Source organism: Enhydra lutris, unplaced genomic scaffold, assembly GCF_002288905.1.
Source record: "Enhydra lutris kenyoni isolate GAN:26980312 unplaced genomic scaffold, ASM228890v2 scaffoldscaffold13, whole genome shotgun sequence".
NCBI classification, from domain to species: Eukaryota; Metazoa; Chordata; class Mammalia; order Carnivora; family Mustelidae; genus Enhydra; species Enhydra lutris.
Window position 1 is genome coordinate 2852278 of NW_019154097.1, and position 284125 is coordinate 3136402.

Below are 284125 nucleotides of genomic sequence, written 5' to 3' on the forward strand. Positions count from 1 at the left end.
GCTACCCAGGCACCCCTGTATCTCCTGAATTTCTGAACCCAGGTGAAAGTATTACCTATTAAAAAAAAATTTTTTTTTAAAGTAATCTCTGCACCTAAAATGGGCTTAAACTCACAACCCTGAGATCAAGAGCCACATTCTCTACTGACTGAGCCGGTCAGGAACCCCCCTTACCTGTTAACAATTTTTACTTAAAGTAAAGCTATTTGTCTCCAGCAGCTTTTCCTACTACCATAGAAATCTATACATTAGCAGCCTGTGAAACTAGCACAAAAGTACCCTCACCGTGCATTAGGTTCTCCCCATGCTCCACAGCACTGAGACCACAGCCCTATAGAGAAGGGAGCTATCCTCTCAGAGGACTCACATTTTACAAATGTTGAAGTGGCATGCTCATCATGGCCATTTGGCTAAATCTGAGTCTATTATATTTGCTAAATAGCAAAATGAATTCTTTCCCTGTAATTAGGCTACTGTGTGTGTGTCTGGGGTAGGTAGTAAGGAAAAAAGAGTTACCTCTAAGAGAAGCTCCACACTATCCACCTGAAGCTCTTGCAGTCCCACTATTTGTATCACGTGCTTGCTATCTTCTCTTGCAAAGAGCCTGCAGATACAAGAACATCGTTGGTATGGCAGACCTGCTATGATGAACTTTGTTCTTGCCTCCCCAGAAAACATTCCATTATTCAACAATTAGGGAGCAGTTCTGTTATTTGAGTGAGATTGATATGTATCCTCCCGCCCACTCCCACATCTCCTTGACCCCAGCCCTGGGCTTCAGAGATGGTCTTTAACTGCTGTAAACAAGTCAGGATCTTTAACTACAATGAAAAGAATGAACATAGGATTCAGACCTATACCAATCAGTGGAGGGTATATTCATGGCTTCAGTGATTGGCTCAGGACTGGATATGGGATCTCTGCTGGTCCAATCAAAATAAAGTCCTAGTTTCTGGTTGTTAGGTGCCTGGGAGTGAGATGCTGCTGCTCTTTCTTTCTGGAAGTGAGAGTATGTGTAGTCCTGGGAGCAGTGCCAGCCATTCTCTATGCACCAGAGAGCCAGTTTTGGAAGCTAATATCATAGAAGACAGAGCTGAGCAAAGAAATTGGGTTATTATAACATTCCTGAGTTCCTAGAATAAACAGGTCCTATGGTCTAATTCTCCTCTAGGCATTCTAGTTATTTGAGCAAAAGACTTCCCTAAATAGCTTAAGCCAGTATATATGGGATTCTACTTTATTTCCAACTTAAGGAGTCTTGATACATCTTCCAAGGGAGAAAGGGAGATCTGGTGCTGTAACTGAATTTCTCAGGCTAGGGAAGGTTATAGTCTTATCATCATCACTAAATCAGATATATCAAGGGGCACATATTAAATCTATTAAAGACTCTAAGATTATTTTTCTCCCTTAATAAAATAGTGATTGAGGTTAAGAATGGAATTCCACTTTATAGCTAAAAAAGAAAATGATTTTTCTTTTTTTTTAATGAAAAATTAAAAAAATTTTTTTTAATTTTAAAGATTTATTCATTTATTTGAGAGAGAGAGGGATGTGGGGGAAGAGAAGACAGAGAGGGACAAGCAAACTCCCTGCTGAGTGGGGAGTCTGACGCGGGGGTCATTCCCACGACCCTGAGATCACGACCTGAGCAGAAAGCAAGAGTCGGACTAACCAACTGAACTACTCAGGTACCTTTTTTTTCTTAGTTTAGGTTTCACACCAAGCTTCCAAATTTTTACAGGACTGGAGGAAAACAGCTTCACCAATCCCTGTGACCTATCAGAAAACAACTATTGGAACAGTCAGGCTTCTGGAATAAAAGAAGGCTCTAGGTTTCAGAGCCCTCATGTCATTCCTGAACATACTTTTTAGGCCCTACACCATGAGCTCACCCCAGAAAAGTTCCTAATGGACAGCCCAAAATGTACTGTTAGATTTTTAAATCTTATAAGTAAGAAATATATTTCTATCACTTTTTATGCAGGGGTATAAAAACAATTTAACCTCTACTTTTATGAGCTAATTTGGGACTTCCTACCTTACATAATTACAGTTTCAACCTCCCCCCAAAATGTGTCTTAAACCCATCAGTCAGAAATTTTCTGATAAGCACCAGTGAGGTAATCTGTCACATGGGCCCTCTCTACGCCCCCTAAAGGGAAATGAGATAATTCACGTAATAAGACCCCCTTCCCTTCCCCACAAAGGAAGGTGATCTTGCCTAGAACCATCTTTTCTTTTCTTTTGCTACTTTCTTGGTCCACCCTCCTTTCCATTTTGTATAATTCCTTGGACATCTCCTGTACTTGCTAGATGGAATGATGCCCGATTCATGAATTGTTTAGTAAAACCAATTCGATCTTAAAAAAAAAAAAAAAAAGTTAATTTGAAGATCATAAGCTTTGGTTTCTAGCTTAAGGGATGGTCTGAGGGAACACCTGGGTGACTCAGCTGATTAAGCATCTGCCTTTAGCTAAGGTCATGACCCCAGAGTCCTGGGATCAAGCCCCACGTTGGGCTCTCTACTCAGTGGAAGCCTGCTTCTCCCTCTCCCTGCCACTCCCCCTGCTTGTACTCTCTCTCTCTGTCAAATAATAATAATAATAATAATTTGAAAAAAAGAGGTGCACTGAGCATATATGTTTCTGTTCACCTTTGCCAAATCTTGCTATTACTTTTAGGAAATATAATTTATTAAAAAATAAAAGATAAAGAGGATAAAGCATAACAACTCTAAATAAAAAGAAAGGGTGCCATCAGTGAAACAGGAGATTTCAGAAGTACCAGGAAGACAGGTAAAAGAGATATTAGCCAATTAACCAGAGATATAAAAACAAAAAGAAAAACCCACAGCTCAAGACACTTACAGAGTAAGTGTGGGTCTTCCCTAGTGAGCCCTAAAAAGAAACTTCAAAGCCAGGAATTAGCACATCCCATCCCCTTGGCTACAATTAAAGAATGCAAATATACAGGGCAGTATATCTGAGTAATTCATTAAAGAACTGCACTCAGAAATAGCTGACTAGATATCCTGACTGTCCCTTCACCCAAACTAACGCACAGACGGATAGACAGACAGACAGACATACACACACACACAGAGCATAACAGCTTTTATTCTCCTGCTAACCATTCTTTAAACAAAGAGGATTTCGATTACCTCCATTTTGACCTCAAACTTCCTAATTGATTAAGTTCTTTCCAGCTTATCTCTTCACTAAAAGACCCTACAGGCACAGCATCCCTATAAGGGAACCCAAATTACCCCCACTATCTCCTCAACCAATAAGGACTGCCCTGAGCCACCAAGACCCCACCCATGATTGACCCCAAGACAATGATCAACTTGACCTTCACAACCCAGCTGCTTGTACCCACCAACTTTTGTCCTGTATTTTCCTTATATAAACCTAGAAGTTAAAAAAAGGTGGGGGGGGGCGCTCAGTCGGTTGGATTAAGCAGCTGCCTTTGGCTCAGTTCATAATCTCAGGGTCCTGGGATGGAGCCAGGCACTGCATCGGGCTCCCAGCTCAGAGGAGAATCTGCTTCTCCCTCTCCCTCTGCTCCTCCCCTCATTTGTGCTCTTTCTCTCTCAAATAAATAAAATCTTTAAGAAAACCAAAAACAACAACAACGACAACAACAACAAAACCCTAGGAGTAGTATTTTTGGCATGTTGGAGGCAGTCTCTGAAATGTTAGTAGTTGGCTGTCTTCTTGGTGTTGGCCTCACTGAAATAAATTCCTTTCTTGTTTCACCACCACTCAGTTTTCTGCCTTTGGATGTCGTCAGTGGCTGGTGGTTGAAACTCATCTGTTTGGGAGCCCCAGAGCCAGACGCTCTGGCATCCCAGTGCCGGGCTACATTTTTGACTGGAAAGGGCTCCTAAGTAAGAGTGCTGGCGCTTGGAAGAGCCGCTGTGATTGAGCTAACCTGAGGCTTCAAAACCAACAGAGAGGGTAGAAAAGAAAAGCAACTCTTCTCCAAAGCAAACCCAGAGTGGAACCCTTCCTTATTTGGTAGTTGCCATATCAGGACTGAACCCTGAACACCTATACATTCTCTGAACTGTGGCATACCCAAAGGTCCCCTTTTTTTTGAAATAGTCCACAGATGGTGGTCTGCCCAGGCCTAGTTGCTGGCTTCTCCAGTTTCCCAACTCAATATCCTAGTGCCCCTCTACCATGGGGGCCTGCCCTAACATGCTCTCCCTACTGAACTCTGCTGCCTATCTATCCCCACCCCCCATTCCAATGCTTGCCTGAAGCACGCGGAATTTGCATATCCTTTTGAACAGCTCTGTAGGGGCTAGGATACCTTTGCTGGAGGCTAGCTTCTGTAATTGATTTGGCTTCCCCAGCCTTCCACTGTGCTTAGCCTTAACTCTCTCCACTTGGTGTGGCTGCTCCCAACTTGTCACAGATCTGGTTAATTCTATTATGATACCCTTTTACCCTTCCACCTCCCCTATTCCATCTCTCCTTCTCCCAGTCAGTTGCTACCTTCACAACTTCACTGTTTCTTGCTCAATTAAAGCCATCTGTTTCAACCTAAACAAACTTTACGCCAGAAAAATACAATAGGGATTTAAAGTCAGTTGATGAATCCATTTCTAAATTACTGTGTTATGTTGCAAGGGCAACAGCTTAAGACTTACAAGAGCTAAAAGTCTAATGTGAAGAAGAGAGACTTTCTTTTTACTGATTTCAGAAAACTATCATTAAGCTTACCCTAAGATTATTGAAAGAAAAAAAAATAAGAAAGCAGGAAACAGTATTTATAGTTCTTCCAGTGTAATAATAGGTCAAAAGAACAGGAAGGAATTTAAGTACATGTTGATATCCTGACTTCCTGAAATCATAACCTTTTTCATAGACCAAAATAAAAGGGATAGTCTTGTGATAAACATTAGGATATTGATCATTTAAAAAAAATACTAATGGAAGGCTAATTTACATTTTTCTTTCTAGGTGAACTGGCAGTTTAAAAAATATTTATTGGATTCAGGAGACTAATTTCACAAAAAGGCACTAATATAACAAGGCCTCGCATCAAATCCCATGAGTCAGTGATTCTGTGGGACTCTGGCCTAAAACAATGATCCACAAATATATAGTTTCCCACTCATAATCAGTACCTTTTCCTTCTATTTAAGAGGTCATAAAGTTGTCCACAGTAGATTTCATAGAAGCTGATCCACACGAAGAGGGGCCTTCTCGGCTGGGACACTTCTAGTTGCCTGAAGATGTCTTTGGCAGCCAGAGCGTAGAGTCCTGGGTTCTGATGAGTTCCTATCATGGTATAGGTCTTCCCAGCACCTGTCTGTCCATATGCGAAGCAAGTGGCATTGCCTCTAGGGGAAAAAGTCATTTGTATAACATATATACTAAGAAAAATGCTAATATACACATAGATTTTTCATGACGAAACTCGGAAACAGAATCCTGTTTATAGCTGATAAAATTCAGCTATAAGCATATGATCCTTTAAGGAGAGGAGGGATTTACCTTATAAAAACAATGGAAGAAGAAAAAATATTCTCAAAGCAGCACGTGAGTTTTTTAATAGGAATTTTTAAAATGGAACTGGTTATACCATAAGATAAGGACCCCATGCCCTACAGAATTCTGGAGAAGATGATTTTTGCCTTAATCCTAAAAGCTAATTTTGATGAAAGAAGTAAAAGAGAATTAAAATAAATACAATAGTGGCACCTGGGTGGCTCAGTGGGTTAAAGCCTCTGCCTTTGGCTCAGGTCATGATCCCAGAGTCCTGGGATCGAGCCCCGCATCGGGCTCTCTGCTCAGCGGGGAGCCTGCTTCCTCCTCTCTCTCTCTCTCTCTCTCTGCCTGCCTCTCTGCCTACTTGTGATCTCTGTCTGTCAAATAAATAAATAAAATCTTAAAAAAAAAATACAATAAACAATGGAAGACCATATGATGAACAAGGTGGTACTGACTACTCATAAAAATTAAGTAAGTTTATGGGATGCCTGGGTGGCTCAGTGGGTTGAGCCTCTGCCTTCGGCTTGGGTCATGGTCTCAGGGTCCTGGGATCGAGCCCTGCTTCAGGGCTGTCTGCTCAGCGGGGAGCCTGCTTCCCCCTCTCTCTCTGCCTACCTCTCTGCCTACTTGTGAGCTCTCTCTCTCTCTCTGTCAAATAAATAAATAAAAATCTTTGAAAAAAAATTAAGTTTAGACAGAGGTAAAAATCAGTGTAAGCAAAATATTTGAGGAAGGACTTACAAAAGGGCTTTTTAAAGGACCTCAGTTTTCACTTTCATTAATAAATTAATGGGTTACTTGATTTTCAAGATCACTTCTAGGCCTGACATCATGTGATTCTAAGTAAGATCACTGTTCTTGTGTGTGGGTGGATACGTGCGTGGGCATGAATGTAAAGAACTGCAGAATGGAATCTGAGGAACTGCAGAATGGTGGAGAGAAGAGCTGGGAGACTAACCTGCCAATCACGTGTTTTCAGAGGAGCTACAGGCCAAGATTATCTGAGTACCAGAGGCCCAACTATGAAGTACAGAGTAGAAAGTGACCATAATGTCAACTAGTAAGCAGCTATTGCAGACTCTTGAACAGGAATCACATGGGTTAATGATAAAAGTAGCTACTTGCGGGGCACCTGAGTGGCTCAGTGGGTTAAGGCCTCTGCCTTCGGCTCAGGTCATGATCTCAAGGTCCTGGGATTGAGACCCACACTGGGTTCTCCGCTCAGCAGGGAGCCTGCTTCTCCCTCTCCCTGCCTCTCTGCCTACTTGTGATCTCTGTCTGTCAAATAAATAAATAAAATCTTAAAAAAAAAAAAAAAAAGTGGCTACTTGCACCAAGAAGAAAAGTCTATGTACAGACACAGAGGTGGGGGGATAATGGAGGTGGGCAGAGAGATGGACATGAAGAAAGGAGCCTGAAGCCAGAAAGAAATCAAGGAATAAGTAAGAGGACAATAGCAAAGGAACCATCAAAGTGTGAGAAGACAGAGATAGTAGCTAACTAGATCTAAGCTGCTTAAGCAGAGACCAGTTACTTGTTGTCTTTTGAATCTAGGCTCCTGGCTGTGTAGGCGCTTGAACACATGGGCAGAGGTACAGTGAGTAAAAGGATTAAAGGAGGAAAATGTGAACATAGTAAAGATGTAGCAGAATGAGACCAAAGAATAATATCAACCTTATCTTCTGAACTTTTTTTTTTTTTTTGACAGAGAGAGAAAGACAAAAGAAAATGCAAGTGGGGTAGGGGGAGAGGGAAAATGAGAATCCCAAAAAGGCTCCACACCCAGTGCAGAGCCCAACACAGGACTTGATCTCACAACTGAGATATCGTAACCTGAGCAGAAATCAAGAGTCAGAAGTTTAACCAACTGAGCCGACCCAGGTCCCCCATCTTCTGAACATTTTAGTGATGAGCTTTTTGAAAAACAACAAATATGGGTCTGAAAAATCTCTTATTATCCTTTGTAGAATGGATGCATTTAACTTGTACCTCTTTTTTTAAGATTTATCTATTTATTTGAGAGAGAGAAAGCGAGCACACAGGCATGTGAGCATAAGCGGGGTGGGGAGGGGGAGGCGGAAAGCAGAGGGGAAGGGAGAGAAAGAGAATCTCAAGCAGACTCCCATGGGGAGCTCAATCTCACCACCCTGAGACATGACCTGAGGCAAAATCAAGAGTCTGAAGCTCAAGTGACTGAACCACCCAGGTGCCCCTACACGTTTTATTTTATTTTTTAAAAGATTTTATATTTTTATCTGACAGAGATCACAAGTAGGCAGAGAGGCAGGCAGAGAGAGAGAGAGGGTAGCAGGCTCCCTGCTGAGCAAAGAACCTGATGCAGGGCTCGATCCCAGGACCCTGGGATCATGAACTGAGCCGAAGGGATAGGCTTTAACCCACTGAGCCACCCAGGCGCCCCCACCTTTTATTTTTTAATTGGTACTGTTTTAACATTCAAATTCTTTTTTTTTTTTTTAAAGATTTTATTTATTTATTTATTTATTTGACAGAGAGAGAGATCACAAGTAGACGGAGAGGCAGGCAGAGAGAGAGAGAGAGAGAGAGAGAGAGGGAAGCAGGTTCCCTGCTGTGCAGAGAACCCGATGTGGGACTCGATCCCAGGACCCTGAGATCACGACCCGAGCCGAAGGCAGCGGCTTAACCCACTGAGCCACCCAGGCGCCCCTTAACATTCAAATTCTAACTTTAGAAATTTGCTCTCTTAAAAAGTACTCCCTAGATTTGGCACAAAAGAAATTGAACCTGAAAGGTATTTCATTTTTTCAGCCTGCTCAGAATAAAAGAGAATTTTAGTGATGTCTACAAAACAACAATAAAAAGGAAACAAAAAAATTAGTCAAATAGTTATCTGAATAGCCAATGAGCATATGAAAAGATTCTCAATATCGTTAGGCATTTGGGAAATTCAAATTCAAACCACAATGCGATCAAGTTACATTCTCACTAGACTGACTAAAATAAAGAAGACTGACAACACCAAATACGGTGAGGATGTAGAAATGCCATCACAGGCTGCCCCTGCCTGCCACACTCTTGTCCATGCTCTCTCTCTCAAATAAATAAAAAACTCTCATAAAAAAAAAAAAAAAAATAGAAAAGAGAAAGAAATGCAATTCACATAAATTGCTGTTGGGAATAGAAAATGGGTGTATGGAAAACTGTTTTACACTTTCTTATAAACACACACCTATCCTGACCCCAGAGATTCCCTTTCCAGGTTTCACTCAAGATAAATGAAAACATGATGTCCAAGAAAAAGACTTGTACAAGAATGTTCATACAGCTTTGTTCACAATAATCCCAAACTGGAAACAACTCAAATGTCCATCAACAGGAAATTAGATAAATTGTGGTATATTCATAGAAGGGAGTATTACTCAGCAATAAAAACTATGGATACATGCAACACGTACTAATATCAAAAAACATTATGATAAGCCAAGCATAAAAGAACCTACATAGGAATGATTCTATTTCTGTAATGTTCTAGAACAGGCAAAACTAATCTATAGTGATGGAAAGCAGGTCAGTGATTCTATAAGACCTGAGGGTGGAAGTGGAGGCTTACTAAAAAGGGACGCGAGAGAACTCTCTGGGATGATGGGAATGGTCTATTATCTTGTTCGAGGTATTGATTACTTGGATATATACAACTATCAAAACTCATCAAAACTGAATACTTGTTAAGATCTGTGCATCTAATTTTATGTGAATTATACAATATTTTTAAAGTTATAAAAATTATTTTTAAAAAGTCAAACTACTCTGGAATCAGTGATACTAGTAAGCTGTTTGGCATTTTCTATCTATATCTGCCTATATTTTGAATAAACAACAGAAGTCCCTAGTACCTTCTTGGTCCCATTTTATGTTTATTAAGTGTGAAAAATTATTTCAAAATTTAAAAAATACATGTATAAAAAAAACAGATGATAGTCACTTACCTATCCCACGCCAATGAAAAAAGCAACTGAACTATAGGCAGAATGCATGATTCCTATTATCAAAAGTTCAAACTAAACCACTTACACCTTTTTATTCTGAGGGCTTTGATGAAATTATATTGTTGACAACTTATATTTTTGCTGAAAATTTCTGAATGCTCAGTAAATCCTATAGAGATAATGCACTCCTTAGAAGAGTCTAAATTCATCAGATTAAAACACAAATTCATGTCTAATTAAAAAACTGAAAAACATAAATGATACTTATAGAGAAATTTGTTATGGAAAACAGTATGAAGCAAGAGAAGCAAATAATGACTATCATACCCATTGAAAATATGCTGAATGAGTGGGTGAGTAGTCTTCATGTATACATCCCGATTGGTGCATGCTTCACCAAAGACTTCATCAAAATAAAAAACATGCTGAAAAAGAAATGTGATTTTTATAGAAAGAGATATTTTCTGGATTTTCTTCACCACTATTCTAGTTAATGCATAATAAAGGTGCAAGTATGTTTTTTAACTAATTAAGTAACTGACTAGGACAAACTTAAGAGATAAATAAGCAATAACTGTCAAATGACAGGGCCGCCTTCTACTTGAGGATCTCTGTAGACACGTTCTTACAATATAAAAACTAAAGCACACAATTTTTGTTTTGTAAACTGATAAGTATGAGAGTGCCAATCCTCCTTAAGTCCAGGAGAAATGAATTCTATAGAGATTATCCTCATAGCCCAGCTAGGGCCAGCATATTTGAAATTTGGGGGAATTCCAGAGGAAGACTTCCATTTCATAGGTTACATAGCTGAGCTTTTCTTTCCTTTTTAAGAGATTTTATTTATTTGACAGACAGAGAGAGCATTAGGTGGAGGGGGTAGAGGGTAGAGGAAGAAGCAGACTCCCCACTGAGCTGGGAGCCCAACACGGGGCTCAATCCCAGGAACCTGTAAATCATGATCTGAGCTGAACACAAATGCTCACTAAACCAACTGAACCACCCATGCACCCCCATAGCTGAGCTTTTAATTCCATGAACATTTATTGCTCAGTTGGTAATGTGTATAACTGCAGGAGGCACTTCAAAGGGCCCAAAGATAATACTACCCCACCCCACCACCTAAAGATATGAATCCAGACAAGTATACAAATGATTCTAAGCTAGAAGAAAATTGAGCAATAAAGTACATGTGGAATTCAAGGGAAAAACATATTCCTTCTGATTGGAAAAGACATTATGAAAAAGACTGCACATAGAAAGGGCCGCGGGGGAAAACAAGGAATTTAAGAGTTAGAGATGGAGGCAGGGAAGATACTCCAGCCACAAGGAAAACGTGAGCAACAGTCAAATCAGGGAAGCATAAGGAACATTTAGGGAACAGAGAAGATTGAGTGTGGTTGAAACATAGGATCTTGGTAGGTAGAAAGGTGAAACAGAAGGCTAGAATAATGAGTTAGGACTATGCTGCATGGGTATTGGGACACTAGCCTTAAGGATGGAATGTTCATATTTAATTTAGCAAATAGTGGGAAGACAATAAAAAACTTTGCAAAGGAAAAGGATGATCTGAGCCATTTTACTGGAAGATTAATCTGGCTTCACAATGTGAATGGACTAAGAAAAGGGACACTGGTAATCCACTGGTGAGTTAAGAAGGGTCTAAATTCCATGATGACAATGAAAATATAGAGGAGATGGAGGCATGAAAAATTTGGCAACTGCCTGAATATGATTCAATGGGGAGAGAAAGTAGTCCAAGGTGATCCCCAAATGAAAAATCATGATAACGTGGAAAAAGATAGAAGACCCTATTAAACTGGGTCTGGAAAGCATTAATTCAGCAGACATAATCATTTGCATAACTTAGAGGCTACTGGCAGCCAACTATCTCTGAGTAAAAATCCTAATTTCAAGCCTGACCGTAGCATAAAAATGCAGTCCATATACAATGAATGAGACATGAGATCTTTTCTACCTTTTTTTTTTTTTTAAAGATTTTATTTATTTATTTGACAGACAGAGATCACAAGTAGGCAGAGAGGCAGGCAGAGAGAGGAAGGGAAGCAGGCTCCCTGCTGAGCAGAGAGCCCAATGTGGGGCTCGATCCCAGGACTCTGGGATCATGACCTGAGCTGAAGGCAGAGGCTTTAACCCACTGAGCCACCCAGGCGCCCCTTCTGCTACCTTTTGGGCCTGCTCTAAATACCCAGTTAAGAGAAAATCCAGCAAAGTGATTTTAGGCCAATTTATTGCATGGGTCATTCTACCCAGGTTTGATTCTATTTTGTGTATCATTACATTAGAAATTTGTTAGGTCACCTTAGCAGAAACTGGGGCCACAAAGTTCAATTTATGAGTTAGAAAATATCACCAAAAGCTAGAAAATAATCAAATGTGCAGCACAATAAACAGACTGTGAGCTTTTAGGGGTATGAAATATGTGATAGGATTTTAAGAATAAAATGTTTTTAACTGTTGAATCTGGGTCGTAGGTACATAGGGGTTCATTGTACTTTTGAATAAACTTGAAAATGGCAATAATTAAAAGTAAAATATATTTTTCGGCATTTCTCAGGAAAATAAGAAAAAAATGAACACAAGTGAATGTGGGAATTCATTAAATTTAAAAAATTTTTCTTTTACTTCATTGAGTATATGGCTATTCTTTCTCTTTTTCTATGAGTACTTATGAATAACTTTACCTCTTGAGTAAAAACCTTAGAAAACGCTTACTGATTAAAGACATTAGTGTCTTTCCTTCCAATAGATTTATGTACTGATTTTCCCAATACTTCTGTAAATATCCTTAATAAAAGATATGTGAACATGCAAGATTATAATTAACATATATTACATAAATATAATAAATGCTAGCACAAGATATCATCTCAATATTATACATATATATATATATATATATATATATATATATACACACACACATTCCATAAAGTCCTTTGCATCGCATATATTTCATTTGATCGTACTTTATCAATTAGGTTGTATTAATATACTTTAGCCTTGTAATGATCAGAGTTTCACAATTTATTTTTTAAATAAGTTTTTTCAGATTATAAAAGTAATCTGTATGTATAGAACAGCTCTGGAAAGATAGACTTAGAACAGGTAATAGTGGTTGCCTTCAAGGAGGAAATACAATTAGCAGGACACTTCACTGCATACACTTTTTAAAAAAAATTTTTTTTTAAGATTTTATTTATTTATTTGACAGAGAGAGAGAGAGTACAAGCAGGGGGAATGGCAGGCAGAGGGAGAGGGAGAAGCAGGCTCCCTGCTGAGGCTGAGCAGGGAGCCCGATATGGGCTCTGGGATATGGGGCTCTGGGATCATGACCTGAGCCAAAGGCAGATGCTTAACCTACTGAGCCACCCAGGCGCCCCTCTGCATACCATTTTGTATGTTTTGATTTTAAAATAGGTGAATCCATCTTACCCAAAAGTTTTAACATTTTTTAAAAAGATTTTATTTATTTGACAGAGATCACAAATAGGCAGAGAGGCAGGCAGAGAGAGAGAGAAAGAGAGAGAGAAGAGGAAGCAGGCTCCCCGCCGAGCAAAGAGCCTGATGCGGGGTAGATCCCAGAACACTGGGATAATGACCTGAGCCAAAGGCCGAGGCTTTAACCCACTGAGCCACCCAGGTGCCCCAGTTTTTACTTTTTATATAAAAGTAACATGCTGATTACAGAAAAATTTAAAAACATGGAAAACAACAGAGAAGAAAATAAAATTATTTATAAATCTTACTACCCAGAGATAGCCACTATTGAGTTTTTGATATATTTTAGTACTATCTTTTTTCTCTATATATTTCTTTTTTAAAAAATTTTTAATTTACATATAATGTATTACTAGCCCCTCTATATATATTTCTTTATTTAAGAAGCTGGAATGAGAACCCCTGGGTGGCTCAGTTGTTAAGCAGCTGCCTTCAGCTCAGATCATGATTCCGGGGTCCTGGGATTGAGCCCTGAATTGGGGTGACTGCTCAGCGGGAAGCCTGCTTCTTCCTCTCCCACTCCTCCTGCTTGTGTTCCCTCTCTCACTGTGTCTCTCTGTCAAATAAATAAATAAAATCTTTAACAACAACAACAAAAACAGCTGGAATGAAATATACACAAATTTGTTCCCTTGTCTTTTCACATATTGACACAAAATTTAATGGTAAGTAGGAAAGCACACTGCATGTATATGATCATATACACACTAAGTAACAAAAGAAGATCTGAAAGGATAGGATATTTAATTAAATGGATATATAAACCTAGAGTTTTAATTCTTGAATAAGTTTAAAAATTAAAGCCCAAGGAATCTAGGACCCATATTTATTTTCTAGGTTTGCTACGAACCTCCTTTTTCTTTCTACTTAAGAAAAGGGGGTAAAAGTCCTCTCGGCACTTGTATTATGGCATTGATAGGTAAGGACTCTGACCTATGAGAGCAAAGGTCCAAAGTTCAAACTGCAGAGAAAGTGCTGTGAAAACTATGGGTGTTCAATATGTATTGACCAATGGGAATGACAAAGAAGTAAGGTTATTATGTTTTGGGATAATGGAAAAATACAAAAGATAAGACAATGATTCCTTGAGGGAATTACTGTGACAGAAGGATCATTAAGGACTTCTTGGATAGATGGTGACTGGACAGGGCTATTACTATGGTTATAAGTAGACATGGAACTAGATAACATCATAACTAATTGGCATTTAGACCATCTTCAAAATAAATACCTCCCACCTAGACCTAATAGACTGTGCATTGATCAGCAGTCAATAAGGCTGTTAAAGTGATTGGGTTGTTTATACAGTAACCTAGTAATTTAGTGCTCACAGAAAGACTCAGTGGATTACTTTGAATGTTGCTGTGAAACCCAATTTTGACAACCAAGAAAAAGTTGAACAATGCATGTGTAAAAGAGGAGGAAAGTGCTAACAATTTGACTTCAATGTTAACATATTTATTCCAGGAGATTAAAATCTCAGCTAACTAAGGTGAAATGCTAGCACAACACATTACTCACCACTTTTTTTCTCTCTACCAGTCACTGGGTTTTGAGGCAAGAGAACAATTCGTATGTACGAATATAATATGTTTAGGGAGGCAGATTCAGATTAAGACCTGAATTCCCAAATCTTAACATCTGGTGGGTTATCCTCTGTTTTAGATTATTTACAATTGCTTCATAATTATAAGAGTACCTAAATTACGGTAGCTTCCATCTATGGGCCTGCTTCTTCCATAGGATACTGAAGAGTTATTGCAAGGATATCTTTTTGCTTGAAATAAGTTCCTTTCAATACCAAACTCTTTCTCCTACGAGATTTTGGATCTTTCTGGCAGGGAATTAACATTTTCTTATGTGTGTAAGTTACTAGTATTTTATTTAAATACTTATATGTTAGATGTAAAAGTGAAATCATATCCCTGAATTATACTTACGCACTATAGTCTACCCTATACAAAGTAGCCTGTTCAAGAGCTAAATTTCCATCAAGTTATATCTAAGCCCAAAGAAAGCTGAGAATCAAAATAAGCAGTTGAGTGGCAATCTGGAACTTTGTTGCTTGAAAACATATCCTCCATCATTAACTCCAGACATACACGCAGAAGAAAAAGTTCACACTGTGACAGACAGGCAAGAATTGAGACTGACTGTGGGATCACTTCATAATCCTTCCGGGGCATACACTCAGTGACTCGTCCTACCTACCGCCAATTCACTACATTCTTTTTATCCTTTCAGTCCCCACTTTTGCCAAGAGGTATAATTTCATCCATGTAAAATGTATTAAGCGAATGTATGATGCAATTCTATTGTCCTAGAGTGCAGAAATTACGTTATTGTTTTCCCCACTGCACTGTTTTTTTTTTTTTTAATATGAAGGCCCAAGGTATTAATGATTTATATCAGGAATGAATGCCAACACCCAAAGCAGAAACTGGATTTTAGAATTTGTATGCTGCCATTCAAATAAAAGCAAAAAGTTGACACACTTGATAATATTAGTTCCAAACACAAAGGAAAGCATTATACCTGCAGAATATATTGTGTAAGGTCAACTGCTTCTTTCTTCTCATGAACAAGTAGAGTTTCTTTGTCTTCTACGGTAATAATATTAATTTCTCCACGACGTACCTCCCTCATGCCCAGAGGGCGTTTTCGAACACAAACTCTGATTTTCTCCATCTCAGTCCAAGGATTCTCTTTCTCTGAGGTGTTCTGTCTGATACATATTTATAAGTGGGCTTTAATTTTTAATAGGATAAGGCTACTTAAGAGGTCAAAGTATCACCACATTCTGTTATTTTATATATACATTACACTTAACATATATACACGTTACACATATTATGTAAAAAACTTTCTCAGTATCAACACTTTAATATGTAACTTTATACATATTAGCTACATAGAGAATTTTTATTAACTAAATCCTCCTGATTACTTCTGTCTCTACCTGTAATCAGTCCATCCCTTGTCCTGCCAACAACAAAGGAAAAAAAAACCCAAACTCTAAGAGTTGCTCTAGCTCTAAGGTTTTTGTGTTTGGCTTCCAGATGTGGTCTTGCAAAAATTTCTAATGGTGGATATTTTTCTATATGTCCCCTCAAATCAGGCTGGTTAATCCTCAAAATCAGACACAGTATGTTGTGACCACCCCTCCTCTCAATCCAATTATTCTTACACATTTACTACTTTCTTTTTTAAAAAAGATTCTATTTATTTATTTATTTATTAGAGAGAGAGAAAGCATGAGCAGGAAGGAGAGGGAGAAACAGACACCCCACTGAGCCGGGAGCCCGATGCGGGTCTTGATCCAGGACCCTGGGATCATGACGCGAGCTGAAGGCAAACGTTAAAATGACTGAGCCACCCAGGCACTCCCATTTACTGTTTTCTTGACCGTTCACTCTAAAATTTCTTTTTTTATCCTACCTCGGTTTACTAAATACCTGAATTAGGTAGTAGGTTTCAATGTACTTTTCCTTTGTTCCTCCCAAGTATATTCTGCCCCTCCCTTTGTCTTGCTTTTTTACTTCCTTTTTGTCTACCTGATATGTTTGTTAGAACACAATCCTGTATTTCTTCTTCCCAGGACAACTTTATAACTGGTGCTGCCCACCACTATCACCCTTCTACTCAGATGAATTTCTTGTCTGGCTCTGACTTCAGTGAACTTATCAACCTTTTTTTTTTTTTTTAAGATTTTATTTCTTTATTTGACAGAGAGAGAGAGAGAGAGAGAGAGATCACAAGTAGGCAGAGAGACAGGCAGAGAGAGAGGGGGAAGCAGGCTCCCTGCTCAGCAGAGAGCCCGATGTGGTACTTGATCCCAGGACCCTGAGATCATGACCAGAGCCGAAGGCAGAGGCTTAACCCACTGAGCCACCCAGGCACCCTGAACTTATCAACCTTTAACAGCTAGAATATTTAATGAAATATTCCTTGAGGTAGGGATACAAAATTCATCAGGTTTATTTACTGAACCTAAAGAGGATATATATGCATATCTCTAACCGACCATTTACCTATATAGAAATTCTGCTTAACCTGAGTAACAGGATTCTTGAAAATAGTTTACCAGGATCAATGCCTTTGATCCATATACAAAGAATGTCTTAGGCAAGACAAATTATTCCCTTCCTTTAAACTTTAGAATTTGATTAATAGCCCCTAAAAAGCCTTTGTAATAGATTTTACACAGGATATTTCACTATATAATTGCTTCCTATCAATTTTAATTTTGAGCCCTCCAACTGGCCGGAAAATTACTTTTTGCCAGGATTTAAATTAGTAAAAAGGAGCAAACACAATTCTAATATAGTTCTATATATAGAACAAATAGTACTAATATAGACCATAAAGGACTACTTCAGGCTTTTAAAGCATGTTCTTTTTTTTAAGAGGGGTAGGGGGAGAAGGAAAGAGAGAAATCTTAAGCAGGCTCCACGTCCAGTGCCGAACCCAACACAGGACTTAATCTTACAACCCTGATCAAAAGGTGGACACTTAACTGACTGAGCCACCATGTGCCCCACCATGTTTTGTTTTGTTTTTTAACCAACATACAGTAGACTTTTAGAAATGTACCATTTTGAGATTAAGTGTGGCAAAATCCTGACAATAAAAGTGGATGAGGGGCATATAGGGGATTCATTGTTTTATTATCCCTTCTTCTGCATCTGTTCGATTTTTTAAAATAAGAAGAAATTTTAATGCATTCTTTTAACAAGGGCCTGTGTCTAAATGTCTAGTTATTGGGCAGTATTAATAACCTAATCATATAAAGCTAATCAAAGATGACAGAAAAAAGTTTTTTCAAAAGTGACTAGGGACTTGAGGATGGGTCATGTGGTCAAAAGGACTGTAGTTTTCCAGGTCAAGGGGCAAAAAAAGAATGAATGTTCTTCTGCTAAAAGGCTCTGGTTTTTTTGGTTGTTTGTTTTTAAGATTTTATTCATTTATTTATGAGAGAGGGAGAGAATGAACGAGTAGGGGTGGGCAGAGGGACAAACAGACTCCCTGCTGAGTGGGGAGCCAGACATGGGGCTCAATCCTAGCACCCTGAGATCATGACCTGAGCCCAAGTCAGATGCTTCACTGACTGAGCCACTCCTAGAAGGCTACGGTATTAATGCCCAGTATTCCTTAGAAGAAATAAGCTGTATCTTTCTGACATGAAGAGGTAAGACAGGAGTTAGGCCTATTTAAGATCTCTAAATGTATTAGGCATTTATTAAAATTCTGAGACCAGGGGTGCCTGGGTGTTCAGTCGGTTGTGGATGTGCCCTAGGCTCAGGTCATGATCTCAGGGTCCTGGGATCAAGCCCCAGGACACAGAACACACGACACACGGGCTCCCTGCTCAGCAAGGAGCCTCCTTCTCCCTCTCCTTCTGCCACTTCCCCTGCTTTTGTTTTCTCATTCTCTATCAAATAAATTAATTAATTAAAATCTTTAAAAAAAATTCTGAGACCAGTAATTTATTTTGACCTTACTTGATTTGAGGCATCCAAAGAGAATGCGCTTTGGACAAGATGACATCCTAACAGCAAGACTTAAGTTGGTGAGGGAGTTTCTCAGGGTTCTGAAATCCTGACAGCTATTTAGAAACATTTAGGTGAGAAGATAATATGAGGGTTATTGGGGGAAATGTCCTTTTTAAATCTCTATTTCCTTACTAAAATAAAGAGTGGGAAGAGTGATAAAATAATGACATAATGAGAAAGCTCAGTGAAAGAGCTTTCACTCTGGGTTTGTCATCTATAAACCTCTTATAAGAGAACTTATCTCCCCATATGGTTGTTTGTCTTCCCACTCACTTCCCCTAAGATTCTAAGAGCCTCCACATATCCTAATTATCTTTACAACCAGAATCAGACCTAGAAGAGGTAGTACTTAATATGTGCCAAATAAATGAGGTAGCAATATTTCAACTAAAATATTCACTCTGTCCAAATAAATAGTACAAAGTGGTATATTTATAAATAATTCCAATTTAGATTTTTGTATTGTTCATTAAAAGACTAATATTCAAGAAAATATATGTTCTTTTAGCAGAGCTAACCAATGGACAGCAACAATCCTGGCTTTGATAGTCATGGAAAAATCTAGTTCTCTAACGATTAAAAGAAGAAAGGAGGACCTATATGCTTTGTGCTCTGCAAACGAAATAAAGTCTTCAGAAATACTATAAAATGCACTAAGTATTTCAAATTACTAAAAGTACTTTTGCCTGTAAAATTGGGTCTTTCATTTTTTGGGGGGGAATAAAAGAACTGGTTGGTTTTGAAATCTTCTGAAACCTTAGCCAATATAAGGCCAGATATAAATATACACCTTGTTTTAAAGTATGAATAATAGCCTTAAAAAAAACTGTGGCTTAAGAATGTACTTTGTTGGGGCACCTGAGTGGCTCAGTGGGTTAAAACCTCTGCCTTCGACTCAGGTCATGATCCTTGGGTACTGGGATAGAGCCCTGCATCTGGCTCTCTTCTCAGCAGGGAACCTGCTTCCCTTCCTCTCTCTGCCTGCCTCTCTGCCTACTTGTGATCTCTGTCTGTCAAATAAGTAAGTAAAATCTTAAAAAAAAAAAAAAAATGTATTTTGTTTCAGGGCACCTGGGTGGCTCAGTAGTTAAGCATCTGCCTTCAGCTTGGGTCATGGTCCTGGGATCGAGCCCTGCGAGGGACTCCTTGCTCACCAGGAAGACTGCTTCTCCCGCTCCCACTCCCCTGCTTGTGTTCCCTCTCTTGCTGTGTCTCCTCTGTCAAATAAATAAAATCTTAAAAAAAATGTATTTTGTTTCTCCATAACTCACCATGTATTAACTTTTAAAATAACGAAACAACAAATATATGCTATTTTTAAAAGAACATGTTTTCTATTATACCAGTGCTGGTATTAGGGATTTTTCAATATTTCAGCTCTTAGGGACCTTATTTCAACATTTAACTTAAAGCACTGGTGAAAATAACTTATTGTCACCCTGACTCTCCAAGTCTAAACTATATCAAAAGTGTCTTACTCTTTTACAATCACCAAAATCATATGTTCTTGCAGGGCTGGAATTGAAGAAAGCACTCAAAATCAGGACCGTATTTCAGTGTGTGCAGGTAAGCTAATTGCATGAAAGACCTACTCAATTCAGCTGCGTGCTCTTTGTTTTTAACTAAGCTTTATGTCTCCTGGTTGGCTGAAGTGAATTTGATAGCCTTAAAAAAATCCTGTGGAACACACACACACACACACATTTTTCCCATTGCAGAAGGCTAGTTAACTATTTTACCTTCAAGGATGCATTAGATGTATCATGTTACACTATAATAAATAATAGAAATAGTTCTGCTAGCGGAATAATAGTAGATCCTGGCAAGTAGCAGCTGTTTGACATACATGAACAATATCATCTTTCTCCCATCTGGAAAGTCCCAATTCCTCACGATCCTTCCCCCATCAAGGTACTTCTATTTGTTGCAGAAACTGTTCACTCTAATTTTCTGTAAATAAGGAGTAGCTGCTCTCAGTCATGGAGAGGCTTGCCCTTGACTGATGCTACCCTCTCCCCCACACCCTCCCAAAAAAGATAAAAATAATTACCTGATACAAGAATGAGGGATTCCATAGTTATACCCTGAAACATGAGAGACTCTTTGAATAATGGGACCATCATAATCCCCCAGGAGTGGAGAAAAGTGATTTGATGAAAAGAGTGAAGTGTTAGTTTCTGTTTGCACATAGGAACCAGCAGCTGCAGCACTCGGAATTCTTGTTCTTGTATGGTAGTGGGAATCATCTGGCAGCATGTGCTCCAGCACTTTTAGGTAACTAGACTTCTGTTCATTTGCAGAAAAATCTGATAAACTGTGCCTTTCAAACCCACTGTTGCTGGTAGTTCTGTGTTTGTTGTCAGCAGGAGAATCAAAATGCAGTTGTCTGCGAGGGCCAGATCTGGATTCCCGAGGCTTACTACACAAGCTGTCTGTCTGAAGAGGATGCTCCGGGCTATTGACTGCTTTATCTTCTTCCTGCATTATTTTAATGATTTTGATAAGTTGGAAGAGACGTTTGCGGTCATTCATGTCATGGACTCCCAATTTGGAGTAGTCCTTCATTGTAACCTTGGCTAATTCATCTATTTTTTGAAGGCCAAGGGCAGTAAAATGAGGATAATACTGTGCAAGTTCAGCTTCACAAAGACATTCATACAACCAGGACGTCATTTTTGTGAATGAGTTTTTATAAATTCTGAAAAGGAAAAAAAAGCCATTTATTTGAAATATAGTATAATTAATCCTTTAAAAAATGAAAATCACAAAACAAACATGCAGAAAAATCCATTCTAGCATACCAAGTTTTCAAATATATTTTTCTTCTGAAATAATTAGACAGCATAGTGCATAAGCAAAGATGCTTATGATGCATTTGTAGTAACAGATGTAATTTGTTCATCTGCTTAATACAAATGGAATTTCAATTGCATATATATTCAGGTACATGCACATAGACACACAATGCAAGAGACTTACTTATTTCTAGGGAGTTCCTTCCAACCTTGCAATGTCTACTTAACACATGCCACCAACTACTGAAACCTTGTTCCCAACCACTGATTGTAGCAGGTCTAATTTTAGATGTCCAAGTTAATGTCAAGGCATGTTGCACAACTGTTTCCTATGATTAATGAACAAAGGCTAAGCACTCTTTCAGAATGGAAAGCAGAATTAAATAGCAAACCACAGAACTGATATAACTCAGGAAATCACATTTGTATCTGCTGAGTGCTGATAATGAATAAAGAGGTTAAAAACACCATTAATTCAGGATCTCAGGTTATTCTAAAAGGTAGGTGAAGGTAGGTGGTTGTAGATGTTAACTTGTACAGAATATGAATAAAATAATTTACCTAGGATAAATAAATAAATAACCTAGGAAAGTAATACTGTGGTCAAGATTTTATATGGTTGCTGGAGCACTTGACTGGCTCAGTCAGAAGAGTATATGACTCTTGATCTCAGAGTCATGAGCTCGAGCCTAACACTGGGTGTAGAGACTACTGAAAAATAAATAAATAAATAAATACTCTTAAAGAAAAAAAGATCTTAGAGGTGCCTGAGTGGCTCAATCATTTAAGTGCCCAACTCTCGATTGTGGCTCAGCTCATGCTCCCGGGGCTCTGAGCCCCACATTGGGCTCCACACTCAGTGGGGCATTTGCTTGAGATTCTCTCTCTCTCCCCCTTCTTCCCTCCCCCACTTGCATTCTCCTCTAAAACAAAATCTTTTTTTTTTTTTTTTTTAAGATTTTACTTATTTGACAGACAAGAGATCACAAGCAGGCAGAGAGAGAGGAGGAAGCAGGCTCCCTGCTGAGCAGAGAGCCCAATGTGGGGCTCTATCCCAGGACTCTGGGATCATGACCTGAGCCGAAGGCAGAGGCTTTAACCCACTGAGCCACCCAGGCGTCCCTCTAAAACAAAATCTTGAAAAAGATTTTATATGGTTGAATATTGAAATGCTTAAAAAATTTTTAACACCAAGGTATTTAATCAAATACTAATAAATGATGTGTTAATAACACACAATCCTGGTGCATTACTAAAATCAGGACCCTGAGGAATTCTCCACACCACTGTTAATTAAGTTCAAGTTCATGAAAATATTAAACACTAAATTTTCTTTCTAAAAACTGTTTTATAATTCAGTTTTCAAAATTCAGTTAATTAATTCTTGGTAAAGCTTTTCTGTTTTCCATTTCAATTTATACTTTGTCTTCTTTCTAGGTGAAACAGAGTTCAAGGCCAGATAATAAAGGTGATTAAAGTAACTTGTATAATTAACTTTGGAAGAAATGCTACTTAGGGCAAGGGAAAGGCCAAAGATGCTACACATCCTAAACTCATTCTGCCCTTTCCCATTCATGGAATATTTGCCACAAATTCTTCGCATGTCCTTTCACATCAAGAGGCAGTGTCTTTTTCCTCCCATTGCATCTAGGCTGATTTTGTGACTGTTTTGCCTGACAGAATGTGGTGGAGCCACACTGTGTGACTTCCATGCCTAGGCCTCAAGAACCCTTGCAGTTTCTGCTGTCGTCCTGCAATTTGTTTGCTGCCATGTGAGGAAGCCCAGCCAACAGCCATCATCAAAGCCAGCTATGTGACAGGAGCCATCTTAGAATACTTAGCCCCAGTGGCACCACCAAATGATTGAAGCCACATGAGTGACCCCCAGTGAGACCAGAATTACCTAGCTAGGCCTAGCCCAAATATGTGACTCAAGAACTGTGGGTAGGGCACCTGAGTGGCTCAGTTGGTGAAGCAACTGCCTTCGATCAGGTCATGATCCTGGAGTCCCAGGATCAAGTCCCGCTCGCAAGACTCCTGATCAGGCTCCCTACTCACAGGGAGAGTTTGCTTCTCCCTCTGACTTTCCCCCTCTTGTGTTCTCACTCTCTCTCTCATTCTCTCCCTCTCAAATAAATAAATAAAATCTTAAAAAAAAAAAAAAAAAAGAACTGTAGGTAAATAAACTAGTAATTGTTTTAAACCACTTAATTTTGGGGCAGTTTACTGTACAGCAGTAGATAACTGCAACACTGCTTCTATGCCATTTTAAGTGTTGTATCTTTGCCTGAAATGTTCTGAACCCTGTCTCCTAAAATGAGTTAAGCTCATCCTTTCAAAATAGCTCCATAGCTCTCTGCCCCACCTTCCCATGAAGCCTTCTTTCATTTCTCATCCTCTACTACCATTGTACCACCAAGCACCCTATGTAGTAGCCGAATCAGGCCATTAATCCCCTTTACTACTGTCTCTTCTACCTGGAATATCTGTCTTTCCCAAGAAAAACCGTACTTATATTTTTCTTCTGTGCGGTATGCCCTAGGCAAAGGACTACTGGTATTTCCTCTGTACTTTAGTAATAATTATAGTAGCAACTAATATTGTTGAGCATTTATAATGTAGCAGGCACTGGTCAAAGTACTATTTGTTAACCTTCAAACAATCCTATGAAGTAGATACACGTGTAATCTTTGGCAAATTACTTATTTAACATCTATGAAAGTCATTTTCCTCAATTGTTAAATGGGAAGGTAATAGTCCCCACAGTGCCTAGGATTAAGATTCAATGAGAAAATACTTGTAAAACTTTCAATATAATATCAGATACATACTCAGCGCCCAGGAAGAGTTGGTAGCTATTACTACCATGATTTCTTTTTTTTTTTTTTCTTAAGATTTTATTTATTTATTCGACAGGGAGAGAGTACAAGCAGGGGGAGCGACAGGCAGAGGGAGAGGGAGAAGCAGGCTCCCTCTGAGCAGGGACCCCGATGTGGGGCTCCCTCCCAGAACCTGAGATCATGACCTGAGCTGAAGGCAGACCCTTAGCTACCCAGGTGCCCCATACTGTGATTTATTTTTGTATTACTAATCTTCATCTAGCACAGAAGCTAGAACAGAATAAGCCTTTGATGTTTTGGTATGTTTTAAGTTACTTCTAAGCAGTTACATTTCCTATGTGACTCAGAGCAGTAACAGGGTAAATGCTATACATTCTTCTTAATTTCTACAGGCTGTACAAAATCCTGTATTTCACACATCCATTCTCTTGGTGACATACCAAACTCTGATTACCATGACCTCTACTGCATCTCTTAATCAGTATCTGAAAGACTAATGTGTTCATCTTGCAATTCTTAGATGTCCCATAATATCATGGGAGGGGAGGATGCTGGAGATAGCAGAAATCTGGATATGCAGATTAAAGCAGCCGCTGGCAAACTTCCACATGAACCAGCAGCATGCTGCCTTTCTGAGTCCTATAGTTAGCTTATATTCTTTTTATTTTTTGTGTTTTCTTCTGTCAGTGCAAAAAGGTGTTTTTTTTTTTTTTAATTTTATTTTTCATAAACATATATCATCTTTTTATCCCCAGGGGTACAGGTCTGTGAATCGCCAGGTTTACACACTTCACAGCACTCACCATAGCACATACCCTCCCCAATGTCCATAATCCCACCCCCCCACACCCCCCCATTAACCCTCAGTTTGTTTTGTGAGATTAAGAGTCACTTATGGTTTGTCTCCCTCCCAATCCCATCTTGTTTCATTTACTCTTCTCCTACCCCCTTAACCCCCCATGTTGCATCTCCTCTCCCTCATATCAGGGAGATCATATGATAGTTGTCTTTCTCCGATTGACTTATTTCGCTAAGCATGATACCCTCTAGTTCCATCCACGTCATTGCAAATGGCAAGATTTCATTTCTTTTGATGGCTGCATAGTATTCCATTGTGTATATATACCACATCTTCTTTATCCATTCGTCTGTTGATGGACATCTAGGTTCTTTCCATAGTTTGGCTATTGTAGACATGGCTGCTATAAACATTCGGGTGCACGTGCCCCTTTGGATCACTACGTTTGTATCTTTAGGGTAAATACCCAGCAGTGCAATTGCTGGGTCATAGGGTAGCTCTATTTTCAACATTTTGAGGAACCTCCATGCTGTTTTCCAGAGTGGCTGCACCAGCCTGCATTCCCAAAAAAGGTGTTTTTATTAAAGCACAGGGACAGGGCCCACGGTTAGAAAGAGCTGCTCTTCTGTTTTAAAATTAGATATGCTTTTTTGGTACCACATTCCATTTTACAAAGTTCCCACCTCCTCCTTCTTCTGGGGTAAACATCAGAATCACCCTAGGAACTTAAAAAATATAAAGATAGTGAGGTCCATTTCAGATGCACAGAAAAAAACAAAAACAAAACAAAAAACAAAAAAACCTTCCCAGGTATTGAGGGGGACAAACATAAGAACATTGAAAAAGTTCCCCAGGTGATTATTTTAGTCCACTGATCTCTATCAAAATTACAAATGCAAATGCACTGACCCTCAATTCCACTTCCAGGAACCTATCCTACAGATATTGTGTACAAGTACAAAATGACATAGGTAACAAAGTTATTCACTGCAGCACTTTATTTAATAACAAAGAATTAGTATATGGGGGTGTGTGGGTGACTCAGTCAGTTAAGCAGCTGCCTTCAGCTCAGATCATTATCTCAGGATCCTGGGATCAAGCCCCACATCGGGCTCCCTGCTCAGAAGAGAGTCTGCTTCTCCCTCTGTGCTCTCTCTCTCTCTCTCAAATAAAGAAATAAATACTTTTTATAAAAAGTGTTAGTACAGGGACTGGTTAAATAAATAACAGTAACCCAGTAAATGGGATACTATGAAGCACTTACAGAGAATAAGTAAACTCTCAATGTATTATTGAGGAAAAAGTAAACTCTCTAATATATTGAAAAGTGACTAAAGCAAGGTATAGAACAGTTTGTATGTTTGTAAGGGTTTGTAAAGGTACCACTTATTAATGAAAGAGAGGTAACTATCTATGATAGATCTATATATTTGCTTATCAGGCATAAAGTATTTCTGATAGGATGTACAAGAAAGTAATAGGAGGGAGGGGAACTAGTTGGTAGAGGGCAATGTGGGAAGGAGATTATTATATACCAGTAAATGCCAGCAGCTATTACCTTTCCTATTTCTTTTCTTTTTTTTTTTTTTTAAGGTTTTATTTATTCATTTAACAGAGAGGGAGAGTACAAGCAGGGAGAGCAGCAGGCAGAGTGGGAGGGAAAAGCAAGCTCTCTGCTGAGCCAGGAGCCAGATGTGGGACTCGATTCCAGGACCCTGGGATCACGACCTGAGCCTAAGGCAGCCGCTTAACGAACTGAGCCACCCAGGCGTCCCACCTATTGCTATTTCTATTTCACTGTTGTCCCCATCACCCAAAGGAGGACCTAGAACAGCTGTTTTTTTAACTTTTGAAACTATGTGACTATATAATTTATTTTAAAAACATATTTCTAAATCCACCTAACTTCCTCCCTCCCAGCCTTCTCAAATTGACCCAATACAGCTACTTGTTACTATTTTGGTGTTTTCCCCTCTAACCTTTTATTTTTTAATGCATTTTTTAATGTTGTATGTAACATTGTTCTCATAACCATATTGCAGTCTACTTTATTTAACATAGGCATTTTCATATGTTGTTTGTTACAGCCATTAAAAACAATTCACACAATTATAAATAATATTTGGTGAGTAGATGAATTACCCCAGGAAGATGTGATTTCTCTCTCCAAACTTCTAGTGTTTCAACTGTAAAACGGATAGGGCACTTATTACAGAGTCATATGTATTTACTTGTTGCCAGCCTTGTTTGAGAGATGATATAAGGTGGCTCTGCCTTATACTATAGTGTGAATTCTTCAAGAGAAAAGTAGTATGATCCGTTTAGTCTAGCACTTGAGCTAGGAAAGTATGTAACAATTATTTGCTGGAGGAACACAATCTGCTTAGACAGAGCAAAGAACAAAAGTTCTACCATTTCTACTTTTTAACCAAGGCAACTATGTGATTACAACACTGCATGAAGCTTGCTTATGTGGCTATGAAGCCATTTTCTCTGTTTCCTAACTCTCTACAAGTCCCATCACCCAAAGTAATGGGGACAACCTCAGGGTCCTTACAACCTATAAGAGCCTGATACCAACAGAATATCTTTACCAACGTCACCCTGAACACTTAATATAGTTCAAAAAACATTTTATGTAACAAAGCTAATCATATTATTTCAGCACTTCGTGCACAGTCATTCTACTTTGATGATCTGATTAAACTAAAATTTATGGTTACATTTTATGCCAAGAACTATGTATGTGTAAGTCCTTACATAAACTATTTTGTTCAATCTGGCTAAACCAGAATTCCATTTGATTTTTTATTTTTAAAGATTTTATTTATTTGAGAGAGAGAGAGAGAGCATGAGCAAGCATGAACAGGGGATGAGGCAGAGGGAGAAGCAGACTCCCCGCTGAGCAGGGACACCAATGTGGGGCTCGGTCCCAGGACCCTGAGATCATGACCTGAGCCGAAGGCAGAGGCTTAACCCACTGAGCCACCCAGGTGCCCTATCTAGTATTTATTGAGAGAGAGAGAGAGATGACATGAAGACATGAGCAGGGGGAGGAGCAGAGGGAGAGAAAGCCAACTGAGAATGGAACTCAAGGCTGGGCTCAATTTCACCACCCAAAGATCATGACCTAAGCTGAAATCAAAAGCCCAATGCTCGGGACGCCTGGGTGGCTCAGTTGGTTAAGCAGCTGCCTTCGGCTCAGGTCATGATCCCAGCGTCCTGGGATCGAGTTCCACATCGGGCTCCTTGCTCATCAGGGAGCCTGCCTCTCCCTCTGCCTGCCATTCTGTCTGCCTGTGCTCGCTCTCTCCTCCTCTCTCTCTCTGACAAATAAATAAAATCTTAAAAAAAAAAAAAAAAGCCCAATGCTCAAATGACTGAGCTATCCAGGCACCCCTAAACAAATATTTTTAAAGTATCTTTTTACAAAAATATTTTTAACTCAGAATCTGAACAAGGTCCACACATTTGGTTGTTACGTCTCTCAAGTCTTTTACCTTATAGAGCAGTACCCCACCCTTCATTTTTTTCTATTCCTTGACTTGTTACATAAACCAAGTATGCTCCAAGTATGAGACATATTAACACTAAAACAAAACAAAACACTGTTCATTTGAAATTCAATTTTAACTAGTTTCCTATTTTGTTTTGGCCTAATCTTGCAACCCAATATTAGAATCAAGTTCCATGGGGCGCCTGGGTGGCTCAGTGGGTTAAAGCCTCTGCCTTTGGCTTGGGTCCTGATCCCAGGGTCCTGGGATCGAGCCCTGAGTCAGGCTCTCTGCTCAGCAGGGAGCCTGCTTCCTCCTCTCTCTCTCTCTGCCTACTTGTGATCTCTATCTGTCAAATAAATAAATAATCTTTAGAATCAAGTTCCACATTTCTACATTTCAGGAACGAATACTTCACAGGTGTTACCATGTGCTTTAAGATACATCATCATCACATCAGAATACATGCAAATGTCTGCTAGAATTGCAGCATGATTCCTTCATTGTAAAGTTCTCTCACCAGCCAATTACTCCAATGGTTTCATCCAGTGATGACCGCTACCTGCCTCAACTAGTTCATGAAGGGTTGTAAAATGGTGATTTTCTCAATATATCATTACTGGTGGAATTTTCCCGTGAAGAAAACTTTTTTGTCGGGCGCCTGGGTGGCTCAGTCAGTTAAGTGTCTGCCTTCGGCTCAGGTCATGATCCCGGGGTCCTGGGATCGAGTTCCACATCAGGCTCCCCTGTCAGCAGAAAGCCTGCTTCTCCCTTTCCCTCTGCCTGCCGCTTCCCCCTGCTTCTGCTCTCTGTCTCTATCAAATAAATAAATAAAATCTTAAAAAAAAACACAACATTTTGTCAACAACTAGGGCTACTTGATTATCCAAGAAGAGTTTGTACATGAAGGGAGGCGTGGTATCTAATTCTTTTAGGATTTGGGTTTTGCCTTTTTTGGAGGGAGTGGGTGCTTTTTAAAAATTCATGATTAACTCATGGTTTTTGTTTTTTAAATATATATTCTATGTGCTTCAATTACCTTAGTCTTTGACAGCTTCATCTTGTATATTTCCTGACCAAAACCTAAAATTGGCTTTCCTCCAAGAAACATGTCTCTTAGAAGAAACTGCCACTGTCCCACATCCAGCTAAAGATTATGCATTCCCAGAAAGTCATAAGCACAGAGAGCCTGAGCATTAGGGAAAGAAGGAGATCATGAATAGCTCTATACAGCCACAACTAATCCAGAATGGTCACTATTTACTTCATATTTGAGTTACTGAATATTCTCTCTAGGTCAATTTTCAACTTCAGTGTCAACTTCAAACAATTAGTTTTGGCTTCTGCAAGTATTTATTAAGAAGGATTTTGAGTATGTTAAATCATTAGTAGAATACAGGATGAGAATTGGGGGAGAGGGTATTGTCAAGTCATTTCTATTTTGTTTCTTGTGCTCCTCATATATTGGAGTTAAGAATTTACCACTGACACCTTTGTCACACTGTGATAAAATGATGTAAATACTTCTGCAACATAAAGGTGATAGGATACAATAACCACCAAGAAGCAAACTATCAAATGGTATTAGGACCAAAATTTTTAGTAAATTAAGTATTTCAAATATTTTAAGAAATTTGACCTCAAATGTCCTCTACCACTACTAGTTCATAACATTTTAGATTATGACAAATGGATAAAGGAGTTAGAGATCAAGGCTGATGACTTGATTTTGTTTAGTGTTTGAGCATTCCTACCATATTAATTACAGAGCAAAGTGGGTAAATATATACATATTTATACAAATACTCAAGTACATATCTGTGCTGCTTTCACCCTTCCTATACCCATGGTAAATAATCTCCAAATCTATTTCAATGTTTTTTTTTTCTTATTAAATCCTTATTAAAAGTTGGAATCTCCTTTTTTGGGTGTGTGTACACAATAGCGTACAATTATATGAATTTTGACAGTTGTATGTACCTGTGAAACCACCACCACAATTAGAATATAGAACATTTTCATTACTCTCAAAAGATTCCTCATGTCTCTTTGCATTCCATTCTTTTCTCTACCCCTGGTCAACCACTGATTTGCTTTCTGTCATTAGATATTAGTTTGGATTTTCTAGAATTTTATATGAATGGAATTTACAATATAGTCTCTTTTGCATCTGGCTTCTTTCATTTAACAGGATGATTTTAGGATTTATCTGTGATACACATCACTCCCACATTTTACTTAGAAGGAGAAAAACTAGAACGAATCAGTGAGTGGCCCAAAGTAATATAGCTCTCAAGTAAGTTCTAAGATTGGAACTTGAGTTTTCTCATGGCTAGTCCCATGTTCTTTCCACTGTTCCATGGTGCCTCCTTCACAAGTAGTAGCAAAGACAGCCACACTGCCATCCTCCTGCCAGGACAGACCTACTATCTACACTGCTCAGCAGACCAGCAGCCTCCTGCATTTGTGCTGCCCCAGGGAATGACTCACACCTGCCACCACCAAGAAAATTCCCTGCAAATCGGTGAAATCCAAATGGGGCCAGATGGGCAGGGGTGTGTGTGTGTGTTTAAGATTTATTTTATTTGAAAGAGAAGACAGTGTATGCAAGCAGGGGCTGGGGGAAGATGGGCAGAGGCAAAGGGAGAGAATCTCTAGTAAACTTCCTGCTGAGCAAGGAGCCTGACAGAAGGGCTCAATCCTACAACCCTGAGATCCTGACCTGAGCCAAAAATCGAGTGTTGGATGTTCAACCGACTGAGCTGCCAGGCACTCTGATGGGCACATTTTTATACATATGGCCCACTCACATTCAATGCCACAAGTATGCAGAGTTCTCCTTTGTGACACCAAGAATCTGCTAGGTCTCAGCTGTTGGGGTAACAATCAGAAATAGTCTTGGAAGAAAGCCAGTTGGCAGAAATTCAAACTTTCTTATGCTGGTGTTAGAGAAAATCAACTGGAAGGAATACATGCGACTTTATACACAATTAAGGAAGTTTATTCACATTCCAGGATGTGGAAAAGATCCAACTATTTCACATGTTCTCTCAAACTCTCCATTCATCTACCTAAACTATGTAACTTTATCCACCTAAATTGCCTGAAACTGAACTTGGAATCAGATTAACTCTCGGTCATCGAGCTGTGAAAACTTGGGCAAAGTCAAATTTTCTGAGTTTCATTTTCTGCTCTCAAAGGATGCAATAAGATATTTATGTAAAACTAATTTAAAAATTGTAAAGTATTCCATAAGGATGGGGCTATGCTCTCTTATTCAGCACTGATCACTGTGCCTGGCATGAAGGAAGTGTTGGCTGCCTGGCTAGATACAAACAGATGTCCTGTACGAAGACTTTTAACATTGTTAAAAGATGGTTTCTATTATTTGGTGAAAAGTTGAATATACAACATAGAATGTATATATATAATATATATCTTATATGTATATAAGATATAAAACAGAATCAAAAGGTAAGGGATTAGAGATTAGATAAGTTTGTAAAATACACTGATTAATAGTAATAGTATGTGTAGGCATCTATTAACTTCAAACTATCAATGACAGTTGTACTTTTCTTTCATTGGCATAGTTAACATTAATGTCTGATTACACATATAACGCAGAGATAGTAGATGATGTTATATATTCAAAGGCTAACACCTGATATAAATAGAAGTCAGGTGTATGTGTGGTCTTATTTGATTTTTCTTTTAATCAATGTATATATTATAAATTAAACCCATTTTAGGAGTATAGTTCTATGAGGTTTTTTGGCTTTTTTAGATTTTATTTATTAATTTGACAGAGAGAGACATAGCAAGAGAGGGAACACACACAGGGGGAGTGGGAGATGGAGAAGCAGGCTTCCCGTTGAGCAAGAAGCCGATGCAGGGCTCAATCCCAAGATTCTGGGATCATGACCTGAGCCGAAGGCAGATGCTTAATGACTGAGCCACCCAGGTGCCCCTGACTGAGCTACCTATGAGTTTTGACAAGATACAATCAAGACAGTCCCATCAATCACTTCTAAAAGTCCTAATTCACTCTTGGCAGTCCTCCGCTCTACCCATAGACCCAAAGTAATTACTGACCTGCTTTCTGTCACTAAAGATGAGTTCTATTTTCTAGAATTTCACATTAAATAAAATCATATAGTGTCATTGTTATTTTAAATCCATGTAACATATAGAAACAAGAGATTTTCTACTGTGTAATTTTTCTTTCTTAGGTCTTTGGAAACAAGTTAAAATGATACCAGTTTTCATAACTTTTTTCACTGACCTAGATGATAGGTCATCTAGGCAAGACATTTCTTAAATCAGTCTGATTTTTTTAGGTCAACCTGAGAAAACAAGGAGTTAGTGAAATATATATATATATATATATATATATATATATATATATATATATATACAGTGTCAATGACTTGGGAAAAATATTCCTTATAAAAATTGAAGTGATCCCATGGGTAAACTAGACTATACACACACACACAAAGAATATATATATATATATATATATATATATATATATTTTTTTTTTTTTTTTTTTAAGATTTTATTTATTTGAGAGAGAGCGTGAGACAGCACAAGTGGTGGAGTGGGGGGACAGGGGTGGAGAGAAAAGCAGACTCCCCGCTGAACAGGTTCCATCCTGGAACCCTGGGATCACAACCTGAGCCAAAGGCAGCCACTTAACCGACTGAGCCACCCAGGCACCCTGGATATATATTTTTAAATTTTTATTTTAGAGGGAGGGCCAAGGTGGGGGATGGACAGAGGGATAGGGTGAGAGAGAATCCCAAGCAGGCTCAACACCCAGCACAGAGCTCGCTGCAGGGCTCGATCTCATGACACGTGAGATCATGACCTCAGCTGAAATCAAGATCTCATGACCCCAGGTTCACAGCCTGAGCTGAGGGAGGCTGCTTAACTGACTGAGTCACCCAAGTACCCCAGTAAATAGGATATTTTTGTTAAATGAGTTCATCTACATCAAGGGGGAGACAACTGAGTAACTAACATGAACCCAGCAACAGGTATTAGTATTTCAAAAAACTTGAAGAAAATATCAGAATCCATTGTTATCCTCACAATTCTATAAGCAGACTATTCAGTATGTCTAATAAAAGTTCCTGATTGCTAGAAGAAAGTAGAAAATCTAAATCTAAGGTCTATATATTCCTTGCTAATCAGAAAAACTGAGGGCAAATGATGGCCCAGTTCAAAAGGACCCAAGTTATTTTTAGTTTCTCAGATTCATGTGACATCACATATACTTGAATTATCAAAGAAGAAATAGGAAAAAGGGGTCAATAAATCCCTCCAGGACATCATTAAATTCTAACAACTTTATTGAGATATAATTCATATACCATAAAACTCACCCATTTAAAGTGTACAATAGTTCTAGTATTTTCAGAGTTGTGCAACCATCACCACAAACCAATTTTAGAACATTTTTATCACTCCAAAAGAAACCTCTACCATTAAATTTTAGATATTACATTAACATCTAAAAGGGAAAAGCTCTTCCCCGGAAGCGTTCACTTCTATAATTATCAAAACCAAAATTAACCATGGAAGAAACTGAGAAAATGTACTAAAATTTTCTATAGAAATTTGAGCTGCGGAGGTGCCTGGTTGGCTCAGTAGAGCATGCAACTCTCAATCTCAGGGTCTTAAGTTAAAGCCCAAGTTGGGCATGAAGTCTACTTTTTTAAAAAAATGCACATGCTGAACACTTATTTAGATTCTTTAGGCAGAGAACGAAAATCTCAAGAGCTTTACTTGAATAAATTAGAGAGGTATAATAAACCTGTTTTAAGTGGGTGTGATGGCTATAGTTTTTAAAAAATAATTCAAGGGGCACCTGGGTGGCTCAGTGGGTTAAAGCCTCTGCCTTCAGCTCAGGTCATGATCCCAGAGTCCTGGGATCAAGCCCCACATAGGGCTCTCTGCTCAGCAGGGCACTTGCTTCCCTCTCTCTCTGCCTGCCTCTCTGCCTACTTGTGATTTCTGTCATCAAATAAACAAATAAAATCTTTTAAAAAATAAATAAAAATAAAAATAAAAAGTAATCCAAGGGGACACCTGGGTGGCTCCGTTGTTAAGCACCTGCCTTCGGCTCAGGTCATGATCCCAGGGTCCTGGGATCAAGTCCTGCAACAGGCTCTCCCTGCTCCACGGGAAGCCTGCTTCTCCCTCTCCCACTCCCCCTGCTTGTGTTCCCTCTCTCACTGTGTCTCTGTGCATCATATAAATAAGTAAAATCTTAAAAACAAATTAATTTTTTAAAAAAAGTAATTCAGGGGGTGCCTGGTTGACTCAGTCAGTAGAGCATGTGACTTGATCTTCGGGTTGTAAGCTCAAGCCCCACAGAGGGTGTAGATATTACTTTAAAAAAAAAAAAAAAAAAGTAGGGTCATCAGTGTGGCTCAATTGGTTAAGTGTCTGCCTTTGGCTCAGGTTATAATCTTGGGGTCCTGAGATGGAGCACCATCTCAGGGTCTCTATTCAGGAGGGAGTCTACTTTTCCCTCTCTCTCTCCCCTAGCCCGGCTCCTGCTCTCTCTCAAATAAATAAAATCTTGAAAAGAACAAAAATAAAAATTAAAAAAAAGTAATTCAGTATTAGCCTAATAACAGATAAACCAAAATCATTTTATTAAGATGCTTAGGAACCCTATCCTTCTTTATTTTTTAAAAATTCTATTTATTTGACAGAGAGAGTGAGAGAACACAAACTGAGGAAGCAGCAGAGGGTGAGGGAGAAACAAGCTCCCACTGAGCAGGGAGCCCGATGAGGGACTCCATTCCAGGACCCCAGGATCATGACCTGAGCTGAAGGCAGATGCTTAACCAACGGAGTCACCTAAGCACCCCTCCTTACATATTTTACATAAAATAAATCTGTTTAGAAGAGGAAAAAAAAGCCTGACTCACTTGTACATGGACTTCAGAGTATCAAATAATCTTTGTTATTTTGATAATTGTTGATTAAATAATTCCTCTTTAAAGGTTATTTATTTCTATTATAAATACAGTGAAGAGGAAAGCAAAATGTGGCTTTGGGTAGCTTTTATAGGATCTGAAAACATGCGTGTGTTCAAAATTTTTTTAAAAGAAAAATACTCAAATTGATTACAGAAAAAATTCACATTCCCAAATTAAAAAAAAAATCCTCTCCATTCAACAATAAAATTTCAAATTATTTACTTTTTTAAAACATTTTATTTATTTGAGAGAGAGTGCCACAGTGAGAGAGAGCACAAGGGCGGGGGAGGGAGCCACACACAGAGCTCCATCCCACCACCCTGAGATTATGACTTGGGCCAAAGGTAAACACTTAACTGACTGAGCCACCCAGGGGCCCTAAAATTTCAAATTATATATGCTAAGCAACTCCTGAAACAACTAAGAGCTCACAAATGCCAGAATTATCCAGATCATTTGTGAGGAAATTAAAAAAAAAAACACAGCCATACAGTAAACAGAACTTAAATGTAACTAATCCTATATAGAACATGACAAATAACAAAGCTCTTTAAATGGCCATTGAAGTGGGGTGCCTGGGTGGCTCAGTGGGTTAAAGCCTCTGCCTTCGGCTCAGGTCACGATCCCAGGGTCCTGCGATCGAGCCCCACATCGGGCTCTCTGCTCAGCAGGGAGCCTGTTTCCTCCTCTCTCTCTCTCTGCCTACCTCTCTGCCTACTTGTGATTTGTCAAATAAATAAATAAAATTTAAAAAAAAAATGGCCATTGAAGTTTGGGGGGCCTGGGTGGGTCAATCAGTTGAACATCTGCCTTCAGCTCAGGTCATGTTCCCAGGATCCTGGGATTGAGTCCCGCATCAGGCTCCCTGCTTCTCCCTCTGTGTTTTCTGTCTCTCTCTCTCTCTCTCTCTCTCATGTTCTCTCTCAAGTAAATAAAAATCTTTCAATGACCATTAAATTTTAAGTAAATATTTCTGTATGGAAAAGCTTTTAAAAAGTCTTATTTAGCAAGTTACATTTATGAAATGTGAAAGGATAATATCTACTTCTAAATATGATTATATTCTATTAGAGAAGAAGTTCTTTAATGAAACGGCAGAGAACACACAGTTCTTGAGAAAAAGAAAATAGAGGGGCAGTGAAGCAGGTTATCTTCACCAAGGGAAAAGAACTGTGCAAGAAAAAAACAGAATAAATTAGAGAGGGGAGAGCTATGGAAAACTTTCAGAATCAAGAATCATGGGGCTAAATCAGTAATACTGAAAAAGTTTGGCATTATCTTATGAAGTTGAGCCTTCCTATATCATAGAACCAAGCAACTCAACTCCTAGGTATATACTTCACAAAACGTTTGCACATGGTTCAGGAGGCATATAAAAATATGTTCATAGCTACACTCTTCACAAGTGCCAAAAGCTGAAAATAACCTGAATATTATTGGGTGGAGAATAAATAAATCTGGCTATATACATGTAAAGGAATGTTATATAATAGTGATAAAAGAATAAACTACAGCTACACTCAGTAACTTACCAAATCTCAGAAACATCATGAGAAAAACAAATCCTAGAAAACTATGTTGTGGGCGCCTGGGTGGCTCAGTGGGTTAAGCCGCTGCCTTCGGCTCAGGTCATGATCTCAGGGTCCTGGGATAGAGTCCCGCATCGGGCTCTCTGCTCAGCAGGGAGCCTGCTTCCCTCTCTCTCTCTCTCTGCCTGCCTCTCCGTCTACTTGTGATCTCTGTCAAATAAATAAATAAAATCTTTAAAAAAAAAAAAAAAAGATAGGGAGATCATGCGTTGGGTCTTGGATATTTATTCATTTTGTATTATGCCTTATAACCTACATATATGTTTCACATTTATTGTTTGGTATGCACCACACTGTATTTCTATAAGATTAAAAAAGAAAAGAAAAGGAATTCTACAGCTAGCCAGGTCAATAGAAATCATCCAGTCAACAGCTGACCTAATCTAGAATATTTAGCCCATGAAGGATTCCTTCATACTTTGCAGTTTGGCTTACAGAGTGTTTAAATTCTTTTTTTAGAATTAGCTGCACTATTTAAAAATCAAGAACAATTAAAGATAATCCAGTTTCTACTTTTCTTGAAGATTAAAAGATAGTTACATTGGGCCTACAATAAGATAAGTCAACAGATGAAAACTGAGTTGTGTCTGTTTTCTTTAGAAGAGCATATACTACCTTATATATCATGGTCTCTCTGCTCCGGGTTTCTTTATGCCAACCAACCAACTTTATTAATTTACATTAATTGGTTAGCCCTGTGGGCATCTGAGTTTGAGAGCCAGGATGTAGTCAAACACTTTCATTTTATGTGGTAACTAAAGCTCTGAATGATTAAGTGACTTGCGCAAGATCATATAGCTTTTGTAGGCTAAACCTCTTATTTTCCACTCTCTATATATTCACTTATGTATGTTTTAAATGAATATGCTGTTCTTGAAAGTAAGGAACTACGTAGGAAGGTCAGCAGGCATTAGAACATATTGTACTCTAATTATTATCATAGGAGTATGGAAATAAAAGGATGAAAATAGCTTTTTATTTTTAAAGTAGGCTCCACGCCCAGCATGGAGCCCAAGATGGGATTTGAACTCAGGACCCTGAGATCACGACCTGAGCTGAGCTCAAGAGTTAGGCGTCCATGGGGCGCTTGCGTGGCTCAATCGTTGGGTGTCTGCCTTCGGCTTGGGTCGTGATCCCAGGGTCCTGGGATCAAGCCCCGCGTTGGAATCCTTGCTTGGTGGGAAGCCTGCTTCTCCTTCTCCCACTCCCCCTGTTTGTGTTCCCTCTCTTGCTGTCTCTCTCTCTGTCAAATAAATAAAATCTTAAAAAAAAAAAAAAAAAAGAAAAGAGTTAGATGTCCAACTGACTAAGCTACCCCAGTGCCCCAACTAAAATAGCTTGATTGCCAAGAAATATTTCTTCACCTGAGTTCCCCTAAATTATGACAATGACCACTTTTAAAAATATAAAACAACTTTACTGAGATCTAATTCACAAAGCATACAATATACCCACTTAAAGTGAATTCAGTGGCTTTTAATGTGTATTCGCATCATAAACTTTCAACCCATTCAGCTGTAGGACACACCAACAATGATCACTTTTTAGGGGACTGTTAACAAAGTCATTAGGGTCCACTGTACCGTTAGAAATGTATATAATACAAACCCAACATTCCCAATCAATTTTCATTAAAATGTTTCTGTACCCCATGTTAGGCATAAAGTCCCTAATAATAACATAAGCAATTCAGTATTATCATTGGAAGATTAAAAGGTGAATGATACAGCATACTTTTCTCCCAACAAGGGAGTTAGTTATTTCGAACTCTAGGATTATTCTATATATAGACCAGTGATCTCAACAGAAGACAAGTGATACTAAACAACTGCTCAAAACAACAGCTGCAAAGGAATGAGACTATATGACACTTAATGGAATTCTTAGGGCTAGATGTGGACTTTGCGATACCAATCAACCAATCATTGAGTTATACCCAAAAGCAGTTTTTGAGAGATTTTTTCAGTGGAAAAAGAAAAGTTTCAAGTTTATGATTAAGTAGCTAATAGTTTGAAATTACTGCAATTTCTTTCCAAAGTCCCACTATGAGCTTATTAAGTTTCTAAGTTTGGTAAAAAGCATGGAAGCAATCACCTAAAAATAAACTTAACAAAACCGAACTCAGTTATCTGAAAACAGTACAAGTATTACTCTCTCTAAATACAGAGGTTTAATTTTTTAAGAATTTCCAGGAATAGGTGGTAACCAATGTTGGATTTAAATTCAGTGCTTTAATTTTAAAATCCTGGTCTAATCCAATTATAAATTGTCAGATTTTTGCTATTTTGCAGTTATAAAATACTTTCTTTTTTTTTTTATAAAGAATTTTTTTTTTTAAGATTTTATTCATGTATTTGACAGACAGAGATTACAAGTAGGCAGAGAGGCAGTCAGAGAGAGGAGGAAGCAGGCTCCCTGCTGAGCAGAGAGCCCGATGTGGGGCTCGATCCCAGGACCCTGGGATCATGACCTGAGCTGAAGGCAGAGGCTTTAACCCACTGAGCCACTCAGGCGCCCCTAAAATACTTTCAACAAAATACATCTTCATGTGTTTCACTGGAAGAATAACTATTATAATCATTTTTTTTTTAAGATTTATTTTTAGGGGTGTTTGGGTAGCTCACTCAGTTAAATGACTGACTCGTTTCTTGCTCTGGTCATGATTTTGGAGACCCGTGTGTGGCTCCACACTCAGCGGGAAATCTGAGGATTCTCTCTCCCTCTCCCTTTGCCCCTCTCCTGAGCTCAGGCATGTGCATGTGCTCTTTCTAATGAATAAATAGATCTTAGGGGAAAGAAAGATTTTATTTTTAAGTAATCTCTACACTGAATATAGGGCTCAAACTTACAACCCCAAGATGGAGAGTCACATGTTCCGCTGACAGACTGCCAGAGTCCCCTATTATAATCCGTTTTTATAAATTACTAAAATGACATAGATTCTTTTAGTCAAAGTTACATCCTTTTGGGAACTGTGGCCACAATGGTACGAGGAATTATTACACCGCAATCAAAAAATGAAATCTTGTCATTTGCAACTAGGTAGATGGAACTAGAGAATATTATGCTAAGTGAAATAAGCCAATCAGAAAAGGAAAATTATCATATAATCTCACTGATATGCAGAATTTAAGAAACAAGGCAGAGGATCATAGGGGAAGAGAGGAAAAAATCAAACAAGATGAAACCAGAGAGGGAGACAAACTGTAAGAGACTCAATCTTAGGAAACAAACTGAGGGTTGGTGGAGGGGAGAGGGGTGGTTGGGTGATGGACATTGGGGAGGGTATGTGTTGTGGTGAGTGCTGGGTGTTGTGTAAGACTGATGAATCACAGATCTGTACTCCTGAAACAAATAACATGAAAAAAAAATCATGTAGAGTCCAACTAAAAATTCTCTTAGTCTCAGGGTCGTGAGTTTAAGCCCCAACTTGGGTGTAGAGATTGCTTAAAAAATAAATTTTTAAAAATTAAGAAAAAAAATGATGCTGAAAAAGCAATGAAAAATTCAAAGAATAATTCCATTCACTGGGATCTAAATTATTAAAATATGTAATTAATTGTGCTACCTAATTAATCTTCCAAGAGTTGTGATACAAGGCAATTATCACCTCCCTTTTTAAAAATGAAGAAACCAGGGGCACCTGGGTGGCTCAGTGGGTTAAAGCCTCTGCCTTTGGCTCAGGTCGTGATCCCAGCGTCGGGCTCTCTGCTCAGTGGGGAGCCTGCTTCCTCCTCTCTCTCTCTCTCTCTGCCTGCTTCTCTGCCTAATTGTGATCTGTCAAATAAATAAATAAAAATCTTTATTGAAAAAATAATAATAAATAAAAATGAAGAAACCAGGGCATAGATAATCAAAAATAGCTATATGAGGGGCACCTGGCTGGCTCAGTTAGTTAAGCATCTGCCTTGGGCTCAGATCATGATCTCAGGGTACTGGGATGGATCCCAGAGTCTGGCTCCCTGCTCAGCAGGGAGTCTGCTTCTCCCTCTGCTCATACCCCCCCATCACTTGTGTTCTCTCTCTCTCTCTCTCTCTCTCTCTCAAATAAATAAAATCCTAAAAAAAACAAAACAAAAACCAACTATATGAATTTGGTATGTTGGCTATGCAATTCTATGCCAATCAAATCTCAACACAGGCAGGTAACTAACTTAAAAGACTGCTCCTCAGAGTGTCTGGGTGGCACAGTCAGTTAAATGGCTGCCTCCTGCTCAGGACATGATCCCAGAGAGCTGGGATGGAGCCTTGGTGTTGAGCTCTTGGCTCAGCAGGGAGCCTGCTTCTCCCTATCCCTCTGCTTGTAGGTGTGCGCTCTCTCTGTTAAACAAATAAATACTTAAAAAAAAAAAACAAAACTGTTCCTCACTGCTGGTGAAACCTCACCTAGAATCTTTCTGGCTTTAATATTGTACAATATTATTATTGGATGCTCCTAGAATTCCAGTGTAACTTTAGTTCACCTCACAATAAAGTCGACAATCTTATAGGTGTATTGCAGCAAAAAACACGCTGGGATCATTATCAAAATGTTTCCATGATTAAGCATCTAAACTGCTCATCAGTAACCAAACTCATGACCTCTCCACAAAACTGCCCCTGCACCTTTTTGCCTTGATAGTGGCATGGGCGTGGGTAAATGACAATTATCATCCACCAATGACTCAGAGCTAAAGTGAGAAGCATTCTAGATTACTTTCCTCTGCTTTAATCCCAAAATTAATCAACAGGTTCAGTCTATTTAAAAACAAATACTTGTTAAATGTCCTCTCTCGATCCACGTTCCAACCACCACAGCTTTGGTGGTTCAGTCCCAGTACCTTTCACCTACATAATTACATGTCTCTTTTAACTGCTCTGCTTGCCTCCAGTTTTGCCCTCTCCAAACCAACTTCTACACTACAGCAGACCAGTGTTTAGAAAGAACAGTTATGACCATGACCCTTCTCTATCTAAAACCCTTGTCATTCTGTCACCTATCTAAAGGGGGAAGTTCAAGCTCCTTAGCACACCCACAAAGTTTCCTATGGTCCGGCCCCTCCTCTTTCCAGTTTAGTCAACTTCTTAGACTGTTTTCTCTGTGGATTTATTCACGTTGTGCTTTTAAATGGTCTCCTCCCATCTCATCAAACCTCATTTTACCTGCCTACTTCTTACCCAATGATTAAAGCATAAATGAGGTCTTTTCTGATCTCCTTGTATGTGGCTGGAAGTCCTTTATATGTTCATATCATACCTTTTGTATGTCTCTACCACTGCAGTTACATTCTGTAGTAATTATCTATGAGTGTCTATTTCCTCCACTAGAATATAAGATTTCCTTCTGGTAAAGGAATGTGTCTTATTCACCTTTTTTATCCCGTTTCTAAAACAGTGTCTGGAAATAAGTAACATTCAATAATTATTTAATGAATAAATTAATAAATATCCCTACACTATTTTTAAAACTATACAAAAGCATTTAATACCATTTATAGCTATAGGTGGTAGAAACTTTTCTATCAGGTTAATTTGATTGCTCAGGAAAATTCTATCAGAGTCGGTGCCCTGACTCACTGCTCCTTTGGCAATAAAATGAAACAAGATTGTATTCCTCATATGAATTGCTATGGACACAGCTATGGTCACAGCTCCAACAAGAACCTTCCATCTAGTCACTCAAGAAATCATTTTTGAGGGACGCCTCGGTGGTTCAGTTGGTTAAGCATCTGCCTTATGGTCGAAGACTGAGTTTCCCAATACAAATGGTACCTATTATTAGTTTATGCCTATTGAAGAGTCTTCTTGTTTAACAGGATATGAACATCAAAATCCTTAAGACAATAACTAGGGAAGTATACAATGAACACAATACTTATACTCAACACTCAAGGTATGAGAAAAACTCTATTACTCATTTAACAAAAAATTCATTGAGGATTTACTCTGTACAAATTATGAACAGGTTTGCTAAGGCAGTACAAGAAAGTGGATTAATTGATCAGTTAATTTGTAAGGGACTGAGAAGAGATCAACATCTTCCTTTACAAACAATGAAATGGCAGCCCAAAGAAACTGCTGTTTCTCCTGAACCGGAAGATGAGAGGATCATGCCCTAGTTTGCCCCACAGACACTGTATTAAGACATATAACAGCTAAAACTTAAATGAATAACATAAACCAAAAGCTTTTAATGAAGTGCTATGTAGGCAGTACACTGATATACTATGCTAAGAAAAATGTAATATTTATATAAAGCCCTGATATAGTGCTTTGCACAGGGTAAATGCTCAATAAGTGGCAGCTATCAGTTTCAGCTGTACAGTCCTTGGAAGGCTGAACATGTGATGTTCACCTGACATCAATAACCAATTGCTTGAAGAAATGAACATTTTTCCAAAGAAGACATATAGATGGCCAACAGACACATGAAAAGATCCTTAACATCAATAATATCAGGGAAATGCAAATCAAAACCACAAAAAGATATCACCTTACATCTGTTAAAATGGTTAAGTTAAAAAAACACAAGAAACAGCAAGTGTTGGTGAAGGGAGAAAAAGGAGTCTGGTGCACTGTTGGGAGGAATGCAAACTGGTGCATACAAGTATGAATACAAAAACACTAATTTGAAAATAGGGACACCTGGGTGGCACAGTCCGTTAAGCAACAGACTCTTGATTTCTGCTCAGGTCATGATCTCAGGGTTGTGAGATTGAGCCCCACACTGCGCTCCGCACTGGGTGTGGAGCCTGCCTAAGATTTTCTTTCTCAGAAGGCCTGGATGGTGTCCGCCTTCGGCTCAGGTCATGATCCAGGGTCCTTGCTCAGTGGGATGCCTGCTTCTCCCTCTGCCTCCTGTCCCCCCGTGCATGCTCTCTCTCGTGCACATGCATTCTCTCTGACAAATACAATCTTTTTTTTTCTTAAGGCTCCCCGCTGAGCAGAGAGCCAGATGTGGGTCTTTTTTTTTTTTTAAGATTTATTTATTTATTTGACAGAGAGAGAGAGAGAGATCACAAGCAGGCAGAGAAGCAGGCAGAGAGAGAGGAGGAAGCAGGCTCCCCGCTGAGCAGAGAGCCCGATGCGGGGCCCGATCCCAGGACCCTGAGATCATGACCTGAGTCGAAGGCAGCGGCTTAACCCACTGAGCCACCCAGGCGTCCCCAGATGTGGGTCTTGATCCCAGGATCCTGAGAGCATGACCTGAGCTGAAGGCAGAGGCTTAACCCTCTGAGCCACCCAGTGCCCCTAACAAATACAATCTTTGGGGGGAGGGGAGTTTCTTTCTCCCTCCCCCACTGCTCCTCCCCCTCTCCTCTTTGCACATGCACTCTCTCAAAAGAAAAAAAAGTATATATGCATCCCTATGTTTATTGCAGCATTATTTATTGCAGCATTACTTGCAGCCCAAGTATTCATTCATAGATGAACATGTAAAGAAGATGGAAGATATATACAATGGAATATTATGAAGCCATAAAAAAAATGAAATCTTGCCATTTTGCAACAGCATGGATGGATCTAGAGGGTAAAAAGCTAAGTGAAATAAGTCAGATGGGGGCGCCTGGGTGGCTCAGTCGGTAGATTCGCCTTTGGCTCAGGTTGTGATCCCAGGGTCCTGAGATTGAGCCCCCAGTTGGGCTCCCTGCTCGACGGGAAGCCTGCTTCTCCCTCTCCCACTCCCCGCGCTTGTGTTCCCTCTCTCACTATGTCTGTCAAATAAATAAATAAAATCTTTAAAAAAAGAAAGAAAGAAGTCAGAGAAAGACAAATACTGTCTCACTTCACCCATATGTGGAACTTAAGAAACAAAAGGACAAAGAAAAGAGACAAACCAAAAAACAGACTCTTAAATACAGAAAATAAACTGATAGTTACCAGAGGGGAGGTGGGTGGGTGGAATGGGTGAACAGGTGAAGGGGATTAAGAGAACACTTATGAGCACTGAGTAATGTAGAGAATTGTTCAACCAGTATATTGTACATCTGAAACTAATAATACTGTATATTAACTATACTGGAATTTTAAAAAATATCCAGTTGCTTGACTAAGTTGATAGAGCCACAGGAATTCTAATCTAATTCAACACTTTGTGTTGGAAAAAGTGATGTCTAAAAGGGCTAAATGACTTGCAAAGCCAGCCACAGTAAGTGAATAGAGACAGAGCCAAAGACAAACCCTGAATCCCCAATCCAATTTCTATTACATGTCACAGCTATATGGTTGTGGTCAAACTTTTATAAGAAGATAATAATAACATAGCTGCTATACCCGACTTTTCCAATCCTTTTGTTAAAAACATCACTGAGCTACGAATTTCACATGAGAATCATCAACAATCCAGACTGGCCAATATAGTCTCATGAGTTGACAAAACAACAGCCTTGGCAATGCACTTCTATCACCGACAGCTGACCAACGGATAGCTACCAGAGCAGCTGCTACATGCACCTGAAGCACAGAGACTACAAGGAGAATACAAAGGAGAAAATGCTTCAAAACCGTTTTGTGACAACAGCTGTGGGTCACTGAGAAACTGAGATACTCCTGGCATTCAGCAACAACAGAATGGTTTGTTTTAAGCAAAGATTCATTAAGTAGTTTAATAAAAGCAGTGGGATATTAAGACTAAAAGCCACAATGCCAGAAGAGTTGTAGCAAGCATTCCAAAAAGATTTTCCTTTTCACAAACAGTGGAAAGGCCCACGGTGGACTTTCTGGCCCTTCCGAATATGAGATTAGGGTACCCTCCCTCTATTCCCATAAAAATAACAACAACAACAACAAACCCTCTAAATGGGAGGAAAAACAGGGCAGTGCACAGAGAGAAATCCAATCTATTTCTGGTGAATTAAATTCAACTCAACAAAAATTTCCTGAAAACTCTACTGTGTGTAAGACACTGGGAATGAAAGACGTCGCTCTGCCTCAAAGAACTCTAAATGATAAGGGAGGAACAAGGAGAATGGGGCTCACGGAAGTACACAAATAACCCAAGGCCGAAGAGAAGTGCCCTAAAAAAGGTTCCACTCAGGGCCATCGGTTCAAAGGCAAGATTTCGAGACTCAGAAAGGCTTCGTGGGAGAAGTAGCACTCGAGAGAATCACTGAAGAAAAGGCAGAGATAAGGAGATAAAGGGTAGGAAAGCAGGCGAGCATTCGAACAACCAGGCGAGGCCAAACCCCGGTTTCCTTGCAACCGCCGCCTCCTCTCGCGCTCGGCAGGCGTCCAGAGTGCCCTCTCCCGCGGGGCAGAGGCCTACCCCACTCCTCCCCGGTTCTCCCCACCATTTCTCACCTCAGTGGCTTCCCAGGTCCCCCTCGGTCAACCCTGTCTGAAGACAGAAGACAATGCCGACAGGAGAGCCCCAAGTTGGCCGGCGTGCTGTCAACTCACCAGCTTTTGAGGCGCCGGCCCGGCCGCATCCCCATGGTAACGCCACCAAGCGCGGGTTCGAACGCCCGCGCTGGCGCCCGCGCGCCGGCAGCCCCGCCTCATCCACCAATGGGCACCGGGGAAACTCGTTGACGTGTGAGTCCTTCTTCTCCAGAAGACCAATCAGGGATCCGAGGAAGCAGTGGGCGTAACTCAAATTGCGTCTCTCAACCAATCGAACCGCTTGAGTGAAGATCTCGCGAGTTCTAAGTGAAAGCATGGCATCTTTGAGGCGGGTGGAGGGGCCTTCTGCCCTATCCTGTTGGTCGCTATAAGCGCAACCGAACCTTCGGGATTGGTCGTCGTACTTCCCCCTTTCTGTTCAAGGCCTGCCTCCTGCGGCCCTAGGCTTTGGGTGAGTAGTCTTAGAGAGGGTTCACTGGGTGCTCTTCTCCACGGAGGAACTGAGCGTTGGAGCGATGGGAATCGCTGCACCGTCAAGGGTGGACGCAGCAGGCTGTCACTGAGGCGTGGGCAGGCCAGGCCCCGGCCGCTCGCAGGACCTTAGTTTTCCTCTGTGCACAGGGGAGGGTTCTCTGGCTCTGAGCTTGCTGGCCCGCTTGCTGATGGTGATGGGGTGGGACATCGGAATTCCAGAGTTCCGAGTTTAGCGACCGGCGGCCCCAGTTTCACTTTGTCGTTACCCTTTATACCCTGTCTGCTTTCCAGAAAAGAATTTGTATGTTTTTTTTTTTTTAAGATTTTATTTATTTGACAGACAGAGATCACAAGTAGAGAGAGAGGAGGAAGCAGGCTCCCTGCTGAGCAGAGAGCCCCATGCGGGGCTCGAACCCAGGACCCTCGGATCATGACCTGAGCCAAAGGCAGAGGCTTTAACCCACTGAGCCACCCAGGCACCCCGAGATTTTGTATGTTCTAATGGCTTCATCTATTGAACTGATAATATCTTGGCAATTATAGCAGTAGTTAAAAAAAAAAAAATCACACGAGAGCCCCACCACCTAAAACAAAACTTACTTTTCCTTTGCTATGGCCTGGTTTGGCACCTATGTATTTGTTATTGTATCTCTGAAAGAAAGGAGAGAGGGAGAGAGAGAAAATAAACAATGCAATCAAATAGCCAAATGTAAAACGCTAATACAGAGTCGAGGTTAAGAGCAATAATGTTGGAAGTCAGGCAGAGCTGCTTTCCTTTTTCCTCTTCTGCAAAATCGTGGTAAACACTCAGAAGGTTGTGAAAATTAAGCGAAATAATGAAAGTAAAGCACGTGGCACAATGCCTCAAAAAATGGTACCTATTACCTTCATAATAGAAACAAACAAATATATTAGCTCACAAGGCCAGTAGACTTAACTGCAAGTACCCAATTTAGCTCAAAACTTGTCAGAGAAATAATAAAGGCAAACCATTTTTCAAAAGAGTGGAATTTCTTCCTAGTACTTATATTGAAAGAAATTTATCTTGTAGTATTTTATGCATAAGGAATATAATGGTGTGGTGAGCAGTTTTGCTGGAAATATGAAAAACCATTTCTTGATTCAACTATCAATAGAAGGTAAGAGCATGCCAGAAGCTTCCTGATGACCTTTGATGATAACAGGGGTGAAAGTGACTCATATATGCTCCGTACTTCTGATATGTCAGATCCTATGTATGTGTTTTTATTTTAAACTCTACAACAATCATGTAAAGTAGAAGTTACCCTCATTTTACAGATGAGGAAAATGAGCCTTAGAGAAGTATTTTGCTTAAAGTAATATAACTGTTGAATTAGGGAGCTGGGTCTTTCTCACTGCAAAGCTAGCCATGCTTTTCCATGTTTTTAACTCTCTGAAGGAGGATAAAATCCTTTGAATACCAGATGCACAGGCAGACTACCCAAGTGGAGGGAGGTGACTTGCAGAGGTTTTTACGGTGGGAGCAAAATCTCTCTCCAGTGGTTAATTTTCACCTTTGGAAATGAAGAGATGGAATGAGATGATCCCTGAGCATAATTCCATCCTTTCATTTACCTTGTGGGTAGTCAACAGCACTTCAAATTCATCTTTTCCCAAACAAATCATTAGCTTACTTTCTACTCCCTGTTCCACCAACTTCTCTAGTCACCCAAACCAAACAACCTCTCTCTCTCTCTCTCTCCCTCCCCCTCCCCCGCCCCTCTTCCTTGGACAATGAAACATTAGATACTGTTGGTTTTGAGATATCTCTCAAATTCATCCCCTCCTCTCCTTTCTCCGGGTCTCTGCCTTAACTCTGTATTATTTGTCATCTGGACTGTTGTCAATAAGCTTGTTAGTTGGTCTTCTTGCCTGCAATCTTCTAATCTATTCTCCACCTTCCTTTCTGCCCAAATGCCTTTTTTTTTTTAAGATTTTATTTTTATTATTTATTTGACACAGAGAGAGACATACACTGAAAGAGGGAACAGAAGCAGAGGGAGTGGGAGAGGGAGAAGCAGGCCTCCCGCCAAGCAGGGAGTCTGATGTGGGGCTCGATGCGGAGCTTGATCCCAGGACCCCGGGATCATGACCTGAGCTGAGGGCAGATGCTTAACGACTGAGCCATCCAGGCACCCTGCCAGAATGTCTTTGTAAAATGTCAGTCTGACCATATTGCCAGCCCTGCCTAAAACCAGTCAAAAGCTACTCCTCATTGCCAAAGAGTATAAACTAAACTGTTATCATTGGAATGTCATTTTGTTCTTAAGGGTCTTTGCCCACACTCCTCCCTTTGCTTGGAATGCCCCTTGCCTGCACCTTTATTCTGCCTGGTGAATTCCTAGCCATCCATCAGAATCCTTATGGGGTGCCCCTTTGACCCAAAGATAGTCACTTTTGCTTCCTTTACATCTTACACATACCCCTATGGAGCTCAAAATAAACTGGCAAATTGTCTAAGTCCCTTCCGCTTTCATGAGGCTGTGAACCCTTAGAAAGCTGGGGCTTTATAATAGCTTCATATCCACTCTTCAATCCTGTCACACTGCTTGTCAAGTGGGACACACTCAACAGATGTTAGATGAGTAAGTAAATCCCTTCAGGCTCTAATATTAGAATTCCCCATGTTTGCTTTCTAGAATTGTACAGCAGGTGGCACTAATAGGCCACTTAACAGATCCCCTTTATGAGGAATGATTTCTGTTCCAACCTTGTCTGACTTTGGCCTCATCCTAGAAGCCAATATTTATGCCATTACAGGTGAAATCTCCTGTTTCTGCCCTCCTATATCAGCCAAATAGTAAAGATAGCAAGATGACTCAGCAGGTTGGTTTCTATGAGAAAAGAGTGGCAGATGTCCAGGAAAATGTCCAATTGAGAAGGCATTTTCTTTGTTTCAATTTATTCACAGTAGTTGGGAGCTTTTTCCTTTTCTTTTTTCTTTTTCTCTTTTTGTTGTTGTTTTTATAAGGAGCTTTATTCACAGATGGGCACCTCATTTCTGTTCAATCCTTTGCAAGGGAGGGAGTTGGAGAATCAGAAAAGACCATTATGATGTGGGAAGAGAGGGAAAACCGAGCAGTCAGAGCCGCTTATCTGTAGGCAGGCAGAGTTGTCCTTCCTCCTCACTGTGGAGTGGCCTGGGCAACTTTCCTGGATACCAGCACGCTAAATTAGTTGCTTGTGTGCTTGTCCAAGGCTGGCATTTAAAGGTATTCCCAACACTTGGTTCTTGGGAACCCCCAGGCTACCTGATATGGTTTTGAACATGTGATAGAGGTTCCTTCTTCCCAGAGAAAAAGCAGAGAGAACGCATAGAGACTCTTATCAGATAGGCAAAGTTTCGGGGCCTCAGGCTATACTTTACCTCTCCAGGGTCAACTCTGGACACCAGGACCTTCATCTACACACCCTCCCTCCTTCCTCCGCCCCAACTAAAACTGGTCCTGTGGAAAGGATTCCAGCCAGGTACCTTAAAAATCCTCAATGCGAATATAGATCAAAGACTGGGAATTTTAGAACTGGAAATAATTTTATAAATTATTTGTGTGTCCTCTCTCCGGACCATTTGTGCCCTAAGGTCTGCTTTTTCACCTTAAGCAGAACTGAGGAAGGGGGAAAAATACACACTTTGGAGTTAGGCTTACTTGGATTCCAATCTTGCCATTCACAGGCCGGCTATGCGCTTGGGCTAGTATTTTAACCTTTTTGAGTCCTAGTTTCCTCATCCAAAACTGGAGACGATCCTGCTTATGATAAAGATTTGTCTTGAGCATTTAAAATACACACGTGAAGAACCTGGCACAGTGTAGCTGGCCCAGTGGGAACGCTTCATTGATAACATGGTGGCATGAAACCATTTCTGCAAAAGGGATTTTAGATTATAAGGAACACACTGAGAGGATTTGGGGAGGTCTTTCTGTATCTAAAGGTATATTTGTGAGGGCTTTGGGGGCTGAGCTATGCTTGCAGTTGCACACTGATTAATTTGATGAAAACACTGGAACACAACATATCAGTACAGCCATTTATCTGTGAATTATTTTTTGGCACCTAGGTTCTGAATCTCCTAAGCTGTAAGGGAAATGTATATTTAGAGAAAGGCAAGAGCACTTTTCCTTAGCTTCTGGGACCTTCTGATGACATTGAGGAGTTTTTTGTTCAGGTTTTTTTTTTTTTTTTTTTTTTTAACCACCTAAGGCACTTTGCCACTTTTCTGAAGTGTGAATTGCCTGCTGTCAGCCTGGAGTTCTCATCTCTGCAATCCTGGCTGCAAGCACATTTGCATATTGGATGCTATGTTCTTTAACCCCCTGAGGTTTGAATCCACTTGGAGCATGTGTGATGTGTGTCTGTGTGTGTGTATGTGTGTGTGTTTCTCTATAAGCTGGCTCCTTTCAAACACCAGGACAGTTTTACTAGTTGATCTCCAGAAAAACAGAAAACCTACAACAATAGCTCCATTGACTTTTATGTAAATGGCACTCTTCAGGAAAACACTGGGCTGTTTCCCAAAATCCCAGAACATACCCTGAGCATTTGTTTGAGTGGGATGTGGGGAGAGTGTTCTGTTGAGTCCACGAACATCTGTTGCAAGCTGCTGTGCTGGGTCCCAAGAAGACAGAGTGCGTAGTCTGGCTCTTCCCTGCCAAAGGTACAGACTGAGACTTACCAGACTAGGTATTGTGCTTGTGCTGGCTTTGTACTGTGTCCACTTGGCTAAGCTGGAACTGTGTTTCCCAGGATTCCCTTCCTATATGGTTCCAAGTTAGGGTCAACCTCAGGAAAATTGTGTGCAAGATTTGGAAAGCTGAAGTGAATTAGCAGCCAGCACACTGTGAAGGACAGAACAGGATACCAAGCATGTGCAATGCCTCCCTTTGGATGCTGATGTGCTGGTTCACCTTATTGGTGCCAGATAAAGCACCCAGGCCTGCAGCTCTCCAACTCCTGCTGAATCTCCTCCTGCAGATAATCCGGGTGATGGGCCAGATGAACATTTAACTGTATGGCAAAGGGCTCCAGCTCCTTGAAGTTACCCACGTTAATGAGCTAGGAGATGGTGAAAGGAAGTCACAGGTTTTGGTTTGTCCTCAGGAGTTCTACTTGTCCTCATAGGATCTGGTTTGTCTTCACAAGTTCCAGTTTCCTTGCTCTCCACTTTGCATCCAGCCTCCCTTCCCCCTTGCTGGCCTTGCTGAAATATAGAGACTTCAGCCTCAACACCAGATGCAGAGGTGACAGAGTTGCATGGATTTCTCCATCAACTTCTATAATTGCACAAAATCTAATCCCTACACTAACTCTTTAATTTTCTCTTAGTGTTCTACTTCTCCGATCAAACCTTGCAGAAGTTTATTCAAGCCATGTTAAAGGCCCAGAAGATGGAATGATGAGAAGCTAGAAAGCTTCACAAAAGAGCTTTCTTCTGTGCTACTTTTGAAAGCATGAGTAGGAAGTAATGTGTATGGGGGAAGGGGAGAGATTCTAAAGAACAGCTGGCTCAAGCCAAAGGGTGGATGGGAGTTTTGCCTTTCAGAGAACAGCTGTCCTCTCCATGGGTCCTCAGCATAGATAGAAAGTGGACATCTGATCCTAGCTCTTGATTCTAGCTCTTCTGGTTCCATTGAGATGAACTATTGGTTCGTTTGGTTTTTAGATGTGGTTATCCCTATGCATTGGTATCTACTGAGATACATTTTTGCTAGATATGCCCTTGTCACTACCCTAAGGTTCTCCCCCCATGGGAAAATATGGCCTGTTCCCCTCTTTCCAGTGGTTCCACATGGCCGCCCCTCAGGCCTTTTTTTCTTGGCCCCTCATCCAGGTACTTTTGTTTCCCCATGGTGTATGGGTGATGGCAATGGTGTACAGCTCTGGGGCTTCCTGTCCCAGGCAGGGCACTACCCTCTAGTCTTAGATCCCTAAGCTTATCTAGGGATTCCAGCATTCATTCCATGAGACTCTACACAAAGCAGGAACAAGGTGCCCTTCATCTGGAACTTGCTAATACTTAATGAGCATTTTGATAGGAGGGCAGGGGATCAGGTGCCTGTTTTTACCTGAACCAGAACCAGTAATTTGAAATCTCTGTCTGCGAGTTCTGTGGTGACAGGGTGTTGCTTTCTGGTTTCCAGAATGGGAAAAGTTCTTGGCATAAATAGGGAGACCAGGAAACTAGAATATAATGTTTAAAAAAGCCTGCTACTAGGGCACCTGGGTTGCTCAGTCAGTTAAGTGTCTGCCTTCCACTTAGGTCATGATCTCAGGATCCTAGGATTGAGCCCCAGGTGTGGCTCCCTGCTCAGTGGGGAGTCTGCTTCCTCTCCCCTCCCCTCCCTGCTCATACTTGCGCGCGTGCTCACTCTCTTTCTCTCTCTCTCTCTCAAATAAATAAATAAATAAATACATTTTTAAAAAGGCCTGTTACCAATTTACATGTGAATTTTAAAACAGGATGTGTTATACATTTTATGCTGAACCAGACTTTTTTCACTTGTCTGAAAGTATATCTGAAAATCTTTTAAAAGCAGCACATTTGGCTCTACCTTATTTTTTAAAAAGATTTTATTTATTTGAGAGAGATAGTGAGAGAGCAGGAGGGAGGGACAGAGAGAGAGAAGTAGGCTCTCTGCTGAGCAGGGATTTTCCCAGACGTGGGGCTCTATCCCCAGACCCTGGACCATGACCTGAGCAGAAGGCAGGCGCTCAACCAACGGAGCCACCCAGGGGCCCCCAGGCTCATATTGATTAACAGCAAGGGAGCCATGGAGACAATCACCTCCAGCTCCAGCCGTGCATCAGCTCTGCTATCTGTCCACCAGTGCCTTCTTTGGCCTTGGAATCTTGCAGATGAGGCCCAACTGATTTGAATCTTTTCCTGCGGGGCCCATTGTCCTAGGCTTTTGCTACATTTGAGACACCTGATTTTCTTTTCCTGCCATCCCACCTCGGGGCCTTTGCCCATACTGTCCCCTCCACCTGGGACACACTTTCTCCCTCCTTCCCATTGCCAACTCATCTTTTACTCCTCCTTACATCTCTGCTCAAACATCTCTTATTCTAGGAAGCCTTCCTTGATCCCTCAGACAAGGTCAGGTTACCAATCACACATTTTTCCTTTGTAGCACATTCCTTATTGGCGATTATTTTCTAATCTGCTTAATTATTTTATTAAAATCTGCCTCTTCCACGGCACCTGGGTGGTGCAGTTGGTTAAGTGTCCAACTCTTGGTTTCAGCTTAGGTCATGATCTCAGGGTTGTGGGATCAAGCCCCAGGATGAGATCTGAGCTCAGCATGGAATCTGCTTAAGATTCTTTCCCCCTTCCTACCCCCTGCCAGCTCATGTGCGCGTGCTCTCTTTCTCTCTCTCTCAAATAAATAAATCTTTAAAAAAAAAAATCTGCCTCTCCCATTAGAATATAAACTGCTTAAGAGCAAAGGTCTAGCACAGTACTTATTACATAGTCAGTACTCAATAAATATTTGTTGACTGAACCATTGACATTTTCTTTAGCAAGGCTTACATAAGAGATCTTCCATATTCTTTGTTACCTTGATGACATGCCCCCTTCAGATGATGCATTGTTTTTTCACTGCTGCAGATATTCCCGCTCTTCTCCCTTTCTGTCTTTTGTTGTTGGTGGTGTTCTTTTCTGAAATGGAAAGAAAAATAACTGAAATGGAAAGAAGTAACCACTTCTCACTGGGTGGGAAAGAGTCACCTGGGTGGCTCAGTCGGTTAAGCATCTGCCTTCAGCTCAGGTCATGATCTCAGTGTCCTGGGATCGAGTCCCATATCGGGCTCCCTGCTCACAGGGAGCTTGCTTCTCCCTCTCCCTCTGCTCGTGCTCTCTCGCTATCTCTCTCTCAAATAAATAAAATCTTTTTTTTAAAAGATTTTATTTATTTATTTGACAGACAGAGATCACAAGTAGGCAGAGAGGCAGGCAGAGAGAGAGGAGGAAGCAGGCTCCCTGCTGAGCAGAGAGCCCAATGTGGGGCTCAATCCCAGGACCCTGGGATCATGACCTGAGCTGAAGGCAGAGGCTTAACCCACTGAGCCACCCAGGTGCCCCTCAAATAAATAAAATCTTAAAAAAAAAAAAAAAGTAACTAAAATGAAGAAGACTAAAAATTTTCAGTCTTTACTGAATTGCTGATTGTAAAATTAATAAATGTTCTCTGTGAACTTCCAAACAATACAGAGGTATAGGGACTAGCAAATGAAAGTCTTGCCATAATCTCATCCTCCAGAAAATACTATTAATGATGTGTATCCTTCCAGACATTTTCCTATGCCTATTGAAACCTACTGGGTGCTTATTAGATGCCAGGCACTGTTCAAAACCTTTACAAAACTTAACTTTACAAAAGTTAAGTCATGTGATTCTCACAGCAACCCTTTGAGGTAGAACTGTTACTATCCTGTCTCACAGCAGAGGAAACAGACTTAGGAGCTAATCACACAGTGAGTAAGTGGCAAAGTCAGAACTTAACCCTAGGTTGTAGAGTCACACTCTTGACCACTATGCTAGTGTGCTTCTCACTGGTGGGAAAGAGACTGACTACTGTGTGTGCCTTTTTGTACTTTGAATTTTGTACCATGTGAATGTATAACATTCTAAAACATGGATAAAAGACTAAAAATAAATAACAAAATGTTTTTAGTATACAATATACAACATCAATAACAAAAATGTTTTTAGTACACCAAGCTCCCTTTCCTAAGTGACCCCTCAGACCATCAGAAACCCCATCGTTGGAGTCTCTGTCCCTCAGATTCAGGCTGGAGGCTGAGGGAAATGGGACCATGGGTTTGAGGATGACGTTCTTCATCTCACCCATTCCCAGCATCTCTCCAGGTTCAGTGGGTTTGCCTCTGAGGACCTCTGTTCTCCTAAGACACACTCGCCAGCCCTGAGGGGTAGAGGGCAGGGTCCTACCATCACTCACAAATCAGTCCCTGATTCCTGGTTTCCACACACTGGTCCTTGGAATGCTGCCTTTTTCTGTAGTTGATGAGGTCACCATTAGCTGATCTGTGCTACTCCCCAGCACCAGAGGCTGCCTCCAGGATGGATCCTCCTGGTTTTTGTTTTGGTTTTGTTTTTAAAGATTTTATTTATAGGACTGAGAGAGATCACAAGTACGCAGAGAGGCAGGCAGCGAGAGGGGGGGAAGCAGGCTCCCTGCTAGGTGGGGAGCCTGATACGGGGCTCGATCCCAGGGCCCTGAGATCACAACCCGAGCCAAAGGCAGAGGCTCAACCCACTGAGCCACCCAGGTGCCCCGATCCTCCTGTTTAGTGTAACTTCCTAATGTTTCCCATCTTCTTCATTAAGTCCTCAGATAGACCATGGCCCTGAGAGCGTGTGGCTTGATCATCTTCCGAAGATGCTTCATTTCTACGGTGGACAAACCTAAAATTGAGTTTCTACTGCTGCAGGCATCAGACGGCATTCATCACTGGACTCCTCCCAAAGGTGCAAGGCAGAAGGGTTGGCTTTCGAGAAAGTGCCAAGCATTGCTTGGAAAGCTACCCTATCAGGCCCCCCATAAAGCTTACATCCCAGTGACTGTGCAGTAGGAGGGGGTAGGGTGGGCAGGAACTTTTGATCCTTTCTGACATACAGAAAGGACCTGACATGCCAGGTCGGAGCTGGAAATACAACTCTGAATCCCCGGGCAGAAGCAGCACGTGTGTATGTGTGTGTGTGTTTCACTGGAGTGCCAGCCTTGGTGGTAAATGGCTGGGTAAGAGAAAAGGCCTTGACCTTGGGGTCAAGTCATTTCTGGATTACAGGTCAGGAGCCCTGAATGAGCAACCCATTGAGAAGGGAACAGGGACTTTAAAGGGGAGTGCTGTGGGAGAGGGGTGAACAAGGATCCAGCATTGGAGGAAAATAAGGAAAGGGGAACAGGAAATAGACTTTGCACATTTGCGTTTCACTAAGGAGAAATAAGGTGAAAGAGAGGGACAGAAGTGTCACAAATACTATGAATAGGAATGTTCACACTTGTCTCCTGATCGCCAAAGTCATAATGCATAGTACCTCTCACTGAAAGATTTCAAAGGACCTCTCTAGATTTTGTCCTGCTTGGGCCTGGAAAGAGGTTATCAAGTTCATACTGCTGGGTAGAATGGAGCACAGATGCTTTTGGGAAGGGCATGTTCACAGATTCCCCACATTTCTGAGGGCAGATGGGGCATCAGGATCAGTGTCACCTCTCACCACCAACACCCCTTTCTCCCCGCCCCCCATGCAGTACCTCCCTGACTTTGTGTACACCACTACATGAAGTGCTGTACAGAGAAAATTCCCCAGAAGCCAGGAACTAAGATAGGTTTTTAAGTCCTGACTCCTAGTTGCTTTCTGTGGGAGCTTTACAGCAGCCCCTCTGGCTCAGGGCACTGCTATGAGAACCCTGAGAAGGAGGAGAGTAGGATATAGGCCTGTCCCTGAACCAAGAAGGGAAGAGCTAACAATTCCTGCTCCCCAGGAGCTCCTGAACCAGGAGGCCCCCAGCAACTCACTGGAACCATGTGTTGACAGAGGCTGCCAGACCCCTCCCTGTCCTTCTTGGCCCCTTCAGGCAGGCTGAGAATTTGCGGGGAGGGCCTAGAGGCAAAACTACGGGCTGCTCCCAGTCTGCAGAGCTTCAGGCTCTCCTAGAACACTTTCCTGGCAGCTGTCTCCTTGGGTTTGGGTCTTGCCAACAAATTTTCTTAGAACTGGCTCTCAGCTTGTGTCCTTAGTCTGAGTTCCCATCAGGAATTTCCCTGTGAAACTGGAATCTGGCCTTGCTCAGTTAAAAAGATGAAAACAATTTGGAAAAGCCTGGATAGCTACTTGGAAACAGCTGCCGGTGCCGCAGTGCCGGGCTTGGAGCCTGTTGGCCCTGGGACTTCGGGGACCAACTAAGACAGTGTTAAGTCCTCACTGCAGATTGTAGGCAAAGTGCTCCCTCTTCAGCCAACTCCTGTCTGCCAAGAAGGGACTGCTCCTCCTTCAGAAAACCAATTTAAGGTCTCCAGGGGAAAGGTCTCCCTGAGAACATGGGATGAGGAGAGCTCCAAAGGATAAGAAAGTGAAGGTCTGAGGGAGGCCATCTCTCTCACCACTGAAGAGCCATCTTCTAGAGCAGACTTGCCAAACACATGGTCTGTTTAACCCTCTGCAGAGAAGATGGGGTGCAGAGGAGGAATTGTCCAGACACTACCCACTCTGTGCCCCACTCCGAGGCATGTTAGGATATCGCCCATCTCTAGGCCCCCTTTAGCCTAGCAACATCTAGAAGTCACCAAAGACCCCATCTTTAAATCATCAGACCTAAAAATTCCACCTTTGCTGAAGATTATCTCTTGCTCCTTTTCCTCTTGTTTCCTAACCAGGCCATGTGGAACCAGGAGAGAATGACTTGGAAACAGCCTTGCGGGAGACTCAGGAGGAAGCGGGCATAGCGGCAGACCAGCTGACAATCATTGAGGGCTTCAGAAGGGAGCTCAGATATGTGGCCTGGGAGAAGCCGAAAACAGTCATATACTGGCTGGCCGAGGTGAAGGACTACAATGTGGAGATCCGACTCTCCCGAGAGCACCAAGCCTACCGCTGGTTGGGGCTGGATGAGGCCTGCCAGTTGGCTCAGTTCAAGGAGATGAAGGCAGCTCTCCAAGAAGGACACCGGTTTCTCTGCTCCACAGCATCCTGAGCTGACCAGAGCGGAGTCATTTACCTCAGGAGGATCCTCTAGGGCCTCCCGAGATGAACACTGTCAGCTCCAGGGAAGGTTGTGTGGGTCTTGGGCTAATGTAGCAAAGAACAGATCGCTGAGTAAAATCAGCTGAGAACTCTCAGAGAAGAGCAAACAAAAGCTTCAGCTGGGTGCAAAGAAGGCAAATGAGCAATTTAAAAAAAAGAAAAAAGTCTAGGCGCTGTAATGCGTTCTTGTATTTTATAAATAAACTAGGCAGCTTATCTGTCCCTCTCACCTGTTGTCTTTATTTCTTGGACTCTTGCCCATGGTGGGGAGAAAGTGTGAAATAGAGCTCTGACCTTAGCCAGCGGGAATCCTGTGTCCACACACTGTGCCCCAGAGAAGCTAAGGGAGAAGTCGAGGAGGAGCGAGCAGACACTGCCAGGGTGGCTGTCCTGCCTGTGGAACTCCAAGTACTCTGACCCCAGACCACCAGTGTCCCTGCAACTTTGTGGCCTGTAGTCGGACAGGATATACAAACGAGTGGGGCCAGATTGCAGGAGCTGGGCGTGTTCTACTCTGATGCATCCTCTCTCCAGCACCAGGCACGTATGTTGTGGGTGCTTAGTAGGCACTTCCTAAAACAGAGACCCAAGGAATTTGCGACATATCCCAGGTCACAAGAGGGAGACAGGAACAGACGACTCTGGAACACCAGGCCCATGACACATGGACCCCAAATTCTCAGCCCAGTCCTGTCTCCCAGGGTCATCATGGACCTGGTCAGCATGACTGAGGTCACCGGCAAGAGGTATGCCCAGGCCTGAGGGACTCTGCTAGGCTACCCAGCAGCCCTGTCACTCCACCTGGGCACTCCTGGCCTGCAGCTGCCTTTTGCACCCCTAGCAAGCTCTCATCACCGACATTTCTCTCTTCCTTCCTACTCCCTTTCTCCAATTCCACTGTAAGACCCGGAGGCACAAGAGTTTGGGTCTCAGCCCTGTTTTCCCTTGCTACTAGGGCTCAAGGAATGCAGGGCAGGTGTGAGACCCTCCAGCTCTTCCAGGAGCTGTTAGCAGAGGGATTCATGTGGATTTTATTAGAGGGTTGTTGCCCAGTGAAGTGCAGAATGTTGGATGCGAAAGGGCATTGGCAAAGGTCAACTTGGATTACCAAGGTCGAGAACAGCCACTCCTGAAGGAAGGAAGGAGAAGTCACCCAAGTCTTTAGCAGGCTTCCAGATGTTTTCAGTCACTGGTTCTCCGTGCAGACAGGGCAAAAATACTAGTGAACAGGATCTTGGAGCACCGCCAAGAACCTGAATGGTTTTGTTCCTCACCCCTCTGAACAGTGCTCTCTGAAGGAGGCCTGCTGCAGGAAGTTTTTGGAGCTTAATGTTCTCTTTCCAGGCCAGCAGGGACCACATCCCACTGATTTAATAAATGCCGGCTGGGCAGTGGTGCCAAACCACAGGATAGCTGCCTCCTAACAAGGGCTGGCCAGCCCCGTGCTCTCAGCATGGGGGGCTATTGAAGCTTAAGATGCTAAAACCTTATACGTCAGAGTTGGAAGGGACCTGGAAAACGACCTAATTTTGCTGCTCATTTTTTATAGCTGGGGAAATTGAGGCTTAAAAAGGTAGAGGGCAGGGCGCATGGGTGGCTCAGTTGGTTATGCATCTGCCTTCGGCTCGGTCATGATCCCAGGGTCCTGAGGTCAAGCCCCATATCAGGCTCCCCACTCAGAGAGGAGCCTGCTTCTCCCTCTCCCTTTGCCTGCTGCTCCCCCTATTTGTGCTCTCGGTGTCGAATAAATAAAACCTTAAAAAAAAAAAAATAGGGGCACCTGGGTGGCTCAGTCATTAAGCGTCTGCCTTCGGTTCAGGTCATGATCCAAGGGTCCTGGGATCCAGCCCTCATCACACTCCCTGCTCAGCAGGGAGTCAGCTTCTCCCTCTCCTACCCCCTACCACCTCCCCCATGCTTGTGTTCCCTCTCTTGCTGTCTCTCTCTCTGTGTCAAATAAATAAAGTCTTTTTAAAAATAAAAAAATAAAACACAGTTACCCTGGCGAGGGGAGCCCCATAAATTACATTCGTCTCGTCTCTGCAGGAAGGACTCCCAGCCAGGTGGGACCAGGGCCTGTTGCAGGAGGTGGGTGAGGCAGGAAAGTGGAACTGCACCGGACGTGCCAGCTGACTGGGCTCTGGCAGCACAGCCACCTTGCTTCTGGCCGGCTCACCCAGAGATGCGGGACCGAGACCACAGTTTCCCTTCAATCCCAGGCCCTCCAAGCTCCAGAGCACGTCCTCCTGGAAGCCTTCCCTAATCACCTCCCGGGCTATAAATACCATCCTACTTCCCCACCTACACCTGAAAAGGCTCCTCTTGGAGCTCCACTTGTTTTCCCCAGTGCCGCCTCCACCACCCGAGGGTGAAGAAGTGTTTACCAGACTTATCTTCACCAGGGTGCGCTCTGGAAAACTAAAATGCCCTCTTGACTCCCAGACACACTACCTGACACTCCCATAGTATGCACTTCTTTGCTGAATCGAAGACCCAAAGAATGAAGTTATAATGGTAGTTTTGATGGTAGAATTTCAACTGAAATACTTGTGCAGGTATGAGACCCCCACCAAGTGGGGCCCCCATGTTTGGGGAGCAGAGGCTTACATCTCTATTGGTCCAGATTGTGGCCCAACATGTCCCTTCCCTTCTAGAGGAGGGCTGTGTCAGGCCCGCTGCTGCGCCCTCCAGGTTGTGCTATAGGTACCCAGTGAGATCAGCTCTGTGCCTTACTCCACGTTTACCCCCCTCCCTTTCCTTTCCCCTCCCAATTCATGTCTTGCTGGGAGAAGGGGGCTAAGGAGAGAAAAACAGCATAAGGATACAGAGTACAGAGGCTCAATCTCTTCCTGTTCGTCAGACTGGGAATTCTCAGGGACAGGACCGCCTCTTCTGTCTTTTCCCATTCCTCATCCAAGCCCAACCCCAGCCAAGCTCAGGGCTTGCCATGTAAAGCCATGAATTCTCCCATACCCTGATGGGTAAAGGAGTCAAAAGGTACAAATTTCCAATTATAAAATTAGTAAGTTATGGGGATGTAATGTACAGCATGGTGACTATTGTTAATAAAACTATTGCGTATTTGTACATAGCCAGGAGAGTAGATCTTGAATGTTTTCATTGCAAGAAAAATATTTTTTTTTGGTAAGTATGTATAGTGATGGATGTTAACTGGGCTTACTATGATGATCACTTTGCAATACATAGAAATATCCAATCATTACACTGTACACCTGAAACTAATATAATGTTATATCAATTATATCTCATTATAAAAAAAGGTCAGCCTCTGTTTTCCCTTGTAATCCATTAAAACGGTAAAGTACATTAAAAATTTTTTAAAAAGGATTCTCCCTTCCCCTCAAGCTGCTGGAAAGATTCTTGGTCATGATGAAGTAAATAACCAGCCTTAAGATAAAAACCAGGTTCTTCCTTGGAAGGGAGGGCGTCAGCAGAAGTCCCACTGAGTTGGACAATGGCAGGAAAGGAAATCACCCAGTTGCCACTGCGGTTTTCTTCAAGGCTGGGTCCAGGCAGGCCTCGCCTTGGAGGGATGGGCCATGCAGCTGTTCCCAGAACAGAAGGTAGTAGTTCTTCAAATGCTTTTCAAAATATACTCATAAGTATGTGTGTGTGAGTAAAACAGAAACAGAGGTATGAAAAGTATTTAGATATTAGAGGCCTTGAACATCAGAGCTTAGATATTTTCCTAAGTGATTTGATTGAATTTCAGAAAGATTTCCTGAGCTTCTATGTGGATTAGATTGAAGGGTCAAGAATTGAAAAGGTTAGGGGGGCATTGCCATGGTCCAGTCTAGAATTGGTAAGGGAATGAAGAGGTCACCATTAGCTTTGGACCTGAGGAGGAGAAAAGCAACCAGAAACTTGGTGAGGGAACCAGCAGAAGACTTGCTCTGGAGCCACCCAGGGTGAGAGACATTTTACCCAAATCTTGAGGAACAGGGCAAAGACGCTCAGAAAACTCACATCTTGGGCTTAGAGGGCATGGGTAGGGTTCAGCTGATTCATATGGTATTAGAAGGGAGACTAAAGTAGACTCTCAGGGTACATAGGGTCACAGAATGGGGGCATTAGGCCCCAGTCCAGATTTCCTGAACCTCTCCATTACCTCTGGAGGAGTTCCCATTCCCACATATCAGTCCCCATCAACCAGCCCAGTAGTACAGGGGAGACAAATGAGAAATCCTGATCATACAAGGGTGCTGGAAGTCCCATGGAATAGAGACAGTCCTCCCATCCAGATGTGCAGGGAGACATAAATTTGGAATGCATAAGAGGATGGGGCAGAGATGGGGTGCTGGACAAGTCTGGAAGGGGCCAGAATAGGCGAGATATAGCTTCCAGCCCAGTTCCCTCACCTCCCCCTATCTCCCCAAATTCAGGAGTTACCACTTATTGAGCACTTACTGTCTGCTAGTTTTTGCATAAAATTTTTTTACATACAATTTTTGCATAAAATTTTTTTGCAGGCACATCTCAATGAATCCTAGAAATTCCATTCAGAAGATGAAGAAACTGGGGTGCCTGGGTGGCTCAGTTGGTGAAGCCTCTACACCTGATTTCAGCTCAGGTCATGATCTTAGGGTTGTGGGATGGAGCCCCGCGTTAGGATCTGTGCTGGGCATGGAACTTGCTTAAGATTCTCTCTCTCCGGGGCGCCTGGGTGGCTCAGTGGGTTAAAGCCTCTGCCTTCAGCTCAGGTCATGATCCCAGGGTCCTGGGATGGAGCCCCGCATTGGGCTCTCTGCTCGGCGGGGAGCCTGTCTGTTTCTCCCTCTCTCTCCGCCTGCCTCTCTGCCTGCTTGTGATCTCTGCCTGTCAAATTAAAAAAAAAAAAAAAAAAAAAGATTCTCTCTCCCTCTCCCTCTGCCCCTCCTCTTCTCTCTCTCTCCCTCAAAAAAAGAAAAAAAAAAGATAAAAATAAACATGCAGAAACCAAAGCTCAAGAGATTGGTTAAACTGGCTTCAGCTTGCACAGAAAGCTGGAGGGCCATTCAAGTAAGAGTTATGCTCTCCAGCCACTTAGGGAACCTCTCAGGGCCCAGCCTCGGTGTTCTGCCTCTATAGTCACTTCACAGCCTATGGGTAGGTGCCAGAGCCCCAGGAGGTTCATTATTGAGTACTAATTGGTGGATGCTCTTGACAAAAAGGAGAAGGAAGCTAATTCATTTACTCACCGTCTCCTGGAGACACAGGAATCCTGGCTCCTGACATCTCATCTTCAGACAGCTCTCCTCTTGCCTTTTTCCTGGACCACAGTGTCCTTTGGGTCACAAACTTAGAGCTCAGCTGGGTGTTATGTACCAAAGTTTGGGAAAAATTTATCACAGGCAGGCCCAGAGGAAGCCAGTTGGGCGACGAGCTAGGGCCTGGAAAAATCCTTGTTATTTTTGTGCAAACCCCCCGCAAGAAACAGCATAACAGGATAATAGCTACCTTTTATTGAGCACTTACTCGTGCCAGGCACTTTACATACATCAGTGCTTCTAATTCCCACAACAACCTGGGAGGTAGGCATTATCATCACCATTTTACATATGAGGAAACTGAGGCTCAACAAGGTTAAGTGGCTTGCTTAAAATCACACAGCTTACAGATGAGAGTGATAGAATCGGGAGTCAACATGGACCTCTGAAAGAGCCCAGAACTTTCATTAGGCATTCTTCACATAGGGCAAAGAGAGGGGTTGGAGGAGTGGGCAAAATGATGCATTCTTTAGGGGTTGAGGGAAGCTGAGCCCTGCCCTGTTTCCCACCTCCCCACTTTGGCAAGCCATCTCTTCCTCAGACTCGGCTGCGAAGGCAGAACAACTCACTCTGGCTGGGGCTGCTCTTCTTAGAAAGAGAAAATGGCTGAAATGAAAGAGCTTACCCTGTATGGGTATTTACAGGTGCTGACGTGCCTGTGGAGCTCCTGTGCGGAAGCACACCACCACCACCACAAGAACAGTGCTCCCTTTTAGGCCACACTCCTGCCATGTATGCAGGGAGTGAAGCAGCTGAGAGATCTTGAAAGGGCTGTTTATTTCCTACTATAGTCCCAGGGACATCAACCAGGAGGGGGCCAGCTCAACAATCAAAACCTCTAATTTGCTCCCTGCCCCCTCTTTCCAGGCTTATCCAGCTTCAAAAGTGTTGTGTTTATTCCACAGATTCAGGAAAACATGGTGCCTGTCTCTGTCTCTGTCTCTCTCTCTCTCTCTCTCTCTCTCTCACACACACACACACACACACACACACACATACACACACACACACACAGTTTCTTGAGTTAAGGCATCAAGTCTGGCCTGCATGGCCTTGCAAGTCTGCCTGGTAGGCCATGGCCCTGGCCTAGGGCTGAGCCCCTGTGTTTACATAAATGGGGTAAGTACAGTGTTAGGAGTCTCTTCACAAACGAGGGACAACAATGATGGCTCCGTGCTCTGCCCAGTCTTCCTGTCCTCTGGGATGGGACCGCCTTCCTCCTTGTCTGCTGCCCAGAGACCTCCATCCCATCTCCCTAGCTGGGGTGGGACCAGGTCAGCCACACTTCAGGTCACTGCTGGGAACTCTGGGCTTGTCTTCCAACATCAAGAACGTGCCCTTCTAAGTGTAGCAGGGGGCTATTTTGGGACTTTAAATGGGATCAGGTCCCCACCTCAGAAAGGCAAAGATGGCCATTCAGGCCAGGATGGAGGGTAAAGTTTCTTTTTGTGCTTTTAAAACACAATCATGTGTAGCAGGAAGAGAGCTGATATTTTCCTTCTGGATTCTCTTTCACCTCAGGAAATAGGTTTCTGCAGAGTGGAGTGAGTGTGGAGGGAAAAAGGTCTTTAGGATTGAGCCTTAGAATGGGAATTTGCTTCAGCGCCCCCTCACCTGTCCCCCGGGGCTGGCTGGAGCACATTTCTGTCAGCACCTGCTTGGTGGGTGGTGCAGAGGTGGGGACTTCCTGGGGATACACAGTGTGGTTGTGATGGAGGGCTCAAGGCCTGCATGAAGGCAGGGGCTACGGTTGTGGGGTTCCTAAGTCCTGGGCTGGGTCAGGATGCCCAGATGAAGTAGGCGACCTCGTCCAGGTCGACCGGGTAATCGGTGAGCAGCACTGGGGTTTTGTCAAAAAGCTCGCCCTTGTAGCTGCGCCACTTGCCGGCAGGCAGGTAGACGTCTCGCTCCTGCTTGCCCGGCTCCAGGACTGGCGCCACCAGCAGTGTGTCTCCGATAAGAAACTGCGAGTCGATGCGGTGCGCGGTCTCATCACCGGGCGCAATCCACCAGAGCGGACGCACGATGGGGTCTCCTGTGTCAGTGACCTCACCAGCCAGCTCCAGCAAGAGCGGGGCGACAAGCGAGGCCCTCAGGGCGGCAAACTTGTGGGCGATGGCCACCACTTCAGCATCATATTGCCAGGGTGGGACCGAGAACTGCATGGCGGGCATGAAGGCGGCCACCTCCAGCCAGCGCACGTAGAGCTCGCGCTCGGGCACCTCGCCACCGCCGGCTGTGCGCTCCGACACTGCATTGCCGCCCACCATATCAGGCAGGATGAACGGGTAGCCCAGCATGCTGACGGTGAGCACCGCAGGGATGAGCGAGCGCAACCCCAGATCATAGCCCCACACAGAGTCGCGGTCCACTAGGCGGAAGAAGCATGAGATGTTCTGTGACTGGTAGCCCACGCGGACCTCCGCCAGAGAGAAGAAGGGCAGCGCCATTTCCGTGTAGCGTCGGCTCCATACACTGGGGTCGGACAGCGGCCTGTAGGTGCTGAAGTCCCGCGGCAAATAGCTGACTTCGCCTGCGTCAAACTTGAAGGAGGCCACAGCATAGCGCGAGCGCAGCCGCCGCAGGTGCCCCTGGAACCAGTCTCGAGCCTCTGGGCGTGTGAAGTCGAGCACCGCGCCGATGCCATTCCACCAGCGCACAAGCGCGGGCAGCCGCCCGGTGGGTTCGCGCACAAACAGCTCGCGTTCCACTCCCTCACCAAAGCAGGAGGAGTTGTAGTTGACAAATGGGTGAACCCAGAGCGTGACGCGAAAGCCGGCATCACGCAGACGGCGGAACATGTCGCTGGCATTGGGGAACTTGGCCTCGTCGAAGTCGAAGTCTCCATAGGCAGGTGTGTACATGTCGTCTATTTCCAAGTGGCTGCTGTTGAATCGGTGCTGGTGGATCTGCTGGGCGAAACGCTGCACTTTGTCCTGGTCCACGGCACGCCCGTACAGCACCCACGTGGACCAGATGGGGTCCCGGAAGGCCTCAGGGGCCGGCACTCTCGAGGGCTTGTTGAAATAGCGCCGCACCATGTATTTGTGGATGGAAGTGACGTCAGAGCCGACGCACACACGGTAGCTGAGCTCCGGCGCGGCAGGGCGGCCAGCAGGTGGCTTGTAGGGCGTGTTGTGGTAGCGTGCCTGCAGCCGCAGCGAGCGCTCCGTGCTGTTCCAGCCCAGGTGGAAGGGCACTGAGTCGTTGACCTTAATGGCAGCTGCACGCGATGACAGCCAGTAGCGCTCGAGGATGCCTCCGAATGCCGCGTCAGAGGAGTAGACGTCGCTGGTGACGAAAGGCTGCGGCTCTTGCTGGCCCTCTAGCCGGATGGGCCAGTGCTGGGTCCTCATCTCAGCACCGCCGTACCAGTGAGCAGCTGCATCGCCCAGAAACATAGCGTGTTCCACCTCGCGCCCTGGCGCCGCCTCCTCCCAGCGCACGCGGTAGCACATGACTGTATCCTTGGGCCTCACAGTCTGGATGAAGAAGTGCAGGGGGCGCCCATCGGCCGTGCGAGAACAACCGAGGACTGCGCCGTCGCGGCTGCAGGAGTCGAGGTCCAGCGCACCTGAGCGGAAGGCCAGGCGGAAGACCTGCTCGCCCTTCTGGTTACGGATTGAGAAGCCGCCTCGGTTGAGGTCCAGCAGCTCGGCGCGCAGGCGCTCTGCTTTGCGTAGAGAGGCGCTGTAATAGCACCAGGCCACCACTGCAGCCAACACCAGCAGCAACCCCAGTACTGCGGAGCCTAGTAGTGGTTTCAGCTCTTTGGAGGGCTTGGGCTTGGCGGGCGAGAAGTTATCAGGCAAGAAGGTGTACATAGCTGCGGCTGCAATGGCCTTGGAGCTCTTATGGTCTACGCGGCTCCCAGGGCGGCGGCGGGGGTAGGCGTGGCTCTTCTCCTGAGGGTTCTGGGACATCAGTCCCCAGTTAGGGAAGGAGTGGGCAGTGGAACCACCTGACAAAGCACATCTGAAACTGGACTGCCTGATTCTGAAAGGGGAAGAGAGATGTAGAATTGAGGTTTCTCATTCCGTAGTATTTCCCTTTGCTGCATCAGAAAGAGGTGTATATTTTGGGAAGGTTATATTACTGGGATGTAAGGTCTGGGCATAAAGGCTTGACCCTTACCAGGACCATCTATTTGTGTCTAAACCACTCTTCCTCATGAGCATGAGCTTTTGCCAAAGTTAGGACTCTGAATGGAGGAGGCAGATGGCATGCATCCTCATTGTCCTGGTGGAGAAACAACCCAGACAGGGTCAGGGAGCTGTCTAGAATCACAGAATTAGCCAGGTGGATCATGCCTGGGCCAGTTCAGGCTGAGGAGCAGGCAAGGGGTCTGGAGAAGGCAATGGTGGGAGAGGGCAGATAATCCAACCAGCTCTTTAAGATCTTTAACAGGGCAGTAGGCTGGTTTTCCTGCCCCTGCAGGGGGAGAGGAGAGAGGAAGGGGGAACATCTTAGGCATGGAATTTAATCTTTAGTCAAAAGTCAGATTAAATCTGGAGATTAGAGAAGATACCCAAAGCCAGATGCAGTCATGGGCCTGGTTTGGAGAGAGGCAGGGTTGGGTTTGTTCATTAGGGCTGGGATAAAAAGTTTAGCATGGGGGTCATGGTGACTTCTCAGATCACTCTCTCTCTGCTCTCAAATTCCACCCTGTTCTCAGCAATTGATCACCAAGTCCATTTCTCTGCCAACCTTCCTGCTCTCCTCTTGGCAACACATTTGTTGGCTGGCTACCTCTTGGCTTTGTCTCCACTACACAGTCACTCTCCTCTGCCTCTGCCCTACTTTGGGCACTGTCATTTCTCCCATGTATCACTGCAGTACTTCCCCAATAGGCCTCCCTGCTTCCACTTTCTTTTGCCCCAGTGCCTTCTGCTCACAGCAACTATGGCAATCTTTTTAAAGCACTTATGAGACAATATCTCTTACTTTAGAGAGCTGCTCATGATCCCTAGGTTTAAGTTCAGAAGTATAAGCTTTGCAATTGAGGGTCAAGGCATGATGTGGTCTCATCTGCCTTTCTGACTTTCATTTACGACCAGGCCTATCCTATGACCACCAAGCTTATTCTTTCCCTAACCTAAATCCTTCAGCCATCTGCTCTAGGAACTTTCACCTACCCACACTGAGCCAATGTCTCTCCCCCACCTATCAGCTCTCCAAGGAGTGGACACCCCCTACCGCACACATAGACCCTCATATACTGTATGTTAAACATAGGACTGCAAAAAAACCATAGATTTGGGGGGAGGAGGTATGTGTCCTAATCTGCTGCCCAAGGCCACTGACCATATCTCTGCACTCAGGGCAGATTTCAACAAAGAAATAGCACCAGCCAGGTGTACACACAGATATACATGCTGCCAGCCAGGCAGCTGCCCATCTGTTCCAGCTGGGAGGAATGAGAGAGGGAGACTGGCAAACAGTAATTAGCCTCCTCCCAGATGCCAGTGTCTGTCTCTAAGTCCTCAGCTACTTCCAAGGAGATGCCGGAACTCTCAGGGTTCTCACCTCCCCCACCTCTCCCATGAAGAGACTATCATCAAGAATGACAGGTGCAGTGTGCCTGGGTGGCTCAGCTGGTTAAGCGACCCGACCTTCGGCTCAGGTCATGATCCCAGGGTCTTGGGATTGAATCCCACATTGGGCTCCCTGCTCAGCAGGGAGTCTGCTTCTCACTCTTCCCATCCCCTCCACTCATGATCTCTCTCTCTCTCTCCAATAAAGAAATAAAACATCTTAAAAGAAAAAAAGAATGACAGGTGCAGACCAGAATTTTGATCCCAGATGTCAATATACAGCTCACTACAATTTTGTCTCAGGGCTTCATTCTCTGTGCTCCTTCTCTCTAAATCTCTAAGCTGGTCAGTTCCAGCTGGAACAGCTGTCTGGAACAGCCTCTTACTCCCTGCCTCTCATTCCTTCCATTCCTCTATTGCATCCCCTACCAGTGTACAGGTCAGAAACCAGGGTACAGGTTAGAAAAGCCCTCCTGCAGAATGCACACAAGCTTTTAGCTGATGCCCTCAAGCTAAGCAGAACCCAAAGAAGGCCTTAGGTGGCCCAGGCCAGACTTGCCATACATTTATATTCATTCATTCAGGACAAACAAGGCTCCATTCGGGGCACTGAGGGAATAAGGGAAAAGGGTCCATATCTGAAGAGGACAGAGAACACCTCATCCTCGAAACTTTCATGCTAAGTCAGCTCATCTCATGACACTGGAGGCATGGAGAGGCCACCAAGATGACCTCAAAAGCCATTTCCAGTAGGTTCTGAGAATCTTAATGTTCTAGGATTCCAAGGTTTTTTGTTGAAGGACAGGGCCTCACAGTCCTGGAAACCCATTCCATGCAGGCCCTGCGCTGGTCTCCCTGTGCCACCACAGCATCCAACGCTAACAATAATACTGACCAAGAGGCATAGCTATAGTGCCTAGTCTACAGATGAAGAAACTTGTCCAGACAGAAAAAGGAACCTGTTTGAAGTTCCTAGGTGGCAAGGTTGCCTAAATCTGAAATCCCAGCTTAACTCTGCAGCACAACTTTTAGGAGATGAGAGATAATGGTCTGACTGGCAGTCTGAATGCAGCAGAGGAAAGGAGCTCTGTGGGTCAGAGGGTGGGACAGGCGCCCCATCAGGTGGATGTGTGCATAGTGAAGCCTATCTTCTCAAGGGCTGGTGCTGCTGCTTGCTCCAGAAAGGCTCCTTGGGGTGGGAAAAGGGCAATTTTAATGGCATCTCGTACTGGGGCTGTGGAGGAGGAACTGTGATTCCCGTGTTAACAGCGCGAGAGACCCCTGTAATCTGCCGGCTCCGTCATCTGGCTAACCACAGGCTAATGCCGGCAGGTGGGGTCTGCCTTAGCCAAACCTTTCCCCACTTGACACTCAAGCTCGGTCTTGGCTGCCAGGCTCTAGCCCGATCTGAAGGGGAGGGCCCGGCCCGGCCCCAAAACGGGGAGGCCATGCCAAACTGAGTCGTTTGTAGAACATAATTCCAGGGAGGGGGGAAATGTCAAAGGCAACTCGATCCAGCCCGTCTTCCTGCCCTCCCCAAGGACGGGATCCGAGGGGATCAAGTGACTGCGCCTACAGCCTGGAATACTCCACCCCCACCCCAGCGCTACAGCTACAATGTCCGAAGGGACAGACTGAGGTCAAAGGGCCGGCGGCCCGCTGGAAACCGCGGCTTGAGGAGGGGCCCAGGTGTCCAGGCTCGTTACCCCCTACTCATTCAGTAGGAGCGAAAGTTCAGGAAGTGTGTTTCCTCAGCAACCCCCCAAGGTCCTCCCCCTGGGCTCACTCACGGCAGTGACCCCAGAAGTGGGGGCGAAGGGAGGCTCCCGAAGATTCCCTCCAAGCTAGCGGGAGTTCAGCTGCCACGGCGCTGCGCGGGGCGCTGCTTAGCTGGGGACAGCTGAGGCCCTCCTCGGGACCCGCCCTCTTGCTGTGGCGTCCAGCACCGCCCCTGGCTCTCGAGCCCTCCTCCCACATTGTCACGCGGACTTGAGGTCCAACCCCTTCGCCCCAACCTTTCTCCCACTGTTCTGTGCCCACCTCGGAACAACTCTGACCCGCCACCAGCAGGGTTTCTCCTGGCTCCGCCCTCTGCCTTCAGGTCCGCCCCCGCTGGGCCGTGGTCACCGCATGCTGGCGGGGCTCTTTACTAGGTCTTCTGGGAAATGTAGTTCTGGAGAAAGGAGCGGTTGTAGTGTGTTGGGGTTCTCGCACCTCTAGGCTAAATTTGGGATGTGTATGAGGAGCGAGCGAGCGTCAGGGTAAAGGGGGCAGGGCTGGCTCTTGGGATTCCTTTCCCTCCAGATTTGGGCAGGTGGAGGCCATCTTTGTATAATGCTCTCATTAAGCTCTTTATGCGGAAAAAGTTTCCCATATGGAAAAAGTTCTCTCATATAGAAAAAGGGTGGCGGAGTTCTGGAAGAATCGCAGAGGCTCAGTACAGGGTGGATCCAATCAAGGACCCCACGGAAGGAGCCTAGTTCCACCAGCCAGAGGCCCAAGTTGTCAGTTCCCACCGGAACAGACCGGTAGTATCTGAGGTTGGGGACCTCGGTATTTTGCAGTGCCCCCTTTGGTCTCTCCCCGCAACGCACACCCCGTGGTGACACCGTTAGAAATGCCCATGCTGTAGGTTGGGGAACGTGCCCCGTCATATCCCTGCTCTGAGGACCAGCTGGGTGCAAAAATACTAAAGATCCCAGAGATTCCAGAACACCCCACCTCATTTCCGAAGGGACAGAGAAACAGCTTTGCTCTGTAATTTGAAATTTCTTAGTCATGAAACCCTCCAAAATTATGTTTTAGATTCTTGGGTAAGGGAGGGCAGCAAGGATGTCTGAACATAGGCTTTTTCAGGGCTGTCATGGAGACTCTGGGAGTAGAGATCAAGAACTTTGGGTACAGGGACAGGTATCTGCAGAATGGAAGACTGCGTCTCCTGAGATGAGGGGGGTGAGGAACATTTAGGTTTGGGGGATACTGAACAAATGTCAGCTGGAGAGCCCTTTTGGGGTTGCCCTGCACAGCTAGATTGACCCATTATTTTGGGTAGAGGGAGGCCACTAGCTATTGTTGTGTATTAGGAGGGCACTCAGGGTCACCCAAGGGAAGTACTGAGATGGTGGGGACAAGAAGGGCTCAGGACAGATGACTAAGAAAATGCATCTCAGTTAAAGGGGCTTGGCAGGAGCCTGAGTGACTGGTTCCTCACTGCCAGATCCTGTGGGATAAGGACACAGGAGGCAGCTTTTGGGGTGAAGAATTTATTTACTGCTGGGCCCCCTTGGCCCCGCCAGCCTGGGCTCTACCAGCAGTAGCAGTCAGGATAGATTTCAGACACAAACTCAGGGTGGATGACATAGCTGTTTCTCTGGGGGCCACCGGTCTTCTTGAAGTGACTTGTGTCCCATCTGTAGGGAGAAATGGGTCAGCCCTTTTGGACCCTCATAGGTCTGATTCCAATTCTCAATGCTAACTGTATCCCAACATTTTGCCCCTAATATTTTTTTTTTTAAAAGATTTATTTGTCAGAGAGAGAGGGAGAGAGAGCGAGCACAGGCAGACAGAATGGCAGGCAGAGGCAGAGGGAGAAGCAGGCTCCCCGCCGAGCAAGGAGCAGGATGTGGGACTCGATCCCAGGACGCTGGGATCATGACCTGAGCCGAAGGCAGCTGCTTAACCAACTGAGCCACCCAGGCGTCCCTGCCCCTAATATTTACCCCATGCTCCAACATTGACCTTCTGACCTCAGGTTGTACTGTTAAATTTCTGATTCCCAGTACTGGCTCCCTAACATTAATTTCTTATCCTCTATTTTAATCCCTGAACCGAATGCCCTGATCTCTTGACTCTGAGCCCCACTGCCAACCTGTAAACTTTGAAGGCCAGAACCTCAGAGCGCTCTCATGGAGGGTCCTCCATTCCCTTGCCAGCTTTGATGACCCCCCCATGACACTAGCGCCCCCTGGTGGCATCTTCTGGTCAGTGCATCGCAGCGGTCAGTTCCCCGCTCCGCCCCCATCCCCCCACCCCCAACTCGTCCCAGCGTTCCCCGTCACGCCAAACGCCATTTGGGCCGAACTTACCTAAGGTTCGGACAAGGGTAGTATGACGGCGGGGGAGTTATAACAGCACATTGCATTCCGGGCCGGTGCTCGTAGGGCGATACACTCCTGGAGAAGGAAGTGGTGGGCCCGGAGAGGTAGGGCCTCAAAACCCAGACTAAGACCCTGAGCGGCGATCTTTCCCTCTGGCCTCTTGGCCCTTCAAGACCCCATCGAAGCATCACCTCTGGGATGACACGTGAAAGTCTCTATCCTCGTTCGGCCTGGTTTGCGCTGCCCAGCCTGGGCTGTGGGAGTACGCTGGATTCTGGGGGTGTTGGGCTCCAGTCGTTGAAGAGCTGGGAGCACCAGGGTCCTCTCCATTGGAAGGGAATTATTCCAGTACTCAAGCCATTTCTAAGGCTCAGGCACTTTCTCGCTCCCCCCTGCCCTTGTAACAGATGAGACTCAGCCTCACACAATTAGACTTTTTGCCTGGGGAAGGGCGGGGCACATCATGGTGGGGTAGGGGCAAGATCTAGGACCCCTCCCCCGCTTTTCCTCCAGAAGCTTTCTAGACCACGAACTTTGGAGTTCTCCCAGGCTCAGCCTGCCTTGATTGCCACCTGGTGCGGGAAGAGGGTTGCTCCGCAGTCTGGGTTGCAGCTGAGCTCTTGGGCCTGTTCCCTCAGCAGTAACACGCTAGGCTAACTTAAGTGGTGGTGTGGTGTTCTAAGGCCAGGACCCCTCTGGTAATACAGTTACCATTTCCTTGCTCACATAACACCCGGCAATGACCCTGCGCATAGATGGTGACCTAAGACCCAGGAATAGAGGCCGCTTTTATGAGGACACATAGGCACTCTAGAGGCTAGAACCTGCGTCTCTATGGCCGGGTGTCCAGGTAGGGAACAAGGTGTGGGAAGGGGATATGACAAACAAACCACCTTCGGGCCTCCAGAGCTAGGTTGACCTTGAGCCCAGTTTGGAAGGGATAGGGCCGGGAACCTGGAGGAATTTTCATGCAGGTTCTCTGGTCTCAGCGGTCCGTTCGGGCCCTGGCGCCGGAGGGCGGGACAGGACAGGGCCTAGTAAGTGGATAGAGGTGGCGGGAGGCACGGTAGGGTCGACACAGAGGCAGAGCACAGCTGGAACTGGTGAGGGTTGGGGTGCGCACAGCTGGGGTAAAGCTGGACTTGCAGGTGGGCGGGGTGGGGGTATTGGGGGGTATTAGGGGCTTGCTGGGGAGCGGCGCCTGCCTAAGGCAGGAGCAGCCCTGCGAACCTTACAGTCGGCTCTTCTGTGCACAAAGGCCGGAAGCGGCGTTCTGCGCAGGGTGCGCCGGAGACGTAATAGTCCATTCCGCGCAGACAGTAGTGGCGGCCAGAGCAAGGGCTTTCATAACCCTGGAAGGGCAGGCGGCCGGGCAGAGGATCCACGCACCCGCATCGGCGCGTGATCTGCGGCAGCGGCTGGTTCCGTGACAGCGAGTTCAACATGTTCACCACCACCTCGCGCTCTGCACCCACGGACCCAAGCCGGAAAGATCCAGATACAGAGTTACAGGAAAGGGAAGAGACAGAGTCAGAGATAGGAAGAGATGGAAATAAAAGCAGCGACGGATAGAGGAGACAGGGTTACACCCTCTATCTTTGGCCTTTGCCTCATTCCCTAGGTCCCATCCCACCGTCCCTCTGGTCTACCCCACTACAGCCCCGCCATCTGTTACCGTAGGCGTTGAGTCGTTCTGGCTTAGGAGGGCACTGTAAAGGCATTTCTCGAACAGCTGTCTCCATTCCGGCCTCCTGAAAGTGGCACACGTGCTATCTCAAACTCTGACCCGGGAGAGTTCCTCCTTTTGGGGATCCTCCCTGAACACCCAGACCAGTCCCAGGCGGTGTCTTCTCCCACGCTCCAGTTGCTCCCCTACTCTCCCAGGCTCTGAGTGTTTTGGGTTGTCACCTGGCAACCAGTACTCCGCCTCCGGGGCGGGGATGGGGGGTGGGGGGTGGGGGGGTGGAGGATGGGAAGGGAAGGAAATGGAGCTATAGATGTATGGGGTCTGGACCCTAGGCCTTTGGCACCCTTGCCTCAGCGTTTGCCTTTGATTTTACCTCTCTTTGTCTACCTGACTCTGTAGTTAAGTCTTGGAGTGTCCCTAACTGGGGAGAGGTAGTGTCAATATTATAATATTGCCTGCCCATCAGAATCCCCCGCAGACTTGTGAAAAATCCTGATTCTCGAGGAAGTTCTGATTCAAAAGGATTCAGTCAAGGGGATCAGCCATCAGCTACAGTTAAGAACCTGTGCTCTGGGGGCACCTGGGTGGCTCAGTGGGTTAAGCCTCTGCCTTGGCTCAGGTCATGATCTCAGGGTACTTGGGATTGAGCCCCACATCGGGCTCTCTGCTCAGCAGGGAGCCTGCTTCCCCCTCTCTCTCTGCCTGCCTCTCTGCTTACTTGTGATCTCTCTCTGTCAAATAAATAAAAATAAAATCTTAAAAAAAAAAAAAAAAAGAACCTGTGCTCTGGCCTTCGGTCCTCTCAAATTTCCTCTTCCCTCTGGCCTGGGCCTGCAGCTGGGCTCCTTCCTATCTCCTTGGAAGACTCTCCTGTATCTCCTGTATCCTGTATATCCTGTATCCTGCCACTGGGTGGCCTTGTTCTCCCTTCTCTTGTCCTTGCTCACATCACAAAGGAGGGAGACTCAACCTCTCATTAATCAGACCGTTTGGGGAAGGGCCTGGTGGCAAGCTTCAGGAAGGTAGTCAGGGACACTCGTTGTGTCCCCACAGAGCCCAGCCACAGGTTGGGATCCAGGGGACCCAGGAGCTGTTCATACAGCTCCACTCCTGGGCTCCCATGTCTCTTAGAAAATACAAACCCTAGTTTCACACTTGAGAAAGAGCCCTGGAGTGTTGTTGGTGGGAAAGGGATGAAGAACCAATGGTGAGATATCAGTCACTGTGGTTTGGAAGTGGAGGGAGATGTATGTCCCAGACCCCAGGCATCTGTGCTGGTCACAGTAGATACCTTAGGTAGCCGGGGAAGGCATGTGGTATATTTGTTCCAGCCGGTGCAGTTGTAAGGTCCCATCCTCCATGTGTTATACCGGTCACCACATAGGTAGTATGGGGTCCATTTGTCTATTTGATCATGGGGATGGAAGCACAAGATATTGTTATTCCTCATTCTACCCCAGGATCTGTGTCTCCATAGATGTTTCTCCTCTGATCCCCAGCATAAAACTAGACTCTTACTAATATCCCTCAGGCCAGTCAAGCCCAGCCAGGGCCCAGATTTACACACTGAGATGCAGCCCATTTCTCACCTAAGGCAACTTTCTGAGTGGGGTCTGAATCCTTTGAGCTGATCACTTTGCATCCTGGCATCAACCTCTCTGAATTAGCCAACTCTAAAATGGATTCTCTTCCTATTTCCTCCCTCTTATCTTCCACATCCAGGTTACAAAGTTTGCTTATTCTGCCTCCTTAAAACCACTTGAATCTATCCTCTCTTCTAGTCACCCCTGTATCTCTGCGGTGCCATAACAAGAAGACAATAACATGTCGTGGTTAATAAAATGGGCTTCACAGACATTTGGTGTTCAAATCTCAGCTCTGCCAAATAGCTCTGTATGACCTTGACTGAATGAATTAATTTCACTGTGTCTCAGTCTCCTCAGTTTTAAAATGGGGGTAATAGTATTATTTACTTCATAGGGTTGTTGTGAGATTTAAATGAGTTCATACATGTAAAACACTTAGAACAATGCCTGGCACATAGAAAACTGTTATTACTATTGGCCTACTAACTTCCCTACCTCCTTTTGAAATTCTACAATCCAATCTCTACACAGATTTTCACAAATGAAAATCTGATCAAGACACTTCCTTACTTAAAATCCTCCAAAGCCCCACCCACCCAGTCGTCTAAGTCTGTCCTGAAGACCCTCCATGATCTACTACTCTAACAGTCTGAAAGAACACACGTGCAAGATACTAGGAAAGGAGGTCTAGGAGCCCTAGAGGAAGAGCAGGTGTGTGTATGTGTGGGGCAGAGTGTTGAGATTTGGAGTTCTGGATTGGCGAGTTGGACATATTAAGTATGAGGTGTTTGAGGACATTCAGGTAAAGTTGACCATAACTCAGATGGAGAGTGGAATTCTAGGAAGAGGTCAAGGGTAGAAATAAAGACTTAGAGTTGTCCGTTAAGACACTGGTTAGATAAAATGGCCTCAGGAGAGGAATAAGGAGAGAAGAGAGCACCCCGAGGAACCCTGCATTTCCAGAATGGGGGGAAAAGAAACCCAGGGAATGGAGGCATCAGAGAAGCTGAAGAAGGAAGGAGTATCAAGAAATAGAGAGCACTTGAGTGGTTCAGGCAGTTAAGCGTCTGCCTTTAGCTCAGGTCATGATCCTGGAATCCCAGAATCGAGTCCCGCATTGGGCTTCCTGCTCAGTGGGGAGTCTGCTTCTCCCTCTGCCCTTCACCCCTCTGTTGCTCTTTCTGTCTTCCAAACAAACAAACAAACAAACAAACAAAAAATCTTTAAAAAAAGAAGTAGAGTGGTCAGAGAGTGAAACTCATAATATAAGGCTCATAAGGTAAAGATTGAATAGTCTCATGGATGTGGCAATTAGAACTAAACAAGAGCAGTTTTAATGTTTGAATGTAGGAGATGAAGACTCCCAATGTCAATTAGATAAATATTTATCATCATTTGATTCAATAAACAGTTATGAGGCCTGGTTATACTAGATGGAGGGGCACAGCTATAAATAAGAAACAACTCTGCTCTTTCGGAATGTACAGTGAGACATCACAAACACCTAACCAAATGGGAAAGATAATTTCTCATAAGGTGTAACAAGGAGTGAAAAAGTAGAGACAATGATATAGACGATGTTTCTAAGAATCTTGGCTGTGAAGGGGAGGAACAAGAGAGAATTTTTAGGAAGGAAGGGGTTAGAAAAGGCTTCCAGGTCAAGGGAAAGGTGGTGAGGTGGGGCAGAGAGATGTAGGAGAGATGGAGAAACTGGTGAAACAGGGTCACTAAGAAGATGGGAAAAGATGGCCCTGGAATATACCTGGAGGAATTTGTTTGGAAGAGGTTAATACTCCCTCCATCTCTCTAAGGATAGGACCCAAGCCTCTTCCAGTTTTTTGGCACAAATAGGGAATTCCCAAAAGGGAGGGCCTGGATCTCCTCCTCCAGGGTCAGGGTTAGGGTCAGATCAGATGGTTGGGAGTCAAGCTAGAGTGGAAGTGACTGGAGAAGCCCAAATTATGGGTGGGGATAAAGTTGATATGGGATCAGGGTGGAGGTCAGGATTCAAGTTGGGATCAAGTTAACAGTCATTGTTGAAGTCCCTGAGCAGGGTCATCTTTGCGTAGGTAAGGAGTGAGGTCCTACCTTCCTCTTGACAGAGCCAGTATTTCTCAGGAAAGTAGGGGTGGCCTGATATAGAACCCTTATAGCTGTAGTCCTGCACGGCACATTTGACCATCTTCTGCAGGGCTTCAGGATCCACGTGGCGCTGCATGGTCTGAGTCAGGCCCTGGGCAAGGGGAGAGGAGAGGAAATGACTAGGTGCCTAAAGACCCCATGTCCCGCTGGACCCAGATCCAGCGCCTATTGAGAAAGCCCAGTTGGGTGTCTTCCCTATGCCAGAGGTATCCCCATGCCAGTCTTGGCCCCCTCTGCATAGTTCTTTGTTTGAATCACACTTTCTTCCTTTCTTTCTATCCAAGGCTAGGGCTTGGAGACAGGAATTTGTCCTCTGAGTGCTTTTCTGATGTTCTCATTTCTGTCCTTTCCTTGACTGGGGCCTCTTTAAGGGCAGAGCTGGATGTTCCTGTTTTTTTGCAGACTGTGCTATCCGGGAGCAGGGCCTGGATCTCCCCAAACAGACCAACAAGCCCCTGGTATAACCTGGAGCCTCAGGAAAGGCTGGCTGCCTGGGAGCCAGCTACCTGATGCAGGTGTTTTGGAAGGGAGTGCTTTCTGGGAATTTGGCACCTTGAAGGAGATGAAGGATGTGGCCGGAGGGAAACCTAATTTTAAATCTCCCTGACTCCAACCTCACCCTGACTCTACTGTGGCTCTGATCTTGACACCAATATCACCCTTGACCCTGACACTCACTTTGCCCTGGTGCTTATCCTACCCTGACCTTTTTCCTAATCTTGGTTCAGGCCCTGGTTTCCTCTGCTTCTTGGAGTTTACCTTGTCTTATTTCCTTCAATCTCCTTTTGAGCTAGATCTGTGGAATTCCTGATTAAGACCTACCTCTGGAGCTCCCTTGTCCTCAGCTGAGGGAAGAATGTCTCGGTGTAAACCAATAGATCTCTGCACGCAGCCGATTTGAATATATAATGCTACCATATAACGTACCAATATATAATGCTACCCCAATTCTGGGTCACAGGGGTGGGATACCCAGCAAAGTCAGAGACTAGAAAGGACTTCCTCATAGTGGGCAGCAAGGAGCTGGGATCGTGACACTGCTGCCCGCATTTCCCCCTTATGAGCTGAAGAGCAAAGGCTTCTCCTGGCCAAGATGAGACCTGGTTCCCCTACTGCCCTCAAAGCCCCCCCACGGAAGGGTTTCTTGGATCTCTGTGCCCAGCTGAGGTTTTGTTTTGTGGGCAGATCCTGCACAGTCATATTCCATATGGGGGAAAGAGCCACATGACTTGGCATTCCCTTGACCTTTACACACAGGCACACACACCTCCAGTCATTTAGGAGAACTCATAGATGTCATCAATTTTCCCCCTAGAGGCTTTCCTCACATGTCTCTATCTTTGATTGTCTGCTCATGGTTTATGAGTCGGAAACTAAAAAAGCTTATTGGAGGGTGCCTGGGTGGCTCAGTGGGTTAAAACCTCTGCCTTCGGCTCGGGTCACGATCCCAGGGTCCTGGGATAGAGCCCTGCATTGGGCTTTCTGCTCAGCAGGGAGACTGATTCCTCCTCTCTCTCTGCCTGCCTCTCTGCCTACTTGTGATCTCTGTCAAATAAATAAATAAAATCTTAAAAAAAAAAAAAGCTTATTGGAGGCTTTGAGGTGTGGGTGGGTTTTGTCAACCAGGAGCATCATTGTAGGGTAGTCTGGAAAACTATTTTTGTTAAATTCTGTCAGTATCTCTAGGTCTTCTCTCTTGAGCTGATCAGATCCTTCAGAAGAGACTTTCAGTCTTTGGCCTACAGGTAGTGGCCTGGTTGCCAGTGTTCTGAGAATCTAGTGGAGAAGAGGGGAGCTGGGGGGTTTGGGCATTCAGTATGTAGAGGTTCACCTGTTTTCACTATGGTACCCTGCCCTCAGATGGGCCTGATAGCCCCAGTCCTGAGATCCTCACCAAAAAATTAGCCTTCTGATTTTTGCAGAGATGGGGCAAGCAGTCACCCCACAGCATAGAATAGAAGAGGGGATTAGTGGGTTTAACTGCTTTTAAAAAATATATATTATTTATTTGAGAGAGAGAGAGAGAGAGAGCATGCCCATAAGCAGGAGGGTGGGGGTGGAAATGGGAGTGGGGAGCAGGGAGCAGAGGGAGAACCAGACTCCTCCCTGAGCAGGGAGCTGGATGGGGGGCTTGATGCAATGTGCGGCTCAGTTGAGGGGCTGGATCCCAGGACCCCAAGATCATGACGTGACCTGAAGGCAGTTGCTTAACCAACTGAGCCACCCAGGAACCCTGGTTTAATTGGTTCTTAAACAGCTTTCAAATCAACCTTATTTTAGCTGTGGTCCTCTCCTATCTTCAGTTCCAGAGAAGTCCAGTATTACCAATTCCTGAGCCTTTTTGAAAATTCTGCAATTTTAAGTTGAATCATGTCCTGTGTTTCCCACTGCTGGCTTTGGATTCAGCTTTCTGAAGTCTGCTGTCAGGTACTACTTAATTGATTGTACTTTCTAGCTTCTGAAATTTTGTGGCCATTGTCCTTTCTTTCCGACTAGTCTCGTGAGTTTACGTGTCAAATATCCATTTACAGGAGTTTTAGAGGGTTTCAGGAGCGAGTCCAAATACATATGTTCAATTTCAACCCGGAAAATTATAGTTTTATATTCTTTATACTAATCCTTTGTCAATTACATGTTGCAAATACCTTCTCTCAGTTTGTGGCTTGTATCTTCATTTCCTTTATAGTGTCTTTTGATGAAAAGAAGTTCTTAATTTTACAATATGTGAATTTATTAATCTTTTCTTTTATGTAGTACTTTTTTGACTTGTTTAATAAATACAACCATAGTCTCAGATAATAATGTCCTATATTTTCTTCTAAAAGGAAATAGTTTTATTTTCCATAGTTAAGTCTTTAATCTATCAGGAGTTGCCATTGGTGTGAGTTAGGGATCAGTTTTCTTTTTATCCATCTGGATAACCAACTGTCCCATTGAATAGTCTGTCTCCCCCTGCACCCTTCCCCTGGCCCCCCACACCAATATATAATGCTACCCCAATTCTAATGTATCTTTTCCCATAGCTTTACTTTCAGTCATCTTTGTTGTATATTGTTCCATGTATATATGGCCCCATATCTGATCTGTTTCATTCTCTAACAATCAGTTTGGCTATTCCTATAGTAATACTATACTTTATAAATGTTAGTCACCCTTCCTACCCACATGCATGTTATACATGTTTATTTTATTTTATTTTTTATTTATTTATTTATTTGACAGAGAGAGAGATCACAAGTGGGCAGAGAGGCAGGCAGAGAGAGGTGGGGAAAGCAGGCTCCCTTCTGAGCAGAGAGCCTGTTGTGGGGCTCGATCCCAGGACCCTGAGATCATGACCTGGGCCGAAGGCAGAGGCTTTAACCCACTGAGCCACCCAGGTGTCCCTATACCTGTTTATTTTTTTAAGCAAAGTTTTATATTATCCATATACTTTTATACACATTATTATATTCCTACTGATCTTTTTGTTGACAGAATCATATACAGGTTTGTATGTGTGTGTGTATGCATTTGTTTTTTTAAATTATGCTTCCTGGGGCACCTGGCCACCTCATTTGGAAGAGCATGTGACTCTTGATCTTGGGGTCATGAGTTTGAGCCCCATATTGGGTGTAGAGAGTACTTAAAATAAATAAATTAAAACTTAAAAATAATTATGTTTCCTAAATATTTGCTGTTGAGGTAAAGAAACGTGATTGGCTTTTATCTTATATTCACCCAACTTTCTAAATTCTTATTCTAATACTTTGTAGATGCTATGTACACAACTGTATTATCTGTGAATAGTAAGTTCTTTGTATTCCTTTCTTACCCTTGTATCTTACATAATATTGTTTTCCAAAATACAACCTATCTGATATTTTTTTCTAAATTTTGGCACTTTTCTTAACTTAACAAATTAAAAATCATAAGTATTTTCCATTGACATTGGTTGTTTAAATTTCACTCACATTTACCAATTTCTTAGCTCACCATTCCTTCTTGCATCTCAGACTTTCCTTTTGTGATCACTTTCCTTCTCCCGAAAATATATCCTTTAGAAGTTCCTTTATTACAGGTCTGATGGTAGTGAACATTTCTATTTTGTTTGCCTGTAAAGACTTTATCTTTCTTTTGTTCTTGAAAGAAAGACACTTTGGGTGACTGGGTGGCTCAGTCAGTTGAGTGTCTGCCTTCAGCTCAGGTTGTGATCTGGAGGTCCTGGGATCCAGCCCTGCCTCAGGCTCCCTGCTCAGTGGGGAGTCTGCTTCTCCCTCTCCCTCTGCCCCTTCTCCCTGCTCTTGCTCTCTCTCAAGTAAATAAGATCTTTAAAAAATAAAGAAAGGAAGGAAGACACTTTGAAAATGATTCTTCTCTGCCTGTTTTTAAGGTTATCTCTTAAGCTGGTGTTGGGCAGTTCCACTGTGAGTTACTTACATGTGAAATTCCTATTTATTCTTATCTGTGGATTCATTTCTCTTATTCTGGAAAATTTGGAGCCTTTTTATCTTCAAATAATGCCTGTTTTCCTTTCTGCTTTTTCATTCTGGGACCCTGAATAGATGTGTAGGAGATCGTCTCCTTCTGTCTTTCATATTGCTTAATGTTTCTTTCATAATTTTTAACCACTTGGTCTCTGTGCTGCATTCTGGGAAATGTCTTTCGCTCTTTCATTTCACTAATGCTCTTTTTTTTAGTTTTTATTTTAATTCCAGTTAGTTAACATATAGTGTTATTAGTTTCAGGTGTACAGTATAGTGATTCAACACTTCCATACATCACCCAGTGCTCATCACAAGTGCCCTCCTAATCCCCATCACCTATTTCATTCATCTCTCCTACCCACCTCCCTTCCAGTAACCATCGGTTTGTTCTCTACAGTTAAGAATCTGTTTCTTGATTTGTTTCTCTCTTTCTCCCTTTTTGTTTTAAGATTTATTTATTTATTTGAGGGAGAGAGAGAACATGAGCAGGAGGGAAGGGCAGAGAGAGAAGGAGAAACAGACTACACTGCTGAGCAGGGAGCCTGACATGGGGCTCAATCCTAGGACTCTGGGATCATGACTTTGGTCAAAGGCAGACACTTAACCAATTGAGCCACCCAGGTGCCTCTTGTGTCTCTTTTTCCCTTTGCTTTTTTATTTTGTTTCTTATATTCCACATGTGTGAAATAATATGGCATTTGTCTTTCTCTGGCTTATTTCATTTAGCATTATACTCTCTTGCTCTGTCCGTGTTGTTGCAAATGGCAAGATTTCATTCTTTTTTATGGCTGAATAATATTCCATTGTATACATATACACCTTACCTTCTTTATCCTTTCATCTGTCAATGGACACTTGGGCTGCTTCCATATCTTGGCTACTGTAAATAATGCTGCTATGAACATAGGGGTTCATGTATCCCTTTGAATTAGGGTTTTTGTGTTCTTTGGGTAAGTACCTAGTAGTGTGATTGCTGGATTGCGGGGTAGTTCTATATTTAACTTTTTGAGGAAACTCCATACTGTTTTCCAGAGTGGCTGTACCAGTTTGCATTCCCTCCAACAGTGTAAGAGGGTTCCCCTTTCTCCACATCCTCACCAACACCTGTTGTTTCTTGTGTTGCTGATTTTAGCCATTCTGACAGGTGTGAGGCGATAGCTCTTTGTAGTTTTATTTGCATTTCCCTAATGGTAAGTGATGATGAACACTTTTTCATGTGTCTGTTGACCATCTGTATATCTTCTTTGGAGAAATATCTGTTTATGTCTTCTGCCCATTTTATTTATTTGAGAGAGAGAGAGAAGGAGAGAGAAAGAGCATGGGGGAGGCAGAGGGAGAGAGAATCTTAAGCATGCTCCCCCGGCCCCCCCAGCACACAGCCTGATGCAGGGCTTGGTCTCATGACCCTGATATCATGACTTGAGCCAAAATCAAGAGTCAGACACTTAAGTGATTGAGCAACCCAGTTGTCCCTCTTCTACCCATTTTTAAAGTTGGATTATTTGTTTTTTGGGTGGTTGAGTTTTATATGTTCTTTATATATTTTGAATACTAACCCTTTATTGGATATATCATTTGCAAATATCTTCTGTCATTCCCTAGGTTGCCTTTTAGCTTTGTTGGTTGTTCCCTTTGCTGTGCAGAAGCTTTTTACTTTGATATAGACTAATAGTTTACTTTTGATTTTGTTTCCCTTGCCTCAGGAAACATATCTAGAAAAAAGTACCTTCAGCCAATGCTGAAGAGGTTAACAATATTTGTTCTTCCAATTTATGAGCAAGGAATGTCATTCCATTTCTTTGTGTCATCTGACACTCTTAAACTGTGTCTAATCTGCCCTTTGACCCATCTACTGAGGTATTGGTTTTAACACATATATTTTTTATTCTTAAAATTTCTATTCTCTTCTTTTTTACATTTGTCTGGTCTTTAAATATAATCACTTGTTGTTTGCTCATTTTGATAATTTCATTTTATTTTTAAAAATCATAGTAATTATTTTGTATTCTTTAACTGTTAACTCTAATATCTGAAGTCCTTGGAGATTTTAGTCTGTTATTGCTGCTGACTGTCATATGGTGGTTTGTTTCCCTGTATCTCTTATTGCGAACTCAGATTTGATTGGCCTTACTCTGAAGCATACTTGGAAACCTACATTAAGGGTATATTCTACTACAGAGAATACACATTTATTGTGTGTGTGTGTGTGTGTGTGTGTGTGTGGTGGGGGCAGGGAGCCAGAGAGCACTAAACTTTCTGGGTTATTTTGGAGTATAAGGCTTAGTTTCTTCACCTCATTTAAGGCTTAAACTCCTGCTTGTAGTGCTGATATTGGCATTCATTCTCAGGGCATCTTAAGTATACTTACCATTCACCTCCATGAGAGTCCAGAAAAAAATTAATTTTTATGCAAGATCTAGTGGTTTTCAAGCAGGAGGGCACTTGAGAATTTCTAGATCAGCATATTGTCAGAAGCAGAAGCCTTTCCTTCATTCTTAATCCCACTGCTGTCTGGCTTTCACTCCTTTCCACTCACCAAACCTGTCTGGCCAGATTGCTAAGGGTTACTACATCCAAGAGATCAAGGTCTGTGTTGACATTTGACACTGACCTTTGTCTAAAATGCTGTCTTTGTTGGTTTCTCTTTGATTTTTCTCTTATCACCCTGTCTCCTCTTGTGGCTCTTCCTTTACTTACCTCTTAAATAATCTGTATTCTCCAAAGTCCATCCTTGACCTCTTTCTTGTTTTTCCTTGGTAATTTCATACATTCCTACGACTTTAGCTACCGCCTGTATGTTGATGATTTCAAAATCTGTATCTGTAGCCGGCCCTTTTCCCTTTGCTTCAGATAAGTATACTCAACCACCTACCAGGTATCTCCTGTTCGTCCTTGAATATTTTTGTCCCAAAAGGAACTCCAAATATTTTTCTAAATCTGCAATTCCAAATCTCAGAACTACTATTCCTCTAGTTGCCAGAGCCCTAAACCCAGGAGTCATCCTAATCTCCTCTCTTCTTTATACCCAGATGGTGACCAAGATCTATTGAACTACTTCTTAAAATTCCCTCCTATTGAATGTCAAAAAACATCCAGGCACTCTCATATTTTTCTGGTGGGCATGTAAATTATTATAACTCCTATTATAGCAATTTGAAGTGTGTGTCAAAAGTCTTCAAAGTGTGCATATCCTTTCTCCCAACACTTTCATGTCTAGTAGTTTGTCCTAAGGAGATAGTTGATGTCTACGGATATACACAAATGATTATACTAGCAATATTTTGGAAAGAATCTAAATTTCCAATAAGATTCCTTAAACATATTTTGGTACATTCATAAAATAAGATACCATAGTCATTAAAAGGACAGTATATTTTTCCACAAAAAATGTACCTGATATATGGTTATATGCAAAGAGTAAGATTCAAAGTGTTAGTACACAATGTGATGCCATTTTCATAAAAAATGTTTGCTTCCTAAAAAGGCATATACTAATAAATTAACAATGGATAATTTGGGTAGTGAGATCATAGTCCTTTTTCCTTTGTGCTTCTCTGAGTTAACTGAGCTATTATCTCAGATATCAGTTATCTGAAATTATTCTGCATTGAGCATATATTTATTTTATAATTATAACCATTATTTAAAAGATTCTCTCCTATTCAAAAGATTCCCTTTTCACTGCCACAGTCTCTCCTTATCTATCACCTACACCCTCCTCCCTTATCCTTCACCACCTCACGGGCTTCCTGCCCTGAGCCCCAGCCCCTCCAGTCTCCTGCCACTGTGGCTTCTCTCACCATTGGGCCAGCCTCTCCCTCTGCTCCAGTTCTTAATTCCTGGAGGATCTCTGTCCCTAGGCTGCCCTTTCCCCTGACTCTTCTCTGTTGGAAGCCTCCTCCCTCAGGATCTCTTAGTAGACCTGCCCTTCAAGAACCAGGAACACTCTCTCTTTTCCAGCTCTTGTACTGGTACATCCACTGGGCGACCCTATTTTGTTCACTTGTCTGCTGAGATCTCTTCACAGGCATGGCCTGGCCTTTCTTTTTGTATCTGCATTGTGCCTGGCATGTGTAGATACTCACCATTTGTTGGACGGTACGCACAGATAAATTCCGTTAGGCAGAGTCACAAGTAGACTCACAGATCTTGTCTCCATTTTATGAAAGCTGCACAGACCCCTTGGTCACTCTCCTTCAAGTACAGACATATAGACACAAGGAGACTGTGATATATATGCGTGAAAACATCCTTATAGCACCTTCTCTGGCATATCCCACAGACAGCCTCAGGGCCTTTGCATTTTCTGGTCACTCTGCCTGGAACCCTATTCTGTCAGCTCTTCACAGGGCTAGTTCTCTCGTATCTTTCTGGTCTCTGCTTGATGTCACTGTAAGAAAGAGGTCTTCCGTGGCCTTCCTATTTAAGTAGCTCTGCCTGGTTACTTTCCATTTCCATTACTCTGTTTATTTCCTATACAGCATTTTGGATAATTTATAAAACTTGTTTATTTCTTGGTAATTATCTGTCTCTTTCCATCTCCTACCCTGGTGGAGTAGGAGGGCACCACGAGGACAGAATATTGTACTATTTTATATATTATAAATTCCATGCCTAGGCAAATGAATAAATACATGCATCGTGTGCACATGTGGACACACACACAGATACAAATAATTACAAACACATAACAACAACCACACACTACCATCATTCAGACACACATGACCATACCCTGGCCTGCCCACGCTCCCAGTCTCTACTTACCGGTGTCACAAACTTGTTGGCTTCCCAGGCCCACAGAGGTGGGTCTTTATAGACCTCCTTGATAGAGGTAGGAGCCCTGTAGGAGTCACTGTAGGTGCTGATGGGGGTCTTGGTCTTGCGGGAGAAGAGGAACATAGTGAGGTCTAGGGGATGCTGTGGAGGGCTTTACCTACCAAGGGCTCTGTAAGACATCAGTGACAACCCTCACTGCCAGAAAGCCTACACCTCCAGCCTGCCAGGTGTCCCTTAGCTGCTGTGACCCCCTCCTATAGAGGATCTCTCAGTTGCCCTCCCTCACAAACTTCCAGCTCCTACCCCACCCTGTTTCCCCCTCTAGGATGGGCACCACCCATTATGATATCACCTGGCTCAGCCCCATCCCTGGGGAGGTGAGGAGATCCAATTCCCTCCCTACCCCCAGCCTCTTCCTGCCTCAAGCATCTCAAAAGATTCCAATTTCCAAGAGTGCAGAGGGTCCCTGGAGATCACCTAGGCCAAACTCCTCACTTTGATGAAGAGAAATGGAGGTTCTGAGGCATCAAGTGACTTGTCCAGGGTCAGTGGCAGGCCTGGCCTGGGAACCCATGAGTGGAAGCAGAGTGAAATATGTATCCAGAGAATCAGTTCTCTCCCCTTCCCAGCCCACCTGCCCCTTGCCCACGACCCAGGTAGGGAGTTGAGGCTGGCTTGTTTGATGCTTTTAATATCATTATTTGTGTTACACGATACACAACCAAGGGTGATGGTCAATACTGCGATGGAAATGTTAAAAAAAATATTATACACGGCTCATGTCTTCCACACACCTTCCTGGAAATAAATTAGTGAGCACGGAGAAACCTGGCTGGTTGGCAGCCAGAGCTGAGGGTAGAGGGAGTGTTAAGGCAGTATCTACAAGGGGGAAGGATGATGGGGCTGGTGGGGGGGGGGCAAGCTAAGGCCTCAATTCCACCCCTCCAACATCCCAGACAGGGAAGGAGGGACCCACACACTCTACTAGACCCAGAAGATGCTGGCTACCAGCTTCCTACTTCTCTCCACTTGTACACTGCCTCAGCTGGAAGCCCTTGCCTGCCAGGGAACTAGTGTGTCCTGTGGGTAGGGTGCCTCAGGGCCAGAGAGGTCGAGCAGTGGGCCAGTCATAGAGCAAGTCAGCAGCAAAGGCAGTAGTTGAAATGAGCCCTCATGGGGGCCCTGCCCGGAAGAGAGGAGGTACCCATGTTCTAGAAGGGTGAGTCAGGGAGCCCAGGGTAATGATAGTAGTGGTAGGAAGCTTGACTATGGGGCCCAGCTGATGGGATGGGGATGCTGACCAGGGTGGCAGAGAGAGATTCAGATGGGAGCCAGTATGGATCTTGTAGGCCCTGCAGGTGCCTTCTTTGTCCCTGCTTTCCTTTGGCATTTTCTACTCACCTAACCAGGGTCCCTGCACTCGAGGAAGTAGGAGAAGGTGGAGGAACTGAGGGTAGAAAGCTGCACCTCAAAACTTTGGAGCTGGCAGCCTGGGGGTGTGGTGCGTGGAGAGGGGCTACCCTTCTCAAGCTAGCAGCCTTATTCTCTCTTCTCACTACCCTCCCCTCCTTTCAGCTCCCCTCTCCCAGGAATGGCAGCCAGGGAGTGGGCTGTGCAGGTGTCTTCTGCACACTTGCGACACATGAGTGGTATATATGAGAGTGGATACACCAGCGTGTGTGGGCTGTCAGCATGGAGGAATGGGGAGTGTACACCCTGGTCTTGGGATATGGGGTTTGTGAGGCATAAGACCTGAGCAGTCTTAGGCTCTCTGTGCTTTCGTGTTTCTTCACATGGGGCAGGTCTCTATTGCCTAGTTCAGGGGCGGGGGGCTTGGTCACCTCCTCCCTCTGATTTTCATCCTCAGCTTTTCTGTTCTCCCCCTCCCCACCCCAGCAGCAGCAGCAGCAGCAGCAGCACACGCACTCTGACTCCCAGATGCCGCACAGAGCTACACACACAACATATACTCCCCTCCCCACATACATGTTCATGGAATACACATGTATTCCCAAATAGATCCCAAACACACACAGGTCCCTCAGGAACTTCCCCTCTCCTTTCCACACAGAAACAGAACTCAGGAAGCCCCACAAGTGTATTCAGACACATGGAGACCTGCCTACACACCTCCACAGAAATTCCTATGAAGAAATTCCTTCGTTTGAAAAAACCTTAAGAGTAATTTCAGACCCTGCTCATTTTACAGTTGAGGTAACTGAAGCCCAGAGAACACAAGTGCTTGTTGAGATCATAGAGAGAGTGCTAGCACGAGGGTCACAACCCAAACTTCTGACTCCCAGGCCAGGGCTCGCAGCCCACTGCTGAGCAGCCTCATGTCACTAACAGACCACACAGTCACTTTCCCACCATGGACACGTATGTCCATGAAGAAACAGACACCTGGAGAGACAGGCCCAACACACAGACATAGACACACACCCTGACAGGCTCACACACACATACACACACATTCCGCCAAGTTCTCCCTACCATGCACATGCTACCACTGTTTTCTCCTAAGCTTGCCTCCTTGAAGATTCTTGTGGGGAAGTGGTATCTGGGATCTTGGGCTGGAGAGAGATGGGAATGGGGCTTTCAAGGCCAGCCCTACCTCCTGCTTCCATCCTGGGATGGAGACCAATGAACAGAAGTGTGGGGGGTGGGAGGAGCTGGCAGAGAAATAGATGCATTGGTTGGGGGTGGGTGAGGACAGATCATATCACCCCAAACTGGTCTGTCTCCAAAGCCCACCTTACCCTTCTCCACAACCCAGAGAGCAAGGAAGGGGGTGAATGGGGCAAAGAAGAGGAAGAAGGCAGTGATTCTATGGGGGGAGGGCAGTATCCCACTGGGCAGCTTTGCCAGGCTTCCCATCTGGAGAGGAGGGGGAAACAAATAGTTATATGGGCCGGCAGGGGGCGTGTGGAGGGGGCTCTGAGGTGCTGGGCCTTGCTCCCACTGCCCTGGGTCCTTCTCCCTCCCAGCCCCCTTTCCTTTTCAGGCTGGGGCTGGGGGGCTCATGGCTTTGCTGGGGTGAGGCCAAGCCCCTGGCTTTGTGATCCCTACCCCACTCATTAGCGTTAGCCTCTCTGCTGTCTAGTCCTTCCTCTCCCCCCTGGACAGCAGCTTCAGGGAGGGGGGCAGGGTGCTGGGCATGGTCCCCCAAGTAACTGAACAAACAGCCCCTGCCGCTCCTCAGCCCCCGGGGTGGAGAAAGACCCGGTTTTGGTTTCTCCGGCTCCATGAACACACAGAGGTACACGTCCTACCATAGGAGGAAGCAATGACTGTTACGAGGTTGGCGGCTGTAGGGGGCATGGGGGCCGGGGGCAGGCGGACGAGCTGGGGAGGGGTTGGCCCCTGCCCTGTCCCACCTGGCCCACGGGGGCCCTGCCCCAGGCGGCCGCAGTGGCCCCACCCGCTACTGAATGTGGCAGGCAGTGGAGGACGTGGCCTGGCAGCACATGCAGGTGGGGTTCACAGACTTGGGGGGGATGAGGTCCAGGTCCTCGTCGTCAGGGATCTCGTCTAACCGGTAGCCGTCCTTCAGCAGCTGGATGTTCAAATCTTGGTTGATCTGCTGTAGACAAAGGGGAGGGAGGTCAGGCTCGGGGCAATCCGGAGGTACCACCCACAGCCAGGTGGCACCCCCACTCAGTCCGATCACGCGTTACTGAAAGGCCAAGCTCTGCCTCTTCTTGGGCCTCAGCCTCAGTTCTGGCCTCACGTCCTTACAGGTACATCCCTGAGGCCTCACCTCTCTACAAAGGGCATCCCATTCTAAGGGCAACTTCTGCCTCTGTTAGGCTGGTCCCTATTTCAGGTCTCGCCCAAAGAGTGTCGCCTGGATTTCACACTCCATTCTCTTTAGGAGCCTTGTTTTAACCATGGGCTCAAGCCTCACCCCTAAAACTGGGCTCCCTACACTTGAGGCCAGTGTCTGACAGCCTCTGGGTTCTTTCCGACACTGTTCCATCCCAGGCCCTACCCCATTATGTCCAGTCCCTACAGGACTCCACCTAGCTCTGCCCATTGCTCCTCTCAGGGTGTGATGTGGTGCCCCACCCCTTTTCCTAGATGGAGGTGGTCCTGCTCAGGTACATCTAGGGTCCTAAAGAGTGGGGCCTCACCTCCGCAGAGGAGTAGCCAGAGGAGGAATATCTGGACATATCAAAGTCGTCATCGCTGATGGTGGAAGAAAAGACAGAGAAGTGATTCCCTGATATTAAATGGAAAACTCCCTGTACCCCACCCCATCAGTCTATACCTCCCCTCCCCCACACTTCCAAGTAAACAGCAGATCTAAATAAAGGATTGTGCCCGCTGTGCAAATGCCCAGCTCCCCTAGCCCTGCCCTTCTAAATGAACTGCCCCCTGTAACCTTCTAAACACCTGTTACTTGCCTCACCCCGATTCCGCTCACCTCTTTTCTAGGCTCAAATCTCCCTGACTTGTTGGGTTTCCCCAAAGTTCAAGTGTAGCCAGGCACACTGCCAGCAGCAGGGCTCCTCCCTTAGAAGGAGCAGGATGTTGGACATCGCATCAGGGCCCAGTCAAGGGGCAGCGATAGCATCAGTCGTCTCAGGACAGTATCAGACTGTGCCAGTCCCCTTTTCCTCTCTCTGCTCCTTTCCTACTGCCAGATAAAAAAAAATTCCATTCCCGGGGGATTCATCCTTGGAGAGCTCCTGGCTGTCTGAGGAACACCCCACATCCCAATTCTAACAATATAGCAGGTGTGGCTCATAGAGCCCACTTATTCGTTCATAAAGGTTCCTGTGGCTTGCCCGGCTGCCCCAGCATCCTTGTACACACCTGTCCGTGTCAAGGGCTACCAGTGGCTTCTCATCTGGGCTCTGGTCAAGCGAGGAGTAGCCTTTATTGGGGACGACAAGCCTGGGTAGAAAATTTAGGGGATTGGATTGGCAACTGGAGCGCATAGCCTGGTGAGGAACTGGATTGGGCCCAGACCCACCACTTCCCCCTGCCCCTTGGATCCTGTTGAGACTCTCCTCTCACAAAGATGCTGGGCCTGAGGAGGGAGGGAAGAAGGAGAGGCATAGGACCAGCGGAAATAAATGTTACTGGCAGGGTCTGGGTGGGGTAGGGGGACCTCTACCTTGTCCGGGCCATGACATTGTTCTTCTTGGGTTGCTGGTTGACGGGGCTACCCATGCTGCCATTCTTCAGGGAGCCCTTCCGGGCCAGCTCCCGCTGCTTCTCTGCAGGAGAACATGGGAAGGAAGCTGTGTCCTGCTCCCAGGGCCACCCTACCTTACTGCTTAGGACTGACTGGGCTGGGCCTCCGCTGTGAACCCCCTTGCTTCTCTAGGAACCGAGGCAGGGATTCCAGGATCACCCTGGTTCTTGGAGGAGACAGTACTTGGTCCTGCACAACCTGAGGCAGATAGTAAGAGGCAATAGGAAGAGGATGACCCCTGTCTTCCAGAAGCTGTACTCCTATGGGGGGCAGTTAGTGTATACTTGATTCCAGAGAAAGGCTGGGGAAGGAGTGAGGAAGCAGAAGGATGGAGAAGTCAGGGCGCCTTGGATGTGATACTGTGAGCTGGAGAGAGGAGGGGATTCTAGGAAGGAGGGACAGCATATACAAAAACACATTTATCAGTAAGCAAAATAAGTATGGATCCAGATGGGATGGAGGGGTAAAGCTGGAGGGAGGTCAAATATTAGACAAATAGGATATGTTTATTCAGTCATTCATTTATTTACCATTCACCATTATGTCTTAGGTCCTGTGTTAAGGGTTTGGGGGCTCCCTCTGGTTACAGACTCAGAGCTTGAAGGCCTTGAATGACAGACAAAGGAACTTGGGATTAATGCAGAAGCCAAAGGAGCTACTGAAGTTGTGGTGTGGGAGGGGAAGAATGGGGCTGGCAGGGTAAAGAGCAAGAGGCTGGGGAGCTGCTACACTTGTGCTAGCCTTTGAGTTCTCCAAGGCTCTAGAGTCTACCAGATCTGTGGGGCTGGCTACCAGGTGACCCACTGTCTGGTATGTGGCAGTGTTACCAGTAGCAAGTAGCTGCCTGGGCTCTGGAGGGGGCCTGCCTCCCCTTTCCTACTCATCTTAAGCCCAGGTGTGGGAAAAGGGACTGCTGGGTGGAGATGGATGCTATGGGAAAGCTTTCATAAAATAACCACTAGCTCCAGAAAGGCAGGATGGAATGGGACTTTCCAGCTACCGTGACTCTGAAATTTCCCCTGACCTCCATGTCTCTTAGTTTCTCATCTCTCAGTCTCTGACCCTCTGTCTTTGCCACTGCTCCTCCTCTGACTCCAGTTTTTTCCAGCTTCTTTCCAGGGGGCAGCAGCTGCCATTACCATTCTAAGACTCTAGGGGGTGCAATTTGCCTGAAAGTTCCCAGTGGTGATTTTCCTTGGTGCAACTGGGACAAGGTTCTGAGTTTTCATGAGGAGCTTTGCTGGTAATATAACGGGGAGGAAAAAAAGCGTTATTTCAAAAGCATGTTGGAATTGTTTGAAATAGTGAAAAAAAATGCAAACAATAAACTGGCAAAACCAAACTATGGACTACTATGCAACCATTTAAAAGTGTGAAGTCATTCTTTATAAACTGACATTTCCAGGGGCTCCAAGGCATTAAATGGAAAACAAAAACAAAAACAAAGTTTCAGAAAATGTGTACAGTATGATACCCCTTATGCTAAAATATAAAATAAAACAAGAAAAACTAAGAAAAGCTTAAAATGATTATCCCTGGGGAGGAGAATATAGTAGAGGGAGGAATAGAAAGTTACACTTGTTAAAATACTTGTATTGTTAAACAATAACAAATAAAACTGGCTGTAGTTTGAGTCTGGTGTCTTGGGAAGATGAACAAATCCACTGAGAGAACTGCTCTCATTTAGAAAAACAGCCTGAGGAGATCCCTGGATGTGGTCTGGAATGAGAGAAGCAAGATAAACACAAAACAAAACAAGAAAAAACAAAACAAAACAAAACAAAAACACCCCCCATACACACACACCACAAGAAAAGAAAACAAACAAACAAACCAACCAGAAAAACTGAATAAAAGAATAGGATTCTGTGAAGAGGAGCTCCAGCAGCTACAGAAGGAAAACGTTTTACAACAGATGGAAAAAGGATCCAAAGAGGAGGGGTCTAGTATTTAGTGGGCAGTCAGAGTCTGAGGAGAAAATGGCCAAGAGGGTCGCAGGGATGGCAGAGGAGTTTTGAAGGACAGTCATGAGTTATATTTAATTGTAACTGTTTCCTAGATGCACTGTGCTGTAATTCTTCATGAAACCAAAATTTAGTAAGTCTGGTATATGCGGCAGCTTTTGGTGAGTGAAATTTTGACCCCTGAAGGGAGAAGGGCAATGTCTGCAGAGGGTGAAGTGAGAAGAGCAGCTGTGGGAGCTATGGGCAGTGGCTGGGAGCCAAGTGGCTTTAAAGAAGCACGCAGCTTCCGACTGACTTTGGAATGGACGTGAAATAACCCCCCAAAGGAAAGGTGTCCCTGGAAAGGGGGTGGGGAGATATTTGGGCTTGCTAAAAAACCAAGGGAAAGCTCCTCAAAACAAGAGCCAACCAGGCCCTGAAGATCTCTAGATGGGTGAGGAAGGAATAGGGAGAGGATCTCGGCTTCTAGGTTTTGGGATCCTTTCTGCCCCTCAAACAGAATAACTGACACCTACCTCTAAGGCAGTTTCCTCCAAGCCTGGCCCAGTGTTTGATGGGACTTCTAACCCTCTCTCTGGGGTTCCATGGTTTTATCCCTGAAGCTATTCCCTGGAACACCTGGACTCTTCTTGGCCTCAGAGAGGCTTCCTAGAGCTTTGGGTCCTGCGGAGAACTGTAACTTCCCTCTTTGCCTTGCAGGAGATAAGGTGTCTGGCAGTGCCAATGACTTGGTGGCTTGCATCTTGCAATCATCTACTCTGGGTTGGTTTATTTGTGCCACCTCACTGCAGACCCAGCCCAGAGCACCTTGTCCACTCCCCACATCTCCCTCACCCCCCAGACACACTCACCCAGCTTCACTTGGAGCGGGGATGGTTTGTAATTCATGGCTACTGACTCACCCTCCCGGGCGTCACAGTCCCCGTCTGAGATGGAGGCGGCGGCTGGGTCCTGTGAGGAGAAAGCAGAGACAGAAAGTTATTAGGTAGTGAATATATGGGGGTGCTCTCAGTCCTGAAGCTGGTCTTCCCACCAGTCATCTGGGGACACTCCCCCCCGGCAGTATACAGGCCACTCAAGGATGGAAGGGCAGACCCATACATGCTGGAAGAAGACCCTGACCTGGGTAAAAGCCGCGGATCTCAGCCCCACTTGCACCCACCTGGGTGTCTGTCTTCAAAGACCTGTGTGAGCCAGCCTCTTCCCAGAAAGCCTACTGTTTGATTCCTTAAATACATAGGATCTCCTTGTCCAACCTCCCAAGTTGCCCTGTTCCTCAGAGGCCTTCCTATATACTTGTTTGGAAAGGCCATTCTAGGTTCCTGTGAGTTTAAGTCTGGATTAAGGTCAGAGTAGATGCTCCCTAAGATAGGGTTCTCCTTCTGTTTCCCCTAGCACTGGATGGGTCCTTTCACTGGATCCAGAGAACTAACTGGCCAAGCCAAACCAGACTTCAAGACTATAGACAATGGACAAAAGAGTTCTCATGAGAACTTCATTTCACAGATGAATCCTAAAGAGTGTCACCTGAAGGGTTGGCTGGGTATGGTAGGTGAGAACATGAATAATGGCAAATCACCTGGGGACCAGTTAGTCCTGTGCTACTCAGTAATCAGGCATAACTGTTTCCTCCAAAATACTCCAAGCCTCTGCTACAAGGCCCAGGGTACTGGTCCACCTTACTGTAGTCAGTTGGAAGGGGCTGCAGTCATGCACATTCTCCCTGAGAAACTGATGACCAAGCACTGACACGGGCATGGCCACTCTAGGCATCTGCCTAGGATTAAAGAATGGTAAACCCAAGCTCTGAGAACTGCAGAGTAGACTCAAGGCTGTGTCTGTTCTGCCTCTGGAGGTGCAGACAGCAGACAGACTCATAGAATGCTTCAGAATTGGCCCCACAGTGTCAGGTCAGGGATCTGAGTGACCCAGCAAGGGAAGGACATAAAACCATTATGGTGTCTTCTGTTCCCTTTAGAATGAGGCAGTGGGGATGAAAACATGCTTGCCATTAAGGGGAAAGGAAAAAGTCTAGAATATTTGGAGGGAAATCCTGGCCTTGCTTGTGTTCCTTCAGGCCATCCAGAGTACAAGACTCTGGGTGGGCTCTGTTGCCACAGTGGTTTGTGGGTTCCTGAAGGCAGAACCTGGGCCTCTGTCCTCTGCTCTGAACCACACCCCTTGGCTGGGACTGTAGGGGGTAGGTCTCAGAACAAGTGGGGTGCTGCAGTGCCTCAGTGCATCTTGGGCAGCTTCCCATGCTGCCATCCTCTCCAATCCTTTATTCTCTGTCTCCTTGTCTCAGTTCCTCCCGAGAGACTCCTAATGGATAGCATTTGTCCCATGCAGACCTGAGCCCTTACACGACTCTCTGTGGCCAAAACAGCCTTGAGGTGCTACCTGTGGGGCACATTAAGACCTGACAGCTGGGGTCTGGCTTTCCCCTTCGGCCACAGGTAGGACTCACTCCCAAAGCAGCTTGAGGGATGACTTCTCAGAGGGTAAAGCCCATAAACATGCCTGTGGGATCCTACCAGGGAAGCACTGGCACCTTTCCAATTTCCTTAGTCACATTACTTTTTCTGTAGCATTTCTCAGATGTCACACATACCATATCCATTTGGATATGGTTTCCTCTTCTGGCTTTGAGGACGCTGTGATCCTTGGCTCATGTTACCTCTTTAACCATCATTTTTTACTCCTCTCACAGCCCTTTGTGTCTTCAGCAGGTTCTGGCCCTCAGCCCACCTCTCCCCTTGGGGAGCCCTGATGTCTCCTACAGTTTACAGTAACATTTTTACAGTGGTGACTTCTAAATCTATGGCCTTCCCAATCATGCATCTTCTCTAGAACCCTCCACCCCATCCATCCATGTAAGCCTCACTGTCCTTTCCCTGGGGGCGATTGTAAACACACAAGCTCCTCAGGCATTTGGGGCTAACCCTTCCCTCCTCGGCACAGATGAGTTCATCAGAGTTGCTTCTCAGTCTGGAGGTACTGGGTGGAAATGGTAACGTGAGACGGAAACTATACAGGAAGAATAGGGTCTGAGTGGGGGATGGGAAGCTGTTGAGCAATTCTGGTCACAAGGACCCACATTTGGTCCTCAATGCCACTGGGAAGGTCTTGGTGGCTTTTGGTCCCTGAGAGAAACTGCCAGTTCTTGTGGGTCATAAGCCAGGGTGCAGAGCCCCAGGCTTGAGAAGTCCCATGCAAAGCCCACCATTCAGCATCTCCCCTGTCACTGTCCATGACAGAAGACCATCTTAATGGCAAGAACAAAGATCTCTGGCACTGTGCCTAAAAATTCAAGTCTTTACTGTGGGCTTCCTGTATGTCTTCCCTGAGAGACACAGCCAATGCACCATGACCATCGCATGGAAATGTAATCAGGTTAAATGTGAAATATTCATGAATGTTAAGTATCAGAGAGAATCCAAGCAGAGGGAAATGTCTGGCTCCAAGAAATCAGGGAGAATTTAAAATGTCCCCCAAGGACATCTGACAGGAGTTAGCTAGATCCGGGAACTAGAGTGGGGATTAGCAAGATTATTAAACACTCAGTAGAGACAGACATTGAAATGCATCTCTAACAGCAACCCATCTTTCTGCAACCCTTCAAACAAATTCTCCACAGACTGCAGAAATGATTAATAACCCAGTCGCAGTGTTTCTGGGACAGGATATATAAGCTAATGGCCAGTCAAAGCCAATATAATTAGACGAAGGCAAAAGTGCCAGAAGAATCCTTGGAGTTGGTCTGGTCCAGTGATTTTCATTAAACTGTGTTCTCTGAACCCTGTGCCTTGGAAGGGGCTGAGTGCAAGAGGGAAGCAACAGTAGTGAGACTGGAGATCCTCTTTTATTTCACTTATACACCAACCTTTCTACAAAATTTTGGTTGGAGAAAGGGTTTTGTTGCAATTATGACAATAACAACAAAATAAAAATCCATTGATTTGAGGAGCCTGGCTGGGTCAGTCAGTAGAGCGAGTGATTCTTGATCTTGGGGTTATGAGTTTTAGCCCCACGCTGGGTGTAGACATTACTTAAAAATAAAATCTTTTAAAAAAAATCCATTGATTTAATCCAATCTGATCCTTTAAAAATGTTTTATTATGAAATTATTAAACTTACACAAAAGTAGAGAAAATAATGTAGTGAGATCCTGGGTACTTATCATCAGCTTCAACAAATTCAATTCATCAACGCATTTTTTTTAATTTATTTTTTAAATTTTTAAAAAGATTTTATTTATTTATTTGATAGACAGAGATCACAAGTAGGCAGAGAGGCAGGCAGAGAGAGAGGAGGAAGCAGGCTCCCCCCTGAGCAGAGAGCCGATGCGGGGCTCGATCCCAGGACCCTGGGATCATGACCTGGGATCATGACCAGGACCCTGAGCTAAGGCAGAGGCTTTAACCTACTGAGCCACCCAGGCACCCCAAACCATTTTTTTTAAAAAAATAAATCTTGTCCCCTCCATTTACTAGCTGTGTAATCTGAGCTTCTGTTTCCTTATCTGTTAAATGGGATGAATATTAATACCTACGTGAAAGGTTCTTGTGAGGCTAAAATAAATCAATAGCTATGAGCACTTTATAGTACATATTAAGCAATATATCTGTGCTAGTTATAAAGGTATTAATAGAGGTTCCTTAAGGCCCACACAATCATGGACATTATGTCCTGGGAGTGACTTGCCCACAGCTGCAGCCGTGGCATCGCACAGGTTGGGACCTGTATCATGTAGGGAAGTATCTGTGGAAAAGGCACTCCCTCCACAGGGTGAGGAGGAGGCTGACCAGGAGGCATTCTGCCTCCCTTCTCTCCTTACTCCTGTACACAGTATTTTCTTCATTCATTTATCAGTGGCAAGCCTGGGGGTCATAAAGATAAACAACAACCAAAAAAAAGTCCCAACCTTAAGGAGTTCCCAGTAATTAACAACAGTGTCAAAAAACCAGATGAGGGGCGCCTGGGTGGCTCAGTCGGTTAAGCGTCTGCCTTCGGCTCCGGTCATGATCCCAGGGTCCTGGGATCAAGCCCCGCATCAGGCTCTCTGTTCAGCAGGGAGCCTGCTTCCTTCCTCTCTGCCTGCCTTTCTGCTACTTGTGCTCTTTCTCTCTGTCAAATAAATAAATAAAATCTTTAAAAAAAAAAAACACAGATGAGTCCCAGAAGATAAATACAGTACTTAGAAATAAGGAAGTCATAAGTGGCCTCAGAAAATACAGTATTAGTTGAAGAGTAGGAACAGAATACAGATTACAGAAGATTTAGGAGGGAAGACGAAAACAGAAAGTAGAAAGAGTGAAGGTAGACATTCTTTCAAGGATCCAGACTGAGAAGAGAAGGAATGAGAAGAAATTATAACCGTAAGGAACTTTGGAGTTGAAAAATTTCTTTGGTCCTACGGAACGCTTGGACAATGTCCTAGACTGAGGCAAAAGAAGCTAGGTAAAAAAGGAGATGTTTGACAGGGCATGGTCCTGGAGGATTCAAGAGGAGATGGAAACAGAGCCTTGGGCCAGAGAAGTAAGGTTCCCTACAGAAATGGAAGGGGGGTAAAGATGAGTGGGGGATGCAGAGAACATGGAAGCAGAAAGGTAGGTGGAAAGTTAAAGGAGTTTATTCCTAAATGCCTTGTAAGGCAAAGGAAGAAGTTGAGTACTAAGAGTGTGGGGGAGAAAAGGGGTACTTGGTGACTGGCCAGAAGAGTAAGGAGATTAGACTGGATGGGCTTCTTAGGTACAAATCCTTATCTTTTACCTAGGTGCCCTTGATGTTGTGACCAGGATGAAAAAACGCTCTCCGTGGTGCTGAACAATTTTGCCCTTGCCTTGTGGACCGAACATGAATGATCCGGAGACATGATTCAGTTTTAGCTTTCCCACAAGAGAGGTAACCTCTGTCCTTACCTCGAAGCACTAATTCTCAGAAAAACAGAAATTTAAATGGATTCAGAATGAAGTATGAAGAGGCAAAGTGTTTGTACCAACATTATCTAAGCTTTCTTTGCCGAACACTGAATTTTCCTCTAGGTTTATGAGGGAGTTGGCAGAGGCAGTTCTGAATTGCGAAAGGCTACCTCTGGAACAGTCCTGTCTGTACCCTGTTCAGTTCCCTTGGGTGGAAGCAGGAATCAGGGCAAACTTAGAGCAGGAACAGGGCCAGGAATAAAGATAACACTGATACGGAAACAGGAGAGCAGGGAAGACCAGGAGCTCAGGCCACTCTCTGACACGTGGGTACAGCAAGATAAGACATCAAAGACCAATTCTTGTTTCTGTCACAATTTGTCCAGAGGTCAGCTCAGAAACTACTGGGGTCTCCTATTTTCAAGGTTATGCCACTCCCCAAAATGTCTCTTGCCAGTGGGTAGAAATAAAGAGGTTTAGATATCATATTTTAGAGAGAGATACAGAAAATACAACTCAATGTCTTTATTTCCAATGTCCATGGCTGGGCAGAAACCTAATCTCCCATCTAAGAATATTCAGTAGCAATGTAGGCATTGGCTAGACCTCTCTACTTCCCTGCTGATGGCTGTTTATTCAGCCTAAAAGGCATTCCCATCTGTTTCTGACTCCACACGTCAACATGAGAATCATGTAACCAATAAAAGCTCTTTTGGTATGAACTGAAGTCCTGAGTCCTATTTCCTAAGTCTGAGTTTTGGGCAGCTCCCACCTTAACTCCCCATCTCCCTTTCTCCAGGAGCTGCCTGCAGTACCAGGCAATTGCCTAGGACTTCTATCTTTTGGGGACATAATAACACCTTTATGGGGCCCACTTATGAAGAAGGACAAATACCTCTCACAAGTGTAAGGTCTTTGGGGGAAGATCAAGGAAACATAAGAGAGACCATCTTTCCAAATGCTGCTAGTGGCTTTTACAAAGAGGGGAAGAGGACTGAAAAAAAAAAAATCTATGAAGCCTAAATTTTTAAGAGGGGCAGAAGATCCTGCCCAGTTCAGAGAGGCCTCTCTTATTAGTCTAAATCTCCTTAATCTCCTAGGTTTTTCACCAAAAGAAGGCTCAATTCAAATAAAGTCAATACACTGAATGTCCACTCTCTTTCCATCTCTGGAGTAGCTACTGGTGGTTGCATGCAAAGCAAAAAAGTATTCTTTCTTTATACATACCACACTTCTGCAGAGGCATTTGGGGGCAAAGTAAATTAACCACAAAGAAGTAGAAAGGATTTTTATGCTACAGCTAGAGTATGAGAACTCAAATTGGTCCTGTGATTAACTGAACATTTTCTGTCTCCTTAAACAGCTTGATGGAATTCATTCCCAAAACAAGCACCACCAGGCTTTAGTATCTTTGTAGCGGCTGTCATTGGGAGAACAAAAATGCAGAAGTGTTCTGCTGACCCCAGGCCTAATAACAATCATAGCCATGACAAGTTTAATAGATTTTTCTTAAAAAAAAAAAAAAAAGAATTTATTTATTTATTTGAGCGAGAAGAGAGGGAGAGCACGTGCAAAAAAGCACGAGCTGGGGGAAGGGGTCAGGGAGAGGGAGAAGCAGGCTCCCTGTTGAGCAGGGAGCCCAATATAGGTCGCGATCCCAGGACCCTGAGATCACGACCTGAGCTGAAGGCAGATGCCTAACAGACTGAGCTACCCAGGTGCCCTTGGATTTTTCTATTATAAAGTAATACATGCTAAAATTTTTTTAAATTCATCTTTAGTTTCACTACCTCGGGACATGCTCTGTTAATGTTCTAGTGTATTTAAGTCTTGTGTGTATAGCACAATAGTAACACTTGGGTTTCCCTCTCTAGGAGCTGGTGTCTCTCTTCATGATTACAGGGTGGGCTCCATGTACCATGTTGGTTCAGTGTGGTCCCATTTTGCTTGGATCAGATGGAGCCAATCAGAGTCTCCCCCAGAATACGAAGTAGGACTAAGAGGAGATGTAAAGTTCAAGACTGTAGGTTAGGTACCAGAGAAAGCCACTGGGCAGGGAGACAAGAATAAAGCTGATGTTCAGAAAGAAGCAGATACAAGAGATAACAGAAAGTCCTTCCTAGGCTCTGGTTCCAGAACTTGCTCCACCCTTCTAAGGCTTGAAGGGTACACCTGTCCTTGAATACTATGAGAAATCCTAGTGTCCTTATAGCTAGTTTCCTTTTTAACTTAGAATAGCTTGAGTTGAAATTTGTTACTATAACCAGAGTGCCAACTAATACACATACCAGAACAACATTAAAAGAAAAACAAACTGGGGTGCCTGGATGGCTCAGTTGGTCAGGCATCCGCCTTCAGCTCGGGTCATGATCTCAGGGTCCTGAGACTGAGCTCTGTGTGTGGTTCCCTGCTGAGCAGGGAGTCTGCTTCTCCCTCTCCCTCTGCTCTTCCCCCCACTCCTCCTCTCTCACTCACTCTCTCAAATAAATAAATAAAAATAAACAAAAACAAACTGTATCTTATATTCTTAATTTTTATTTTTTATTTTTTGAGAGAGACAGAGAGAGAATATAAGTGGAGGGGCAGAGGGAGAGGAATAGAGAGAATCTTTTTTTTTTTAAGATTTTATTTGTTTATTTGACAGAGAGAGATCATAAGCAGGCAGAGAGGCAGGCAGAGAGAGAGAGAGAGAGAAGGAAGCAGGCTCCCCAATGAGCAGAGAGCCCAATGCGGGACTCGATCCCAGGACCCTGAGATCATGACCTGAGCCGAAGGCAGAGGCTTAAACCACTGAGCCACCCAGGCGCCCTTTTTTTTTTTTTAAGATTTTATTTATTTATTTGACAGAGAGAGATCACAAGTAGGCAGAGAGGCAGGCAGAGAGAGAGGGGGGAAGCAGGCTCCCCGCTGAGCAGAGAGCCTGACGCGGGGCTCGATCCCAGGACCCTGGGATCATGACCCGAGCCGAAAGCAGAGCCTTTAACCCACTGAGCCACCCAGGCGCCCGAAGAGAGAGAATCTTAAGCAGGCTCATGACCCTGAGATCAAAACCTGAGCCAAAATCAAGAGTTGGATGCTTAACTGACTGAGCCACCCAGGCACCCCTTATATTCTGGATTTTTAAAAATCAGTAATAGAGTTTAATCAACTCTCCATATTTTTATATGGTTTTTGGAATCATTAGTTTAATGCCTGCATAATATCCATAGAGGGGATGTACAATAACTTTTTTTTTGTACAATAACTTTTTAACCATTCACTTATTTTGGACATTCAGGTTGCTTATAATTTTTCACTATTATAAACAGTGTTATGATGAAATCCATATATATTTGCATTTAAAATAAAAGATTTTATCTTATCCACGTTAGAGAGAGAGAGAGAGACAGTGCGAGTAGGGGGAGGGGCAAAGGGAGAGGAAGAGAGAATCTGAAATAGACTCTGCACTGAGTGTGGAGCCTGATGTGGGGCTCAATCCCATGACCCCCGGATCATGATGTGAGCCAAAACCAAGTCAGCCGCACAAGAGACTGAGCCACCCAGGTGCCCCTAGGATAATTTTTTTTTTTAAGATTTTATTTATTTATTTGACAGACAGAGATCACAAGTAGGCAGAGAGGCAGGCAGAGAGAGAGAGAGGAAAGCAGGTTCCCTGCTGAGCAGAGAGCCCGATATGGGGCTCGATCCCAGGACCCTGGGATCCTGACCTGAGCCGAAGGCAGAGGCTTTAACCCACTGAGCCATCCAGGCACCCCCTAGGATAATTTCTTAAAGTAGAAGTATAAGGTCAAAAAGCAGGAGTGCTTTTAAGATTCTTGATACATTTTCCCAAACTGCTTTCCCAAAGGATTGTTCCAATTTACAATGCCTCCAGTCATGACTGAGGGCTATAGCTGGTTTTTAATATTTTATTTCTCACTGTGTGCCAGGGGATTTCAGGTCATCACATCTATCTATCATCTTGCAAGAGAACTGTGCCTCCTTACTTATCTGATGGCCTCTGGGAAATCCTCTTTCAAAGAAAAGATTTCCCTCTGAGCATCACCTGCTAGACAAAATATGCATGACTTGAGACCATCAATTAAGAACAAAAGAAGAGAAGACTTTGTTACACTGAAGTTTGGGGAAAATTCTAAATGGGGACAGTACTGCCTGGTGTCTGGCCACCATGCTTCAGCTGGTCCTTGACCCGTGCCAGCACATCAGCTGTAGGATCCATGACTAATTGCAGAGCCAGGAGGAAAACTTCACAGAATGAGTATCCCTTGCTTTCAGACCTGGGATAGGAAAAGTCCAGAACCAAAATGGTTCTGGAGTTATCCCAGTGAAAGTGGAAGCTACTACTCCCTTGCCCATTACTTAGTTTTCAAAAATAGCTACTCAGGGGCGCCTGGGTGGCTCAGTCCTTAAGGGTCTGCCTTAGGCTTAGGTCATGATCCCCGGGTCCTGGGATCAAGACTTGTATCAGGCTCCCTGCTTGGTGGGAAGTCTGCTTCTCCCTCTTCACTCCCCCTGCTTGTGTTCCCTCTCTCACCGTGTCTCTCTCTGTCAAATAAATAAATAAAATCTTTTAAAAATAGCTACTCAGAAACTACTCAGGGGAAAAAAAGAATGGTGAAAGATATGAAGCTTGTACTGGGATGGTAAAGGACTAGATTCATTTTTTTAAATGGGGGAGACAAAGGGTCAGTGAGTTTTAAAAAAGATTTAGAATCCTGCTCTGCTTCCTTTATGGTAAGGATTGCTTATCCCAGATTGATGTTCTGCTATTCATTCCCATTCCTACTCACCTGGAACCCTATGACTAAAAAGCCTTTCTTTGGGAGATAGGACAAATACCTCAACTCAGGGACACCCACTGTAGCAGCTGTGTCTTGAAGGAGGCCTAGGGGACAAGCCTCATAACCCAAGAGGCAGAAGTCAGAGCCAGGAATTGAGAAACCTTAGTTCTTCTGGGAGACCTGGCCTGGCCCAGCCCCTGTGACTTTCATCCCTATCCTTAAGTTTATACCCTGAACCAGATGTTCAATAGTCTTCTGCCTTACTTTGGACTAGCTAGAGACACAGGTCTTGGCCGATACAGTCTTGTGACCTGAGGGTTTCCGAGCTCCCTATCCTGCCATACCTCCCTTGGCCCCCATTTCCACCTCTATAGAGAAGACTATCTCACTTAATGACAAAAGGGGTGAAGGCATAAAGTTCTTTAAAAATAGATCAACAATGGTTAAAATGGCGAATTTTACATTATGAAAAAAAAGGTAAGAAAATGGACTGGTAGGGCCTGAGGCAGAAGGAGAAAATGTGTGAGGGTGGGCAGTGGATAGAAGGCAGTCCCTTCTCTCTCTTCATTTTCTTTATTCTCTCTCTTTCTTTTTTGTTTCAGTTTCAGCTAACACAGACTTTGGAGATGAAGCCTATGAAAGGAGGGGGAAATTACTCTAAAATCAAGGGAGCTGGAGGGGTCAAGGGATTCTGGGTTGAGTTTCTGGGGTCCTTCTGCTTATGTAGCGTCCAGAAGAGGGCAAGAAGGGAACCAGATGTTCAGGGCTAACAAAGCTTTAGGAATCTTTTTTTTTTTAAAAAAGGGGGCACCTGGGTGGCTCAGTGGGTTAAAGCCTCTGCCTTCGGCTTGGGTCATGATCCCAGGGTCCTGGGATCGAGCCCCACATCGGGCTTTCTGCTCAGCGGGGACCCTGCTTCCTCCTCTCTCTCTGCCTGCTTCCCTGCCTACTTGTGATCCCTGTCTATCAAATAAATAAATAAAATCTTTTAATTAAAAAAAAAAAAAAGCTTTAGGAATCATGTCTGGAGGATCTTTCAGTTTCCTTCCAGGATATGAATTCTAGTTCCCCAAGGTAAGGACGGAAGCACAGAACATTGAGGAAAGAGGCTGCCCAGGAATCAATAGAGGGCATTTGGTTGGAGAGTCCTTGAGACGGTCCTTCAGCCCCACACATAGTAGGAAGCTGATGCAGGAGAAATGTCAACAAACATTAACATTTGGTCTAGGCCAGACTGACTTGTGGATCTTCACCTGGATCTTGGCCCCAAATCTCACTGGAGAGTTTTTGTAAGTTTCAATTACTCAAGGGCCTAAGCCTGTCCTGCACTGGTTCATGAATCTTTTGGACTCCTTATTTTCCAAGAAAACAAAGTAATAATCTGGCAGTCTATGGGATGTCTTCACACAATTGCCATTTCTGATTCTTTTCCTCTGGACATGGAAGCATAAAAAGCTACCTGTTTGCAATGGACAATGGACTCAGAGGGCTGGTATCAAACAGCTTCTCCCTTCTGTGTAATTTCCTACCTCTTCCTTACCTTTCAGCCTCTTCTAACTCTCTGGCCTTCATTATGCCTGGCAAGCACTTTTGCTCACAAAGACAGCTTGAAGCTCTAAAGCTTAGCTCTCTGGACAGAGCTGTCTCATCTTCTTTCCTTTTTGTCATCCCAATAATTAAATATCAATGAGCTCACCACTTGTTAAAAAACCTCGATAGTCATTGAATACCAACATCTGGCAGGCAGGGAACAATGTACTTTGGGGAGGAAAAAATACCAAGACCAGATTCTTGCCAAGAAGACTTAGTCTAATGGTAAAAAGAAGACAGGAACACAGAATGGCCCATTTAAGGCAGCAAGAGGAGCATGAGAGTCAGGAATGCATGAAGGGTTGTAGAAGCACAGAGGAGAGAGTGATGGTGGTGATGGTTTGTTATCCTCCCTAACATAGAGGGTTGGGCCTGGACAGAAACCTGGTGAAACCAGAGGCTCACCTATTAGGTGGCTGGCAAAGAACAATGACAGTTGAGGCTTAGGGCTAGGACTCTATTCTAATGACTTTTAGTTATTGCTGATGCTACCAGGCATTTAGCCTACTCCGTTTCTGGGGGTGGAGGCAAGTACAACAGGGCCTTTTCTTTACCACTGAGATGCACAAACAACTCTCCCACAGAGAAAGGTCAAGAGGCTCTAGGTGGATGGCTGGGAAGTGTTTCTATTGGGAAACCAAAAAGAGATTCAGAGTCATAAGGGTGCTTAAGAGGGAGATATGGTGGTACTAAAACAAATTCTTGCTGCTTCCAGCCAGGCCTAGGGCCTGCCATCACTCTTACGGGGCATGCTTTGTGCAGCGGAGATGTTCATGTTAAAGGCTCCTGGAGGCTCAGAGCCCAGCCCAGAGAAGGAGGTCAGAGAGGAGAAAGACAGGGTTAACTCTAGGCTCCTAAAGCTCTGAGTTTCTGTTAAGTCAGCTTTGCATGTGTGTGTGTGTGTGTTGCGGGGGGGGGGGGGGGGGGGGGGGGGGAGGGGGGGGGGGGGGGGGGGGGGGGGGGGGGGGGGGGGGGAGAGAGAGAGAAAGAGAGAGAGAGAGAGAGACTTGCCAGTTAGTGAAGGAAGAGTAGGAGGAGGGAAGAATCTAGCCTAGCACAAACTCGAGGCAAGTTCTCAGCTGTGAAGCCAGCTGATTGCTGGTTATGCATCTCTTTAGGGAAACAGTACTTATCTGAACTAGATGGTGCCGGGGTCCCTGTTGGAAGGTCTCCCCAGGCTTATGGTGGTAGAAAGCCTTTCTCTACTCCTCTGTCACTCTGGCTGTTGCAGTGGCAATACCCAGCTAACTCAAAGGTATGATCTCACTCCTGGGGCATCTACAGGAAGGGGCCCTGAAACAATACATAACCAATACTTACCCAAAGAGCCCCCTACAGTTCCATAGCCCATGCCTCTGAGGAACACCTCCTTTGCTCTTACTATACTCCCTCACAGCTCCTCCCCACCTGTGCAGCCTTCATCTCGTCTAGAGAGTTCTGACATAGTCTATGTCCCTCCACACCTGCTGAGCTTTTCTGTGTGCCTGTAGGATACTGCTTCTTAATCACCTGGGGATACTGTTTAAATGCAGATTCCAGTTTAGTAGATCTGAATGGTGCCTAAGTGGCTATATTTCATACCAGCTCCCAAGTGATACCAATGCTCTGAATAGGGTCCACACTTTGAATAGAGGCTCTAGGCCACCCCATCTGCACCCACACCCACACCAGCCCCAGACAACCTTTCAAACAGCCCTCTGCCTCCACCTTAACCTGGTTTTATACTTTTAGTGCCAAGAGAGGACAATGGTTTGGTGGGGGAGGAAAGAGGAGAGAGGACCCAAAGCTTATGTCGGGGAGGCAGGTCTGCTAAGCACTCTGGCTAGGCCAAGGCAGGGAGTTGTTCATAACAATGCAGACCAGGTGCGGTCCTTTTGGAATTCAGCAGATCATTTAGTTAATATTGCTCCAAAACCTGTTACCAACTATATGTACAGCTATGGTGCTTGGTGGTTTGTATATATTACCTCATTTAATCCTCCTAAAAGTAAGGGAAATATCATTCCCATTTTAAAATTGAAGAACCAGGTTATCTAAAGTAATATATTCAAAATCATGCCTTGAAGGTGGTTGGCACTAAAATGTACTTGTCATTTCTTATACCCAAACCCTTCTTAGAGACATAAGATAAAGTCAAGAGATTAACAACACAGAACTTATGCGGCTGTAGGACTGCTGTCTTGTAAAGCAGGTACTTGGAAGGCTGGTGCTAGTTTCATCCTGTCTCCAGGGCTCTACACACATTTGAAGACCCTCTTCAGAAAATGGCATGGATGCTTTCTGATTACCAACCTCCTGCTCAACAAGTGCTCCGCAGGAAGGAAATATTGGAGTCACTGAAGCAGTCATTGCCTCAGGATAGAGAGAGAGACACACTAGCAGGAAGCAGCAAGCAAGAAAAAGCACTGGGGACTGAGAATGCTGAGCCCAGGAGAGAAAAGAAGATGACAGTATTTTAAAAAGGAGATGAAAGAGTCTCAGTCATGGGACATCTGGGTGGCTCAGTTAGTTAAGCGTCTGTCTTCGGCTCCGGTCATTATCCCTGGGCCCAGGATCGACTCCCGCATCAGGCTCCTTGCTCAGTGGGGAGCACTCTGCCTCTGCCTGTTGCTCCCTGCAGCTCTCTGCTCTCTCTCTCTCTCGTGCTAACAAATAAATAAATAAAATTTTAATTAAAAAAAAAAAAGAATCTCAGTCACCAATTCAGTTCTGGTCCTAAATTTTAGGGCCGTTTATATTCTAGGTACTCGCAGATACAAAGATACTATGATCTCTACTGGTGAAGAGCCAGCATATAAGGCAAATGAATAAACAGATAATGTTTAATAATATGCCAAGTGCTACAACAGAGGTTTGTATATAGTGTTGTCTGTACACAGAACAGAAGTACCTATTCCACCCTGGGGAATCAGGGAAGACTTCTCCAAAGAAAGCTGAGGCATGAAGAATGAGTAGGAGATAGAAATGAACCAGCTGAAGAAAGGAGGAGGGAAAGAAAAGCAAAGGCAAGAAAACAGCCATCTCAGATGAAAGGAATAGCACAGTTTTGCTGGAATGTTTAGTGGTGGGGTGAAGTGCGAGTGATGAGACCAGAACAGGAGGGAGACTTAAAATCATGAAGGGCTTTGGAAATCACAATCAGGACTTTGGACTTTAATGGAAAATAACGGGATCGGAGAAAAAAAGCATATCAAGGTCATACTACTAGGGCTTAGTTGGCTGACTGGATCTGGGTTTGAGGAGAAAGACCTAGGCACAGATGACTCCTAGGTTTCAGTGTATGTGCATGTGTGTGTGTGTGTGTGTGTGTGTGTGTGTGTGTGTGTACCCATAAATAAGAGGGATCAGAGGAAAGAACTTGGGGGAACATTAATACTGAAGGGGTAGACAGAAGAGGACTGACAGCAAAGGGTCAGGGAGAACCTGGTGTCATGGATGTCTGGGAAGGATAGGGCTATGAGAATGTAAAACAGGGAGAAACAGAACCAGAGTTCTCAAGGGGCTCTTATATGACAAGAGAGACTGGAGTGGAGGATGGTTGAGGCTACGAGGTAGGAGCCAGTGGAGAAGGGCCAGATACTTGAAGATGTCAGGAAAGAGAATTTAAGACTCACGTTTACTCTGTGGTTTGCTAACATTTCAGCAGAAACTCTATTTTTCTCTCAATGTTATGTGTCTGATACTTGGGAAGCTTGAGACTCCCCAGAAATAAGCCCCATTAGAGAAGTCTAGCCCTGGTCTAGAGAGCATGGCAAGTCCGCTATTTCTTAGGAAGTGTGTGTAAGAGTGGTTTGAAGATAAAGGAGGCTGACCAGGGCAAAGCAGAAGCAAGTCTCAAAGCAGAAGCAAGCTGGGTTGGGGTAGGAGGCTGCAGTTGCCCCAAGTTCTGGCTGTACCACAGTCCCATGACTTAGCCTTGGGCCATTCTCCCCAGGCCAGGGCAAAAAGTATAAAAGCCCCAGGCTTCTAGTCCTTTAGGCGGGAGGCCTGCACAGACCAAATAGGTTCCCTGAGCTTTTTCTTTCTTTCTTTTTTTTTTTTAAAGATTTTATTTATTTATTTATTTATTTATTTGAGAGACCAAGAGAGAGAGCATGAGCAGGGCAGAGGGAGAGGGACAAACAGACTCCCTTCTAAGCAGGGAGCCCGATGCATGGCTTGATCCCCAAGACCCCAGGACCCCAGAACCCCAGGTCCCTGGGACCATGACCTGAATTGAAGGCAGATGCTTAACTGACTGAGTCACCCAGGCACCACTGCTTTGAGTTTTTTCAAGAATCTGAAACACCTGCTCTACCAACCATGGACATCCAGGAGAGGCTCAGCATTGGAAACTATACTCCAAGTGAGTCTGGTTATGTAGTGATCATGATTTCTCACTTTTAAAACTTTCAATAATACTTTTCTATAAAAATACACAAATAAAACTAAAGAATCATTTGACTTAGGTGTGCCTGGCTGGCTCCATCAGTAGAGCATGCGACTTTTGATCTTGGGGTCATGAGTTCGAACCCCACATTGGGCATAGAGTTTACTTTTTTTTTTTTTTTAAGATTTATCCATTTATTTGAGAGAGCGGGGGGCAAGAGAGCATAAGCAGGGGGAGTGGCAGAGGGAGAGGGAGAAACAGGTTCCCCACTGAGCAGGGAGCCCCATGTGGGGCCCTATCCCAGGACTCCAGGATCATGACCTGAGCCGAAGGCAGATACTGAAACAATTGAGCCACCCAGGCACTCTGGGTAAAAAGTTTACTTTAAGAAAAAAAAAGAAAAAAAAAGAATTTGGGGTGCCAGTCTGGCTCAGTCAGTAGAGCACACAATTCTTTTTTTTTTTAATCTTTTTTTTTAAGATTTTATTTATTTATTTGACAGACAGAGATCACAAGTAGGCAGAAAGGTAGGCAGAGAGAGAGGAGGAAGCAGGCTCTCTGCTGAGCAGAGAGCGCGATGTGGGACTCAATCCCAAGACCTTGAGATCATGACCTGAATAGAAGGCAGAGGTTTTAACCCACTGAGCCACCCAGGCGCCCCCGAGCATACAATTCTTGATCCCAGGTTGTTAAGTTCGAGCCCCACACTGGGTGTAGAGATTATTTAAAAATATAATCTTATAAAAAGAATAATTTGACTTAATTATTAATTCATCCCTTAGATATAGTAAAGGAGTCAGTAAACTGCATGCCTCCACTGTAAAAGAAGATAGGATATGTGCAGTTAGAGTTAAGGGTAGATACTAGGTCTGTCTCCTGCACCCAAACACCAGAACCTATAGGTGAGTGGGCAGTGGGCAGGAAAACTGGGCTTGCACTGGCCCTGGCAATCTTAATGAGGTTGGACTGACTCCTCCCAAAACCTTGACCTTGGGAGCTACTACATTTTGAAAACATCATGTTTTGGGAATGAAGAGCCTGTTTCCTTATATACAAAAATGGGTCTGTGAATGTTGCCAGAGTTGAATGAATGTTTTATGCTATTTGATGTGTTTGAAATAACCCAGTAAGTTGAAAATTTTTGCTGTGAAAGGAATGTTTGTTCCAGAGAGTGAAATGGTAGTTACAACTAGAAAAGAAACCCGAAAAGTTCCTGTGTTTCCTGGCAGGGGAACAATGCTTTCTCTTCATTTGCTTCACAACCTCACGGCAATCAGAAAGTTAGTTACAAGGCCTCACATCTGGGCTTCAAGGAAGCAGAGAATAAGCATTTCCAGGAGTGTTTTGGATTCTACATGGACACCTAATTTAACAGGCAGTAGGGACCTGTCTTGTTCCTATTATGACTTCCACTCTTCTCCCTATTCTCTTCTTTCACTACTACAAGGAAAACCATTGGCTCTTCAGTGATTTTATCCTATCAGTGTTGAGGAGAGTACTTTTCAATTCCTTGTGACATCTAGGTGGGACCAGGACAAGTTCTCTCTCTACTGATAAGAGAACTAATGGTGTACTAAAAGAACCCCAAAATCCAGTCAACCCTGGGCTGCTATGGATTCTAAGAGAATTTTGCCACCCACCCCCTCTGCCCCAGCCCCGGCCCCAGCCAGCTACAAATTGTCGGGGATCGAGCTGCTTTGACACGATGATGTTATCAGCCTCATGGTGCCTGGAGCATGCAGATAGGAACAGGGAATGGCGCCGTCTCACCAGACATAGCAATGCAATTTAGTTTCTGAAATCCAAGTAGGAAATCTTGAAAGCTGACATTTTTTATCTACTACAGGAGGGGGCTGATAGTGTGGAATTCCCAGCAGAACCATCAAAATGCGGAGATGGCTTCTGTCGTATATTAATAAACAGCTCAAAGCAATGGAAAAATGTACAGAGAGCATTTGTAGGGGAAGTTAAGTGTCTGGTCCTTCTTGGCCCCTCCTTCTCCCTCCTCTGAGCTCTGCTGCCAGATGACCACTCCACTTGTGTGAACCCCAAGCTGCGGCTAGAAGCTCCTCTCCTGGTCATCCCTGTGAGAGTCTCCTGTGCTGGGGATATGGAGGAGGCACTAGCCTCCCCAGCAGCTGTGCCACAGCAGTTTGGGTATGTCTCAACTGGCCCCTTTTTTGAAAGGGGCTACAGACTGAGCTACGAATGTGTCAGACAGACAGCTGCTTGCCTTCCCTCCCAGTTCCCCAACATCATTCCATGCCACTCTTACCCCAGATTACCATACTTTGCATCACTGGTCTTTGTTCCTGACGGAGCACGAAGAGCCTTCCTGCCTCATGCTCCCCTTCTGGCTACATCTTATTTGTCCTTCAGGCCTCAGCAGACACATCATCTCTTATCAAAAAGTTCCCACGAATACCAGGTTGGGTTAGGTCCCCCTATAGTATACTCTCACAGCACCACCTCCTTCCATTTCTTTCCCGTACTTATCAAATTTTACTTTGAATATTTGTATAATTTGTTTAATAAACATCCATGCAAGCAGGGACCATGCCTATTTCTACTGTGTCCTCCCAGTGCCTAGCACAGAGACTGAACACAATCTGATGACAGGCGAACAGATTGCTTCCATTTGTTTGAGCCACAGCAAGGTTCTTTCTGTGACAGAGGTGGCAAAAGTCCGGTGGCCTGCCAGGCCGTGCCAGGGCCTTGTCTAATGGTGTCCAGACAGATGTTGTATTGTGTGCTCTTTGTAGGACCACTTCTCTATGTAAGTCTCTGGCTGGGGGCTGAAAGATTGCCTTCCAGGAAGTTATTTTGGAGAACAGCCAAAGTAGAAGTCCCCAAACCCTCACTTACTCACTCACCTGAAGGGTTGTCCTAGTTAGAACTCACTTAAGATCCAAAGTGGCAGCCCAACTTCAGGTTGCCCTCTGGGGGGACTGATCATCAGCTGAGCAAATAGCTTTCTCTGAGACTCTAGGGCCAGGCTCAGATATTGCTTGCAGATACACACTTCCACCACCAAAGTTTTAGGGGAGTGGGAAGCCAGCTTGGAATCAAACCATCAGAAAACCCTTTGGAGGGAGATGGGGGCAGAGCTGCTCTGATCCTGTCTGCTCAAACTGCTTTCTGGCAACCAGAGGCTTACAACCATGTTTACCAGGCAGCAAAGCATCCAAGGCATGGGAGCGCTTGGGCAAGGAGACAGCAAAGGAAAATGCAAGAGGGGGCGCCTAGGTGGCTCAGTGGGTTAAAGCCTCTGCCTTCGGCTCGGGTCATGATCCCAGGGTCCTGGGATCGAGCCCCACATCGGGCTCTCTGCTCGGCAGGGAACCTGCTTCCTCCTCTCTCTCTCTGCCTGTCTCGCTGCCTACCTGTGATCTCTGTCTGTCAAATAAATAAATAAAATCTTTGAGAAAAAAAAAAAAAAAGGAAAACGCCAAGAAACCTCCCTGAACCGTAAGCATACCTCTAGCTGGAGAAAAGGGACTGTGGATTCCAGTTTTGCCTGTGAACTGCACTGACTTTGGAATCTAGATAGGCCATTTCACTCTCTGAGTTCCCAGGTCTGTTTTTATTCAGGCCTGAGATTCCAGAAAGAGCCTCCAGGGAAGAGAGTAAATGAGTTGTCCCAGGGCAATGCCAGATGGCAGCCCTGGGATTAGAATTCATGGGCCCTTCTTTCCAGCCAGTTGCTCCTTCCCCTGAGTCCTGAACTGTTTCTTCTGAATGCTCAGGATTATATTTAATTTAGTAAGGTTTGTGGTCACATAATCACTGCTCCTAATAAAAATGAATACAGAGCATCCGCTGTTAGGGAAGGCAAACATGGGGGAGTCTTTGCCCCTGAGAAAACAGGCCAAAAGCAAGAGGCTGAGGTTAGGCCTGTTCTATTTGAACATAAACCAACACAAACAACTCTCTTGGGATCTGACAGAGTCCTCATCTGTCCTTGTTTCTTGTCCAGGCTTCCTTATATGTCGATAGCCTATGCTTAATCCCACAGTAAGGGCCTAACCTGGAAGCTAGAAAACAGTTTCCACACATGAGAGGAGCCAGCCTGAGGGACAGTCTGGATCTAGATCCTCTGAGTATCTTTTCATCCCAAAATTAGTTACTACACTGTCAATGCTCCCATCTCCAGGACTTTTATCTAGCTATACCTCTTCAGGTGGGGTGGAGGCAGCTCTACTCCTTCCAGCTCAAACTCTGTCAGGTCTACTCATGGCTCAGCAAAATCTAAAGGCTCTTTTTTCCTCCCTGCCCTGGCCTGTCCCATTATGACCGGTGGTGCTAAGAGAGGGAGTCTGCAGCTCTTCTCTGCTGGTTTCATATTGCTTTAGCACCTATTTCTTTGACCAGGAAGTTCTTTGAGGTGTAAGGCATGTAATGGCCTTTTTAGCTCAGATAGTTCTTTCAATACAGGATCCAGGAGTCTATGAGAGGTGAAGAAAACAATGCAGAGCCTTACACAAGGCCCAGAGCAGGGCTCGTTGGGAGGGATGGGATCATGAGTGCTTTCACTCACCTTCAGTCCAGGTAAACTTACCTTCCCTCCTCACTCACCAGCTAAGGCAATCCAAGTGAGAGCACAGTAGCCTCATCTGTTGGCTTTGATTCATTTAGCTATGGAAGAGGCTTGGAAGTAGAGAAGGAGCTTTCAACTAGAAAATCCAATCCCTAGTAGGTGACTTCGATTCTTCTGCCCTTCCAGATTCTTCACAAACCCCTCCTCTGGATGATTTGGGCAATCAGGAAGGAAACCCCTCTGAAATGTTAATCTAACTATCTTTTGCCAAGGGCCCAAGTGTGTGGCTAGGGTGGGGGTGGCAGGCTGTGAACCTCTGGAGTCACTAGTTTCATTTCTGCTTCTACTTGCTACACTTGCCCCCAACAACCTATGTCAATGCTCTTTCTCTAAAAAAAAGAATATCTTTAAATTAAGTGCATAGTCAGTGGCAGACTGATTGCACGGTGATAGCTCATGACATGTTCTAGCTTCAGGCCTTGAATTCTGCTCAGTGCTTCTCCTTAGTTTCCCCTGCCTCACACACAAGACTAAAGATCGGAATGCAGGGGTATTAGAGCCAAAGGTTCTTTTTTTTTTTTAATTTTATTTATTTATTTGACAGACAGAGATCACAAGTAGGCAGAGGCAGGCAGAGAGAGAGGAGGAAGCAGGCTCCTGGCCAAGCAGAGAGCCCGATGCGGGGCTCGATCCCAGGACCCTGGGATCATGACCTGAGCCGAAGGCAGAGGCTTTAACCCACTGAGCCACCCAGGCGCCCCATAGAGCCAAAGGTTCTTTTAACACTCCCTTGTTCCACTGGATTCTTACCTCCTCCCTCTGAAATCCTGCAGTCCTGCCCAGGGACAGCTCAGATGCTGTCTTGAAAGCTTATTTCACCTTCAGAGCGATGGTAACCTCAAGAAAGACCTCAAGTCAGGCTAGATGTGTGTGGAGGAAGGTGGGACAAGGGCTGGAGAGGATAAGCGGGGGGGGGGGGGGGGGGCGGGGAGGGGGGGGGGGGGGGAGGGGGGGGGGGGGGGGGTGTCCCTGGATTCATAGGACTGATCTCGGAGACAGAAGAGGTCAGAGACATGTATAAGAAAGCTATTCAAAATTAAATAAAAAGGGCCTTAAGGACTTGGGCGCTGTGGCTTTGGAGACCTGACAGAGACTGGGCTCCTTTAGGAGCTGTCCAAGGTTCTGAACCGCCTCCACCTGAATATCTTGGAGCCTCTGGACAAGAGCCTCACATGCTAGTTAATACCGACCTTAAATGCTACTGGCTACTCTCTGTCCATCTCTGTTTGGACCCATTGCCTGAAGTAGCTCCACCATAACTCAAATCACTCTCTATGGGTGCAGCCTGGGCTCCTTGCTAGCAGCCTGGTTGGCTGGCCAGACTTTTAACAAGGGATGAGGTTGAAATTGAGGATCTTGGTGTTTGTGAAGAAGTATCTCCCAGTTCCTCTGGGAGCTCAAGAATAAATGGGCCTGGCTCAGGGACAAGGTGGCTGGTCACAGGGAAGGGAAAGAGGTCTCCATGTGGCACATCCTCAGACAGATCAGTCACTCCTCCCCTCACCTCAGTGGTCGCTGCACACATGTGCAAATACACACACACACACACATGCATGCACATACACAGAGGCCAGATTTTCTGCTCTGTCACTGCAGAGCCTGTAATGCTACAGAGAAGGCACAGTCTCCTTTGTCCACACCTTAGCATAATGTACTGTTTGGTTCTCCCATGGATATTACAGAAATCCCGCAAAGAATACCAAAACTTAAAACTTAAATAAATAAAATATTGCTTTTTTCTAATTTTAAGAGGAATATATTGTCACTGAAAAAAGTCAAGATAAGCACAAAAGAAGAAAAAAAATCACCCTAAATCTTACCATCCAGAGCTATATACCATGTTAACTTCTTGCCACACAGCCTGGGCCCTTGCGTGTGTGTTTTTGTGTGTGTGTTGTGTGTATGCACGTGTGCGCATGACACGTGTGCATGCACACACCCACACTACAAGTGTTAGTAAAAGCCAGTATAGTGCAGTGGTTAAAAGTATGAATCTTAGAGTAAGTTCTACCTCTGCCATTTACTTGTCTGTGTGATCATGATCAAATTTCTGACCTCATTGGATCTGGTTTTCATAAATTTCTTGGTGTGTATGGGGGGAGGTTTAGAGAGATACTGTGTTTGCTGTTAAAGCTTAGTTCACTCTGGTATAGGCATGGCCTGGAATTGAAAGCAGCAGGATGGGTAGGAGACCCTCACAGAGCCTACATGGTGAAGATGAGGAAGGTAACCATCAAACAGAAGAGCCCCATGGCCTCAGAGAGGGTAAAGCCCAGAATAGCACAGGAGAAGAGCTGCTGCTTGAGAGATGGGTTTCTGGCATGGCCAAGGATAAAGCTACCAAAAACTATTCCAAAGTTCCTGAACCAGTCACACCAACTGTAGTGGCCCCAGCACCACTTGGTCACTTGTGTCAATGTCCTGGGAGACAACAGTGATCTGGACACCCATCCGGCCACTTGAGGAGTACGGAGCTGCTGTAGATGGCTATTTAGACGGGATCTCTGGCCTACCCAGGAAGGAGGCAGGCACACACTCGACTGGACCCCTGGTACAACAGCGGATCAGAGCTGGAAGAATGAGTAGTGCCTCAGTGGCCTGCACTTCTTTAGTCTCCCCACTTTAGTTCTAGGTCTCAGTGCTCAGCTTTCCCACCCAGTTTTTCACCTTTAACATAAGGAAAATAATAGTACCCATCTCAAAAGATTGCTGGGAGGATTAAATAGGATAATGTATATGAAGTGCTAACTACAGTGCTTGATGCCTGGTAAGCAGTCAATAAAGGGCAGCTTTTATTAAACATGATACACACACACACACACGCACACACACACACACACACCAGAAATCACTCTAATACTGCTTGATGCCTAATTTTAAAACCAGACTATTCTCCATCTCAGAGAAAAGCTGGAGAGAGGATGAGTACGTTCAGTTTATTTCATCTTCTAACTGGCCTAACTTTCCAGGCCACAGTGAAGATAGTTGGGACTTGGGAAATAAAATGGCCTCCTAGCTCGAATAGGGGAAAAAAGGCAGTTCTTGATCCAGGGCTTTAGCTTTCAGCCTGAGCTCCGCAGCCAGGAAATGGCAGGGGCTTCTTTTGGTCAAGGTTCTCTCCTCTTCTTAAACTTTGGGCCCCAGCCTTTTGGCCTGCTTCTTCTAGCCAGAACTTTCTACCTCTCTGCCCGGAGTGCTCCACTCTCCTGTCCCACTCTCTTCCAGGTGTTCCTTACCTCTTGGCACCCACAAGTCCCTTTGTCTGGTTTAGGCAAGCCTACTTCCTCACTGTCTACATCCCGGGCATTTGAGTACTATGCCCACCACCCCACCTCTCCATACCTGCTTTACTAACCCTATTCTCTTTGAGGTCAGAATGGGTTCCTAAATAAAATGCAATGGTCTTTTCTCAGGTGGTCATCCATTACCTTTCAGTATCAGTAGACAGTGCTGACCAGATCTTTCTGGAGATTCTATTTTCCCTTGGCTTTTGTAAAAACATCCTATCCCTATCTGTTCCGACTACCCTCCCTACTGTTCTTTCTCTGATACTCTAGACATAGATCCTCTCCTTAGTGTGCTCACTGACTCATTTTCCACATGCTCTCTCAGCATGTGGAAATACAGTATTATATTATAAACTTATTATTTCAAATATCTCTCTCTTGGTTTTGCACCCAAATCTATATCCCTAGCTCTGACCTCTTAAGCTCCAGACCCACATTTCCAACTGCCTACTACTTTCACTGATGTCATACCCTTCCCCCAGTCTATTTCTTCCTGTTGACTACCTTTATCTTGTTAATGGCACAAACCACTTTGCCAGTTAAATAAACTCAAAACATAAAAGGTTGTTAAAGAAACTTATTATTTTGAAACAGTCTTATATTTATAGAAGAATTACAAAGTGCAGAGAATCCTTGTATACTCTTCACACAGCTTACCCTAATGTTAGCAGCCATGTACGTTGATCAATTCTACATTGAACAAATCAATACTATTCATTAAACTATAGACTTTATGCAAATTTCTCCAGTTTTCCCATTAAAATCCCTTTTTCTGTTCCATATTGCATTTCATTGATATGTCTCCATGGTCTCCTTAGTTTCTTCCTCTTTTTTTGACTTTTACAACTTTGACTTTTGAGGAGTACTGGTCAGGTATTTTTTAAAACATTCCTGCAATTTTGGGGTACCTGGATGGCTGAGTGGGTTAAGTCTCTGCTTTCGGCTCAGGTCATGATCTCAGGGTCCTGGGATCGAGCCCTGCATCACCTGCTTCCCCCCCTCTCTCTGCCTGCCTCTCTGCCTACTTGTGATCTCTCTGTCAAATAAATAAATAAAATCTTAAAAAAAAAATTCCTGCAATTTTGATTTGCTTTGTTTTCTCATGATTAGACAGAGGTTATGGATTTTGGGAAGAATACCACCTAGGTGATCTGTCCTTGTATCACAGCCTATCAGGGGGTATATGACTTATTGTTGGTGGTACTAATTTTAATCATTCAGGGAATTGTTTACCAGGTTTCTCCACTTAAGTTTCTATTTTTCTTTTATTTTGACCATATTCCATTAGTCAGAAGCAAGTCACTAAGTCCAGGCCACACTCAAGGGAGGAGAATTGAGTTCCACTTTCTAGAGGAGTATGAAAGAATTTGTGGACGTATGTTAAGATGACTAGAGTAATTAATACATATTTTGGTAGAAGTTCTTATAGGCTATGCAAATTCTTATTTCTCCTTAAAGTTTCAACCACTAGTTTTAGCAATCAGTGGATCCTGCCAGCAGCAATTATTACTATGATATTCTAAGGATAATTTTAAAATTTCTCTCATTCTATTAAAAAACTACTTTTAAATAAATTTTAATAAAATTTTAAATTATATAAATATCATAATTCTTGAAGATTTGTTCTTTCTCCCTCATTTATTTATTTGTTGAACTATTTATATCAGTATGGACTAATATACATTTATTTTATTTTGGGGGGTGATAATCCAATACTACCATAATTTATTTTGTCGTTCAAATTGTTGCAGCTTTGGCTACTAGAACCTTTTTCAAGTTGGCTCCTATCTCCTTTTGATGTGCCTGGGGGGTCATTTTAATCTACCTCTTTCCTCCTTATATTTCTGACAAGCTAATCATGAACATATAGTAACATTCTTTTTTCTCTTTTCGTTTCCTTTTTTTTTTTTAATTCTCTCTCTTTTTTTTTTTAAGATTTTAGACAGACAGAGATCATAAGTAGGCAGAGAGGTAGGCAGAGAGAGAGGAAGGGAAGCAGGCTCCCTGGTGAGCAGAGAGCCCAATGAGGGGCTCAATCCCAGGATCCTGGAATCATGACCCAAGCTGAAGGCAGAGGCTTTAACCCACTGAGCCACCCAGGAGCCCCTTCTTTCTGTATTTTCTAAACCAACATCCTGCTTCAGATCCTTATCAACATACTTCAGGACCACTGCAGTGGTAACCCACTCATCTCCCTATCCCGTTTCTTCTTCTTCCAACTCATCCTACACGTTACTCTTAAATTACCCTTCTGAGAATTAAACACTTCTCTCATTACATCATTCCCTTGTTCAAAACCCTTCAATGGCTCCTATCACTTAAAAACTCCTTGACCTGGCATTCAGTAGTTTTGTTTTTTTTTTAAAGATTTTATTTATTTGACAGAGAGAAATCACAAGTAGGCAGAGAGGCAGGCAGAGAGAGAGGAGGAAGCAGGCTCCTGGCCAAGCAGAGAGCCTGATGCGGGGCTCGATCCCAGGACCCTGAGATCATGACCCGAGCCGAAGGCAGAGGCTTTAACCCACTGAGCCACCCAGGCGCCCCTGGCATTCAGTAGTTTTAACAACATGGCCCAACTTGACAATCTGGTTGCTTCTCCAATTGTTCATCTTTCCAAATCCTTTGTTCTCTTTGCCCCAGCTGTTAGCTCTATGTGCAGACGACTTCCAGTTTCTATCTCTATCTCTATCATTTTAATCCATCAAAAAAATCTCTGTTAGTTTCTTTAACTTACAAAAGCTATGTATGTTAAATGGGGATGATTAAAACAATGCCAAATGGTTAAAACAGAATGAGTCTCTGACTCTCCTCTGCCCTCTGCCTTTCCCAGATTGTTTTTTTTTTTAAGATTTTATTTATTTACTTGAGAGAATAAAGAGAAAGAAAGAGACAGAGAGAGCATGAGCAGGGGAGGGGCAGGGGGAGAGGAAGAGGAACAAGCAGACTCCCCACTTCACAGGGAGCCTGACTTGGGGCTTAATCCCAGGACCTCAAGATCATGACCCCAGCTGAGAAAGTCAGATGCTCAACCGACTGAGCCATCCAGGTGCCCCCCTCAGGTTGATTTTAAGAATGAAGTGGATTTCCAGATTGTTCAGTATCTTTCCTATCTCTCTATTAAGTTGCTACATCACAGCAAACAGATTTAGAGACATGCTTCTTGAATTAAAAGTTTATAATGCAAGTCAGAAAAGATTAAGTCCAGAAAAATATAGATCTTTATGTTTGCATTGCAACGTAGGCTCTCAAAGCTTTTTTCTTATTATCTCATTAAATCTCTGACAATCCTAAGAGATAGAAATAGCATCTCTTTTAAAAATAAAGGCTTTTTGGGGTGCCTGGGTGGCTCAGTGGGTTAAAGCCTCTGCCTTCGGCTCAGGTCATGATCCCAGGGTCCTGGGATCGAGCCCCACAACAGGCTCTCTGCTCAGCAGGGAGTCTGCTTCTCCCTCTCTCTCTGCCTGCCTCTCTGCCTACTTGTGATCTCTATCAAATAAATAAATAAAATCTTTAAAAAAATAAAAAATAAAAATAAAGGCTTTCTTTCTTTCTTTTTTTTTTTTGGAAAAGCAGTTTTATGTTTAGAGCAAAACTGAGGGGGAAGGTACAGAGAGTTCCCATGTATCCCTGTTGCCACATATGCATAGCCTTCCCTATTACCAACATCCTCCACCATGTAGTACATCTGTCATGACTGATGAACCTACAATAATACATCATAATCACCCAAAGACCATCGTTTCCATTATGATTCAGTCTTGGTTTTGTACATTCTACGGGCTTGGACAAAGGTAAAATGACATGTATCCATCATTATGGTATCATATAGAATATTTTCACTGCCCTAAAAATCCAGCATCTATGCTTTAGCCCAATCTCAGAGAGGAAAAAACCTAAAACCCTGTAGGCTAATCGGCTTCCCTAATGTCTCCTAGCCAGGGCTAGGTCCCAAGTTTCCTGACCTCTTTCCTACTTTACTCATTAAAACACCATATTGAAAACCACAATGAGCAGCAACACTTATGGGAGGAAGGCCAGAAGCCAAAGAGAACCACTCAGAATGTTGACACATCAGTGTCATGGTTTTACCTTGGGGAATATGAGAATCATTCTGTTCCCTTGCTTCTCTTCTATGGTGAAAGTGAGACTGTGGGAGAGCTCTAAAAAGGAAATAAGAAACAGAAATGTATCTGATTGGCGATATGGCATTCTTTTTCAAAGAAATGTTCTGCTTCCCCAAAGCTACAGGGCTCTGCAGAACCTGAGAAGGAAGTGAGAAGAACTGAGTCAAGTGTGGCCGCCAGTCCACTTTAGAGCATGGGGTGTCCAGCAGAAACAAGACTGTACAGATGGGTGGCATCCAGGGATCTGGCAGCATTTCCTTAGCCAATTCATCTCAATAACTTGTTGATGTGCGTACTTGATTGAAAAATATGGGAATTATGAGGTAAAAGCTCTATCTCCTGGGTAGGCAAAGATGAATCATACCATCCATATTCCAAATGATATATGAAAATAGTAACTCTTATGTTAAATGCATTTTACAACAATAAAAAAAGATATATATCTTGAACATCTTTCCATGCTAGATCTTATATTAGATTTTATCTCCTCCTTTTAAAAGGCTGCCAAGGAGCACCTGAGTGGCTCAGTCAGCTAAGCCTCTGACTCTTGGTTTCTGCTCAGGTCTTGATCTTAAGGTCTTGAGATAGAGCCCTGCAGGGTCTATCTTCTTTCCCTCTCCTTCTATTCCTCCCCCTGCTTATGCACATGTGCTCTCTCTCTCTCAAATAAATAAATCAATCTTTAAAAAATATAAAAATAAAAGGCTGCCTATAGGTCTGTTGTGGGATGGATGTATCATGATTTATTTACTTAGTCCCCACTGATGGAGATTCATGTTGTTTCTTTTTTTTTCTCCTCCCCCATCATCATAATGTTGCATCTACTATAACTATTCTAATGTTATAATATTTTTACTATTTATTTATTTATAGCTACTATAATATCTTATTTAAAAAGTCTTTATACACTTGTCTATTTCTTTAATTTAATAAATTCCTGGAGGTAGAACTGCTGAGGGAGTCAATGGGTATGCACACATCGTACTGCCAGTTGTTTTTCCAGAGAGGCTGCAGCAGCATATACTCTCAGCAACAGGGTGTGCAAAGTACTCAGGTTCTTAAGTCAGAAACACCTAGAGTAGTTCTATGACAGTCAGTTGTATGACCTTTGGTGAATTACATTTCTTTAAAACCTTTTTTTAAAAAGATTTTATTTATTCACTTGAGAAAGAAACAAACAGAGAGATCACAAGCAGAGGGAGAGGCAGAAGCAGACTCCCCAGTGAGCTGGGAGTCTAATGTGGGGCTTGATCCCAGGACCTGGAGATTATGACCTGAGCTAAAGGCAGATGCTCAACCATCTGAGCGACCCAGGCGTCCCGCGAATTACCTTTCTTAACATCCCTTTCCCTTCTAGGCATGTAGTATCACCCACTTCACAGGGCCAGTGTTAAAATTACATGAAACTCTGTATGTAAAATGGTTCACAGCATGCCTGACACATATAACAAATGGTAGCTGAGTTTTGTTCTGTTTTGTTTCATGCTGCTCTCTCCTCACTTACTTTGTTTCCATCTAGTCTACAGTATTCATCAGTCCCAAATTCCCTAGCCACTAAAAAGGAGCTGGGGATACTGACTAACTGAAGTTTTTCTAATCAACAGCAAGAGATATTGCCCTCTTCCTGAGTCTCAGTTTACTAGGAAAGCCGTGAAGCCAATTTCCAGAACTCTATCTTTAGTGACTAAATCACAAAAAGACAAACCCTCCCCTTCTCAATGATCTTTCCTAGAATCTTAATCAGGCCATGTTTATTCCCCAGAACACTGTCGATCAGGCCATTCTAACAGCTGGCCTTTCTGTTCTTTAAAATAGGACACTGCATTAAGCCCTCGAGGCTAGAAAGGGCCTAAGGAAAACAGATGGGAGACAGACCCGAAGACACAGGCATCCTGGGTCACTGGGGAGTCCAGGTTGAATTCTCTTCCCTGTGTACTTCCACAGTCTGGGCTAAAAGCAGAAAGGCTGGAACTGAATCATTTTAGGGCTTTAAGTTCCAAAAATTATTGATTTAGGGTTGAAATTAACCAGGACCCTGTGACAGAAAAAGCCCTGTGACAGAAAAAACCCTGTTACAACTCTCCAAACTGCCAAAAGGGGGCAGTGTAGTGTTATGCTTAAGAGCATAGGCTTTGCCTTCACAAGTGGGTTTGAATAAGGGTTTTGCTATTAGCTGTGTGACCTTGGATCTCACTTTGTAGATTAAGAGTATACCTTCTTCATATTGTTGAAAGGATTAAGTGAAATGTGTGTCTGGTGGAAAACACCTAGTAAGTGCCCATAAGCAGCTGGGGACACATCACAGGGTGTAGGGTTGACTATGACAGTCGAATATGACATGGAGTAACTAAGCAAAGGAGATAAGATTGAATTCACTCACTCATTCATTCATTCATTCAAGAGATATCTAGTGAATGTTTACTGTGTGCAGGGCACCTTACAAGGCACAGGAGACATAATGGGAAGTAAGAATAGATATAATATCTGCCTTCGTGAAATGTGGCCTTCAGAAGGACCCATATGAGTAATCATACAAACATATGTGAAATTATAAAGGAAAAACCGCAATAAGAAGAGGGCCACTGACAATGTCTAGAGTTTGAAGGAAGCCTTCTGTGATCAAATTATAGCTGAACTGAGATCTGAAGGATGAGTAAGAGTGATCCCAAAATGGTAGAAGGTAGAGGGAAAGCATTCCAGGCAGAAGGATCATGTGCAAAGGCACTAAAACAGAATGGGCTCTGGGACATCAGAGAAATAGAGGAAAGGCCAGTAAGGTTGGGTACAGTGATGGGGGTAAATGTGGTACAAGGTGAGCTGGAGGAGGCAGGAGCCAGATCACATAAGGCTTTGCAGGCCATGTTAAGGATTTGAGGCTTTATAATAAGAACAAGAGGGAAGCTGTTGAAATGTCAGGGGCTGCACAGGGTACCCCTACTACTTGGCAACACCTTCCTCTGCTATCTCCTTTCATAGGGGATATAGAGAACAGGTCTTCACACAATTCCTGCTGTAGTCACCTGGGAGAAAGGAGCAAAAAAGTAATCTGCAACAGGTCTCTTCTCAAGACAGAATGAGGCCCTGTGAATCCTCATTGCCCAAGGAAGAACTAGGCATGAAGAGGAATGTGAGTGGGGCATTCAGGGCTATGGGACTCTCATCAGAAATCCTCTACAGGTGATAGGCTGTCACTACAGAACTCCTAATGTTTTCTGACTGTTGCATGGCCAAGTCCCTAGCCAACCTGCACATCTCAGACTTCTGCCCCAACAGATTCTCTACTGCACTGGACCTGGTGACAAAGGATTAATAGCTAGTAAGATGGGGTGGTAGAGGTACAGTACTCTTGTGGGGAGCAGTGGGTTCAGCCTTGCAAGAAGCAGCTCTCAACTTCTGTGTGCCTTTCTGGTTAGCTGGCTCACAGCACCCATGGTACATGCATTGTGTTTGTTGGGGGCACATGCGCCCAGAAGACAGTCTCCACAATCTTTTCTTTGTAAGGAGAGAAACTAAGCGTGGGGATCTTTTTTTTTTTTTTTAAGATTTTATTTATTTATTTGACAGAGAGAGATCACAAGTAGACGGAGAGGCAGGCAGAGAGAGAGAGAGAGGGAAGCAGGCTTCTTGCTGAGCAGAGAGCCCGATGTGGGACTCGATCCCAGGACCCTGAGATCATGACCTGAGCCGAAGGCAGCAGCTTAACCCACTGAGCCACCCAGGTGCCCCTAAGCGTGGGGATCTTAAACAGAACAGGAATGCTAAAGTATCAGAAGATGATGGCTCTGTTCTGGCTCTAGTAGGTTTTTAAACTTGGCTGGAAAGAGAAAAGAGCCTAAAAGTGCTAGAGCTGACTGCCCCTCCCCTCCTCCAACTCTCCCAACCCACAGCCCAGCTAAACAGGAAATCAGGCCTGGGTCCCTGCCAGAGCCCAGGTTGGGGCAGGAAGCTCAGGAAACAAGTGAGAAAGACCGTCTTCAGCAGAGAAGAAGGCTGCTAAGAAATCCCTGGGAAGGTAAAATAAACCCAGCCCCTGCTGAATTCCCTCCCAGAGGAGGAAAACACTAGACCTGCCTTCACTCTCCCCATGCTCAAGCATGGGCTTAGCAAGATTCAAAGAGAACAGACCCAGAAACTTCATGGGAGAGAGAGTATTGTCTCAGTGAGAACAGACTCCAAGTAAGGATCCTCCCTCAGAGAAATAAAGGTCTTCAGTGAAGCTGGGTGAGTACCTGGTCTGCAGATATCCTAAGGCCATCTTGGGCTGATAAGGAAGGAAATGAAGGTATAGGATAAGGGCAGTAGTGAAATAAGTAGGCCTTAAAGGACAAAGGCCTAGGGATATCTGTAATACCTGTTTGTGTGGGGGTGGGGGGTGGCGGGGAAAGACTGTAGGCTACGAGTAACAGGAATTCTTTGCTATGTAAATGTACAGGAAAATCCTGATTAAATAATGCACTGAGGCAGACCAGCAATGGCTGCTCAAAACATTAGGTGAAAGGCTGAAGGGAATGTGTATGATGGAGCTACAAGTCTAACTACACCATTAATTAATCTGACTTTCACAGAAGGTAGGACAACCATGAGTCCTCTGCCTCCTTCCTGATATGATGCAACAGGAAGTACTCAGTACACCTCAGAAGTATTCTTCACAAAAAGTTGTATCCGAATCTAATCAGACCTTGAGATATAATTACCAGTTTGCAGAATGGGTTTGCAGAAATACGAGACAGAGAAGATTATAAATGAAACAACTATTCAAAATAATCCAGTGGGGTATAGGTGAAAGAAGAGCAACCCAGGGTTGATCACTGTTGTAGCTCGGTGAGTACCAGGGAATTCTTTTTACTTTTTCCTCTACTTCGTACAGGATTAAAATTTTCTATCACAAAACATTTAAAAAATTTGAAGAAGTTCTGCAGACTAGAAAACACCTTCCCTAGCTCCCGCTGGGAGAGGAGCAGCAACGTGGACCTTTCCAAATGTTTCTGGAGCCCTAAGCGTTGGCCCTGTGGGAACTGAAACAGCAGCAGGACACCCTCCACCAGCATCAGTACTGGGGCTTTTCAGGAAGGCCCCATTTGGCCAAAAGAATGCTATAGCAGTCATGACAGGGAGGGGCAGTTCCATTCCTCCAGTCAATGGAACCCCTTTGGGAATCAGTGAGAGCACAGAGCACTTCCATCTCTAGCCTGGTCTCATCATGGCCCAGTAAAGGAGGCCAGGGACTCTTCTCATTTGATGATGAGAAGAATAAGCCATCTCTCCACCCTCTCCTATAAAAGCTTCCTTGGGAACCATCAACAGAAAATGGAAAACACCAACCCCTTAATCACCATCAACCCTTAGATCAGAAATGATACAGTAATTTGCAGTTCATTCATCATGTACATGATCTTATTTATTTTATAAATAGCCTGAAAGAGTTTAGGAGCTTGGCTAAAAGTAGTAGAGCTAGACAACAAAAGTGGTAGAGCTAGAATGTGCCCAGCCGACTTCCTACTACTGTTGTGCACAACTCCTGACCTGAGGCCAGTGCCCTTCACTAGCTCACTCTGATCTCCACAGCCCCTCAAGGATACTCAAGCCAATTCCTTTCATGGGAGTTCCCTGAGACTGTCTCCCTGCTGTAGTTCAGTCCCTTAGCAAATAAAGAATCTGAAACATGAGGTTCCACCAGGAAATTTATAGGGAGGCTGATAGATGGTTCCTGACTCGTTCCCTTTGGTGCCACTGTTCGCTACCTTGACTATCACCTCCCCACTTAGTCTCCTTTCCTGACTCCACATAATTCTTCCTCCTCTTCCCCAAACCACTAACAACCACCACTACCTCCCCACATCATTATCCCCACTTGGCCTTTCTCTGAGTTTATGGTATCCTCTGACCCAGGGCTGGAAGCAGCAGGACAGCTGAGGGCAGAAAGGACTTTCTGGAAGCTGAAATCCTTAGGAAACACCTTTGGGATTTGCAAGAGGTCCAATAGAGGCTCTTCTCACTAGCTATTGCAATCTACATGCCAATGTGGTTACTGGCCTTCTCACTAGAGGAACGCCTGCCCCTGGACAGAATAGCTTATAGTGTTTGGCTTTTCTGGTAAGGAGAATGGGAACCCCATGCCTGCTACACAAAGAACAAGCCATCCAGACTTGCACTCTCCTCCTTCCAAGAGCTCCAGGTATTTTTTTCCATCTCCAGGAGGATGTGTGCAAGTCATACAATGTTGGAAGACTCAGGTAGGAGCTATTCATCAGGAGAGTCAAATTGCTCACTAAATAGTACACATCACAACTCTATTAATAGCTTTTGCAGCCTCACAACAAAGCTGGTAGCACAGTCATCAGTTATGCTACCTACAGGAGAGAAGCTGGACCAGCCTTCCTATGTTCTCCTACGTCCCTCACTCCTGAAAACTTACCTAATGCTGCAAAGGGAGGGGAGGCAGAAAGGTCAATTTGTAAGGGATTCAGACTACCAAATCTGGGAGCCCCTTCCCTCCAAGGGGGAACATGTAGTAAGTCACTCTGTGTCAGGACATTCAAGGTCCTTCTCATTCTGTGATCTGAGCTCAAACATTTTTTTTTTTTAAAGATTTTAAGATTTTATTTACTTATTTGACAGAGAGATGGAGCCAGAGAGCACAAGTGGGAGTTGGGGGGCGAATGGCAGAGGGAGAAGCAGGTTCTCCACTGAGCAGGGAGCCCAATGCAGGACTCAATCCCAGGACGCTGGGATCATGACCTGAGCCAAAGACAGATGCTCAGCCAAATAAGCCACCCAGGTGCCCCTAAAGATTTTCTTTTTAAGTAATCTCAACATCCAATATGGGGCTCGAACTCACAACCTGAGACCAAGAGTTACACGGTCTGATCTACTGCCCCGAATATTACTTTGTCATTGCCACTGTACCTGACCTCCCCAATCTAATGTGTAAGGCGTTATTATCTTCTCCCATGCTACCTTGTTCTTGTCTTTTCCGTCACTTGTCATAGTTTGTAATTGTGATTTTGTGTACACACTTCATTTGTTTCGTGTCTGTCTCTCCCACTGGACTGCCAGTCATAAAGGCAGGGATCATGTTTGCTTTATTCATCATAGTATTCCCTGTGTCTGGTACAGTGTCTTGCATATAGCAGATGCCCAATGGTATACTTTTTAAAGATTTTATTTTTAAATAATCTCTATACCCAGTGTGGCGCTTGAACTTGCAACCCTGAGATCAAGAATCACATGCTCTACTGACTGAGCCAGCCAGGTGCCCGACAATGGTATTTTTTGAATAATGAATGAGTGCCCCCATCCATGTATTCCCTTGGATCTCCCACAATTCCCCACATGTACCTTCTATTCCACTCACCAACTCCCACCTACTCATTCTCCTCTGGGTCTCTACTGGTGCCATCCATAGAATCACCTCCCAACATCCTCTCCTTTTTTACCCATCTTTAAAGAAACCAGCTGCACTCTTCTGTAGTTCTGTTTCATGAAGCAAGTCTCTTCTTTGCCAGACTCTAATTTTTGGTGGCAGAACGATCTGCCAAGGAGTTAAAATGGGTGTTGGGGTGATGAGAGTCACAACATAGCACATCAAAGTGGATCCGTCAAATTAGGATATCATGTCTATCAAATTACATGCTAGAGGTTATAGAGGCTTTGGGGATGGTTGAGAGCTTCCTAGAATAGTCAGGGAAGGCTTCTTGGAGAAAGGGAGTTTATATAGTCTTCTGAAAGACAGATAGGAGTGGGATAGGCAGAAGAGGAGGGCAGAGAGAATTCTTAAGAGGAGAGGAGGTCTTGGGGTGCCTGGTTGGCTCAGTGAAAAGAACATGTGACCCTTGATCTCAGGATCATGAGTTTGAGCGCCATGTTGGGTATAGAGATTACTTGAATAAATAAACTTTAAAAAAACAAAAGGAGGAGAGAAGGCCTCAAGATATCAACAGACAAGAGGAGGTGAGGGGCCTGGCTTGACCTACTAGAAAGAAAGACCTACCAGAAAATTGGCATGAATGGTAAAAAATATGGCTACTTGGGAGGGGCAAAGCCCAGTGTAGATGCTTCAAAAGCCAGTGGAGAAGTTTAAGTTGATGCAAAAGAACTTAATTAGGTTCCAAATTGTAAGGAAATATCATGGGCCTGGGAGTCAGGATACCTGGGTTCTAGTCTAGGTCACATCAACCTCCAGCCAGGTTATGGCCAAGCCTATTTATCTTTCTGGGATTCTGCTTGCATATCTGTAAAATGGGCAAAAATGACTCTCCCAATCTATTTCAGGTGGTTCAGGTGCTTTGGAAACATCATTTCATCTACCTTAGAAAGGAATTTACAATAAGGATAATTGCACCCATAAACTTCACAATCTAAAGAGAATGTATTTGGACCACAGGACAGGTAGAATGGGGAGTTCATACCTAACTGAAGGAAAGAAAAGGACGCATGAAGAAGGTGGCATTTTTGTGATGGGCTTGAAAGATAGGAAACATTAGCAAACACACATTAACGGAAAAGTAGGAGAGTTGCTGCTCATTCTATAGTGAATTTTTTTAATTTAAATTTTATTACTTTTTTTTAACCATGTAATATATTTTTATCCCCAGGGGTACAGGTCTGTGAATTGCCAGGTTTACATATTTCACAGCACTCACCATAGCACATACCCTCCCCAATGTCCATAACCCCACCCCCCAACCCCCCCTCCCCCCATCAACCCTCAGTTTGTTTTGTGAGATTAAGAGTCACTTATGGTTTGTCTCCCTCCCAATCCCATCTTGTTTCATTTACTCTTCTCCTACCCCCTTAACCCCCCATGTTGCATCTCCTCTCCCTCATATCAGGGAGATCATATGATAGTTGTCTTTCTCCGATTGACTAATTTCGCTAAGCATGATACCCTCTAGTTCCATCCACGTCGTTGCAAATGGCAAGATTTCATTTCTTTTGATGGCTGCATAGTATTCCATTGTGTATATATACCACATCTTCTTTATCCATTCGTCTGTTGATGGACATCTAGGTTCTTTCCATAGTTTGGCTATTCTATAGTGGATTTTTTAGGCATGTTTATATTACACACATATGATAGAGCCATGCTCATTGCTAGAGTGTTGTTCTTAGCTCCCACTTTACTGTGGCATTTTGCAGAGAAGAACATGTCTTCCAGTGCCCTGGCCTCTGGCCCAGTTTAAGAACTGCTACCACAGGGAACAAAGGCAATGAAGCCCAGAGATAGAAGCATGTTCACACTCCCAACCCAAAGGCCCGGGTTCCTCCCTGTGAAGCCACGGGTAATATTAAGTCTAACTATTTTTCCTTTCTTAACTCCAGTCCTTTAGGCATTTGAAAACCTGAAAGTGCTTTCCCTGCAACTATGTTTGCCCCCAGGCTGAACAGCCTCAGTTCTACCAACTGTGCTCACATGGTGAGGTTTTGAGTCCTTCCTTCATTTCAGTGACTTCCCTCTTGAATAACAGCATCAGCATAAGAACTTCAGAAGGCACTGACCTGTCACCTCCAATGACCTGAAGTCCTAGGGCCCGAATGCAGCTCAACAGCACATTAGCTCTGTTCATGGCTATGTCACATAGTAGACTGACATGAAGTTTTCTGTCCATGTAAGTACCAGCTCTCTGAAGGACTACCCTAGCCTACCTAATCACATAGCCTCACCCAGATTCAAATCCCATATTGCTGAATTCAGCCAGCTACCTCTCTGAGAGTAAGAATCAATTACATACATGTGGAATAGTTTCTAATGAATATGAAACTATGATTTCACTAGCACCAGTGGACCCTTACCTGTATTAGGAGCCAGCCTAGCCCAAGATGTGATTCCAGGTTCTTGCCTTGATTCTACACTGCTAAGGCAAAGGTATGCCCTATTTCAGATGTATCTTGAGTTCAATATAACGATAGGCACACCTATTAAATATGATCATGAAACCTCAACTGATGATAATAGAAGTACAGTATCAATATTATGGATAGTGGCTGCCCCACAATAATCTGCGCTGGTCAGATTGCATGGAAAGGTCTGGTTCCAGGGATGAAAAACTCAAAAAATCCACTACAGCAGCCAGAATAACTGGAGATTTGAAAACCAGTTTCTGGGAAAATGGCAAAAGGAAAATGCAGGGCTTGCTTAGCCTGAGAGAAAAAGAATGGTAAGGCTGTATAGTCCACAGCACGGCCCTTCTTCTCCAGTAACTGCTGGCTTAAGGGTCTCCTCTTGTTGCCTATTCCTTCTCCTTGATCCTTTAGTCAAGGGCTTATAGTTTCATCTGAAGTGTGGCCAGCCACTTGTATGGTACTTATGAGGGCTCTTCCTAAATCTGCCTCTTTTCCCCTCTTACTCGCTCAGCAGAGTCAAGGTTATTTCCTCTTGCCTGGCCTATTTCCAAAGGATTATTAAATTTATATGAAGTCAATACTTCAAAAATCCATGCTGAATATGAGGGTAGGATATATCAATTTTCTCCATTCATTTTTTAAAGAGCCATATCATAAGACTCCAGCCCCACCATGAGATAGATTGCTGAGCTGCTTAATATCTCCGAGATTCCTCCTTTCCTGAGTTCTTTGCTTAGGATAACTATGATGACTCAGGGCTCAGGGCTGCCAGGATGGCAAGCAGGAATGATGTTTCCCCTGCTGAAGACCATAGCAGATGTGGAAAATCAACCATGTCACTCTTTCTTACTGAACCAGGACTCTGCCTCAGAATCCACCTTAACACAAGCTCCAGGCAGCCACTACTAATCAATGGGCATTGGCATAAAGAGTGAAACCTGCCTATCATTCATGCTTTATATAGCCCATGGAGTAGGGAGTGTAAAATGATGATGTGGGAATGCCTCCTGAACTGCTGCAACCAGGGGGCATATTTAATGGTACTACAGAGAAGTGCTGAGGTAGGTACTACTGTACCTACCCAATCAGGGAATCATTTTTTTCAGCTTGAATCCCAGTTGAGATGGGATTCCTTCTGATGGGAGATTTCTTTCTGATGACTATAATCTTTATATTCTCTCCTGCATAGCAGAACACAAAAGAGCAGAGCACAGCCCACAGCTACAAAGGAGAAACAGAACTGAGGCAAGCAGCAGCCACACAAAGATTCAAAACATAAAGTACTAAATGGGTAAAGTGTACAGTATATGAACTATATCTCAATATCTCAATGAAGCTGCCAAAAGAGGTTAATGGTAAAAATACTGGTTTCACCAGACCAACATTTAGTACGGACATGAAAGGAAGTAAAATCCCTTTAACATTATATGAGAAAAACTAGGCACTAGGTATTTGCTTTTGCTTTGACCAAAGTTCACTAAGAACTTCCTATTGATGGCAATACTGGACCCTGACACAAAGCAACAGCATTCCATGACAGACTAGCATAGGCAAAGTGGCGTGGATTACAAAAGAGGCTCAAAAGAACTGGAAAGACTATAAATCTAGACTGAATCAGAAGAAAGACTAATTTATTTTATTTTATTTTTAAAGATTTTATTTATTTGACAGACAGAGATCACAAGTAGTCAGAGAGGCAGGCAGAGAGAGAGAGGAGGAAGCAGGCTCCCGCTGAGCAGAGAGACCGATGTGGGGCTCGATCCCAGGACCCTGGGATCACAACCTGAGCCGAAGGCAGAGGCTTAACGCACTGAGCCACCCAAGTGCCCCATTAATAAAGATTTTATTTATTTATTTGAGAGAGAAAGAGACAGCAGAGGGGAGCAGCAGAGGGCGAGGGAGAGGGTAAGAATCTCAAGCACACTGGGCACTGAGCATAGAGTCCCACGTGGGGCTTGATCTCAGGACACTGACATCATGACCTAAGCTGAAACCAAGAGTTAGATGCTTAACTGATTGAGCCACCTGGATGCCCTGAGAGGCTTATTTCTAAGACAGCGTTTCCCAAAGAATATTCCATAAGCCACATTCGTTCTGTAAGATGTTAATGGATGTAACATGAAAAAAGGTCCCATAGTTACACATGCTTGTGAAACACTGGGTTAAACAAAGCTGGAGAAGTTTCTTAATGCAGGACTTCTCAGTGCCTTTAAAATACCAGTTAACATTGTGATGAAATAGAGTGTGTAGTGTTTCCCCAAAGGAATTTGTCTATAGATCATTTTTATCCCCCCATAAACTATCTCAAAGGATCAATGTTTCTAAGAATTATACCAAAGGGTTAGTGCTAAGTCCTTTGGTATAATTAGCTAAGGCTAATTATACCAAAGAAATGCTGGCCTAAGCCATGACTGGCTGATGGCTTCACCAATTCCTTTATAAGGATAAAATTGGAAATTAATATGGGGAACTATAAATCATTTATAACTTGTACATAATTATGTTTAAACTAACTCCATATTTAAATGCATATGGTTCTCACTCCAAGATTTAGATGCGGTTAATTCAATAAATCTTAGTTAAAGTACCCCTTCAGGTACTGTTTTAAATAGATAGACGGGGTAGACTCTGGTTATGACAGTCAAGAGTCTGGTGATGAAAACTGGGAAAACCAGGCCAGGTACCACAGTACCTGGGCTCATTTCTGCCTGGGTGTGGCCTTTTGTCATAGTTCCACTCCTCGGAGCTAGAATGGTCAAACACCCTTTGTGGCCATTAGTTCCATCTTATGCACACACATACGTCATCATCATCACAGAAACTTAAAATTGACCCTCAAAAACCACAACCAACTAATCCTCAATTTGACATTGCTGAATAACAACAACAACAATAACAACAACAAATGCAAATACAGATCTGCTTGAACTGGCTCCTAAGAAGGTAAGACCTAGAGTGAACTCCTACTGGCTCCTGTCTCCAAGTCCCCCAGGCCAGACCTCCTGGGTCTCCTTCCTAGTGGACTTCCCCACTCCACAGTCCCTTTCTAGAGCCCAGGAGTTCACTTGGCTTCCCCACAGTGAAGCCTTTCGGTCATGTGCCAATTTCTGAACTCCAGAGCAGAGCTCTGGTCTCAGCTCTGCCTCCTTCCTTCCTTCCTTTCTCTGGCCCAGATGGCCATATTCCCATTGGAGTCTCCTTAGGAAACAATGACTTGAGAGCCTGTTTAGCCACGCCTCTTGCTTTCTTCAGCCAACATCTCTGGGTATCTGCTGTTAGCCTGATTCTCCTCTTCCTGTCCCCTTTAAGTCTCCCTGTACCAGTTCTCCCAGGGTCTACTGGAAGGCATGAAGCAGCTAAGCCTAAGAAGCTGAGTCTCCTATATCCTTCCTAGACACAAGGCTCTATCTGCCCTTTCAAGAAGGAGAGAGAGTCCCTAGGGTGAATCAGATTTAAGTGAAGAAGGCTCTGAATTCAATTTCTTTTTCTTTCTTCCTTACATATTTACTTATTTATTTGAGAGAGAGAGTGTATGCGTGCATGTGGGGGCAAAGGGAGAGGGATTGAGAATCTCAAGCAGATTCTACACTGAACACAGAGCCCAACACAGGGCTCAATCTCCCGACCCTGAGATCATGAGCTGAGCTGAAATCAAGAGTTGGACACTTAACTGACTGAGCCACCCAGGCACCCTTCTGTTTTCCATTTTCAATCTGAGCGATAGTCAGTCAAAAGCAGCAGGCAGCTGGGGGCTGAAAATGATTCAGCCTGACACCCAGCTACCCATCAAAGCACCTGCCTACAGAGACTACACTTGGAGACTTGAAGATGACAAATAACCTCTGAGCGATCTCACTCCAGAAGCATGCCCCCTTGGCATGCATACCTTGCCTGGAAGACAGCAGCCTGGAAACTGCTTTTACCCCAAGTGCAGAGAAGGCAAGAATGTGTCCTTTTCCATTCTGACTCTTGGAGGTGAGGCACTAACACACACATCTAATCTAAAAGAAATCAGTGAGGGGCGCCTGGGTGGCTCAGTCGGTTAAATATCTGGCTCTTGCTTTTGGCTCTGGTTGTGATCTGAAGGTCCTGGAACTGAGCCTTGTGTTGGGCTCCGCACCGAGTCTGTTTCTTCTGCTCCTCCCTCCATGCCCTTTCTCTCTCAAATAAATAAATGAATCAAATCTTTAAAGAAAAAAAAAAATCAGTACAGGAGCCCAGCTCAACCAATTAGAGAGAAAACCATTATAAGCTTAACCAGGATGATGGTAAAAGGCCAGGCTAGAAACTGCAACATAAAACACTCTCTAACCCAACAAAGGATTTTATTTTTCCTTCATCAGACTGCTGCTGGGAAACAACAACAACAACAACACCACACCGTGGCTCCCTGCTGCCACCAATTCGCTTGCATTCATCAGAGCAGGTGTCAGGGGAAAAGTAGTCACTGGCAGGTGAGCACATTTCTCAGTATCCTTTTTGAGGCTGTTGGGGCCAGCATCACTCTGGTCTTTGGCTTTCCAGGACTCCAGGGTCCCTCATAACCCCAAGAATGCAGTTTCAACAGCAGAGCAAGGAAAAACAGCAGCTTTCTCCCATATAAGCAGTCCCTGAAGCCCGAGATGTACACAGACACCCCTCAATTTCCTGGGGGTGGTGACAGTGCATCTTTCCTCCTAGATATCCATGCTAAAAACCTGGGACTCATCCTTGACACATCCTTGACCTCCAAACAGGTACCATATCCTACTTATTCCACTTTATCCGTAACTGTATATGGGTCCCTCCTCTCTTGCTGCTTTAGTGTAGGGTTTCATCAGCTCCCGCCTGGATTTGTACTGCACCACCTCCACTGTAGTTTCCCAGCCTCCAATCTCACCTTTCCCATCTCTCATCCACTCCTGGAGTGATAGTCCTAAACTCAAAGCTGATCATGTTACTCCTCTAATTAAATGCTTCATTCATTCAAATGCACCCTTTTGTTTCTTCTTCCATGCTTCTGGCAGGAATGCTTGCCTTCACCTCACCTTGTTGGTCTGCCAAGCAGCTAGTCTTCTTCTAAGCACCCGTTCAGCAGTGACACCTCTATGAAGCCTTCCCTGATCACTTGATGAGAGTGCTTCCTGTTTTCCTTTGGCCCTGCCTGACCTGGTTCTTACTTAGTGCAGTGCTCACTGCCTGCAGCACCTCAATCCATCTTGACTGTGTATCCCTGAAGCGAGCACGATTCTGTGTTATTAAGCCAGGCACCACATCTGGCAGAAAGTAGGTTCTTCAGGTTTGTTGATTAAAGAGAGGAGGAGCAAAGGAAAAGTGGGAGATCTGAGCCAACCTGATCCTCACTTTGCAATACAGGAAAAGAGGGAAGGATGTGCCTCTTCCCAGAACCTGGGGAATACTACTGGGTCATAAGCCACATGGACCCACTAGGAGAATCTACCCTTAAACTGAAAAATCATCAGACTACAAGAAGGCAACATAAGGCTCCCAGGCCACAAAATACACATGGGTCAATTTTTTACAGTGGCTTCCTGCTATCTTTACAACGTTCTCTCTACCACTTTCAGGAGCTGCTATGGCCTACTCACTGAATTACTGTCTTGACCATCTCCATCTCTGAGTGTCAAGAGGCAGGAGGAGTCTGAGACATCTTTCCAAACTCATGTGGTCAAATGGTCAAAACTTCAGCATTCCTCATCTTTTCCCAAGGGAGGTGTCACTATTTCCCAGGAGCACTCTCCATGGACTTCCACTATTTCCTGACATATATCTAGAAGCTTCCCATAGCTGTTTGAGCCCATCCTTTTCCTGGTCACCTACTAGAGAAACCTCACTTGTCTCTATCCTTAAAGTACCCGGAAATGAGCATATGCTCATGAACTAAACAAATGAGTTAACAGATTATATGGGTTTCAGGGAGAACAGTCTAGTAATTCTTTCAGGCGCACAGAGACCCCATCTGGTGCGATACGCTATTTTTTTTCCCCCTTTCCTGATCTCTTAGGTCTCTGAGAACGCAGGAGGTAAGATTTTTGCCTGACATAATTAAGTTCTTAAAAGCACTATTTGGTTTTTGTTTGTTTGTTTTGTTTTCATTTTTTTTTTTTCAAATCTCTTCCTAATTGCAGCCAAAGAGAAGACAAAGACTATGAGGCTGCACCAATCAGCCCAACAAACATATAGGGCCAGAGAGCCTATCCCTGCTGCTCACACAAACAACAGCCCAAATGCAATCCAACTGCTCAACAGAGAGACTTGGACAACTGGGAGCTTCCCTAGATCAGTGAGGTGCATGTAGGGCTTGGACACAGAACTGAGTACAGGGTATGCCTATCCCTGGCAGTGTCTTTGGGAAAATCTGAGTGCTCAGAAACACTCAGAATTGTCTAGGAAATGAACACAGCAGGATTGGAGCACGGGGACTAGGTCTCCAAGAGGAGTTCTCATACCTTTCATGAGGAGACAGAAAGAGACCCTGGGGAGCTCTCAGTGATAGGCCCAGGCCTGGTTCAGCTGCTGACAGGCAGCCAGACCAATTAAATAACTGTGATGGGAAAAGAAGGGAAGCCACTCCTTTCAGGCAAACTCCCATCCCAGACAGGAGGCTCCATGCAGCTGTGGCAACAGCAGCAGCAACAACAGGGCAGGGATCTCTTCCTCTTCCTCCCACTAGCTGAGAACTAATGCTTAAATTAGCACCTTGGAAACACCCAGATCTGCTGGCTGTGACTTCTCTCCCAGCTCCTGCCACTCCCTTAGGCCTCCTTTTCAAGCTTGAGGTTCTCTTTCAAGTAAATAAGAAAAATAAATAAATAAATAAAAATCTTCTTCCCTAGAAGAGCTTTTCAAGTAAAGAATGCCTTCTGGATTCTTTCCATCACTACCGGCTAGGGAGGGTTATTTAATGATGGCATCCCAGTGACAGGCCTGCCTCAGGACGGCTCAGTCCTTGTTTCCATTAGGGCTAAAGGAGACAGCCCCCACTCTGCCTTCAGAGGGGCTTACATTGAAGGAGTAAGCGTGAACAATAAACTTCTGCCAAACTGTATCTGTGTTGCTAACTACTGTGTCCCCAATACCTCATGTAATATCTGGAACAGAGCAGATACTACATAAATATTTGGTGAATGAATTAGCTAAAATAGTGCTACCAGCTCCCTGTGATGTTCCTTGGAAGACAGAGTGAGGAGCTATTGTTTAAATTTTAAAGAGACAGTTTGTCTTCATTTCCTAAATGAGAAAACTGAATCCAGAGAAGAGGAGAGACTTCCTAGAGGTCTCAATAAATAATGGCAAAAAATGAAATAGGTCATAGTTGAGTTCAAGACCATAAAAACTTGGGACCCTAGTTTTTATGGTCTACCCAAATACCTCTAAAGAGTCACTTTGCCCTTCTCTTCTGTGGTATACCATTTTGATTCTTTATGCCCTGAAACAAAGGCTCTTTCAGAAACTCCACCCAAGAGTCTGCTGGTCTCAATAATACACGGAGCATTTAAGGGGGTCTGGGGATCCAACCTGAGAACAGATTTTAAGAGGCAGAAGTCTACAGGGCGATGTCTATGCCCCCAAATGGAGGGATGACTGTATTGCCACTTCCAAAAGGCTCTCATTAACCTCAACAAAGTATCCTCTTGGAGGGAAATGCTCCTTTAGCCTTCAAGAAAAGTGTCTAAAGGCAGTCTTTTCTGATAAGTGCCTTCATGCAGAAGCGTTTCTACTCCAGAGTCACATAGACCAGAAGCACCTCAGGAGTCTTCTGGGCTCAAACTATCATTGAGAACTTCACGCAATAACAAAGGCACCAAGGAAAACTAAGAAGGCCTTGTGACCCCATCCCTTCCCCCCTTTCCTTGGACAACTATTGCCTACCTTCTTAGGAACCCCAGATGGGAGGCAAGAACCAACTCACTGCTTTCTTCTCCTGACTCACTTGGACCTCCTCCTCCTCCTTCATCCACCCTCCTTTTGATTCTTGATTAGATTCTTAGAACTGGAAGGGCAATCTAGTTTGACAAGCCAGGCTGGAAAGGTACTCCAGAAAGCAATGTTCTCTTAAGCCAGTCTAAAAGTTCTTCAAGTTCATGGGACAGACTTCTTATCAGGATCTTCTGGCCCCCAAACATTCCAGTGATGGCATCAGGCTAGGAAAAAAGTCCATCAGCATCTCTCTCCCCACTTTAATATTGTACACTTCTGTAAAGCTTCTCTGGGCTTCTAGAACTAAGTAGTCATAAAAAGGGGAAAAGGCCACTTACCTTCTCATAGGTGTCTCCTAATAATTCTCTCTACCACCCTCCAAAAGGTGTGGCTTACAGTGGGTCATAGGTCCCTGCCAATGTCTGGCTGGTCTGCTGTAATGGGTAGGTTACTTGCTCAGGAAGCTACAAAGCACATCTTCAGCCAGGGGCCCAAGGGCCCAAGAGTGGAACCTATTCCTCACCTCTCTGCCTAATGTAGAAGGAGGAGCCTTAGGGAGCCCCAGATCTCCAAGCTTTGGAAAGCTCTGCTCCGCTCCAGCAAAGCTCAGAGAATAGAGCATCCACACCTTCAGGTTCCTGGCCTGCCCTGTCTCCTTCCAGCTCCTCTTCAGGCTCCAAGGAGGAAGGGAGAAAAGTGAACAGAGCAGGGCACTCCCTCCCTTCCCCCTCTCCCTGTATCTGCTGGCTCGGCCTCCGCGGCGCCTCTAGCCCCGCTGCCCACGGCCGGGTGTACAAGCCAGTCAGGTAACCCTCTTGAGCGGTGGCCATCGGGCATGGTCTCCCATAGGGCTGGCCTCGGTCTCCCGCCTCGCCATCCCCCTTCCATCCCCTCCTTGCCGGCAACGATGACATCATTCCTCCCAGACTCCGGGACCGCGGACAGGCGGCAGGATGGGCGCCCAGCAAAGACTCAATGCACGTAGGCCGAGGATGCTGGGGGCTTTTCCGAAAGGGTGGCCACAGGCTGCTCCACCGCGACCGCGACCCCGCCCCCTCTCCCGTCGGCTCCCGAGCTCTCTCATCCGCGCCCCTGTTTCTCCACCTCCCCGCTGCTCTCTCTCCTCCGTGATTCCGGCTCTAGCACCCCCTGCCTAAGACTACCTGCGCTCTCCTCAGGAGGGAAACGGAATTCAGGGGTGCTGCACCGACCCCCTGCCTCCACCGGTCCTTGGCCCCGGCCCCGCGTTCCCATCCGTAACCAGCGAACTGGAGGGCCAGGCCACCTCCTCTTCTGCCGGCCTATTCCCAGTCCCTTTTATCCTAATTGATCCTGGCCCACAGGAGGCATCACGGGCCTCCAGGGCCAAGCGGCTCCTCACCTCTCATTCCAGGCCCCTGGGGCTGCCGGCGGCGGTGCCCCACCACAGTTCCCTTTCTTTCCCAGCTAAGGGCCTCCCCTGGCAGTGTGCACCATTGTGCCCCAAACGTTCCATCCGACGGCCCTCCCCGTAGCTCCCTTGGCCTGTCTCTGCTGACGGTGCCCTGAGCCTTTATAGGCCTCTTTGCTGTCACCCGCGTATTCTCCCACGGTTATCTTGTCCAGCAAGTCCCCCCTCCCGCTAAGATACGATTTCAAGGCTCCCTTTGCCCCATCCCAAGGCGCTCCCTCCGCAGTCACCAAGGCCTGATTTCCTCCCTCCCCCTCGGGCAGCGCCCCCTCCCGGTCCTGGCCTGCCCGCCGCCCGCCCCCTCACCAGCGGCTGCATCTCCGAGTGCGCGGTGGGCACCTGGAACCGGTCGATCTCTTCCATCATGGTGCCGGCGGGCGAGCGGGCCGGGGGCCGGGCGCGGCCAGGGACTCCGACGGGACCGCGCGGGGCGGCGGCCCCAGGAGTCTGGTGGGTGGTGCAGACTAGGCCGCCCGGGAAGAGTCGGGCGGGCAAGCGTCAGGGCAGATGGAGGGGTGGGCGCGGGGAGCGAGGTTCGTGGCTGAGACCGGAATGGCTCCGTGGGCTTGCCTTAGTGCTACCGCGGCCGTGTCCGGGCAGAGCCGCAGGTCCTGCCTCGCCTCCTCCTCCGCCGCCGCCTCCTGTCAGCAGCTCAGCCACTGCGGTGACTCGGCAACTCCACTTCCGGGTCCGGGACACCGCCTGAACTTGCATTATTCATGAGGAGGCAGTGCCTGTGTGCTCCAGCCCCTCCCACATGCGGGAGTTCTAATGAGTGCTGCCGCCGGTCGTATTATTCCTGAGGGGGCGGGTCTTAGTGGAGCCGGAGGTTCCCGGTGCGCCCAGCCCCGCCTCTCCTTCGAGCCGGGAGGGGGCGTCAGAGGCGCCTGCGCCTTGGCTAATGGTTGGTTGCTAGGCAACCGCGTCAGGGAGGAGTCGAGTCTATACTGCAAGGGCGCGGGGACCCACAACGACGGCTGTCCCCAAAGAACCCCTGCGACTGGGAATTGAATTGAAAAAGAATCCAGATTTTCTGTGCGTGATCGAGGGGACAAACTCCTTGTCCTCAGGCAAGAGAGCATTTTGTAGGTGTTCCAAGTGTTGAGGTGTTTCCTGCTTCTTCCGAGATGCCCCAGAGACAGCCGCCTCGTAGGCAGGTAACACAAACCTCGACTGCTCTCTCCCAATGACCTCTGACCTTCGCCACCAATGACCACTGATCATACTTATACTGATCCTTCATCTTCTTTTCCCTGTTGACCTTTAACCTTCTCTCTTCCTGTGACCCCTGGCCTGTGCTCCCACTGACCTCTAACCCTGTCCTTTCTTCCTCTAATCCTAGCTTCCACTCCCACACTGCCCCTGACCCACTGTTTCCTATTCCCCTTCCACTTGTCCTCACCTCACCTTTCCATTCCCACTCTCCACTCATACCACAGACCTTCCTGACCAATCTATCCTCCTTACCCCTAGCCCCCCTCCCACTAATGCAGCCCTCATTCCCCTCACATTCTTGTCCCAAAGAAATTCTTTTTCCTGCCATTTGCTGTATGCCTGGTGCTGGGCTAGGTTGGGACCCAGGGCTTTCAAAGCCCACAGAAGGAGTGCAAGGGAATTGTACAGCAGACACAGAACAGATTATAAACAGGAGTTTGGCTTAGATTTTCTGTGCTAGGCCACTTGTCAAGAGAAAGAGGTCAGGTAAAGAGGAAGAGGAGAGAGATGTTCTTCCCATTTTTGCCAGTCCCCCTACCTCACACACTTGCACATACCAAACATTGGCCTCTGACTGTTTCTGGAGCTTCATGTATCCCTCTTCTGTGAGCCCCTGGGCCACTCCTGTGACTCATTCAGCCATGTGAACTTTGGGTCCTTGTTGCCACCTGGCCAGATATCATTCCTTCTCACAGGAAACCCAAGAGTTAGCCCCTCCACCCACCAAGTACAGAGTTCTACTTTCCTCCCCAGCATCACTCTGGAAGGTGAAGTAAGGCCCAGCTTCTCAAGGATCCCTCTGTGGTTGCCACTCAGTCCTTTAAGAATTCATTTTTTCTAAACTCTTTATGAGTTATCACCTTGGGACTAATATGCAGTTTCTAGCTCTGTGAAGCAGGACTTCTATTTATTTATTCTAAATTTCCCTCACTCAGATCTAGGTATTTTGAGGTTTGGAGAGAAAACCTGTGTCCGTGATGTTTGTGACTGTCCATATTTTGGTCTGCCCTTCTCCATATTAGCCTTTGCTACTTTGCTTCTTTCACCTGGCCTTCCATAGCAGGTAGACTCATCTTTCTTAGATCTCTGCAACCATGAGGAGACTGCTATTCCTGTATGGCCATGCCCTAGTTTTATGTTGGGGTTGAGCTGTGTTTTGAAGCTCATGTATTGTGCTTGGGCCTACTGACTTCAATTACATGAAGTTTGTTTTAAATTCAGCATTACTGATATCTGGTTCATATTCAATAAAATGAATATTTTAATTGTACATGTTGACAAGTTTTGAAAAATTGATACAGTTGTGAACCACCACCACAACTGAGATATAGGACACTTCCTTTACCCCCAAAGTTTCCTTGTGCCTCATCCCAGTTGGTTCTCCCCACACCCCCACACCCAGGTAACCACTGCTTTCTGTCACTGCAGAGTATATCTGTCTTTTCTAGCACTTATAGTTTGAACAAGCTTGCGGTCAATTTCTCCAGCCCATTAGGGGAGACATTAGAGGCTAGTTTCACTGAAAGCAGAGAGAGGTGACAGCAGACAGGAAGCAGAGAAACCTGGGTCAATTGACACTATATAGATCAGCACTGCCCCCTGGAGGGAAGGGTTGTTTTAATACTGTGTCAATATTGTTATGTGGGGTGTGAGAAAAGGATGGGTTGTGCCAGATTGTATTCTTCAGTCTCTTGTCTCAGTGAACAGCAATCTGGGTCAATGGTGATCTGGGTGTGGAACAGTCTAGAGAGGTTTGAAAAGTTGGGCCTTTCCTCTGGGAACTCAGTCCAGTGGGGGAGACAGAACACAAGCATACAAAGGTAAAAGAGGATAGGATCCTTGGGATTGGCAGGAAAAGAGATATGTAGATTGGAGCAGCAGAAGAGCTACGGGGAGGAGGTGTCCATGGCTTGGATGCCTGCAGTGGAGAGGGAAGGTCAGGATTGAGCTTGTTAGGGGACAGAGAAGAGTTTAACTCCATTCTTCATGTCACTCCACTGAACAGAATTTTCAATGGCTCCCTCTTGCTCTCAGGATACAGTCCCAAATTCAGACCTGTTTTGTATGGCCTGCAAGGCCTAGCACGGTCTAGCCTTGCTATCAACCCTACTTCAAATGCCACCATTGTTCTGTGAAAACTCCACAGACCCAGCACACTGAATTGCCCTCACTTCCTGGCAAGTGACATCCACATACTCCTCTCTCCTAGGCCTTTGAAACTGCCATTTTCTCTACCTGCTTGGTATAATCATTTCTGTCTGCTGCCACCTGTTCTATGCCACTCTGCCTCAAATCTCTTCATTTCTTGGCCATACTTCAGGTCTCAACTTGGCTGTCCTCTTCTATAAGGGATTAAATCCCCTTTCTGGAGGCAGGATAGACTATAAACTCAATGATAGCAAGGATGTCTATCTCATTCATTGTTGAGTCCCTGAACCTAGCACAATGTCTGGAATATATTAAATTTTGAAAATGAACTGAATATGAGTTCTGAATGCCTGGTGCTGTTCTTTAGAAGTTTTGATCTGAGTGTGTTTGAAAGATAGGAAGGGGTAAGCTTGGGATGAAGACTAGTGGGGAGTCATAACAAGAAAATGTCACTGTAGAAGCATGTTTTCCCGGGTTCATGTTTATATCTGCTTTGGCAGGAGGGCTATGAATGATCCAGATTTGGATCACACCTACCCATGGTTTAAGAGCTGGGCATTAGAGATTTAAGAGATCAACAATTCTGATGATACCATCGTTCTCATTCCACAATTATTCGCTGGTCACATATTATATGCCAGAGACTGTTCTAGGTATTGGTGATATAGCAACAACCAAAACAACCCAAAATCCCTGTTCTCATGGAGCCTATCTTTCAGTGGGAGGTAAATTATCAATAAGTAAATAAGTAAAATATATGGCTAATCAGATAGTGATTGATGTCAAGGATTAAAATAGAGCAGGAAAGTAGAATAGGAAGTTCAGGGAACCAGAAGATTGTGATTTAAATATAATCATCAGAGAAGGCCTCACAAAGGTGGCATTTGAGAAAGACCTGAAGGGAATGAAAGAGTTAGCCTCCAGACAGAGGGCATAGCAAGTGTAAAGTTCCTAAGACGGAAGTTTACTATACATGTTCTGGATCAACAAGGAAGGGAAGGCGGGAAGTGACAGGTCAGAGAGGTGAAACCCTCTACTCCATAGGGTTAATCAAACAACCCATGGCATATTAAATCGGTTGTGATAGAGTTCCATGAATCATAATTTGTAATTAAAATGCATGAATGTCAGGCACCATAAACCATGACCAGCTCAAAACATCACCAGCCCCAATAACGAAGTGTCCTTCCTGAAAATGTTGAGAATTCCAACTGGCTGCATGTGTATATGTGCAGGAGGAGTTTTGCAACATTGCCAAACATTGCCTGGCAGCCAGACTTCTTAGTAGAGAACTGAATTAGAGTCTTCTGTGAACTCCAGTTAAAAGCTAATTTTAGTTTATGACTAACAAATTTTAGTACTTCTTTATAACTCAGTTAGTTACCATAAAAAAAAAAAATCAGTCTGGAGTTTTGCATCATTTGCCTGTGGGAGCCAAAGAAAAGACTTGCACTTCTGGATCATTTTATGGTCTCTGCGTAGGCCCCTCACGGACAGTACTTTTCAAACTGATGATCTTGATGAAGGGTGACTAGGGTAGGGGAGAATTGGCAAGAATGCATACAAGGCCAAAAAAGAGTCTTAGGTGATTCAGAGATTTTTGGTCTGGTGACAGCCTAGCATCCATAGCTGGAAGGACAAGAGGAGGTGAGCAGAATCTAAGGGCAACTGAAGTGTTTCTATATGTTCAAAATAAGGTATCCATGCTCTTATGACCCTTCTCCTCAGTGTCATCCTTACACCTTTTATTTTCTTCAAGCCCTAGATATGATCTTTTGCCCCTTTATCTCCTGAATATCTCCCAAATCAAACCCCTTTTTTCATATTCCCCGCCAGCTCCTTAGCCCAGCCTACATCATCTCTCACCCAGAGTGCTGCAAATCCTTGTAACTGGGATTTCCTCATCCACTCCTGCTCCTTCTAATCCATTCTCTACAACTGCATCAAGGGAATTTTTTCAGCTATCAATTTGATCATGTCATTCCCACTCAGGACCTTTCAGTGACTTCCCACTGCTCTTAGTGAGGATAGGGACAAATTTTTTAGATAACCCTTCAGGGGTGTATATGGGCTAAGGCCCATTTAGAGCTCTAAGCCTTAACTTTTATTACTTTCCCCCTATTAGTGCTATACTTTAGTTCTCTGTACTTCTTTCTGGAATACTCTTTAAACCCTCCCTTACACATGTACTCCTAAGATTTCAGCCCAATCATCAGTCTCCACAACCTGCCCCAATGTTGCTGCCCAGCTAATGAAGATAGGGTTGTTTCTCCTACTATGTAGTAATATACCTTTTTTAAAAGATTTTGTTTATTTATCTGACATAGAGAGAGAGAGAGAGATCACAAGTAGGCAGAAAGGCAGGCAGAGAGAGAGGGGGAAGCAGGCTCCGGGCTGAGCAGAGAGCCCCATGTGGGGCTCGATCTCAGGACCCTGAGATCATGACCTGAGCTGAAGACAGAGGCTTAACCTACTGAGTCACCCAGGCGCCCCTGTAGTAATATATCTTGATCCTTTCTTGATCCTTCCTTCCTTAGCCTGCATCCTAGTATGTACTTACTCACTTGTTTGTGTAAGTACTTGATTATTCTGTGTCTCTTCTATTAGACTGTGAGCTCCTTGAGAGTAGGACCTTTGGATGTTTTTGCTCATATCTGTTCTCAAGTTCCTAACACAGTGGCCATCACATCAGAAGCTCTCAATAAATGATTATTTAGTGAACGATAGAGTATGATTGGGAAGTAGCATAGGGTGTAATGAAAGCATGTAGTAGGATATCCTAACACTGCTTCTGGAGGAATGAGGGATGACTTCTAGGTGGAGCACTGTGATTTAAGGTTTGGACAAAGGAAGGAGTTCAAAATACAGGATGAGGAGAAATGACCAGAGAAGTTAGAAGACAACACAGAACAGAAGACATACAAGAACATACATAGAAGATAACAAAGAAGAACAATGTCCTAAAGAAGAGTGTGTTTAGAGTGAATTTACAGTGTTTATAGTGAGTTTACAGTGTTTATAGAGTATGTGGCCAACTGTGTCGCATGCTGCTAAGGGGTCAATGAAGATGAGAACTAGACATAGCCATTAGGTTTAATAATTAGGAAGTCAATGGGGACCTTGGAAAGAATAATTTTCAAGGTAAAAGCTGGACTGAACTGAGCTAAGAAAACAATAAAGACTACGTAGACAAGGATTTTTTTTTTCTTTGTAGGGATGGAAGTAAGATTTGAATATGTTAAATGCTGAGGGGAAAGACCCTGGCATAGAGAAAAAGAAGGTGGAGGTCAGGAGACATAAAATATTGACTGGAACCAAGTCTCTGAGGAGGTGAGAGTGGATTAGTTGTAGGACAGGAGACAGAACACTGTAACAGGAGAAGAGAAAGGAGGAAGGGATGGATGCAGATGATGATAGTTTAGAGGCTTAGGGGCACAAAGTTGAGAGAATTTTCTCTTCTCTTCCCCTAGTAGTGTTATGGAATTCCTTCTGGAAGTGATAACTAGAAAACAAATTTTGCCAATGGCAGTTCCATTCTGTTATGATTATACTCATGCTATTTTATTTTTTTTTAAGATTTTTTATTTATTTATTTGACAGAGAGAGAGATCACAAGTAGACGGAGAGTCAGGCAGAGAGAGAGAGAGAGAGAGGGAAGCAGGCTCCCTGCTGAGCAGAGAGCCCGATGCGGGACTCAATCCCAGGACCCTGATATCATGACCTGAGACAAAGGCAGCGGCTCAACCCACTGAGCCACCCAGGCACCCCATATACTCATGCTATTTTAGAGTTATGGTCTGAGGTTTGTCATGGACAATTATCAGATTACAAAACAGCTGTGAGCATTTGCCGCCAGAACTTGGTCTCCTCCCCTGTTTACTATAGAGCCTAGCACATTGTTAGTACTCAGAACATGCCAGGTACTCAAATAACAATGGCAGAGGGCTCTTGTGCTTATCCCTGGGCTTTGCAGCCTGCAAACTGATGCTGAAGGGTAATTTTGATTCTCTGTCTCCAGCTGTGAGCAAGTGACATGAAATTGTTTTCTGCCAGTTAGGGATTTGTATGGAGCATTCAGTCTTTCTGTTGCTGAGGCAGAGTTGTATGGAAGAAGCAGGCAAAGGACACAGCTGTTGATGAAACTTTTTCAATGTTTTGTGTCTCAAAACACTTTGTCCTACTCATGGAGTCACTGGATTCCGGTTTGTACGGTGGGTTTATGTCCTCTATTTTTCTCACCTCCTAGATTTGAAAACTCTTGGAAGTGGGACCAACTCAGCCTTGGTTCTTCTTTAGCTGTCATCCTAGGATCTGGTACATAGTAAAGCTTAATAAATACTGGATGAGTGAATAATGACTGAATGAATCAGTTGATGAGTAAATAAATACATGATGGAAAGGTATGTACTACAATACTCTGAACACTAACTTTTCTTTCCTTCTGGGTCTGCAGCAGAAGCTGCTTGTGCCTTTGTCTTCATCAAAGCAGCTTTATTCTCTTAATTACGTAGGGATCCTACTCCTGATGTTAAGCTTTTTTCCCTACTTTAATTTTTCCTCACATCCATTTTCTTATTTACTTATTTTTCTCATGTGTCATATATTTAGCCTCAAATCTTGCTTTGGGACAAACTGGAATATATATTGATTAAAAAAAAAAAATTGCTGATCCCAGGGTGCCTGGGTGGCTAAGTCTGTTAAGCTTCTGAATCTTGATTTTGGCTCAGGTCGGGATCTCAGGGTTGTGAGATCCAGCCCCTCCATGGTAGGCCTGGTGCTGGGTATGGAACCTGTTTAAGATTCTCTTTCTCCCTTTCCCTCTGCCCTCCCTCCCTCTCCAAGCACTCACGTGTGCCTGCACGCATACTCTCTCTCTCAAAACAAAAAGAAAAATCTGCTGATCTCTAGACAGACATATGGTTCCAAGTCTCTGTATCTTTGAAAATGATTTTGTTCCTCTGCCTGGAATGCCCAAGGCTTTCCTACTTCTAGTCTTTATGGGCCTGGCAAACTCTAAGGCACACAGATTTTAGTCAAGCTCTAAATTGCAAAGAACAGAGACACACTCAAGTTACCTCAAGTAAAGGGAAGTTGGGTGAAGGGGGAAAGGTGTATGTGGGGGTTTGTGGATGGATATTATAAATACATAAGTAGCCTAGAATCAGAACTGGAAAACTATTGGTTCTGAAACAGATAGAAGTACTCATTACTTTCTCTATATCTTTCATGGCCTCTCTTCTTCTCTTAGCAACTATGTTTCATTTCCCAATCAGCCACCTTTTCCATGTTTCTGCTCCCTCCTAACTTTAGTGCGTTTCCAGCTCATTACGCCACTTTGGCCTCTCTCTAACTCACAAACATCTCCATACTATCTGCACCCATCACCAGTTCGCTCAGGAGTCCCAGTTCAAACTCTTGGAGAAAGAATCTGATTGACCCTAGCTTACCTGTTCATGCTAGACTGTATCAGGGAAACACAAGATCACATGGCTTTCTAAGCAGTCAGAACTGTGAGCCAGGCAGTTTCTCTTGCAAGGATTGTAAGGTATAACCTGCTTTACTCCAAAGTAACTAGTACATTGTTTCCGAAAAACCTCTTTCCCATACATTGTGCAGGGGCTCAGATTTCTTCCAGCTCAGTGCTTCCATTCAGGGCTGATATTTACATTACAAAAGGTTCTGTCCTTTACAAAAGCCTTTCCTTTAGGGTTGCAGTTCCTGGGTGTGGGTGTGAGTGTGAGTGAGTGCTTTAAACAGCCTGTTTCTGCAATGAATTTTGTTTTACGTTTAAGATTTTATGTATTTATTTGACAGAGAGAAAGAGAGAGAGCAAGCAGGGGGAGGAGCAGGCAGAGAGAGAGGGAGAAACAGGCTCCCTGCTGAGCAAGGAGCCCAATGTGGGGCTTGAAACCAGCACCCCTGGATCATGACCTGAGCAGAAGGCAGACAGATGCTTAACTGACTGAGCCACTCAGACACCCCTCTACAATGAATTTTAAAGATTTTATTTATTTATTTGACAGACAGAAATCACAAGCAGGCAGAGGCAGGCAGAGAGAGGAGGAAGCAGGCTTACCGCCAAGCAGAGAGCCCGATGCGGGGCTCTATCCCAGGACTCTGGGATCATGACCTGAGCTGAAGGCAGGGGCTTTAACCCACTGAGCCACCCAGGTGCCCCTTCTGCAATGAATTTTAAAATGCAGCACACTATATATAACTTTTAAAGACCTTAGTGTAGGAGACTTATATTCTGGCCATGATGGAACAATCCATACTGGACTTGCCCTCCCACTGTAAACAGATAAAATTCTGGACACATCATATGCCACATTCCCTCAGGACAGTGATTCCAGAGAGAAGGAATGCACCCAACAGGAGTCACGTGTTTAGTCTTGCTCTCTGGCTGGGGACAATTTCTTGACCATGGTTCAGGGAGGTAGATCCCAAAGGAGAGTGTGTTGATAGCAGTGAGATAACCCAGATATTAGAAGTAGCAGACAATAACTTTAAAGCAGCTTTTATAAATATATTTATGGACTTACAGAAAATATTGACTTAATGGGTGGGTAATCTAAGCAGAAAATGAAAACAATAGAAAAATAAATATCAGAACGGAAAAATAATTGGATGGGCCTAACAGATGAATGTGAAAATGTGTCCACTGAAATGCTCTAAGGTCAGAGAGAAACAAGATTTAAAAACATGAGCCTTAATGACCTCTGGGACCATGTCATATATGTATGTCATGTATGTTATTGGAATCCCAGAAGGAAATAGAGGAGGGGGAAATATTTGAAGAAATAGTGGCCAAAATGTTCTGAATCTGATGGAAGTTCAGTGAGTTCCAAGCAGGATAAATACAAAGAAAAGCACCCTTAGATCTCTCATAGTCAAAATACTGAAAGCCAAAGATAAAAATAAAATCTGGAAAGTAGTCAGAACAAAATGACATATTGCATAGAGGGTATTAATATGATTATGGCTGACTTCTCATTGTAAACAATGGAGGTCAGAAGACAATGTAATGACATATTTAAAGCTCTGAAAGAAAACTACTGTCAACACAGAATTCTACATCTAACAAAAATATCCCTCAAATAACAAAGGTGAAATAAATACATCTTCAGATAAACTAAAGCTGAGAGAATTTGTCATTGGCAGACCTTCACTACAAGAGGTACTCAAGTTCTGTAAACTAAAGGAAAAACGACACCTGATAGAAGCTCTATCTATGGGAAGGACCAAAAAGTACTAGAAATGATAAATATGTGGCTAAAGATAAAGGACTATTTTTTTCCTTCTATTCATTTTCTTAAAACATATATGACTGTTTATTTTTTTTTTAAGATTTTATTTATTTATTTGTCAGAGAGAGAGAGGGAGAGAGAGTGAGCACAGGCAGACAGAATGGCAGGCAGAGGCAGAGGGAGAAGCAGGCTCCCTGACGAGCAAGGAGCCCGATGAGGGACTCGATCCCAGGACGCTGGGATCATGACCTGAGCCGAAGGCAGCTGCTTAACCAACTGAGCCACCCAGGCGTCCCAAAACATATATGACTGTTTAAAGCAAAAATAATACCATTATAAGGTGAGACTTATAATGTATATAGAAATAAAATGCATGACAACAATAGGGCAAAAGGTGAGATGGTGGTGGTAAATGGAATTAAGATGTTATAAACTTATTACATTGTGAAATATGAAGTGGTATGTTATTTATTCCTAGTGGACTATGGTAAGTTTAGAATGAATATTGTAAACCTTAGAATAACCACTAAAAAAGTAATACCAAAAGGCACAGCTAAAAAGCCAACAGAGGTAATAAAATGAAATACTAGAAAAACTCAGTTAACAAAAGAAAGAAGAAGGTGAACAGAGGAACAAAATGCACAGATGGAGGGAAGCAAATCATAAGAGATTCTTTAAACTATAGGAAACAAACTGAGGATTGCTGGAGGGGAGGGGAGTGGGGAGAAGGGGTAGTTGGGTAATGGGCATTAAGTGGGACACCTGATGTAATGAGCCCTGAGTATTATATGCAACTGATGAATCACTAAATTCTACCCCTAAAATTAATAAAACACTATATGTTAACTAAATTGAATTTAAGTAAAAAAATTTTTATTTTACTTTTTTTATTTTTATTTTTTTAAATTTATTTGACAGACAGAGATCACAGGTAGGTAGAGAGGCAGGCAGAGAGAGAGGAAGGAAAGCAGCCTCCCCGCTGAGCAGAGAGCCCGATTCAGGGCTCGATCCCAGGACTCTGGGATCATGACCTGAGCTGAAAGCAGAGGCTTTAACCCACTGAGCCACCCAGGCGCCCCCCCAAAAAATTTTTTTAAAGCAGATGAAAAAAAAAAAAAAAAAGCGAAGAGCAACGTAATGAAGACAACTATACCATTGCTTTCAATTAAAGGGTAGAATTTCTCAAGCTATGGGGGAAAACAGCAAGACCCAACTAAATGTTACCTATAAGAGATAGAGTTTAAACATAAAGACATAGAAAGGTTGAAAATAAAAGAACAGAAAAAATATACCCTGAGAATGGCAAGCCAAGAATATTGTGTGGCTGTAGTATTATCAGAACCAAGTAGGCTTAAAGACAAGGAGTATTCTCAAAGAAAAGTAGGGACATTTCATAATGATACAGAGTCAGTTCAAGAGAAGACATAAAATCACAAACATGTATGTACCTATTAATATAAGTTCAAGATATATGAATCAAAAACTGACAGAGTTAAAGGGAGAAATAGAAAAATACACAAAGATAGTTGATCTTAATACTTGTCTCCCAGTAATTGAAAGATATAGAGGATTTGTTTAAATAATTTAACCTAATTAACATTTATAGAACACTGTGCCCAAGAACTACAGAATGCTCACAAAATAGACCATATGCTGGGACATAAAATAAGTCCCAAGATATATTGAAAGATTAAAATCTTACAGATTTTAATTCAATTCAAATTCAACATCCATCGATGAGAGAAAGAACCTCAGCATATTAGGAATAGTTTGAACAAAACGGAATTAAAAATAAATAGCAATATCTTTAAAATCCTCAAATATTTAGAAATTAAGGAACACACTTCTAAACAAAGGTAGTCAAAAGGTGCAAGGACAGATGGTAGCTACACTTGTAGTGAACGTAGCATAACGTAGCATAATAAATTTGCCAAATCACTATGTTAAACACCTGAAACTAACGTAATATTGTATACCAACAATATTTCAATAAAAAAAGAAAGAGCACCAGGGATATTAGTAAACATTTTTAACTGAGTGGTAATGAAAATATAACATCACAAATTTTCAGGTGCTGCTAAAGTTGTTCATAATGGAAATGCATAGCTTTAAATGGCTGACTTAGGGAAAAAAAAAAGGAAAGATTTAAAATCAATGTTTCATAGAAACAATGAGAAAAACAATAGAGAAAATTAATAATGCCAGAAATTCATTCTTTGAAAAGAGTAATCAAATTGACAAAACCTAGCAGGGCTCATCAAAATAAAAATAAATCAAAATAGCAGAATCAGGAATGGAACATGAGAAATCACTACTGATCCTACAGACATTAAAAAGGATAAAAAGGAAATATTGCCACAACTTTATGGCAATAAATTCAATAATTTAGATGGAATGGACAAATTTTTTAAAGATTTTATTTATTTATTTTAGAGAGAGCAAGCAGGAGGAAGGGCAGAGGGAAAGAGAGAATCTCAAGCAGACTCTCGCTGAGCTGGGAATTGAATGTAGGCTTGATCTCATGAATCTGAGATCATGACCTGATCTGAAATCAAGAGTCTGAGGCTCAACTGACTGAGCTATCCAGGTGCCCCAGAATAGACAAATTTCTTGAAAAATGCAGTTTACCTTAAATGACCCAAGAAAAAATGGAAAATATGAAAACTCCAAACCTATTTTTAAAAAACTGAGCTCATAACTTAAAACCTTCCCACAAAGAAAATCCAGGCCCAACTAGTTCCACTGATGAACTGTATCAAATACATAAGGAATAAATAACAGGGGTGCCTGGATGGCTCAGTTGGGTAAGTGCCCAATTCTTGATTTTGGCTCAGGTCATGATGTCAGGGTCATGAGATCAAGCCCCATGTCCAGTTCTGCACTCAGTGGGGAGTCTACTTGAGATTCTCTCCTTGTCCTTCTGCCTCTCCTCTTGCTCTCTCTCTCTCTCTCAAATAAATAAATAAATATTTTTTAAAAAGGAATAAATAACACCAGTCTTACACAAAGTCTTATAGAAAATACAGAAAGGAATAAATACCAACTCATTTCATGATGCCAGTGTAACTCTGATATCAAAATCAAAGTTATTACAAGAAAAGAAAATGACAGGCCAATATCCCTTATGAACGTAAGTGCAAAAAATCCAACAAAATATCAGCAAATCTGTTTTTTGGCAATACATAAAAAGAATAATAGATCAAGTGGGGTTTATCCCAATAATGCAAATTTAGCTCAACATTAAAAAAATAAAAGTCTTTCTTCACATTAACACAACAAAGGAGAAATATCATATAATGACATCTCAATAGATTCAGGGGACAAAAAGGACAAAATTCAACATCCAACCACAAGAGATTAGTATAAGGGTCAAATAATGTACTTAAAGGTGTTTAGTAAACTGAAAGATGTTATAGAAACAGAAGGTGTTTTTATTGTCATCCCTCTATGACACTCTTAGGTTTATAGGCTCCTTTCTAGTAAGGACTTCTTGGGGCCTGGACAACGCACTTTTCAATTGTACTACAAATGCCCTCAGAATGGAACTCAGTTGTCATGCTAGCAGACCACGGTAGAGTAATGAAAAATGACAACTACAGGCTCTACACTGCTGCCGTTAACTTGGCTTACTGAGTGCTGGGCTCTGAATTAGGTGCTCTTCAGGCATTGTTTTATTTTATCCTTTGAGCAACTCGGAGGAGGGCACTAATATTTTTCTCTACCTTATAGATGAGAAAATGAGGATTAGAGACTAAATACTTTGCTCAAGATCTCACATATAGTTCATGGCCCTGTTGGGAACCCAGCCAAGGCTTACCCTAAAGTTTCCACTTTCAAATTCTACTCTCCTTGCCTGCTATAGCCTTATCTGGCAAGGGTACCCTAGAGTTGGCTTCTGCTCTCCTGGGCTTCCAGGTAGGCACAAGCCTGGCCTCATAGCCCCCTTTTCTTTCTTTCTTTCTTTTTTTTTTTTAAAGATTTTATTTATTTATTTGAGAGAGAGAGATCACAAGTAGGCAGAGAGGCAGGCAGAGAAGGAGGGGGAAGCAGGCTTCCCACTGAGCAGAGAGCCGATGTGGGGCTCCATCCCAGGAACCTGAGATCACGACCCAAGCTGAAGGCAGAGGCTCTAACCCACTGAGCCACCCAGGCGCCCCTCATATCCCCTTTTTCTGCATTCAGAACACTGTGCTAACAGACACTGGATTAGTAGGAAAGAAAAACCTCTTTAGTTGTACTTTGTTGATTTTAAAAATTCTTAGTTAGCATGTTAAATTATAAAAGTAATGCACATTCACATTAAAAATATTAAAACCATTCTAGGGGTGCCTGGATGGCTGGGTTGAAACCTTTGCCTTCAGTTCAGGTCCTGGATCCCAGAGTCATGGGAACACCCCCCCCTCCCCAATCAGGTTCTCTGCTCAGCAGGGAGCCTGCTTCCCTTCCTCTCTCTCTGCCTGCCTCTCTGCCTGCTTATGATCTCTGTCAAATAAATAAATAAAATATTTTTTAAAAGTATTAAAACTATTCTCATGGTTTTAATATACAATGAACAGTATTGGTCCCTTCCCCCAAATTTCCCAGTCACATTCCCTAAACCAAACTGCTCTTAACAGATTGTATATATTCTTCTAGAAATTTGGATGTATATGCAAATACACACACATATATAGTCTTAAAGTAAGCAGATGGGTCATCTATTCCTGTAGCTTGGTTTTTTATTTAACAACATACCTTGGAGAGCTTTCCATAACAGTACATAAATGTTTATCTCATTCTTTTAAAAATAGGCATAGTATCTTATTGAATGGCTATGCAATAATTTATTTAACTAGGCCCCTACCAATGAATATTTAGGCGTTTTCCATTTTTAAAAACATTACAAATAATGCTGCAGTGAGCAATTTTGTACATCTTATGCATGTGTATGAATACTGCTATAGGAAAAATTCAAGAAAGTGGAGTTGAGGGCTATCTGCATTTTAAATTTTGTGAGGTATTGCCAAATAACACTATAAAAAGTTTGCATCAGTTGGCACTCCCACAATAGCATATGATAATGTCTACTACCCTTCATCTCTAGTGTTTCAAAATTTTGAAATTTCCTTTCAACTACACTTATTTAGTGCCTTCTGTGTGCTTTAGACACTGCACTAGGCTCAGAGATTTGGAATGCAGTCAGTGTAGCCTGAGAAAGATTTGTTGGTGAATTACTATTCCCTTGGGACTAAGAGCTTTTACCCTTTTAAAAATGGAAACTCCAAGCTGGTGAGGTATTTAGTTTCAATTTAGCTTAATGGAAACCTGTTAGTGAGTTTTAAAATAAGGACCAAGACAACTGAAATGGTAAAGGAAGTCTCCTGGGCTCCAGGAAGGAGGATGCTACATCTGTGGGTTTGCGGGCTTCGAAGAGCCCCTCTTTCCAGGAACAAACATGTTTTATCATTGAACTCTTTGGAGGAAACGTGAGCTGCTTTAGTCCCTAAGGTGGGGGCCTCCTAGTAAGCAAGGGCCACACAGATTCTGTGTGGCTGAGGGCAGAGCAGCGTCTATAACTGGAAATAAAGGCTGCCAACTATCATTAATTGAGCATAAACTCTGGCTAAGCACTGCATTATGTACTTTATGTGCATTGACTTAATCCTCATAACAATGCCATGATTGAGAGGGTGTCATTATGTCCAGTTTAAAGATAAGGATACTGAGGTTCAAAGAAGACAAGTAACTTGCCTAGAGTCATAGAACTAGCAGGTAGTGTTGTGGGGACCCAAACCAAGCTATGATTGACTTCAGAGCCCACATTTGGGCTCCCTGAGTATATCTGATCATGTACTTGTTTAATAAATATTATATCTTCATAATAGGGAACAGTTTAAGAACATTTTTATCTCCTTACCCCTAAAATATGCTCAGGGACAAAGGGGTTGCTTACACTTTTCAGTGGGCCATGTACCAAACTGATCTAAGTTCAGGTAAATGCCCAGTAGGTGGCAATAATAATCATCTGTTACCTTGACCAGAATTTTCATTTTCAAAGCACAGTCCCATAGCTGTGGGAAGAATAGAGTAGGGGATGATATGGATGCTGTGTTAGAGAGCTGAGATTTATCTCTGGGCCGATGAAGAACCCTTGGAGGCTTTAAATTAGGAGAATGATATGATAAGATTTATGTTTCAGGAAGATCACTGATAGTGATTAGTTTGGTTCAAACCCTGGTCACCTTTGGGTCAGTTGCTTGCTCACTCTAAGCCTCAATGTCCTCTTCTATAAAATAGAATAATGATAGCTCTTACCTGGTAAGGTAGTTCTGAAGGTTAAATGAGATAATGCATGTATATTGCTTAGTAAATGACTAGCTCAGAGTAAATGCTCAGTAGATGAGAATGATGATAATGATATAATTATTAGATATAATTATTAGAGTGGAGAGAAACTGGAGTCAGGGAAATAAAATGTAGCTATGCAAGAGAGAGTAAGGGCCCGAATTAAGGGAGGTGTAAATGGAGAGGATAGTTATGAAAGATATTAAGGAGATAGAATTGTTAGACTTTGAAACATGATGCTAATGGAAGGGAGGGAAAAACAGGCATATTTGATGGTTTCCACTTTCCAACCGGGGTGACTGAGTGGATGGGGATGCTTGAGTGAAATAGGAAATACTGGAAGAAATAGAAATTTGGTGTAGAAAAAGAATATAATGATTAGGGTGGAAAAAGAATATATTGAGGTTGGTTTTTAATATATTGAATTTAAGTACTCTGTTACCAATTTGAACATGGTTCCAGGAAGTTTAAGCTACAGAAATAGATTTGAACTTTGGGGCACAAGTCTGGCTCAGTGAGTAGAGCATGCAACTCTTGATCTTGGGGTTGGGAGTTCAAGCCCCACATTGGGTATAGAGATTACTAAAATAAAAATAAAAATTAAAGGGGTGCCTGGGTGGCTCAGTGGGTTAAGCCGCTGCTTTCGGCTCAGGTCATGATCTCAGGGTCCTGGGATCGAGTCCCGCATTGGGCTCTCTGCTCAGCGGGGAGCCTGCTTCCCTCTCTCTCTCTGCCTGCTTCTCTGTCTACTTGTGATCTCTCTCTGTCAAATAAATAAATAAAATCTTAAAAATAAATAAATAAATAAATAAAAATAAATAAAAATTAAAAATGAGAATATAAAAAAAAGAAATAACCTTGAACTCCATCATAAGGTGCAAGATGAAGCTATGGGTGGGGTAAGAACACCCAAAGGGAGTGTATAGAATAATAAGACTGGATCGGGTGGTGCCTGGGTGGCTCAGTAGATTGAGTGGACGGTCTGACTCTTGCTTTCAGCTCAGGTCAGGATCTCAAGAACCCCATGGGGCTCTGTGCTCAGCAGGGAATCTGCTTGAAATGCTCTCCCTCCCTCTCCCTCTCCCTTCCCCCCCATTCATGCATTCTCTCTCTCTCTCTCTCTCAAAATAAATAAATAAATCCTTAAAAAAAAAAAAGAAGACGACTAAGGGGTTCAAGCATATATTCCTGGTCAAGGATATTGAGAAGCAACTGCTGGAGAGGTGACATGGAAATGAAAGTGGAGAACTTTCAAGAGAGAACAAGGGAACCCAGCCCTCATCCTGAAAGAGAAATGAGAAGCATGCATTAGGGAGCTGTGCCACATCTGATGAAATCTGTATTTCCTTTATAGGAGAACACTGTGAAGAACCAGTTCAGACTGGGACATCTGTTATCCCATTGATCATCAGGATTAAGTTGACTGCTCTGGTGTTCTTGGGGGCGGGGTTCCTCTTCCTGTATCACTCCTCTAATAGACATCCTCCCTTGGCCGAATAGAATGACCTATCCAAAAGTAGAGGATCTTCTTTGGTCAAGTATAAGTTTAAGAATATATAAGTACAAGAATAGTGTAAGAATGGTGGACTTCCTTTGCTGGAATCTCCAAATTGTCTCCAGTGTGTACTGTAGTATTATATTTCTTTTCATAATACTATTTGCTTTTGCAGACCAAAATCCAGAAATAACAGAGTGTCTATCTGAAGTTCCATTTCATTTTTCATCTCATAACAGCCCATACTTGTGGTGATGATGGAAGGTGGGGCAGAGCCTTGCTCAAAGTGAGGAATGGAAGAGTAGAGGGAGGTAGGAGAAAAGTGATAATATGGCAGGGTTAGATAAAGGACTAGCAGAGGTTAGTTGAATAATGTTTTGTTAGGCAGAGATAGTGGGAGCAGCAAGGGGGAAGGGGGAAATGGTGTTTCTGGCAGGAGGAACTGTAAAAAGCAAAGGTACAGGGACACCTGGGTGACTCAGTGGGAAGAGCATACAATTCTGGATCTCAGGCTAATCAATTTGAGCTGCATGTTGGGTGTAGAGATTACCTTAAAGTAAATAATTAATTTTTTTAAAGAAGCAAAGGTGCAGAGGTGAGAAAGGGTAGGCCATGCTCAGGAAATGTGAGTAGACTTGGTGCGCTGCATCTCAAAGTGTTAGCACATGAAGGGTTGGAGAACAGGCTAGAATGGAGATGCAGGGCCAGATGATAGAGTTCTGAGGGACAGGGGAGGGAATTTGCGCTTTGTTCTTCCGTGGTTTGATGGCTTCTGGGAGGAACCATCAAAAGCTTTCCAGGAATTCAGGCTTGTCTGTCTCAGGCTTCTCCTTTTGGAAGACCAAGGGCCCAAAGTGGCAGCCTGACATTCAATCTCCTTTGCCATGGTTGGGAAGTCAGGGCTGCAGCTGATTTCATTGGCCTGTTTTGCATTTATTATAGTGTGGCTTTTATAGTGTGTTAATTGAAATATTTCCAACTGCCAAAAACAATTACACTCAAATTGCCTTGTCAGTTCTTTTATTGCCAGATAAATGTTTTACAGACATATTTACCGGGGGCAGTGGTAACTGGATCTCGTTTTCTATTTAAGGCTGACAGTTGGGTCTGGGATTGGTCCTCCAGGGCTCTGTTGTGGGCCAGAAAGCTGTTGGATGTGGCGCTTCCATCTTTTTCCCTTAGGGATCAGAGGTGCTTCAAAAAAAAAAGCAGCTTTCTGGCTTGTGCAGTTTAGCCTCGGAGAAGGGTTCCATTGCTGGAAACCCTGGCAACCTGGCAGAAATCTGAATCCTGCTGCCTGCCCTACCAGCAACAATCCCAGCCCAAGCTGAGACATGCTTTCCCCTCTCCCTGGCATCCCTTTCCTCTCCTCCACCATCACAGCCCTCCCATAGACTATCATGCACGAGCCATCTAGTCTAACTCTTTCACTTTGTATTTGGGAAACTTAGGCCCCAGAGACTTCCCCTAAGACCACACAGGTGGACTGTGAGCGCTGGGAGCAGAGGTCTCTGTCCCATGGGCTGTGCTGCCGGCAGGCTGTTCTGGCCCCCTTTTCAGTATTTGAGACCTGTTTTTTATAAGAACCCTTCCTTCACGTTTCCAGCCTCCACTGATCTCCCTTTGGCTTGATCATCTGAAACCCCTATCGTTCTGTATATATACTGCACGGCTTTTGCTTGCTTGGGGAACATTTTACTGGCTCTGTCACTGTTCTTCTCTTGCCTTTGTGCATGCTGTTTTCTTCTTCAGAAAAATATTTTCTCTACTTGGACAACCCATACTTGTTCTTTGTTACCTGACTAGGAAATAGCCACCTCTGGGAGCCTTTCTTGGGCTGGGTAGGTGTCTCTGTGCACCCCTCCAGCGCCCTGGGCACACGTCTCTCTGCTGCTGATGAGGAGCAGGCTTTCAAAGGAACACATACTGAGTGAGGGAGGGAGGAAGGGAAGGAGGGAGGAAGGGAGCAATGACGAGCACTGCCTACACTACTCCATGGACCCTGAGCAAACTGGGGCGGAGACCTCATCTCTCTTCGGTTTTGTCCTACTGCTGACGTGTGTCCCTGACAGATAAACAGATGCTCAGCAAGTGTTTATCAAGCTGAACAGACCATGCTGCTCTCAGGAACAGAAGATTTTAGCATATTATGACTAGAAGGTCATCACATCCAATCCTATGCATTTTACTGACAAGGAAACCGAGGCCCAAAGAGGAAAAACATTTTTCTCAGCCTCATGATCGCTAATGGCATTCCTTCATTTATTCAATAAGGATTTTGAACACTTACTATATTCTCAGACCACAGTGTATGAAACAAAGTACCTGCTCAGAAAGAGTTCACATTCATCCCAAACAAGTGTTTTTGAGTATAATCTGATCTCAAATTCCCCTTAATGCATAGTACAAAGCTGAGCTCTTAGAATATGCTTTTTTTTTTTTTTTTTAAGAGTGGGAGAGATGGGTGAGGAGGGACAGAGACAGCAAGAATCTTAAGCAGGCTCAATGCCCAGTGTGGAGCCCAATGTGGGGCTTGATTTCACAACTCTGAGATCATAACCTGAGCCAAAACCAAAAGTCAGATGCTTAACTGAATGAGCCACCCAGGCACCCCTAGAAAATGCTTTTTTAAAATGTTTGTTGAGGGGTACCTGGGTGGCTCAGTCAATTAAGTGTCCATCATCTGCTCAGGTCATGATCCCGGGGTCCTAGGATCAAGCCCCACATCGGGCTCCCTGCTCCGTGGTGAGCCTACTTCTCCCTCTCCCTCTGCCTACTACTCCCCCTGCTTGTGTTCTCTTTCTCTGACAGATAAATAAATAAAATCTTAAAATTATTAAAGAAAAAAAAAAAGACTTAGGAAAGCTCGATGTCCACTATCTTTGAGGTCTCTGGGCAGAAGCCTCCCTGTCTATAATACTATTTCTGACGATCCTGCAGAAATTTGTCTATGAATTACCTCTTGTTTCTGTTCTTTTTTTCAGAGCATCAGTGTGGGCAGAGGAGCCAGGAAGAGAGTAAGTGCTGAGCCCACTGCAGGCTCTCAGCAAGAAGCTAACAGCATTGTTTTCCATTGAAAATATTAGCTATATGTTTTTTAGAAAATTCAAATGAGCAAAAAGAATGTTAAAATCACCCTTAAATCCACCATTGCAGGAAACCTCTTGGTTAATACATGATGTTATATCCTTTCAGATATTTCTGTGCATATATAAAAATTATATGTATTTATTTATTTATTTATTTTTAATTTTTTTTTTTATTTTTTTTTAATTTATTTTTTAAACATATAATATCTTTTTATCCCCAGGGGTACAGGTCTGTGAATCGCCAGGTTTACACACTTCACAGCACTCACCATAGCACATACCCTCCCCAATGTCCATAATCCCACCCCCCCAACCCCCCTCCCCCCATTAACCCTCAGTTTGTTTTGTGAGATTAAGAGTCACTTATGGTTTGTTATATGTATTTATTTTTAAATGGAATCAAACTGTATGTTATTTTATAATCTGCTTTTTACATAATATATTTGAGTACTTTCCATTGCCAATAAAGATACTTTTATAGCATCATTTAAAATTACTGTACAACATTTCACCATATATTTCTTAAGGCCATACCATAATTTGTTCAACCATGCCCCATTATTGGACATTTAACTGTTTCTTCTTTTTCACTATTATGATCAATTCTCCCATAAACACTCATGCATTTAAATCTCTGGGCATGTCTATGGTTGTGGTTATTTCTTTAATATAAAGTCGTGCACATAAAAACTTTAGTCAAAGAGTATAAATATTTTTTAGGCTTTTGAGAAATATTTCCAAATTGTTCTTTAGAAAGGCTGTCCTTGATTTGAAGGGGCACATGCACCCCGATGTTTATAGCCGCAGTGTCCACAACAGCCAAATTATAGAAAGAGCCCAAATGTCTATCAACTGATGAATGGATAAAGAAGATGTGGAGTGTATATATAAAATGGAATATTACTCAGCCATTGAAAAGAATGAAATCTTGCCATTTGCAACAACGTAGGTGGAACTAGAGGATATTATGCTGAGTGAAATAAGTCAGTCAGAGAAAGACAAATACCACATTATTTCACTCATATGTGGAATTTAAGAAACAAAACAGATGAACATAGGGGAAGGGGGAAAAAGAGAGTGAGAGGAAAGCGAACCATAAACAAATCTTAACAATGGAGAACAAACTGAGGGTTGCTGGAAGGAGGTGGGCCAGGAAAGGGCTAAATGGGTGATGGGTATTAAGGAAGGCATTTGTGATGAGCATTGGGTGTTACATGTAAGTGATGAATCACTGAATTCTCCACCTGAAACCAATATTGCCATGTATGTTAACTAACTAGAATCTAAATAAGAACTTGAAATAAAAAAAGTCACCAAAATTGTTAGACTGACCTGCTCATCAACAGGGCACCAAAGTCATGTTTTTGAGGAATAAATAAATATCTTCTATCTTTCACAGTAGAAAAGAGAGGTTAACTCTAAAATTCTGTTCCAAAACATACAGAAACTGTAGTCTGCCACAATAGAAAAAAACTATTAACATAAAGATAAGAAAACTGATCTAATTCTACAGAACACTACAGCAGCTCGACTGTTTAGTCATGTACCTCGAGGGTGGGCACATTTTATCTGTAAAGTGCCAGACAGCAAATATCTTAGGTTGTGTAGGCCGTATGGTCTCACGTACAACTACTCAACTCTGCTTGTAGGGCAAAAGCAGCAAAAGATAATACATAGATGAATGAGAGTGGTTGGGTCCCAATAAAACTATTTATGGAAATAGGAAAAGAGAAAGAAAGAAAGAGAGAGAGAAAGAAAGGGAGGAAGGAAGGGCGAAAGAAAGAAGAAAAAAAGAAAAACAAAGAAGAGGAAAGAAAAGAAAAGAGAGAGAGAAAGAAAAAAAGGAAAAAGGAAAAAGAAAGATTGTGTTAATTTATGGTTATCAATTTTCCCATAACCTCATCAACACAATATTAATTTCATTTGGTTGAGGGGTCTCTTTATTTTGGGTTTTTGTTGTTTTAGTTTTCAATAGTTTTTTTTTTTTAATTTTTTAAATTTATTTGACAGAGAGAGGGAGATCACAAGTAGGCAGTGAGGCAGGCAGAGAGAGAAGGGGAAGCAGGCTCCCTGCTGAGCAGAGAGCCCGATGTGGGACTCGATCCCGGGACCCTGAGATCATGACCTGAGCCGAAGGCAGAGGCTTAACCCACTGAGCCACTCAGGCGCCCCTTTTTGTTTTTTTTTTTTTAAGATTTTATTTCTTTCTTTGTTCATTTGTGAGAAAGAAAGCGAGAGAGTGAGCACAAGCCGGGGCAGAGGGAAGGAGAATCCCAAGCAGACTCCCCACTGTGCAGAGCCTGACAGTGGGGCTGCATCTCACGACCCTGAGGTCATGACCTGAGCTGAAACCAAGACTCGGTTGCTCAACCAACTGAGCCACCCAGGGGCCCCATTGTTTTCAGGAGTTTTAAGTGAAAAATTGGATTCTTTGGGGTTTTTTTCTGCATATTTTTGCTATTATAAGGGTGAATTTTTTTTTAGTATGCCATAGGCCACTTTGGCAAGGTGTTTAGCTATCTATTAGGGAAAGGAGAAAGTTCTAGTCCTTGGTTTTTTGGCAGCAATCTGACGGTCTTTCTGAAGACTCACCACAATGTTCCAGCTAACCCCTGACCCCAAGGGATGAGGTGGCCAACATCCTCCAGGCAGTGAGAACTCCAGCCCTAGCAACTCCTTCGGACTCTTTCATGAGTGGTCTATTGTGCATTCTGTAGTCTCCGTGTGGGGGCAGGGCTTGGCCTCGGGGAGGATTTGTGAATGAAGCGGCTTCTGGCTGCTCTGCTTGCTGACCCTCACATGGGGTTTTCGACCAGGATGAAGATTCAGGAACTGATGTGGGGGAAGGAGCAGATGAATGGGCCCAGTCCAAAGCCACAGTCAGACCCCCTGACCAGCTGGAGCTGACCGATGCTGTGAGTCAGGCGCGTCCCGCCCTTGCCCCTTCCACCTCCTCCAGCCTCAGAGATGTGCTCTTGCACGGTAATGATTAGCCGCCTGCACAGAGCCTGGGTGTGAGATGTCTGCTGGTACCCCAAGTACCAGAAGAGGTGGGGGGCCCTCCATGTAGGACCCTCTGGGTATTTCTTTCCCTCAGGAGCTAAAGGAAGAGTTCACCCGCATTCTGACCGCCAACAACCCACACGCACCCCAGAACATCGTCAGGTACAGCTTCAAAGTAAGTCTTCCCCCGGGGTGGGGGCCTCTGGGTACCCCTTGGCTTGGCAGGGACTTGCTATTCTGCAAGAGCCTCTCTGCTATTACAGAGACCATCTTTAAACTTTGGTCTTTGGCTGGAACCTTGAAATTTTACATGGACTTTTCCAGAGATTTCAAAAATTTCTTTACTAATCTCCCTTACAGTCTTAATGAGTACTTATTACATGTTAGACACTGTGTTAATAAATTATTTTAATTATTTTTAAAACTTACAACTATCCTGAAAATTAGATAGTATTATCCTCATTTTACAGATGAAAAAAAAATCAAGGCTTAGAGTGGTTAAGCCCAAGGTCATGCAGAAAATAGGGGACAGAATCAGGATTTGAATCCATTCTGCCCACAACCACAAACCCTGTTCTTAGCTGCCACACTCTTTCATCCTCCCAACCATCTGAGTTCCTGAGACAAGGGCTTTGTGGTGACTATGTAAGGCAGAGCATCCCAACCTATGTGCGGAAATAGTAATTCTTTCAGCCCTCCAGGGGTAGGTGGGTTTGGTTCAGTCAGAGCACATGGGCTGGGTTCCTCTCTAGAGCTTCTCCTCTTTAGAACTTAACCCTATATGTCATACAAATGTAATAATTTTCTATGTGACTTGAAAAGGGTTGAGAAGAAATGTTTTGAAAGAAGGAAGGAGGGGTGCCTGGGTGGCTCAGTGGGTTAAGCCTCTGCCTTCTGCTCAGGTCATGATCTCAGGATCCTGGGATCGAGGCCCACCTCGGGCTCTCTGTTGGGCAGGGAGCCTGCTTCCCCCTCTCTCTCTGCCTGCCTCTCTGCCTACTTGTGATTGCTCTCTCTGTCAAATAAATAAATAAAATCTTTTAAAAGAGAAAGAAAGAAAGATAGAAGGAAGGAAGGAAACCTGCTGTCAAAGTCAATGGTACAACTAGGATGTTTTTCAATAAGGAAGCTAGGTATGGGACCCAGACTAATAGACCCTATGAAAACAGGGATCACATCTGCTTTTGCTAAGCTTTATATCCCTGGAACCTAGAAAATACTTGGCATGTTATACAGCGTCTGCTTAAAAATTATTTGTTGAAGGGGCACCTGGGTGGCTCAGTGGTTTAAGCCTCTGCCTTCAGCTCAGGTTGTGGTCTCAGTGTCCTGGGATAGAGCCCCGCATTGGGCTCTCTGCTCGGTGGGGAGCCTGCTTCCCCCTCTCTCTCTGCCTGCCTCTCTGTCTGCTTGTGACCTCTCTCTCTCTCTCTCTCTGTCAAATAAATAAATAATCTTAAAAAAAATTATTTGTTGAAGAAGGAATGAACAAGGTTGCCTGGATTTTAAGCTGAACCCTGCTTCTCATTTGCTGTATGAACTGGATAAGGGCCAAACTCAAAAACCTTTTCTAGATGTCTGTGGCCCCTTGTATGGAACAGGAGGATTGGGGATTGGGGGTGTCTCTGAGAATCTATCCAGTCCTCACATCCACTAATAGCAGTGTGGAGAAGGTCAGGCCAGGTGTGTCTGATTACTATGTGTGACCTGTCTCAGCTCTGTGGTGAGACAGGTACACGAGGATCACTCGGCATGGATGTGAGAGCCAGTGATAGGCAAGTCCAGAACTATTCAAAGTTGAAAAGAAAAGACAATTTAAAAATATGTCTTTGATGAGAACGTAAAAGAAAAAACATCTTTCGTTTGCCTCCTCTTCTTCTTCTTTTTTTTTTAAGATTTTATTTATTCATTTGACAGACAGAGATCACAAGTAGGCAGAGAGGCAGGCAGAGAGAGAGGAAGGGAAGCAGGCTCCCTGCTGAGCAGAGAGCCCAAAGCAGGGCTCGATCTCAGGACCCTGAGATCATGACCTGAGCTGAAAGCAGAGGCTTTAACCCACTGAGCCACCCAGGTGCCCCATTGTCTCCTCTTCTTAAGCTGGAATGTAATGAAAACTTCCGGTTAACTGAACATTTGGGGATATCTATCCATATATATCTCGTTAACAGATGGACCATGTTAATCCTTATAGAATGAAGGCAGATTGCATTCTCACTCCAGCGCTTTTGGGACCCCTGGTCTGACTCAGCCCCCTCTCCTCTTAGGAAGGCACATATAAGCTTATTGGCGTGGTGAACCAACTGGCAGTTCACTTCAGCCAGGTTGGGAACCTGATCCCCAAAGACTCGGATGAAGGACGGCGGCAGCACTACCGTGATGAGTTAGCAGCAGGTAGGCCTCGGGGCCGGCAGGAAGTGGAGGCCCAGAGCCCAGGTTCCTTTCTGTGGTCATCCTAGGGAGCGGATACTAAGCCATAACTTTGCAGAGCTTCTGCTTACATGAAGCCCCACAGCTGGCGGCCTTGCTGCGGTCTGGGAATTAAGCTGTGAGGACCCTGGGGTAGCTGAGGCCTCAAAGGCAGAAACCAAGAGAGCCTTGCCCTGCCAGGGGACGGGGGAGCAGGCCTGGCCTTTGGATTCATCTGCAGTATCTTATCAAGGTTCTCAGGAGTCTGCCAAGGTGGTGATTTCAGAAACCGAAATCCTTGAAGAAGAAGAAGAGCCTAAGGAAACAGAAGCTGAAACTGAACTTGGGAGTCAAACAGATGTGCCTGCCACTGAGGTACAGTACAGAACTGCTCCCATCCCTCCCCTTCCAGCTCCAGCTGCAGATGGAAGCTTCGGGGCTAACTGGTTGGGGGGTGGGGCTGCAGGTGAGAAGTTAGAGGCTGTAGGTAGAAAGCCTCTGGCATCATCACCCTCTCCTACTCCAGACTCTCCTAGGGCATGACTTCTCCCCATCCCCGATTCCCCACCACCTTCTTCAGCCCTGGTCCTGTGGATCTTTTTTTTCTAGGCAGCTGCAAAAGCAACTGAAGAAGAATTGATGACTCCCAAGCAGCCCAAGGAGCGAAAGCTCACCAACCAGTTCAACTTCAGTGAGAGGGCCTCACAGACCTTAAACAATCCTCTCCGGGTAGAGCAGCCCCCACCACAGCCCCTTGACCTCCTGGTTCTGCACTGTTGCATGGCAGGGAAGGAACAGGCTTGACCCCTGCCCCAGCAGCTCTTAGCCTAGAAGGATGACAGGCACAGCACAGTTCATCTCTCCAAGGAGAGCTGGGAACATGTGTTGGGGGTCTTGTAAGCTGTTCAGAGTTCAGAACTCCTTGTAAGGAGTTCAGAGTGGGTAACAAGGAGTCTGGAGCCCTTCACTGAGACTGAAACATGTATGGGCCTTGGAGAAGAGGTCAAGATCTGGGGGAGAGAGGGGAGGCCAGAATGTGCCAGGGAGGCAGAACTAAGCCAGTTTGACTGCAGTTGATGCTCTCTGTGATAGACTAGCTGGAAAAGGCTAGAAAAGTTTCCTGGCTCACTAGTATGGAGGACCCTGAATACCAGGTTGAAGGAACCTCTCAGGGTTTCAGGGGAGAGACTCACGTATGTAAGACACTGTTTTACAGAAATCAACCTATGAATGGAGGGCAGAGGTCTACAGGATGGGTTTCTGGAAGCTCCTAATCATGCTGTGTGCTCCCTATTCAGTAATCTGGGTGGTACATAATGAGGAGGGAATGCATTCCTCTGGTGGAGCAGAGACCCCAGTATTAGGGAGAAGCCTTCTCAGGATGAGGGATGTTAGCCCAGTAGCTTACCAGGGGCTGACCTCTGTGTCTTGCATCAGGAGGCTGGCCAGAGACCTGTCCATCCCCCACTTGGAGTTTTTCTTGGTTGAAAGTGGCACAATCAGGCTTCATTGCGCCTGATTTCTAGCTTGGGCTTTTTCTAAGGAAGCTTAGAAGGAAAATGGAGGCTTTCACTCCATCATTTGGTCCTTTGTTCAGGCCCTCTTTACTTCCCCAGTTCTGTGTTCCATCCCTCCCTCTGCTCCAACTGAAATGTTTCACCCAAGGATATACTGCTGGGTTAAGTGAGAAGGATTTGAGGGCTTTCTGTGGGTTTCCTGTTGTCATTGTTCTCTAGGACCGAGAATGCCAGATGGAGCCTCCTCCTAGGACAAACTTTTCAGCCACAGCCAATCAGGTGAGTCCCTGGATCAGTCTAAAACTCATCACCACACCCCAGCCACCCACCCCATGCATCCTTGTCAAAGGGTCCTCTGCATCCATCTATCTCCCTGCTCCTTGTCTAGGCTTTGAACACTAGGGATATGAGACAGTGGGACCCCACCCTGTGAGCTCTGGATCAGCTACATGCCCCCAACCCCAGGGCAAGGCTGTCAAAGAGGGAAATAAGCATGGTTTCTAACTCTCTGAAACCCATGGCACCCCAAGGCTGACTCTGAAGTGTTAGCACTTTAACCTGCCCTTCCAGAAGCCTTCATTTTTCCTGCAGACCCTCTTTCCCCCTCAAATCCTACTGGGTAGCCATGCTGATTTGGGCAGGATTTGGTGCCAGGAGACCTGAGCTCGGGCGCCAACTTTGCTGCTCATACTATAAGATCCTGGGCAAACCATGTCATTCTTAATTTATCAGTTACTGTTTCTTTGTCAAATGAGGACAACAAGCAGCCTCACAGAATTGTTGGAAGGCTCTGAATGAGATAACAAACATTGAATTGTATTGTAGCATGGAGTTTTGGCCCATGGGTGACTCATTACCGTAAGGTGTGTCTATCTGGCCTCCAGGTGGCAGTGACTGCCCAACTCTGGAGAGCATAGAATGTGATCTGGGGTTTTTCAGTCCCAGATCCTTGCTGGTTCCTTTGTTACTATCCTTGGGCTTCTCTTGCTGTCAGATCCAGTTAGCAGGGTTTCCTTAATTTTTTTTTAAGATCTTATTTATTTATTTATTTATTTGAGAGAGAGAGAGAGAGAGAGAGAGAGAGACAAAGGGCACGAGAGGGGGAGGAACAGAAGGTAAGAGGGCAGGGAAAATCTCAAGCAGACTTGGCAATGAGTGTGGAGCCCAACATGGTGCTCAATCCTATGACCCTAAGATCATGACCTGAACCAAGAGTCAAACACTTAACTGACTGAGCCGCCCAGGTGCCCATCCCTTACTTTTGTTTATCTTTTTATGCTCAGAAGTTGTGGTCAGTGCTGTAGATAGCCGACATGAACTAGTGAAGTTTATCACATCTCTATATGGGGAAACATTTTTAAAATGTCCTAGTTCAGGGGCGCCTGGGTGGCTCAGTGGGTTAAGCCTCAGCCTTCAGCTCAGGTCATGATCCTGGGGTCCTGGGATCGAGCCCCACACCGGGCTCTCTGCTCGGCAGGGGGCCTGGTTCTCCCTTCTCTCTGCCTGCCTCTCTGTCTACTTGTGATCTCTCTCTCTCTCTGTCAAATAAATATATAAAAATTAAAAAAAATTTAAATGTCCTAGTTCAGAGTCTTATAAATCACCAAGAAAAACGTGAGCTAGTCTATATTTGCCCATTTGTTTTGCCTAGCAGGGTCTGTAGGTTGGAGCAATACTGATTTCTAGCTGGCAATTGAGCCTCTAAGCTGCAGAGTAGAAAGTTCATCCCAGAGGTGCCCTGAGAGCTTCATTCTTGTCCTAGAGATGACAGCAGAGAAGACAGACATCGAATACATAATTACCCTGGACCAAGTGGAGGATGCTATAGAGGCATGTGACAGGGGTTGACATAGTCTATTCCTCAAGCTCTAAAAGCTGAATAGGAGCTGCCTGGATGAAGATTTTGCCGTGTGATGATCCTTCTCATTTTGCCCTTGCCTAGTGGGAGATCTATGATGCCTATGTAGAGGAGCTTAAGAAGCAGGAAAAGACCAAAGAAAAAGAGAAGGCAAAGACACCAGTGGCTAAAAAAATGGGGAAGATGACCATGAGGAAGATGACATCTATGGAGTCGCAGGTTTGATGGAGGTTTCATGGCTGTGTCACAGAGAATGACTGAGTGGGATCTTGGTCTCTGGGTAGTGAGGAACCTGGCCATCAGGAAGGACTTCACAGACTTTAAGGGGTGTGTGTGTATGTGATAATGCTGAAGTATGAATAGTTCTTTTCTTTTGGGAAGATGTGAGAAGAGCTAGAGCTACCTCTGGCATTCCATACTTCTCCCCAGTCTTATAGGATTCAGGATTGTTGGGCTAGGAGGGTAACAGAAGACATGAATGTTATTGAAAGTCCAAAGTATACCTTGAAAGAGCTCAGGATTCTTCTCAGGATGAGGTGGGATATGAGAATAAAGCACCACCTCCCTGAGCAAGGGCTCCTAAGGTTTGGGAGAGTGATTTGCTCTTCTTGACCTTCAGTCTTTGGGCTTTATTTGTTCAATTTTTTAGGTGAGTCTTACGGGCCAGAAGGCAAGTCAGAGCTGATCACAGTCACCAGCACGTCCAGGCCAATGGGTGTGGTAATTCTGGGGTGGACGTTTACTCCAAAGAACCATATAGGAGTCATTATAAAGGTCATGGCTGGGGGGGGCTCACTGTAGGTATAGCCAGTATAGGTTGGGGATCATCAGGGAAATTATGGTGATAGGTCACCACAGGGAAGATCACCACAGGGAGATGCTGAAAGGCCACTTTTGTCCCTTCCAACAGAGAGAAAGCTGGGTCGGGAGCCAGAGTCACAGTATGGGTATCAGGATGAGTTTGACCGGCAATAGAGTGGGAAAGTGAGGGCCACAGGAAGCCGAAGTCTAGGTTCAGCACCTTGGAGAGCGCCCAGACAGCTCTCTGGTAAGCGGCTCTGCTACAGAAGACAGATCAGTTAAAGGAAATCTTGCTTTGTCTTAGGTATGCCCACTTCCACACAATTTCATGTCCCTGATAAAAGTCACATTTTATGAGAGGTTTGAGGCTTCCCTGCTTTGGCTTAATATGAACTTCTCTAATTCAGTTTCATTCAACTACAGACCAAAACTTGTGATCATGATCATGCTGGGTACTGGAACCCAGAGGTGAAAGATGAAGTCCTTGCCCCATGGCTTGCCCTGTCCAGACCTTTGAATTCCCCTGTACTGTTGCCTAGAGGTTAGTGGCTTTGGAGGATCTGTTGGCCTGGGTCAAGTTTCACTTGAAGATCCTTCAAGGATTTAGCTGTAGGCTGTGTGTTAGGACTATTATTATAGAAACCTTAACTGCAGCTGCCAGGACCCAGAGAACAGAAGAAATGTCCCTGTGGCTGAGACTGAAAACTGTCCTTTGGTCTAAGCCCTTGGTGCCTAACATGTCTATCAGACTTGGTGTCTAATGTGCCCAGGGAAGGGGGACTACACTGGATTCTTCCAGCTTGGTTGACATTGAAGGCTGTGATGCAGGTAGATTCCAGTCCTCTGTACCAAGAAGCTACAGTGGTGGCAGGACATTGTGGGGTGTAAGATACCCCCAACACCAGTGAACACCTTAGTGTGCAACCTCTACACAAGGGAATCGAGCTTTAACTGGGAATCCCAAGTACTGGGCCTGGCTGTCTGTAGAACTGAGTGGCCCTTTGCTCAGGCCCAGCGTATGAACAGAGTGACACCTTTTTTCAGGGACCTGCATCTGATGAGGTTGATATAAAACTCAAGTGCATGGGAGGGGAGAAAGCAGAACAACTCATTGATACCCTGTAGGAAGGTCTACAATGATAGATTTCAGGTTTCTGTCTCATTAATGATTTGGATGAATGTAAGCTTGTCTGGTCTGAAAGATTAGGACAGGAAGGGGAGAAAGGAATCAGAAGCCACAAGTTTAGTCAGAAATAATGAAGAGCTATGTCTGCTCAAGTAGCATAGTATCCAGAACGAGGGAGACAGCAGTCCACCACACTGTCCTCAGAGCACATCTAAAACCTTGAGTCTGCCAGGACCAGGCAAAGGTGGTCAGGCTAGTGAAGGACTGGCTTTCTCCATGGGGCTGCGGGCATGAGACCTGGAGTCCACAGAGTTGAGTTTAGATCCTGTCTTTGCTACTTATTATCTGGGTTCTTCTGGCCTGTTTCCTCATTGGTAAAGACATCCTACTGATACTTACTTTGCAAGATTGTTGTGAGAACCCAAGATCGTGTACAGTTGCTAGTATAGTAGAAGTTAGGTAACTTAACTAAAGTTGCCACTTGGCTCCTAATCCACAGAATGGGAAGGGAATGCAGGTCTGTGTATCTCCAGAAGCCATCCTCTTCCTGATGCCAACACTCCTAGGAAATCTCATTTTCAAGAGCCATGGGCCTGGCCTTATTGAGCACCTTGAGGGTTGCACCTGGACAAAGCCTTGGGTTAGGAGTTGCTTCTGCCTCGTACTCCCTATGTACAAGCATATCTCTGTCCCCTCTCTGGGTTCTATCTCTTCCTCAACTCTTGACTAAATAAGTTGGATCAGAAGCTCTCTGAGGCCTTTAATGAGAGTCTTTGTCATTGTCTGAGATGATGAAACCTTTCTGTCTCCACTAAAGAAGACTCTTACCTTCTCTTTTCCATTCTTCCCTCCAATACCCTTCCTGGACTCTCTCCAAAGTCCCGTGTTGTACACCAAGATATGCCTTCGCCAGAACAAGTTCAGAATGAAAGATCATGAGGCAGGCTGTGCCCAGGAGCCAAGTATGGCAGTGCAGACTCCTTATGCCACATATGAGCTGGGCATTCCCAAAAGGGGGTGGTGACATGAGCTGCTCCTTGAGGCATGAAGAGATTTCTTTACAGAGCTATCTTAGGTGGGTGGTGTCAGAGAGACAATTGCACCTCTGGGCTGTGGCTTGAGGCATAAGCTCTGCAGGAACTAGCTATGAAGACCTGTGACCTCTGTATCTCCACAGAGTGATGACATCACCAAAGTGACTCAGGCTGCTAAAATTGTGGAGCGGATGGTCAACCAGAACACATATGATGATGTTGCTCAAGGTAAGATTTAACGTGCTGGCAACTACTCTTACTGCTTGTATTAAAAGAATTCCTCAGGGGGCGCCTGGGTGCTCAGTTAGTGGAGCATCTGACTCTTGATTTTGGCTTGGGTCATGATTTCAGGTTCCTGGGATCAAGCCCTACGGTCTCTGGGCTCAGGAGGGAGTCCGCTTCTCTCCTACTCCCTCTCCCTCTGCCACACACACACACCCTTCGCTCACAAGTGCTTCCTAATTCTTGTCTCTACTGTGTCCAGCTTGGGGACAATATAAATGCTAGAATGCAGACTGAAACAGCTCTGGGGATCCTCAGGAATGGAGGAAGGGAAATGAGGAATGAGTGGCAGCAGTCAAGGAAGGCAGAAGGGAGGGCTAAGCTAGGTGCCAAGGGATAAGCAGAGTCTGAATGGGAGATTAGCAAAAGGGCAGATGTTCTGGGAAAGGAACAGCATAAGCAGTCACTCGGTGGTAAAAACAAATCGAATGGACTCTGAGGACAAAGGGCAGCAGACTCAGTGACTCAAGCAGGAGTTTGTTGGAAAGTAGTGAGAGTTCAGACTACAGAGGTGGTTGGAGTCCAGGCTACAGGGCCTGGACTATCTCAGGGAATCTGAGCTTTTCTGCAGAGAGTTCAAAGGTCCTGTCCAGGCAGCAACACAGTCCAGTGAAAGGTCAGCTGGAGAAGGATGCAATGGGGCAGAATACAGGGACAGAGACCAAGGTGAGGTTCAGCTAAGGGGTAGAATGGGCCTCATCCCACCTTTTCCAGGGGTAAAGAAAAGGAAGCAGTTGTAATTGTGAAAATCCAGCATCAGCATTCCCTGGGAATGGCCCAGGTACTGGACATTGTGCTATGCAACTTACACATATTACTTTACATCATCCTGACCTCCATGCTATTGGGTGAATACCATTATTCTCTCCATTTCATAGGTGAGAAATTTGGGCCATTGCCACTTGTTCACAACCGCAGCCAGTATGAGGAGTGAGTGGAGCCACTGGGACTTGAACACAGGCCCTTTGGATCTATAGCCTAAGTGCTCCAGTGCAAGGCTACAGAGCCACTGAGCTTGAAGAGACATTTCAAGTAAACATTCAATAAGTCTATGCTGGTGATTAATTAGTGATGAAGTGAAGAAAGAGATTGATTCAGAAATGCTTAAATCCTGGGGGCCTGGGAAATTCTGGTGTCTTTGACAGAGCCAGGGAAACAGAATCCTTCCCATGGCATGAACAGCACATTCCCAAGTGGCTTGTATTTCCCTAAGAGGTTGTGCATTTATTTGGAGCAGCTGCCTCCCCAAAGTTGGCAGCTCCTCGCTGCTGGCTGGTCTCCTTTGCTGACAGCCTAGGGCTCTTCTTGGTGACTTGATGCTCATTGCTCACCCATAGGACATAGAAACCAGGGCTGCCAAGACCAGCAGCCTAAACAAGCCCCCTTGTTATCATTCAGGCTGGAAAACGACCTTGAGTGCTTTTCAAAGCTGTCAAAGTACACAGCAGCTGTGAATGAATTTGTCACTCACACAGCTTGGCTTCCTGAAACCCAGCCTCTGCAACCAGCCCACCAAAGGGCTGCGAACACGATTAATATCCATGGAGAAACTGGCCTTGGTGAACCTTTTTCATTTATAAGAACACAATCACATAAAAATGCATTGAACTTTGATTTTTTTAATTGCACACTCTTTTCCCAAAGGGAAAGTCTAATCATGAAGAAGTGAAAACAGAAAAGTGTTACCAATTAACCTCCTCTCTGAAATGAGGTATTTTCAAAGACAGCCTAAGCTTGGGGCTCTCCTATATGATCAAGGCTCATGCCTCTGATCGCTCTGATTTTTTGTTGTTGTTCCGAGACATTTTTGAGGTTTGAATGTGGTCCCACAACCTCAAGGCTGGGCCAGTGCCTAGGCATGTCCTTGACCGTGTCGGATGAGAGGATTCATTTTCTAATGGGTCACCCCTGTTTGGAAAAAAAGACTGAGAAATTTTTCACTTCTGGTGATTTATTTCATTGTGTTCTTTGAACAATCATTGGGTGTCTGCTCTGTGCCTGGCACTATGCTAGGCACTGCAGGTCCAGAGATGACTAGAACATGCTGCTTGCTCCCCAGGAGCTGTCTGGTAGGGGAGACGGGCAAAAGGATCAATAGAAGCAACACAGCATGGCAGACGTTTCAGCAGAGAAGAGGCAGGGCTGGAATGGAGGAAGAGATGAATTCTGCTTAACAAGAAAATGAAGGCCTCACAGAGAAGGAGTTTAATCTGGATCTGCAGTTAGTGGGAGTTTGCCAGGAAGATGGAGGAGTAGAACATTCTAGACACTATTTGATATAGAGGTTAGGTGAACACCTGACTGCAAATGACATGGCAGTCGTGGCCTGGACCCTTGGTTTGACCAGGGAGCCTGTGCAAGCAGAGTCATTGAGGGGTTTTCAGTGGGGGGGAGGGGTGGTGTGGTGAGGTGATTGATTTGTTCTCATTCTGGTAGCTCTGGGGAGTGGGCACTGGAGGAGGAGTTACTGGAGGTGGGGATACCAATTAGGAGGAGGATGTAGTAATGCAGGTGATGGTTCTTGGGACCTGGGCAGTGGCTTTGGGTTTGGAGAGAAGTGAATGGATTAAAAAAAGTCATCAGAAGGACAATATGAGATATGATGTAAAGAGATCAGTCAATGATTACCAGGTTTCTATTTAGCCAAATGACAAGACAGATGGAGCTTCTACCTAAGTTAGAGGAAACGGGAGGCAGAGATAATTTAGGGCAGGAGATGAACTTGAATCCAGAGAACCCATTTCAGGGATCCAGGCAGCTTCACCACAGTGGGGCTTAGCAGCGGGTGTGAAGATGGACAAACCTGGGATTTTATCTAAGAGGACATGTCTACTTTATTGTAAATTGCCTCCAACAACAGTGATGACAGTAACAATAACATATAGAGAGCTGACTATGTGCCAGCTATTTTTCTAAGTACTTTACATATATTAACAATTAATCCTCACGACAGTCCTTTGAGATAGGTACTATTACTATTCCCACTTTGAAACACAAGAGTCTGTTTTGGCCAAGGAGGTACAGACAGAGAGTGGCAGGCCTGGGTTTGTCATAAAATGGCAGTCCCAGGGCTGATTCAGCCTGGGTGTGTTTAAGATTTTAAGTACTACGAGGATGCTGCTGACGAATACCGAGACCTGGAGGGTACGCTGCTGCCGCTTTGGAAGTTCCAAAACGACAAAGCTAAGCGCCTGGCTGTCACCGCCCTCTGCTGGTGAGTATGGACATTGCAGCAAACCCAGAGGCCCTGAGCGCCTGAGCTGGGGCACTTCTACTGCTCTTAACCACTCTGAAGATGACGCGTAGCATTATAGAAAAGAAGGGACTGGGATTCTTATGGGATTGTGCGATCAGCCCATGTCTCTAAAGTCAACAGTAGATGTCTTTAGTGTAGTTAGGCACCAGTGTTCGTGGGAAGGCTCATGTCTATTGGGAAAACCACGTTCATTTCCTGGGCCAACGGATTCATATTTCTTTTGCAGGAATCCAAAGTACAATGATCTGTTTGCAGTGGGACATGGCTCCTGTAAGTAATCTGGCTATTTGTTCATTTGCTCACTCAATCAGCAAACACTTAAGGACCTTAAGCACCAGTGCAGAGAGCTCTTTGTGAGGTGTGAAAGACATAAGAGGACTGAGATCTAGTCACTGTCTTCAGGGGCTTCCAGTCTGATGGGGAATACAGACAACCATACCAGCAGTTAGCACTGAGTGAAGGACTATGCCAAAGTGAACCCTAAAGGTTTTATTGTAGTGAAGGAAGAGGGGAGAGCACTTCTGGCCGAGGAACCAGCATATGCAAAGGTCTGGAGGCACAAGAGATATGGGAGGAAATAAAGCTGCTGAGGGAGCCAGGGTTGGCCCCCGAATGGCTTGGTAAACAACTCCAAGAAGCTTGGAGATTCTCCTGAGGAGAGTTTTATGACATTCTCCTGAGGGGAAATCACCGAAGGAATTTAAGAAGGGCAGGGACAGAACCAGGGCAGGGGGAAATGGCAGGCATGAGACTGGGGGCTGGGAAACCACTTGGGAGACTGATGAGGATCCCCAGGAAGAGATGGTAGGACCTGGACCATGACTGTGGCATAGGAATGGAGAAATAGGTTTGGGAAGCTTGAGAAAGTGGACTGGACCAGACCTGGGGAAAGACTAGAGGTGAGGCTGGGAGAGGGAACGTTCCTGATCTGGATCCGGAGCAGGCAGGGGTTGGGGAAGGTAGGTGCTTGATGTTCATCATTTGGCCTGTGGGCCCTGGAAGACCACTATTGTCCAGGCTGTTCCCGCCCCTGCCAGTCCGCCCTCATCCCTGAGGCAGGAGGCAGCACCGTGGTAACTGTGTGGTAGTTTTGCTTTCCTTTCATATTCTGTGTTCCCTGAAGAAGCCCCTACCTCCGTGCTGGGCTGGACATTCCCCCTTCCTAACGGGAGAGGGCCCCACACTTCATGTTAGCAGAATCTCCCCCGGCTAACGGCCTGTTCTCTGGCTGGGAGAATCAGCATCTATGAACAGAAAAAACCCTTCCATTCTCCAAGCTTCTGCTGGCTGGCAGACGTGCAGGCTCCTGGTCTCTGCCCCTCAGACCGCCTGTGCACCCGGCCCATTCTTTCCCAGAGGCTGGGGGGTGGGAGGGAGGGCAAGGAGGGGTTGGTGTTTATTATTCCTCTCAGGGAGGAGACCTTGGAGCTGCTCCCAGTCTCGTGGTCTGTGCTGCCTTTGAGGATGCCCTAAATGCCCGCTTTGTGTCCCTACTTCTGAGGGTGGGCTGCTGCCAGGCTGGAAGCACCCTCCCCTTCTGGCAGGGAGCTAGCACATTCCTCCCCCTCTGCTGCAGCTACTGGGCCTGGAACAGGGCCTGGGGGCTGGGCTGGCCCTCCCAGGAGTGGGTGTGGACCCCCTATGAGGCTGTGTTGGCTCAGGCTCTCTGCCCAGGACTGAAGCTGGGCTGAGGCAGGCTCCCTAGCAGGTGGGAGGGGACACTGGCTCAGGTCTAGCCCCATCCTCCTCCCACGCAGGGCCAGAAGCAGGGTCAGCTGGTTGGGTTCAGGCAGAGGCTGTCCCCAGCGGCCGCTTTAGCCAGGAGCAGTAGAGAAAAGTAACCCAGCCCTCAGGCATGGAGGACTCCAAGCCTGGCTGGCCCAGGAGCCTCCTTCAGGCAAGCACTCACCCAGGGAGGCTCTCTTTGTCCCTCGCTGGCCGCATTCACACGCCTGGGCAGCATCAGTCCATTGTAGAACTTCTGGCCGAAGGGGTACTGCCCGGTGGTGAGACGTGGGGCCAGAAGCTGCTCTGAGCCTTGGCTTCCTTATTAGTAGCCTGAAGAGGCTGACACCTGCTGGATCTTCACCCCAGGGCATTGCTAGACTTACCAGAAAGAAAAGCAAACATGCCCTGTGAACTCTAGGAACCACCCACATATAAAGGACAGCCTGGGGGCACCTGGGTGGCTCAGTGGTTTAAAGCCTCTGCCTTCGGCTCAGGTCATGATGCCAGGGTCCTGGGATGGAGCCCCACATCCGGCTCTCTGCTAGGCAGGGAGCCTGCTTCCCTTCCTCTCTCTCTGTCTCCCTCTCTGCCTACTTGTGATCTCTCTCTCTCTGTCAAATAAATAAATAAAATCTTTAAAAAAAATTAAAAAAATAAAGGACAGCCTGTCATTCTGTCCCCTAGCTTTCCTGCAGGACTCTCAGGGGACCCAAGCGGAGAGAGGGGGCTATGGGGATGGAGGAGAACCAGACAAGGCCCCTACCTCCTCTAGAGCACAGGCCCAGGAGTAGCAGGGGTGCTATGGGCTGGGCCTCCGCAGGCACGGGGTTACTGACCAGCTTGCCCATGGGCGTGACTAAGGTGGGACAATGGCAAGAGTGAATACTGGGACTTCTGGGAATCTGTCAGTGAGGCTGGGCAATGGCTAGAGAAATATGATGTGGAGTAAGTTTTTTTCAGAGTTCTTTTGTTTGTAAGCTAAGAAAGTCCTGAGAATGTTTCAAAGGCTGATAAGGAAAGAGCCAAAAGAAAGTGAGCTGAAAATGGCCCAGGGCCCTCCATATCTCCGCAGAGGGTGGGACTCAGAAGGGCTCCTGCGTTCACTTCTGAGATCACCTCTGGGAGTCCTGTGCTCTCCAGTGCCCAGATGCCCCCTTGGAAGAAAAAGGGCAAAGCTGAGGCAGGCGAGGGGCACCCTGGTCACCGATGAGGTCACTGAGAGGAGCGGCTGGCTCACCAGCGTCCAGCACACTGTCTGGGGAAACTCCCGATGCCAGCCTCCTAGCATCAGCCTTTGCCTCCTACAAACACTGGAGTGAGAATTTGGGTTGGATCCTGATGAGCTCAGCCCAGGACTCTTTTTGCCTGGCATTCCCAGACATTTATTCTATAATCCAGCTAAAAAGGACTTTGGCGGCGGCAGGCTCATATCTAAGAAGGACTGGGGCCAGTCTCCTATTTGAGCACAGAGCAGGCTGGCTGGAGCCAGGCCAGGCCAAGGGCAAGTAGGTAAGGAAAAGGGGGTCCAGGCACTTGCCCGCAATAGCACAGAAATATTTGCATCTGTCTTCCCTGCGTGGGTGCCAGGGAGGATGCAGGGACGGGGGCAACTCAAGCTGCATAGAAAGCAAAGACTGGGCTGCCCCTGGGGCCAGGCTCCGCATCTCAGCAGAGTGGAGAAAGGCCGTGAGCAGGTGAAAGCAGATGGAGGAAAGCCGGAGGCCAAGGGAAAGAAGGCTAGGAAGGGGCAGCCCATGGGGCAAAGCAGAGATACAATTATGTCGGCCTGTGGCACTGAAGGGGTCCTTTCCAGCCCATCAGCTGCTTGATAGCAGGGAAATGGGAACTCCTCATGGTCTGTTGGGCGGGGATGGTGGAAGAGATCCTGGTCTCTCTGTGTGGTCCTGATCAGCTCACACAGAGATGAGGGGGAAGCCGCCCAGTGGGCCACATCTAAGAAAGAAAGAGGAGTCAGCTGTCCCTCAGCCTGGCCTCCCTCTGGGGGCAGCCCTCAAGAGGAGCCAAAGTCAGGCTCTGAGTCCCCACACGGAACCCTTTCCCCCTCTGTCCCACCACATCCTGGTCTGTCTCTGAGCTTGCCGCGGCCAGAGACACACTCATAGGGATTTAAATCTTTCCTGATCATTTATTTGTCAGCTTCACTAATTAAGCAGTGTTAATTTCATTTATTGAAAATGGAAATTCATCCACCTCATTTCTCCCCGTTCATCCTCCACATGCAAAATCCATCACTCCTCAGCTGCAGGCTGTGTAAAATTTACAGGACTAATTATGTTGTCAGGTCTCTTTGTAAATACAGTCCATAAAGGCCACTGTGCTTGCTGGGTTGTAGTGCAAGGGCATTCCCGTTGTTAGTTTAATTACTGGTTAGTTATTTAGGTTCTCAAATGTTTGCCTAATTTTCCCTAAATCAAATTAAATGTCCCGCTTGATGTATTCTGTCTCCAAGGCCTTGCTCTTATTTCCCACACTTCTTAAATATGACTTCTCATCGGAAGAAAGTGCTCAGAAAAGCCCAGTTACCTGAGAGGCTGAACCCAGCCCGGCACCACGGCCTCTGGGCCAGGCTGGAGGTTTGGAACCCTTTAGCACTGATGCCCTTTCCTAGTGACCCCTGGGATAGTCCCCTGCCTTTGGAGACTGTGAAAATCCTAATCCACGGGGCATTTCTGTTCCTGGAGTGCAAGGTGGCAGGGTGGGTGTGGGAAGTGGAGGGAGGGTTTCATTATTGTTATTAGAAGAGCTGGGGATCATGGCACCCAACCCCTCCCCCAGACTTCTAGAGACACGGTTTCCAAACCATCCCAGGAAAAGCTATCATCTCTGGGGCTTCTCCCTCTGGTTCCTTGAAGTAGAGCTTGGGTCAAACTTCCCAGAATGCCTACGACATATTTTTCTCATTGCTACTGTAACAAATTCCTACAAACATAATGGCTTAAAACAACACCCATCTCTATTATTTCACAGTTCTGGGGTCAGAAGTCTAAAGTGGATTCTGCTGAGCTGAAGTCAGTTGTCAGTGCGGCTTCATTCCTTTTGGAGGCTCATGGGCAACATCCATGTCCTTACCTTCTCCAGCTTCTAGAAGCTGCCAACATTCAATGGCTTGTGGCCCCCTTCCAGCCAGCAATTGCATTATTCTGACATCTGCTTCTATTCTCCACCTCCTTCTCTGACTCTCCTGCCTCCCTCTTTCCCTTATAAGAACCCCTGTGATTACATTAAGTCCACTCACATAATGCAAGATAATCTCAAGGTCTTTAACTTAATTAGAGCTGCGAAATCCCTTTTGCCTGCTCAGTAACATAGTTATGGGTTCGAGGGATTAGGACATGGACATCGAAGGTGGTGTTATTCTGCCTACCGCAGTTCCCCTCCAAATGCCCCTTGCATGACTTAATAAGGGAATCGTTAAACGGCGGCTGCCTTGGAGTCCACCCTGGGCTGGCCTCATTTGGAAAGCCACAGTAGGAGAGGGGAGGCCTGCTGTCTGAGGCTGGCTCGGTAGCCTGTCTCTGCAGCTTGGCATCTACTTCCCTCTGACCTGGCTTTAGCCCAGCACCCCAACATGCCCTTTGTCTGCCTTTCCTTCCCCGAATCCCGAGCAAGAGCCTGGCCTTCTCCTGACAGCCAGAACTCTCCAGAGCAGCCCCCTGTGATCTAGAGTCATTACTTCAGGGCAGGGGTAGAGCTCTGGGACTGAGCAAGCCCCCCCTTATCCCCCCAGTGGCTGCAGTTCAAGAAGACATCCATCCTCGCTCTTCATTGGGCATGACTCTGCCAGGGGCTACCGCAGAGCCGAGGGAGGGACAGTTTGGTCGGGGTGGAATTGAGCCCCTCCACCCCTGAGAGCACGGCTTTCTGAGAACTGCCAGATCAGACTCTATACAGAGTTTGACTCTCTTTCCCTGATTGTTGTGGATCATAGAGGGTCAGAGTCAGGGAGGTTTTAGAGATTATCCAGCAGAGCAGAGGGAGAAAGAGGGAACCCTCCCAATGGAGAGAGTAAACCTGCTGGGCTAAGTCATGCTCACTCCATCCTTTGTGGAGCCTTTGGGGCAGGCTGAGGAAAAGGCCCGTGCATGACTACCTGTAATAATGACATACAGGTAGAGACGAGCAGAGGGGGCCCACACGAGGAGAGGCTGAATGATCTGGAAGGCTTCCTGGAGAAGGGCAAGGGCATAAAGTGGAGCTAAGGCCAGGTGTGCAGCCCTCTCCCTCTGTCTCAGAGTCACAGACTGGGTGGTTTCTCTCTTCCTCCCCCTCCTCCTTTTCTTCTCTCTTTCCTTCTTTCCCTTCCTCTTTCTCTTCCTTTGTTCCTCTGCTCCTTCTACCTGGCCACATTGACTTACTGAAATCCTGAAGCCTGGAGGAAACTGGAATTCCTCACTGGCCCCAGACTTCAGAGTCTCTGTCTCTTTATATAATGGAGTGTGGGGTTGGGGCTCCCATCTGTGTCATTGGACTCTCCAGTCCTACTTTGAGGAACCAGGGAGTCTGTGGTATTCAGGACAAAATACCCCAGGGCTCAGAGCCCAGGGCTCTGTAAGCCTTGAGCCTGATGGGATTCTAGTCTCCACTGGAAACTGAAACACTCTAGATGACCCCTTGATGCCAGTGTTGTGTTGGGACTCCCGGTGGGTGGCATCGTACTGGGAATGTTGGAGAGCTGAGCAATGATGTACTATGCTGCTGGTGACCTTGTTGGTGATATCATACTGGATATGCTGGATCGCTGGGCAATGATGACTAGACAAATCACTAGGACTGTGGGTTACCTGAGTGATGATATCATGTGGGGAGTCCCCAGTGACTTGAATAGTGATGTCATTTTAGGACTTCTGGAAGACAAGATGATGATCTCATGCTGGTACTGTTGGAGATTTGGGCTATGATGTCACACTGGGTGTACTCAGAGAATGAAGTAGGTCTCACAGGTGCCACTGGAGTCAGCCCTGTGATGAGAACATCATAGAATAAGATGGAGTGGAGAGGAAGCCCCAGTTAAATGAGAGTTTTCTGTGTTTTCCTGCTGTGGTTTGGCAGACAGAAACTTGGATCAGAATTCAGGAAACAGGGGCGCCTGGGTGGCTCAGTGGGTTAAAGCCTCTGCCTTCGGCTCAGGTCATGATCCCAGGGTCCTGGGATGGAGCCCCGCATCGGGCTCTCTGCTCAGTGGGGAGCCTGCTTCCTCCTCTCTCTCTGCCTGTCTCTCTACCTACTTGTGGTCTCTATCTGTCAAATGAATAAATTAAAAAAAAAAAAATTCAGGAAACACATAGTCTAGCCATGATTAGAAACTGTGATCTTGGGGCGCCTGACTGGCTCAGTTGGTGGAACATGATACAAGACTCCTCATCTCAGGGTTGTGAGTTCAAGCCCCATGTTGGGTATAGAGCTTACTGAAAGAGAGAGAGAGAGAAAGAAAGGGAAAGGGAAAAAGAGGAAGGAAGAAAGAGAGAAAGGAAGGGAGAAAAGGAGGAAGGAAGGGAGGAAGGGAGAGAGAAAGGAAAGGAAAGGGATGGAATGGAATCATGATCTTTATGTTAGGAGGGCTCATTTGGTTGCAAGTAAGAGGCCACCAGGGGTGGACTAAGAAGCAGAGGCTCATTGTCGGGTTGCATGTGGCCTGGGAATTCAGGCAGGACCTAAGGACTTAGTGTAACTGATTGCTCTCTGTGTCCCTGTCTCTTGAAGTCCATGCTTCTCCCTACCAGAAGTCTCCCCATATAGTTTGTGACTGCCTTGTCCCTTACACATTCTCTAGTCCAGATTCTGGAGAGACTGGACTGGCTTTGCCAGTCGCCACCACCCCTTAGGTCTGCTTTCCCCTTCCTTTCTCCACCTCCACATAAAGACCAGATCAGTGAGGTATAACTTCAGCTATAAACGAAATACTGCACGAGGCAAACACCATGTGATTGGTCTGAAGGAGCCGGGCACATGGTTTCCTCTCTTCTGGTCCCAGTTTACCCATCTATAAAAATCGGGAGCCAAAGCCCCAGCCTCTAATCTCAGTGGTCCTGTGAGCAGGTCAGAAATGTCCTTACTACGGAGTTATTAATCTAGCCTAGGGTTTCTTACCCTCTTTTCTAGTTTCACTGGTCATGAAGACTGTATGCATGCAGGGTTGGGGGGGTCACTGCTGTCCCTTGAGGGGACAGGTCCTGTGCCACAGCAGGACCAAGTGTGAGGGTCATACCCGCCTTGGCCCCTTGGTGAAATAAGAGGAGCATCTGAGTCCCCAGCCCAAGAGTCAGTCACCGCCTACTCACCCTTCCATTCGCTTGTTTGCTTGCCCACTCCCCTGCCCACTCAGCCTCTGCCAGACTTGCCCAGCATCGAGGACAGACTGCACATTAAGGGCATCGGTAGATCCCCAGTGTCCTGGCGGTTACCACTCCCTACCCCATGAGGGTCTGTCTCCTAGCACTCGGCGCTGCTGGGGGCCCGCCCACATCTCCAGTGGAGTGTCTCTGTCCCTGCCAGGGTCCAGCCCGATGGGAGGCCCAGTCAGGTGTTCAGGATTTGTGGGATGAACAAAAAGAGCTACAAATGACTCTCATTCTGCCCAGTTCGAGCCCTTTGCGATCTGGGGGGGACCGACACCTTCCTTCAGCAGCTGCAGATTTCTCCCTTATAGGCTCAGCCCTCAGGGCCCACCCAGGATGAGCCCTACAGGGTGAGGGATGGCCAGCTCCCCACACCATCTGAAGGCCTGTTCCTACTGGCTTTGAGGTGGCGTCAGACATAGGGTGACCCACCTGGCTCTGGAAGCCGCCAGTTCCTCCTCTTCGTGAGAGACTTGCTTTCTCCAGAGCAGAAACACTTTCCCTCCTCAACCACTGTGTGCCCTTCCCAGGGCTCCAGTTGGATCCTGCACCTTCCACTTGGGAAAGCAACTCCCTCCTGGCACATGAAACCTCCTTTGCGAGGTTTCCCATAGAGAACTGCTCTGGTAGGCATGCCAGCTTGTCTCAGTTTCCAACTCGACCCACCGAAGGCCAGTCTAGCTCCTGGCTGCATCCTGCTCTCTAGTCCTGGCTCCCAGTAAACACCATTTGCAGAGTGCCTGGGGTGGGACTATCTGGTAACTGGGTCCGAACGCATCCCCAGAGCCCAGGGAACACAGCCCAGGTACCTACTCCCTCGAGTAAGGGGCAGCATTAGAAATAAGACAGAGGGGTGCTGGGGGTGGGGGCACAGTCAGTTGCACGTGGGGCTCTTGGTCTCCACTTAGGTCATGATCTTAGGGTCATGAGATCAAGCCCCACACTGGGCTCCGTGCTGAGCACACAGTCTGCTTGGGATTCTCTCTCCTTCTCCCCCTGCCCTTCTCACTTATGCTCACTCTCTGTCTCAAAATAAGTAAATAAATCTTAAGAGAGAGAGAAGAAAACAAAAAGGAATAAGACAGAAAGAATGACTCAGCCAAATCAGTCAGTGTGGGGTGGCCTCCCTGTTTTTCCCATTCATGGGCTCAAGACCTCAGGACAAGCCACTTTGTCTGGAGGGCCTAAGGCCTGCAGTAGCCAGGGGTAAAAGAGGTCCCCTGGCGGGGGAGGAGAAGGGGAGAGAGCTATCCTCTCAGGTGGAAGTTTCCCTTAGCAGAGGGTCCCCAAGATGGGGAGGTGCTCTAGACTTCCTCCTCTTCTGAGTGCATGAAGGGTCCTGGACTAGCGGAAGCAGGAAGGCTGGACTTGAGGGCCGGGTCAGTTTTCTGTTCGGTAACTGCTGTATCAGGATGGGGGCGCCACATGAGCAGAGGATGCAAGAGAGAGGGAGGCTGTCCTCTGACATGGGGTGGGCAGGGAGCAGGGCCTCTGCTGAGTGGTCCTCGCTATTGATCACCAAAAGCTGTGCTGAGGCCAGAAGGGTGATACAGCGGCCTGTGGAAGCCTGGCTGGCCTGCCTGGGACTTCTCAATTCTGGGAGCGGGCCCAGGCTAGCGTGCAGGCTGCAGCTGGGGACCATGGAGGCCATGGAAGGGTGTGGGAAGGTGCACATAGCTGGCTAGTTTGACAACCCACAGGGAATTCCATGTTAGTCCAAACCGAGCTCCTGTCCTGGGCTGGGCTGGGGAACACACGGGCATCATCCAGGCATCGAAGGACAGCCATCTGCCCCTGCGTGGGGCTTCCGAGCCCTCTCTGAGGTCACTGCTTCTTCCCAAGCCCATGCACATTCTTCACCTAGCACAACTTTGAGCCTGCCTCCCTCCTTCCTGTACCCCAGGGACAATGGAGAGAATGATTGTTCATCCCTCAGATAAGCCTGGTGACCTTATTCTCCTGGGAACCCTAAGAAGGAGGCAGCCCAGTGTCTTGCTTCTATTTCTGAGACAGAGAAGCTGAAAGCCAGAGGGGAATCTGCCCTCTCTGGAGAGCCCAGTGGCAGGTCCCCTGGGTAGGTGGGGAGGGGCAGGGGCTGCGGAATCCTTCCACCACAGCCACAGCCCGGCATCTTCCCCATCTTCCCGGGACAGATGACTTCATGAAGCAGAGCCGGGGCATGCTCCTGCTGTACAGCCTGAAGAACCCCAGCTTTCCCGAGTACATCTTCAGCAGTGAGAGTGGCATCATGTGTCTAGACATGCACGTGGACCACCCTTACCTGGTGGTGGTGGGCCACTACGACGGGAACGTGGCTATTTACAACCTCAAGAAGCCCCAGTCCCAGCCGTCCTTCCGCAGCTCAGCCAAGTCCGGCAAGCACACGGACCCGGTGTGGCAGGTCAGCCCTGAAGCAGGGTGGGAGACACCAGGCGGGAACCCCTGAAGGAGGGACCTTGGGGTGGACCGGCCACAGGCAGGGGGATGGGGATGCCAGGTACCAGCTTAGAAGTCAAGGAGCTGGGTGTACGAAGGGGCAGAGAGGGGCGGTAGGGGGCAGTCGGGAGGTGAGGGGTCTGCCACTGTGGACCTGCTATCAGGAGGGCCCCTCTCTCTGCTAAGGCTCTATTAGGTACAGCAGGCAGGAACTCGTAGCCCATGGCTGGAAGACTTGAAGGCCTGACCCAGAAGGCCTCTGCTGAGTCTGTCAATTGCACCAGTTCCTGTGTGTGGGCTTCCTCGACTCCCCACTGGGGCTCTCCTCTGCCATCTGGGCTACATTTGGGGCAACTCCCAGACAGAGGTTGGTGCTGCCAGTTTGCCTGCCCTCTGGGCAGGGCCATAAGGCCTGGTGGGTGAGGTCTGTCCTCGAGGCCTCTCTGTAGCATCCTTCTTCTCCAGACAGGCATAGGATGGGACCATTAGCCTGACACTGGAGCTAGAATTCACCCTGTGTCTCCCATCTTATTGCACTGGGAGTGGATTTCACGTTTCATCTTCAGAAAGTCTCCTAGCTCTGGCCTTGCAGAACTTTCCTTACTGTATTTCGAAACCCCTCTCCTTCTGAGGCTGCAAACCCTTTCCCACTGGCAGGACTGGGCAAATCTAAGAAGGAATTTCTGCCTTAAGTTTCTCACAGTCTCTGGAGTCATCAGATAATGCCAGGACTCTGTCTTCCCATCTTTCTCGGCCCTCTGCCCTGAGAGTCTCCAGGCAGGCTCTGCACCCCTGCCTTCCTGGCCCTGAGCTCCCTGTCATGTGGACACCTGCCCTAGGCATGGGCTCTCAGCTCTCAGGCAGCTCAGCTCCCTGAGCAGAGAGGAGACTGTCCAGGCACAGAGGACACGGTGCCCTCTCTGCTTTATCCTTTACCCAGAGCTAGGATACAGAGAGGGAGGCACTCCCTCCCATGAGACATCTCCCCCCTGCTCTCCACCAAAGCAGGGACCAAAGCTCACAGTCTCAGGTGTTCTCTCCCCTGAAAAATCCCACCTTCCCATTCATCACCTCCAGGCACACAAAGGTCTCAAGACCTGAGGAGGATGTCTGCAGAGACTTTAAAGAACCAAGAGAGGAGAAAATACCTGCTTTGATAAGACTAAACCAGTAGCAGGCCTGCCCCTGTTCTCCTAGCTCAGATAGCTAAGAACATCTCTGATTGGCCTGACCACCCTCCTCAAGCCCAGGAGAGGGCAAGGGGCCAAGGCCAACCATCCTGCCACCACTCTCTGTGTTCTCGGAATCAAATAGCAGGTTGGGAAAGAAATGAGACATGCAGAAGGCATGCTATTGCTTTCATTGGGTGGGCGCCAGAGAGACTGGAACCCACCTGGACAGAGATGGCCTTTTGCTGTCCCACCAATCTTTTGAGGAAACAGGGCTAGTGCCTTTGCCTTTGGAAAACCAAAGACTCAAGAGTTCTTGGGGGGCTCCTGGCTTGTGACATGGGAGGGGCTGCCTGGCGCTCGCTCACTCACTCACCGACTTCCTGTTCCCTTTTTGCCTCCAGTTTCCTCCCCCTTTCCTCATTTTTTTGTCCATTCAGTGATTCCTCTGTGTGCTCCTTTGGGAGCTGAGGGTGCTTAAGGGCTTGGTCCCTGGGGTTCCTAGCGGGGAGATGAGCACCACCACGGCTGAGCAGGACAGGGCAATACGCTAACTGCGAAAGAGGGCTCCTGTGGGCTCTGAGGAGGGACAGGAAGGACATGGAGATTGTCCAAGGCAGGGAGCAGGGGAGGGGGCCCAGCTCTTCCCAGAGGAAGCAACTGAATTGTAAGGGATGAGAAAGCACTCGTTAATGACAACTAAATGTAATATGAGATCCTAAAACACAACAAAAAAGGATATTAGGAGGAAACCAAGAAAATCAAATGAAGTCTAGATTTTAGTTGAAAAGAAAAAAGACATTATGAGTTAGATAAGGAAGGGTACAAAGGGGTGTCAGGCGGGGTGGCCGTGGGGAACAGCATCTGGTGCGCAGCGGGAGAGACAGGGAGGATGGCGCAGAGCAGAGGGAAGCAGCAGCACCCCATGAGCGAGCCTCTCCAGCAAGGAGGAAGCCTGCCCTGTGTAAGTCAGGGGTTTCTAGTAAAGTGCTAGTACAGAAACCCAATACCTCAGAGGTGGGAATGGGGCTGCTCTGGTGAATCAGGGTCCTGCTTGCTTGAGGGTTCCCTGTTGTCACTCCCTCTGTCCTCAAAGGTACTTTCATAAGCTTCCTAAGAACTCCCTCCAGCGTGGTTTGAAAATGGCTGCCGGACCATCAGAGAGTTTGGCGCAGAGAAGTAACACAGTCACGTGTGTGTCTTAAGCGATGTCCTCTCACGGCAGCAGGAGAAACTTTGAAGCCTAAGCTACAGCAGGGACAGTGGAGATAGAAATAAGAAGGTATGGTGAGCGCTCTGAGGCAGTAAAATCAATAGAAGGAAACTAGATGGATATGAGAAAGGGGAAGAATTGCTGCTGCTCCTTGGGACTCCACCCAGGAGAGGCCCCAGGGAAGTGGGAATGACAAGGAGCAGCAGATTTGGCCAGAAATTAATACAAGAAGCCAGAGGAACACCTACAATTAAAAGAAGCCAGAGGAGGTGTCCTGCAGACAGTGGCCTGTGTAAGCCTGGAGCTTAGAGGAAAGCTAAGCTGGTAAACCTACTCAGAGACATCAGAGTCTAGGTCCTTCTTAAGGGACTGTGTCTTGGGGGAGCCCGGAGAGGTTATGTTGGATCTTAAATGCCAGGCCGAGGCAGAAGGACTTTGTTCTGTTGGCAGCTGGGAGCCATGGAAGGTTTTGGAGCCAGGGAGAGAACTGTCTAATCAAAGGGGACTAGGTTCCTAGCCCATGGCCCAGGCTACTGCTGAGGGAGCCCATCGGGGTAGCCCAGCCCTGTTCAAGCCCCACCGTGAAGCCTCAACCAGCAACACTCTGTGGGGGTGTGTGTATGTTCGGTGCTATACTGGGGAAGGGAGCAGGCAAGGATAGATGAGCAGAGACTGGGGGCAAGCAGGTCTGCCCCAATCAGATAAGGCAGAAGAGAAGGAATCAATCAAGCAGGCTCCATCTGCTCCTTACCGCCTACTTCCTGGGCATTCATTCATTCATTCTCTGAAACCCACTTACCACCTCCCCACCCCCCTTTATTCCTACCCTCCCACCTCCACCCCTGGAACTCATGTGTGACTTGTACACACACACACACACACACACACACACACACACTCGCTCACTTGCAAAAACACGCAGCAACCCCCATTGGGCATCAGGCTGCTAAGTGGGGTGTGAACTACAATTTCCATGCCTGCCCTCGGCTGCTCATTAAACACTTCCCTTTGTAGCTCCCTAGCGCCTCTTACAGCCTGGCCTTTGACACCCCCATCTCCTCCCCTCTTTAAAGAGACTATCTTTACATAGAAGGAGAAGTGGTCCCAGTGTAAGAGCTGGCTCTGACTTATACCTCAGAGGCTCTGTGGTATTCTGGGCCCCCCAGTGAAAAAAAGAGCCAGCTGCCTCGACAGGCCCAGGCAGGACTGGGCCCGCCCTTCTGTAGCTCTGATCAGCCAGGCTGGGGGGGGGTTGGCTGGGGACAGGCCATCTCCTCTCCCCCAGCCACACCCCTCAACAGCCATGGTGGCAGCTGTGGTCACATGCAGCGGCAGTGGGTTCTGTCCTCCCTCACCGGGCCCCTACTTGTGACAGGGGGAAGGGACAGCGTCCCGGCATGGGAGGTCGGGAAGGAGCTGAAGAGTGGAAAGCTCTGGGCACCCAGCCCCACCCCAGCTCTCTGGGACAGGACTTGGCCAGGCCTCCACATCTGGCAACAGAAACTTGAGCCTCAAGCGTGTCATCTTCAGAAGACAACAGCTCTGTCTCCAAAACACTTTCCCATATGTTTGCCTCCAGCCCGGAGAAGATGGGTGGGGCACGATTATTAACCCCGAGCAGCAGATGGAGAAAGGCAGCTCAAAGCTGAGATTTGGGAGCAAGCTTCTGGGAGCAGGAGCTGGTGGTGAAGTGAAGGCGGAAGCCAGAGAGAATGCCTAGAGAAAGGCCAACCTGGAAGAAGAGGGCACCCCCGAAGCAAACAGGGGAAAGCCCCTGCAGAACCTCAGCCCTCCCACGTCCTGGGGTGAGGGGAATAAGGAGGAAATTCGCTGACATTTACTGTACCTTTACCAGTTGCAGTGTTCTCACATCAGGGCCTCCTGTTCAGTGTCTCTCCTTTAACACTTACAACACACCTGTGCTACTACAGTTCCTGTTTTACAAGTGAGGAAACTGGTTGATGGACCCTGTTCTTTCCAGGCCTGTCCATGAGGAGGATGAGCCCAGAGACGCCCCCTTCCCTCTGCAACTGGCTCCTGGAACCCAACCCAGGGAGGAATTTGGCACCTCCACTGCCAAACCCGTGGATTAGGGCGGTGCCCCGAGTTGGCACAGTTGCCCCAGGATGGTCAGGGAGAGAGGGGTGAGAGACATAGAGATGGGTGGAAGGAGATAGGGAGGACCAACTGTGGGACTCTGGGAAATGGGCTCCCAGAACCTGCTTCTGAAGCTCCCACGGATTCTCGAGGGAGCCCTGCTCAGCTCCCAGCCCTAAGTCAAAGTCCTGGTAGGGTCCCGCAGCTCACAGGTTGGGACGTTTCAGGTCAAGTGGCAGAAGGATGACATGGACAACAACCTCAACTTCTTCTCTGTGTCATCTGACGGCAGGATTGTGTCTTGGACCCTCTTGAAGGTACCTGTTTCCCAGAAAGGGTCAGAAAGGGTGGAGAAGGGGAGTGGGGGGGATCAAAATGGCAAAGGTTGCCCACCCAAGGACCCTCCCTTATCCCTTCTGACGGCAGAGTGAGCTGGTTCACACGGATGTCATCAAGCTGAAGGCGGAGGGCAACACCACAGATGGCCTCAACGGGTTGCAGCTACACACAGTGGGTAGGAACCCCAGCCCATTCACATCCAGGCCTGACCACTCAGGCCCCACAAGGGTCAGAGATGGTGGCCCTCCCTTAGAGCAACCACTCCCTCCCCCACTGGAGCCTGGCCCTGCCCTCCCTGTCCCAGGGCTTGGCCATTCGCAGACCCTCCGGATTTGTGCAGATCCCATCCCTGTTTGCAGACCCTTGTTTCTGTTTATGCAGATCAGGTGCTGTGATACAGATCCATTCCTGTTTATGCAGATCAGGCCCCTATTTACCCAGATCCTGTCCCTGTTTACTCAATTCCTACCCTGTTTATGCAGAGTATATCCCTGTTTGCACAGACCATGTCCCTGTTTGCAGACCCTATCCCTGTTTACCCTGACCCTGACCCTGTTTAAATCAATCCCTGCCTTGTTTACCCAGGCCCCATTCCTGTCTGCAGAAGCCTTGGCCGTTTGTAGAGTCCCAACTGCCTGAGACAGGCAGCAGGCCTGACGGCCCGTTTCTGTTTGGCTGCCTGGCCCCAGCCCGTGTAGGAGCTGGGGCTCAGGCTGTCACTGGGAGCCTCCCTCCCAGAACTCGGCTAAAGTCACTCTACCTCTTCTCCCAAGGCTGTGGCACCGCCTTTGACTTCCACAAAGAGATTGACTACATGTTCCTAGTGGGCACAGAGGAGGGAAAAATCTACAAGGTGAGGCAGTTCTGCCCCCTGCAAGCTTCTTCCAGGGCTGCTTAGACCCAAGAACCATGGGACTCGATCCTTCTCAACAGACCCTATTCTGATAGGGTTAGTCAATTCTAGAAAGCTTCTTGGGAGAAGTTAATGTAGTCTTGACTTGCTTGGGTGGCAGGAAGATGGGATGACTGCAGAAAAGGGGATGAAAATCTAGAGGTTGACTTTAGCCCCCTCTGGGCCTTCCCTCTCTTCCTAGGAGTAGAAGAAGAAGACAGGGGAGTTGGGGGTGGGGGGAGTTGGAACATTTCGAGAAGACTTCCTGGAGGAGATCTGAACTTCAGCGAGCTCTGAAGGCTGGGTAACAGAGAAATTTCTCTCTGAATCCTGGATGTGTTCCAGCCAGTAGGATGGAACTTCATGGCCAGTTTCTGCAAGGCCTCAGTGTTAGTAGGTGAACGTCCTTCTGAACCTCCATCCATCCAGAAATAGCTTGCTGCAAGCTTTTCTTGTGCTCAAAGACTCAGAATGTTAATTACAGGCAGCCTCCCAGGAGCCCCTGAGGCCCAGCAGGAGCTGGTCTGAATGCAAAAGAGGTCCCCAACCCCCTCTACACCCATCCCAATGGCAGCTGTGGGAGAGGCAGGAGGGGCATGTCACTAGTCAGTCACACTGTCTCTTGGAGGGAGAGGGAGGGGCATGCTGGGCAGGCAAGAAACCCAACGGGAAATCATGAGATTGGGACTTGCTCCTGGCTCTGTACCTACTCTAACCTGGGCAAGGTGAGATGTTTATTACTACTTCAAGGATTTGATCTGTGGGCTGTGAGTGGCCCCAGGGCTCTGCCCCTAGGCTTTGGCCTGGACACAGGCTAGGCCACACACCTCCCCTCCCCCTGCCCACCCCCAGCCCCTGCCTGGACCTGCTCTGCCTGGACTCCTGCTTGGACTGGAATCCTCTGGGGAGACTACAGCACTATCTCTCCCCCTCCAGGAAAACACCCTAGCCCAGTAAGCCCCTCCTTTCTCTCTGGCCATGTTGAGGGCACAGAGAAGAACGGCCAGCAGCTTGGGCCCAGCTCAGCAGTGACAGTGATGTGGGGACAGGAGTCTTAGGTTCTGACTCTCGGGGCCCCCAGGGAAGTGGTAGCTGCTGACCTCTCTCTCATTCCTGATCCCTGATGCTCCCACCACCCTCACTGTTGCCCCAGTGCTCTAAGTCCTACTCCAGCAAGTTCCTCGATACCTATGATGCCCACAACATGGCAGTGGATGCTGTGTCCTGGAACCCATACCATGCCAAGGTCTTCATGTCCTGCAGCTCCGACTGGACTGTGAAGATCTGGGACCACACCATCAAGTGAGAGAGACATGCCCTTCCTCACAGCCCACTGTGGGCTGGGGCCTGTGGGGCTCTAGCACTGTGAGGCCTCTGCGTGATGAACTGCCCACTCCTCCACCCCTGCAGGACCCCGATGTTCATCTACGATCTAAATTCAGCTGTGGGCGATGTGGCCTGGGCGCCGTACTCTTCTACTGTGTTTGCAGCAGTCACCACTGATGGGAAGGTGAGTGTCCCCTTCTGAGCCTCTACTAGAGAAAAGATGACTATCTCAGAGTCTCCCTCCTGGAGAGCCCGTGCAGTGCCCTGATCAGGTAGGGGAAGGTGAGACATAAGGACTCTGTATTCTCAGGGAGTAGCCCAGCCAGGGCCCTGTCAAAAGAGGAATCATTCATCCCATGAGGCCTTGCAGAGAGAATGGGGCTGTTCATCCTGAAGGACAGAACCCTCTGGGGGAGAAGATGCCGTGAGGAGCAGTTATCTTCTCTGATGGCCCTGAGGAGGGAGCTACAGGATGGCTGGGGCAAGCCTGATGTAAGGAAAAGTTTCCGAACCCGAGTTTATCTGGGATTGAAATAATGTCTAAAAGGTAACAAGTTCCCCATCCCTGGGAATATACAAGTAGGGTCTAAGGAAGGAAGATGGGAGGGGTCTGTGCAACACGGAGAATTGGTAAAAACTCAGAAACAAATGTTTTTTAATGAAATTCTTGGATGCAAATCCATTTTTCCTTATGGCCTTTGATATAACCGAAGAGGAAGCCCCTCAGTCACCTATTTGCAACCAGATATTTACTAAGGACCGACTATGGTGCCCAGCGCCAGGGCAGGGCCTGGTGCTTCCAGTCCCTGCAGTTCTAGAGCTCACATTCTGTGAAGGGAAAGGGACACAAAGCAACCACAAAATTAGCATTAAGTGCTAGGCAGAGATGAACAGAGGAATATGTGTGGACACAGTGTTCATAGCAGCATTATTCCTAATAGCCAAGAAGCTGAACGACCCAAATGTCCATCAACTGATGAATGGATAAACAAAATATGGTATAGCTAAAAGGGTCACTATCAAGAATAATAGGGAATGAAGTATCAGGTACATGCTATAACATTGCTGAACTTGAAAACATGCTAGCATAAGAAGTCGGTCACAGAAGACCACACACTGTGTGATTCCATTTATATCAGTCTAGAATCGGGAAAACTACAGAGACACAGAGTAGATTTGTGGTCGCTTAGAGCTGGGGGTATGGGAGAACCCAGGAAGTGACTGTTAATGGTACGAGGGTTCTTTTGGGGTGATGAAAATGCTCTAAAACTGGCTGTGGTGATGGCTGCATAACTGTGAGTATACCAAAACCGAGAATTGTATACTTTAAGTGGGTAAATGTTTTTGTATGTGAATTATATCTCAATAAAGCTATTATATTTTTTAAGAGAGAAAAGGAGTGATGTAAAAAGAAAGGACAGGGCAGCTTCTTAGAGTGTTCAAGGAGAGCTTCTTCAAGAGGTGACATTCAAGCTGAGAGCTTCAAACGACAAGATCTAGCCAGGCGAAGATGGGGAGAGGCATTCCCGACAGGGGGAAGAGCTAGTGCAAATGCCCTGAGGTGAGAATGAGCTTGAAGGGGTTTCAGGGACCCACAGGCAAGTGTGGCTGGGTCTAGGAAGCAAAGGGGAGAACGCAGGAATAAGAGTAGAGAGTGGAGAAATCTGGAGTAAGGAATCTGGATTTTATATATACTGTCAAGGGAAACTACTGGAGCATTTTAGATCATTTAAAGCTAAGTTCTCGTGGCTGCATGGAGGCTGGATGGTAAAGGGGCAAGAGTGAAAGCAGAGAAACCAGTCAGGACACTGCCACAGTTGTCCAGGCAAGAGTTACTAATGGTTTGGACTCAGGGAATGGTAAAAATAAGATGAAACATTTGTCAGAGGGCCTTGCGTATATTATTAACTGGTATAAAGCCTGCCTCTACCACTCACTGGCAAGTTACCTTTAAGAGCCTCTATCTCCTCATTTATAACTAGGGATGATAATAGAACCTTCCTTACAGAATGTCTGTGATGATTACTGGGTGGTACAACTGCATAACATGCTTGCCCAGAGTCTAGTACATAGTAAGTGTTGAGTAAATGGCAGATGCTATTATTGTTAATTCTGCATAGACTTAAATTTTCTCCCATTCTTCATTCATTCCCTCAACCACAGGAAAGACATGATCAGAGACACAAATCCCCTCTCCCACTGCCTCCAGCTCCAGCATGCTATGCTTCTGTTGTGTTTCCTCAGAAAGCCCAAGTGCTGGTTTTTCTGAGGTGTAGGACAGGGGCCCTGTTATCCTTGAGTGTGCCGACACCAATCTCTCCACAGACCCATGTGTTTGACTTGTCTATCAACAAGTATGAGGCCATCTGCAGCCAGCCCGTGGTGGCCAAAAAGAAGAACAAGATCACCCACGTGCAGTTCAATCCTATCCATCCCATCATCATTGTGGGTGATGACCGTGGGCACGTCATCTGCCTCAAGCTCTCACCCAACTTGCGCAAGATGCCGAAGGTACAGGCTTGGGTAGTTTGGGCTGCTGTGAGAAGTCAAGTCTCCAAGATGGTGGGGGTTGAGAGAAAGGGGAGGAGCCAGGGGGTGGTCCCCAGCTTTCTGGCCTGGAAAACCCAGGGTCAGGGTGATGTCATTGCCCAAATATGGAGCACGGGAGATGCAGGTTTGTAGAGAGACAAAGAGATCAGTTACCTGTGGAGCTTCCAGGTGGAGGCATCCTGGTAAGGAGGCGTCTACATGAGTCCAAAGCCTGGAGAAGCACATAGACATCATTGGCTTATTTGGTGTAGATCAGGTTACCCAAGAAGGGGACTTGGGGCTTAGTCACTGCTCCATTGGCTGGGCTTACACAGGGCCTCAGCCCCAGTGGCCCCTGAGCTGGGAGCTGTGGGTCCACACAGGGAAGAATGTGAAAAGGAAAAGGGGTAACTAGGTCAGCATCTAGGCAGCCTTATCAGCTATGGTTCCTTTCTGGGATTTGTACTGATCTGGAGACCCTGCCCAGAGCCTAAGGCCCTGAAAACAAGCTATGGAGCCCAGAGCCAGGGCCTCAAAGTCTAGATCTCAGACCCAAGCATCCAAGCCTTCAAATCCAGAGCCCAGTCTTACCCATTTGAGTGCTAAGAGAAAATATGGAATTTGCTTTCTGCCACGTTCTGGGCCAGGATCAGAGCTGGGCCAGGGCTGGGCCAAGTTGCCCTGATGACTATACACCTCTTGGTTGCAGTATGAGGCACTTATTTGCCGTTTGAGGGAAGGGCAGGGCCCTGTCTCTTTCAACCACTGCTACCTGTTCCCCTATAACCTTACCAAAGCAGGGGTCACTGCCGCAGCCCTCTGGTACCTGCCTGGTCTCTTCCATACGGTGACCAGGAGAGGAGGTCTGGGAGTTTGGATGCGCCTGCAATTGTAGCCAGCTGGGGGAGGGGGTGGACTTGGCTATAAATAGTTGGAAGGCTGCTAAGCGCCTGCAGCTGTGGCCTAGAGGCTGTGGTGGGCTGGGGTGGGGTATGGGGGGGCGGGAGGAATAGCGGGGGTCAGGCATGGTCTGAAGTTCTTTGCTGAGCCCAGCTAGTTGGTTTCAAGGAGGGGGAAGGAGACAGCACAATTTGTGGAACAGATAAAATCTGCTCTTAATTTAGTGAGGAGAGAGACCCAAGTTTGAGCCGGCAGAGGCCGACAGCCCAGTGGGAGGGGCAAGGGTACACCCATCACACCTGGAGTGTGGCAGATCTGGGTGGGGCCTGCCCTGCCCACTCTGACACAGGGAGGCAAGGATGTCCCACGGTCCCAACTCCTCTCAGAGCAAAGATCAGCCATAGCTAAGAGAGCTGGGCTCTGTGTATCGAGGACCTTTATCTCTGAAGACCTAAGGCTATGGGTACCTGGAGAGCAGAGGACCTGAGTGGGCAATAGTTGGGGGCCAGTGCTTTGGTGGATTGGAGGTTTCCAGGCAATTGTCATCTGATCTTATCCGTAGCCAAGTGATTTGTGCCAAAGGAAGTCCTCAGGCATCCCTACTGCCCCTCCTCTTTGGGCTGCCATCTCCCTGCCCTTTCCAGGAGGGGTCTAGTCACAGAGGCCCAACTTCCTGACCCAGGAAGCTTCCTCTAATTGGTGTCAGAGCACAGCTTGTCAAAGGTCAAAGACTATCTTTCCCTCACTACAGTGTAGATGGGAAACTGAGCCTACAAAGGCAAGGGCCTTGCCCAAAGTCATAGAGGGAGTTAACGACAAAGCTGGAACTATAAGCCAGGTCCCACTAACTCCCAGGGGGTGGGGTGAGGCCAAAAAGAGAACAGTGACTTGATTTGGAAGGGAGAATAGTTAAAGGAAAAGGCATCTTTGTCCTCTGCCTAGAGAGTGTAGAGGTGATTTGGGTAGTGGCAAAGGCACTAGGCCACGAGGGGAGAGGGAGACAGATTTTGGAGCAGGTGCAGTGGTCACACCGGGAGGAAATCTGAGCTCTGCATGGTGTCAGCAGCGGGATGGGGCCAGGAAGGGGCCTGCTGGCCATGCACTCTCCTCTCCTCACAACCCAGGCCAGACCCAGGCTGGGCCCTCAGCAGGCAAGGCTGGAGCAGGTGCCAGTGAGCAGTGGGCACAGGTGGCTGAGAGGGCGGGAGAGGGGGGTGGATCTGGAGCAGAGGGAAGGCAGGAAATGGTAGCTGCCGCAGCCTAGCCCATACCCTGCTGCCTGGACATAAGGGAGGATGGGACTGGTGCTGGTCTGCCATGGAGCTCTTGGGACCTGTGAATGACACATACCCCAGTGTCCCAATGCTCTTTTTCTCAGGGCATTAGAGTGCCCTGTAGGCTGGGATGAGGGCTCATACATTTAGGTTCTTCTCTTTTGAGGGACAGTCCTAGCTTGAGACAACTGGAAACACATGGGATATTTCATCTGCCCTTCTGGGTCTCTTGACACCCTCCTCCACCCTGGGTATGTCTGAAACAGCAGGCCTGGCCCCAAATGTCACCCACTCCCAACTGACCTTAAAGTTTTGGTACAAGGTGAGGGTACCTGTGGCTTGGTCCACACCTGTCTCCCTCTGCAAACACATACCTCTTAGCTCCTCGTTAGGACTCAGCCAGGACCCCTCCTGTGGGACGGGTGGTCCCAACCTCAAAAGGTCTTACCTCTCCCCAGAGCTATAGCTCTCCTAGCCTGAAAGGCTAGTTCCTCTGAGGTTAGTGGGTAGACACCTTCTGCCACTCCTCCCAGCATCAAGACTGTTGATCTGAGATTCAGAGCTAGACTGGATGCTTCTCAGAGGCCCCAGCTGGGCTCAGGTCTCCTGAGTTGGGACAGGCAGGGATCCAGAATCCAACTGGCCAAGAGAGGGGCGGTACAAAGCTGGGGCAGGCTGGGCAGAGGAGGCAGAGCTGGGACCCAGAGAAAGGTGACCCATCCCTCACCATTCCTCCCACCCACCGTGTACTTCCACCCTCCACAGGAAAAGAAGGGACAGGAGGTACAGAAGGGTCCAGCTGTGGAGATCGCAAAATTGGATAAACTGCTGAACCTGGTGAGGGAAGTGAAAACCAAGACCTGAGGGCCTGGCCTCAGTCCCTGTCCCATTTTTCTGAACCTGTTACTTGTAACCCCTGACCCTGCACCCAAGCCCAGCCTTAGTACTCGGTATGTGACCCCACCCCTAACCAGGTCCCAGCATCTACCATCAGCACTCTACACTGGCCCTGATCCCAGCACCTCACCCCAGGACTTGGCCCTCAACCATTATCCTGTCCTACTTTGCACAAATAAACCTGCGTCTGGAAGCTCACCCTACACCTTTAATGTTGCTACCGCAGGGCCCTCAGGAAGAGGAGGAAATCTCAGGGTAGAGCCATAGTTCCATTTATTATCCAGCAAACAGTGGGAGGACCTGAGGAGGGGCCCAGCCTGGACGCCCTCCCGTTATTGCCATGGATTCCAGTTTGCTTCCCCAACCTCAAAGGCCTGGAGGCAACTGGCCTAGGGAGAGGTGGTCCCAGTCCCTGGCCCTCGGTATGGAGCAGAGTCGAGATGGCCCTGGCCCTAGCACCAACTCAGGAATCCCCACCCCAGGCCTGTCTACCAAGGGCCACCAGAGCTCCTCGTGGAGCCAGACTGGCTTGACTCTGGGCTGCTAGGTCCAGCTCCAGACAGGCTGGACTCTGGGTTCTGGACTCCAGGCTGGCTAGACCCTGGGATCCCGATTCCAGGCTCTGGGTGGGGCAGACTTAGGCCCCAGACTCCAGGCGAGGTGAGGGGCCTTCAGGGCTGCAGCAGGTAGCTGCCTTCATGGCTGGGCTTCTGGGGCGGGGGAGCCTTCTCAGGACAGGGGCCGGGGCTGGAGTTGGGACTGGATTCGGAGAGAGAGTCGATGTCCGCAGAGCGGGAATGGCAGGCCCAGCAGAGAATGACCCAGAGCAGCAGCAGCAAGAAGCCTACGAGGCCGTTGCAGACGATGGCAATGAGGGCCCCCTGGGATATGGCTGCCCCCATGACAGGCAGCACCCTCAGACCAGCACAGACCACGGGGCTGGCTGAATGGCAAGGCCCATGCCGAGGCAGAACTCCAGTACAGTTGGCCTTCCAAAGACGCTGTCCTGTCCACACTCAGTGAATCCTGGGCAGTGGATATCCACCTGCAGTCCTGAGCCTGTGGCAGGTAGAGAGCAGAGGAAAGGGTGGTGAGGAAGGGGTAGGGTGAGGCCTAGGAAGAGAGGGGTCTAGAGGAGAGTCCTTTCCCACATCTCTGGCTTCCCCAGCAGAGGAATCTGGGTCCCAACAGGTCTAAGTACCCCACAGAGGCAACGCCCCCATCCTCAGGCCTGGCTCTGGGCACCTGGACGGGGGTGCAGCCACAGTGGGGAAGCTGGAGTAGAGATCCTGTATCTCATTCTCCTGAGAATCGGTGGGCATGGCCTGGCCCTGCCCACCAAGCTTCCAGCTCTCAAAAGCACTGTATGAGTGGATGAGACCCAGGAAGCCCGAGGCCTTAGAGGATGGGGACTGTGACCAGCGCTGGTGTGGCCTGGGCACCTCCCCCTTCTCAGCACTCCAGCCAGCCAGCCCAGGAGACCTCCAGAGGTGCCAGCTCAGACAGAGGGAACTTTGTGGAGGCCCTGGCACGCATGTGTGGGTCTGTGTATCCAAGGCTGTGTACCTAGGTGTGCCTCTCTGTGAGACTGTCTCTCCAGGTCAGTTGTGTGTGTCTGTGTGTCTGGCTCTTAATCTTTCCGTTCCCTTGCCTAGATGTGTGCCTCTGCCTGGCATACCCACCTCTATGTTTGGGCAGCTGGCTTCTGTGTGCCTCTCTTTCTATCTGTCTCTGCGCGTCCCCATCTCTGAGTGTCTGAGTGTGTCTTTTCTCTCCCTGTCTATCTCTGTGTATCTCTGTATCGGTCTCTGTGTGTATGGGTCTCTTGTGTCTCTCGGTCTCTCTTTTTTGCCCTGCTGTATGTCACTCTGTCCCCGTGGACGTGTCTCTCTCCCCTTCTCCGTGGGGTCTGTCTCTGTAGTTCTGTGAGTCTCGTGTGTCTCTTTGTGTCTCTTTCTCCCCGGCTGTGCCTCTATGTCCCCAGGTGGGTCTGGGTCTCTTTACCTCTGTCTCTGGTTCTCGACCCCCGTGCCCATGGGGGGAGGGCCCCCTTACCTGAGTTGAGCCCGGTGCGCGCCCGCAGGGAGGGTCCGGGGCAGCGGAATGCTGGGCGCCGACTGAGACTCGGGAGCCTGCGGGCGCGGGGCGGGGGAGGGGGGGGCGGGAGGAGGCGGGCAGGGGCGATGTCCCCTCCCCCGGCCCTCCCCCTCGGCCTCGCAGCCTCCGCCGGCCGCTCCCGCCGCCGCGCGATCGGGGCGGCCTCTGCCGCGGGCGGTCTGCGGCGAGCCGGCACCTCCTCCCCCTGGGGCGGTGCCTCCTCCGCGGCCGCGGCTGCTCGCTAGCTCGTTCCGCGGAGTTCGGGCGGCGGCTGCGGCCGGGGCGCGGTGTTCGGCTAGGCTCGGCTGCGCTCGGCTACGTTCGACTACGTTCGGCTGGGCTCGGCAGGCAGCAAAAACAGCGGAGGACCTCGCTTCCTGGGAGGCGGGCGGCGGCCCGCGGCCAGTGGGCGGGTGGAGCCATCTCCGCGCCGCTGCCGTCATTCAATTGGCTAGCTGCGCCAGCCTCTCGGGCGATTGGTCGCATGCTGGGGTGGGGACTGGATCGCCCCTGGTGCAGGCGTGGGGCGGGGGCGAGAATAAGAGCGGAGGGGCTAGGAGGTCTTGATCCCTCTGGGGAAAGGGGTGGGAACCAGGCCCATCTACTCGCAGGGATTTCTTGCACCTTCAACACCTGGAAGAGCTGCACTTCCAACATCTGAGAAAGGCCTCTGGACCCTCATGCGTGAGGAGACTGCCCGTCCATATCTGCCTCTGCCCGCCTCTTCCAAGGGGAAAGGCCTTGGGTCCCCACATCTAGGAGGAGACTGAACGTCCTCATCTTGGAAGCCCCCCTAGACTTCTGCACAGCTACTGCCAGTGTCCCCACTTTAGAGGGTCTAAAGAGGTAGCTCTACATTCCCTGGCCCCAGGAGGTGTGAGCAGCTCTGCCAACACAAGTACTTTGGGCATATTTATTGAGTTCCTACTTGGTATTGGTCGCGGGTTCGTGCTTTGCTGCGCTGTAGGGGAGCCTAGGATAGAGAGTACCGGGGTATTCCGAGAGATCGGTCCGCCATGGCTGGGACAGGACCAGGCACGACTCCTAGAAGCTCCTGACTCTCTCCAACCTAGAATCTCTCCTAAGAAGAAGATCAGTTTGGGCAGAAGCTGTCAGGTAGGCCTTCCTACCCTATCTCATAGGTCAGTGACTCCTAAGTGTTCTGAACGGGACCCTTTTCTCATTCTACTCTACATAGTCTCCATGGATGCGCACATCTCTGAAGCTATGTCATGAAGACCCTCAGTGCTTCCCAAATCCAGCCTTACTTTATCTCTGGAATTCTAGCCATAGATCCAAATGTCTTCCAGAATCAGGGCGGGCGTTGATTCCTGGTTCTGCCATTTAACTAACTTTGTGGCCTTGGGCAAGTTACTCACCCTCTTTTAGCCTCAGCTTCTTCATCTGTAAAGTTGTTTAAGTAATAGCTACTGAAGGTAGCTATTATTAGTAATAGTAATTAGTAATAGCTATTCAAGGTAGCTACAACCTCTCAAGGTTGTAATTCACCAATTCATTTATACCTAACCCATTGTGTCTCAGCAAATGCCAACTGACACAACCATATGGCTAAGGGGTCCCTTCCCTCAGTGCCATGAAATTCACATGAAAGCCCAATAAATCCAAATGCTATCTTGAAAACAAGAAAGGGAAGGGTAAGATAATCTGAAAGACTGAGTCATACTTACAGGTGTCTAAAATAAAATTTTGGACCCTACTGAGTTTACCAGATGGATTAATTTTAGTTCCCCTGCCCCTGTTACCCAGCAGGGTGGGGGCATTGTGAGCAAGATCAAACCAGTTCTAGGAAAGAGAAGAGACTTACATTGTTGCACATCTGAGTGTAATATGAGTGAATTTGTGACCCAGCTGCAGCAGTTCAGATTTTATCCTGGAAACAGTGGGGAGCCACTGAAGAATTTTGAGCATAAGAGTAAATAGGATCATATCCAGAAATTAGAGGGATGATTTGGGCTGCTGGGTGGAAGGGGAGGGAGATTGAAGGCATGTGAGTAATGACAAAGGACTGAAATGGTGTACGGGAAGAGGATTGGAGAGAACAAAAGAACACTGAGGATATTTGGGAATTACAATTGGCAGAACTTAGACACTTAGACCTACAGGATATGGGGAGTAAGAGGGAGGGAAAAGTCTGGGATAACTTCCAGGTTGGTGACTAGGGATATTGTGATTCCCTTTACTGAGATAGAAAACAGGAGAGAAGAAGTGTTTCAGCAGGGGTCTGGGGTGGTGTGTGGGGGAGGTGGAGGATGATGAAATCCATTTTAGATATGCTAGATTTGACAACTCAAGTTGAGATGTCCCATAGACAGTTGGATAAGTACGTCTGAGGTTCAGGCTGAAGACAACATTTCTTGAGTTATCGATAAATGAGTAATAGTCAAATCAGCAAAGTGGGTGAGCAGGTTGCCGTGTGGCTCAGTCAGCTGAGCTTCCAACTCTTGATTTTGTCTCAGGTCATGATCTAGGGTCATGAGATTGAGCCCCACATCAAGCCCCACATAGGGCTCTGTGCTGGGTATGGAGCCTGCTTAAGATTCTCTCTCTCCCTCTCACTCTGCCCCATCCCACCACCCTCTCCCTCTCTTAAAAAACAAAAACAACACATAATCAGATATTGAAACCCAAAGACAGGGACGCTTCAAGAATAACAGGAACTAATAGACACAAAAGCTATTAGGACTCTATCTCTCATCTCTGTTACTTCCTACCAGGCTCCTTCATTTCCTTCCCCTGCCCTGCCCAGCCCCTACCATCCCCACCACCAGACCGGCTTCTAAGATTTTTCTGGTCCACAAGGTAAAAAACATCACTTCAGACAATCACAAAGCTTAAAAATATTGTCTAGGCATCCAACAAGACACTGGCTTCTCTTTCTTGCTTGCAGTTTGCAAGTTCCTCAGGAAGAGCTCTGATTGGCTCAGCTTAGGTAGATACTTAACTCAGGACCCCATCAACTGTGGCCAAGGGATGGATGAAGCTCAAATTGCCTGACATGGCTCACATGAAAACCCCACAGACATTGCTGTGGGGCAGGGTGGTGGGGGCAGTGGATCCTAAGAGAAGAGAGAATGCAGAATGGCAGGTGTTCGCTATAGTCCACCCCTTGTTTGCCCAACACACACACATTCTTTTCCTACATATGTAGGATTCCAAAAATGTCCTCACCTACGTATTCCAACCATTCCACTAGACATATGCCAATAAATTCTCCTCCTGTCTGGTGGAGGGCAGCTCAGTGACACATCTAGCTCCTGCTTCTGGGAATTATATCACAGGACTACTGTTCTTCATACAGAAGTTCTCTGGCTAATGTCCCTCTGTGCTCCACTCAGCTTTCTATAAGGTGTGAATATGGTTTCTAATAATCTCATTACCTTTGTTTGAACTGCCTTTAAACCACTACCCCCCTGCCCAAAAATAACCCCCAAACTCCTAGTATCTAGAGATGGAAGAAAGAAAGAACAAAATAAAAAGAAGTCACTGTAGAGTGGTCAGTAATCCCAAGCTTCATATATTTTTTGGCCATGAATGACAATGAAAATGGTGGGACTAGGAAATCTCAAGGCATCTGTTTGTTGATTCATTTCTTTGGCTACAGAGTTTCTCAGTAGCCAATCTGGCTGCCCCATGTTTTGCCCACAAGGATGTGATACCTTATCCAGTGTTCCGAGAGCATCATTGTGGAGGATTTGTCTGTGGAGCGTTGTACCGATTAGCACTACACTTTCTGGTGGTGTTTTGGGGATTATCCTGGGATTGAGCAATCACAGATCTCTGCATTTATGAGGATTGGGTGTGGTTTTATTTTCCTCCAGATGATACAATTCTTTTAAAATCATAATCAGCTGTCAGTTTCATCTGGGGGAGAATTCGTTTTGCTAATAACTTACTCATCCTAAAGCACTCCCCACCTCCCCAAGTTTAAAAAACTCTAGGTGTGCCTGGGTGGCTCAGTCAGTTAAGTGTCCGCCTTCGGTTCAGGTTATGATCCCAGGGTCCTGGGATCGAGCCCCACATCCAGCCTGGGGAGCCTGCTTCTCCCTCTCCCTCTGCTGTTCCTCCTGGTTGTACTGCCTCTCTCTCTCTCTCTTTTTCTCTCTCTGACAAATAAATAAGTAAAATCTTTTTTAAAAAAATAAGCAACTCTGAAGTCAGAATACAGTCTTACAATTAATGGCATGTAATAGTTTTTTAGCCTCTTTTCTCCTAGTACTGTTGACCCTGCCTTGTACAATGCAGGGGTTAGGGGCACCAACACCTTGCACAGTAAAAAGTCCATGTATAACATTTTAAAAAACATTTTTAAGTTTATTTTTTATAGTAATCTCTACACCCAATGTAGAGCTTGAACTCACGACTCTGAAATCAAGAGTCACATGCATTTCCCACTGAGCCAGCCAGACGCCTGCCATGTATAACTTTTGACTCCTCCAGAACTTAACTACTGACCAGAAGCCTTACTGATAACATAAACAGTTGATTAACACATGTTTTGTACATGTATTAGATAATGTATTCTTATAATAAAGCTAGAGAAATAAAATGTTACTTAAAAAATCGTAAGAGGAAATACATTTACAGTGCTATAAAAAAAGAAAAACACATATAAGGGGACCCATGCAGATCAAACCCATGTTGAGGGTCAACTGTAGTTCATAAAATAACTTGCCTCTTATAATTGATGGAACATGAGATTTACTAAATATAGTAATTTCATCAGAGTTCTTTTTCACAAATAATAGAATCCACCCTGGATAATTAAAGCATAAAAGGTATTTGTCAAAAAGATATTATTTAGCTCAGAAATGTTAGGAGGACTGGGGAAATGAATTTGAGGCTCAGTTTCTAGGAACAACACTCAAACCATACCACACGACCTGAAGAGGAAACCACAGCCATTGCCTCTCCAAATACTAAGCACCAAGAGTTTAATTCGACTGCCAACTTTACAAGCTCTGTAGCACTTCTGCGGTAAGAACTCAATATTGCAACCACTGGGAAACCACCACTGTTTTGCCACTACCACCCCCCAAAAGTGGACACTTCACACTACCAGCAAGAGCAGAAATTGAAGTCTTTTGCCCAACCTGCTTCCTTCCTGTATCAGTCAGAATTAGGCAGATAACAATGGTTACAAACGACCCCCAGATCTTACAAAGATGTATTTCTTGCTTGTGCTGCAGTTCTGCCATGAGTGAAGTGGGGAGGAGTCTGGTCACTGTGACCACTCAGTGATCTAGGCTGATGGAGGTTTCACCATCTTATGATGCCTGCCTTTCTTTCTTTCCTTCCTTCCCCCCTCCTTTCTTTTTTCCTTTGTTCCTTTCTTTTTTAAGGATTTTTTTTAAAGTAACCCCTATACCCCATATGTGGGGCTCGAACCTACAACCCCAAGATCAAGAGTCACATGCTCTACAGACTGAGCCAGCCAGGCACCCCTATGCCACTTTCTTTTTTTTTTTTTTAATATTTTATTTATTTATTTGACAGAGAGAAAGATCACAAGTGGGCAGAGAGTCAGGCAGAGAGAGAGGGGGAAGCAGGCTCTCCGCTCAGCAGGGATGCTGAGGCAGATGCGGGGCTCGATCCCAGGACCCTGAGATCATGACCCGAGCCGCCGAAGGCAGCAGCTTAATCCACTGAGCCATCCAGGCGCCCCCCTCTGCCACTTTCTTGATAGGAACTTTCAGCATCTGTTGTGGTAAAGGGAGGAAAAATGTGCAATGGCTCCTGCTCATATTGCATTGATCAAAACAAATCTCATGGCCAAACCTAACATCAAGAGACAAGAGAAGGGCAACCCTCCTGGTGCTCAGAAGGAAAGGAGAACCAGAAATATTGAACTTTAGTGATATTTACCTCACTGGTATCATAGCTCACTTCCAGATCAAAGTCTCACATGGGAGCACATAGTGTATGCCTATAAAGAAGCTGCATAGGATGCTGCAAATTTTAGTTCCGACTTCCGCACAAAGGAGACTGGGTTTTAAAATGTGAATTTTCCCATATAGGAAAACTAGTTAAAAGGTGAAGGACATGTGTGAATACAACATATTTTTACTACCATAATCAATACTAGAAATTTGTAGAACCATATTCTCTGAATCCTCTGGTTTGCCACAAAAATGCAAGAGCTGTGCAAGCACTTGGAGTGATTTCTTTTCTTTCTCTCTCTTTTTTTTTTTTTTAGATTTTATTTATTTACTTGACAGAGAGAGAGAGATCACAAGCAGGCAGAGAGAGAGGGGGAAGCAGGCTCCCCGCCAAGTAGAGACCCCCTGATGTGGGGCTCGATCCCAGGACCCCAAGATCACGACCCAAGCTGAAGGCAGAGGCTCAACCCACTGAGCCACCCAGGAGCCCCAGAGTGATTTCTTTTTTAGTGCTATGTTTTTCAGAGTGCTAAAAGGGGCACTTTCAACCCCTCTAACTATGCCTTCTGGAGTCATGGGACATCCTAGGCTGGAGTGACAGGGCGAGTAGCCTTTCTTCTTCAGCCTGCTCTGGAATGACACCCTTCCCTCACTGGCATTCCAGTCAACTCGCTTTACTATGAGAAGAACCATTATGTTTGCCTGACAGGGTAGGAACATCCAAAACGGGTGGTCGGCAAGCAGTTAGGGGCCAACAGAGGAAGTATTTTGCTTGGACAAGGAAATGTGTTTCAGCCTTGACCTCAAACTGCCAGAAGCTAGATGGTCCTGAGTCTTGCTGAATTGCAGAAGCTGAGTTCTTGGCTATTCTCTAATGTTGATGATGAGGAAACTGAGAGGTCCTGGCAGTCGGGATGGTGGTCCACTGGGAGAATCTGAGAAACTGGGAAGCCTTGCTTGTTGTCCCCAACCTGTCTTCCCTCCTTTTTTCTCTCCAGACAAACTTCCTATGCTTCTCTAACCCATATAATAATAAACGCAGTTTCTGACAATTCTCAGCTTTACTACTTAAATCCAGGTATACCCAGCAAGATGTTGGCTCATCTCTTTCAGTTCCAGCTTACCCTTCTCAGTTCCAGTTTCCAAATTCCTAGGGACTTGCTCTTATCAGCCTGGCTTTGGTCAGATGCCAGTCCCTGTATCAGTGATCCACGGCAGGGGAGGGAGGTCATAACACGCTGGCTCCCATGATAACCGTGAGTGAAAGGCTGTTCCCACCAGAAGGGAGGGCCATCTGAACAAAACATAAAGGAGTCCACAAGACTAACATTAAAGGATTCAGGAGAAAAGATGAATCTGCAAAATAAATATGGAAGTAGCTGTCACAGAGGTAGAAAGAAAACCAGGAAGGAACACAGTGTCAGAGAAGCAAAGAAGGGACAGAGGTTTGAGAAAGCGGGAGGGGTCAGCAATCCAGAATGTCATAGTAGAAGCCTAGTAGTTATAGAAAAGGGAACCATTGGACTTAAAAGAAAGGAGGTTGTTGATTATCTTGGCAAGAAGTTGTTCCAATGGGCAGTGGACAGTGGGCAATGGAGATGGGGGGTGTGGTGGCCATCAGATCTGAGTGGTTTGATGAGTAAGAACCTGATACAATAGAGATGACTTAAGAAGATTATTGTAAAAAAATGGGGAAGAAGAAGAGACACACAAGGAATGGAACCAGAGGAACTTCATATTCAATTTCTAAAAATTCCTTTTATAAAAAGATTTTATTTATTTGTCAGTGAGAGAGAGAGAGAGCGAGCACAAGTAGGGGGAGCGGCAGGCAGAGGGAGAAGCAGGATCCCTGTTGAGCAAGGAGCCAGATGCAGGACTCGATTCCAGAATCTCGGGATCAAGACCAGAGCCAAAGGCAGCTGTTTAACCGACTGAGCCACCCAAGTGTCCCCTAAAAATCTCTTATGTGTTTCTTACATGGGTGTGTTTAACTACTGGTGAGAAAGTACCTGGAGAAAGAATAAAATTAATAGCTATTTTTATTAATGCTGTCCATCTCCCCTGGGCTGTGCAGATCCAGGCAGTCAGGGGGGACAGGGACGGAAGCAAAAACCTGGCAGAAGGCATGAACCACTTCAGCTTTCCTTAGGCCATACTAGCAAGTAGGGCAGAGCTAGGAGGTGCCTGACCTCAGCATTGGGTGACCCAGGTTCGGCCCCAGGACACGCCCAGGGCCCTGGGATTGCGCTGTGGTCTGTGCTCAGACAGAGAGGCCTTGTGTGAAGAGGAAAGGATCCCAAGGCTGGAGCCAGTCCTCAGCGGATGGGGGCAGGGAGAGCATGAAGCAGTCATAGTCTGGGATAGGCAGACTTGCCATGACTCTGCTCTGATTTCCTTATCTTGAAACCATGCCTATTGCTACCCCCTGCCCACCCACTCACTCCTCAGCATCCCTGCCAAGCTGTCACCTGCTTCCCCGCCTCCTGTCACTCCTTAGCTGCTGCCCCCACCTTCTGCTCTCACCATCCCTGGAGCTGGCTCACCAAGGTCACTTTCACCTCCTTGTCACATCCAGTGAATATTTTTTAGTCCTTGTCTTTGTTGACTTCTTGGCAGCGGTGAGGCTGTTGATTCCTTTTTGAAACTCCATCTTTCATTGTCTTTCATGAGGCTACCCTCTCTGGGACCATTTATTCCTCCTCTAAAACAATTATTGTATTATTTGTTTAGTTTTTAGAGAGGGAGGGGGGAGCGGTGGGGCAGAGGGAAAGAGAGAGAGAATCTCAAGCAGGCTCCACACCCAGAGCAGAGCCCACATGCAGCTCCATGGATCTCACAGCCCAAGATTGTGACCTGAGGCCAAAGCAAGAGCCAGAACCTGAACCACCTGAGCTGCCCAAGTGCCCCAAAAATAACCACTGTCAGTCAAGCACCTAGACTCTGTCAGAGCTTTCCGTTCATCATAACTATCCCCTGCCTGCATGCAAGACAGGCCCTTGGAACAGATGAAGGAACTGGGACTGAAGGAAATCAAGAGGTTTTCCTGAGGCCCCAGAGCAGCAGTGATAGCGTCTGAAATGAAACCCTGATTTGCATTCTGTCTGTCTCCCTTACCTCTCTGGCCCCTCCTCAGCATTGAGCTGTTGCTCTCTGCAGCCACTCTCTCCTCCTCTCAAGTGATGAGGTCCTCCTCGGTGTTATGGGTTCTGTGACCATTTTATGCTGACAATGCCTTAATGCTAATTCAGACCCCAGTCCCAAGGCCCAGACAGGTTTGTGTTGCTGCTGCTGCTGTTGTTATTAAGAACTAAGATTTATGGAGTGTTTACAACATGGCAACATGTGCTAATTTCTTTATATACATCATCTCATTAAATCCCTACAAAGACCCTATGAGGTACAACCCTTTCCCATTTTCCACTTAAGGAAACTGAGCTGTAGGGAGATTAACCACCTTGTCCAAGGTCAACAGGGGCCCAGGTTTGTCTGACCTGAATCCATTCTCTTACCTACTGACCTAAGGCCTTCTACCAAGAAGTCCCAACTAGTGCCTTACGCTTGACATGTCCAATTTGAGCCCATGTGTGCCTTACTTGCTGTGTGACCATAGGCAATGTGGGAGCCATGATTAATTCCAACTTCCCCAAAGCCTATCTGGTCTCTGAGCTAACTAGTTCAGTACAACAGTGCTACCATCTCCCAGTTGACAGCATTGTGCAAAGCTCTTCCCTCTCCTTGCCTCTTCACTCCATGTTCATCAAGATTTGGTGACTCTGTGCTCTAAAAAGCACTGTTGTCTCTGACCTGGGCTGGGTCCTTCTCTTACCTGCTCTCAGGCCTTCCACGTCATTCATTCAAATCACCTCTTGGCTATGGCCGCTTTGTTCACCCTCCTTGCTCTCCTCTGCACGGCTTCCAGAGTGGTCTTTCCCAAACACAAAGCTGACCAAGTCTGCCCAGCTCCCAAGGCCTTCTGACTCTCAGTAGAAGCCCTGGAAGCTCAGCCCCATTCCTCTGCGGCCCCCGCTCTCACATGGCCCACTACTGACCATACAAGGGTCCTCACTATTCCTGCCCTTCCCTCTCATCCTTCCCCTGCCCCTCCCCCGAGGGGTAAGGGGTGTCCTCTGCCTCTTCATACTGCCCCCCACAACTGGACACTGAGCCCAGAGGTTGGGTGTTCAGGTATGTAAAATTGGTAATGTTTCTTTATTTTATAAAAATGAAATCTAGTCGGGTGTGTGGGTGGCTCAGTCAGTTAAGTATCTGCTTTAGGTCATGATCCCAGAGTCCTGGGATCAAGCCCCGCATTGGGCTCCCTCCTCGGCTGGGAGCCTGTTTCTGCCTCTCCCTCTACAGCTACCCCTGCTTGTGTTCTCTCTCTCTAATAAATACATAAAATCTTTGAAAAAAAAAATGAAATCTAGGGGTGCCTGGGTGGCTCAGTCGCTGAAGCATCTGTCTTTGGCTCAGGTCATGATCCTGGGGTCCTGGGACCAAGTCCCGCGTCAGACTTCTTGCTCAGTGGGCAGCCTGCTTCTTCCTCTCCCTCTGCCCCACACTCTCACTCTCTCTCAAATAAATAAATAAATAAATTTTTAAAAAATGGAATCTATGGTTGCGCAACAATATATAACAGTATAATTAATACCTCAGGGGTGTCTGGGTGGCTCAGTTGGTTGAGGGTCTGACTCTTGATTTTGGCTCAGGTCACCATCTCGGGGGCCTGGAATTAAGCCCCACATTGGGCTCCGCATATCAGGAGAGAGTCTGCTTGAAGACTCTCTCTCTCTCCCTCTCTCTCGGTTCCCCCTGCCTCTGCCCATTTGCACAGGTGTGCTTGCTCTCTAAAGTAAATGGATAGATCTTTTAAAAGTATCTATACATAATTAATACCACAAAACTATACACTTATAAATGGTTACAATGGTAAAACAAAGCAAAACTGAATGTAACTCCTTTCCCAGGTCTTTGCTCCTGGAGCTAGTAATAAGGTCATATTGGGAGAAACTCCTCACCCCTTCCTCCCCAACTGTGCAAAGGTCCTGAGTGTATTATGTTGTGATTCATGTGGTCTCTGCTGAGATGTCCGGTTTGGGAGCTCAACATCCAGGGTCCTGCCTTCCCAAGTTCATCATGCACTTGTAGGGCATTGTTAGGGAGTGTTTGAGGGTCCCACCTGCTCATGCAAACACAGATCCCCTCTTCATTTGGGAGTACTCTCTGGATACTTTGCCCCCTTTCCTCAGCATAATCCCCTGAAGAAGTTTAGGCTTCCAGAAGGCTAGAGTCATGAAGAAGTCTGAAGATGACTCAGCTTTGGGCCTGCAATGCTCACCCCAAGAGACAGGGAGGAAAAAGACCCAGCCTTCTGCCTGAGATAAGAAAGGGAACAATGTACTGGAACAAAACTCCATTAACATCTCAGTAAGTTATCCCTGCACCCCAACTCCTGCCTCAGGCCATCAGATCCCTTGGGGACAGAAATCAGACACACTAATACACACACATACACCACCCACAAAGCAGAGGCACACATACATACAAGCAAAGACACACGGATACAGAAATAACAAGCCTGCCTAGACCACAGGCGTGTGCACGAAAACACAACCTCCATACAGAGTTATGCATGTCTTACCCTCACTACACACACACCACATATCCAGGAAATATACACAAAAGAGGTTCACAGGTCTCCATGACACACATGCTGTGACAGTAAACCTGCTGACAGACTCACAACAGGCGTGTGTTTTAAACCAAGGACTAAAGAAGTTAATCTGAGATAAAGACACAGGTTGGTTTGCTAGAGATTGAAAGAGTATGTGTATGTGGAGGACAAACTGGTGGGAGAGACAGCCAGGTAGTAATGGGGAAGGGAGAGATCCTAACACCTGGGGAATAGAGTGGTGGTTAGTTATATGGTACCAACCACTCACCTACCCCTCATTTATGTATCTGTTAGCTTAATAGTTACCCAGCTAGGTCCTCTGCTGGGCTAGGTGGGCACAGAGGGCTAAGCCCTGCTTTCTTGGCACCTGTACCCAGCCTGGGAGGGAGACCTACCCATGAGCAGCCGTAACCCAGAGTGGGGAGTGCTGTAAAGGGAAAATGCCTATCCCGTCTCCAGGCAGCAGTGGAAGGTAGGCAAGGTCAGAGAAACTTGAATTGAATATTGAACAAGTGGGAGCTGGGGGGATGAAAGAGATGGATGGGAAGGCCAAGAGAACAGCACATAGGATGGTGTATTAGTTTCCTGCTGCTGTTTTAATCAATTCCCATAAATTTAGTGGCTTTGAACAACACGGATTTATTCTCTTACAGTCAGGGTCAGAGGTCTGAAATCAGTTTCACTGAGCTCAAGTCAAGGTGTGGGCAGGGCCAGTTCCTCCTGGAGGCTGTTAGAATCGATTGCCTTTTCAGCTTCTAGGGGCTGCCTATATTTGTTGGCTTGTAGACCCCTCCTCCATTTTCCAACGTCCCTTTCCATCATCCTATCACCTCATCTCTGACTCTAACTCCTACCTCTTTTCTATTGGGATGGTTGTGATTACATCGGGACCACCTGATAATCCAGGATAATCTTCCCATCTCAAGAGCCTTAACTTAATCACAAATGCACAATCCCTCTGCCAAATGAGCCACTCTCCGGTTTTGGCAATTAGGATGCAGAAGTATTTGGAGACCATTATTAAGCCCACCACATATTATTGCACACGCTTCAAAACATCCCCTAATGGGAATCTTGTTGTCCCCAGATTGAAGATGAGGAATCTGAGGTTCAGAGAGGTTAAGTGATTTATCTAAAAACAAAAGAAATGGATAGATGGTCTTTTTAAAAAATAGACTGAAAAAAGATACAGGCTTGTTATTTAAAAATTATATGACATACAAAAAAATACAAAGAAAAAGGCAACCTCTCACTGAAAGTCTCACCCCTAGAAACGGTCAGTATTAACACTTGGTAAGCGTAACGCTTTGGGGTGGGGGCAGGAAGTGAGGAGGAAGGTAATGTAAAAAGAGAGAAGGAGAAAAATTATACAAGAATGGGACATACAACAGAAGCTGTGTTTTTTTTTTTAACACAACATACAAAATATACTTGCATTTAACTGAGGGAGAAGAAACTCACGTGAAAGTGAAGGAATGCTGAACTGCAGCTAAATATTTCTTCACCTCAAAAAATATTCAATCCTAAAAGACCCTTCTCAACAACAACAGTTCTGATTAAGAGGCTGGAGTAGGGGGCGCCTGGGTGGCTCAGTGGGTTAAAGCCTCTGCCTTCGGCTCAGGTCATGATCCCAGGGGCCCATCGAGCCCCGCCATCGAGCCCCGCCATCGCCATCGAGCCCCGCCATCGCCATCGAGCCCTCTGCTCAGCAGGGAGCCTGCTTCCCTTCCTCTCTCTGCCTGCCTCTCTGCCTACCTGTGATCTCTGTCTGTCAAATAAATAAATAAATAAAATCTTTAAAAAAAAAAAAAAAGAGGCTGGAGTAGGACTTGTATCATTACGTGTCAGTTTTAGAAGCCTTTAGTTGCAACTATGAAGGCAAATGCTGGGAGCACTTCTGCTCTCCTTCCCACCCCTTCTCTCCAGATCATGTTGCCAGTGTTGTTCTAACTTTATGAGTTTTTATTTACATTCTGTTCTGCAACTGAAATTCCCAGTTTAATCTTAACCTAAAGGGAATTGCCATTTACCACAGGTCCTTTTACCACGACTCTCCCTTCCTCAGCTCATTTTGACTAACTCTTGGCTGACTGAATTTTGTTACTGTGTAGTTTTTTGTTTGTTTGTTTGTTTTTTTCAGAAGAACTCATGGGTTCTCTATCCCCAGAGCAGTGACTGAGATCAGCCACTTTGTTGGTTATGCTTTGGGGTAATACTTGTTTACCCTCACAACTTCATAGATAACTGCTTCCTCACTTTGGCTTGTGGAATGTTGTGTTGGAGAGCTTCTAAGGTCAGACTGAATTTGTCCCCATATATGACTTGCTCTTTCTGCCTGGGTTCCTGAAGTATTCTTGTTTTATCTTCCAAGTTTAGTGACTAAATCAGTGTATCTTAATGCCCATTATTCTGTATCCGTTATTCTGGCATAGGTTGTTCACTTTCCATTCAGTTTTTCCTTATTTTCAGGGGAAGTTTTACTCTATGTCATACCTTAAGTGTCTTTTTCTGTTCCATTTTTGGAACCTCAACGTTAGGGCCGCCAACAATCACGCTTATGGTAGCTTGCCTTTGTTCTATTAACTTCACTCTAATTGCTTTAATATCTTCACCTTTTCTCATTCATATTTACACTCAGGATCTCAAAGCCTTTCCTACAAATTACTTTGATTTTCAGCCATATCTATTCTGTGTTGTTACTGCTAGTCTGTCGTATCTGCAATTGTATCATTTGTGTCCTTTGCTATTTTTCCTTAGTTCTGTAATCTCCCTTTTTGTTTCATTTTGTTGTCTTATCATCTTGTCTTTGAGTTCTTGTTTTCTGGATTTCATACTATTATTAAGGCCTTTGATAACAGGAAGAACTTGCCAGGATTCTTTTATGCCTTTGGTTGTTTTCTTCTAGATTGGGTTCTTCCTTTATTTTTTTGCATCCTGTCTTCCTTGTTCCTTTCCCTTCCCTCCCTCCTTCTCCCCCTCCAGTTTCTCTCTTTACTTCCTTCCTACCTATATTGTGGCTGTGATCCAAATGCCTAAGGGTCATTGCCATTAGCTTTCCACTTAAAACTATCTAGCATGGCTCACAATTAGCACACCTCTCTTCACTTTGGAGTGTAGGTCCTTGAGCCCCTTCCCATCTGGACCAATTTATCTGCCCCTGGGAGCTGTGGTTTGAACTTGGATATTGCTTTCAAACTCACCCACACCATTTCTGTGCCCTGGCGGTGGTTTGGCTGAGGCTATCTGCTGACTTTGATGGGGCCCCGAGGAGCTCTCCTCGGGAGTCCCCCGAGGAGTCTCTCCTCTGAGGCCCTCATAGATACCTTGTTCCAGCTGGGAGGTGGGGCATATCCCATCCTGTAGACTTTGGCTTGTTTCCCCAGCCTTACCCCCATGCTCTGGAGGCTGCCAAGCCATGGCAGCTCTTCTTGCCTCTCCTGAGGTCTCACGGAGGAACACAGGGTCTTCTACTTACAAAGGCTTTCCCCAAGACTTTTCCTAAGGCTACTTACTCACACAAAAATCCATTTTCCTCAGATTACAGGATGTTAGTGCAAATGGCTGGTATTTTGACTCATCTTTTCTCAATGGTCCTTTTGGGCATGGGTTAGGAGACATACCACTCACTTGTTGCACATTATCTTCTGTTACTTTCCTTGGCTATCACATTTTAAGGTTTATAAAAAGAATTTGCGTGTTTGGTTGGACTTGAGTTTCTAGCAACACTTTTGTTTTGGTTTGGGCTTTTTTCCTCTTGTTAGTGGTGGGGGGTGGGTACGATGGAGTAAAGTAATTATGTGATGGCTTCACTTTGCCTCCTAACCCAGAGATCCCACCCTTGCCTTGTCCATACATCTCCCCTCAGATCCCTCCTTTGGGCAAGAACCTAGCAGCCCCTAGTACTTTCAGATCCCTGGAATGAGACAGGGGGCCAGTGGACTAGTACAAAGTGGGTGTTCAGTCCATGGCAGAGGAGTGAGCAGGGGGCAGCATCAGAGGGACCTCCAGTGCTTCTCAAGACTGCATCCAGGCAGTGCACAGCACGAACCGAGGCATGGAAGTAGGACAGACAGGAAAGATGACTGGGGAATGGGGGGGGGGGGGGGGGGCAGGGGTGGTATCCAGCTGGAGGAATGCCAGCTAAAGGGGGCAGGAGAGAAGCAGGAGAGTATGGCGGGCAGGCCCTAGGAGTGCGTTCTGGTCTGGGGGCTGCGCCGGTATGTGACCAAAGCACTTAGACTCTCAAGGAATATTACAGACAGCAACATTAGATACAAGTAGAGAAGCCTAGTTCCTGCCTCTCCTCATCTCAGCCTCTCCGGAGGAAACGTCTCTGCCTTGTGTCCTTGTGTCCTGAGGGCGCTCTTGCTCCCTTCCCTACAGCCACAGGTAAGGCCTCAGCCACCGCCACATGAGACACCCTCTGCATCACAGGCTACACGCTAACATACCACAGATGTGGTCACCTAATCACACAAAACCACAACTCTGTGGTTGTATACCCTCACCACAAACTTGCAGGTGATGGCCTGTGACACACGATACTGAAGGTACACTTTGCACTCAGCTCCGCACTGTCTGGCTCCCCTCTCTGGGGCCTTTGCCTTTGATTCTCCTGAGAGCTTGCTCTGCCCCCTGGTGGCCACTCCCCTAGCCACTGCCCTTCTGGAAGGACCCTAATTATCCACTCCCTTACAGGCCTGGTTCCTGGCCAAAGAAGCTTCTAGCCTTAAACAGCCTCTCCCCACAGACTGGCACTGTCAAACCAGGCCCCCTCAGGTCCACGCGCCCTCAGATCGACTTTCCCATCAGACCAAAACTGTTGGCAAGGCCTTCTCAAATAGGTGACCAACAGTCTCAGTTTGCCTGGGACCCAGGGATTTCCCGAGACTTGATATATTCAGTGCTAGAACTGAGAGAGTCCTAGGCAAACTAAGACTAGTTGGTGGTCCTGTTCTCAGACCTGTGTGCCTTCAGAGTGGTCTCTCCTCAGACAGGACTCTTCAGAAGCTCTCTTGATTAATCTACCCCCTCAGATTTGCCCTTCCAACAGAGATCTCTACAGCAGCATGTCCCAGACCAGCCTCCCCTCAGACTAATCCTTTCACACTGGCCCACTTACCTTCAGGTTAGCCCTTCCCCATTGGAGTACCCCTGTCAGAAAAGTTCTCCTCCAGCCTCTCCCCATGCTGGCTCCATCAGACTTGCCTCCTCAGATCTCCTTCCTCTCTGCCCTCCTCTGAGAAGGGAAGGGTGTGAGGATTACACCCAAATCTTTTCTCCATCCTTTCCATGTAGGATGAACTTCCCTGGAGTCCCAGTCTAGGGAGTTAATGAGCTCACCCACTGGCTTTGGGGAGTTCCAGGCCTAGAGGCTGCCCCAGAGGGATTCCTACCTACTGCCTCCCAACAACCCTCCTCTCTCCTGGCTGGCTGCTGGAAGGCAGAGGTGGGGTGTGTCAACGATCAGATTAGCCGCCTGACCTGGAGCAGGAATGAAGGGCAGGCAGGTGGCCGAGAGGGGGCAGCAGAAGCCAGGACAGTCCTAGCTCAGGCCAAAGAGGCACAGTGGCCACAGGCTGGGGTCTGGACCAGGGCAGGAACACAAAGAGGGAGGCAAAGAGAGAGAAGGGGCTGACAGAGTCAGGGAAGAGGAACAGAGACACAGAAATGGGGTGGAGATCCATGCAAAGCCAGAGAGACACAAAGAGACTGAGTTGGGGAAAGACACACAGAGACAGAGGAAGACAGAAAAGGCAAGAGTAAGAGACAGGGAGGAGACACAGAGAGACAGACAGGGTTGGATACAGATACAGGAGTTAGAGACATACACAGAGAAGGAGACAGGATAGAGATATAGAGAGAAATACAGGATAGGAACCAGGACAAAGACATGTTCAGAGATAGGAATGGGACAGAGCCTGCTGGAAATACGCAGTAAGAGGATGGGGGCAGCAACAAGTTAGCCTTCTAAGAATGGGGCATAGAGGAAGGTCCCCATCTCCAGTGCCCCTTGGGGGAGCAAAGAGAACTAGTGAGCTGAAAAGCTGAGCCAACATACACATTGGGCCTGGGATCCAAGCCACGCCGGCAGCCCCCCTCGGCAGTTTTGTGAGATCTGATTTAGCTTTAAGAATTGATGTCTATACTTACCCCAGCTCCCCAGAACCACCATGGGAAATAATGACATGGAGAGACAATACTTGGAGGCAGCAGCAGACAGCACTCTAAGACCAGCCCTCAAAGCGAGCAGCCTCTGTGAGGTTGAGGGCTAAGACTCTCAAAAATGAACAACCACCTCCAGGCCCAGGCCTGTCAGAGGCAACGACACTGACCCTCCAACCACCTTGGCACTTTGAACAGGGCTGGGCCTCTCTCTTGTGGTTGGGGGCAGGGAGATACCTCAGTCCTCTCTGTTGGCCTCTCAGGCACGAGCAGTCCCCCTCCCTTCTTTCCCCTCCCCAGACCCTACATAATTGCTTTCCCATGTTGCTAATAGAGGCCAGATTGCTGATGCCCAAGCCCTGGGTGGGCGGTGGGTGGGTCAGGGCTGACCAAGGCACTCAAGGCAGGAAGGCAGCACAAGCCGGAGACCTCTGAACTTTAGCCACACTACCACGAGGACAGGGAAGGGGGAGGCTCAGACCCACCCCAGGAATACAATGTCTTTCACAAGAGTTGGTGGCCCCTGCTCCCTGGAACCTGGAATACAGGTTCAGGCTCAAGCTACATCTCCCAGAAACCAGATAAACAGGCAAATTAGGGATGCAGGGTTCAGGGGTGGGTCCTCAGCCACTTCTCACTATGTCCATCCTGGGAGCCTCTTCCTGTAATGAGGAGTCATGTATTCCCACAGCTGAGGCTACTCAGCCTGAAAAGCCAAAGGCCCCTCTATCCTGACATCAGGCCTTTGTTTTCCACGAGATCTCCCACCTGGAACACACCATCTCCTCCTGTAGTGTCTGGCCTGGAAGAGAGCCAGCTACCCTCACTCTAAGCCCCTTCCCCAGCTCCAAGCCCTATCCAGGGGTAACTCATCAGTGTGTGAGGCAACACGGATCCCTCCTCCTGGGAGCATGATCCCATGCAGGCCTGAGACACCAGCAAGCAAAGTCCATTTTCTGACCCTGGTCTGAAGTAAAGGGTTTGACTTGGGGTATGTGTGTGTCTGTGTGTGTGTGTGCGCGCACGCGTGCATGATCATGGGATGAGTGGCTTACTGCAGGTGTGGCACTTAGCACCTGCTGTGGGGGCTGTGCACCCATGTCAGTGTATTCATGCCTCTGCTTCATCTCTCTCGTCCCAGACACCCAGAGCAAGGCCGAACCTGGCTCCCCAGGTTGGGGCTCTGGTCTAACCCTTTGCTCCCACCCCCAGGCCAGAGGTACCTGCCAACATGGCCCCAGCCAGAGGCATCCACAGCTAAGGAGCTGCAGTGGCCCCCCACCATGGTAGAAGCTGCAGCGGCTTCTACAAGGGGCTGGACCTGAGCAGGGGCAGAAGGGAGCTGGCACAGAGCCACAGGCCTCTCCTCTGAGGAGAAACCGAAGGGGCTTTGGAATCCCATTTTAAGCACTGGAAGGGTGTGGGGAGGGTATAGAACTAGACCACAGACTGGGCACCCTGGAAAACCAAAGCCTATTCCTCTCCTGCTCACCCGGAGTCTCAACTGTAATCTAACCCTGGGGTCAATCTTGTATCCCACATTTCCAGTCCTGCAGCACAGGTCCAGTCCCTAGTTGCATTCCAAGTGGCCTTCTTCAGGCAGCCTCCCGCCCCGCCCAGGACCAGTATACCCTGCACCCCGAGCCTCATAGCATAGCTGAGCCCCAGGCCTGACCTCCTAGAACCCCTGACATGTCTGAACTGCGTAACAGGGATGGCCACCCCCCGTACCCCAAGGATGAAGTCCAGCCTTCTCACCTTCTTGTATCTTGGCCCCCATGGGTAAAGCCGAGGCTTTCTTGGAGGCCAGCTCTGGAGATGACCATTGACGGGCCTTTCCCTGTCAGGATTCAGCAGCCTCCAGGACTGACTGGACATCCCCACGTGGGACCTGCCTCACTGGGACCCCTCATCCCCCACAACTCTGCCCCTGGCCTCCAGGAAACCTTATCCTCCAAAGCAGCAGAAAGCCCCCACCCCCAGACACACCTGTCTGAGAGCAATACTGCCTCTCCCCATCTCTGTGGAAAGAGTTGTCTCTAAGCAGAATTTCTTCCCTCCTCCAGGCCTTAAGAGGGATCCTTGGAAGAAGGATACCCTCCCCAAATGGGTCTGGTTCAAGGACTCATGAAATGGTGACATTTAATGAGAACCCCCCACCCTCCCACCCCTGTATATACATCTATAAAAAATTCAAATACAGCAAGTTACCATTGAGTCAGACTAGAAGGGACTGACAGGGCATTAAATACTGCGGGGCAGGGGGGGGGCGGAGCAGGGAAAGGGGAGGGTCATACAAAATGGGCACAGGTGGGGGAGTGAAAAGTGTGGGTGCTGGGGGGAGGGGGATGGCTGGGCCCCCCCAGCATCAGGAGCTTATAATCTGATGGTGGCAACAGAGACCCTGGGACAGACAGGAGGCTAGGGCAGGAAGAGAAATTATGGATGTGAGGGGTTCCCCTCAGACCCCCCCAAGGGCTCCTGGGAGTCGCTGGCATTGGAGGGTCCAGCCCGAGGGGCCAGGGTGGGGGTGGGGGGTCTTTGGTGGGTGGGTTAGCTGCGGGGTCCTCCTCCCCTGAGGGACCAAGGAGGGCCAACGTGGTGTGGCAGGGCTAGGGGGTGGCAGGCCCAGGCCTGCCGGGGTCTCTACAAATTATGTTTGAAGAGAATGCAGAAGGTCCTCCTGCCCGTGTGCAAAATAGAAACTGGAGTCTGCGGGCTCAGCTCCGGCCTCCTGCTCCTCTGCAGGTGCGCTGGCATGTCCTCACGGGATGCCGGGCTCTGGGGAGACAGGGCAGGGGGCTGTGAGGGATGAGGGTGGGATGCAGGGGGTCCCCTCAGGCTCCCCTCTACCACCCAGCCTCACCTGTCTTACCAGATCAGAAGACTGTTGGCAGTGGCGGCAGCGGCAGCCAGGGCCAGAGTTACAGGGACACTGATCAAGAAGGGTGCTGAGGGTCCTCCGCCGCTGCCCAGCTCCCCAGGGTCACAAATCTTCGTGGTGGGTGGGGGTGCCAGTGAGCTGGTGGTGCTGGTCGTGGTCTCTGGGGAACATGGAGGGAACTCAGGGCTGGGCCGGGGCTGCAGTTCAACCCAGGTCTGGGGGCTTCATGAAGCACACTGTTCCTGCTCCCTGTGTTAGGCAAGTACTGCCTCCCCCGTCAGACAGCCCCTGCTTCCTCTCTCAGACGTGTCCTGCCTCACCCACCAGGCAGATCTTGCTTCCCCATGGCTCTCAGATGACCCTTCCACCCGATGGCCCCTACCAAGAATGTCCAGACAGCAAGGACCGGGACCAGGACCAGCTTCGGTAGGACAGACAGACAGACAGGAGTGTGGCAGCCCGCAGAGTGCCTGGGGCGGAGGCTCTCAGGCTCTAAGTCCTGGGAGGATTTGGAAGGTGGGAGATAAAGCCAGGTAACAGCACAGGCCCCCTGGGGGAATCGGGGCGAGGGGGGGCTTACCCGGAGCCTGGGCCTCAGTGGTGAGGTGTCGTGGCTCCTCAGTCCAGGGTGTGGCATGAGCAGCCACGCTCCAGTCACTCCATGTCCCAATCTCATTGTCCTTGGCCGCCACCTGGATGATGTACTCCTTCCCAGCATAGGCATCTGTGATGGTGTGCGTTGTGCCATCTGACAGCTCTACCTGCAGCCAGACCACAGGATGGGGGTGGGGAGCCCTGGGGGTCAGGAGAGTGAGGTACCCCCAGAGGAACTGAGAACACTTCTGGGGAGAAAAGAGTGAAAATCCCCCTGCTGGAGGAAAAGAGAGCTGCCCCGGAGGGAGAAAGAGGATATCGAGAATATTCCCGAAGGCGGGTAAAGAAATCTTGGGGAAGAGACCCCAAGGGAAGGAAGAGGATCCTGAAGGAAAGTAAGAAAATCTTTCAGGAGACCAGGAGCACCCCCGGGAGAACAGAAGGAGGACTTTGCTCAATGTCTCAACCCTGCTCAACCCTGCTGTCATCCCAGCTCCCTCCCAGCGCCCAGCCTGAGCCCTGATCTCAGTCTCTGCCTGGAGGTGACAAGAGTAACAGGGTAAGAGAAGAGCTGGTAATGTGCTTAGAAGAAAGGATGTAAATACAGATGTGGAGCTAGGCTGCCTGAGTCCAGGTTATAGCTCCGTCCCCTCTCAGCCAGGTGACCAAGTGACTTAACCTCCCCATGCCTTGTTGGCCTGATCTATAAAATGGCATTCCTGACCTACCTCACAGGACTAGGGTGAGGACTCAGGCGCATGGGAAGCACCTAACACACTTCAGCCAGCTCTGTCGTCATCATGGGTTCTAGCTCAGAGCCTGGCTTCACAAATGCCCCATGCGCCCACCAGCCTGGCCCCAGCTAGGCCTCTCCCTCGGGAAGGCCACAGTAAGGTAATCACCCTGCCTGAGGCAGAAGGGTGGGGGGGCAGCTCCCAAGCTGCGGGACAGCAGGACAGCTGCTCCATTTCCTCCTAGAAGCATCACCACCCCACCCCCGCCTGGGCCAGCCCTGTTCTGCTGGTCTCCCCCACCCTTCTTGCTGGCCTGCCTGTCCGGCGCCCCTCCCAGTCCCAGGCTGGGCTCTGGTTCATCTCAGCGGCACCCGCTGCCTCATTAAGCCTCCTCGTAAACAGGGGCAGCCGGCAGGGGCGGAGGAGGGGGCTGCTCTGGGCCACGTCTGGCTTCAGGGCTTTCTTGGTCCCTGTTCCAATCTCCCTTCCCGGAACACTGGGGTCTAGGCTACCCACCTGACAGGCCGGGAGTACAAGCATGCATGTGTGTGTGTATTCACGTGTGTGAAGATGGGTCTAAGGAAGCCCCTCCAATAACCTGACCCCTCCCCGCTCCCATCTGTGGCCTAGAGGAGGAGACACTGGTAAAGGTCAGGGTCAGGGTGAAAGTCATTTAGGGCCCAGAGCTGGGCTCAGTCAGTCCTACTCCCAGCTCTGGAAGATCGAGGGACCCCACAGACTCTCCCCACCCTGGAGTTGGGTCCCAGTTCCTCCTCTGGTCCCGTATACCCTTTAGCCCTCCAAAGATCACCTCTGGCTGAGTAGACACAGAGAGAGCTATAGAGAACAGATCAAATTAGCACCTCATTGGTGGGCACCATACACTGCTAGAAACGTGGCCCAGGAGTCCAGTGCTTTCCTGGCAGCCATATCCCCTAGCCTCCAGCCCTTCTTGCTAGGTTGTCACTGATCCCTTAATCCACACCCTTAAGAGAATGGCTCCTCACTTGGCAGGAATTCTCTAGTAGCTGGCATCTGCCTCAGAGTCCTCCCTTCAGTCTGCCGTGGCACATGTCACACTCGCCCTCCAGCCTCCCTGCTGAGTCAGGCCAGAGCAGAAGATACAGGGAACCCATGCTGGGTCCCAGTACTTGCCCCGCCTTGTCCATGCTGAGAAAGCCCCTGCCAGACCTCATGGTACCCATTCCTGTTCATCCTGGCCTACAGCTCTCACTTCCCTCTGAAAATCCCAGTGATGTTTTTCTCTGCTCTCCCCTCTGTACCCCCTTCCGATCATTCACCTGCTTCTCTCTAACATAAAGGATCAGGCAGAGTAGATTCTATTCAGAGTGAAAGTCAAGTTCAAAAGAGCCATAAATCAAGCCAACTGTAACGCCAACAAGCTATGGAACAGGGCAAGCACGCCAGCGGCCATACATGCTCTTACCACAGAGTCCTCATACTCTGTGCAGCTCACATCGGTGTGGGGGTAAGTCCTTCAGTGTGTGCTCTTGGCATGTTAGTCACACACATGTATGGAGCATGGTTGCTGCTGGGGACCACGTGTACGTGTGCATGTTCCCGTGTGTGTGGTGGGCGGCACGCCAGGTCCACCGCGAGGCGTGTGCGCCGCGATGCGCGGGGCTGCTGCCTGTAGCTCGTTAGCAGGGGAGGGGGGCTTGTGAAACTAGACCCTGGTTATTAGCAATGCATTAGGCGCGGGCAGCTGGCCAGGCGGGAGGGACTCCGGACTCCGTCAGAGAACATGTGAGCAGCCTTTGTGGGGGCCAGGCCTACAACCCGGACAGGCACCCTGGAATCAAATTACGTACTTTAAAGGGTAGCTGGAAGTGGGGAGTGAGGAGATGGGACTGGAGCCCAGTGGGTGGGTTGATCCCTGGGTACCAGCCCGGGTTAGCCTGCAGAGCACCCTCACAGCCCCATTCCTAGCCAACAGACCTCATGGGCCAGAAAGAGTGCCTGCAGCACTATGGGCCCAGGGCTGCCAAGGAGAGGGAACCCTAAGTCGGCCCCAAACGCCTGGCTGCTCCTCAGAACGACTATAGCTTGATTAACATCCCAGACCACAGGCTGACCCCAGACCGGCCCTCAACCACTGCTCCAATCCTGGCCTGGGATACCTCCCGACCTGTAAACTTGAGTGGACCCCTCAGTTACATCTGACTTTGGACCGTGACACTAGTCATGGCCTGAACCCATACCATGGAACAAGTTTGACGCCACTGCCTGATTTTGACCCCTTGAGCCCTTGAGCCCGTGAATCCTTGAGGACAGAGATGTACTGCCCCTTGTGTCCAGTACAGGCCCACTGCCTGGGCCAGAGTCTAAGAGGGAGATGCCTGATCAGGGCTGAGAGCCAGAATTAAGGAAAGGGAAATCCTACCTGTCCTGTCTGCCATCTCCCTTCTGGGATTTCTCCCCATTACCCTGGGAGCCACAAAATAGATGTGTTCCCATCACACTCATGGACATCACAGGGAACCCTTCAAGGCTTCAGATCAGGATACCTTCCTGAGTCCCATCCATCCTTCCAGGCCCATCTGATCCCTTCTCCCCGAGGAAAGAAAGTCTCTCTGGCTGCGCCCAGTCTTCACACTGGAACAGCGGCCTGCTGATACTGGTGTATGGACCCCCTCCCGTGCCATGCAGCTCTGACTCAGGTGCTTGGGATGTGGGCAGGGCACACACTCACATGTTGCCACTGGTCCAGGATGAGGGGTCGGTAGCGCAGAAAGAACTTGAGAGGAAAGGACTCAGGGTCAGGCCAGGTCGAAGGAGTCTGCCAAGTCACCTCCAGCCGGCGAGGGTTGCTGGGTACTGGTCGGGCTACCACATTTTCTGGAGGGTCAGGCTTCACTGTTAAGGAGACACAGCTTCATTATCTCACTAATTGCTGGGAATGACCCCACTTTGTCAACTCCAGTCGCTATGTCCACCATCTTACATTGCCAACCACTGTCCTAGTTGTCACAGTGGCCACCTCTCTTCTCTGCTGTCAGTGCTGGCAACTACCATTAACAACCGTCTCATTATTTCCACCTCTCACATGCCTGTCACCACCAAGGACTGTCACTACGGTCACTGTCACCAGCTCATGATAGTGATATCCCAAATTTCATCCCATCATCCCAACCCCATGCTAATAATGACTAGCATCCCAATTACTGGGTCTATAGGATGGCTCCACCATTACCAACATTACCTCCATTGTCCCCTGGGTCACCCCCTCCTGCACCAGCATCATACACTCCCCTCAAGCTTGGCTTTTCACCTCAACTCTTCCAGTTCCAAACTGAGATACACTCTTCCCTGGAAGAGCCTGGGCTTGAAACTGCTCTTGAAGCTGGTCAAGGTTAAGAGACAGTCCACAGTTGTGGCAGATCTGGGCTGAGAACATGATGGGAGTCTAAGGGCCCAGCTCATGTAGAAACAGTCTGGGGGACCCCAGCCATGAGGGTCTGGCTGGGATGGGGCAGCAGCAGGCAAGGGGTCTGGCTGAGATGGGGTAGGGGAAGGGGTCTGGCTGGGGTGGGGGAAGAGGAGGCAAGGGGTCTGGTGGGGATCGGGTAGGGGAAGGCAAGAGGTCTGGCTGGGATGGGGGAAGAGCAGGCAAGGGGTCTGGTGGGGATGGGGGTGGGGTGAGGGCGGTATCTGTCCCAGTCCTGTCTCCTGTTCTGACACCTCATTCATCACATGCCGTAAGGAAGCCATTAGCGTGGGGTGGGGGGGAGGCTGCAGCTGCACAAGGGTCTGGCCCAGCCTGCCCCCCTCCCCCTCCTATATACTCTGGGAGCCAGAGAGATGATGGGAAGAGCTGCTGGAAAGGTCTCTTGGCCCATGCAGGTAAAGGACGTTCACGCCAATGTTCACAGGTCTATACATGTCATGAACACATGTCTATATGGGCCACACATACCATGCACACATGTGAACTTCCCTCCCAGTGCTCACACACACCTCTGGCACACATCCACTTACACACTCCCACCGGAGTGTGCTGCAGGGACCAACCCCACCCCACGCACCAATGGTGAACTCGTCGAAGGTGATAGCTGTAGCATTGTGGCCCAGGGCATTGCTGACACTTATCGAGACCTTGTACTTGATGGTGGAGAACAGGTGCATGTAGCGGATGTGGCAGCGGTTCTTGAGGGCTGGGTCCTTCTCACAGACCATGATTTTGGAGCCGTGCCTGGGGAAGGGTGAGGCCCAGACACTGTTACCAACATCAGGGGTCAGGTGCGGCAGAGGTTGGGGGAAGGTCAAGCCCAAGGCTGGGCTAGGGTCTGGACTGAGGGCACGGTGGGTGGCTGGAGGAGAGGTGAGAGGTCGGGGTGGAACGGGGTCACAGGCAAGTCTACTCACAGCACAGTCACATTGAAGGTGTTGGGGATGTAGGTAGGGGTGGGCAGATGCCAGCTGCAGTAGAAGCCCTTGGGGTAAGTGTTGGAACGGCAACTGAGCACGGGCTCCCGCGGCGGCACTGAGGGGTGAGCACAGCATGGTCAGGAGCCCCTAGTCCCCTGCACTAGTGTGGGGACAGGTGGGCCCCAGAACCCCAGCTCTCCCCCTTCAACCCATCAGCAATGCCAGAGGTTGGGGAGGGGTGGCTGTCAGCGAGGGTCTGAGGCTTCCCAGGCCACAGAGAGCCAGATGTTTAATTAAAGAAAAACAAGGGTTATATGAAGAGGGAGCCCCCCCCACCTGCTCAATGGAGGCGGGAACTGCGGGGAACAGGGGCTGCGGGCCTCAGCTCATCAATCACAGGACGGAGGTGATGTCTGGGGGAATCGGCCCCAGCCCCACATCTCTTGACACGTTGTGTCCATTCACAGAGAAAAACTTTGCAACGGAGGCTGCAGGGTGGGGGGAGGGGGTGTCCTGACTGGGTCCTCTGGTTGCTAGAATAATCAGAGTGCACTCCCTGGAGAAGAGTCATCCCAGGCTTCCCCCAGTAGAGATTAAGAAACATGAGGCCAAGCCCGGTGGTTCCCCAGGAACAGCCACACTGGGCAGCTAGGTGTCTACATGCGTGGGTGCACGTGTTACACATGTCTCCGTGACATCAATGATCCATAACGGAATGTAGGTACATACACAGGAGTATCTAGGGCATGGCTCAGACTGTGTGTCCATGTATGACTGACTGCATGTGTGTGCACATGCGTATTGAGAGGAAGCTATTGTTCCCTTGTTGCATACCTCACCCAAGCCCTAGCTCCCAGCTCTGCCATCACAGACCCCTTAAGAAGCCCCTTACTTGGTTAGCAAGGGTAGCAGCAGCCTGCAATCTAGAATGCGGAGTCCCAGAGAGAGATGGAGACCCACCTGGAGTCACACAGCAAGCCAGGGCTGGGACTCAATCCCAGGATGGGGCTACCCACCTACATGACCACATGTATACACACTTGGGAAGTCCTTTCTGCTATCCAGCCACACTTCTTGCTGCTGTGAGCCCTCAGCCCAGCTGTCCCACACTCAGGCATTGGATAAGGCGTGAGGACAGGCGGCTCAGGTTCCTGGAAGGAGGCAGCTTCTGTGATCTGACCCAGGCAAGGAATGTCCGTCAGTGGCTCCAGGGACACTGACACCTCCCTCCTATGTCCCCCTCCCCCGCCGCCCCACCCTCTGCCTGACAGGTGGACAGGAAATGGGAGGGGGGCAGTTCAATAAGCCAGGGACTGCGAAAGGGGGAGTACATGTCTATGCTTGTCGAGTGGCCATGGTGACACATGGGGAACTGTGGGCTTTCGTCCACAATGTACACGTGACTGTGACTCTGATTGCACGTACATGTCCAGTGTGTGGGAAGTGTATGTGTATCGGGGCTGAACCCCCAGGGCCCAATCTGGCTTTGCAGCAGGAGAGATGAGAGGGTCAGAGAGGCATCTGGGAAGCTTAGGTGTATGTAGCAGCTAGAGTGGGCTACGCTGTGGGCAAAGGTGTGGCTCTATGCCCCAGGCCTGCAGGGATTGCTAGAGCCCAGCTAAGACCCCCACAAGGGGCAACCTGCATTCTATCCACTGCTGTCTGCCTCCCCTGGGGAGCCTTCCTGGCCCTGTGTCCATCTTGTGTCTGTTCCATGTTCATCCTGTGTGCCTCTCATATCCCTTCCCTAACTGCCCAGGGACACAGAGGCATGAGGGTGGGGTGGGGGATGGTCAAGGACACAGGAAGTGCCTTGTGGGGGCCTGCAGGCCAGGCCAGAGTTGGCAGCCACCCCAGGAGAAAAGGACATTCTGAGGTCGGCTGAGAAGCCTCCACTCCGCCTCCTGCCACCACCCCCCCTTACCCCCAGCTTCAAAGGAGAAGGGTGCTGGGGGTGGGGTGGGTACTAAAGGCTGCAGAGTCAGCTCCTTGCTGCCTGGGACTCTCTGGAGGGCAGAGCCGGCCAAGGCACTGGACTCACAGGCCCGCCCCCTCCACCAGCCAGCCTCCCCCCTGACCAGTCCCCTCCACTCCCCCATGACCATCCTCTCCCGTGAGACCAGCTTCCCCCTCAAACCAGTTCCTTTCTCTGACTGGGCAGGTCACGGGGGACCAGGGGGCCAGGCAGGGCTCTGTCTGTCATCTGGCTACTCCTGCCTGGCCTTGGGCCCTGAGTAGGGAAGGGCTTGGGTTTCCTGACAGGGACCAGGTTTCTCAGAGGGAAAAGGAGGAAAGAAAAACAAAGAAAGGAAGAAAAGGAGTGACTTGCTGCAGCTGGAGCCCAGCTGAGGGGCCGGGTGGGCGGAGGTAGGGGTGCTGTGAGAGACCAAGTGTGAGGTTGTGGGACAGTGTGCGATCAGGCCTGTTATGAGTGGGCTGCAAGATGGGGAAGAAGCTGTTTTTAAGACATGGCAATTGTGAGGCTGTCTGGTAACTCTGAGAGGCTTCATGCATGTGACTAAAATCCTGGGCAAGCATGTAACCATGCGACTGGCTGTGTATGACTGCAGACTGCATTTGTGTGGGACTCTGGGCGGGCTGTTTGATCTCAGGCCCGCCTGGATGGGTCTGGCCTAGGGGCTGAGGCACTCTGAGAATACGTGTAAGTACGCCATCGTGTCTGGAACACGGGGACAGCACAACTCCATACCTGAAACACTGTATGTGAGATGAAGCTGAAGCCTGAACATATTTTTCAAACTGTGGGTGTGAGAAAGTGCCCGGAATTCCAAGTGTGTCCACACATATGAACTGACCACCACATGAGAACATGTTAGAGGCTGTGTGTGAGCAAAATCTCATACGCGTGTCAGGTCATTCTCTGGGCATACAGACATATTCCTGGATGCCCAGGCATCCCAAGCTGCCCCTTCTGGGGGCTCCTGAAATGCCCAAGTGACTGTGGCAGCCTGTGGCAGGACATCCTTGGGTCCCACACGGGGCCATGTGTGCGTGTGTGCGTGTGCCCCCGCTGGCCCAGGGTTTGTTTGTTTTCCTCCTAATTGGCTTGTTTTTCCATGTCCAGCCCACCAAACCGCATGTTTTTCCTCTCATCTCGCCAGCCCGCCTGGGCTGGAGCCCCCAGCACGCACGAGGCCTGCCCAGCGGCCCTGAGAGAAGGAGGGGCAGGCTGCCCACACCCCTGGCCAGGCCAGCTCAGGCTGGGTGGGGCAGGGTGACCCTTCCAGCTCCAGCCCTGCCTGGGCCCCACCCACACTCCTCCTGTCTGGCATCAAAGCCTTATCTCATGACATCTCTTAAGGCACCCCAACTCCTGGCTTCCTAGATGCCCCTCTCCTGCCTCCCACCTGTCTTTTTCCCCCCCCAGACATCTTCATCCACAAGCTGCTCTTTCCTTCTCAGCAAACAGGGCTGAGGGGGAAGCAGCGCTGCACCAGGGATTCTGAAGTTCCTGTCCTGACCAGTCAAATGCAAATATGTAAAAACTGGACAAGGAACTGTCCATGTCAAATCAGTAAATCACTCTGATTTGTTTTAGCTTAAAACCAGAAAGACACTGAATCAGCAGTGTCTAGTAAACCAAAGGATGGTACTAAAGGAAAGCAGGTGATCCTGTTTCCTGATGTGGGCACTCCTCTCACCATCCTGTCTGAGCAGCCGCCAGGGGGTGGGAAGGTGGACTGGGGGAAAGCAGTTCAGGGATCAGTCTGGTTAAGGGGACTTTCAATGGGATATTTTTATGATCAGTTTCCCCTGGAAATAGAAACATGAAAATCTTATATGTTTCAGATAAATATTAAATAATTTGGCTTCAATGACTCACAAATCAGGGGTAACTCTGTCCTATTCTCTGAGTGCTGGCTAGAAGAATAATTTGATATTGAGTGTTGCCAAACCCAGTCTTTTGTTAGTAATATAAAGTGACTGAGACAATCATGATTAACGTCCCTTGTTCCTCTGACCAGCTCTTTAGAAGGAAATAAGGTAATGAGAGATAAGTACCTGTTACTAATGCTACAACCAATTCATGGCCAGTTCTCCTCTGACAGGCAGAGCCCTGGGAGTGGTCAGCACTGTAAAAGGTCTGGGCTCTGGTCACAACAGGGCAGCTGTGGGCATGTCCTGTGGGTACAGACCACAGACATCACTTCTAGACCCAATTTCCCTCCAACGACCTTTCAAAAATCAAGTCATCAGGAATATGGCCTAGGGTCACCAAGGTCTAGCCATCATGGCCAGTCTTGTCCAACCTAAGGACTTCTAGGACTCAAATCGAGAAAAGAGGGGTGTCAAATTGGTCTCATCCTTTTTCCATGGCACTTTTCTGTGTGTAAGGACATGGGGCTAGGCTGAGTGTTCCACTTAGTCATGGTGGGCCCGGGAGAACTCAGGTAGGTTGGTCCCGTATTTCTCAAGCTGGCCGACAGGGGTCATTCCACCCCTGGCTTGCAACTAAGACACTTGGCTATGATTGCTATCTTTCTAGTTTAAACACAGGAAGGCTCTTCTGTGTGAAAAGGAATATCCCCACCAAAACGTATTTTCACACCTCCTCTAACCCCACCAGTGGGTAAGTGTTTTGGGGATGACAATGAGCAGTCCTTCAGTCTAACATTTCCCATGCTGTCCATGCCAGTCTCCTAACAACAGGGAAAGGGCCTGCTCCCAGGTTGCTCATGTATCTCCTTCCCTCAGCAGCTCCCAGGGAATAAAGAAACCACCCTCAGAAAGTGGGGTGCATCCCCCATATGGGGTGAGGCCAGAGAAATGTGAATCTTTGGCTCAAGGAAAAAAGGAATGGAACTTTTTTCAGAATATTCTGTTGGTGGGTGCCTGTCCAGCTGACCCTCAGCAACACTGAGAAGTTCCTCATTCCAACTTCTCCAAACCTTTCTTCTAAATCACATTCACTCACTTTTCCCTCTATCTTCCTGTTGGCTCCTTATTTCTTTTTGTGGCTCATCTCTCTCCATCAACCCTTTATAAAGTGATGATATTCAGGGCCCAGTTCTGGGTCCTCTTTTCTTCTCATCCCAGAATTCTTACTCTTGGCCATCTTACCCGCTCTGTGTCCTTTCTCATCTCATCCTCAGCCCAGGCCCCAGACCCTCAGATCCACTGGCTACAGCCATCAACTCCCACTGTCCCCCGAGGACCCCAACCCAACATATCTACAGCAAATGTCAGTGATGCCCTAGCAGATCCCTGGCCCATACCTACCACCCTCTTCTGCATTTATGTGCCTAAGAGCTTTCATTGGTCACTAAAATCTGCATTGCCTCCTGAGGCATCAAGCCAAAAGTGCAGGGGAATTAAAGCATCCCCACCCCCACCCCGGGAGACTCCTTCAACCAAGGATGAGCAGGAGTTACATGAGCAGTATGTAAACTTCTGATCTCCCTCACTGCTCAGGGGGGAGAACTCCCAGGTCCATGTCCTGCCTGGGCCCTCAGAGTCCCTGCAGGGCAAAGCTGCAGTTGCAGCTCCGTCTTTATTGGTCCCCTTAGCTTCCTTTTTCTAGCACTTTCTCATTTCCTTATGGTGTTTCTGCCACCTGACAAATAAACTACTTGCATATACACTCTCATCTTAGGATCTGATTCTAGGGAAATCCGAAATAAGATGACTTGCATACTACTGTCCAAACAGAACACACTATCTTTTTTTTTTTTTTTTAAAGTAGACTCCACACCCAGTGCAGAGCCCAACACAGGGCCTGAACTCAGGACCCTGAGAGCAAGACCTGAGCTGAGCTGAAATCAAAGTCAGACGCTTAACTGACTGAGCCACCCAGGTGACCCCAGAACACACCATCTTTTCCTCCACAGACCCTTCCACCTTGCCTCTGTTGCAGTGATTGGTAGCACCAGCCATCTTGATTCCCCCTGCTCTCTACGCTCCTGTCTTCTCTACCTCCAATGCACCACCAACTCCTGGCAGTCCAACCAGCCCCTCTCATCTGCCCCGACTCCATGCCCTGGTGCCCAATCCTCATCATCTCCCTTGCATCCAGCAACAGCTTCCTTCCTGCCCTGGCACAGCCACCATCCAACCTGTCTCTCTTCACCACCATGAGAAGGATCTCTTAAGGACATGATGACCCTGCTCGTGTCACTCTCTAGCTTCTAGGCTCCTGATTTGCCCCATCCTCTCCTTTAGTTCCCTTCCACCACCAGCACAAGTGGCCCTTCCATACCCTCCCAGCCTCTGAGGCCTACAGCTGCACTTAGGTCTCTGTCAGAGGTGTCTCTGTCAGAGGTGACTTTGTCGATGTATCCTCCAAATCTCCCAATCTCCATGCGCCTCCCACTCCAGGAAGTGTTCTTTCTTCCCTGGAGCCTCCCAGAGTGCCTGTTTCTCTACCTGCATAGCTAGCCCCTATAAGAGTGCACAACGGAGTGGGGTCTCTCCAGCTGGGAGCTGTGACCCTACGATTCCTCCTTCCCAGGCCCCAGAAGGATCAGGCCCTGCTAGCCTTCCTCTGCCCATCTTGTCACAGGGAACAGGATTTCTGGATCTCACAGATCGCCGGGGGTGGGGGGGGGGGCGGGGGAGAGATACACGTGCAAAATGCCCGGGGGTCTGGATTCTGTGGGAAACAGTGGGCTCAGAGGTCAGAAGAGGTTAGGAAAGGATCAGAGGGCAAGGGTCAAGGTGCTGCAGCATCCCTGGCCCCAAAAGGAAGAGGACTGGATTTGGGCCAAGGGTCTAAGCCTCACTGACAATCCTCTTTAGTGAACTGTGGGGCTGGGGGGGGAAGGCGGTCAGATGAGGGGTTGGGAGCAACACTTACAGCCCACATGTAGGAGGACCTGGTGGTGCAGGTGCCAAGAGTCACGGTGGAAGCAGGCATAGAGGCCGCTGTGGCCCAGTTCCAAGCCATGAAGAACAAGCTGAGAGCCGTTGAGCAGGTCGGGGGCCAGGTCTGTCCCATTTACCCTCCATGTCACTGCTGCATCCCAGTTTGCTGTCCCACATGGCAGAGTCACATCTGAACCTAGGCGCTCGTACTGCACGTGGGGTACTTCTGTTGGGGGCAGGGAGAGCATAGGGCAAGAGTCACAGGTCACAGCCTGGCCCAGCACCACCAAGTGAATGTGAGCAGATGAGAGCCTATGATGAGAAGTCTAGGCCAAGAGGCTCTGTGTCTGATGGTGTGGGTGTCAGGAGATGAGAAGTGTGTAAAATTTCTCCATGGTTGTGAGTGTCTCCAAATTTGTGTGTGTGTGTGTGTGTGTGTGTGTGTGTGTGCATGCGTGCACCTGCATGTCTGGGTATTTTGTGTGTGAAGGGGTGTGATCTTCTGTGTGTGTGTGTGTGTGTGTGTGGGAGAAAGTGTGTGTTGAATGCTGGGAGGGGTTAAATCTCGGTGAAGACCCAGTTCACCTCCAGTCACTAGGTCCTTTAGAAAGTTTTCTTGACCCCCACGACCCTAACCTCTCGCCACCTACAGACCCAGCCCCAATCACTGACATCTGCTACCCAGGCAAGCTGGAGCTGAGGGGCCCTGCTTCTGGACTCCTTTCTCTGTCTCTTGTCCCCATCTTTGTCTCCTGTCCTGCCTCTCTCCCTCCCACTCTGGACCCCCTGACAAGCTGCCCCTAACCTGCCCACTTCAGCCATCCAGGGCTCGGGCAGCAGCAGCAGGGAGATCCAGGGCGAGAGCCCTAGAGAACTCCTAGCAGCTATCAACTTTGTGAGACAGGAACTGCTGGGGTTGGGAGGGGTGCGGGGGAGTGCTGGGGCCAGAGAGCTCTCTGACCATTCCTCTCCTGCCCCCAGGAGGGGCCTGTCAGAGCCAAAAGCAAACCCCAGCCCTGGCCTCCGCAACCCAGGCGTGATGGACTGAACCCAGGAGACTGGAGTAGAAGGGTGGGAGGGAGCACCTGTCGAGAGGCAGCACTAGGTGGGGGAGGTGAATACAACACAGAAAATCGGAGACACTGATCTACAGACAACGCAGGAGAGGCAGGCATGCAGAGCTGGGCGATGTGAATCTAATCTCTTCATTCCTCATCCTGCCCCCCAAGCCTGGAAGGACAGATGCTTTCCTGGTCTTGGCCAGATCTGTGGAATGAGGGTGGGAGGGGAAGAGCGAAGTGGGAGGGGGGCAGCGGTGGTGGGGGGTGCTGCGGGATCCCTCGTTAACACTTGCTTACATCTCCCCTCCGGAGAGCCACCCCGCTGAGTTGGGGGATTTTCAGAGGCAATTCCTGTTAACGAGCCAATTAACTTGGGCCAGTGGCCTCTTAATTAGACTTGTTAACACCACCAGGACTGCAGGAGGTAGGGATCCCCCTATGTCACTAGCCAACCCCTTCCCTCCATCATGGCCCCCTCCCCAGTACTGCTTTTCTCTGTGCTGGAACATCTGTCCCTGTCTGCTACCTCTGTCACCCTTCCTCTGCCAGGATCTCTCTGCGTCAGGTTTCTCCCCCGCTGCTTGCCTCTGCCTTGCCCCTCTCTGAGCCTCTCGGTCCCTGTCCCGTCAGAGGAGAGGGAAGCAGGAATCCCAGCCAGCCTTGACCACTCATCTGTGGGGCCTGGGACCAGCCAAACAAAGGATGAATGGCGGAAGGGCGGTGGCTGGGGGCCTTGGAGGCCACAGCTGTGAGGCTGGACCAGAGACTGAATGGGGGCCTCCTCCTGACCAGAGGCCCAGTGTCCAAGGCTCAAGCCATAGAGCTCCCCCAATCCACCAGCCCTAGCCATTGAGCAACCCCCCCAACTTCCCCTGTCAAAACCTGGAGCTTCCAGGAAACATGCCAAGCCCCTCTCTGAACACCCCCCCCCCACTAGAACAAACTCTGCATCCAGCTGCCTGAGGAGGAGGCTGAAAACTGACCGAAGGGGAGGGGGTGTGGCCACCACAGTCCCAGCGGCAACACGTCAACACTGACCAGCAGCAGCTCGGAACTTACTTGGACACGATGTGGTTCTTTATACTCTGGGGCAGGTACAGCCACAAGATGAGGAAACAGCCACCCAACAACACAACAAATGGGCTAACGCTCCCTAGTCACCCTGTCTGCCTCACCAAGCAAACAGAAACACAACACAACAACAACGACAAACCAACAATGTGAGGGCAGAGCAGGAAGGACAACATGACAACGCAATGACAGAAGACAACTACAGGCCACAATGCGGAGACAGAGGGAGCAACGTGACATGACAATCACATAAGACACACTCTGTCACAAATGCTACAACAACACAACAACAGCAATATACACAGTCACGAAACAGCTCCAGAGATGGCAATGATTTAATCCTTTGTCTCTGGACAGCTTTCCTCCCGCCCTGTGGGTGCCCCAACTGATGTGCTGTCCATTTCAGAAATTAAATCAAGCGGAAGGGGGAGGATGGGGTTCTTGGCCTTGACGCGGTGACAAATGCTCCAAAGGAATCAGCTGTGAAAAGGTTGTTAGAAGCCAGGATGAGAGACAGAGACAGGATGAGGTCATGGACATGGAGAACACAGAAGGACAGAGCTGATAGCTCCCTCACACCTGTGCACACAGGCTCACATGAGGACCACATGCTGGAAACAGTCCCCTGGGAGTCCTAAGCAACTTCACATCACCACACACATAGGATGAAGACAGTCACCACAAGGAGAACACACACAGAACAACTGTCCACAAGGTCACAGCCACACAAGGACCCAGTCCCAGTTCAGGGATAGTTAACACCTAGTACAAGACGATCACACACGTGCACAGGGAGGACATGTCCCCCAGAGGCACACTGACACATAAGGGCACAGTCTCCCATAAGGGAGACAACTGAACAGGGACACAAACATGCGAAGAGACAGAAACAGGGAGAAACTATCAAAATGTCACACAGGGTACAGTCTCAACCACAAGGACAAAGCCCCATGAAGAGCACAGTCACACATGAACAGACAATGTCACACGCAGGGCACAGCCCCCAAGAATACAACCCGAGAAATGCATTCGAACAGGAACATGGTCTCACCCACACAAGAACACAGCTTAATGCATTGGGACAGTTATCCACTCTCAGAGAGGCGGACTCACTGCTCAAGCCCCTGGGCACCTGTGGCTCTGCCTTTACCCACCGTACAGAGCAGGGCCCAAGCCAGGGGGAGTGGCCACCAGAGGTCCAAGCAAGTGAGATCAGCACACAAGCTGAAGACAGACTGACTGCAGGTGGGGGTTAATGGGCTGGCTTGGCAGTCCTTTCACTCCCTGCCCACTGGGGAGCAGCCCAGGGGGATGGGGGCTAGGCTTTTTCTGGGTCTCAGTGTCAGTCTCACAAGGAAGAAGGCACAGGAGCCTTGAATCATTGCCCTCCTCTAACCCACAGCCTTGAGGGTGGCAGCGTGTGCACTGCACCTGGGCCCCAGAAGTGCCCCAACCTTCTCTGCCTCTATCCAATCCAGCCAAGGGTGGTGGGGGGCAGGACACATCCAAGGGGAGAGCTCCATACAGCTCAGCACTTGTCTGAGGAATTTCAAGGTCAGACCTTATGCTGATGGAGCCATGTGAGGTGTTGCCTTAAATGCAGTTTGAGCGCTGGTGGTCAAGTTAAGAGGGCATCTGTTTCCCAGCAGGGGGCAGCTTCTTGCTCTGTGGGCTGTGGGGAGAACTGAGCCCTCCCTGGACAAATGGTGGGGGGCCAGTGGCCCCACCGGAGCAATCCCTGCCCCCTCCCACCATTCCAGATGACAGACCCGTCCCTTCCTCAGGATGCCAGCCCTCCCCCACGGGTCGCCCTGCCCGTCCCCACATCTTGTTCTCAGTCTGCCACCTCTGTCTCCACCTTCCCTCTGGGATAAGGGAGAAGTCTTGGCCTCTGTCTCTCTCAGTGCCTTCCACTGCACCCCCATAAACCCCCACTTCAAAAGAAATCCCATTTCAAAGATACTATACAGGACCTACCCCTAGCAGCCTCCAACTCCCATCCCACCTGCCTGTACCCTCTACCCGCACCCACTCCAGTAGGAAGAGGAACAGCTCATCAAGCCAGAGACACCATCAGCATGGGACCGCGTGGAGTGACTGGAGGACTGTGGGTGTAAGACAACATCAGTGGGTCGCCCAGCATATCAGTGTTATAGGACTCGTGGGTGTTCACATGTGACAAGCCAGAACGTGCCAGGGTGTGGTCTTGGGTGGATGCACACAGCTGTGTCGCAAAGGGCTCATGCTTGGCTTTGGGTGGGGGTCAGCAGGGAGCACCACCCCACCCCCCAGAATCCTCTCCTCCAGCACTCACCCTGAGGACTGTGTCTCTGGGCGTAGACGACGGCAGTGGCAGCGAGCACAGCACAGCAGGCCCACGGGACAGGAGCAGCCATCTGCTGGGAGAAATGGGGGTGAGGGGGTGCGGGGGAAAGGGAAGGGGCAGCATCAGCCCAGGCAGGAACCTCCTGGGGAGCCCCTCCCTGTTCTCAGGCAAGACTGGGTGATTCCAGCCCTAGGGCTCGGTATCTTGACCCCAAATGCCCTTCTTAATGGGGCTCAGGATTCTTTTTCAAGCAACAGAAAGTAACATTATTGGCATCTGGAGCCAAAGGTTTGCTAAGATGGTAGGAGGCAACCTACAGCGGTTTGTTGTTCGATAAGGCTGCTGGCTGTAGGATGTCATCAACCACGGATGAGTTATAGAACACTGGTAATGCTACAGCCACTTTAAAAACAAAAACCAACAACAATAAAAAACTTTACTAGTGAGGTTGGCTAATTAGCGCTAAGCACTGCAAACCAAAAGAGTGATGTTTGAACTTAACAGGAGGTCTATACTTCTCCAAATTGCCTTGAATGGAAGGTCCCCTGCTGTGCTCCTGGGGAGAGGGCCTGAAACCCCCATGCTCTGAAGCCCCTCATATCTGCACCCCCCAGCCCTCCGTGAGCCTTGCCACTGGCCTCTGGGATGTTCGCAGCAGCAGGGTACCAAGGTCAGATACTGCTTTCGTTTCAGTGTACAGTGACCATGAGAGAAGGAGAGCATGTCACATGTAACTCCTTGTCAGGGGCCCCAACCCATCCTTCACCCCAGACACATGCCTTAGGAGCCTGAGACCCACAGCCCAGATGTGCATTGTGTCTACACACACCTCTGCAGGTACACAAAGCACAGTCAGGATGTCCCCAGAAGCCAGGCTGGATCCAGGGGTCCCCTCATCTGCGGTCCTGCTTTGTGGGGTAGCTCCAACTGCTTGCCCCCCACTCTACCCCAACACATGATCACACCCGAGGGCAGAGAAGTAACTATTTCCTGCAGAAAAAAAGCCTCAAACAGGACTCTCCTACCCCAGTGTGAAGACAGAGGGGGCCCGTCAACCAGACAGAAAGAGAGATCCAGAGTGGAATACTGCCAGACACGCAAGCAGAGTAAGTGGTACTATTAGGGATACAGCCTGATGCACAGCCAGACACTGTCCAAAACAACCAGACAGAGTCCCAGAGAAAGAGCTGCATGCACAGCTGGAGATACACTAGAGATACTGCGCGAGGCACTGTCAGGTAAAGCCAGATAAGCGGGTAGCTAGGACCTGATAAGCAGGCAGAGGCTTGGTCAGAGAAAGACGGACACACAACCAAAGGGTCCACCAGAAAATACTGGAAAAGGCTCGGCCAGATGCAAGCAAGACCTACCCCCAGAGAAAGAGCAAGAAACCCAGGCACAGAAACCAGCAGCGACATAGCAAGGGGGCTAGAGACACTGTCGGAAACCACACCGGAGAAACTGCCTGACACACAAGCAGAGAAATACCAGAGAAACTGACAGACACAAATAGGCATCCACCCAAAAACACAGCTAGAAGGAGAGCCAGAGCCAGAGCCAGATGCTCAGTCAGGAAGTCTCTGCACCACTAAGAACACTGCCAGGGACACTCAGACGCACAGACACACTGCCAGACACAGCCAGAGACACTGTCAGAAACACTGCCAGACAAACAGCCAGACATACAGCCAGAGAACTGCCAGAGAAACTGCAAACAGAGCTACAGCAGGGAGGAGACAGATGTGGGTGTCAGCCTGTAGCAGTGAGTGTGAGAGCTGGGAAGAATCTGACTTCCGGGGGCTCCTTTACGGGACGGGGCTCCTGCTTGCCCGTGACTGCACTGAGCCCTCACCAGGCAAGCCCTCCCCATCTGCACCTGGCTTTCTCTAGCCACAGCAGCAGGTGCGCCGACCACCCCTCCCTGGCACAGCTTGTCTCTCTAGGCCCAGGTGGCTTTGGCTGTCCCTCCCACATCGGTGACTCCCAGGGCTTCAGCTACCACTTGGCCTGGCTCCTGCTGACCCTCAGCCACTCCCCTATCTTCAACTACTCCTCAGGCCTAGAAGGTTAAGACAATGGCCAACGTTATAGTCCGAGAGCAATGGGGCCAGGAAATGAACCCAGGGACTGAATTCAGAGGGAGGGAAGGAGGAAGGAGAGGGAGAGAGAGAGGCAGGCAAGAGGCTACAGGCCTACCTGGTTCCCCACCTCAACCCCTGCAGGCAGCTCTCAGATGCTGCCCCACCACCTCTGCTATCTGTCCCTGCCTTTGTCCTCACAGCTGGGAAGATACACTACCTCAGTGCCAGGACCCACTGCCTACCACAGGGGGCAGGAACTAGGGCCCGCAGAGGCAGAAGGGACCAAGGTTCGATCTAGGACCCAAGAGGGACAGGGTGGCCCTCTGCTCCCAGCTCCTTCCTGGTCCCAGTTGGGGGTGCAGGGGCAAAAAGACAGCCTGGCATGAGTGTGCACGCACGCACACACACACACACACACTCAGGCCCCCTCAGGGGGAGGGGTGGCTTCTTCATCAAAGTCGCCTCCATCAGCCCGATGAGTTACTGTAAGGGCCGGGCCCTGGGCCAACGGGGCTGCAGCCATGGGAGACGGGCGCTGGCGAGAGAGAGAGAGAGAGAGAGAGAGAGAGAGAGAGAGAGAGTGAGTGCTGCAGAGAGTGGGGGATGGGGTACTGAAACAGACACCGCATGGCTGGGGGCACCCAGCAAAGGCAGAGACCCAGGGAGGGGGGAGCGGAGAGGCAGAGAGAGAGGGAAAGTCATGAGCCAAGACCCAGGAGACAAGTAGAGACCAAGATAGGGAGAAATGGGAGAGGAGACCCAGAAAGAGAGATGGGAACCACAGGGGATGGGCAGAGATCCAAGGGCAGAGGAAGGGACAGATCCAGAGAGGGTCTCTGTGCCCATCCTAGAGCATCTCTCTAAGCCCACCTACCTCCCCCAGTGCAGAGGGAGAATGGTGTTGGTGCAGCCTTCCTGGAGGCTACAAGGCTTCTCCCTGGAGACCCAGAAGTGCAGCCCCCAGGGGATAAGGGAAGACTAAAACCCTACCCTACCACACCCCATCTCTGCCCCTGCAGATCCAGAAAGCCCCAAGCCAATTTCACTCTTCCCTTCCTTCAGAGTCCCAGCTGGGTCCACTCCCAGGTAGGGAAGCTGAGGCCAGAGGCATCCAGGCTCTACCTCCACCCTGCCCTAGCTCACCTCAGGCCACCCATCCCAGGGCAAAGAGCATCTTCCCCAGGAATTTTCCAAGTCCACACCCCATGGCTCTCGGATAAATCAGGAGGATAAATCCCATGGCCTCAGATAGGGGCCATGCAAACTGGCTGAAGCTCTCTGTAGACCCCTGCATGGGCCAGCCTTGCCGCTAGCCCCAGCCCCATGATGAGGAGGCAACAGAAGACACTCTACCAACAAGGAAGGGGGCCAGTACCTAGCAGCCCACACTCCTCTTAGCACAAGAAGCCCAGCACCTCTCCTGACACAGAACCTCACAGTGTCATCATTACACACATACACAGGTAATGCATCAAGAGACAAATCCTGGGCCCCCAATTTCCTGTCACTGTCCCACTGTGACACAAAGACACCATTACACAGTGAGAACAACACCCAGTGAAAATGACACGGGTATAGTTGACAATGGCACACAGGGTTGCTAACAGTCATTAGAGTGAAATGACAAATAATGACACCAACAAATGGGACAATGATACCTGTTGACATGGACACAGTCACAGTGACAATAACCCCAGAATCAAAAATGCAATGAGACTGACAGTCACACAGAGTAACAACGAAGGTGCATCCTCAGTAACACAGGGATGCGGACAGTCAGACTCAGTAACACGGACAGTCACACAGAATAACAGCAGCCCACAGTAATAGTGGCACCACAGAGGCCGGCAATCACTAGCAGGGACGCTGGCAGACACAGTGACAGGCTCCAGCTTAGGGACCTCAATTACTCAGTTTCTAAGTCTGGCTTAAGATCTAGTGCCCAAGACTCTTCTCGCCAGCCCCAGCAAGGTCCCTGATGCCCTATGTCCCCAACCCTCAGCCCTTAACCAGCTGAAGGTACAACCTGAAGGAGGGGGGGTATGAGTTTGGAGAGCTCCTATGTATCCCTGCAGAAGGTTACACAGGCCCAACCTTCAGGAATCCCTGCCACATCCAGAGTCAGAGTGGGGGGTTCTGAGCACCACTGGCTGGGGCCCAGCTCTAACCATGTGTGAGTGCTGGTGTGCAACAGTATGTTCTGACTTCAGGGCATCCGCCGGCATGGGTGTGCTGAGGGTCAGGTAGGCTCAACCTGGTCTGAAGGATGAACAGGGAGGGCCCATGTGGTATGCCCCAAAACTGAAACCCAACCAACGTCACTGGCCTGCACTACCCACCCAGAGTCTTGGACCTGGGTGAGGTCAGGAACATTTGGATCTGCGGGAGGGCACCTAATCTATGGCATGGCCACAGCTTCTAGTATGCCTAGGTAACGGACTCCATAATCCCTCAGTGTGAGGGAAAAGACACTTTGTCCTAGGGCCTTGCCCCCTTCCCTCTCCCCACATCAGCTGTAGAGGACCCATCCTGAGAAAAGGCAAGGACACAGGACAGGAGATAGCATGGACTAAAGGACTCAAAAATGTGGGAACTCTAGAGGCCTCAGACCTGCAGAGGAATTAGGGTGGAATAAGGGAAAGAGACACCTTCACTTGGAGGTGGAAAGAGAAAATGAGAGAGCAGGGGCAGAGACAGAGACAAGGATGTGGTGGGCAAGGAGGAGCAGCACTGGCTGAGGGAATGCCTGGGAGACAGTCAGGGCTAGCTGGAAGCTCCAGGAGGGGGAGGAGAGGCTGAGACCAAGAGGCCCCCAGATCCCACCAGGCCCAGGCAGCCTGGACAGCGTGGGCGGTGGGGGCGGGGGCAGAGGCCTAAGCAGTCCAGAGGGTGTGTGTGTTGGGGGTGGGTAATTCGCTGAGGAGGGAGGCCTGGCCCCTGGCAGCTGGCCCAGCAGACCCCCCACTGGGGAGGGGGTGGGCCTGGGTCAGAGGCCAGCTCCTGGGGCTGGGGCTGGCTGGCCACTGGGCAGGCTCCCATTCCCTGTGGTGTCTCTACCTCCTATCTCTCAGTTTCTTGTCTCTGGCTCATTCTCTCTGAATCCACAGCTGGCCCTCCTCTCAGCTACTGATGCCCCCATCCCGAGGGGCATAGGAGTGCCTGGGTTTAGGATTCAAGCCTTATCTCTTCCTGGGCTACCACACATTCACCCATTCCAGGGTCAAGCCCCAGTGTTCAGGGGAAAGGACCCCACCCAAATGTACGCCCCTGTCTCTCCCCATAGAAGGGGGCAGGAGAAGCTCAGCACCAGTGGGAGGGGGGCCAGGAGGAAGGCAGGGGGAGCAGTCCCCCAGCTCTAGCCGCTGGCTGAGGTTGTGGAAAAGGAGGCGGCTCAGTGTGAGTTGGGGGGGGCGGGTATCCACACCTGCTATTGTGACCTCCACAGCCGGAGATGGGGGCCTGGGGGGGACAAGATTCCAGTGGATTTTGGCAGCAGCCCGGATTCTGAGTGCTCAAACCCCCCACCTCCAGCCTCTTGCACTGCGGGGACCCTGAGATCAGCATGTGCATGCCCTTCTGCACGAGTGTGCAGGTGTGTTGTGGGGGGAGCTGGGGGCCTTCCCACGATGGGACTGGGTGGGCCGTGGGGAGGTGCCTGGGGGAGGCAACAGTCTGAATCCCACAGCCCATGCCCCCGATGTGCAGGCCTACCTAGGGCCCCGCATGCTGCCTGGTGGCCTGGCATGGGCTTATATACACACATATATGCAGGCCTGGGCTTAAGCAACCCTCTAGGTGCAAAAGGTCTGGGCTTTCTCCCTCAAAAGTCATCTGGACGAGCCCCCTGCTCCCCCCTTCAAATGGGGAAGAGGAAGGAGCAGATAAGTGCATATCTTCCCTTTGGGCACACGGGCTCTGCACAACTTCACAGAAACTGGCGCGCAAGCACCAAATCCCCTAGCCCCAGTCCGAGGTCTCCTCTGGCTTCTAGAAGAATCGGGAGGACCCCTCTACCTAGAAAAAGGCCATGTACCAGTCAAGTTAAGTTTGCAGGGAGTGGGGGCTGCTCCTCTTGGATGGAAAGACCACTGCAGCAGGAGGTTAGACATCTGGAGGAACTCCCTTTCAGTGGTAGGGGATGGGCAGAGCAATAGGGTTGAATGAGACTTCCCTTAGCTGGTGGGGTGGGGGGGGGCATCCCGCAGGAACAGGGCTCCCAGCCGATGAGGCAGGGCCAGAAGGAGGCTGCAGGCCCTCCATGAAGAGAGAAGGATGGACAGAATAGCTTTCAAGACTTGGGGCCTGGGACAAAGACCTATTTGCCCAGTATCTCTCACTATACCCCAGCACCCCAGCCCTGGCCCCATTACTGCTATGGGGCTGACACGCCCTCAAAGGCCTATGCTTGAAAGCTTGTGTATACACACACACACACACACACACACACACACACACACGCATGCACGCACGCACCGCACGCACGTGGGGGGGGGAGGCGGGGGCAGCATTTCATAGGAAGCATTGGTTTCTAACAAAAAGAACTGAAAATGGGCTTTCTGACAGAGCTCAAGTTGAGTGGAGGGAACAGAAACTTCGCCTGTCTTCATGTAACAGTGTCCTCTTCTCCCTGCCCCCCTACCCTGCACGCACACTGCACACACTACTGAGGAAGCTTCTGGTCTGCTGGGCAAAAGCAAGCCATCCTTCCTCCCCCTTCCTCCCTCCTCGCAGTGGGGAAGCCAGAGCAATCTGTTCCTGATGGGTAAACACAGGCATGAGTACGTGCACACACAGGCTCACACACACCCCAGCAATTCAGGGTCACAGAGCACCCAGGGCTCACTTCTCCCCAAGATGTAGCCCACACGTGGATTCTCACTACCACCTGGCAGCACTCTCCAAAGCCCTCCCCACCTACACACACACACACACACACACACACACACACACACACACAGCAAGAGCTTCATAGACACAGGCCGGTGGCCTCTCACAGACACTGGCACTCAGAGTTCACCACCGTGACCGCACATCTTGGCCTCCCACGTGGACACCCACTGCCGCAGCTTCACACACACTGTGCACACACATGTACTGCAGTCACAGTCACACACACAGACTCTCACATATGCTCACTCACAATAGTCACGGGCTCACATATGGATGCCATCACACACTCAGAGCAGTTTGTCTTCCACACAGATACCATTGCACCTTCAGAAACACAGAGTCCCCCAGTCACCCTCAGCCTCTTGCGCTCCCACATCCGGCTCCAGATACACACTCACAACAGTCATTCCATACTGGGACCTCAGATGGCCCAAGCTGCACTTGGGGGGTGGAGGCTAAAGCTCAGGGTGGCTTAAGGAAGGAAGGAAAAGGGAAGAACGAAATTTCTCGGCCCCTAAAAAGCAAGTAAATAGGATAATTTCCTAGATGGCTCCTTCCTCCCCTGACCCTGCTTTCCCAGCATTTGGGAATAAGCAGACAGAGATCCAGGCCAGACTGGGGGGTGGGTGTTGGTGGTGAGAAGCCCCTGGGTGAAGAGATGGTGGCACTGGTAATAGCAGGAGCCAGAAAACCCCCCAAACCAGCCCACTCCCCAGGCCCCTCCTGCCTCCCCTCAGCAACTCCTCTTCTCCAAGATGAGAATCAGCAGCAGCTCTTAGCCTACCCACCTGCTGTGTGATCCAGAACCTCTTCAAAACTTCTCTGTGCCCACAACTATCTAGAGTGCACCTGCCTGTCAGGCCTGGCTGCAAGAGGCAAGGTAAGGAGAAGGAGATGTGGCCCAGACCTTGACCCCCAGCCCCTGCCAAGGCCCTGTGATCACTGTCAGGCCCAAAGAGAGATGGGGACAGCATTGGCCAAGCCAGTGCTCCTCTAACTAACCACTGAGGACGAGAATCCTAAAGGTCTTTGGACCCTGTAGCCCTGCACCCCCCATCCATCACAAGAAAGGACGCTGTGTCGCTGTCCTGTCCAGGCAGAATGGAATCCAAGCTGTGCTGGCCAGGCCCCAACCCGGGAACAACTGGCAATGCTGTTGACATCCTTAGCACTTACCGCTCCAGGTGTAGTTGGGGCCCTGATGCTCTATCTAAAGGGAGCATGAGAGGCTCCAAGGAAGCCAGGCAGGGAAGCAAACACCAGACAGCAGGCACCACAGGACATAAGGAAACCAGGTAGGGCAATCCCATAAAGCCAGGTGATAGGGACTTAAGGAAAGCTGACAGTGCCAACAAAAGAAATCAGGCAGCAGTGTCTAGGGAAACCAGGTGACATGGCCCAAAAGAACACAGGCTGTGGGGACCAAATGAAACTAGGCAGTGGGGACTAAAGTTTGCTAGGAGGTAGGGACAAATGAAGCCAGGCAAGAGGCCCACAGGATGTGAGAAAAGAGAGATATCAAGAGCTCATCCCCCTCTGTGTAGATGTCACCCCCACACCCTGGGCCTCTCTCTCGGTAGCTCCCTTCCCACCCAGGTGGTGGTCCCCTCCCCCAGGCCAATGGACACAGTCAGAGCCCCCTCCTCTCTCTGAGGCCTGGGCCGACTGCAGCCAATGGGCCCCGGCCCCATCCCTGGGACCTCAGGAAGTCCCAGTCCCTCCCACTGGCTGCAGAGGCAGGGGGGGGTTGGGGGGGGAGAAAGAAGAGAGACAGCTTGGCAGGGGGAGCGCGCCGAGCAGCCGCGGGGGGCGGGGGCCGAGAAAGGAGCGGGAAGCTCGAGGCGGGCTGGTGGGCGGGCGCGGGCGGGGGCGTCTCAGCGGCGGAGGTGGGGGTGACAAGTTCTTTGGCCCCGCGGCCGCGAGGCCACTGACCTGGGTCCCCGCGCAGGCGCCCAGTCGGTGCCTCCGGCGCTCCGTGGGTCCGCCCGGCAGCCCTCGGGCATCGGGCCCCCAGGGATCGGGGCTTGGGCCCAGGAGGCCCGGGCCGGCCTGGTTGGGGGCGATAGGAGCCCCCTGCAACAACAGCCAGAGTCCGGGCAGGCGGGCTAGGGGCCGGGCTGAGCTGTGAGCAAGCGAGCGAGGCGGCGAGCGGTCCGGGAGGAGGGGAGGAAGGAGCGCGCCGCGAGCGAGCGAGCGAGCGAGGCGAGCTAGCAGAGGGAGCGAGTGAGGGACGGCAGGCAGTGAGGTCATCCTTTGAATCTAATTGTCTGAGTCAGGAGGAGATGTGGCACTTGATGCTGGGGGAGGAGAGGGAGGAAGGGGCCCTCGGCTCGGAGCCGGGCCCCTCCTCACGCCCAGGGCGGCCCGGGCCTCCCTTTACCCCCTCCCGGCGCCCAGGGCGAAGTTGCCTCAGGCCAGCTCCGACGGACCCCTTCCTGTCGCAGGACTGACTGACCTCTGCAGCCAGGGGGGATCAATATGCCATTAGATGTGGGACCCAGTCCCCCAACACCCCAGAGAGTGGCCCTCTTCCCACTCTCCGGGGGTGATGGCCCAGGTCAGGTCCCTAAATTTCTGAGGTTAATGGAAAGTCCTCTATCCACCTCCAGGTCTTACTCCTACCCTTTGAGGATAAAGGGAGAACTTCAGCCAGCCTTCAAAGTTACCTTTGTGCACTTTAGGAGCATGGAGTCCCCAATTCTATTCCCCAAGTTACTTCTTGCTCTGGGAATTTGGCGGAATCTGGACATTGGACCCCAGTTCACCTTCCTGCCCTGTGAGAATGATAGTGCTGTGCCACCCAGTCTTCCAGTTACTACACTTTGGGGGGCCTGAGGACCCCCAATTGACCCCAGAGGTCTCCATATTCTATATTCCCAACTCTTCAGGAAGGGCAAGACCCAGGTCAGATTCCAGGGTTCCTCTATGGTGGGGGTGAAGGGAGACAGGATGGGTCCTGGGCCTGTTAGGTATGCACACCCATGCACGCACGTATAAGCTCATGTGCACATGTGTAAACACACTGGGGGGAGCACCAGGCAGCTGGGGATGCTCACACCAAGGACCACACACCCCTCCCCTCACCCCATGGGGGAGGGGTGATAAATATTTAAGGGGCTTTTAGCTCAGAAGGGGTTGAAGCTGGAGGAGGGAGGGGGGGATCCACGATGCCTGATTAATGGGGTTACGGGCTTGGATCAATCCATCTGCCCGCTGCTCCCTGCTCCCTCCTCCCTCCTTCTCTCTCCTCCCTCTCCCTCCCTCCCCCCAGCCTAATGTGCTTTATCAGGAGACGCTTTTCTGACTTGGCAGCATCGGGTGTTTTAAATAGACCCATTTAGAACAGGGGTTGGGGGAGAAGGGGGGGAGGGAGACAGAGATTGAGACAGGATAGGAGACAGAGACGATTCAGGAGAGAGACAAGCCCTGGAAGAGAGACCCGGAGGAGAGGAGGGACAAAAGGAGATGCAGAGACACAGAGATAAGAGACTGAGGATGAGACTCCCAGGGAGGCTGATATGGGAGGTGGGTAGGGGGAAGCTAAGGGGAAACTGGAAGGCCATGGAGCAGAAACAAAAAAAAAAAAAAAAAAAAAGAGAGAGAGAGAGAGAGGAAAGGAGCCACCAGCAGCAGGGAGAAACGGGGAGAGTTTCTCTGCAAGGGCTGAGTGCTAGCCTAGGAGACAGCAGATATCTTTTATTTCCAAAAACAGTTTTTCATCCACTTTGTTAAATTAAAAAGCTGTTTTTAAAGTGGTGCTGGAGGTGCTGCAGAGGGAGGGTGGACAGAACTGCCAAGTCTTGCCTCCCAGCCTCCTCCTGGGTGGGTGGGGGGGCCCACAGAAGCTGTCTAACCCTTAACACCCAGGGGTGTTCTCTACCTCCCTGGCTCTCTGTGATCCTCTGGGATCCCCAGAGATACGGGTCAGGGCATCAGAGCTACTGTTCTTTGGGAGGAAGACTTTCCTGCTGTCTGGCCTCAGTCCCTCCTGCTGCAAGGAGCCCAGCCTCTTGCCTGACCACTACTAGCCTTCTCTTCTCCAGCACCCTTCCAAGTAGATAAGGTGTTCCCAATTGTGGGGGAGGACTGTTTGCCCTCACAGCCAGAGCTCACTTTACTAACAAGCCTTGAGACTCCTCCCAGTTGTGCCCCCTATAAATATTTATTATCTGTTGCTGCGTAAATCAGAACTTCTATCAGATACACTACCCTATGTCCTTGGGTCCTCAGGGAACAGTGAGATTGCAAGCTTAACTCTCTATAGCCCCTCTGGAGCCTCCCTTCCTCCTCTTCAGAACCCCAGCTCCATTTTAAGTCTCTTTTATGGCCATGTGTCAGGCTGGGATACCCCACCCCACCCAACAACACCCCAGTCCTCGTTCTGAAGGGTCAGTCAGGCCCCCATTCCTGGGCCAGGAAAATGGCCAGTCTGTTTGGGAGCTGAGATGAAAAGCCGGCTGGCCTTTGTGGGCCTCTGGCGGGTTTTGGACAATAGGCCCTTCCGTTCCGCTCCAGCGCCTCGATTCCTTGGACGCCCCCCACCCAGGGCTGCCAATCGGGGGCCTTGGCTGGCCTTAATGAAAGGCAGGGAGAGTCAAGCCCAGCCCCAAGGCTGGCCCCAGAAGATTTTGGAATTTCTGACCCCCATCCCATCTATTGCAAGCCCAGCTGCTCCCCCAGTCACGCCAGACAGTTGCTTTGGGGGTAGAAAGGGAACCAGACAATGAGACAGAACATACTCCCACATCCAGGATTCAGCCCTCTCATTGCAGACCTGGCTTTGCCCTTGCCTGTGTGACTGCAGGTAAGTCCCTTCCCCTTTATGGACCTATCAGAAGGGCATGAAAAGCCTCAGGAGGAGGAACAGAGGAAGAGAAGGAAGGGATCTCGAGCCCTCCTTCACTCACATCCCCAAGCCTGTAGCTCCACTGCACCAGCCTGATGCCCAGAGATGGACCTGCCTCATTAGGTCCCCAGCACATACCTCTTCACCACTGGCTGCAAACTGAGCACATCAATGTCCTCCTCCTCCAGACCGACTGTTTCCAGGACTTCCAAAACCAAGGGGGCAGGATGATGTGACAAGGCTGGATTCTAGGAGGGCAAAGGACACAAATCAGAGGTCACAGAGGAGCCACAGGCCTAAGTCCAAAAAAGAACTCATTCCTTACAACCTCACTGAGAGAAGGGGAGACTGAGGAAGGCAGCAGATAAGTGTCTCCAAGAAGGAAAGTTGGAAATAGTCCAGACTCCCTCGAGCACCCTTTGCTGACTTCAGGTTCAAAGACACAGGGAGAAAAGGAAGGCCAGAAGTGGCCTAACACCATATATGTCTACATACTCATACACCCCCAGACAATCCAAAGTTCCCACACAACCAATTCACAGGCACAAGTACCTGAACATCACACACTTTCTCACGTGGCCACTGGCAGGGCAAAAACACCCACCATTATACTCTCCTCTTCCTCTGCTTCGTCAGCACGATGATTTATTGAGCATCTGTTACGTACCAGGAACTGTGTCAAGCACTTCATATGCATTATCTCATTTAATCCTCATGACCTCTCCATGAAGTGGGGTCTATAATTATTCTCCATTTGACAGTTGAAAAACTGAGATTCAGGGAGGTTAAGTAACTTGCCTAAGACCACATAGATGATTAGTTCCAGAGCACAGATTTGAGTCCGAGCCTAGCTCTGAAGCCTGTGTGCTACACCAATTTACCTCTGCAGTTCTCTCTTGCCTGCACAGTGCCTTTTCCAGTAATAACTGTAACAGCTAACACTTGTTCAGGGTTTGTAATGAGTCAGATATCATGGTAGGTACTTAACATACATTTTGTACAGAATCATCAAAGCAACCTTTGGAGGTCATCCTGTTTCCATTTTACAGATGAGGAAACTGAGGCTCAGAGAACAAAAGCACCTTGTCCAAAGTCATACAACTGGTAGTTGATAAAGGAGCTAGTATTGTACCCAGGGCTGTCTTGAAAGCCACTATTGCTTCTATGGGCTCCAGTCACTTAACAGAGCCCTCACTTTCTACAAGACCCCAAGAGATCCTCAGGGTCCAACCTCCTCTCTTCCCCTCAAAAAAACAGGTCCCAGATGTGTCTGACAGAGGCATGATCAGGTACCTAAACACCCATGAGTAAGGGCCTCCACATCATCTGATTTGGCACAAAGATGCAACCAGAGAGACATGGCCACAAACTAAAATAAGGTGTCAGAGACAGGCTGGCTGGTGGTGATAGATACAGACACACCAAGAGACAGGTCCCAAGACAGGGAGACAGAGAGGACATTAGAGACAGAGACACTCATCAGGCCAAAAAATAGTCGGGAAAGGAGACAATAGAGGGACAGGAGGGTACAGGCTGACATGAAAAAACACAGATACACACCAACATAAACAGACACAGACACACATAAAGAGCCCTCCAGGGGTGCCTGGCTGGCTCAGTCAGTACAGCATGTGTCTCTTGATCTTGGGGTTGTAAGTTCGAGCCCCATGTTGGATATAGAAATCACTTAAAAAAAAAAAGCTCTCTAGCCTCCACAAGAAAAGAATTGTGTAAGCAAACAAGGCTCAGACTGCGCATGGCTTGTGTGTGTGTGTGCGCACGTGTTGGGGGGCATGCAGAGTCTGTATCACTATGCACATTACACCAGCTGCTTCCAGCAATTTCATCTGATTAATAATAAATGCCCCATAATTACAGCTGCTCCCCCAGCCCTTCTTCCTGTTTTTTGTCAGATGCCACCAGGCCAGCCCCTGTGGGCCCCCATGGCCCTCTCCTCCTCACCTACTGCCTTCTAGGAGGCTGAGGGGACACAGGCTGATGGAGGAGGCCTGGCTCCAATCTGAAAGGGAATACCCATCTCTCTATTTGGGATTAATGCCCTCTGCCTCCAAGCAAAAGATCATCTCCCTCAGGTCTCATTTAGCTCTTTCCCCTACCCTGGGTATAACCTGAGACCCCTAACATGGCCTAGGATCCCAAGTCTGGGAAGCAGAGAAATGAGCTTTGAACTCCCCTTGCCCACTCTTTATAACTCGGTGGTTGAAAAAAGTCTTCATTCACATACTTTCCCTAGCCTTGGAACCCCACAGGCTCAAAGGAGGAAGGGACTAGTTCAGCAGCCCCCATCCCATCATTCCAACCCAGGCAGCCCCATAATCTCTGCCTACTTGTGCACCCTCATATTTTGGACACTTCCTGTACCCGCGCGCTCCCTTGAAACGCTCCCTTGAACCCCCATTCCTGAGCCCCCCACCAGGTCTACCTCCTTCCAGGCCTCCCACCCTAGCTCTCCAAGGCAACTCTATCAGAATCAGCTGCGGGTTTGTGCTGATCTGTTTCTAATCGCTGGGGCCTGGTTCACGCTTGCCCCCCCCCAATATTGATTCCATTATTTGGAGAGTCATTGACGTCAGGGACCTGGATGAGTGCCAAAACCGCCTTCTCTCAGGGCCTGGGCCAGAGCCCAGCCCCCCCATCCTGCGATTTCACAGAGGGGCCCAGAAAGGTCAGCTTACAAGCCAAGGTCACACGGCATCTGCCCTCAGAGGCTGGGATCTTCTTACCTTTATTGGGACCACTGTGCAACATCCATCTTCTGGGAAGAGGAGATACACAGAGGCCTCAGGGTCAGATGTGAGGTCAGGGGGGCCTATGAAAGGGGGTGTGCAGGAACTCCACTGGGACTCAGGCTGTGGGGAAGGGCTCCAGGAGGTAGGGTTGGGGGCAGTGGCTCAGAAAAGGCTACTTGGGGAAGGTTTTTGATTTTTGTTTTTTTTTGCCACATACTTACTTTGGAACATCCCGAAGCTGGACTTGAAATGGTTACTACTGACTACTTAATTTTTTTTTTTTTAATGTTTATTTATTTGATAGAGATCACAAGGAGGCAGAGAGGCAGGCAGAGAGAGAGAGAGGAGGAAGCAGGCTCCCTGCCGAGAAGAGAGCCCGATGTGGGGCTTGATCCCAGGACCCCGGGATCATGACCTGAGCTGAAGGCAGAGGCTTTAACCCACTGAGCCACCCAGGTGCCCCCTGACTACTTAATTTTTATGTCTGATTTCAGACGTATCTTCAAACTTTCCAAGAAGGAAATTTTCTGCAGCATAAGATAATAGATTACTCTACATGTTGCCACAATTTGAAGAACTGACACCACTAATTTTATAAATCTTTGTTCCAAATAAAACAGAGACTCTGTCTCTTGTGCATCTCCTGCCCATGCTGCCTCAGTTTCCCCATACTCTCTAGTGTCTCCCAGCGTCTATCTTACCTGGCTGCACTACTGCTATACCAGCCCACACCAGCAACTCCTAGGCTCTGGCTGGATAGGGTATTTTTAGGATCAGAACCCCATGTTCTCAGACAAACATTAATAACTAATACAATTTGTGGTGTCTACAGCAGCTAAACAACCTCAGAGCCTAGCCTCAGTGGCTCAGAGGTGGGGTCCATTGTCTTGGCTAGAGTCCAAGAAACCCTGACCTAGAGAGACCAAGGGACACACTCAATCACATGAGGAGAAAAGAGCTTTCCCACCTTCTGAAAAATCCTGAAGCTGGGAGAGGAAAGAAGTGACCTCCAACCCCTGCCACAGAATCAGGGTCATCACCCTGTCCCAGTCTCCCTTAGTCCTGACCTTTTCAAGGAAGAAGCTGCCTATCCTTCACACTCCTTCCCTGACTGCGGGCAAGTCCTTCCTTAGTGTAGACTGCAAATCATTCAGTGTTTCTTTGAGCCAAGTAGGGGTAATACAACAGAGTGTGTTGGATCTCAAGTCACAAAATCCAGAGAATCCCCTCTCCCCGTGGTTTGTCTCACTCAAGGATTCATTCCTCAACATTTTTAAAAAAGATTTTACTTATCTGAGATAGAGAGCACAAGCAGGAGGGGGGTTTGGAGGGAAGGTGGGGGAGAGGGTGAGGAGGGGAGAGGGGGAAGGGCAGAAGGAGAGGGAGAAGCAGGACCCTGGGATCCTGACCTGAGCTGAAGGCAGATGCTTAACCAACTGAGCTACCCAGGCATCCCCCCCTTGCCTTTTTTTTTTTTTTACATTTTATTTATTTATCATTCCTCAACATTTATTGAGCACCTAATCCCTGTCAGGTACTGTGCTGGGAGTTGAGAATATGGTCCTGCCCACATGCAGCACTCAGTTGGATGGGAGAGGAAAAGACGCATTTTTTACTCCACATGGTCTTCCTACTGGGGAAGGTGCTGGGGCAGCGTACACCAGTGAGCAAAGCAGACCCAGTCCCCCGTCCCACAGAGCTCACAGGCAATTACTATGTAACCCTGATGCCTTCTGTGAGGAGAAAGTATAGGTTCTGCCTGGTGGGGCATACTGACCCTCCCAGGTCTGGAAAAACTCCGACAGGATTGAGGACTCCTCAGTACCTTCCTAAAGTCTGACCAGAAGTCACCATCATAGTCTGGCTTCCATTCCTTCCACTGCAGCTGTAGTCCCAGCTTCCAGGACTTGGTTCTGCAAGCAGCAGGGTCTAATTCTGCCTCACATCTGCCCCAGCTCCCTCTTCCACCCCTTGGCCCCCAGAGCTCCTGGCCGTGGTGACCCCCCCATCAACCCAGCACGGCTCTGGGCTCTGGGGGCTCTCTCTGCCCTCTAGAGACTGAGATAAAGGAGGGTAATGACTTCAGCACTCTCAGCCCACAGGGACCTCTTGCTTCCCCACCCCCTCCCCACAGGAAGCTGGAGCCTGGGTGGATGTGGTCACCCAGGGCCACAGTTTACCCAGCTGAGGTCTCCCCAATTCCCTTCACCCCATGGTGGGTCTGGAGGAGGGGTCAGCTCTCTCAGCCTCCTAGCTCTCTGGGACCCCCCCTCCCACCAAACCAGGCACACATGGTCCCCCCAACACATCTGCATTTCAAAGAAAATCTGCTCCATATGTTTTGATTCATTTACACTTCAACTCACCATGGGGGGGCAGAGAGCGGGCCGCCTTGCCTTCAAGCCCCCCACCCTCATAGGGGGGCTGGGGAGCATGTGTCCCCTCCAGGGACAGGGAGTTGATACAGCCCAGCCATCTGAGCCTAAGGGCCAGATTCCTACTGCCCTCGAGGTGCCCATGGGGTGACTGTGTACTTCAGGAAGCCCTAACTTGCTGGCCTTCATAACAGGGAGGGCGTGTAAGCCCAGCAGCATCTCTAAGGCAGGTGGAGTCCTAAGATAGGTTACAACCTAGCCCAACTCTCCCCCATAGGGCTACTGTTCTCTGCTCTAGGGAGAAGAGAACACTGGTCATACCACAGAGATAGGATAAGAGCACAAAAGACATTCCAAAAGACATTGAGACATCGTGAGACACAATATAACACTCTGCCCTTACCCCTCCTCTCCAGCCAGGGCAGAGGAGGGAAGGTGGGTTTCAGTCCAGTCTCCTCCTTCAGCTACCTTCTCACCACAGATCTGGCTACCATCTCCCTTCCAATCAGGGATCCCATGCTCTGGAATGTTCAAAGGAGCCAGAGGTCTACCCTCTTACCAAGTCAACCTTCATACTCCTTCCATACTAAGGATGACTGGGGCGGAAAAAATGTCTTGGGAGGACATGAGTCTTCCCCCACACCCACACGTGATTCTCTTACCACAAAAGGGGTACCCAAAACTATTTAAGGGGGATGTGATGTACATGGCACATGGGAGACTCAAAGAGTATATATCACTCATGTACCAAAAAGCCACTCAGACCATTCTGCCAATACAGTCTAGTCTCCACGTGGAAAGAAAGACAGAAATGTTTAACCCTAACTGGGTCAGGGTTTCCCCACCACCCTCTCCATCAGCCCACAGCCCAAGTGAGTGACATGCCTAAACATGTATCCCCTCTCCTCCCCACCTCTGGAAGGGACAGGTCTTGTCACAGTCTCTGCTCCTTACCCAACTACCCTCATAAACACCATAAACCAAAGAAAACAGGGGTTTATTTGACTATGAGTTCCAAGTTTCACTGGGAGTGTAAACACCACAATCCTAGTTTGGGTTTGAATGTGAGCCCCAGGATGGAGCCATTACTAGGTGTGATTCCAAGTGTGAACCCCAGGGCCCTCATGGGGAATATAAAAGTCTTAAGACGGAAGCATAAGTCTGAGTGTGAGCACTAGAGCTTTAGTGTGAGTCTAAGCCCCAGGATAGAAGTGAGTTTAATGTAATCACCAGGAATATAAGTCTGAGTGTGACCACCGGGTCTCTAAGTGAGCCAGGATGGAAGTGATCATCTTGCTAGTGTGAATCTGAGAGTGAGCTCTAAGATGGAAACATGAGTTCACGAACTCCAGTGTCCTGTGTGAGTCCTTGAGTTCAAATGTGAGCCCCAGTTTCCCCTGGGAGTCTGAGTGTGAGCCCTTGGTCTTAAAGTGACTCTGAGTATGAGCCCCAGCATATAAGTGTGAATCTGAAATGAGGACCAAGTACGAACATAAGAACCCTGTGAGATTCTGAGCATGGGCTCTAGATCTCAATGTAAATCTATGAGCCTCAGGACAGAAATGTGAATCTAAGTGTAAGCCTGGAGTCCCAGTGTGAGTCAAACTGTAAACCCTAGGACTGCAGTGTAGAGCTGGATATAAGCCCCCAAATTTAAGTATGAATGTGAGTGTGAGTCCCATTGTTCTGAGAATTCTAAATGTGAGTCCGTATGCATTTACATGTCCCAGTGTGAATCTGGATATGAATTCTGAAGCTCCAAGAAGCCTTGAATTTGAATTTTAAACTCCTAGTCTTTGTATAAGGTCAGGATCTGCTGGAGTTATTAGTCCTGATGGAGTGTGAACCTTAGCTCCATGTCACCAATCCTGACCAGGAACCCCAAGAACCAATTCAGAGGATTTGTGTGGGTTTTGACAGTGGAGACAGAGAGGCATAGTTTATTGAGAAACACAGGCCCCTCCACCCCTCAAGCCCTGGCTAGCCCTGCAGCCATAGGAATATTCAATTGTTCCAGTCCCATCCCCACACATGCAATGATACACCATCACACCCAGAGTTAGACACACAAAAATACAGTTTCAGACCCCCTGGACATACAGCAATTGTAAAGGCACAAACATACCCAGCATTTCAAAGTCCCACCTCCGTGAGTACAGCCACATGAACACTCCCAGTGACACAGACACAAATATACCAAGTGTTACAAGCAAAACAACTAGAGTTACAGACACACTCCCCCAGTGGCATGCAGACATACACCTAGTTTTGCAGACAAGCTACCAGCCACAAAGACACACACAGACGCTTCTCAAAAAGAGAGACTAGACGGAAAGGGAAAGAAAATCCTGAATTTTCAACAAGGCGTGAAATAGTCCTGCCCGCCTGAAGCTACTGAAGGGGGGAGGGGACGAAGGGAGCGAGCGAGTTCGAGAGCTAGATGCAGGAGGAGAGGCTCGGGAGAGGAGAGGAACCGAGAAGCAGAGCTGTCCGTCTGGTGACCTCCCCGCGGCCCAGCCCCCACGTACGGGGAGGTACACTCCTCGGAGCAACACAGGGACACCCAAGCCGTCTCACACAGAGCCGCACCGGGGGAAACACACACCGGCAGGCTCACAAAGAGATGGGGATACCCCACAAGCGGACTCACAAACACACAACACAGGAGGTCTTACAAAGAGACCCTGAAGGAAACCCACCACATGGAGGTACATACAGGCGGACTCACGAGGAAACCACAGGCAGGATCTCACACACACACACACACACACACACACACACACACGCGCGCGCGCGCGCGCGCGTATTCACAGACGCTGGCAAACGCGCAGCCGTCCGTTCACACCCCTGGGCGCTTTGAAGTCTAGATTTCTGCGGGAGAAGGAAGCCGCCTCCGGGCACGCGGGGGTCATTACGACCCCCCAGTTCCGGAATTTTCCCAGACCCCGCGCGCGCTGCTGAGGGGTGAGAGAGAATAGGGACGCTAGGACAATCCGCCCGGGCCACCTCCCCCCAGCCGATTGTCCGCCCCCACCATCACCACGCCCAACCCCCGATGCGCCCGGACGCGGGGGGCGGCTTCTCACGCGCCCCCGCCCCCGAGTTTGCGGGCAAAGTTTCCCTTGAACTTTCCCGTTTCCCTCTCCCCCCGGGTCGCGGGCCCACGCGTGTCCTCTCCCTCTTCCCGCGCGCACGAAAGCCGCGGGTCTGTCGGTCACCCGGAGGGTCTGAGGGTCCGGCCGCGCGCGGTCCGCCGCGGGGTACTCACCGCGCCCTCGGGCCACGGGGACTCCGCGCCTCGCCCTTCGACCACCCCGGGCAGGGAGCGAGGCACGGAGCGCGGAGCTAGCACTGCTGCCGAATCCCGCTGCCGAGCCCCGCGCCGCGCCGGCTGGAGCCGCCGCCTCCGCCGCCGCCGCCCGCTCTGCACCGGCTCCTCGGCGCTCGGCGGCTTTAACCCCCCCATCCTCCTCCCTCCCTCGCGCGCTCCCTCCCTCCTTCCCTCGCCCATGTGACCGCGGGCGCCCACTCGGCCGCGCGCGCCCTCGCTCCCCTCCCCCTCCCGCCTTGTCTCCCCGCGCCTCCGCGGCCGCGCGCCACGACCCCCTCCCGGCCACTGCCCCCGCGCGCCCCCGCCTTGGCACGCTCCCGCGCCTGGCACGCGCGGACACACTCACTCCGCTCAGGCCTGTGAGCCCCCACTCCCACTCGACTCGCGCTCGCACGCACCCTCCCCCCGCTGGCACACTCGCCCGCACTGGCACGCGTGGCCCGCTCACATTCGCCCTTTCCTGGGAACGCCCTCCAGACGGCTGTGGCCCCTGTGCTTCTCGCGCAGGGCCGACCGCGGGTCTCAAAAACGCGCGTGCACACGTACCCGCACCCACTCTGCCGGATCCCCTAGGGACGCTGGGCGCGCCCCCCCCCCTTTCCCCCTCCTCCCAGGTCGCTCATTCACGCTCCCTCTCTCAGCCTTGGCCAGGTCTCTACTGCTGAACACTCCCGCTTGTTCAGGCCCTGAGTGCCTCGTACCGACACCCTGGCACACCCTGGACCCATTCTGAGGGTCCAGCCGCCGGCATCTCTGTGAGAGGAGAACAGCCAGAGCCCCCAGGCCCCAATTTGGGTACTGGAGGCCAGCAGTCTCTGCCCCTCCCCTATTCCTGCTGCTCCCAGCAAAGACTACCCTCACAGTCACAAACACACATTCCCCGCGCGGAGGGAAGGGGGCTTTACGCCCCCCTGACCAGGATGGACAGGCTGGGAGCCCAGGCCCTCATATCCCACCAAGTCTCCGGTGACCACAACCACCTTGGCTTTCTTCGCCCCACGGAACCCATGGCCTGGGGAGAAACCTCCGCTGGGATAAACCGGGTAGGGAGGGTGCCCCCTCTATGCCTGGATGGGCAGTTCCAGAATGCTGGGCACGCGCGAGTTTGGCGCTGGAGGTTCACCTCTCGAGTTTTCTTTTCGCAGCCTGGGCCTCTAAGCGTCCAGTGTGCTCACTTCACTTGCCCCCAGGTCTCCAGTCCGGCTACAGCATGCGGGATTAAGGTTAGACAACCCGACCAATTTCTGAAGCCAAGCGAGAGCGGAACAGAAAGGTTGAATGCCAGAAGCGGAGAGCGGGTGACCCACCCCCGTCTCCACCCCATGGATTTTTCACCTGACCTCTGACCCATAATCCCTGCGCCTTGCCCCTCCTGGGAGCTGGTCCAGGGCTGGGGGCGGGGAGAGGGGAAGGAACTATCTCGCAGTTTCCTTACGCCCTTCCCCAGTAGGCTGCCCAGAGTGCCCGGGCCCTTTCCCAAGAAGTGCCTCAGGGATTCTGGTTGCAAAGGAAAAACCTTCTTCGAGCCACTGCCGGGGCTTTTCACTTTCACTTCCGTGGCTTCAAAAATCCCCTCGGTGCAACCGGTAGGGGTCAGCAGGGGCTGAGGCTCAGAGAGGGCTGGCTGGCGCTTAAAGACACACAGCGAAATAATGGCGCTCAGCTGAGACCCCGTCCATCTCCACTCACAGTAAGCGTCCCCTGTTTGGTCTCTTGGGCCCGCAGCCTCCAGAGTCCCGAGCCACGGACGAGGACGAGATGGTGGGCACCAGGAAAGAGCGGGGGCTGTGCGAAGAAACTGGGAGAGGGAAGGAGGGCCCAGCGCGAAAACTAGGCCTGGATGAGGTTGGGTGCTCAAGAGGCCCCGCTCCCCTCGAGGGGCCGAAGGGCGTCGAGATCGGCGGGTCATTGGTGGGCAGACTTGACCTCCAGAGCCTCCAGTGTCCCGGACACTGCCTCCTTCTTGAGAGCAGTGGGGACTTCGCCCCGGACAACATCCCTTCTCCACCGGGGGACTCTGGGGCTGCAGTCAGCAGTGCCGAAGTCCGCGGGTCCGGGGGCAGGGTCTGCGCGGGGCAGCCGGAATCCGGGAGCGGGACATGTCGGTATGTCAGAGGATTAGCGAGGACAAGAGGCGCACGTCGGACCGGATCCCGGCATCCGTTGATCCTCAGCAACTTCCAGGCGCTGCACCCATCGGCCGCTCTCGCTTCCTCGGTGCCGCAGCGACACCTGGCGGGAAGTTAGAGAGGCGCGTAACCCCTAAGTCTGCAGATGTCTCAGAGGCAGCGCCAACCTACGGAACAACCTGTGGGTGCGGCCCCTTCCCTTCCGCCGCCCTCCGAAAAGATTCTGCCACCACCCGGGCTGGGGCAACAGATTACTCGTGCGTTTCCGCTCCTGCCGCCTTCAATGCCCTATCTGCCCAGGAGCTTATGAGCTTCCTAAGCCTCTGTTGTTGAACCCTCCCATATCCCAGAGCCGTGGGGGCACAGGCAGGCTTCTTAGGTGGGGCTTAAAAACCCTTGCAGGATCTGGTCGAGTCTCCTCTCAAGCTTTTTAAAATTAATTAATTAATTAATTTATTTATTTATTTATTTTTAAGATTTAATTTTTTTAAAGTAATCTCTACACCCAAGGTGGGGTTGGAACTCACAACCCTGAGATCAAGAGTTACATGATCTAGGGACTGAGCCAGCCGGTGCCCCTCCTCTCAAGCTTTATTAGGCACCCCTCTTCCCAGCCGCCCTAGCTCTGCACCAGCCCCCTTCTCCGTCATGGTGCACTTATCCTTAAACTAAACCCCACTTCACTTGATACCCTCCCCCCAGCCCCATCCCATCTTCATCATTCTTCAACATCTGCCTCTCCCTTGAGGGGCAGCAGGAAATAACTCCCTTAGTTCAGAGCTCTCCTGCAAGCAAGTAGTGTAGTTTCCAGATTTGATAACCCTGGAAGGCCTTGGGAAATTGAGGGAAGTTCTCCTTGACCTTGAATTCTTGGAGTTTTACACCTGCCATGAAAGGTGGCTCTATGGCAGGATTTTTGGCTCCACCTTACTCCACCATGGCACGTGACCTAACCTGAGACCACCTGTGCCCCTCGCTCCCAGGAATCAACTTGGCCATCCCAGGACTGGGTAGCAAGGACCCTTGCCCCCATTCCTACTGATGTGCCCTCAGGGAAGGAGAGCTTCCACCCCACCTCCTGTAGTCTACATTTTCTAGTGCTCCTTTGGGAAATGATCCTCTTCTAACCAGCCATACCATCAGAAAGCTCCACTGTGGTCACATATCTGGCTACCCAAAGGTACAAATACAAAGAGGCTCTCTGTCTTGCCTTCAAATGCCAAATACACCATCATGTAAAGTCACATACTCAGTCTCAAAGAGTCAAATGTTTATATCCAACCTTACTATGGTCCACTGGGCATCAGGGTCCTCTGCTTGCAACTAGCAGCTAGAGGTCCTAGAAGGGCAGGACTCACCAAATCACACACTTGTACACCATCCCCACACACAGATCTAGCCACACACACAGCCATGCACTCACTCACACCACGTGTCACAAAGGCACACAGGCATAGGCACACACTGTCAATCACACAAAGTCCCACACTGGGGTTTAGCAGTAGGGGCGGGCTCTGGGAGGCAGTTACGTAAAAGCCCTCATAGCTCCCCCCTCTCACTCCCCCTCACCGCGCCCCCCCTCCCCTGCTTCCTCTTGCAGTGCCAGCGCCCGGGGCGGCTTGGCCGGGGACCGGGAACAGCTCGGCCTCGCGGAGGCTCCAGGCGCCGAGAAACCCGATCCTAACACAGCCCCAGGCCGAGCCAGGGAGGGGGGCCCCTTGAGCACCCCCACACACACACACACTCAGGGTCCAGCCCGGCTCCCCAGGGAGGACTCACCCCTATTCTGGGACAGCACCTTGGGCTCACTTACCACACTCCCATGCTGCAGAGCCCTTTCTGGAATTCTGTTATTTGGACCACTGCCTAAGTGTGCCCTGACCCTTCCAACCTTGGCACCAGAAAAGGGCAAAGATTCCCTAAAGGTAGAGACTAGGAGAGAGCTGCAACTCTAATGGGGAAACCTAAGTATTCAGCCCGAATTGCTCTCAGTTCTCCGGAGTTACCTACACTTCCCTCCTCACTGGGGCCTTCTAAACTACTCTGATAGAAACAGCGCTTTCAGTCCTGCTCCAGGCCCCCCTCAGATTTGCTGCCTACTGATCCCATCGTATTCTACAAGAATTCTAAATTATTTGGATAGACCAAAGCCTCCCCTCCTTTTCTTTGATACCCTTCCTTCCTCCTTAGTTGGAAGTTCTAATGCCAGTCTAACCCCAGTTCCTCCTGTTTTGCTAAGAAGGAAGTTTGGAAGGCAACCTGAGACATTGAGAATGAAATCCCTGAAAGGAGGAAGGATTAAGGTTCAGGAAGCCCCTGAAAGTCAGGAGTCTAAGAGGAGGGAAGAAAATGTCTGTATCTCTCCTCCACCCCCCACCCCCCAAAATAACCTCCACCCTACTCTGCAGCCCAGATTCTATTTTTCAGAATAGCTTTTGAGTATTTGCCTGGGCTGCCCAGGCCCAGGCAGCAAGGGAATTACCCCCCTATGTTCTCTGCTAATGAACAAAACATTTCATGTTGAAATTCCTCCTCTGCCCCCAACCCAGTGTCTCTAGGGCCCCCCAGGCTGACCAAGCAGAGGGATCACTAGGAGTGGAGTAACAGTAGGAGGAAGCCTCCAGAGGAAACATAATTTACATGGGGGTGCATCTTTTTTCATAAATAATTAGAGAGGCTTTTTTCCCCCCCTTTTGGCTAAAATTACCCACTCCTGTGGCAGCTTCCCAGAAAGGGCGGCGGGAGGGCAGCCGGAGCTGTCCCAAGGCCCAGGACATGGCCCCCCTCCCCTGGGCGAGGAGCTTTCCCCAAGTTGTTTTCCTGGTCTCTTCCTCTTGGATGTTTTTTTTATTATTAATCACATTTTCCATCCACAGGCTCAGTCCAGACCCTCTCCCCCTTGGGTCAGGGCTGGACAGAGAGAGGAGGAACAAGCTCCAGAAGGATGAGTTGGGGACAAGATGGGCAGTGACCCCTGATTTGGGCTGACCTGAAAGAAGCTGTGAATGGTATGTCACAGATCACACTCTCGCCATCCTGGTACCCAGTAGCACCTTGATTGGTACAAGCAGAGTAAGTGAATGAACAGGTGTCTAGCTCTCACAGCGCCTAGCTGGCACTGGAAGGCAAAGCCCTACAGTCAGTCCCCTTATGCTACAGATAGGGCAACAACTCAGAGAGGGGGATTCACCTGACCAGAGTCACACAGCAAGTTAGTGCCAGAGCCAGAACAGGACCCCAGGAATGCTGATGGCCTCCCCTTCATAAGGTAGCCAATAAGTATATATTGAGCATCTACTATATGCCAGGCATTGATCTAAGTGATAGAACAGAGCAGTGAGCCAAACAGACAAAAATCCCCCACCCTGGCAAGGATGTGGGGCAACTAGGAGGCCACACACTGCTGATATGTGTACAAGTTAGTACAACCATTTGGAAACATTGTTTGGCAGGATCTACTAAGCTGAACATAGATATACCCTACCACCTCACAAAGAATGTCCATAGTAATTTTATTCATAATATTATCAAACTGGAAACAACCCAAACGGATGAAGAGATTATGATGTAGTTATGGCAATAAAAAAGACCAACAGGAGCTACACATAACCAAAAATGGATAAAGCTGGCAGATAAGATGTTGAGCAAAGAAAAAAAAAGTAACCAGACACAAAAGGGTCCATAATGAATGATTTCATTTGTATAAAGCTCAAGAACCGGGCACCTGGGGGGGCTCAGTTAGTTGAGCATCTGCCTTCAGCTCAGGTCATGATCCCTGGGTCCTGGGATGGAGTCCCACATGGGGCTCCCTGCTCCACAGGGAGCCTGCTTCTCCCTCTGCCTCTGTCTCCCTCTCTCTGTCTTTCATGAATAAATAAATAAAATATTTCCTTAAAAAAAAAAAAACGCTCTAAGAACAGGCAAACTCATTTATGGTGATAGAAGTTGGAATTGCACTTACTTTTATTGGGGTGGGGGGGAATGGCGGTTCCAAGAGTTTAGACCCATGCCTCAAAATTTAAGCTGTACCCTTAAGGTTTGTGTACTTTACTCTTTATTTTTTGTCAAAAAAAAAAAAAAAGTTTATACATCCCCTGCCCTCATGGAACTCTCATTCTAGTCAAGGAAGATGGATACTAAACTAAGGCTAGAGCAGGGGCATAGACTTGCAAAACCACAGATGCAATTTTTCAAAATAGGTAAGGATACAATTTGTCCACATGAGAGGGCCATGTCTGACTCAGCCCCCTTGAGCAAGAGGTGACAGCCTAAATGTCACCTAAAAGCAGCGTAGATTAAGCCCCTTTGTCTTCTCCCTTAGTGCCATAGTCTTTTTCCTTACGGTAATTTGTGTGATGTTTAACTACCTAGTTACTTGTGAGCTCCATGAGGGCAGCCCTGTGGCAGCTAGAGCTGGGTCTGGCATAGAAAAGGTGCTCCTAACATTTGAATTAGATTTAAGGAACTATTAAATGAATGAATGAATGAATGAATGAACGAACGAACGAACGAATGAACAAACGATATAAGCAAGCAGGACAACGTTGACCTGGAGGAGTCAAGTCCTAGGGCAGAGGAGAGGGAAACTACCTGAACGGGTTACAGCCTCAAGCGGTGGGAAAGGTTTGGTAGGCAGTAAGGGATTAAGCAGAGACCCAGAAGGCAGACTGAGACAGCCTGAGTGGCTCAGAGACTTCATCCTGAAGTGCATTTGGTGCTAAGGCCATGCAGGCCTGGAAAGGCAGGACGCAGGTGAGGAACATCACCAGATCTGTGTTTTAGTGTGATCCCTGAGGCTGCTGCTGTTCGGGGTGGTGGGCGAGATGGAGGATAAAGGTGGGACACCCAGGGAACAGGTGTTTGCTGTTACCCTAGGAGGGAGAGCTCGAGCAAAAGCTGGGGCAGGGCCATGGGGCTGAAGAGAGAACAGAGCTTTGAGGGGGGAGAGTGGGCACTCAGATTCATCTCCACCTGCTCCCATGATGGAGGAAACCCTGTGTTGCCCTGTACACAGAGAAGAGATCCCTGGACACTTAGCCCAGCATCTGCTCTTCTAAGGACCCTCCCCGCCATGATCCTGGAGTCTGGAATAAGTTTGGGAAAGGAGCAGATGGTCAGGGAGAGAGAAAAGGATCCAGAGAGGATGGGGAGGTAGGGTGGGGAGAGGGACAAGAGAGGACAGAGAAACTAGGAATTAGGACACTAAGTGTGTTTGAAGGCTAGAGCAGGGGCATAGACTTGCAAAACCACAGATGCAATTTTTCATTTTGTGTTGTAAAAATTTGCATGAAACGAATTCCAAACGAAGCACAAAGTCCCTCCTACCTTTCCTCCCCCTCCAGTGGGTCTTGATCCCTTTCTCCCACAATCCTTCATGGAGGAGGCTTTTGTCTTCAAAGAACTGCCTCCTTCCAGTGACAGCCCAGAGTCCGACTTCAATCCCCACCACTATAGGGCCGCCTCCCTGATAATGGCACTGGGATTTCCAAATAGGAACATGGCTCCAAGATTGGCTCCCTCTCTTCAGCTCCCACAGCTCCATTTCTAGGCAGCCTGCAATTCTCTGGGGCAAGGGCAGAGGGAAGAAAAGAGGCCCAACTTCTCCCTCAGAAACTCAATTGCAGTGATTCAGAAGACAGAGGAAAATTCGAGATTTGAAGACTGAATGCCAGAAACACCAAGTCCCGAAGAAACAGACAGAAGCAGATGGGAGTCCAAGAGAGAAAAAATTGAAATAAGTTCAGTTCAACAAACATTTTATTAGCACCTACTGTGTGCCAGGGCCAGAGGGAACATTGTGTACAAAAGCATAGATGACTCCCAGCTTTTTGGCATAAGTGACGGGGAGATGATGGTGCCATTCATTGAGCTGGAGAGAGCTGGGGCTTGACATGTCCGGTTGAAGGGTCTGTGGGATGATGGCCAGCAGGGACAAGGATGGGGAGGACAACACAGAAGGTGAGAGAGGGCTGCCTGGCTGGCAGTGTGACGCTCCCTGCTCAGTAGCTCCCAGTGCCCTCTGTAACTAGCTCTTGGGGGTTGTGTGGGTATTCATCAAAGTCTCAGACTGATCCAGGCACTCTGAGTGAGGTAGGAGATAAAAACATCATGGAGCTGGGAGAGAAAACGAGAGGGAGGGGGAGGGGTGGAGAGCATGGAGGCGAAGCCCTAGGAACCATGACTGAAGAAGACCAGAGAGGCTGGGGCGCCTGGGTGGCTCAGTCAGTTGAGCCTCTGACTCTTGAATTCAGCGCCAGTCATGATGTCAGGTCTTGAGATTGAGCCCCAGTCTCCCTCAGTCCCTCCCTTTGCCCTAGAGCTAGTATGGCATGTGTGCTCTCTCTCTGATAGATAAACAAACAAATAAATAAATAAATCTTTAAAGAATAAAACAAACAGGGACACCTGGGTGGCTCAGTTGGTTAAGCAACTGCCTTCAGCTCAGGTCATGATCCTGGAGTCCTTGGATTGAGTCCCATATCGGGCTCCCAGCTCCGTGGGAAGTCTGTTTCTCCCTCTCACCTCCCCTCTCATGCTCTCTCACTCTGTCTCTCTCTCTCTGTCTCTCAAATAAATAAATAAAATCTATTAAAAAAAAAAAGAATAAAACAAACAAAAAAACAGAGAGGGCAGAGAAAGTGTGGTTGCTCCAGAGACAGAAGAGCAGGAGTCAGGGATGTCACAAGACCAAAAAGGAGCCTGGTGAGGCCAAGAAAGAGCTCTGGGCTTTAGCAGCCAGGACTGGGCTGAGGTCACTAGGACCATGCTGGTGTTAAGGAGCTGGCTGACGTAGCCCTTCCACAGAAGCCTGGGAGCAGAGGGTGGGCCCCTCCTTCCCCAGCCTCCCTGCTGTCCTCAAAGCCCTGCTTGGTCTGGGGGCCTCTCTCAGCCAGACATCGGGAAGAAAAGGTTGGAAAAGCCCCCTCGCCCCCAGCCTCCTATCCCTGAGTCTCTAGTCTCTGGCATTCCCAGGAAGGTCCTGAGCATTCCTCAAGCTTGGGAGCCCTCAACAGCCAGGGAACCCCGGGGACTCTGGGGGTAATTGAAACCAGGGTTAAGACATTAGAAACCATAACGCCAACTCCCCGACTCCCTCAGGATAGTTCCTGGTTTTCTTCTCAACCCTATCCTCCTTGCTGCTGACAGCTCAGCTCTCTGGGCCCCACCAGCTGGGCCATGACCTTCTTCCCCAAACCAACTACGAGGGGCCTCTAACCAGAAGGCACCCAAAGCCAGTCCTTAGGGACCTCTTCTCTGTGCTTAGCTAGGCTAAGCCTTCATATTGAAGTATCCCCAAATTCTAATCTTGATCCTTTACTGCAGAACTTATCTTCAGGGACTGACATTAGACAATAGGAAGGGTTTCTCAATAGGGAAAGAGAAAGAGGTAGGAGATGTGGGGCAGGGATGCCTCTACTAGTAGACGCTCAGTAAATCTGTAGGGAAGAAAGAATGAATCTCAAAGTCTGGGTCCCACCAAGGCAAGGTGTTGGCTGGGCCAGATCTGAATCAGGAGCAGGACAGGCTGTATACCAGGCAGGAAGGAGGGTCTGACAAGGAGTTCTGTGGCCTGGAGATCCCTTTCCATCTCTCTCCCTGCTCTGAGGTTTCTGTCTCTCTCTCCTTCTATGTCTCTCTCTGTCACAGTCCTTGTCTCTGATAGAAAGGATGGGAAATTGCGTGCTTGTTGACCTGTGGGAACGCCCTCCCCTGCCAGCTGCCTGATGACTCCAGGATTCCCAGATTTCCCATGAGCGCTGGTGGGATAATCTGTCCCCACCTCAGTCTCTATATCTGTCTCTTTTCTTGGCTCTTCGGTGAGACTGTAGGGTTCAAATACCTACTCCACCATTTCCTGGCTTTGTGACCTCAGGGAAATGACTTCATGTCTCTGTGCTTCAATTACCTCAGGAGTAAGATGGGATCATAATAGTGCCTATTTCCTAGGGCTGTTGTGAAGATTCAATTAAATGAGATAATCCAGTCAAGTGTTGAGCACTAGCCTGGTGGGCACCAGACCCCCCTTCATCTGCTGGCTTCAGCTTTCTCCCCATCAATGTCTTTATGTCTCCTCTGTCTTCCTCCACCTCCCTCTACGTATCTCATCCTCTGTCTCTCCGTCTCTCTCACTCTCCATTTTTCCCCTGATCCCTTTTTCTCTCCCCATATGTGGCTTTGCCAGAAGCCCCCCAGACAGCCTGTTTGACCCTGCTCCAACCCCGTTGGCACAACTGGCCCAGGTGGGGTGGGGTGTCCAGGGAGGTTTTTAATTCAAACATGGAATTCCTGACAGCAGGATCACGCCTGGGCCTGAACATGGGTGAATCACAGTTGGTGGGAAGAGTGATTATGTCTGTGTCCTCTCTGGAGAGACAGGAGAGCTGGGGGCTCAACTTGGCACTCTCTTGGAGCAAGGGGGACTTGCCCTGACTTCTCTGACTGCCCCCACACCTGGGCCCAAGCCAGATCCCCCATGTCTAGTGCCTGCTTGGAGGTAAGGCAACCTGCCCAGAGCCCAGGACGGAAGGGGGAAGCCTTCTACCTCTATGTAGCGTGGCTTACCTGCCCTCAAAACATTCTGGACCACCCTCACCCTGAGTCCTGCCTCATTTCCCACACCCCATCCCAAACCCTGTATGGAGACATATTGTTTCTCTATCTTTATCTCTGTGTCTCTGTTTCTCCTAACCTTGATCTATGACTTTTGCAGCTGGGTATGCTTTACACCCCCTAATGAGCCCACCAGGGATAGGAAGCTGTGGGATGGAAGAGTCTGTGTTCTTCCACCTGGACCAAAGAGCACATTCTGGGGCGGGGGAAGCAGGGGGAGGATGCAAAAAGTCCAGATGTCATTTCTCTATCACTGTGGATCTGTGAAGACAGAGGCATGGTGTAGAACAGGTGCTCTATAAATAGAAACCCAATGACAGAGGGGCAAACAAAGGACCCTGAATAGGTAATTGGATAGTTAAGGCTGCAACAGACAGGAGCATGGATAGACTGTGGATACATTGCTGCTTGATTTTGTGGCTGAACAAGGAGTCTTCTCTGGGGCCAGGATTGGTCTCAACTAGCCCTAGACACCCCCATACTTGGACCCCAGCCAGACCCCTCACGTCAGCCCTTAGGCAGAGGGCCAGATGGGTGAACCACTAAGACTTACCTCTCAATTGCCTGTTCTCTACACATCATTGCCTCAGGATGCCCACCAGATTCATGGAGTGAGAGATGAGATTACAGATCCAGAGAGAGAGAAACACTAGGTTGGGTCACACAGCAGGCAGAGGCTGGAACAGGAGCCCGCGTGTACCGGCAGCCAGTGTGGGCCTGTCATGGGGATTCTGTGCCAAGGCTGACAGGAGCCAGACCTGAAACTGGATTATATGTGGGCAGAGCACTCAGGAAACTTCGAACATGCAGGCAGTCGGGCCGTCAGGCAAGGACGGATATGCAGCTTTCTTTCCTTCCCATCAGACAGAGACAAGAATTGGAATAAGAAGTTCAGAGAGAGAATCAGAGTGAAAGAGAGGGGGGAGAACCTGGAAGAGAGACCAAGAAATAGACACAATTAGAGTCAGACACAAAAATAGAGATGCAGAGAAAAAAAGATGTGAGTCAGAGACATGGAGAAAGGGAGATGCAGGAGGGAGAGCCATGCAATTTAAGACACAAAGATAAGGGAAGACATGAAGTCACAGAGAAATACTGTCTCAGAGTCATAGAGCAACAGTGACATGGAGTCAAATATATACAGACAGGGACAGACAGAACTCAGAGACTGAGAGACAGAAACGAAAAAACAGAAGGGAGAAATAGAGATGGAGATAGAAAGATCAAGGGGGGCAGAGAGATGGAGAGAGAGCAAGGAGACAAAGACAGAGTGAGGCAAAGAAAATGATCAAAACAGCAGGAAAGGGAAAAGCAGGCGACAGAGGAAAGCCTCTTGGTCTCCAGTCTCTCCAGCCTAGCCTCCCCCGGGTTTGAGCCCCCCTTTGCTATTCTTTGGTTTCCATAGCAACAGGAAGGGCAGCACTAAATTTGCATATACATTTACATCCTTTCGGTCTGCATAATTCAACAGGTTTCTGTGCATATTCATGAGACTGTGAATGAAGGTGACTCTCCCAATCCCTGCTCAAAACCTGGCTGTGGTGCCCCCTGCCGGCAGTACATGGTCATGGCTCCAGGCTCAACCTCAAGGGTTAGCCAGACCTTGTTAAAACATTCTCCCCTTTCCCCCCCACACTCCCTTGTACTTTCCTATCTCCAGACCTTTCTTCAGGTGATGCCCCTCTGCCTGCCAGAGATGCCCTTCCCTCAGCATCAGTCCTGCCAGAGGTACACATGTACACGTACAAACACATACACACACACATTGGTGGGGTGGGGGGCATGGCAGGGAGTGACAGTTGTGGAGGAGGAGGCCCCTCAGTCACACTTCTGTCTGTTGTTTCTGTCAAGGAAGGAGGTGGGTGAAAGGATCACGCTGAGGGAAGCTGGGATGTAGTGTGAACTGAAGGCTGACACATCTACCAAAAGAATGGGGATGTAGGAACTGTGGGCCTCACATGGAAACTGACAAGGGACCCGGGTTCCAACCAGAATAACCAGGAGCGCTAAGACAGAGACAAAAGGGGCCTCTGAAACAGAAGGGCTTAGGTGGCTTAAATGGTGGTGAAGAGGGTGCCTAGGGCCAAGAACTCTTTCAAAGTGCCAGGCTTTAGAAGCTCTTGTGGACTGGGAGGGGCTTCTCTAAGCCTCCACCCATCATTTTGGCTTTACCATCTCTCCCTGGACCCCTAGAGAAACCTCCTCACTGCCCTTTCTGACCTGTGCCCCCAAACTACTATCCACACTGGAGCAGCCAGAGCTCTAAGACGTGAATCTGATATGCCACATTTCCTCCTTAAAGCCTTCAGTGACTCTCCATCACCCTCAAGAAAAAATCCAGTCTCCTTGGCCCAGCACTCAGGCCCTTCCTCACATTCCCTGCCTTGAACTTCATGCTCCAGTGATGACCCCTGTGCTCTTCTCACCTCTATGCCTTAGTTCATGCCTGTCCTTAACAAAAATTTTTTAAAATTTATTTATTTGAGAGAGAGAATGCGAAAGTGAGCATGAGAAGGGAGAGGTCAGAGGGAGAAGCAGACTCCCCGCTGAGCAGGGAGCCCAGTGTGGGACTTGATTCTGGGACTCCAGGATCATGACCTGAGCCGAAGGCAGTTGCTTAACCAACTGAGCCACCCAGGCACCCCAGTTCATGCCTGTCCTTTACCTAGAATGTCCTTTTCACTTTCTACTTCTGGAGCTTTTTCGAGATTCTACACAGGCATCATCTCTTCTTTGAGGCTTTGTCCGTACTGGACGAGGGCCTCTGAACTCTTGAAGTCTAACAAAATTCTCTAATCCCTCTATGTATCATACCAATAATGAAACTATCTACGTATATAGCTATTGGCCTCTTGGGGTGGGAAGTTCTGAAGCCAGTGGCTGCATTTGTCACATTAAGGGTAGCCATTGGCTGTTTGTTGAACAAACGAATAATCTTGGTAAACCTAGACTAACTATCCTGTCTTGAGGCTCCTGGGAACCTCTGCCCAAACCCTGCAACAGGATGGGGCATCCCTTTGTAAATGCTGCCACCTTGTGATCATGTTCAGAAGCGCAGCCAAACATCACCTTCCCAGGGGGAGGACTAAAGTGGGAGTTGGAGGTACCCATCAGAATCAGGCCAAATTCCAAATGGCGGAGGGAGGGGGTGGGGAGAGGAGTGGTGAGGAGGGAGTTCCTTAGGGTGGAGTGCCCAGAGCTTAGAGCTATTGTTCTTTGAACAGTTCTTATGAGTTCCAAGGAGACAGAATGGCTCAGAAGCAGAAAATATCATGGCATGTGGGAAAAGTAAGGCATTAGTGTAGCCAGAGCCCAGGTCCAAGAGCAGTGGGCCAAAGATGAGCTGAGCAATGGCAGTGACTAAGCAAGGGGGTCCTTTAAGACTATCCAGTAAATGGGGGCGCCTGGGTGGCTCAGTGGGTTAAGCCTCTGCCTTCTGCTCAGGTCATGATCTCAGGGTCCTAGGACGGAGCCCTGCAATGGGCTCTCTGCTTGGTGGGGAGCCTGCCTCCCCCTCTCTCTGCCTGCCTCTCTGTCTACTTGTGATCTCTCTCTCCTTGTCAAATAAATAAATGAAATCTTAAAAAAAAAAAAAAAAGACTATCCAGTGAATGAATTTGGATTTTGTCTTATAATCTGGACATGGGGAGGTTGAGGGAGAATGACAGATCTGGGTATGGCCAAATGCTTGGAGGCTCAATATTCGTTCATTCTTACATTAAATATTTATCAAGCACCTACTATGTAACCAAGCAATGTTCAAGATTCTTAGGTTACATTAATCAACAAAACAAAGATTCCTGCCCTTTCCAAGCTTACATTCTCATCTAGGGGAGACAAGACAATAAACAAAAACACTATTTTAGAGAAGTAAATTAGAAGGGGGGGGGAAGGTAGGGTAAGGGAAATCAAGTGCTTGACACGTGGGTGGCTTAGTCAGTTAAGCAACTGACTCTTGGTTTCAGCTCAGGTCATGATCTCCTGGTCCTGGGATGGGGCCCTGTGTTGAGCTCCATACTCAGTGTGGAGTCTGCTTCAGATTCTTGTTTCCTCTGCCTGCTTATTCTCGCTCACACGCGCTCTTATTTCTTTTTAAACAAATTAAACCCTTAAAAAAAAAAAAGAAGTACAGAAGTGCTTGACTGCAATCTTAAATGGATTGGTCAGAAAAGGCCTTGCTGAGGTGACATTTGAGCAAAGGCTTAAAGGAGGAAGGGGGACAGCCAGGCAGGAATCTGGCAGAAGAGCATTCTGAACAAAGGGAACTTGGTTTGAAGGAGAGCTCAGAAGGGTGTAAAGCAAGGAGACCAGTAAGGAGAATGTTCTAAGATAATGAGGGGCACAAAACAAGAGGCCGTGGGAATGGAGAGACACCTAGGAAGCAAAATTGGCAGGATGTGGTGCCTGCTTACACGGGGAAGGTATATAACACCACCAGTCATATTGTGTTTCTTTTTTTTTTTTTTAAGATTTTATTTACTTATCTGACAGACAGAGGTCACAAGTAGGCAGAGAGGCAGGCAGAGAGAGAGAGGAGGAAGCAGGCTCCCCGAGGAGCAGAGAACCTGATGCAGGACTCGATCCCAGGACCCTGGGATCATGACCTGAGCCGAAGGCAGAGGCTTAACCCACTGAGCCACCCAGGTGCCCTCATATTGTGTTTCTAAGTCCCCATCCCAAGACTAATAAAATCACCTGACATGACATCTCCAAACCAGGCAAAAAGAATGCTCAGCACATTCCATCCTGGATGACTCCATTGCCCATCCTGATGCCCAACTCCTGCCCCCAACACACTGCCACCCTCCCCAGCCTCTTAATTCGTCAACCTCATTTTCAGTGACTTTCCCTCCAGACCACCCAGCTATCCACTCTCATGGCCACAACGAAGTCCAGTCAGCTCCTAAAACTCTCAAAACCACCTTCTTCCATCTCATCCTTTAGTTAATGTTAAATTATTTCCCTCTATAAAGGATATGTTTAAGTCCTAACCCCAGTACGAGAAAAGGTGACTTTATTTGTAAATAAGATCTTTACAGAGGGAATCAAGTTAAAATGAGTCTATTTGGGTGGGCCCTAATCCAATATGATCAGTTTCCTTATAAAAAGGAGAAAACTGAACATAGAAACAGACACAAGGGAAGAAAGTGTGAAGATGAAAGACTGGAGTCATTTTAGAATGACATCTAAAAGCTAGGAAGGCCAAAGACTGATGACAAATCAGAAATTAGGATGAGTCTGGGGCGCCTGAGTGCTTCAGTTGGTTAAGCATCTGTCTTGGGCTCAGGTCGTGATCCCAGAGCCCAAAGATGGAGCCCTGCATCTTCGGGCTCCTTGCTCAGCGGGGAGCCTGCTTTTCCCCTTGCCTACCACTCCCCCAGCTTGTGGTCTCTGTCAAATAAAATATTTTAAAACAAACAAACAAACAAACAAACAAACAAATTAGGACAAGTGAAAGAAGGATTCTCCCATAGTTTTCAAAGGGAAAATGGCCCTGCTGACGCCGACTTGAGACTTCTAGTCTCCCAACACTGTCAGGCAATACATTTCTGTTGTTCTAGGCCACTCTGTGGTACTTTGGTATGACTGCCCTAGGGCAGTGCCCTGTCCTAGTTCTCTCAACTACTCCATTTCATTCCACCCCACCCCAGACATCTTCATGTGGATCTCCAGGACAGTGACTTCTACCCCTTTCTATCTTCACTTGTCTCCTGGCCCACTTTGGATTCCTTGACCCTTCACTACATCTTGCTATTCTCCTCACTATTCTTTCATCATTTCTGCCAGTCTCCACCACAGTCTGGAAGAATGCGACAGTGATTTCTCTGAGTCCTCACCTATGGATGCTACTGAAGCTCACACACTCTGATAACACTACAAGTTCATGGTCACCAGCCTCCCTGGGCTTTTAGCCCTGCCTGGTCATCCTCCTGTACCTCTCTGGTTCTCTCTCCTGCAACAACTATCTCATACTACTTTCCCACCAGCCTCCTCATTCCACTCTCAGCAGCAGAGCTGGATTCCTGCTTTAAGAAGAGATAGAAACCTTCTGAACTCCCTCATATCCCACCTTCACCTCCACACCCTTCCTCATGCACACGCATCTTCAACTCCTTCCCTGGGAACTTACAGGGAGTCCTCTCTCCTGTCCCTTTTGGGAGGCCCATACCTCCATGGTTCTGGCTCCCATTCCCTTTTACCTCTTACAGAGTCTCATTCTGAGTTAACCAGTCTCTTGCATCTTTCTCTTTCTCTACTAGCTTCTTCCACTAACCTACAAGTAAGCTCAAATTTCTAAGTCATTAAAATAAAAAACTCTCTGTATCCCACATTCCTCTACATTTACCACCTCTCCTCCCATTCACAATCCCACTTCTTGAAAGAGCTATCTCCACTTCCTTACCTTTCATACCAAAGCATAACCTTTCCTAAGAAATTATGGAGGCAGAAGCCACACTGGAGTGGATTAAGAATGTGGGAAGAGGGGCACCTGGCTGGCTCAGTGGGTTAAAGCCTCTGCCTTCAGCTCAGGTCATGATCCCAGGGTCCGGGGATTGAGCCCCGCATCGGCTTCTCTGCTCAGCAGGGAGCCTGCTTCCTCCTCTCTCTCTGCCTGCTTCTCTGTGATCTCTGCCTGTCAAATAAATGAATAAAATCCTAAAAAAAAAAAAAAAAAAAAAAAAAAAGAATGTGGGAAGAAACTAAATCAGCAGTTACATACAACTCTTATGTCCCTCCAAAGTTGGGTCAAGCTTTCTGGCTCTAAAGGCCTGTCTTCTCTCTGGCTCCCTCCCTATAATTCCTCCTCTAGGTTCCAATAGGGCCCCATAGAAACCCAGGAGGAAAAATACCCCAGAATCACTAATCATCCCTCTCTAAGCTTCTGGCCTATTTCCTGATTCTTGGAACTGCAGATCCTGTTCCTCCCAATTTTGACCCCAGCTATTTCCCTCACACATACCCCTGCCATCATCCTGGAGTTGCCAGGTGGTTCCTCAGTGAGCTGCCCAAATGGGAGCCCCTCCTAGGACTCCGAGGGCTTGTGATACCACCTTACTGAAGCATTCATTCAGTACCAGTCACCATGTTTATTCCACTTGACCATTACACCATGGCTAGAGCAGACTGGATCAGGATAGGATGTTGAGGTATGTAACAACAGTCTTCAAGAGGCTGGCCCTGAAATTCTGGGGACTAGTGACACTCAGAAAGCTGTTCATGGTAGAAAACACCAAGTGATGCTTAGAGAAAAGGCAATATGCAGAAGTTGGGAAGGAGGAAAAACCCGAGTTAGCCACGAAGAGAATAGGGAGAAGTCAGGCAGTTGCTGCTAGCAAGACACCAGAGTGCCTGCCAGAGCTTCTAGGGGTGTGTTAGATGCTCCTTTACCTTCTGTGTTTGAGAGGCCTGGCTGGGGAGCTGCTCAGAGGATTTCACGTCTCTAATATCCCCTGAATCTGCATCACTTGCCTCTCCCTCAGGGTCTTCTCTATTACTCTAGGCAACCTCCCTTGGAAAGCACAGAATGCAGCATTCAAAGCTTGACCACAGCCTTCTGGCCTTATGGTTGGTCCCCTAATCCCTGCCCTAAAGCCCTTATTGAGGCCTCTGTCCTCCATTTCTCCCAACCTCCTAACCCCTCCCACCTAGACTCAGCCAAATATCATTTCACCACTCTAAAATTGCTGGGCCCTCCATGCCACAATGTGAACCCAGAAGAGCCCCAAGTTTGTGCTTTCCTGGTGAATGGACACTCAATCTACTGAATACATTGGAGAAGACCTCAAAATCCAGTGGGAGACTCACCTGACTTAACTCTTCACTGAATCTACACTGCCCACAATCCTGCTCTGTTCCTGCAGACTCCTGGCTACCACTGTAATCTTTACCTCTCTCCTCATGCCCCTGCCTTACCATGGTGAATTTAAGAGTCTATGGCCAAGTTGAGACAGAAAAGGAGCAGCAAGGGGTAAAAAGGAAGGATGAAACCTGGAGAGGAGATATGAAATTGAGCTATAGGTTGTTTTGTTTTTTTTTTTTAAGATTTTATTTATTTATTTGACAGAGAGAACAAGTAGGCAGAGAGGCAGGCAGAGAGAGTGGGAAGCAGGCTCTCTGCTGAACAGAGCCTGATGTGGGGCTCAATCCCAGGACCTGAGATCATGACCTGAGCTGAAGGCAGAGGCTTAAACTACTGAGCCACCCAGGCGCCCCAAGCTATGTTTTTTGTTTTTTAAAGTCTATTTATTTAAGTAATCTCTATACCTAACATGGGGCTTGAACTCATGACCCTGAGATCAAGAGCCACACGATATTCCAACTGAGCCAGCCAGGTGCCCCATGAGTTGTTTTTAAGATAGAAAAAAATGTGTTTGTAAGTGGAGTTATTAATAATGATAGCAATTAACATTTATATAACACTATACGCCCAGGTGGTATCTAAGAGTTATATGTGTGTATTTCTACATTTAATCCTCATAACAACCCTATGAGGTAAAAACCACATATATCCTGTGTTATGGATGGGATCACTAAGGCTCAGAGTACTACTTGCCCAAGTTCACAAAGCAGTAACTTACTAGCAAATGGCAGAACTAGGATTCAAATACAGGTAGTCAGTACTTGAGACCATGACCTTAATCACTACATTGTAAATCACTACCATGTAAAAAATGCTGCAAAAGAAAAATGTCCCTAAATTAGGGGTGGGATGGAAGGGTACAGGGACTCCCCCTTCTTTATTCTCACCTCCACATAGCAGGTCAAGCAGAGGCTCATCAAACAAATGGGCAGAACGTTTATTTCCTAACCCACTCCCTGGATCTCTGTCAGAAGAAAGGACAGAGGCACAGTAGGTAGAATGCCAAGTAAACCCTTCTTAAGCAATCCAGACCCCAGCTGAGACTGCACACCTGTAACTCTTCGTAGCAGTCCCTTTTCACACTCCAGAAAGAAGGGGAAGCAGGACAGGGAGGCCCATTTCTGTGGATTCAAGTCTTGTTGGGGATGTTCAACAGTTACAAGAGGCTTTCCTGAGGCAAAGCCATCTTAGACATTCGTGCGTGGAAAACAGCTTGCTTGGCACATCTTTAGGACCAGGTGTCACGAACTCTTCTTCGGGGTCGTGGACCACAGCTGGAGCTTGATGTGGGGCCCAGGCCAGGGGGTGCTCCTGGAGGCTGGTAGCCACACTCATTGGGGTCCAGGGGGTCCCGGCTGAGCAGTACCCACACTGCAGGTACATGGCGGCGCACCGTGAGGGGATCCAGGCCTGTGTCAGGTGAGACTGGCACCCAGCTGTCCTCGGTCTGCAGGAAGCGCAGCTTAGTAAGCTGATGCAGGCCCGGTACACGCCGCTTGACAATCTCAGCACAGCTGACTGCCTTCCCTGCAGCCCGACCAGAACCTGAGAACACCACATGCCGTGCACCACCACCCTCCAATCGACCCAGTGCCAGCCCCAATAGGTTGCGGATTTTGCTGCCATCTCGGACCCGCATCTCCAGGGTATCAGGAGGTAGCCGCGGCATTGGAGAAGGTGCTGGGAGTTCCACAGAGCCAGCTTTCCGGTAGTGCTCCATTCCACTTGCTGTTGTGTCTGAATTTCACGGTCCACTGCAGGGAAGTGTCAGATGAATGCTGGGCAATACGCCCCAAGCCATCCTCTAACCCCAGCTCTCCAGGAAATGGTCCCGCTCCTCATCCCAGACTTCCCAGGAACAGGACTGTATCCCCTCACCCCTGGCTTCTCAGCACAAGTGCCATGCCTACTTTATCCTGGGAAAAGGCAGTATCCCAAATGCCCCATTCTTCTGAACATAGCCATAAGCCTCCCTCCACCGTGCATTCCCTGACACAGGGCCAAATTCATCAAACACTGGGCTCTTTAGGATAGGCCAAGCCCCCTCATCCTAAGCTCCCTAGGACTGGGACTGAGCCTCCTTCACCTTGAGCTCCTTGGGACAGGGCTGTGCCCTTCAACATGGACTTCAAGTACCTCCATTTTTACCTCAACCTGTACTTTCTAATGAAGTTCTTTCCAGTTTATCTTTCTTCCAGTCTTTTTTTTTTTTTTTAAAGCTCTACACCCAACGTGGGGCTCCAACTCACAACCACCAAGATCAAGAGTTGCATGCTCTACTGAGCCAGCAAGGCACCCCTTTAGCTATCTTTTAACTCAGGCAAAAGACTCTGCAAGCA

The 284125-nt window shown here is 47.3% G+C and overlaps 9 protein-coding genes and 1 pseudogene across 18 annotated transcripts in view; 2 read left to right on the forward strand and 8 right to left on the reverse strand.

Moving 5' to 3' along the window:
- The window catches only part of LOC111145740 (kinesin family member 24), an 82632-nt gene extending 36086 nt beyond the window's left edge, over positions 1 to 46546 (reverse strand). Inside the window, exons 1-6 of the mRNA XM_022500910.1 lie at positions 46440 to 46546; positions 20597 to 21244; positions 15530 to 15719; positions 9800 to 9897; positions 5141 to 5356; positions 517 to 604 (exon numbers count right to left, since the gene is read on the reverse strand). Of these exons, the coding sequence (XP_022356618.1) occupies positions 517 to 604; positions 5141 to 5356; positions 9800 to 9897; positions 15530 to 15719; positions 20597 to 21219 (1215 nt within the window). The 5' untranslated portion in view covers positions 21220 to 21244; positions 46440 to 46546. The remainder of the gene's footprint in view (positions 1 to 516; positions 605 to 5140; positions 5357 to 9799; positions 9898 to 15529; positions 15720 to 20596; positions 21245 to 46439) is intronic.
- Positions 46547 to 46707: 161 nt separating this feature from the next.
- Positions 46708 to 58868, forward strand: LOC111146086 (nudix hydrolase 2). Of its 3 annotated transcripts, none has more exons than XM_022501467.1 (3): positions 46708 to 46833; positions 56224 to 56364; positions 58275 to 58868. In XM_022501467.1, the coding sequence occupies exons 2-3, from the start codon at positions 56238 to 56240 to the stop codon at positions 58589 to 58591; spliced, it is 444 nt and encodes a 147-aa protein (XP_022357175.1). In that variant the 5' UTR covers positions 46708 to 46833; positions 56224 to 56237; the 3' UTR covers positions 58592 to 58868. The 3 variants fall into 3 exon arrangements, with proteins under 3 accessions (XP_022357175.1, XP_022357176.1, XP_022357178.1); XM_022501468.1 differs by having other exon boundaries at positions 46725 to 46833; positions 56231 to 56364; XM_022501470.1 differs by having other exon boundaries at positions 46811 to 46833; positions 56235 to 56364.
- Positions 58869 to 64940: 6072 nt separating this feature from the next.
- Positions 64941 to 68042, reverse strand: LOC111145986 (myogenesis regulating glycosidase (putative)). The gene has a single exon (XM_022501340.1). It carries the CDS (start codon positions 67829 to 67831, stop codon positions 65687 to 65689), a length of 2145 nt encoding a protein of 714 aa, XP_022357048.1. The 5' UTR covers positions 67832 to 68042; the 3' UTR covers positions 64941 to 65686.
- Positions 68043 to 72746: 4704 nt separating this feature from the next.
- On the reverse strand, positions 72747 to 88319 carry LOC111145987 (chromosome unknown C9orf24 homolog). Its single transcript, XM_022501341.1, has 7 exons — positions 88185 to 88319; positions 78901 to 79045; positions 76518 to 76630; positions 75215 to 75290; positions 74770 to 75004; positions 73528 to 73614; positions 72747 to 72852 (listed from the first exon to the last, which is right to left on the reverse strand). The coding sequence occupies exons 1-7, from the start codon at positions 88317 to 88319 to the stop codon at positions 72747 to 72749; spliced, it is 897 nt and encodes a 298-aa protein (XP_022357049.1).
- A 552-nt stretch (positions 88320 to 88871) lies between these two features.
- On the reverse strand, positions 88872 to 143734 carry LOC111146025 (family with sequence similarity 219 member A). 4 transcript variants are annotated; one of them, XM_022501395.1, is made up of 6 exons: positions 143552 to 143734; positions 96215 to 96314; positions 93319 to 93421; positions 93015 to 93095; positions 92330 to 92384; positions 88872 to 91779 (listed from the first exon to the last, which is right to left on the reverse strand). In XM_022501395.1, the coding sequence occupies exons 1-6, from the start codon at positions 143609 to 143611 to the stop codon at positions 91621 to 91623; spliced, it is 558 nt and encodes a 185-aa protein (XP_022357103.1). In that variant the 5' UTR covers positions 143612 to 143734; the 3' UTR covers positions 88872 to 91620. The 4 variants fall into 4 exon arrangements, with proteins under 4 accessions (XP_022357103.1, XP_022357102.1, XP_022357100.1 ...); XM_022501394.1 differs by having other exon boundaries at positions 88872 to 91776; positions 96266 to 96314; positions 143552 to 143660; XM_022501392.1 differs by having other exon boundaries at positions 96266 to 96314; positions 143552 to 143660.
- Positions 118826 to 119961, reverse strand: LOC111145633 (annotated as a pseudogene).
- Positions 143735 to 144372: 638 nt separating the features above from the next.
- On the forward strand, positions 144373 to 203399 carry LOC111145979 (dynein axonemal intermediate chain 1). Its single transcript, XM_022501329.1, has 20 exons — positions 144373 to 144402; positions 164659 to 164691; positions 167580 to 167678; positions 167861 to 167941; positions 170028 to 170154; positions 170411 to 170544; positions 170779 to 170898; positions 171906 to 171965; positions 173629 to 173763; positions 176649 to 176733; positions 179884 to 180001; positions 180270 to 180313; positions 190281 to 190528; positions 195270 to 195359; positions 195469 to 195556; positions 196155 to 196234; positions 197427 to 197575; positions 197684 to 197783; positions 199925 to 200110; positions 203068 to 203399. Exons 1-20 carry the CDS (start codon positions 144373 to 144375, stop codon positions 203164 to 203166), a joined length of 2106 nt encoding a protein of 701 aa, XP_022357037.1. The 3' UTR covers positions 203167 to 203399.
- Positions 203400 to 203461: 62 nt separating this feature from the next.
- Positions 203462 to 205495, reverse strand: LOC111146339 (energy homeostasis associated). The gene is made up of 2 exons (XM_022501854.1): positions 205255 to 205495; positions 203462 to 204258 (listed from the first exon to the last, which is right to left on the reverse strand). The coding sequence occupies exon 2, from the start codon at positions 204099 to 204101 to the stop codon at positions 203871 to 203873; it is 231 nt and encodes a 76-aa protein (XP_022357562.1). The 5' UTR covers positions 204102 to 204258; positions 205255 to 205495; the 3' UTR covers positions 203462 to 203870.
- Positions 205496 to 225562: 20067 nt separating this feature from the next.
- LOC111146386 (ciliary neurotrophic factor receptor) lies at positions 225563 to 264921 on the reverse strand. Of its 4 annotated transcripts, XM_022501915.1 has the most exons (11): positions 264876 to 264921; positions 264310 to 264430; positions 254869 to 254978; positions 242902 to 242983; positions 238448 to 238681; positions 231631 to 231748; positions 231291 to 231457; positions 229958 to 230121; positions 226497 to 226677; positions 225908 to 226076; positions 225563 to 225813 (listed from the first exon to the last, which is right to left on the reverse strand). In XM_022501915.1, coding segments are annotated over exons 4-11 (1116 nt in total). In that variant the 5' UTR covers positions 254869 to 254978; positions 264310 to 264430; positions 264876 to 264921; the 3' UTR covers positions 225563 to 225812. The 4 variants fall into 4 exon arrangements, with proteins under 4 accessions (XP_022357623.1, XP_022357624.1, XP_022357625.1 ...); XM_022501916.1 differs by lacking the exons at positions 264310 to 264430; positions 264876 to 264921 and adding an exon at positions 263124 to 263200; XM_022501918.1 differs by lacking the exon at positions 225563 to 225813 and having other exon boundaries at positions 225948 to 226074.
- Positions 264922 to 282699: 17778 nt separating this feature from the next.
- LOC111145957 (ribonuclease P/MRP subunit p25 like) overlaps positions 282700 to 284125 on the reverse strand; it is a 2300-nt gene continuing 874 nt past the window's right edge. For both annotated transcript variants that reach the window (XM_022501281.1, XM_022501282.1), the window contains exon 2: positions 282700 to 283540. In XM_022501281.1, the coding sequence (XP_022356989.1) occupies positions 283015 to 283506 (492 nt within the window). In that variant the 5' untranslated portion in view covers positions 283507 to 283540 and the 3' untranslated portion in view covers positions 282700 to 283014. The remainder of the gene's footprint in view (positions 283541 to 284125) is intronic.

What these genes read in the sequence shown, in the direction of transcription:
- LOC111146086 (XM_022501467.1), top strand. Translation starts at nt 56,238, where the DNA reads ATGGCCCTGAGAGCGTGTGGCTTGATCATCTTCCGAAGATGCTTCATT. An exon ending in TCACTGGACTCCTCCCAAAG is followed by an intron (nt 56,365 to 58,274) that starts GTGCAAGGCAGA and finishes TTTCCTAACCAG; the next exon opens with GCCATGTGGAACCAGGAGAG.
- LOC111145987 (XM_022501341.1), bottom strand. Translation starts at nt 88,319, where the DNA reads ATGTTCCTCTTCTCCCGCAAGACCAAGACCCCCATCAGCACCTACAGT. An exon ending in AGAACGACTCAACGCCTACG is followed by an intron (nt 75,005 to 75,214) that starts GTAACAGATGGC and finishes CCGTGGGTGCAG; the next exon opens with AGCGCGAGGTGGTGGTGAAC. An exon ending in ACAGAAGAGCCGACTGTAAG is followed by an intron (nt 73,615 to 74,769) that starts GTTCGCAGGGCT and finishes TTCCTTCTCCAG; the next exon opens with GAGTGTATCGCCCTACGAGC.
- LOC111146025 (XM_022501395.1), bottom strand. Translation starts at nt 143,611, where the DNA reads ATGATGGAAGAGATCGACCGGTTCCAGGTGCCCACCGCGCACTCGGAG. An exon ending in GTAGCCCTTGACACGGACAG is followed by an intron (nt 92,385 to 93,014) that starts GTGTGTACAAGG and finishes TTCCACCATCAG; the next exon opens with CGATGACGACTTTGATATGT. An exon ending in CTGGCTACTCCTCTGCGGAG is followed by an intron (nt 91,780 to 92,329) that starts GTGAGGCCCCAC and finishes CTTTGTCTACAG; the next exon opens with CAGATCAACCAAGATTTGAA.
- LOC111145979 (XM_022501329.1), top strand. Translation starts at nt 144,373, where the DNA reads ATGCCCCAGAGACAGCCGCCTCGTAGGCAG. An exon ending in ACACGGACCCGGTGTGGCAG is followed by an intron (nt 190,529 to 195,269) that starts GTCAGCCCTGAA and finishes GGGACGTTTCAG; the next exon opens with GTCAAGTGGCAGAAGGATGA. An exon ending in CAGTCACCACTGATGGGAAG is followed by an intron (nt 197,784 to 199,924) that starts GTGAGTGTCCCC and finishes ATCTCTCCACAG; the next exon opens with ACCCATGTGTTTGACTTGTC.
- LOC111146339 (XM_022501854.1), bottom strand. Translation starts at nt 204,101, where the DNA reads ATGGGGGCAGCCATATCCCAGGGGGCCCTCATTGCCATCGTCTGCAAC.
- LOC111146386 (XM_022501915.1), bottom strand. Translation starts at nt 242,983, where the DNA reads ATGGCTGCTCCTGTCCCGTGGGCCTGCTGTGCTGTGCTCGCTGCCACT. An exon ending in ACCTTCAATGTGACTGTGCT is followed by an intron (nt 231,458 to 231,630) that starts GTGAGTAGACTT and finishes ACCCTTCCCCAG; the next exon opens with GCACGGCTCCAAAATCATGG. An exon ending in TCCTGGACCAGTGGCAACAT is followed by an intron (nt 226,678 to 229,957) that starts GTGAGTGTGTGC and finishes GTCTGGCTGCAG; the next exon opens with GTAGAGCTGTCAGATGGCAC.
- LOC111145986 (XM_022501340.1), bottom strand. Translation starts at nt 67,831, where the DNA reads ATGTCCCAGAACCCTCAGGAGAAGAGCCACGCCTACCCCCGCCGCCGC.